The 281039-nt window shown below is 42.4% G+C and overlaps 19 protein-coding genes, 1 long non-coding RNA gene and 1 other non-coding gene across 41 annotated transcripts; 6 read left to right on the top strand and 15 right to left on the bottom strand.

The window, feature by feature from the left end:
* The first annotated feature begins 11790 nt into the window (after positions 1–11790).
* Positions 11791–25336, top strand: hook2 (hook microtubule-tethering protein 2). 2 transcript variants are annotated; one of them, XM_046415400.1, is made up of 23 exons: positions 11792–12003; positions 12891–12973; positions 13530–13602; positions 13691–13741; positions 13844–13976; positions 14333–14400; positions 14734–14799; positions 14969–15049; positions 16909–17075; positions 17317–17457; positions 18346–18547; positions 18713–18823; positions 19555–19642; positions 19896–19962; positions 20339–20476; positions 21119–21206; positions 21743–21748; positions 21907–21941; positions 22033–22115; positions 22199–22302; positions 22862–22963; positions 23052–23123; positions 23400–25336. In XM_046415400.1, exons 1-23 carry the CDS (start codon positions 11959–11961, stop codon positions 23526–23528), a joined length of 2133 nt encoding a protein of 710 aa, XP_046271356.1. In that variant the 5' UTR covers positions 11792–11958; the 3' UTR covers positions 23529–25336. The 2 variants fall into 2 exon arrangements, with proteins under 2 accessions (XP_046271357.1, XP_046271356.1); XM_046415401.1 differs by lacking the exon at positions 21743–21748 and having other exon boundaries at positions 11791–12003.
* A 1249-nt stretch (positions 25337–26585) lies between these two features.
* trir (telomerase RNA component interacting RNase) lies at positions 26586–28444 on the top strand. Of its 2 annotated transcripts, none has more exons than XM_046414608.1 (3): positions 26586–27449; positions 27818–27889; positions 27977–28444. In XM_046414608.1, the coding sequence occupies exons 1-3, from the start codon at positions 27153–27155 to the stop codon at positions 28082–28084; spliced, it is 477 nt and encodes a 158-aa protein (XP_046270564.1). In that variant the 5' UTR covers positions 26586–27152; the 3' UTR covers positions 28085–28444. The 2 variants fall into 2 exon arrangements, with proteins under 2 accessions (XP_046270564.1, XP_046270565.1); XM_046414609.1 differs by having other exon boundaries at positions 26591–27431.
* Positions 28445–28559: 115 nt separating this feature from the next.
* Positions 28560–38814, bottom strand: ubn2b (ubinuclein 2b). Of its 3 annotated transcripts, none has more exons than XM_046414604.1 (17): positions 37912–38814; positions 36578–36706; positions 36364–36465; positions 35455–35586; positions 35244–35347; positions 34464–34959; positions 33879–33949; positions 33632–33761; positions 33201–33307; positions 33008–33118; positions 32774–32917; positions 32578–32628; positions 32438–32480; positions 31010–32314; positions 30097–30304; positions 29466–29534; positions 28560–29222 (listed from the first exon to the last, which is right to left on the bottom strand). In XM_046414604.1, the coding sequence occupies exons 1-17, from the start codon at positions 38224–38226 to the stop codon at positions 29176–29178; spliced, it is 3564 nt and encodes a 1187-aa protein (XP_046270560.1). In that variant the 5' UTR covers positions 38227–38814; the 3' UTR covers positions 28560–29175. The 3 variants fall into 3 exon arrangements, with proteins under 3 accessions (XP_046270560.1, XP_046270559.1, XP_046270561.1); XM_046414603.1 differs by having other exon boundaries at positions 35244–35350; positions 37912–38813; XM_046414605.1 differs by lacking the exon at positions 29466–29534 and having other exon boundaries at positions 35244–35350; positions 37912–38813.
* Positions 38815–40491: 1677 nt separating this feature from the next.
* Positions 40492–43271, bottom strand: rpsa (ribosomal protein SA). Its single transcript, XM_046414607.1, has 8 exons — positions 43119–43271; positions 42355–42526; positions 42086–42204; positions 41573–41818; positions 41118–41246; positions 40857–41016; positions 40723–40743; positions 40492–40627 (listed from the first exon to the last, which is right to left on the bottom strand). Exons 2-8 carry the CDS (start codon positions 42485–42487, stop codon positions 40533–40535), a joined length of 903 nt encoding a protein of 300 aa, XP_046270563.1. The 5' UTR covers positions 42488–42526; positions 43119–43271; the 3' UTR covers positions 40492–40532.
* Positions 41898–42037, bottom strand: LOC124074052. Its single transcript, XR_006845770.1, has one exon. It is a non-coding gene; the product is annotated as a small nucleolar RNA SNORA62/SNORA6 family (small nucleolar RNA).
* Positions 43272–45894: 2623 nt separating the features above from the next.
* Positions 45895–51315, bottom strand: LOC124074015 (mitochondrial glycine transporter A-like). 2 transcript variants are annotated; one of them, XM_046416632.1, is made up of 8 exons: positions 51177–51315; positions 49327–49412; positions 48357–48481; positions 48100–48184; positions 47791–47970; positions 46857–47025; positions 46510–46670; positions 45895–46377 (listed from the first exon to the last, which is right to left on the bottom strand). In XM_046416632.1, the coding sequence occupies exons 2-8, from the start codon at positions 49339–49341 to the stop codon at positions 46255–46257; spliced, it is 858 nt and encodes a 285-aa protein (XP_046272588.1). In that variant the 5' UTR covers positions 49342–49412; positions 51177–51315; the 3' UTR covers positions 45895–46254. The 2 variants fall into 2 exon arrangements, with proteins under 2 accessions (XP_046272588.1, XP_046272587.1); XM_046416631.1 differs by lacking the exon at positions 51177–51315 and adding an exon at positions 50176–50334.
* A 114-nt stretch (positions 51316–51429) lies between these two features.
* Positions 51430–82771, bottom strand: LOC124074013 (myosin-9-like). 2 transcript variants are annotated; one of them, XM_046416629.1, is made up of 41 exons: positions 82520–82771; positions 70161–70492; positions 68738–68894; positions 67864–67891; positions 67645–67738; positions 66946–66966; positions 65454–65546; positions 65301–65364; positions 65014–65112; positions 64722–64865; positions 64524–64619; positions 64040–64311; positions 63712–63885; positions 63392–63565; positions 63105–63219; positions 61736–61923; positions 61163–61284; positions 61000–61069; positions 60751–60911; positions 60304–60412; positions 60050–60181; positions 59672–59878; positions 59430–59567; positions 59194–59317; positions 58857–59028; positions 58502–58714; positions 58261–58405; positions 57974–58180; positions 57725–57829; positions 56904–57056; positions 56551–56799; positions 56207–56419; positions 55894–56106; positions 55458–55619; positions 55245–55373; positions 55065–55153; positions 54833–54956; positions 54406–54614; positions 53854–53962; positions 53556–53728; positions 51430–53033 (listed from the first exon to the last, which is right to left on the bottom strand). In XM_046416629.1, exons 2-41 carry the CDS (start codon positions 70485–70487, stop codon positions 52925–52927), a joined length of 5883 nt encoding a protein of 1960 aa, XP_046272585.1. In that variant the 5' UTR covers positions 70488–70492; positions 82520–82771; the 3' UTR covers positions 51430–52924. The 2 variants fall into 2 exon arrangements, with proteins under 2 accessions (XP_046272585.1, XP_046272586.1); XM_046416630.1 differs by lacking the exon at positions 66946–66966.
* A 6980-nt stretch (positions 82772–89751) lies between these two features.
* Positions 89752–93317, bottom strand: txn2 (thioredoxin 2). The gene is made up of 4 exons (XM_046416092.1): positions 93181–93317; positions 91917–92194; positions 90739–90862; positions 89752–90598 (listed from the first exon to the last, which is right to left on the bottom strand). Exons 2-4 carry the CDS (start codon positions 92192–92194, stop codon positions 90482–90484), a joined length of 519 nt encoding a protein of 172 aa, XP_046272048.1. The 5' UTR covers positions 93181–93317; the 3' UTR covers positions 89752–90481.
* Positions 93318–102680: 9363 nt separating this feature from the next.
* si:ch211-106h11.3 (CCN family member 1) lies at positions 102681–110933 on the top strand. Its single transcript, XM_046415507.1, has 5 exons — positions 102681–102965; positions 104641–104854; positions 105564–106004; positions 106506–106684; positions 108474–110933. Exons 1-5 carry the CDS (start codon positions 102915–102917, stop codon positions 108777–108779), a joined length of 1191 nt encoding a protein of 396 aa, XP_046271463.1. The 5' UTR covers positions 102681–102914; the 3' UTR covers positions 108780–110933.
* A 467-nt stretch (positions 110934–111400) lies between these two features.
* Positions 111401–116340, bottom strand: ddx39ab (DEAD (Asp-Glu-Ala-Asp) box polypeptide 39Ab). Of its 2 annotated transcripts, none has more exons than XM_046415504.1 (10): positions 116187–116340; positions 115225–115437; positions 114879–115006; positions 114493–114769; positions 114218–114336; positions 113904–114035; positions 113062–113171; positions 112698–112842; positions 112390–112537; positions 111401–111954 (listed from the first exon to the last, which is right to left on the bottom strand). In XM_046415504.1, the coding sequence occupies exons 2-10, from the start codon at positions 115430–115432 to the stop codon at positions 111938–111940; spliced, it is 1284 nt and encodes a 427-aa protein (XP_046271460.1). In that variant the 5' UTR covers positions 115433–115437; positions 116187–116340; the 3' UTR covers positions 111401–111937. The 2 variants fall into 2 exon arrangements, with proteins under 2 accessions (XP_046271460.1, XP_046271462.1); XM_046415506.1 differs by lacking the exon at positions 116187–116340 and adding an exon at positions 115703–115939.
* A 988-nt stretch (positions 116341–117328) lies between these two features.
* Positions 117329–123916, bottom strand: si:ch211-106h11.1 (volume-regulated anion channel subunit LRRC8D). Its single transcript, XM_046416642.1, has 6 exons — positions 122793–123916; positions 121894–122268; positions 120652–121236; positions 120307–120557; positions 119363–119731; positions 117329–119179 (listed from the first exon to the last, which is right to left on the bottom strand). Exons 2-6 carry the CDS (start codon positions 122239–122241, stop codon positions 118057–118059), a joined length of 2676 nt encoding a protein of 891 aa, XP_046272598.1. The 5' UTR covers positions 122242–122268; positions 122793–123916; the 3' UTR covers positions 117329–118056.
* A 7804-nt stretch (positions 123917–131720) lies between these two features.
* LOC124073978 (zinc finger protein Gfi-1b-like) lies at positions 131721–136057 on the top strand. Of its 2 annotated transcripts, none has more exons than XM_046416573.1 (6): positions 131721–131907; positions 132724–133001; positions 133256–133413; positions 134539–134682; positions 134829–134994; positions 135098–136057. In XM_046416573.1, exons 2-6 carry the CDS (start codon positions 132737–132739, stop codon positions 135313–135315), a joined length of 951 nt encoding a protein of 316 aa, XP_046272529.1. In that variant the 5' UTR covers positions 131721–131907; positions 132724–132736; the 3' UTR covers positions 135316–136057. The 2 variants fall into 2 exon arrangements, with proteins under 2 accessions (XP_046272529.1, XP_046272528.1); XM_046416572.1 differs by having other exon boundaries at positions 131722–131907; positions 132685–133001; positions 135098–136055.
* Positions 136058–136514: 457 nt separating this feature from the next.
* On the bottom strand, positions 136515–147443 carry engl (endoglin, like). 4 transcript variants are annotated; one of them, XR_006845629.1, is made up of 18 exons: positions 147023–147443; positions 145819–145939; positions 145176–145348; positions 144868–145005; positions 144557–144731; positions 144195–144366; positions 143954–144098; positions 143026–143218; positions 142609–142775; positions 141961–142116; positions 140812–140895; positions 140467–140721; positions 139766–140233; positions 139128–139272; positions 138959–139060; positions 138382–138499; positions 137983–138140; positions 136515–137144 (listed from the first exon to the last, which is right to left on the bottom strand). XR_006845629.1 is itself a non-coding variant. In XM_046414835.1 (17 exons), exons 2-16 carry the CDS (start codon positions 145892–145894, stop codon positions 138390–138392), a joined length of 2559 nt encoding a protein of 852 aa, XP_046270791.1. In that variant the 5' UTR covers positions 145895–145939; positions 147023–147443; the 3' UTR covers positions 136515–137144; positions 138382–138389. The 4 variants fall into 4 exon arrangements, 2 of the variants coding, with proteins under 2 accessions (XP_046270791.1, XP_046270792.1); XR_006845630.1 differs by having other exon boundaries at positions 136515–137073; XM_046414835.1 differs by lacking the exon at positions 137983–138140.
* Positions 147444–149630: 2187 nt separating this feature from the next.
* pkn1b (protein kinase N1b) lies at positions 149631–182474 on the bottom strand. 5 transcript variants are annotated; one of them, XM_046414833.1, is made up of 23 exons: positions 182417–182474; positions 181458–182039; positions 164334–164634; positions 162864–163009; positions 162610–162730; positions 161476–161621; positions 160757–160970; positions 160484–160678; positions 160025–160134; positions 159345–159488; positions 159026–159101; positions 157174–157315; positions 156705–156795; positions 155091–155182; positions 154611–154683; positions 153794–153885; positions 153503–153679; positions 153296–153358; positions 153102–153178; positions 152821–152963; positions 151118–151225; positions 150940–151020; positions 149631–150843 (listed from the first exon to the last, which is right to left on the bottom strand). In XM_046414833.1, exons 2-23 carry the CDS (start codon positions 181482–181484, stop codon positions 150640–150642), a joined length of 2823 nt encoding a protein of 940 aa, XP_046270789.1. In that variant the 5' UTR covers positions 181485–182039; positions 182417–182474; the 3' UTR covers positions 149631–150639. The 5 variants fall into 5 exon arrangements, with proteins under 5 accessions (XP_046270789.1, XP_046270788.1, XP_046270790.1 ...); XM_046414832.1 differs by having other exon boundaries at positions 182322–182468; XM_046414834.1 differs by lacking the exon at positions 182417–182474 and having other exon boundaries at positions 181458–182051.
* Positions 182475–190202: 7728 nt separating this feature from the next.
* Positions 190203–220187, bottom strand: wu:fb95e10 (mucin-5AC). The gene is made up of 6 exons (XM_046414914.1): positions 220039–220187; positions 219714–219934; positions 204468–205199; positions 204015–204093; positions 194884–195104; positions 190203–194650 (listed from the first exon to the last, which is right to left on the bottom strand). Exons 3-6 carry the CDS (start codon positions 205090–205092, stop codon positions 191328–191330), a joined length of 4248 nt encoding a protein of 1415 aa, XP_046270870.1. The 5' UTR covers positions 205093–205199; positions 219714–219934; positions 220039–220187; the 3' UTR covers positions 190203–191327.
* A 5074-nt stretch (positions 220188–225261) lies between these two features.
* mcoln1b (mucolipin TRP cation channel 1b) lies at positions 225262–234997 on the bottom strand. Of its 2 annotated transcripts, XM_046414082.1 has the most exons (14): positions 234455–234997; positions 233248–233498; positions 232900–233061; positions 232248–232404; positions 231636–231717; positions 231430–231526; positions 231198–231297; positions 230985–231091; positions 229851–230000; positions 229667–229768; positions 229421–229543; positions 228516–228722; positions 227690–227820; positions 225262–227514 (listed from the first exon to the last, which is right to left on the bottom strand). In XM_046414082.1, coding segments are annotated over exons 1-14 (1713 nt in total). In that variant the 5' UTR covers positions 234498–234997; the 3' UTR covers positions 225262–227513. The 2 variants fall into 2 exon arrangements, with proteins under 2 accessions (XP_046270038.1, XP_046270037.1); XM_046414081.1 differs by having other exon boundaries at positions 225262–227820.
* Positions 234998–235005: 8 nt separating this feature from the next.
* Positions 235006–239639, bottom strand: LOC124072585 (zinc finger MYM-type protein 1-like). Its single transcript, XM_046414080.1, has 4 exons — positions 239338–239639; positions 238228–238269; positions 238013–238081; positions 235006–237913 (listed from the first exon to the last, which is right to left on the bottom strand). Exon 4 carries the CDS (start codon positions 237678–237680, stop codon positions 235776–235778), a length of 1905 nt encoding a protein of 634 aa, XP_046270036.1. The 5' UTR covers positions 237681–237913; positions 238013–238081; positions 238228–238269; positions 239338–239639; the 3' UTR covers positions 235006–235775.
* Positions 239640–239835: 196 nt separating this feature from the next.
* On the bottom strand, positions 239836–242577 carry LOC124072588 (trafficking protein particle complex subunit 5-like). The gene is made up of 3 exons (XM_046414085.1): positions 242454–242577; positions 241337–241609; positions 239836–241262 (listed from the first exon to the last, which is right to left on the bottom strand). The coding sequence occupies exons 2-3, from the start codon at positions 241604–241606 to the stop codon at positions 240966–240968; spliced, it is 567 nt and encodes a 188-aa protein (XP_046270041.1). The 5' UTR covers positions 241607–241609; positions 242454–242577; the 3' UTR covers positions 239836–240965.
* Positions 241969–247608, top strand: pglyrp6 (peptidoglycan recognition protein 6). 2 transcript variants are annotated; one of them, XM_046414084.1, is made up of 6 exons: positions 241969–243423; positions 243867–244160; positions 245451–246266; positions 246401–246611; positions 246718–247012; positions 247440–247608. In XM_046414084.1, exons 2-6 carry the CDS (start codon positions 244094–244096, stop codon positions 247452–247454), a joined length of 1404 nt encoding a protein of 467 aa, XP_046270040.1. In that variant the 5' UTR covers positions 241969–243423; positions 243867–244093; the 3' UTR covers positions 247455–247608. The 2 variants fall into 2 exon arrangements, with proteins under 2 accessions (XP_046270040.1, XP_046270039.1); XM_046414083.1 differs by lacking the exon at positions 241969–243423 and having other exon boundaries at positions 243659–244160.
* Positions 246048–249311, bottom strand: LOC124072589. Of its 2 annotated transcripts, none has more exons than XR_006845546.1 (4): positions 249187–249311; positions 246684–246928; positions 246466–246590; positions 246048–246185 (listed from the first exon to the last, which is right to left on the bottom strand). It is a non-coding gene; the product is annotated as an uncharacterized LOC124072589 (long non-coding RNA). The 2 variants fall into 2 exon arrangements; XR_006845545.1 differs by having other exon boundaries at positions 246083–246221.
* On the top strand, positions 249030–271979 carry wizb (WIZ zinc finger b). 3 transcript variants are annotated; one of them, XM_046414077.1, is made up of 17 exons: positions 249030–249423; positions 249986–250146; positions 250232–250433; positions 250715–250790; positions 251500–251648; positions 252315–253880; positions 255235–255675; positions 256477–256881; positions 258768–258914; positions 259333–259896; positions 260008–260472; positions 260636–261136; positions 262333–262902; positions 262988–263199; positions 265585–265906; positions 267195–267360; positions 267803–271979. In XM_046414077.1, the coding sequence occupies exons 2-17, from the start codon at positions 250039–250041 to the stop codon at positions 268158–268160; spliced, it is 6252 nt and encodes a 2083-aa protein (XP_046270033.1). In that variant the 5' UTR covers positions 249030–249423; positions 249986–250038; the 3' UTR covers positions 268161–271979. The 3 variants fall into 3 exon arrangements, with proteins under 3 accessions (XP_046270033.1, XP_046270035.1, XP_046270032.1); XM_046414079.1 differs by having other exon boundaries at positions 249983–250146; positions 265648–265906; XM_046414076.1 differs by having other exon boundaries at positions 249983–250146.
* Positions 271980–281039: the final 9060 nt, after the last annotated feature.

Below are 281039 nucleotides of genomic sequence, written 5' to 3'. Positions count from 1 at the left end.
TGTAGTGTTTCAGATGAACGGGCCAAAGTGGAAGTGGAAATCCGCTGTACTTCAGCCTGTGAGTCAGCTAAGCACCCGTTTGAAGGAAAACCACAAGCAGGAGTTGGAGAAGTAATGGATTTTGTTTTTCATAAATCACCGTAGAGGTTGTTGGGGTTTTTTTTATTTCAGACGGAAGGTCTTTGATGAGTGTATTAGTTAAATATGTGTGTTTATGCACAAGGGAACTCATTCAGAGAAACGCCGTTGAAGTTATTTACCTTTACTGGAAACTGAAAGAAGCTTGTGTATAATTGCTGTGGGACATAATTTGTGTTTTTAACTTAAACGGGCGTATTAATGTGTGTATATGAGTGTACATGTGAGTGTGTGTGTGAAAGAACTAGCTGTGTATTGCACAAAGAGAGTGAAAGAAATTTATTTTAAGAATTTTCCACTGAAATAATCTAATTTTTCACTTTCACTGATGAGAAAAGTGATGTGTTTCAGATTAGATTTTTGGTTCAGAGAGGATTTTTGTTTCTGTTTATAGTAAAATCGATGCACCTACACTAGTGGGAGAGACTGGAGGTAAAGCAGGGGCACCATGTAAGCTGTTGTTATGAATACAATGTGTGTTTATGACTCGTGATGGACAAACATCTCCCGACAACAACTGGCATATCTACAAATATAGCCTGACAGGTGACACAAAGCCAATATGGCCGATATGTCATGTCTGAACCGGCCGACATGGAGCACACATACACACACAGATATTTCAAGCCACGTATTTCAACTGTGTGCATGTAATGCTTTTAACTAACTGTGCACAGACACAACACAAACAGGCTGACCGTCTACCACAGCTGACAAAAGCGCGAGACACTCGTCCACAAGAGCAAACACTGCCTTATATCAAGTGCTTGATGACATTTTAACGGTAACAACCATCTTTGTGAAACAGGCCAGTTTCTGTGACTGTTTTGATTACTCACTCTTAGTCATCATCATCAGCGGCAGCAGCAGCAGCAGCAGCAGCAGCAGCATCGAGACCTCATGTGCCACATACCACGACGGCCACACTGGCACAAAGAGTCCAGTAAGACTGAGGCCTATCAATCAAATGAGGTCACTGCGGTCGGACTGAGAGGAGAGTGGGACGGCCGTCCTTTTGTTGTATGTTGTTGTGTTGCGGCCAGTGACATAATTCTCTGTGTCTCTGTGAAGTCTGTCATTAAAGAGTAACAAATATCCTGTGTGTGCGTAGCGCTGTGGAGCGAGAGGCTCGGCCCTTGCAGCTAAACTGCTCCTAATAGAAGGTTTGAGGGTGTTGTTGTGCAGCGTGCAGGGGGTCCTCTGGGGAGAGTCCCTAACCACAAAATGATGTCGATCATCAGTTTGTGGAACAGTGTGCTTTAAGGACGTATGGTCGACGAGTGGTCACACAAAAGAGCTGACACAAAAATAGGAGAAGAAAGAACAGCAATAAAGTCTGTGGTTTTCTCTATGAGAATTAAAGCACTTTCCATTATGGGGTGCTCCTCAAACTGCTGTAAAAGCTCCTATATTTGAGCCCTGTCATCATTTTACGAGCATTCGTCAGCATGTTATTGTCACACAATATGAAGTTAGCAAGTAATAAATTCTCAGCATGGTAGCAGCAGATATCCACTGAGTCATCACACCCACTGTATTTGACCTGATCACAGAAACTGTTTAGCACATGCACACTCACAAGAACAAACCTGTGTGACAAACTGAGGGTTTGAGCCAGCAGCGGTTCAAGTCATTGCACGTTTTTTATTCATGCTGTAAGTCTTAACTTGTTATCTCCTTGGGTTTCAAAGTGTGCTCAAACAAAGAGAGCTTATGACTGTGACAGCCGCGCAGACAGCTGCGACTCTGGCAGTAACGTTCGATGTGAGACACTTGTCAGAACTCAAGAGGGTCTATTGAAAGCATGACAGGGCAATCTGCCGTGGAGGTATTCAAGCCCCGCGTAGCGATGCCAAGAGGGGGAGCGCCAGTAGAAAAGAAAAAGTGATGACTCACCAAACTTCCCAAAATCCCCCTCCCTCCCCCTTACTGGTTTACTGGAAGTGGAATGCTGTTTTTTTTCCCCCTCTAGTCTCAGACGTTCATCTTCTTGACAAGCTGCAGGGTCAGGCCCTGGGTTAATGTTTGTCTGTGGGATTGTTTCATCGCTCTCTGTGGGGGCCAATCTGGCGAATGGGTTTAATTATGCGAGGCGGACATTTGAAAGTTTGTTAGCGGTGTGGGGGAGGACATGAATAGATGGAGTACTCACTTGTGAAACAGATAAGCCTTTGTTCTGCATCCTAACCAAACCATTTATACCAGTGATTTACAACGGTGAGGTTGGGATTTACCAACTGCCAAATTATTTCACTGTTAATCTGAAAAGGATTAGAGGATCAATTCAAATGAGCTGCTTAGTTTTAAGTTTCCTAAAGAGATTTTAACCAACCACAGTGTTTATAAGCCACTTGAAGAATTTCCTAAGCTGTTTTGTTTTTGGCCTGTGTACAAACACATCGTTGCAGCCCTACGGCACAACCAAGCCACTTACAAAGTAGTTACATGTCAAATTTATGGCATTTGACCTACATTGAACTAATGTGTATTTTGTGTGTGGGACACAATAAAAGAAACATTTCAGCACTAACAGACCTGTGTGTCATGTTCATACAGCATGAGATGAAATTATTTAAACTCAAGGTCTGCTTTTCAGGTCTTTCAGAGCTTTGAACTGTACCTTGTGGTTTTCACCAGTGAATGAAACTGGCCCAGTAGTGTCATGATGTAGCCTAAGGTTGGACAGTCAGTCACATGATCACAAGATGACCACATAGATAATGACATCATAGGTTTTCTCAGTCTTCTTCTGATTCCTGGTGACCTTTGACACCTTCACGTTTGGTGTTCGTTCTGTCTCTTGGCCAGGGTCCTTGCTGTTTCACTGGTGTTTGTTTGCCACAGCTGTTTCACATGATGTCATAATGTTGTCATACATCTGCCAAGTCTACTTCTCGGGATGTTACCTGACTTTAGGGTAAACTGGGTAAGTCTGTTTTTCATTTCACTGCGTTATATTATATTCACTTTATGTCACTTTTTATTGTGACCTTTCAATCAATCACATGCCCTCCACCACTTAAGCTAAGATTTGGCCAGTTAGCTCTGTTAGTTAGAACAATAATGTTGAAGTAATGAACTAAGTAGCTGCTGAGGTAAATAAACATCACAAAGACATTTAAATTAACCTCTCCTAGGCTTAACAAGGCTGTGACGTGGCTGTGAGGATACTACTCAGATTCAAAGTCAAAAGATATTCAATGAGAGAGGTTGACATTAGCTTGTTGTTTCAGAGTTTCCTCAGCAGCATTTTGAATCTATAGATGTCCTTCAAAGAAAGACAAGAAGTCAAGAACAAAAACACAGAGACAAGACAGAGTCAGTGCTAACAATGACTCTTCTCTTAGTGGTTGAGTAATAACATACTCTAAGTTAGTAACCCAGTTTTGTTAGCTGCATGTGTAAACTCGTTTATGTTATTAACGTCATCATTATGAAAAGTGAAAAGGGAAAAAGTCTACTTTAAAATTATATTTTTTTAGACACATAAATATCTACAGTAAAAAAACTCAAATAGCTGAAAATTCTATTAATAATTTTGCAAAACTCCATGCAAAATGCTATTTTCTGCTATATGTATAGGGATATTATCAAAACTAGAAAATAAATATTTGACCTGTATACTGAACCTTTGAATTCATGTTCATAGCAACTTTAAATCTTATCAGTGAATACAGTAAAATGCAGGTGTGTAATCCCACAGATAACTGGAACAGTGGTGTAACCGTTGGGAGTGGGAGTGACTTTTTGTGGTTTGGGAGAGCAGTGCTGCAGGCACTGTGCTGAGAGGAATTCAGTCTGACCCTACAGCACGAGTTGAAAGGTCATGGGAGTTATCACTTTAGCAAGACTCTAATCCTACATGACAACTTCTTTTTCAAACACCTTTCAAACTGAACCTTCAGTGACTCCCCTGTAATTATCTCCCAAACCACAGGAGCTATCGCTTCTTCTTTGTGTATGTATCTCTTTGTAGCAGCAGTGTGTGACAGCTACGTGCCTTTTAATGCGTGTTGACCTTGTGACAGCCATCGCCACTTCAAAGACTCTTTGAATTTGAGTCCGACTCGACTTCTCAATCACAGACTGGGTTTTGCCCATCAGAGATCAGAGACATGACAGGCTGAACGCAAGTTTATGCTGATGGATTCTTAAGAAATGAGACAACATGTGGGGTCAGCAGCTTTTACTCTTTCAGGTCAGCCGTCTGTGTCTCATGATGTGTCAGTCAGCGGAGCTTCCCTTCCATCTCTTGGGTGTGTGAGTTGAAGGGACAGTTAGTGCACCTGTGTTCAGATCAGTCAGTATAGGTGCTTGTCTGAATGGATCAATCTCAGCTGAACAGTCTATACTAGTTTTGTGCTGACAGTGCTAAAGACAGATGGGTGAGCAACAAGTGGGCAGCCAGCACAGGACATGCACATGCAGACAAAAATACTGTATATAGACAGTACAAAGCCAAGTGAGAAAGAATACAGTATTTCTAAATCTAAGAAATAAGACACATGTAAGATATTATTACTGACGCTTAGATATTTGATTTATATGTTTGCATTAAACCAAATAAGAAAATATAAATGCTAATGTGAGCACGCTGTTTTATTTTTCTGCACAGCTTATGCTTTGCAATATAGTAAAACATATGCAGGCCTGAATATATCTTTCGTTATCATTTTAAGTTTGCCTGTAATTGGAACATTGAATTTTAATTTGATTTGCTGTGCATTATGTGCAGCCAGTGAAATGAAATGCAATTCAATTTAACATTCTCAGCAGGATAATTTATGCAGATGTCTTCGCCTTGTGTGCCTGTGTGTCTGCACCGCGCGTGTTATTTAGCCTATTTTGTTGCCTTGCGTGCTCGACTGGATGTGCTCTGATGTGAATGAGGAAGGACAAAAGACGGAGGGAAATGAGCATCCCCCTCCCCCGGTCTCCCTTCTCCTGGCAGTGATGAGGTTAACAGTGCAACTACAGTCAGACCAGATGCAGGCATGTTGATTGCGGTGGACAGGTCTAGTAAACAGTGCCTGTGTGCTGCTGAGTCAGGTGGAGTGTCACTCTGGGTGAAGGGCCGCAGCTTCACTCAGGCCACACTTGTTGACAACCCAGTCCCTGCCCTCAAAGCCCGGCTGTGTAATTTTGGCTGTTAGGGAAGGGCATCAGTTAAGCTGGGCTGGCTGAGGAGGACTGAGCGATGGACTGAAGAGCGAAGTTTGTTTGGGTGTGTGTGGACCAAAAGAATAGGGAAGTTGTGCAAGGCTGAAGGTGTGGTTGACTTTTTTGGCATGTGTTGACAACTCATTAGACTGGTCTCACACCCAGCAAACGGTCAAGAGTGGTGCTGTCTGGAATCACCGCTGTTGGTTTCTGTTGAAAAATAGGGTCTCATTTGTATCACATACCACTTAATATGCATCTTATTAATACTTGTGCATATGTGCATTAAAAGTGTTATTGCTGACTGTAATCCTTCCTAAAGTCTATACAATTCTAAAGAGATTCTTTTCTACCACAATTTTTAAACTAAAAAGATCACCATAATGGAGCGCGGATTTTGTCCACCATCACTTCAACTGGGATCATATTAGAAACAAATATTTCATGTGCATGGTACAGAGGGAAGAGAAAACTGCAGAAACCAGTAACTCTTTCAGTGTATGTATGGCGATGTCAGATTTCTTGTAAAACCGGATTTAAAAAAATGTGAACCTTTATCCTTTAATACTCACCTTACACAGTACTCACACAGGCAGAGAAACCTGACAGTTACCATTATCTTATAACTTCAGTCATTCTGTGCAGTACTGACAATGATGGCTCACTTTACTTGGATAACAGGCCTCCTAGCAGGCCCAGTCTTGTAAACCACACACCCTGTCAGTGGCAATACATCCAACACCACCAGCAAGTCCACGCCACCAAGTCCTGTTGCACATGCACCACCCCTGGAGGACACAATATACTCCAGCGAAGGGTGTGTGTGGAGTGTCTCTGAAAAGGCAAACAGGGTGGAGATAACATACACCTGGCTTGTGTCCACGAGGTGGAGCATACTGCACGCTCCTCTATTGTTACAGTTGATCACGGGTGTATGAGGTGTGTTTACTGCTTTGTGAACATGTGCTGGGAGGAGCAGGCTTAAGTGCTGTGCCACTAACATGTTATTAGTTCTGCACGGTAATTATTGCACTCTTGACCACTAAATAATACCATGTTTGCACTCCTTTAAGTCACTCTTTAAGAGGTGATATTTGCAGATATTATATTTGCCACTGATGGCAGCAATGTGAACTGCTCCTGTTATGTGGCAATAAAATAAACAAACACGTATTAGCAGGTCTCTATGTAAACAACTGGTGTATGAAAGGTAAGTTCCTACAGAGAAAAATGTACGTTTATTTTAAAACATAGGCCCTCAGTTTGGATAAAGAATTAAGGGTAACAGTTAACAATTCACAGGGTCGAAATGTCTGATGGATGGATAGCTGTTTTGTCCCCCGAGGATGAATCCCACTGATTTTTGTGACCCCCTGATCTTAAAACTAGTGCCAGTAACAGATTAACATTTTTGGCCTTTAGTGACATAGCAACAACTGTATGTTTCAGCAGGATGAACTTTAATCAGTGCAACCATTCATCAAAATTTACATGTGTCAAGACATTGGTTTATGCCCAAATACCTCCAAAACTAATCACCTTCCCATCAGCCTCAGCTGTTCTCTGTGTTTAGTTGCCTACTGACTACTAAATACGACCATGCTGACATGCTAAACTAAGAGGGTTAAAGCGTTGACATGTATAAAGATGGACAACGCATGTTCACTTCCTCCAACTGTACAAAAAAATGAAGCCAAAATGAACCAGATATGAGCGCTGCCATCTGTAGTGACCAGGCTGAGGAGCGGATCGAGTTCCTGCCCTTACACTGGCCTGACTCACTCACTAGTAGGGCTCAGCTGTTAGTCACTCCTGTTTAATCACATCAATTAATTAAAATGACATTTATGAGAAAATGAAGACTTGAACATACATCAGCTTGATAAAACCTACCTAAAATGACAGAAAGCATGCATTGGAAGTGTACTTTGAGGTTTTAGTTTGGTTCATCTCCCATATTTTTAATTTTACTTCTCAATAGCCAGCCTATCTCATCAGACTGTAATCGTGTGTGCAGCAGGCACAGCATTCAATGCTACTGGGCAAGTCGACCCTCTTCGCATACTGTCTGAGAGATATCCAAGTTATTTCAACCTCCAGAGTCCCAAATGTCTTGCAGAATACAATTCATCTCACGTTGCCTACGCACCTGATACACTCAAGGGGATTGGTCCTAATCACAAGGACACATGGAGGGACTCTCCCTGAGAAGAGGCACTTGTTACCAGACCACTGTGACTCACTCGCGCTGGCCATGTGCTGCCTGTTTGTGTGTGTGTGTGTGTGTATGTGTGTGAGAGAGAGGGAGAGAGAGAGAGAGAGAGAAAGATAGAGGGTGAGGCATCAAAACAGAAAGCGCGCCATAGTGAGAGAGAGAGGCAGAGACTGAGATAGGCGCTTATCAAAAGCACAAACAACAAGTAAAGTAAAATTTGATTGTGCAGTGAAAGCAAAAGCAAGGAAAGCACACCTGTTTTTCAGATAGTACAACAAAGATAGGCTGTGTTGGAAGCGCCTACTACCACATCACCGATCGCGGCTCACACTCCACCCCCTCCACCCCCTCGTCCCCCTCCTCCTCTTCTGGCTTGATGTTGCAGTGGGTCAGTTCTGAAAAGAACAGAGTGGGGTTGGGCTGCCATGAGTCATGTTAAGATTTATATCAATAATATGAGGGTCACTTCAGCGCCTGTTACATAACATGAGTAAAACTTTACTGCTCTTAAGTGTTGGAGACACAACAGTCACTGAGTCATTAGAGAAGAGTTGAACCAATTGGTGGTATTTCCTCTCGGACAAATGTGTTCAGCGCGCACTGTAATTTGACTGGGATTTTAAATCTGGTTTTAAGAAGCTGACACCTGCCTTTGGTCAACAACCTGTCTGTATTCACACACGTGTTTCAAAATGGACACTCCCTGCTAGGTTCCAGAGATGAGGTTATTACTGACTGCTCGCCCTTACAAAAGACATAAATCCGTGGTTCGTGAGCGAGGGAGGAGACAGGGCCATAAATCTCGCCTTTTTTCTCTCCTCTGTTTTACATGTCTTGACAACACGTAGCTATATGGATGACCTCATGTCTAGAAAGGGGCTTTCTGAACAGACTCCTGGGTGTTTGTCACCTACAGCCCGCCCTCTTATTTTATTCGTGGCCTGTCCATCTCTGTTCTGTGGTTTTATTGTCTTCCTTTCCCTACAACACCTGGGAAAGCTGTAGGGGGAAAAAAACCGCTGCCAGCTTTCCAGCACATACCAGCTCCAAATGCCTGGGCACAGCCGCACATTGTTGGCATTCCTTCATTTAAAGGTGCAGCAGCTCTTTGTCTCTCTACAGCACGTCATTCATTCGAATGCAGGCATGTGGGGATCTTTGGAGGCATTAGGTTTTCACAATTTGTTGGTGACTTTTGTGGCTGAGCTATAACTTGAAAATGAGGACAGAGAGGACAAAAGTACTTCCCTTTTCCTGACATGTTTTGAGACATATAGACATACTCCACAATAATGTGTGCCTGATATGGTCTTTCTAAGAATTCCTATCCCAAAAGATCATTTACTTAATCAGCTTCTTACTTTAGGTAATGAGATTCATCATGAACACACTATTATTTGGTATGAGAGGTTTCCTGCTTGTGTTTTTTCTCTTGTCACTGCTGAAAAGATGATGTTGTGCTCCAATCAGGATCCTAATTCAACATTTTAATTTGTTGTTGTCGGTCAAATCTAATGAACCCACATCCACAGGGTCTTAATGAAACAGATGAACTTTAAGTTTTTTTAGTTTTGAAATTTTCTTACAAAGCCCAAAAGAACGTCATGAATACCTTCTGATGCAGAAAGATTTCGGGCCGAGCTTTCAGTGGCTTTAAAATAATATTTACTCCTCCATCATCAAAAAATCCAGAATCTATCAATATGCAAATATTCCCCATTTCAACAGTTTAATAACTTGACACATGAGGCTTTCAACATCAACCTTGGTCATGTTGCGTATTGGACCATGAAACTAGTTTGATGTCATAAAATCATGCTGATACATGCACATATTAAACAGAAGTTTTAAGGTGAGCAAAGAAAAACTTTCCCCCTGAAGCAAATAAATGTGAAAACTTGTCTTCTTAGTTTAGTGTCAAACTCTGCAGAAACATCGTTCTGCACAGTGAAACTCAAACAAACAAGGTAACGATAAGCAAAATAAATCTCATGCAGAGGGATAAATAAAAGTTAAAGTGTGAAACACTTAGGTTTCTGCAGTTCAAAAGAATTTCACAAGTCCTTGTAGAATGCAGTAGATAGTTTGCACTTTGCACTTGAAGAATTAAGAAACAGGAAGTATCCTCGTTTTTTTCCAAACAAGAAAACCACAAGCTTCAAAAAAAGGAATAATTACTCAATCTTAGCTGCTGGCCCTCCCTCCTCCACCCTCCCAGTTCCCCCCAAGAGGGATGCAAGTGCGTCAGTGTGGGGTTGGAAAAGAGGAGAAGTAAAGCCTTTTGACTTTCAGGAAGGAAACACATCTGGGGAATAAGGAAAGAGAGAACGGGTGAAAAGAGGAATTAGTGTGGAGGAAGGGGAGCTGGCCAAAAATAGTCAGCCTCCGTTAGAGCCTTGCTTTGCCAGAGCCCCTACCACACCTCCTTCCACTGAAGCATTAGTCAGCCCTGACCTATCCCTCAGCGGGTGACTAACTGCCCCCCCGACACACACACACACACACACGCACGCACACACACACACACACACACACACACTCCCGGAGTTATGAACCTCACTTCCTCCCAGGTGTCCTAATCCAGTCTGGGATTACTAAACTTGAGGAACCCCCCCATCCAGCTTTTTCTTTCCTATAGAAAATATATACACAAAAGACAGTCATTTTACCATTATTAAATAATTATTACCATAATTATTAAAACAGTGTCTTCACTGGCATGTTGTGGGCCTTACCCGACCAAGATAAAAACTAAAGGGACTAAAAAACACACAATCAAAGTTCAACTGTAATCAACCTAGAGATAACAGGGGGAGGAGTGATTAAGATTTGAGTTAGAGTAACAGCAGTCGAGGGGAATGGGTAAACATGTGCATTCCTCTGGCTAGAAAACCATCTAGAAAAACAGGAACTCCCGCCAGACAAATATGGTAAAGCCAGATGTGAGGCGTTGTTGTGACCAAACTGGTTCTGAATGGAAAGGACCCGAAGAATAGCAAATATGCCATCTTATGCAGGTGTTCAACAAGCACAGTGAACTGTGGTGCACAGTCACTGGTTGGGTTTGCCAAAGCAAACAGGAAGCAGTGGGCAGCGGTTTATGATTGGTCACTGTGAGTTCGATTTTTGACAGCGACAAAGAACGCAGGAAGGAGACGTGTGCACAGGGAGATATACAGATTATTGTGAAAAAGGAGTACGTGTGTGACAGCATGTTAATAATGTGTGAGAGAAGCTTCTGACAGAAAGCTGCCAAAGTTTTCTTTCCTGAGCTGTAAGTCACAAATCTGTGTGAACTGTTCAATCAGTGCCAAATCTGGAGACCCTTTGATAATTCTCAAGATAGTTTGATTTATTACAAGGAAAAAGAAAAAAAAAACAGTGGAACATTAAAACACAGGTGTCCCATGTTAAATTACGCGATGCCAACTGTAAACTGTATTTATACCACCCCTTAAAAATGTCATTTTGAATTCTCACGTCTTATTAGAAAGTTTTTCGAAAACACCTGTCATAGTGGATCTCACGCTGAAGCAGCCAGTTGTGGGTCAAACTGTTTTCTGTAACTGTTTGTTAACTAGAGCCATCCAGTGGTTCTTTAAGGAACTTGGAATAAAACAAAAGAAAAACAGCAGGATCTCCAACCAGCAGTCACTGTTGCATTTTCTTCCTTAAATAAAAACAACACAGCAACTGGATGGCAGCATGCAACTACTTTTATTTCTTTCTACTTAGGGGAGAAGGTGACTGATTTTCATGGATAATTAGAGTTATTCATCAAAAGACATTCTTCTCATTAAGATGCAGGATTTCCGTTATCTCACTTTTAGTTTTGATATGGTCTGTCTCCTTGGTCTGTCTGCTGGCTGTTTATGTTTTGGGGGAATTTGAGGCATTAATGTAGCTTTCATAGTTTTATTTTCATGGCTTTGGATGGCTTTGGATAGGATTGTTTTTATGTCTCAGTGTGTTTTAGTTTTACTCTTGCACACAATTGTATTCGAATTGTACTTTTGATTATTTTAGTCGTATTTCTTAAATTCTGATTTTGTGTGTGTTATTTGTTTCATGTTGTTGTTACTGTTGCCTGTCTGTTGTCATCTCAGTAAGGTTTTCATATCTAAATAAATCAAATGTATGAATTAATGATGACAGCTTAATGAGACAGTAGGCTAAAATTATATTTTTTGGATTATTATTCACCATGACCAGACAAGCTGACCCGCAGCATAATCCGTTTCCATGGGAACGCTCTTAATACGGAAGCTCGCTTGGATAACTGGAGCTGAAACGCAAAGGGGGTAGGAGCAGCAGGAGGCCATGGCTGGACAATGACTGACGTGGAAAGTGTCAGCAGTGAGTAAGAAACTTCAAGGGGAAAAAGTCTCCACAGCCAAATCCATCGCCCCTGTGTGAGCTGCTGCGGTTTCTCTCGGCACAGCACAATGAGTCTGGACAAAGCAGAGCTGTGTGACTCACTGTTAACCTGGGTAAGTTTGATATTAGCGAGGGTACCGAGCAAGGCTAACTTCGGTTCCTGGCTAACAGGTGACAAAAGCGTTGGCAAAGTAAGAAGAAAAGTAACGTTACTTTTATAAGAGAAGGTCTCACATGACCGATAAAAACTACTTTATTGAATAAGTAGGTTGACGTGTAAGCAGTTTGCAGGTATGAAAGTTGTGTGTTTGCAAGCTAACTGTAGCTAGCTAGCCAAGCTAATTTGCTGGGTAGACACATTGGAAGTTTGCTCTCGGTGGTCTGTTTTACCTTGTTATCTGTAATGAACTGACTGCGGTAACAGCAAAAAGAAAAAAAAAAAAAAAAAAAAGAAATGACTAGGAGAAAAACAATCCCAGAAGCTTAGTGTGAGCTGAGACACTCATGCAGTAATGTTAGGCTGTTCAGTATAGTAAGTTAACTTCTCAAGCCCAGAGAAAATCCACCTGTTTGCCTCTTTTCCACACGGAGGCGATTGTAGGTCAAAACTAAGAAACCAACATATTAATAGCTTGCTAAACAGAGCTGTAATCCCTCATAACAGCTTAGGATCTGTCATTTAAGTAGCGTTTACAAAGACTTAATTTGTTTTTGATAGAATTAGGCTGTTATTTACATGCGTTATTTGTCAGTTGTTTGTAATGGAGGCCACATGTGTTTACTACAAGTAGCAAATCACAAAGTCTTTTCTAAGAAAATGTGTGCATATAATTATTTATGCTTAAGGAGGACTTTTATGCTCGTTAACAGATTAAACACCTATGAGTAATACATTCATCAACATTTATCATTCTGTTTGTAGTTTGAAAGTTTGACGAAATGTATCATTGTAAAAGCTTTAGCTTCTTTAATGACTAATTCTTAATGTCTTCATTGTCAGTTGCAGACATTTCAGGTGCCATCGTGCAACAGCAAGCAAGACCTAACAAGTGGAGTGGCGATTGCACACGTGCTGCACAGAATGTAAGGGCACACACATGCACAATATTTTTAATAAATGTGTTGTTTTCATTATGCAGGTGCACAACATGAACTCAGACAAAAAAGATGGTAGGAATTATTCAGAACATGCTCAATGAGATTTGCTTATCTTTGTGATTTGCACACAAAGTGCCCTTTGAATTGCACAAGGCTATTATCCATTCAAATTTAATCCAGTTAAAAAGAAATAGAATCAGGATTGGTGACATCAGCATTGCTTGCACATAGTTGTGATTTTTATAGGACATTTGTGTTTAAACATCCTAAAGGAAAATAAACAAGTATTCAAGTGTTCCTCTTATTTTAACATCAATTAAACATTGAATCCAATGCTGAACTGTTTCTTGAGCTATTTCACATGAAGCCGTTATACCCACGTGTGACATGTGACTTTAATCAACTGTTGTGCTCAAATGTCACTGTGCTTAGCGGGCTAGAAGCATAGGGCCTCATTGCCCTGTGGCCTCCTGTGAATCTTGCTGTCCAGAGATGTGTTGTCCTTGTCGTCACTGGAGATCTCTTGTGCTCTCATTAACAGAGACCCCTCTTGGTTTAATGAGACATGGCTAGGCAGGATCAAGGAGGAGAGCGGGGCCAACTGGCGCCTCAAGGTAATTTGTGAAACAGCAGGATATGACAGAATACCCTATGGTTACCTTGTTTTTTGACTTCCTTCTCTGATTTGTTTTTTTCTTTCAGGTCAGCAACTTGAAAAAGATTCTTAAGAGCATGCTTGAATATTATCATGATGTAAGAAGATTTTATTATTTTTACTGATTTTGCCACTTGAAGTGCACTTTTAAATTTACTCAGTTCTCAATGCCGACATCTCGCCTTACTCTACTTGAACAGGTGCTCGGTCACCAGGTATCAGATGAGCACTTGCCAGATGTGAACCTTATAGGAGAGATGGGAGATGTCACTGAACTGGGGAAGCTGGTACAGCTTGTACTGGGCTGTGCTGTCAGTTGTGAGAAGAAACAAGGTAAACTGTTTGCTGTAAAATAATAATAAAAAAAAAGTGGATCCAGCCATCTGTGAAAATAACTCAAAGGATTAACTTAAAGTCAAATCACATGGTTCTTGCTTTTTGTCAGTCAGCCTGATCATTATCAAGTTGACAAACCAACCATTTTACAAATTACAGTTCAGAAGAAAAGCTGATTGTTATGTAAATCACATATTTGTTATCATTCTGTGATTTGAACATCAGCTTGATGAGCACGGGGTTTCTGAAAATACTTGTAGATACAGTGCTGGTTTGGTTTTTAGGAGAGTATTTGTGTTAATCTGCGCTTGGCTGCACCTTCAGTCCTCTGTGTCGTCTTCTCCTAAATACAGAGCAAATCCAGCAGATAATGACACTTGAGGAATCTGTCCAGCACGTTGTGATGACAGCCATTCAGGAGGTGAGTGAGCATCTCGCTTATCCTGGAACCTCCTGGTTCTTTGCATTAATCCCAGCTCTTAGACATGATTCATTTACAATCAAAGGAATTCAGATAAACAAGACTGAATAGAGTCTCCGAAACCATACTGAGATATTTCAAGAATATGTTTAGTGTTTCGTTGGTGCCTGTAGGATTTGAAAAATATTATACATGGGAGAAAAAAAATGGTTGCAGGTTTTACCAAATAAAGTTATTCAGAAAGCCTCATAAATCTGCTTTTGGGAACAAGTTCTTGTATTTTTCTTGCAATTTAAGCTTTTGATTTGCTCACTTATGGCTACTTTGTTTTAGCTCTTATCCAAAGAGCCTTCATCTGAACCAGGAAGCCCAGAGACCTACGGAGACTTTGACTACCAGGTGAAACTCGCAACACTTCATTCCCCCCTGTATATTGTACCTTTTCTTCACTGAGCAGATCTGTTACATTATCCTTTTGTGTTTTCCCTCACTCTTTCATAAATGTTTACACCCTCCTACTGTGGCTAGTGTGACATCTCCTCTGTCTCCACTGGTTCTGTGTTTGCAGTCCAGGAAGTATTATTTTCTAAGTGAGGAGGCAGACGAGAAGGAGGACCTGAACCAGCGCTGTCGAGACTTAGAACATCAGGTTAGTACACCAAATGGGGCCTGCATCTTAACTTGGCAAATATTTGCTGAGACTTTGAAGTTAGAATCCTTCAGGTTTTAGACCTGGTTGATTTGGTGACGTTGTCGTTACTGGTTGTAACATCAAGTGTATTCTAATACGACACAACTCAGAATTCTAGGGGCATCAAGGTGTCCTTTCACAGAAATACAGTAGTGAGCATCTGGTGTATCATTTTACTGTGCAGCCACTCAAACTCTCAAGAAGACCATCAGTAACTGGACTTTTCCCATCATACTTTGAGCTACTGCAGTGTGATTTCATACTGAGAAGTTGGCAGTAGGCAGGCTGTTGTCTGACGTTTTTGATTCTGTCAGCACAAACTAGTCAAACTATTTTAATGTGGAGCAGCAATGCTGATTAAAATGAGCTAAAATTAAAAGTAATGCTGGATTATGTGTTACTTTTTTTTTTTTTTTTTTTTTAATCCATTGAATGTAGGTAGACGAAGTCAGTCCAGTGTGAGAATGGCAGACCCTGCCACTAATAATCAAAACTACTATATAGGGAGGTAATAAGTAAATATAAATTCGCTGAATGGCTGTACTGAAAAACTGCTAACCATAAATAGTATCAAAAAACAGGGTTTGGTACCATGAAAATCTTAAGGATTGTAACTTTAAGATGCAATACTGGGGCTTGGGTTTGATCTTGGGAAGAGCTGTTGGCATTATCACAACAAGTAACATAAACCCATTTTACCTTTTATGTACCCAATTTTTATATACTTTGAGGCCTGGATTAGCTGTACTTTGGCTGCTGCATGCTGTTTTGAGTGAGTGCCTGCTGCTATTGAGCTCTGGCCCTTATTGATTAGCCTGCCTGAGACTTTGTTTGTGTTCTCATGGCTTGTTTTTGCATCCCTGACTGAGAGTGGACTAATTTAGCATTTTTTTAAAGATACACTCTAGTCAATAGTTGCATAACATCAAGATAAAACTGACACGTTGCCTTGGGATGGAGTAGCAGCCAACAATAATTTGTACTGCTCTCAACCCACTTGTTTGTTTACTTACTTAGCCCACGCGTTAGGGATTAGTCATTTGTGTTGTTTTGAAAGCTATTTACTGTTCCTGGTCCTGTGCTAAAGCATGCAATCTGTCCTTAAAGTTCAGTGTAGGGTTTTGCTGTATTCAAACTGGAAAGATGTCCAGCAGGTAAGCATATACCCCCCCCAGCTTTTTAATGTGGGAATGCAGGCTTCTCTAACTGTAACTTGACTCAAACACCAACATTTTGTGAACCTATTGTTGCAACTTTAAACTGCAGTTTGTCAGTCCAAAGTTACATTTCTTCCCCCTGTACCATGTCTGTATAACCAATAGTAATTATGGTTCTTGCTGAGCTGCACATATTCATCTATTTATATCATGACAATCTGGTTTTGACCCTGAGGGTAATGCTAACAACTTCGCTATTTAGAAAGTTCCATCTGCCTGAGACCATTGCAGGTCAGCTGACTAACTGGCTTTTGACAACTGAGCATGTGAAATGAGAGAAAAGCATGTTTTCGATGTCCCGTAAGCATGAAAAGTGGTGAGTTTGTCGCTGCATATCTGTGTTTTAACTTCATGTTTTGTGCTAGTTCTGCGACTCTCACGTGTATATTCAGAAAGTTGTCAGCGTAATGTAATAGGTTAATCTTTAATCAGCATTGAGGACTTTTCTGATGCATCATCTCTCTCTTCTTTTTCCTCGCTTTGTACAGCCGTACATTTGTCGCTATGTGCATCTTCTCCACTTCTGTCTTGGCAGTCTCACGATTTTTTCACCTCTTTTTTTCCAATGTCTGTCCCCTCAATCTCTTTCTTCCCTCACAGCTGTCGGTGGCTCTGGAGGAGAAATCGTCCCTACAGGCCGAGATTCGCTCCCTGAAGGAAAGACTGAGTCGCTGTGATTCTCTGGACGCCTCGCCCACTGCCATCACTGGCAAGAAGCTGCTGCTGCTGCAGAGTCAGATGGAGCAGCTTCAGGAGGAGAACTACAGGTATAAGCAGAACCATACACAACCATAGAGTTTGAGTTGCCGAGGAAAACAATTAGACAGTTGCATAATATAATTTCTTAAAATTTAATATTCATTAGACCATATCATGTGGTCACATCATGTTCATGTGCAAATCAGATGCTATTGTCGAGTGGATTTTACTATTTTTAGAGTCTAACAGTGAGTGCATTCAGTTTACTCAGTTACACAAACTACTGTTCTCATGTCTTGTGTATCTCAGACTGGAGAACAGCAGAGATGACTTGCGCGTGCGGGGAGAGATACTGGAGCGTGAGGTGACTGAGCTGCAGCAGCGTAATGAAGAGCTGACCAGCCTGGCGCAGGAGGCCCAGGCCCTCAAAGATGAGATGGACATTCTCAGGTAAGATCAGTGCTAGCCTTGAATTTATTGTAGAAGCCAGAGCGCTGCAGGCCTCCTCCCAAGATAACTTAAATTTGTACTCGGCGACCAAACTGCAGAAAAGTCACGTTCAATATGGGTTCAAACACATGAATGGTTGGGGCTTTGTAGCTTCCCAGCAGAATGTCTCGGTGTGGAACTAGGCAAGACTGTCTGCCTTAAGGCTTTTTCAAAAACAATTGATTCATAAGTTACCTTGCATGGAAAGATTTTCCCTATGTGAAGTATATTGCTGACAATATAAAATCAACCAGAGTTTTATTGAAATGGATGAAAATCTCATGAAAAGCCCAAAATCAACAATGAACTGATCTCTCTAATACTGTTGTTTGTTTATTTGTTTGTTTTGATGTTGTAAATTCTCACTATCACATATCTTTGTTGAATAACATTTGCCAAAAACCACAGAACCAGTCAAAGATATAAAACTATACATCTATGAGTCCATTTTTTAAATATTCACATCAAATCTTCACTTCAATAGGAACAAATGGTCTTGGTAGATGCAGGTAGGGAAGCAGGGAAAAGCACTGACAGACAAGCAACTGCGTTGTTGATTTTATTGACTATCTCAAATGTAGAACATCACCAGCCTTTTTCCTTTAAGCAGTAGTTCATCTATTTACACTCACAGAAACAACTCCCACACAGCCCACACACAGACGTCCATTCAGCACCTCTCCCTGACATCTGTGTTGATAATGTGAATTTCATGCATTGACACTGGTTTGCGTCAGAGTTGTTGGTTATCACTAGTTAAGTACATATCCACACGGATGTATTGTGTAAAAGTCATATTCCTGTGCTGGTACTCAACGCCTCCCACACTGTACCTCTCCTCCGCCTCAGGCACTCGTCTGACCGGGTGAACCAGCTTGAAGCGCTGGTGGAGACATACAAGAGGAAGCTGGAGGATCTGGGAGACCTGCGCAGACAGGTACGCCTCCTGGAGGAGCGCAACACAGTGTACATGCAGCGCACCTGCGAGCTGGAGGAGGAGCTCCGTAGAGCCAACGCTGCCCGCAATCAGCTGGATACCTACAAGAGACAGGCAAGCTTTGGGTTGACAGGAGGGAGGGGGAGTGCTACTTGTTCCTGTGTTGATGTCCAAGTGATGCTAAACACAGTCTGGCTTGTGCACGTGTTTGGAAAACCTAGCAGTTTCTATAGAGAGCTCTTGCCAACACAGACTGTTCCTATGCTCCCTGACTTGCAGGCTCATGAGCTTCACACCAAGCACTCGGCAGAGGCCATGAAAGCTGAGAAATGGCAGTTTGAGTACAAGAACCTTCACGATAAGTACGATGCGCTGCTGAAGGAAAAAGAAGTGAGTTGGGAAATAAAAGTTCAATTGTTGAGGGGAAAGAATGAGCACTAACAAAGTGCTTTTACCATGCTGTCTCACCAGTGTGGAGCAGCTGTCTTATATCATGATTACACACTATAGCCTTGTATTATTACCAGAGAAAATGCAGTTACATAGTTTTATATTTCAGTGGTAGCAGTCCCGTGTGCTTCAGCATTTGTTGCGATTATTACCTCCCTGCAGGAGGAATTGTTGCCAAGCAAATATCGTACTATTCTTCAGTAGACTCCCACGTCCTGTGTCAATTCTAGCACCTTCTGCAAACTGACAGGAGTGATTAATGTCCTCGGTTACTTGTGGGAGTGATTAAGAAATACGTACTGTACTGACATGATGTGTACATTTACTTTGGGCTAATTGTAGGTGATGTGTGAGTCTAGATTAAAAAAAAACAAACAAAAAAAAAAAACTCAACAGGTCTGAATTGAGGGTCAAGTCCATTTCCAGGAACAAAACATAATGAAGTATTACTTTAAAAAAAATAGTTTTTTGGCATTTTATCTTTTACTATTAGTCATTTGAGTTGCTGAGCTTCCTTTGTTTTATTTGGAATATTTGTTTACACACTTATACACACTCATAATGGGTTGATCTCAGGAATGCAGTTGTTAGCCTAATAATTCTTACCATACACATGCTAAAGCAGCCTGAATCGAAGTCAAAGCCCGTGTTACGTTGTGCTTTTTCTGTAGCGCCTGATCTCGGAAAGAGACACGCTTCGGGAGACAAACGATGAGCTCAGGTGTGCGCAAGTCCAACAGAGGTGTCTCAGTGGAGCTGGTGAGTTTGCTCATTTGCTCTGAGTTTAGCGTGCAAATAACTAAACCAAAAGATGGTAAAATACACAAATGCCAGATTCTGCAAGATACACAGTTTTGTGTTGGTGGCTGACCATTAATTAGGCTCACACAGATCCATATACACATAAAGATGTGAATGTGAAATATTTTTTTCTCAGATTAACACAAAAATAAGTAAATTGGGCTATTTCATAGAACCTGTAGAGATAATCTCTCCTTCTCTGTCTCTGCAGGAGGCTTGTGTGACAGTGGTGTCACAGTGGGAAACCTTGCTGCAGAGATCATGCCTACTGAGCTCAAGTATGTCTGTTGTTTTGTATCTGTGTGTATAAGCCGGGAAGTAGGGATTAACGTGTAGGGAGCAACCAAATTTAAGCGTAACAGATGAGATTTTGTTCTGCTAAACCTGTAACAAACATGTCACTATCAGTAGTCCACTTGTGCCCTATATTCATCTTGTGTAGTATGAGGCGCAGTCAGGGCCTGGAATAGCAACACATGCCAGTGCTGCACATTTGGCCACAGCGTTGTCAGATAGGAGGCTCGGCCAACTCAGCAGACCTTTCATGACTCTTCAGCCCTCTGACCTGTTTCATCTGTCCTCCACTTTTCTTCTTTTTCCCCCATTTCCTTCTCCTTCTTTTCCCTCCTCTTTTCTCACTGTTGCTGTCGACAGAGAGACCATGGTGCGACTACAGAGTGAAAACAAGATGTTGTGTGTCCAAGAGGAGGCCTGCAGGCAGAAACTGGTGGAGGTGCAGGCTGAGCTGGAGGACGCTCAGCGCAGTAAGAATGCCCTGGAAACTCAGAACAGGTAGGGTGTTGTGTGTGTGTATTTGACACTACTGAACAAGAAGTTGGACGGTGTGTGAAGTTTTAAGTAATCATTCTCCTTCTAGGCCACCATATTGTGTGTTCCTGGACATTAGGCTGGTTGTTTGGCTGATGGTAGGAGTGATATCTGCCTAAATGTCAACTCACCCTCTGGACTGTGTGCTCAACTGAGCTGTGTGGGCTGGACTGGAAGACAGACAGCAGAAAGCCAGATTGTCCCTTGACTGTGTGTGTATGTGTGTGTTTACATGCCTATGGGCATGTGGACATGTGGGTGGACTGTGTGTGTGTGTGTCCATGCAACACCAGGCTCAGGGTGTGGGAAGCATCCTCAGCAACAGTAACAGGAGGAGAGGAGTGGAGTGAGCATGCTCAGTAGAGCAAAGCAGTGAATGTCCAGGCGGCACACTCCCTGCAGCAGATGTACAGAGATCCACATGATACTTTGCAAACATCTTCCTCCTACAGTATCAACTAAATAACCTTGTTTCGTCTCTATCTTCTGCCTGCCTTTTCTTTGTTACTCTCTCCCACTGCGTTCCATAAATCTTCTCATTTTATCTCTTGTATCCTTCTTTCTTTCTGTTCCCAACCTTTCTTCACATCCCTGTCCTTTCCCAAGATTGAACCAGCAGCAGATCACAGAGCTGCGTTCTCAGGTGGAGGAGCTCCAGAAAGCACTCCAGGAGCAGGACAGCAAGACCGAGGATGTGAGTGGAGACGCTTTCTTTCCTCTCCTCTGCCCACTTTTGTTTTAACTCCCCTCATCACGAACCATTTTTCTACAGCTGAAGATGAAAGAATGTTGTGTGAATTATACTGATCAAGTAGGAGAAATCAAAAAAACTGCTGACTTTTTTTTTTTTTCAATCTTGATTAGAAGATTATTATTGTTGTGTTTGTGTTATAGACCCCTAGCTGGTACATCTATTTACTGCTGTGTAACTGTGCATGGCAAAAATACAATATTCAAGTTGTTCCTTAAGGAGCAGTGATGTCAAAATAAGTTTTTATAAGTGAGACAGTTATGTTTCAGGGAGCTCTGCAGTGTGTTAAAGTGTTTGCATGGCACACAGAGTATACTGAAAACATGGCTGTGAAGGACTGTAGTGTTTGTTCCTTTACTTTGATACATGTTGTGTGGGAATTTAACCCATGTTTGCTGTGGTGACTCAGTGTTAACGCCTGCCCTCTCTGTCTGTCTGTCTTTCTCTGCCTGCCCCCATCGATCATCTGCCAAAATCAGGCCATTGTAAGTACGGCCCACCCTCTGTCCAACTGGCCCATGATTTAACTCTTTGACAGCTTGACTTTCTCAGCTTTTACTGTGCGCCCATGTGCTTTTGTGAGCCATTTAGAAAATCCTGTATGTTAGTGTTGAGTATAATGTTGTTTTTTTCTACATTGTAGTCTTCCTTACTGAAGAAAAAGCTTGAAGAGCATTTGTAAGTACCTTACTGCTCATTTCATTTTATGTATCCATGTGGGTTTCAAACACAAATGAATTCTCACACTTGTAATGTGTGGTTATTGCAGGGAGAAGCTCCATGAAGCTCACTCTGATCTCCAGAAGAAAAGAGAGGTCATAGATGACCTGGAGCCCAAAGTGGACAGCAACAGTAAGTCGTGTCTTGCTGCGTCTCTCTTCTGTTCTTTACACTTGCTGCTTTATTTCCCCATCTTTTCTCTTTCTCTCTCTTAGTGGCCAAGAAGATAGATGAACTGCAGGAGATCCTGCGGAAGAAGGATGAGGACATGAAGCAGATGGAGGAGCGATACAAACGCTATGTGGAAAAGGCGAGAACGGTCAGTCCACAAAAATCTATGGCTGTCTGTGAGGGTTTTTTTTTCCTGGTTAAAGGAAAACTCCACCAATTGCACATGTCAAAGTGTGTCTCCAGGTGCTAAGGAGTGAGTGCTGGGTGTGTGAAAAAGGTGTGTAAAGCCTTTGGTGGCGTCAGAGGAAGCTGTGTGAAGTCTGATATGTTGCCTCAAGTGATGTCATTTGAGTCAGTGTCACTTGGAGCTCAAGAGTATGATAATGAAAAAAATGTGGGGGTGTGGCGTTAGAAAGAAATGAGGTTACCAGACTTCCTCATCCCTGCTAGGGTTTGATCAGCCTCAAACCTGCATTAGCTACTACCAGCTCAACACACCTGAATCTATGACAGAACTGCTGGTGTTTAGGGGGCATTGTGGGAAATGTAGGCACCAGGTTTTGACAAAGAATGAGCATGTGTGGAAGAGAAAAAGTTCTGCTCTGTCAAGTTTTGTTCTTTTAAAAAAAACTATTGGTCAGTCGGACACTGTTACGGGGGTACATTGACATATCAGTGGAGAACAAAGCCCTTTGTGGTGTTTGCAGGTGGTCAAAACCCTGGATCCCAAGCCAGTGAGTGTGACTCCTGACATTCAGGCACTGAAGAACCAACTAACGGAGAAGGAGAGAAAAATCCAGCACCTGGAGGTATGGACCTTCTACACAATGAGACAAATGAAGTCAGTGTAGCTCTTTAAATCTCACTAATTTATGTTGATGTGTTCCTGTTGTGCAGCATGACTATGAGAAGAGCAGAGCCAGACATGACCAGGAGGAGAAACTCATCATTAGTGCGTGGTACAAAATGGTGAGTGACTGTAGAAATAAATAAAATGTGTAGAAGGCACTTTTTCATGAGGAAAAACTTCTTCTAAGTAAATTTGTGTGTTTTGCCATAGTTGAAAACTCCAAAACAGCAACAATAAAAAAAAAACTCTGAGTGAGCCTCAAGGCCAAACAAGGATTTTTTTACTGGACAAACATAATTAACACAAGATGTCTTGCACTATACATTCATTATTTTTCAAACCCTCACCTGATTCATCACTCCTCCTTTCTCTCTCTCTCTCTCTCTCTATTTCAGGGGATGGCGTTGCATCAGAACGTCTCTGGCGAGCGTCTAAGTCACTCCAACCAGGCCATGTCCTTCCTCGCCCAGCAAAGGCAATCCACCAATGCCAGGAGAGGCCTGACACGACACCATCCGAGATAAAAACGTCCAGGCAGGAGAACAAACGTAAAAGGAAGCATAGAGAAGATGAGGTGATCAACATTAGACTTTATCTAAACCTGAACTCCTTGTACATTTTTGCCTTTATACCTTCTGGACCGCTGCACCTCAGAGTGTTCTTCATGCTGCTACTGCCCCCAGCTGGCTCTTAATGGTACTAGAATGTTCCTTTCCTTTGCGAAGTTCCAGAGGAGAGTGATACTGCTGTGTTTAACCCTGCAGCTGACAGATATGTTAAGAGGAGGAGGAGGAGGAGGAATTGTAGGGGCTGAAAAGAGGCTGTGCCACCTTTTAAGGTGACTTTTATTTATTCTGTAGCCTCTGGGACTCTGTACTGTTTGTTCAAGTTTTGTTTGAATTTTTATTTTTATCTTGTAGGTTATACAGTAGAATGAAATGTGAACTACTTTTGTCAACATTACAGTTAGGGGAAGGGGGTATTACAATTACTGTTGTATTACTGTTGAAAGTGCTGAAGAAGTCCCAAAGCTACGTAGGCTGTAGACTGAAAACAGATTATCACACTCAAGCCGTTAGTGCATCTTCTTGGTTTTCCTCATTTGTTTTGACTTTTCTCATAGCTTTTATTTTTGTCTTCTTGATCATATGTTTTGAGGTGAGTTTCATTTCTTTTCTTTTTTTTTAATTTGAAGGACCTTGAAAAGATGTAAAAACCTTGAGGCTGTGCCAATGGCTTCAGTCTTTTTCCCTTTATTCACTTGAATCATCTTCTCTAAATCTAATTTTCATATTAAGAATTTATTTCACAATAAGAACCACAGCACTTTCATAGAAGGGTGGGTTTGTCCAGTGCCTCGCAGAATACTAAAAAGACTCCCTCTATGGATGAGACTGAAGTTTTAGATTTTCCCAGTGTCATTCCCTTCCTCTCGGTCTTTGGCACAGAGTATTTACTTAAAGAATACGTCACGCTGCGGGCTCATTTTCATATGGCTCACGATCATGTGACTTCTGCTTATGGTTTTTCTAAATAATGTTCTCATTTTTTGCCTAAAAATTTGATTATTACTTATTTTTTTCTTCTTCTTCCCAAAGACAGGGTGTTGGTTGTGGGTTGAACCTAATTGCACTCACCACTTTAGACTCCAAACTGACGTACATATTGGCAATTGAAGGCCTCCTGTTTTAAATTACAAAGACAGGAAAACCAGTACACAGTGGGATTGAAACCATGATGATTTAAAAACACAATAATGACTCAAAAATAATGACTCAGCTAATGGCTGTTTACTGCTGCTAGACCTCATTTATGGTTTAACTGAACTGGAACGGTATGTATTCATCAATACGCTGGAATTCTGCCTGCTGACAGGAAGTCGGAGGCGGGTATAAAGGTTGAGCCTGTGATAGATGGCACATATATTAATTCTACGTCTGCCTTTATTCACTACTGGTTAATTTTCCTTTTCAGCAGATGTAGACATTTTAATTTGTCCCATATCAGAGCTGCTGTGTTGTGACTTGCTCTTCATCCCTGTGAATGTTTGTGCTATGGCCTGCTCAGACCAGAATCTTGCTGTTGTGTGCACACATTTTTCTACTGATGTTTCATTATTTGAGTTGATATTTATGGTGTTGAGTCAATATCTTTACTACACATTTGCAAGGCTTGAAGGGGTTAACTTTTAATTTGTCAGTGTTTGTGTCATGTTACTGGTCTAGCAGAATATAGCATAGTATACTTCACACAGGGATCTGAGGCACATTAAAGATTTGTAGTCCTGTCTGTTCTACTTTTGCACTACAAATAAATGGGATCTTAAGATAAAGAGGTGGTGGTCCATTGTTTTTTTGAAAATACTTTTAAAGTGAGCTGAAGGCCCACTTAATGGCTCATGCTGACTAAACCATGGATGAAAACTTAGCCAGACGGATCTGAAAAAGAAGTTGGATTCAGGTTTTATCACCTTGGTCCTTCTTGTGGGCACACTTTAATTCTGTCATAATCTAAAGGACAAACTAATGACTCAGACTTCTCACATCCTTTGTGCAACAGCCTGAGCAGTTGAGTGAAATGTTGAAAGTATTGTTCATCTGTCACGCCATTTTCTACAAGCATGTCTCAAAGACTTGATAACAGGCTAAATCTTAACTAGCCAACAATCACAAAACAAAATTATTTAAAACAGCACGTACCTTCAAAGTGGCGTGTTGGAGACAAATACAGTGCTTAACTGCAAATTGTTTTTGTTTGTTTATTTTCTAATTTGTGGTACAGGTCTTTAGTCTAACATTTCATAGCAAGACATATCTTAGAGTTTTAAATAAAATGTAGCTGACAGTAGTTCAGGTTTTGGAAGGCCACAGTGATAATAAATACACTGATATATGCCTGCTACACCTTATTCTACCTTGAGCTTGTAATTTGAACTTGACAACAAACCTAGGGAAAAATACGGGGAAAAAATATGAGATTATGTTGACTCCCAAGGGAACACCTTAAATAGTAACATGCATCCATCTTCTATACCGCTTATCCGTCAGGCTGGAGCTGGAGCCTATCCCAGCTGACTACGGGCGAAAGGCGGGGTACACCCTGGACTGGTCGCCAGTCAATCACACAACACACAAAGACAGACAACTACACACTCTCACACGTAGGGGCAATTTAGAGTAGCCAATTAACCTAATGTGCATGTTTTTTTTTATTTGGTATTGTCGGAGGAAGCCGGAGTACCCGGAGAAAACCCACGCAGGCACAGGGAGAACATGCAAACTCCACATAGAAGGGCCCAGACCGGGATTCAAACCTGGAACCCTCTTGTTATGAGGCGACAGTGCTAACCACCGTGCCGCCTTAAATAGTAACAGCTATAGATTAATACTAATTTCCAATCTGTACAAGGCGAGTATTAGAAATCGGTAAATGTGTTTCTATTCATGTTTAAGATGGTTTGTATTGTATTTAGGAGGGGCAACACGCTTTAGCTCAACAAGAGCTCCAACAGTAGTCTAATATTGTAAATTCGCCAGTCAAAACATTTTTAACTTTTTTTATATCCCTTTTCACTTCCGGCACAGCAGGGGGCGCAACAACCACGACATAACTCCATCAGTGAAAATCAAATATGGCCGACAGCAAGTAATGGGTGGCGAAAGTTAGCAAAAAGCGTTAGTAAAAGCTGCTAATCTCTCAGTCTGCGCTGCAGGTATTCGATGTATGCTGTGCACTTTAACTTTTTTACTGTATTTGTATACTTCCCACGCATGAATTGGAGGTACAGGTTGAGGTTGTTCGTTAATGAAGGCCTTACTGAACCTGTACTAGCCCGCAGTGTTAGCCACACTAGCAGCCGGACAAGCGTCTGCTTTTGTTTTTGTCAGGGGTAATGCGAGAACTGACGTTGCGAATATATTTTTAGCCCTTTTCTACTTTGTCTGACTTGGATTTTTTTGAACTGGACTCTATTCGTTTAGCCCGACTCCGGAGCTTTTTATATCGCCTTGCGGGTGGGGTCTACTCCGAATTGCGGCGCGTTGGTGGTGCAGTAAAAGGCCAACTTCGCAACAAAGCCATACTTTTCACACATAACGCGCTTTGAGCCACTGGACTTTGGCTGTTCCTGAGCATAACACCCAGGAAGCATGGATTCAAAGCGGGCACCCGGCAAACCTCAGACAAGCGGCGGTAGCAGCGACGACTCCAGCCCGGCGTCACCTTCCAGCCCCGCACCGACAGCAAGCAAAGCCCCTGTACCGGGCGGAAACATGTTCGCTAACGACGGCAGCTTTATGGAGATGTTCAAGAAGAAGATGGAGGATGAGAGGAGGAAAAGGGAGATGCAGCAAACAGGTGGAGAGGCGAGAGCCACCGAGCAAGGACAGACATCAGTGGAAAAGAAGCCCCCTCCCGTGACGAGCTTTGTAAGGGGTTTGGCAGTTGTAAGATGAGACGGTAGCTCAAAACACATCCAAACTGTAGCACCGTGCACTCATTGACAGTCGTACTGTAGCTGGCGCTTTATTACATCTTGAACTAATGGCCAACATTTCAGTATTGAATGCCAGTAGCATTTCACACACACATAGCACTTCTTTTGTTATCCTAGCATTATTTTAAGAACACCTTGTGGCAATAGGTAATATTTGTAGACCAGCCGAGACTAGGGATGCTCCTCACTGATGATGGTTTCTCTGGTGGTGCGGCAAGAGACTAAATGTAGACCTTCTGCTCTGGTGTAGTCTCCTTCATTGGCAGTCCATCTGCAAGGGCTCCTATAACGGTTTCAGTCTTCTATCCCCTAACCCAGGTGGGGAAGCGCAGAGGCGGTGTGTTCCTAAAGACCGGCGTGGTTGCAAAGAAGCAGAAAAACGACACCGAAGTAAGTGGGGTTTGGTGGTGGGGAGTCAGTTTGAATTGTGTGTATTTTGACTCCAGCGGTAATCACCTTCTGCCTCCTCTCCTGCAGGCTGAGCCAGGCAAGAGCGATGCCTGGTCAAAGTACATGGCCGAGGTCAAAAAGTACAAAGCCCACCAGTGTGGCGACGACGATAAAACCAGGCCTCTGGTCAAGTAGCTTCCTTGAGGCGAATACGAAGCGACAGTGTTTTGAGTGGGAAACCGTCTGGGAGAAGCTCCGAGAGGGACTGGCACCTTCTCATACTGCCAGTTCAGATTACCCTTCAGTCTTTGACAAAGTGCTTAGATTGGCAGACCTTTCTCCCTTTTTGTATTGTTTGTGTCTTGCTTGTTATTTGTTGGACTCTGGTAATTTGATCTGGTGTCAAAAGATGTTTCTGAAACATACATCACTGATCATTATTGTTGTTAAGTATTTTCACATTTCTCATGTCTGGGTTAAGTTAGGGTTTATTCATATTTGAGTTTGATTTAATAGCCAAATCAAGGTGTCAATTAAATCTACACTGCCCATTAATGTGTGGTGTTGTGCCTCACTTTTCTTAGAGACTATCTTAATATTTGGATTTGTGGGGTAGTCCAGAGAAAACATGGTGTTAAGCATTTAAAATTTACAACAAATTAGGCCACTGTGAAGGGAAGGATTTTAATTAAAAGTAGGTTCAGCTCTATACAGAAATGAATTCATTCAAGAATTCAAGTACAATGAAAAAGTGTACAGCTCTCATTGGAAAAAAAAAAAGCTCAAATTCAATTTGCAGTTTACATTTCTTACAGGTATCAGTGATAATTACACTATGATAAAAACAGCACCAAATAGACACACTGACCATGCATCAGAGAGGGAGATGCACAAAGGCACGCTTTCAATCCCACCAACCAAACTCATTCAAACCCTCACACGCGCACACACCCTCACCTTGTCTAAAAATCCCATTCATTCCTTCTCCCTGTCCACAGTGATATAGGTCTATCTTGTAAACATTGACAAATTGTATTTGTCATTTCATTTAACAATTCTGTGAAGAATAATATTTCAGAGTTATCAAATTGTTGTTAAAAAGTTACATTTAACTGTGGTACTCATGAAAAGTTGAGCTGATCTTCTCAGATCATGTGTCTTAAGTGTCAGCATGTCCTCAGACACCTTATTATGGGCTGTCTGTCCATCAGTCTTGTTCAATCCAGGTTTGTCCCCACACTTCATTTCACTGGACATTGTCCGCTGGGCGCTGAGTTGCAGCTGTATCACAGATTCTTCCTCTTAGCATCTCCTCCCTGGCTCTGACTGACATCTGGACAAGAATAATACAATTCTTGCAAAGTCAGTGTAAAACATTGATGGACACAAACATTACAAAAAATGGATTACATAAAAAGGCATGCAGTCACCAACAGATAAGCCCAGAACAGAACAGGACCAGACGGAAAAGGACAACTAGTGACAAAGCACACCAGACACTTGAAAAGAGAAAAGGAGGGCAAGGGAAGGAGTAAATGGAGCAGGCTTTGAGGGTGGAGGGAGGGTCAGATTTTACCTGAGAAAGCGAGCTGCAAGTGAGGAGGCAGAGCAACCTGAGACCCTGACTGGAGACTCTTATACAGATCTGAGGAGACAGGACAGGGGAACAAGGAGGGAAAGGGAGGGACAGGTAACAAAATGGGAAGGAAAGGAGGGAGAAGGAGCAAGATGGTGTAGAGGCAAAGGACAGGTAATGACAGCCAAACAGAGGGGACAAAGATAGAAAGATAGACGATGAGGCAGAGTGAGCGACAGGTGAGGAACATAACCAACACACAATTGGTATTATTGTGGTAGGAGTGCAGAATAAAAACAGAAGAAGAGAAATTTGGGGGAAACGAAGCAAACACAATGGAATAATGTCAAACGATAGAAAAATCACAATATGACACACAATATGGCGATAAAACAAATGATGTGATAACACACAACACAGAACAAGGCCTATAGAGGAACATCCAAACAGACAACAGCAGAGCAACCTACACACAGTGGTTGTCTAATGTGTTTCTATTTCAAAAGAGATCAAACAGGACTATTGTTCCATGTTGCATTATATTTAGCCAAAGTTCCATGAATGTGTGGTGCATGACTGAAATGCCATTAGTACAGAGTATTCATGTTTCTGCCCTGTGTGCATCACTCACTCTGGGTCAGCGTAGAGAACGAGGCATTGTTACTGGCCGCAGAGCCACTGGCTGCTGCACTGGAGCCTGCTGCACCCAGCGGAGGCAGATTTAGCAGCGGGGGGAACTGGAAGGGCAGGGACACAGGCACCAAGCCCCCCAGCATCCCAAAGCCCAGAGGAAGAGGTGAGGCTGAGCCAAGCAGACCGCCGCTACCTGCCGCGGAGACCTGAGGAGAAACCGGATGTTAGTAAGTTTTATCTGGACAAAGGTGGGAACTGGTAAATGTTTGGTACTTTTGCTGCAGCACCCATTATTCAAATCATTGCTGGGTAATTTTCTCTCAACTAACCATTTAAATGATGAATGGTTCTAAAATAATGTATGTATGGATTTCGTGCATTAACCCTTATTGTCAAAGAAAATAGGGGAGCAAAAACATCTGCCTCTGTGTGTCAAGTATCATAACACAAAAATACTCTAGTACAAGTATCTCAACAAATGAACTTAAACACAGTACTTGAGTAAATGTACTGAGCGTATCCTGAAGGTATGTAATCGTGCAGGTCATTTTGGCTGTATTTGCTGAGTTTTTAAACCTTCGGACTCCACACATTAAACGGGAGTAGAATTTTATTTGAAGCACTTGGACAAAAAAACAAAAAATATAAGGCTCCACACCACTCAGCGTAAATGGAAAAATATTTGGGATTCGGGTGAACCGACCCTTTCAATCAATTCAACTTCATAATGTGCGAGTATTAGTTTGGTGATATGACAGCCACGCCCTTTGATCAGCACTTACTGTCGACAATATTCACAGCCACTTTAACCTGAAACAGTAACCACATGTTCCTTGTTGAGGAATGATTAAATTACTGCAGAACGTGTAAATGTGCTGAACAATAATGCATTTGGTCAAAAGGATGCACACCTGTGGTAACTGAGAGGACACAGATGACGGTGGGACAGACGAGACTGGCTTGGCCCCCTGAGGTGTCCCGCCCCCGGGCCTCTGACGCTGGCCTGGGTTGGCAGAGATTGTTGTGGGGGAGGCACTGGATCCTGAATGCTTGCTTATGGATATGGTGTTAATAAGGCTGGTGTTAGTGGTGCTGTTGTTGTTGTTGGGGGTCTTCTGGCTGCCTGGAGGAGTGTAGCTGCCTTGTCCCGGCTTGGTTGGTCCTCCTTGGGCACCTGAGAACGACGGGCGGAACCCTGCAGGGTTTTTGGGGGCGTACTGGTGAATGGTGGGGGTTGCCTGAGACCTGGGGCTTTGGGAGATGGAGGGGGAGACCGAGGTGGTGGTGGTCGCAGCAGGGTTGGGGGTGCGAGGAGTGAGTTTGACGATTGGCGGGATGCTGCTGTGGGTGGACTTGGTGAGAGTAGCGTGCATAGGGGTGATGAAGTTAGACTGAGGCTGAGACTGAACTCCAGAGAGCGTCTGAGAGAGGGAGGGGGAGGGAGAGGATTTACTCTGTGGGGTCTGGGGAAGGCGAGGCGTCTGGAACGTTTTGGGGGTCAAGTGTGAGGGGGACGGGAGGGTGTGTGGCCGAGACTGAGGCGATGTGATGATGAGAGTGTCACCACTGTTGGCTTTATTATTATTGCTTCCTTTGAGGAGACCAGAAGGGGGAGTGGAGATGCTCATCTTTGCTCCCGGGGGCACAAGTGGAGACGCAGTGGGTGGTGGACGTGGTTTAGGTGGTGACGCTGAGGCAGGCAGGTTGGCTTTAGCCACACCCACACTCACACCCAAAGTTCTCTGAGTGTTCATCACTGAGGGTCTGTGCGCCTGCACGGTGCCCTTAATCACCCCCATCCCCTCCGCCCTCACTGAGGACAGAGGGGAGGACGCGATGGAGGGAGGCCGAGACAGAGAGGTGGAGGAAGACGAAGAGGTAGAGATGTAGTGAGGTGCAGTGGAGCTGGGAGTGCTGACAGAGTTCTTTTTCTGCTGCTGGAGTAGCGGCGAGGCATGGAGAGAGGAGGGGTTGGTGGCAGGCTTGGCTCCATCTGGGGACGGGGGGCTGTCCCCGTGGGCCAGGCCCTTAGCTGCATTGCCGAGGATGGCCAGGGCCTGGGAGATGGACTCCAGGGACGGAGCCGTCAGATCCTCATCGAGGGAATCGAGACATATGGGCTCCGATGGTGACTGGGGCGGTCGCTTGGCAACCTGGGCTGCAGGGGAGGGGGTGGCAACTGCTGAGGGTGTGGACCTCTGAACCCACACAGCCTCCTGGAAGTACAGATGACATAAAAATGACATTTGCACCAACTATATCATATCATAACTTTATCACACATTTTCTGTCTATCTATCTATCTATCTATCCTCTTTAAGACTGAAAGCAAGCCTAACCTTTGGCTTGGCCTTGGGAGTAGGGACCATCTTTTTCTTTGCTCTAGAGGGAAAAAAACAACACAAAGTCAGTGAGAATAAGTGAGGCATGTCAGAGTTATTTATGAAGAGATCGGTTAATATTAAGTCACAAGACTAACGTGTATCCTGTGAGGTGACCATGAGCCATGATGCTCTCTTTGAACAGCATCCTGTCGACAGAAATAAACATGTCAGAACACACAGAAGAGGGAATTTACTACTCAGCTAGCAAGTAAACATCAGGCGGGCTGTAGTCCTGAAGCTACTGTTGAAGACATACAACACAGCAGGTGGTTACTGTAAACAGACACACACCTGGCCTGCATCCAGCCTTTAGGCCAGAGAGGTTTAACTTCAGTCTCCATGAAGGCTTTGAGGTAGTCCTCTAGAGACAATGAGTTCTTGCCCTCCAGCTCATAGCAGCCCAGCTTCACCCGCACCAGATTACACAGCAACGACCTGGAAAGCACACACCTGCAGTCAGGACTCCATCACATACACATTTACAGCCACGTGTGTGAGGAAATGAACCTCCCCTGAGAAACTGACCTGAGTTTGTCGTCCCACAGAAACTTCTTTCGAGGGCCCATCACCCTCTTCCCTGGTTTCTCCTCATCATCATCCTCTGACCCATTCTTCTCCCCCTCCTCGGACTGCTGCCTGCAGACAGAGGAATAAACATCACATACATATACAGATACACAGAGTGTGATTATCTTTGGTTGAAAAGACGTGTCCTTACTTTGCCACTTTCGCGATACAGTCCATGTTGTATCGGGCAATCTGCTCCGGCATCACGCTGCACACTGCCAGCTTCAGCTTCAGCAGGGGCGGTCGCAAGCGGTCATCCTGGGCAACAGGCATAGAAACAGTCAGAAATGCTGGGTGACACACTCAGATGCTAAATATAAAACGGGCAAACACAGCACTAACAACATTTCCCAATTGATTTAATGAAATAATGTCATTTTTGGTTAAACGGCTGATATTACTATGGTTCCCAATCTCCAGCATTGCACAACATCCGTCCTTTCAAATCTGCAGAGGACTGTTTTCAAAGCACATCACATCACATCCTCCTGCACTGCACTGTGGTCTGAGTCGCGGCAAACAATGTGGCAACATTTTTTTTTTCCAATCCTCGTATCTAAGAATAACATCACTCCCACACACCTGAATGTTGAGGCTGAGCTTCTTAAGGCGTTTGAGCAGAGCTTCTTTATTGCAGGGCACAAAGGCCTCCAGGTGAGAGTAGACGGCGGACCGCACCTCTGCAGGCTGCTCCTGTACCTGCAACTCAATACTATCACACACACACACACACACACACACACACACACGAAGATGGCAGAGATTTACAGCTTTATATCTGTTTTTTTTTGTATCAGTCTGCTAAAAAGAAAATCTAAATGGTACTCACTCTAGTAGGATGTTGTTCATGTCCAACGTGAAGAATTTCTTCCTGCCCTCTTCGTCAAACAGACGGGACGCCTGGACCAAGAGACAAGAATTAGACAGACTGACGTAAAGTCTGTGTCAATCCTGTTCACATTTCTGAAACAAAGTGTCACAGACTTGACAAACGTGGCTATTACAAAGAGAGGAGGGAACTGGAATGTTTAATCTCTTTGTGCCAAATACTTACGGATGTTTTTTGTTGCAGCCGTCATGTCAGAACATGAACATGGTGTGCATCATGATTATACCAAATCAGATTTAATTTACACTAACGTTTCATCCACTGCCATCCATCAATCATAGAAATTCAGAGTGTCATTTTCTGCTTGTTGTAGGTTTAGAGCACATCAAATTGGAAAATCTTTGGGTTTTGAACTGACTGAACAAGGAATCTGAACCTTACAAAGTGCAATGAACATTTTTCAGCATTTTGTGACATTCATGGACTTATCCAAAAAAGTAAAGTGTAGATGAATCATAACAATAATTCGTAGTTGCAGGCCTGATCTAAAACATGTGGTCGTGTGGGAAATACTGAAGTTCATACCGCTCTCAGGTCTTCAATGCGCTTTGTTAGTGGGCCTGGGAGTCCACTGGGCAGAGGGGGAGGGGGCATCACACTACCCTGTGACATTCTGCTACCGCCTGCTTTATGTCCCATCCCAAACGAGCCGTTCTCTCCCTGCACCGGACTGGAGGGCTGCGGAGAGTCCAGCATCCCAAAGTCCAGGTCACCCATCATATCCTGCAGTATATCGTTATTGGCAGAGCCCAGCAGTGACATCACGGCTGGGTCGGCTGTCAGGTCGGCCATGTTGCAGTCGTTGCCGCCAGCAGCTTTGGGGTGGGTGTTGAGGAGAGCACTGTTGGCGTGGGGCACTTTGGTGTTGGGTCGTGGCAGACCGGCTGCAGCCAGATTCTTCTTGCGCATCTCCTCCTTCTCCCTGGTGAAGCGGCGCAGCATGTTGGCCAGGTGAATAGAATCCTTCATCAGCTTCTTCCTCTTTTTCTTTTCTGGCCGATGAATGTTCAGGGCTGAAACGCTATCATAACAGGAGACACAATAAAAAGAAAGACATTCAATATGCTGGCAGAGAGCATGAGTTGAGTATTGGGTTTAATCTGAAGTAAATGAAGGGGGGAGGACGCTGACAGGATACCATGACTAACTCCCATGATCTATGAAACTGTTACGACCTTTAATAAACCTGCACATTTAACTGCATCACCAAACAGACTTGTAAACAAAGGAAATTCACTATGTATGCAAAATACTGGATAAACAATAAGCCTGAGATGAAACAGTGAAGAAAAAATAGAAGCTCACCCAGGCTTTGGTACTTTATTCTTTCTGGGTTTCTTTTCCTCCAGAATTCCACCATCCTGCTTTTTCCGACGTTTCTTTATCACCCGCTCCTCACCATCTTTCATCTTCTACGCAGAAGAAAAGCATTTGGTTTATTTTCAGTGCAGCACCAAAACAATCAGAAAATTCCCATATTTGACTATTTAATGTGTATAACCCCACGTGATCCTACCTTGAAGTGATTATCCTCAGTGGCTGCATTTTCTCCCTCAGAGTCAGAAGCTGCTCTGAACTGCAGCGTGCCTGTGTTGATGTAGAAGCCTCCATGTTTTGTGGTGAGAGAGGCCGGCACCAGCTCATCATACTGAGGCCAGGGGAGAAGTATAATTACAGTTAGCTTTCTTCTACCATTGAATGCTGCGTTAACCTTTAAACAGTGGTTAGAAACACACAACGAAAATTAGACCGTTGTTGTCCCAGACTTATTCCACATCATACTTAACTGTGTGCATTTTATACTGATCTTTGCGGTCAACGGTTTTTGCTTGTTAGTATACAAGAAAGTATTGTACGTAAGGATATGTACAGAAACATGTGCCATAAAACTGTGAGGCAGTTAAACTTGATAAACAAATGTTTTCTCGAAGAATTAAAAACATTATTCTTTGTTTTCTAAAATCTTGCAAAAGCAGTTTCACCACTGTGCACAATAAATTTGCCTTTATCCCCCTGCAGTATGACTCTCATGTCTCATACAAGACTAAAAAAAAAATAAAATAAACAAATCAAGCAAAACCTAATGTACTATATTTAAATTTTGTTACTCTTGCAACTGCAATCATATGACATGCTCAAAATCCACTAATAAATAGTACGTAGTAACTGGGACTGGGACACGGTATGTGACTTTTTGTGGGAAAAAAAAGAAAAAGATAAAGAGCATGTGGACAAACTACCTCCGATACGAGCCGACAGCAGCTTAACAGAACATCAGAACATCACAGAGTTTACAAATTAAAATCTAAAAGGACTTTAGGGGCACACAATTTGATTTTTTTTTTTTTTTTGTTTTTTTTAAATAAGTACAACAAATGAGTAATGCAGGGGGTGATGTGTGTTTTTTGTCAATTAGGGAACTCACAGCCTCTGAATTGTCTATAAAAGGGTCAGTCTCATCGTAGCCATAGCCAATGTCAATGAGATCCTGCATCCTGTCCTTTTTCTTCTTCTTTGGGCCACCACCCTGCAAACAGCAGAAAAACGGTTTTATAGACTTTAAAAAAAAAATACACATTCAACATCCACAGTTACAGCTGTAACAACATATTTATATATCTGAAGACTATAACACTCACATATTTGTTCTCAAATTTCCTGGCAAGCTCTTCTACCTCCCGCCTCTCCCTGTCATCATCAGCAAAAGGGTCATTGGGGTCAAGGGGGGGAGTGAGTCCTTTAGGGACCGTTGAACCTGCAAGCTTTACCTGAGGAAGACAAAAATAATGAAATGAGTGTTTCTATTCTCACAGATGAATATTAACATCAATAATCAAGGGCACTCCACTTTTACCCATGGGGAGTACTACCAAGTCTATGAAAGGAACTGGAAAATGTCTTGCTTAATTACGATATCCATACATGTAAGGAGTCTTGACTTCTCTGAAAGCTCAGATATATCCGACTTCATAATGACAGCATAATTATAATGACAGGGCAAATGAAATTCGAGCAAACGGGGACACATCACATCAGCCAAGGTAGGTGGGCAAGAGCCCGCTGATATGATACAGGGGCTACAGTTCAAATGTATGAGAATATACTGCGATATTATAAGAAGCTGTTTTAATAAGTCTGTGTTCTTTGCATTTACACAAGTGACATGAGCTCATTTCCTCCTGTCTAAGTTGACCTTTAAAATTCTAGAGGAGGAGTCAAATAGCTGAGGATAGATTAAACGAAACAGTGGTCGAGGGTTTAAATACAATGCAAAATGAACCACAGCCATAAATCTTTGCAGGCAAACTATTAATTACAAATCAATAGTGTGTTTTAGATAATTGATACAGTATCGCAAAACATAATACTACAATATTCAGGTGTATCGATATTTTCTTACAGTCACAGTCAGTGCACAGTATTTATAACCCTCCGTCAACACAAGTGAGTCTCACGCAAGTGTTTTAAGTTGTGATGTGTGCACTTGCAAGTTGTAAACGGAGATTTTTACCCCTCTCTATCATCATCCATCCCATATGATATGAACACAGTGTTACCCAGGCAGCGAGAGGCCTAACAGATGAGGAGTTTCACACAAGTAGGGTATTAAAATTCACATCTCTCAAGTCATCCAATTTCACGGAAATGCAAGACCAAAATTGATGGATTACCCCTTTATCACGCAACTTTTCATCCTAAACTCCAGATTAATTTCCTGTTAAAAAATGTATCCACCCAGACTTTGGCCAAGTGTCACAGTAAACAAATATTGAGCGTAAAAACATTCACTCGTGAATGCAATAATAACACCGCATGTGCACAATTAACACTCTTCTAAGTAAATAAGATCTCAAACACTGACAGCCTCAGCCTCACAAACCACACAGTGCAGCAGCAGTCTTGCTGAGATGCCAGGTTAGGCCCCTTCTGTACACCCCACGGTGCCAACAGTGTGTCACCACTTTCTCCTAACCTGAGTGAGAGTTGAGTGGACCAGCTCGCTGTAGTTGAACTCAGCGGACGCTCGTTCATTTGGCTCGGTCAGTGGGAGGTTGAGGCGGACGGTGGGTTTCGCCTCCTCGATCTTGGCGTCGCTTCCTTTCGTGTTACCAAACAGACCTCCGCCACCTCCTGACCCGACCGCCGCGGCACTTCCACCTCCATCTTTCCCAAAAGTGATGTCGGCGGCCTCGTCTTCGCGACGGCGTTTCTTGCTGGATTCCGGGGTCGGCGGCGAGGTGTGGAAGGACGAGATGGTGACGAACGGCACTTTCCTCGGCTCTGCCATTTGACGCTCTCCGTCCGACGACCGGGCACGCAAAACGGGGAGCGCCGCACTCCTCTGTGCCGCCGCTGGCTGGAAAGCTAAACCTGGAGATGGTCGACAAGTACAGCTAGCTAGTGGGTCTGCTAGCTAGCTTCCTCAGAATGAGTGCAGCAGGCAACACAATTACTTTTATCTCCTCTCAGCCCGTATTAATCCATATAGTAGTATCCCTGGCATCGACCCCGTCACCTAAGAGGGACTTAAACAGTGGGAAATCGCAGTTTTGAGTGCTTCCATGAAATTGGTGGTTAGCTACCGCAAGGAGGATTCTGTAGTAGCCATCTTGATCATTATTATCATTATTCAGTGGCTGGGCGTGCGTATGAAAAGAAAGCGGAAGCCGGAGAGGAAAGGGAACAGCGTTTGTCCAATGGCAGAGCTGAAACACGCCCACCTGACAGACTAGCGCGAACGTACGGGAGGTGATTGTTCAGAACAGGCGGGATGTCCGGACCCCTGAATGCCTCTCCACTGTTTACTACATGGACAAATTGCATGTTGGCCGATTTGTCGCTGCTTCGTCGCTCCTAAAAATAAAGAGCACATCAAAATCATGAGTGAAATTCATCCCTCTAATAAATTCCAAAGACCATTTGATTATTTTAGTGTTACAGATGTAGACTACACATCGAGTTTTTGATCACTAAAAATATCTGAATTAACACTCTTTACATTTGAAATATTAAGTTTGTATTGCATTTTAAGAACAGGATTTTAGATTTGTCACATGCAGTTTGTATTGTGGCTTAAAAACACAGAAGGGGCCTAACCTGGCATCTCAGCAAGACTGCTGCTGCCCTGTGGTTTGAGACCTTATTTACTTAGAAGAGTGTTAATTGTGCACATGCGGTGTTATTATTGCACTCATGAATGAATATTTTTACGCTCAATTTTTATTTACTATGACACTTGGCCAAAGTCTGGATGGATACATTTTTTAACAGGAAAAAAATTGAAATGTATTCTTTTCAAAAAGCTCTGTGGCGAAACTTAAATCCTCAAATTACTAAATGTAATCACCTAATATGATCTAACGTAGACCTGCTTTAATGGTCTTGCTTGGCTCTTTTGTTATTTATTTGTGTTGATGTATTTGTTGGTGTCCATTTTCTCAGTCCTCTGTCTGGTGAAGTTGAAGATTGTCACTGACAGCACACAGAAAAAAAATTATTTTCTGCTGCAAATGTTTTAACAACCCAGTAAAGTTCTGTGAAAAGCTCCCTCAAATCATGCAGTTTCTTGGCAGTATGATTAGATGAATGTATTCAGTGTCACAGCAGCATAAGTACAAGAAAAGATCCAATGTTCAGTTGTTCCGAACCTTCTTGGCCTGTGGCCCTAAATTAGCACAAGCACACAATGACCCTTAAACTAAATAGTATAAATATATATAATAATATAAATTTCTATAACATGAGTAGTTTGTGGAAGCAGACATTTTTAACCCCCCTTTTTCTAAACATTTCTGAAAAATGTGTTGCATCAAAAGCAGTAGGAATCTTTGTAGTTCAAAGTTAAAATACAAATCACCTCCAATTCTTGCTTTGCTATCAATCTATTGGTTCTATTTCCTGATACACTTATATCCACACACGTGCACTAACTGCAAAGGCTCAGTTTTCCAGCCTCTCATGTGAAAACTGTATTACATGCTCGTTTCCCCCCACATTAATCAATAGCTAGTCAAGTGAACCTTTGTTCTGTGTGCAAGGAGGTTGAGCTTGTCTATTAAGTACAGAGCTTGGTATTTTAAGGCTCAAACATCAAGGATACTTTAAGTAAAATATGTCAGCCAGTATATCAGCTCCTCCACAACAGCAATAGTACCCAATGTGGAAACACCATGATGTCTGTATCCTTACCACCACCTATGCTATATTGGTGCCACAGCTGCCAGTCACACTTCAGATCCATTTTAATCACAATAATCCAATTCTGCTTGTGTAAATGATGTAGCTCCCACTAAACTCTGATGTCCCACAGTTTAAGTAATTTTTGTTACACTTTAACAAAAGCACATTATTTTGAGAGAAAATAAATTCCCTGTGGTTTTGAGGAAGTTGGCTTTGTACTATATCGAATGCAGTAATCAGTCGTGTATTAGCACCACAGTACCAGTTACTCCAAGTGTCACAAGTTCCACTGGCCGTATCATAATCTTTGGCTGCATTTGATAAAAGAAACACTAAGGCTATCATGATGAAATGAATCAACAGAACAGTGCAGTGAAAGTGTAAACAACACTTTTATTGGTGCCAGTTGATGGTTTAAGACCAATCAGAAGCAGTACCACCCCAGTCAGATGCTTGGGCAGTGGGGGCAGTGGACCAGTCCTCTGTGGCAGGCTGAGTACTCCAGTCCTCTGCAGGGAAACAATAATTTAAATTTAAGTTGAAAAATCAATACTTGTATGTTCATATTTGAAATTCTATAAAAACATACCAGAGAAGATCTCACCTGTCTTTACAGCAGGAGTAGCTGTAACAAAGGTAACAAAGTACAACAGATTAGTGAGGTTAGGTACAAACATCAAATCAAATTTCAACAGATTCAAATAAAGATGAATCTTGGTTAATAAAAGCAAAAATTACCTGCAGGGAACTGCTGGATGGGGACAGATGGCACAGCAACACCCTCAGACCAGTCAGCCACCTCAGGTTGGGTGAATTCGGCTGCGGGGGCACTCCATTCACCCTGGAACTCCTCCTTTCCAACAGCCTTCTCAGCTGCAGCCTGCTCCTCCTTCTCGATCTGCATTGAAAAGATGCGCATTAAAATGTGGAAATAAACTCATGAGACCCTTATAAAACTCAAGCCAGGGTACATTTTTCAAGGTGCAATGCATGTCTCACCTCTTCAGGGTCCCTGTAGAAGTACAGATCAGGCATGACCTCCCATGGGTGCTCCCTGGAGATCGTTCCCCTCATCCTCAGAACCTCCCTGGCCAGCATCCACCACATCAGACCCACAGAGTGGTGACCCTGCAACATAGACAGATTGGCTATGGATAACCAAAGTAAAAAACACACTTGCTTTGATTAACTTTTTTCCCATGCTATCCACAGAAGCATCGGGATATAAGAGTTTGATTTATTTTGTGGCAAGACCCCTATACCAATCCCCCTGTGGTTCAGAGAGGAGGTTAGAAGCCAAGCATTTTTATTTAGCACACATCCTACGCCCTGCACCACACAGACAGAACAGTGCTGGGTTCCAACAGTGTGCAAGGTGTACAGATTAACCGAGAAGAGAAAGCATTTCTTTGTCAGAAATAATAAATTTGACAATTGTTTTCAGTGGGTCTCACCTTGTTGTTACAGGGGATGGCGATGTCCACGTATCTCAGTGGGGAGTCAGTGTTGCACAGGGCAATGGTGGGGATGTTGACATAGGAAGCCTCAGTCAGTGGCTGATGGTCAGCACGGGGATCTGTCACAATCAGGAGACGGGGCTCCCTGAAAGCTGCCTGGATCTGATTGGTGAATGTACCAGGGGTGAACCGACCGTGGAAGGTGGTGGCACCGGTGGCAGAGGCGAACTTCAGCACTGCTCTCTGAAGTAGTGGTGAAAAAGAAAAGGTTATACTCAAGATCCTAGTGAAATTGTGATGCCTATTTTCATTTGACAATTGAAACTGTGGCTCAGGTTACTATCAAACCCCAGTCATTGGACAGCAGTCCTATTGGTGTCAGCGAAAACCCGGCCAGCTCACTCTTGCACACTTCCGACACCTGAACACTGACATCAGTGCCCGGCTTTAACAGAGTGCATATCACAGTCCATGAAGCATGTCCGATTGAAGTCACACGACAGTGTTTACCTGTCCAGTGTTCCTGGAGGAGATGACACACACATCAGCTGGGTTTTCAATGGCAACAATGGCCCTGGCAGCCAGCAGCAGCTTTTCCCAGGTTTTCTTCAGATTAATGATGTACACACCTGGTAATTGAGGGAAAACCACAGCATTCTTACTCCATAGTTATTTATAACCTGATTGAACAGCCTCATCTTGAAAAGACACCTAAAGTCTTAACTCCATCACTTCACTTGGCCCAATAAACAAATGCTACGCCTTCTTCCACAACTCACCGTCACTTTTTCTCTTGTACACGTACTGATCCATCTGGAAGTCCAAGTTGGTACCTCCCAGGTGGGTTCCTGCAGCCAGGAACTTCAGCACATCCTCCTCCTTCATTTGAAGGACATCCAGACTTCCGGACATCGTGACCACTTTCCCTGCGTTACGAGTGAGATGGGAGAGCTGGCAAAAGGATGAAAAGTACTGGTCAGATCGTGGCAAGTTTACGTCACAATATCTGTGTGTGTGCGCAAGCTGTTCAGTCTTAAAACTTTACAACGTCGCACAAAAATCATGACTATTTACTTTCTTGGTAAGGGAGGTCAGGGGGAACTGCTGACTACAAAACCTGAAGCTGATGAGATTTTGGAGTCATGCTAACATGGCACTCAAGCATGCTCAGAGGCATTAACTAAAGGCATCCGGGTTTCAGGCGGCCTTTAATAACGTAAAACTACGCTGTAAACCGAATGGGCATCCACTCAATTCATTTTTACACCACCCATGTTAAATGTAACTGCTACCAATTAATAAAACCGGGCTAGTATTTATAATCAGGCGCGAGGGGAACACTGCGAGATGAGCGCGTGTCAAAGGCTAGCAAGCTAGCTATGACATTAGCATTACCTACGTCGAGATATTTTAATACGATAAAAACGCCAAGAATGGCGCGTATGCTGCCCTGTAGCGTGTTTAATCACCAACTTGACAGTGCTTCATATACGTGATGTTATTTAAAACTTTAAAACCAAAATAGTATCGTATAAAAACTCACCACGAAACAACGCCGTATGGAAGTCTGACCACACGGTGAAAAAGAGGGCGCTGGAAGGAAATGACGTAGTATAAATACCAAATTTCCAAGCCTGTGATTGGTTAGTTATTGTGACCGTAGCGCGTGTAATTCTGCAAGTTCTCCACTAGGTGGGGCTTCGTGCCATGTGTCGTGATGATTGGAGAGGAGTTTACCAGAGGTCGAATCACGGGTCGGATGGGTATCCCATATTAAGACAATGGAGATGGAAAGACCATATTAAGACAATGCTGAGACGCTGGCTCCTCGGTGAAAGACTGACCTGTGTTGCAACAATATTTGCTAGAGATAAAGAGTTCCAGGCAAAGGGGACACAATATGTACACACTGACACGACGAGTTGAGAAATAATTTCAATGAAACGTGTCTTATGTGCTGGAAGTCGTGCATTGTACTCAATGGTGGAATTTTCAGGTTACAGTGATCCAAACCTTTCCCGTCCAGTGAAAATCCCCAATGTGTGGGGGAAATGTAAAAAATGTATCCCCAAATGTGTAGAGTCTGAATGTTTGTGATAAACTTAGGGATGAAGTGTTCTTTTATGTGTCTATGTGTGTCTCTGCCAAAGCTAAATAAAAAGAAAGTGCTTCTCACAGGCTATGATGATCTTACACAGTATGATTCACTGCTGTAGATTAAACAACCACAACCTTTAAACATCTACAACAGTAAAATGTAAAATACACATTAATTCTGTAGTTAAATTAATCCAGAAACATCAGATATAACAACAAAACACTGTCACTGAACGTGCTACTGCACAGTGAGGACTTTAACATTTGGTAGGATTTTGCTGAGACATACAACATACATTTACTTAAGTGAAGTTTTAAGTGCACGACTTTTACATGTAGTGAAGCATTTGCACAATGTGGTTTTAACAGTCCTACTATTACTTAAGCGAAGGATCAGATTATCTCTTCCACCACTGATTATACTACAATCCTATAAGGACACAGAAGAAACAAATAACACTGAGGGGAACTGTGGTGGGACACTGGACGGACTCTCAGGCTGATAAGTAGGTTTGTTGGTTAATGTTGTTGATTCAAAACAGGTTTGGATCAACATCAAGGACACCAGAGCAAATGGATCTTACAAATAAGGCCAAGGAGGAATGGGGTGGTGTGTCACATGACCACATTGATGACATGTTTTGGAGTTGTTTCCAGGGAAAAATCCAGGTTGTCACCTTAAAGTACCCCATTATTGATGTGCATTGCTCACTCAAAGCAAAAATATTTACAGGCTGCGATTTTAGGCTTTCAAAATACCGCCTATAATTATGACACAAATTCACACACCGAATCAGATCCCATATTACATGACTGATTTAGATAGATAGGTAGGTAAATAGATAAACAGTGTCATGTTGTGCAAAATAAAGCAGAATGTAAGGTGCTGTGAACCGAGTGTGTAAAACATATAAAGTGCCTAGTGACTGTATGTTAGAGCAGGGTTTTAGCTGTTATTGTACAGGCATGTGACAGGAAAGATTTCCTATATCTGTCCCTTTACTGGTCAACAGTGAAAAAATCAACAGATGTGACATTTTCAGCAGGTGTCTCATCTTATGTAGCTTAAAGTCTTACTTTAGCCTGACAGGTCTTCACTCCTTATAGCTTATTTCCCATTTGATGTCATGGCACCACACCCCCTGTGCTGCTTATCTCTGTCTAACAGAGCTATGATAAGTCTTTGGCCTTCATGTTCTAGCAGTCCTCTGCATTATGCTGAGCAGTATGTCTTTGTAATCTTTTGGAAGTGCCTGTGATAGCTTTACGCCACATCTGAACCAGTCTGCCATCCCACTGACAGGGTCCGCCACTGTTTTATCTCAAGTCCATTTAATGAGAGCACAGTGACAAAGTACAGATGCACTTCAGGTAATTGAACTTGAGTAGGAGAGAGCTTTCATTTTCAAGAAAGTGGTTGCCTGTTCTGGTGTTGGCAATTCTCATTTTGCAAAGTGTGTAACTCGGTTTCCAACACTGCTGCCTGACCAATAAATAAACCAGTCGTATCGAAATAATGTCTGCCCCTGCCCATTTCTGGTTCCACATACAAGTAGGACTTGTTTGAAACAAGCTTATATTTGTGTCTGTTGTGTCGTAGTGACCCATGTATCGCCCGGGTCAGCAATTCAGTATGTCACGAGAACACAGCTGCCGTATCCGGACTACAGCATTTCAGAGATCAGCCAGGCCTCCGGCACTAGTGTGAGGCTGCCACTTTCTGTTAAATCACTCACACTGAAAAAAAAATGGGTTCATGTTCCATGCAGATATAGTATACAGTGTTTTATTTCTGCAAAACATCATCTTAAAAAGTAGAACGCTTTAACAATAGTCAACATCTTCGCATGAAAATACACTCAAAACAAATATCAAAAACAAAAATGATATTTTAAAGGCAGATTAATGCAGTGAAAGAACATATTATTTGTCAGAATATAAATATACATAGTGTTACAAGAAAGACACTTAAGAGGGTCTCCAGGTTTTAAACAGGTCCACGACAGAAGCACTGGGGGTTAAAGTGCATTGTAGAGGTCTGAGCGTATCTGGGACACTGTCTTGAGTAATGACAGCTCCTGTCACTGCAGTCTTTCTGAGATCACATGTAACAGCCGTGATAAACCTGAGACGCACGACTCCCTCTGCAGCATTCTCAAAAAAATCTCAGTCCAAACTCAATAAGGATCAGGATCTGTTTTACAAATTGTAGTGCAATAAGGTTCACAGCATACCTTTATAATTTTGAAAGATTTTTTTCCAGAGTTACGAAAACACAAAAAAGCCCACACTTATCTTCAGCCATAAACAAGAAAAGCACATCATGGAGCAAATCCTCCACATCTCTACTGTAATGTGCATGTTAGTCATTCAGATGATAGGCGTACACTTTCCTCGCTCGCCCGCCTGCATCTCTTGTTGTGGTGAAATACTGTAAGTCACGGAAAGTCTTTGGCACACTTACAAGCAAAACACTGCCAGGCTCGTCTGCACTTCAGCAGTTCCTTCCTGTTTACTCACTGCTGTCTTCACTCTGTGACTTGACTTTCAATCTCTTCTTTTCTCTTCGTCCAATCTCTATTTCAGGACTTCAATCCGACACGAGCCATCATCTGCTCATACACGGTCCACGCCATGGCGGCCATCATGGTCCTCCTCAGGGCCCGTGGAACTGCCCCTCTGAAGAACCCCCGGAGTCCATGTTCCTGAGAGAGAGACGACGAGATGCAAGAACAAGAACAGGCATCAGACATAATGATTCATTGTGTCGTTCAAGATAATAAAGCAGAAAACATGTGAGTTGAAAATCTGAAGTAGAAGAGGAGTGAGACAGTTACCACATAGATGTATCTGAGAGCTTCTACTGTCCTAAGCTGTGGATTCACTTGGACGTGAGTTTTAACCACATCGGCAGGCTGGGTGATCAGCGAGGCCAGTATACCCGCCAGGATCCCACAGCTGAAGTTAGCCAGGGGGGCGGAAGCAGATGTGCTGATTTCTGCAAAGACAGACATGAAATATAAGTTAAAAACAAATACCTGTTTAGTTTTGGAACTTTAAATGCAAAGAAAAAACAGATCCAAACACTTACTGGGTTTTCATGCCCTGCTTTTGTGATTTTTTTTAAAAAAATAACTCCACGTGCTGCTAGTTATTACTGAATGCGCCCTGGGTGCACCCTTACCTTTAGGCAACAAGTCCTTGGTCTGGCTGTAGAACATGACGTAGATACCAGAGAAAGGAACGTCTCTGAGGAGAGTGGCCATCAGGCCAGAGAACAGAGCTGCTGGACCTTCAGTCTGACACACACTGCGCAGAGCTCCAGTCACACTCCCATAATTGTACCTGCCGCACTGAAACACAAAAACATACACACACACATTAAGTTCAACATGCACATAACACAACTGACCAATAGCACACTTCATCAAAACTCATTCATGAAGCACTTTGCCGTCAGTCTGGTTTGCACTCCTATTCTGATTCACACTGTGGGAATGCTGAATGGAGGCTCCTTCAAAGTAACAGATGCCTTTCATATGCGCGTGTATGCAGTTAAAGAAGAGGTCGGCTTATTCCATGGACATCACTGGGTTCTGTAGCTGTAAATACACCAAAGGATTTTCTCTAAATGCACACTGATGCCTTTATTGACCCACAGTACTGTGAGCATCCTTAATACTGTATTTCATGCGAATTAATAATAAAATACTTTCATAATAACATAAAAATGTGACCATATTGAATTTTGGGATGACAATCAGGAATTGAGATTAACTAAATAAAACAGACTGATTGGTGGCATTATAGTGGTGTGAATTTTTTTTTTTTTTCCAATTATAGCTTTAAAAATTAATTAATAATAATTAAGTAATTAAAATAACTGTTTCAAAGTAACCCATGAACAGATATAATGTGAAACTCAAGTAGCAGCTAATGCGATGCAAGTGACCAAGCAAATTAACATTTCAAGGCGATGGTGACGTAGTCCAATTTAAGTTCAAGTGAACATTTGGAACATGGCAGGTGTTGATGGGGGGTACCTAACACACCCACTGGTTCAAGTGTATTGGAGCATTTTTTGTCCACAGCACACACACACACACACATCTGCTTACTTCAAAGCGTGTCTTGATGACAGTGACTGGCAGCATGAAGACCCCTGCCACAGTCCGGGCCCCCCCTCCCAGCAGCACAGCCTCTATGGCCCTCGGGCTTCTGTCCTGGAAGAAGTGCTGCTTTAAAGAGTAGTAGGTGCTGAAGTAGAGCCCCACTCCTGGGATGGTCCGAGCAAAGGACTAGAGGAGCAGACAGAGGACAGAGAAGAGTCAGAAAAGGGAAAATCTGAAGCCGGCGAATCCGTGGACATACACGCAGACTTTCAATAAGACAGGAGGAGGGGGGAAAAGACACAAAGATGTTCTAACCGGTGAAATTCCTTTCCACAGTCCCAGCAGCCTCTCAGTCCTCACCACACTCAGGACCACAGTCACCATCCCCACTCTGCCCGAACTGAAAGAGAACATTCAGATGAGCTGACAGAAAGTGATCAACGGTAAATAACAGATCCACCTTTAATGTGGATCCCATGTGCTGATAACGACACTGATAACTCTGTGTGTGTGTCTGTGTGCTCGTGTGTGTGTGTGTGTGTGTGTGTGTGTGTGTGTGTATGCAGGCTCACCCAGGCTGCACGCTGCTCTGCAAAGTCTGCAGACGGGTCTTGACGAGGTCGAGAGGCTGGAAGAGCAGCGTGGAGCAGGTCCCGCTGAAGGAGCCGCACATGAAGGCTTTGATAGCAGGGTGAGCCTGAAGGGAGAGAGCAGAGAAGAGTTACGGGGGCAAAGAAATGGGCGACAGACAGGTGGCAGCTAGTGATGATACGAGTTAAAAAGCATTAGAATGCCTAGTAAGTTTGAGCCTTTCAGCTGAGTCACCGAATTATTTTCCAAACTAACTATTAAGTCTTCACAGAATGTGTTAAGTTATGATTTTTTTATCGACAACCTTGGCCCCAAAGCTATTGATAAGCCCCAAGACATTCAACACGTACAGTTGTTATGTAACATTAGTCATGGTATGCTGTTAGTGAAGTGTTTAAGGTCCCAAAATGACATCAGTTCCTCAATTATTGGTTCTTTGAGGATGTTAATTCACTCTTTTACAATGCGTGTATTTTGTACTTTGTTTTTTGGTTTTTTACATTAAAAGAATTTTTTATTATCAGGTCAAAAGCAGATTTGGTCTCAGTCGTTCTGATTTAAAGTATAATTTTCACGATCAGGAAATTAATTACCATGCAGGTTAAACTAACATTTTTCATTTTTAGATCTGATTTCCTTATTCTTTATTTTCACAGCGGGTATACGCTGTGCTAGCCACTGAAAAACAAACGCCGCCAAGTCCATGTCCACTTTTGATTACTCAGCTGTAATGTAACAACACAGTTTGCCTCCCTAATCCAGCAGCCTTTCACCCGCCCTCCTTCACTTTATCTGCTGCAATAAAACTGCTTGTGGATTCCCTGCATGTTCCCTCTGAGAGACGAGGGTAAAACGCTAAAACGGGTCAGACTGGTGTTATCTGACAGACAGGATGAAACCTCACCTCAGATAAACTAAATTGTACAGAATTGCTCCAGCTGAAAAACTCACCAGTGACAGTTCCATAGTTTTTCAGGAGGGTGACTCTTCTGTTTTTCCTCTTCTTATGGATTTTTCACTCTAAAAGGTTTCCACACCTTAAAAAAAAAAAGAGAGAGAGGAGAAATCAGAAGTGGCCTTTCAGTAAAGCATGTAAACGATACAGTCTTTGCCTACTGAGCATCTCTTACAGATGATGTGCACAGTCCTGCTGTCTGCATCAGGCTGCACATGACTGAACACACACAGCAGGCTAAATACACAGATCACCTGACCCACACTATGTTTCCTATTTGCGACCACCTCACACACAACACACAGCCATTCATTAACTAAACAAAGATCACCGCACTACATATTAGGATGGATTTAGTGCCTGTCACTCTGCTGAATGTTTTTCATATGACTGTAAATGTGCAGTAATGCAATGTGTGTGTCTGTGTGTGTGTGCAGAAAGCCTGATGCACTGGAGTTCTACGGGTAGGGATGGATTCAATACAGGTGGTCTTGAAAGTCTAAATGGATGTTTGTAAGATTTAAGTTTTAGTAATAATTTAGTAATGTTTTTCACTATAGAGACACAGCGACAACACATATAATCTGCTTGCATTAATAGAAAATAAAAGCAGATGTTGTCTATCACCGAACAACACAGAAACAATTTGAAAATACTTTCACAGGAAGGATGCAGTTCAACATTTTATACATTCAGAACTCAGTCTGTCACTGGTCAAAGTATGAGTAGCCTATTAACGCTCTTATTCTGATTTCTGACCTTATAAAATGTGCCCGAATTATCAATTTATATCAAGCAAACATAAGCATAAAGAAATCCCTCAGGTGTGTTCCTCTGTTGCTTACCCTCTATAGCCTGTCTGCTCAAATCTTCTGCAGTGTGAGGACACTGACGCACGGACTGATATCACAAGAGTAAAGCAACTGACAAAACCCTTGCGTTTTTATAAGACTTCAATAAAGACATAAAGGACACGATGATGATGATGGTAGGCCTAAAACCAGCCGGTGTTCTTTTTCCTCTTCTCACAGAGCAGCGGCTCCACACCCCTCAATCAGTCAATTCCCTCAAGGAAGTCAAATGTCCTCGAACATCCTTGTGACTGTGATGACTGTAGCTCCGTGCTGAAGCATAAAACATGATAACTGGACGCCTTGGTGCCATAGATAAGTTAACCGGCCGGTTCCTGTTTGACGACGCGGCGTGTCGTAACAATGACAAAACCCCGCCCACGCAGGGTATTCTGGCTCCTGATTGGTTAATCGGCTGACCGTGGCGTGAATATTAACCAATTCATTTACGTTAGTGAACTAAACTCACACGGGTCCACAAAGTTGTCCACGCTCCGTCAAAAGCTCCATTTATAAGATACTGCACCCAGACGGTGAAGCTAGACTCACCGTGATTACTAAAAACCCTTAAAAGTTTTTCTCAGGAAAATAAACAATCAAAAATATCGTTAGCGACGTTATGCTTTTAGGAAAGCGTCGTCACGGAAATAATGTAGAATGACATCTTCCAGAGTGTTTTCATCACTGTTAATGATGTTTTAATGTGTATTTTCATATGCATTATTTTAAACCTGGAAACACGCTTTTAAATGTTTGTAAAAAAGTACAAAAAGTGAATTCCACTGCAGAATAACCACATGAATACAAGTTCAATGGGGCTTCGGTCATTATTTGAATCACAAATGTTGTTCTAGTGACAGGAAAATACTTAAGAAACACTACAACACTGTATTACTCTGCAGCCATGTCATGACTTAAACTGTTAAAATAGGACTGTCTTATAATAAAGAATAATATTTACTATATCAATATTAAAAAATATAAAGAGCTCTCACCCAAATTTCTCTATCCTTGTTTTCCATACCTGACCCCCTGATGAAACCGGTTCTGACTTGCTTGTGCTTCTTATAAAAGCTCCTGACTGCCCTCTGCTGGCGACAATACGTCATTTCACAAACAACTGTGACCCTCTGAGGAGTCAAGCTCTGGGCTTCACACTTCACCTGTTCTTTCAAATCATTGACTTAAAAGCCTCTGAAAACAAACCTCAGTAATTAACTGTTAAAAAAAACACAAGTGGTCAACATGTAGCAGTTTAGAAAGCTTCTTTAATTGCAATAATACCAACATTTCACAACATGATTTCCACTCCAGAGGTGCAGACAGACAAATGATATAGAAAAATTGTTGGAGATGCAGCTTTTTTATTTGGATTTCCATTTTTAAGTGCACTGTGAGCTGTTATTATGAAGTAACAACACACTCCTCTCACTTCCCAGCAGTGTGAGCCAAAAGCCGCCAATGAGCACAGCCTGCGAGGGGTTAACATGATCCTGACAGAGAGCTTGCACATCAGCTCCATACCAGACCACATCTTAAAGCCCCATATTTATATGAAGTCTTAGCCAGATTATGGCATACAAAGGTTACAGTGATGAAATACATCCATTCCTCCTCAATCAGCCTTTGGATTGTAACAACCTTATATAGCGCTCCCTCAACAAGCTGTGCTCTGAGAATACAGTGTGTGCTCTGAGTAATAAGCAACCCCACCACCACATTTAAACTTTAACTTGAACATTAACAAAAACACTGATGGAGTAAAAATCAATGCATGTCCAGAAAAAGAGCCAACCACCCTGCCTAGGAGAATGCAGCTGTATTTAAGGCCTTAGTGTATGTTGGCAGTCTGTGCATTTGCTGAATGAGCATGTGCGAGGTTTTTGCAAAACGTCCAATGGTTCAATGAAACACACAAATACAGTGGTTTATCTTTATCTAGGTTTGTCTAGGCATAAGTGTTTTCTTCCATCTCAGTGCAAAATTAAGAAATTTCAGCACAGTCACAATCAAATGCTTTCACTTCATGTCAATCAGTGTCCAATTGTGTTGCTTGAAACCTGCCTCCACATGGAATGTGTGCATATCAAATTATTAAGCTCAAAAGCATAGTCACATGTACTAACTGCAGCTAAATTGATGGAATACATTTCAGCATATAAATCTTCATTATAAACTGAAGCGAGAGCGAGAGAATAATAAACATGAAGCACTTCCATTCTTAACCATTATAAAAACTTCTGCATACAATACAATTCTATAGACTGAGATATTACTTTGGTCCCCTTCCAGTAATCCGTCTTCATTTACCTAAATTTCTTGTTTTCTCTTTCTTCAATTAGAAAAATAGATCCTACATCAGGGCTATCAGAACTGGAATGTTTACTTATAAAAATATCATTTTATTTTTTTAGATTTTTCCCAGAGTGAAAAATGAAGTAAACCAAAAAAAATTGGCCCAAAAATAACATGTATTTGTCAGCATGGTGATTGTCCCAGTTTACTGACTACTGTATGTGTGAAAGTGTGTTCAGAATGCATAGATTGTCAGTGTTGGAGAGATCAGACTGTCGCAGGGACTAAACTTGGAGAAATCAGCTGAATCCCTGTCTCTACTTCCAAAAACATTCTCATGTTTGTGTTCCTCTCTGTTCTGTAGGTGCAGGAATGTGTGCTCATGTGTGAATTAGGGTCTGCCAATTTCTGATGCAGTTCTAAAGGAGTCAAGTGAAGCTCTGGTTCTTCATTCAGGCTTGGGCTCGGAGGTCTCGCTCTTGGGCTCACTCTCTTCGTCGCTTTCAATGCCAGTGCGGGGAACAGTGCGGCGGACGGTGAAGGGGAGATCGCCACGCCTAAAAAAAACCAAAACAAATAAATACAGCGATGATTTCCATCCATCCATCCATTTTCTATCCATCAGGGTCGGGGGGGAGCTGGAGCCTATCCCAGCTGACTACAGGCGAGAGGCGGGGTTCACCCTGGACTGGTCGCCAGTCAATCGCAGGGCCAACACACAAAGACAAACAACCACACACTCTCACACTCACACCTAGGGGCAATTTAGAGTAGCCACTTAAGTTAACGTGCATGTTTTTGGTATTGTGGGAGGAAGTCGGAGTACCCGGAGAAAACCCACACAGGCACAGGGAGAACATGCAAACTCCACATAAAAGGGCCCAGACCGGGATGCGAACCTGGAACCCTCTTGCTATGAGGCGACAGTGCTAACCACTGCACCACTGTGCTGCGCAGCGATGATTTCTGACTACATTTACATACAGCAGAACTGGTTGATATTTTAAATACTGCTCGACTATCTGTCAAAACCTGGACAGAAATTAGAGCTTTTGGGAATCTGCAGTCCCTCTTCATACCTGAGCTTGTTCTTGAGGGTAGTGACCTCACGGTTCATGGCGTCTGCCGACTCCGTGGCATCCTCCAGCTCCCTCTGCAGTTTCCTTCGGTTGGCGTTGGCCCTCTGAGCCTCTTCTTCTGCCTCCTCCAGCTGACGCTTCAGCTGCTTCATGCGAGAGTTCAACTTGTCAACCTGAAATTGGACACAGGAGAAGTTAGATGTATGCTGATCCTCATAATACATCTTGTATACTGCAGAGGAGCAGTGTGTGAATCACCAGGTTTCCAGGAATCACAAGGTGAAGGAAAACCTCTAACCTGGTCCTTGTACTGCTCCGTGTTGCGTCTCTCGTCATCCACCTGCAGGATGACTTCCTTTAGTTTCTTCTCTGTGCGTCTCACAAGCTTGGTGGCAGTCTGCCTCTCCCTGAGTCAACAGGAGAGAGCATTGGTGAGACTAAAAACATAATGTCACGCAGCTACTGTCACTTTCAGCGCAAAAGTTGTATCATCAAAATGTGCTTAAAGTATGGAAAGCAAAAGTCTTTGTAATTCAGGAAAATGGTCCCTGTTAGCGTTATATAATCCTAAGCCTCCAAGCTTTCCTGCTTGGACCCTGAAATACCTGCGTGCAGTTCTAGTAGTATTGGTGCATTAATGAAGAATATGCATTTTACTGTTATAGTTGGTTCAGGTTTAATCTAATAATGTGCTACAGTGCATTGTATATATATATATATATATATATATATATATATATATATACACACATATACACACATGTTTGTATGTATTTAAAAAAAAAAAAAAAAAAAAAAGGCAACCGAGTACGCAAATGTAAGCGGTGTAATATTCCTATCCTATCTTCACCTGGTCTCCATGTCCAGCTGTTCCTCCAGCTGAGCAATCTTCGCCTCCAGGGCAGCCATATTGGCCTTGTACTTGGACTTGACTGTCCCCTCCAGCTCCTGCAGCTTCAGCTTCAGCTCCTTGTTCTGACGCTCCAGCTGGGCACGAGCACCTTCCACACGCTGAGAGGTGCTGCGCTCTGCTGTCAGCTCCACATTCATCTGGTCAGTCTTTAACAAAGTAACAAAAAATACAAAATTCAAAGAAGTTTCACTATGACTCAATCATTTAAAATCAAACTATTTCTCTTCCTTTTTAAAAAGAAAAACTACAAATGACTAGCAATCAATATTTTTTTCTGGAATTAACCTTGATGAACTTCTCATGAAATCCTTTACTGATAAAACGTGACACTGTAACCAGCAGCTCTACGCTCGTGTCCACAGACCTGCAGCATTGCTTTCTTCAGCCGGTCGTTGGTCAGCTCAGTGTTGCACTGCTCCTCCTCCAGCTCTTCCTCCAGCTGGGCAATACGAGCCTCCAGCCGTCTCCTCTCTTCTGCGGCCTGAGCACTGAGAGATGAAGAAAAGCGGGAAGGAGGATACAGAATACAAAGTGGTCACTAACAGCTACACAGCTGACAGTTTAGCCATTTTGCTACAGTTTGAGAGACGTCTTACTTCTTGGCGGCCTGGTTGTTAATCTCATCCTGCAGTTCGTCTCTCTCCTGCTGGGCCTGCCTCTTTACTCGCTCTGCTGCTGCCAACTCCTGCACAGGGATGATTGAAGAGAACAATGAGTAGAAGTGTGAAACAAAGGGCAGGGCAATAGTAAAGAGTTGATGAGATGAGCAAGCTGACCTCCTGCATTTGGAGCATGTCAGCCTCCATGCCCTTCAGCTTCTTCTCAGTCTCCTTGCTCTGGGCGAGGATCTCCTCTCTGGACATGCGAGTGTCCTCCAGTTCCCGGATAAGCTCTTTCATCTGGGCCTGTGGGAACAAACTACATGATTAGTATTCAGACACGTAACACACATTTTTGATGGGCTGAAGATATTCCAACAAGTGACTCACTTGGAGTTTCTTCAGCTGCTTCAGGGCCTCGTCACGGTTTTTGTTGGCCATGTCAATGCCTGCCTCCAGCTCCTTCAGGTCCAGCTCCATCTTCTTGCGAGCGGCCACGGCTGCAGATCGCTGCTTCCTCTCATCCTCCAGCTCCATCTCCATCTCCCGCACCTGTACGATGCACATTTCGTTTCAGTCACGTCATATTACCCATAACCAAGATACTGCTCCTACATTACAGAAGCATCAATGTCCAAGCCCTTTGAAATTTATACATGAAAGTAGTTTCAATTAAATGTGGTCAAATATGATTCATCTTTCATTTCAGTTTTTGAAAAGCCCCACTGCGTAAGACATTTCCTGATTTCTCTCTGAATATGGGCATCAGTCTAGAACTAGTTTCCCCACAGGAAACAGTTAACATGTAGGAGATTTGTTTCTGTACCTGTTTGACCAGCGCTCTCTTCTTCTCCTCACCCATCTCATCACGCCCTGCCAGGTCTCTCTCATACTGAGCCTTCATGGCCTGCATGTTGACCTCCAGACGCAGCTTGGCATCTTCTGTGGCCTGCAGCTCATCCTCCAGCTCCTCCAGCTGAGTCTTCATCTCCTCCAGCTGCTGCTCCAGAGTACGCTTGGACTTCTCCAGCTCGTGAACCTGCAGGAATGGAGAGAAGGATTTGCGATGAGGACAACTGTGGGAGCAGGAACACCCAGGCACAAACACACCTCTGAAAAAATATATTGTTCAGGCTTACATTCTTTCCAACATCATCCTTAGAGGATACAAGGTCCTCCATTTCAGCCCGCAGCAGTTTGTTGTTGCGGTCCAGCTCCTCCTTGGCGTCCATCAGAGCATCCAGCTCACGAGTTAAAGCCAGTGCCCGGGTCTCCTTCTCACGAGCCTCAGCTTCAGCTCGGTCACGCTCCTCTGCATAGCGGGCAGAAATGTTCTTCTCTTCTGCCAGCATCTACAGAAAGTCAGGATGACAGTGTCAAACCTAAATCCTAACATTTCAAATTAACAAAATGAAAGACATATCAATTGCTTCTGTCTGTGATGCCTATCCATTTAACACATACAATAAATGCAATCTCTCACCTGGTCAAACTTCTTCTGCTTCTTCTCCAGGTTGGAGACAATTTGTCGGAGGTGGTCCTGGTCCACCAGCAGGTCATCCAACTCTTGCTGAAGACGTGTCTTGGTTTTGTCCAGCTTCTCAAAGGCAGCACATTTCTCCTCCAGACGCTGGTTTACTCCCTCCAGGTCCCTTTGAAGCCTCTTCTTCCCCTCCTCAGCGCTCTCCAGACAACCTGCATCCTGCTCAGCCTTCTTCTTAAACTCAGCAAGCTATGAGGAAAGAAGTGGTGTCACTTAAACATCAAAAATATCCCAGGTTAATAGCAGCAGACCAAATGGCAGTGTGAGAGACACGTTCATGTGTTTGCTCTTACCTGAGCCTGCACCATTTGAAGCTGCTTCTCTACATTTCTCTTGGCTTCTTCTTCTTCCTCCAGCTGTTCTCTCAGGTTGTTCTGTTCATCCTCCACCTGCCGCAGGCGTGTGCTCTGTGCCAGTTTCTGACGTGTCTCTTCCTGGAGGAGCTCCTGTTGTAAACACACACATGAAAAGTTGAATTACATGCAAGTAGACAATTAGCAGTAGCATTTTATATTGTCAAAAATAGATGTGATTTTTTGAATTACCGACAAGGTTGTTGAATCTTTTTATAGAAAAGACGAAAATTGTCTAATTGGTTTTATTACGCCCCATAAAACAATTTCCTCAGTAAGAGCATTAAAAAACTGCCTGAGATACTGTCACAGCATTGACAAGAATCAAATTAAAGTGAATTAATCCCTCACCTCCGCCTGTCACTACACCACAAATGGCTTCACAGAAATTTACAAGATTAAACCAGCTAAAAGACATTTTAGGAGGATATGTCCCTGCTTTTTAGGCTACAGTCCTATATGAAAAATGAGTTATGTTTTGTTTTAAGTGTCCTTGAAGAACTGCAGGTCAGGGATGCATACTCTGACCAACAGACTCAAGGATGCACAACTATAGTTTCATTGGCTTTGTAGATTATCAGTTTACATATTATCAACAAGTGCTCGGATAGTACCCTGGGAATTTGGGTATTTGAAATGAAAGTCATGCAGTTGTTTACAGCACTAATGCAACTAGAAACAGGTAAGAAAAAAAAAAAAACAGACAAAATTAGGGGACATAAATTAAGAACTACTCACTAACACCTAGTATGTCTGCGTACCTGAACATCCTGCAGCTGGGACTCCACAGCAGAGTAGTCTTTTGCTACCTTAATGGATTTGCCCTCCACATCACTCAGCAGGCAGTTTACATTATCCAGTTCAGCCTGTGGACAGTAGGACAACAAAATGAACACATTGTCTGCTTAGCAATGTTATCACCTCGATGACATCACATAAAAGGTCATGTTTTACTGTTCACAGATGTAAATAGTTTTTATTTTGCAATTAGTCCTTTCGAAGAGATGTACCTGCACTTTTGCCAGTTTCTCGGCCAGCTCCACCCTCTGGCGCTCGCTCTCCGAATGTTTGAGCTGCAGCTCCTGGACCTGGGCTTCAGCCTTTTTCCTGCGGTGCTCAGAGTCTCCCTTACCCTGCATCAGCGTCTGCACCTCAATGGACAGCTCATTCCTCTCAGACTCTAGAGCCTGCTTGGCCTTCTCTATGGACACTTTGTTCTACACGAAAGGACAACCATTAATGGTTTCTGTAGTGAAAAAACAAATGTGCATTATGGAGAAATCAAATAGTTAATTACTCTCTTAGCCTGTTCCAGCTGCTCATTGAGCTCGTCAAAGGCCTGGCCATGTTTCTGTCTCATCTCAGCCAGCTGCTGTTCGTGAACTCTGGCCTCTTCGTCCAGAGTCTTCTTAAGGTGTGCCACCTCCGTCTCGCGCTTGGTCCTGAGCAGGGAGATCAGAGGTTAATCTGCCTGTGTCAAGACTCAAAATAATGTCATGTAACACAATTGGTTGTTGCCATAGATCAGTTATTTCTACCTGAGTTCTTGCTGAGCAGCAGTAGAGTCCAGAGTGTCCTCTAGCTCAGTTTTGAGAGCCTCCAGCTCTTCTCCCAGGTCCCTGCGGTGTTTCTCTGCCTTGGCACGGGCCTGTCTCTCCAGCTCCAAATCCTCCTGCAGTTCAGAAAGCTGAGCCTCCATCTCACGGATCTTTTTCTGGGCCAGGTTCTTCTGCGCTGCCTCCTCCTCGATTCTTAAGCAGGTTAGCAAAAATCAGTAAATGAAATAGGGCGTTCTTCCTTCCATCATGCATTTGATTTAAACTATCTACAATACTACTCCTGATTAACAGACCGAGGACAGGGTAACAATGGCAAATAATGACTCATTCAGACCTGGCCAGTGCTGCCTGAAGCTCTTCCTCCTTCTTAGCTAGTTGTGCACGGAGCTCAGCAATCTGGGCCTGGAGCTCAGCAATCTGGTCGTGTATCTCAGTGAAGTCGCCCTCCAGCTTGCGCCGGTTCTTTTCCAGCTCCTGGCGCTGCTTTTCCTCCCTACGCAGACGGTCTGACAGAAAGGAAATAAAAAGACACAAAAAACACGAGATTATTGCGAGGAAAAAATATGTTCAAAGTTGGAAACTGTGATAACACCTTGTCCTGCTTAGAACCAGTGGCATCTGTGGTGACATCATCTAAGTAACTGTGTCCCTCCATCGTGTTCTCTTCCTACCCTCCAGGTCTGTGATCATGGCCTCATGTTTGGTCTTGAGTTTCTGCAGGCTCTTGGATTTCTCCTCCTCTTCTGCCAGGTTGGTAGTGAACTCAGAGATCCTCTCCTCCAACAACTTCTTCTCCTGTTTTCACAAACAGGGTAGACGGTACGAAAAAGACGTCATCTCTACTGTAACGGACTAGTCACAATGTCAATCCCAGCGGTAATAGCTTTTAGTTATAGTTCATCCTAACCTTGTTCAGTTTGTTGTTCTGGTCATCTAGAACCATAACATCCTCTTCTATCTTCTTCATCTTGGCCTCTAAGGTAACCTTCTCTAGCTGGAGCTTCTGTCTGGCTGCCTCCTCCTCATCCAGCTGCTGCTCCAAGTCCTGTGTGCAGATAAATGTTAGGATTGGTAAGGCTAATCAGTGTTTACGGTGCAAACTTATTTAAAATAGTGTTTGTACACAGTGAGCAAATCTTTCCTACTTACTCCAATATTTTGCTGCATTTTCTTTTTCTCTGTCATGAGTTGAGAAGCACGCTCTTCCTCCTCCTCCACACGGGCCTCCAGGTCATGTAGGATCTCCTCCAGCTCCTGCTTCTTGGCAGCCAGACGGGCTCTCATCTCCTCTGCCTCAGCACAGAGTTCTGTTTCAGCCTGAAGCTGCTCCTGCAGGGCCATCTTCTCTGCACACAGCTGCAAGCAGAGCAAAAAGATGGCTTTAATATCTTGCACAGTTAATTTGAATCAAACATGCAGCAACCTCCATCATCCAAAAATTTATTTGATATGGACAGACAAGATGCCAATTTCTTGACATAGAACAGAAAATGAAATTAACTGAGATCGTGGTTTTTCAAAGTTTACCTGCTGTTGTTTGTCCTCCATATCCCGAAGCTGCTGCTCAGCATACAAATGCTTCTCCTTCACCTTATTCAACTCTTCATCCTTGGCCAGCATCTCCTCCTCCTGCCTGCTGACTTGCAGCAGAGGCTTAACCTGAGGACAAAGTGGTGGAAATAAGGGAAGTTAGAAAAAAAAAAAGGAGAGGCATGGGCATGAGCGTGAAAAGCACAGTAACCAAAATGTTGGCAAAGATGTTGTCAGGGACTGTGGTTCACCTTGGTGAAGAGTCTCCACCACTGCCAGTTCCTGAGTTTAAGATAAGCGGCACAGTTCCTCTGGATCACCTTCATGGCAGTCAGCTGCTGCTGTCTCTTGGCAAAAGCCCTACAAAGCAATATTAGACAGACTCAGACAATCACACTTCATATTACCATACAGTTCAGTGCAACACATGTAACGACTAAGCATTAATCTTATGCTGTACATCAATAAACAAGTAATTCCCTTTGACTTTTGTGATATTTTTCTAAATTGTATATTAGGAGTTCCACAGGGCCAATTTCTTAGAACAAAACTGGTTAAGATAAAGGCTGCGATACAACAAAGGTCTTGTTTAAGTGAAAGTGTAAGCTCAAATAATGCTCTGGTATACAGTATACTGTCAGTAGCCGTAACAGGAACAGACAACAGAGTCACAGAAAATGGTGATCGTCTCTTCTTACTTGCGGGCCACGTAGCCTCTGCACCAGGCCTGGAAACTGATGATGATGTCTGTGATCTTCATGTCCCTCTCCTCCTCCAGGTGAGCGAGGACTCCTGCTCTGAAGAACACTTTACTCTGGCCGATCCGGTACAGGTTGGGATCCAACTCCAGGCTTTTGATCTAAAAGCACAGGAAACACACTGATCAATCACATTTAGGAGGGACTAGCTATTGTGCAGCTTAGCCAGAATTCTGTAGACCCTCTTACCATGAGCACACAGGCCTGTTTTCCATCCATGAAGCCCTTGGGGATGGCATTGGGAGTGAGGATTTCGTATCTTAAAGAGAGGCAGATCACAAGATTTTATTTTATTTTTTTACACATACCTGCCAGAAAACAAGACACACTGGGAACAGTATTACTCTGATACCTTTGTCTGAACTCTTGGAAAACAATGCGGTTGGGGAAGCCCTGTCTGCAGATACGAATGCCCTCCAGCACACCATTGCATCTCAGCTGGTCCAGAACCAGGTGGGGGTCCAGTTTACCAGCCTGAGAAAGGGGATCATTTGCTGATCAGCAGTGCAGCAAAACAGACCAACAGCTCCATTGTGCACAGTGGCTTTGAGCACTTTTACACTAACAACTATCGAACCAGAGGAGCTTACCTCAAGAACTAAAAGTTCCTTTTGCACATTATTGTATGGGTTTCAACCACATCCAAGGACTTGTTTCACATGGGAAAAGACAGAGTGGCTCTGCTGTTCTATGTATTTATTGTTGCGTGACTTAATGAATGTAAAGGAGAAACATAGATGTAGATTTCAACTCCTGCAGAAGGGACTTTTATTCTCTTTACACTTGAACTATCAGACAGGAACTACATTTAACCCCTAGTTCCTTCAGTCCAAACCCAGATCTAGTTTCTCAGTTCCTCAAAAGTATCTTGGTTCCCTGGGAAAGTTCCTGTGGTAGAAACACACTCAAAGAATTTCTCCAATACCTTTTTCTCATGGTTGGGGATGATGCAGCGAACAAAGTTGGGGTTTGTGTTCCTCAAAGTGGCCATCAGTTTGGACAGCTGCTCCTTGTACAGCTGGCCCACAGTGCGGAACATGCCCTTGCGGGTCTTAAAGGCACCGGGCATCTCAGACATGCCAGACACCTTATCCAGACCCACAATGCGGTCCACTGAAAGAGGAGACAATGGAGAGAAAAAGAGGGAAGACAGATGTCAGGTGTTAAGAAGCCAATAGGTTTCAACTTTATAATTTGAATTATTCAAACCAGGCAAACGAAAAACCAAACGCATGTCACAAGGAAGAATGAATATGACCATTGTCTCTCCACTTCCTCTGGGTGAAGACAGACCAGGAGAGAGTAGAGGCAGTTCAAATTACCAGGACCAGTGAAAGACCACACAAATACCACGTGAATGCGGAAAGAAACAGGAATCAAGAGTAGGATGACAGAGTGGAGTCACAAAAAGCCAGTGAAGCGTGGAGAGATTACACACCATAACAAACAAAAAAATAAAAATACAATAAAATTCAGTGCAGTGAGTGGAAGGGGGCTGGTCAACATTGCCAGTTTGCAGTTGTCCGAGTGGAAACTATGTGTGATGGTTCAATTAAATATTTGTGGGTGTCTGGAAGGTGACAAACATTGGCAGTTGCAGTGGGCATGTATTTCTGTGGTGATATAAAAATAAATAAATAAATAAAACAAACCAAACCCATGCAGTATATACCAATTTCTGCAGTACCCATGACCAACACCAGGGGTCCCCAAACAACACTATTACACAGAGGGAGAAAAGGAGAGTTCAATGGCAGAGTATAAAGTGGTAAGATGACCAGAAGATTTTATTACTGTATACGCAGCTGGTTGAAGATAGAGATCAGTAACAAAGCCTTAATCTTTGGAAAGGCTCAACCCAAAACACAAGTTTGAACATTTAGGAGAAACGGATGGACAGCAGAAAGGATTCACGGTGGAAATAAGCCTGTTTAAACAGGGAGCAGGAGTGAAAGGGAAAGACTAAATGAAGAAAAAGAAGCCCAGTCACCTGAGTCAGAGTGTAGAATAGGAAAACGCTGATAAAAATAGGCTCTCTGACAATTCTGCACCTCTGAGACCCAGTACAAAAGAAAATGACAGACAACAATAGGGCCATACAGAGGAAGAAATGGATGAGAACAACAAGTGGGATTTGAGAAGGTAAAAACAAAGGTCCACACACCAGACAGTAAAAGAGAAAGAAAGCACTATGAAATGCAAAACAGGAGAGTCGACATGAAATATATTCTCACATCAAGCATCTCACCAGAGAAGCAGCGATTCCTGGGTTAACAATATCTGCCTCAACTCACCATCCTTCCAGAGCTCAGAGACAAACTTGTCTGTGGACTGGTTGAGCAGTGTAGCCACGTTGTCATTCAAGGGGTCCATGTTCTTCATCAGCCACTCATCTGCCTTGTAGTCCACCTGACGAGTAACATTAGGTAGGAATTGTTAAGTTACTCTCTTAGACTAGCATACCTTTGGGGCATTATTATAAAATTGAGAACCAGACAAATACCTTTCTAAAACAGATACAATTTTATAAGAAACTACACCTAAAAATGCCTAAGGATAACAGTGACCTCTGCATATTTACCTTGCCAGCATAATGGATGATACAAAAGTCTGCCTCATCCTTTAGTTTTTTGGGCTTGAAGAACTTGGGGTGTGTGCCCTGCTCCTGGAGAACCTTCTCCACAAAGCTCTTGTCTGTGGCTTTTGGGAACCAGCACTCCTCATCCAGCAGAGCGAGGATACCGGGGGGACTGGCCTGCACACAGAAGGGAAGAGTATGGCATGAAATTGAAAGGCCCTTAAGTAGTGGAATAACATGTTCAAGTACAAAAATAGCAATAACAGATAGGAAATACTATAGGAAATGAAACTTTAACAAATGAGTAAGATTTTCAAACTCACAGGTTTCTCAATGAGGTCGATGCAGGGCTGCAGGTCCAAGCCGAAGTCGATGAAGCTCCACTCGATGCCCTCCCTCTGGTACTCTTCCTGCTCCAGGATGAACATGGTGTGGTTGAAGAGCTGCTGCAGTTTCTCATTGGTGTAGTTGATACACAGCTGCTCAAATGAGTTCAGCTAGGGGATACAAGAGACAAATTTTAACACTGCTGATCAACAGCACAAATAAAAACATGGATAAGACTTTGTAGGGTTCAATACACACTTACATGTACAGGTCGATTATATTACTACATTGTCAAATTACATACAGTGTGCCTCACTCATTTACCTCAAAGATCTCAAAGCCAGCGATATCCAGGATGCCGATGAAGGAGGCTCCCTGTCTCTTGGTCTTGTCCAGAGCCTTATTGATCCTCATGACGAGCCAGCGGAACATCCTCTCATATGTGGCCTTGGCCAGGGCCTCCACAGCAAACTCTGCTTGCTCCTGGGTCTGGGCCTTCTGAACATAGTCTCTGCCCACCTTGATCCTGGGTGACAGGATGGCCCTGGTGAAGTCTGTAACGTTCATGCCCATAAGGTGGCTCACCTTCTGGGCCGCTGCAGCAACGGAGACAGGAGGAAGAAAGTGAGCAGTATAGTAATGGTGGCATTGACAATGAAAGGGAGGATAAGACAGAAAATGCTAGACTTAAAATATAATTGCAGGATCAACAGCTACTTGTGAAGGGTCTCCGCAATACTGACTATTGTGCAAAATGGTTATTATGCAGCAGGACATCGCCAATGTTCATGTTAAAAATCTGATTTACCGGTGTTGTCAGGCATGGAGGCCTGATCTGTGTGGCGCTCCTTTTTGAAGTTCATGTTGCCAAGCTGCAGCACAGAGGCCACCACCTTCAACATGCCTGGATAAAAAGAACAAAAGAACATAAATATGGTTATATAGCACAGACACTTAAGAAGAAAAGACAGAAAGGACTTTTAATGTAATTTTCCATCTAAATTACCTATCTGCTCATCCTCCGGGATACCCATGATTTTCATGGCCTCCATTGTCTCTGTAAACAGGTCTTTGTCCTGCTGACCAGGAATTGTAACGTTCCCATTGGAAAGGAAGCGATAGTTGTTGTAATTTTCAAGGAGGAGTTCATCTGAGAGGAAAGAATAGATGGAGTGAGTTAAACACTGATCTTTACAGGAAGTCTGCAAGACTAAAATATATAGGGTCATTAGTACTCTGCAAATCTTTAAGAAATCCTCACTCTGTTTTTAAACAGAGTTGAGTAATGTGTTGCTTACTGCGCAGTTTATCTCCAGCCCCTGTGAGCAAGTAGTAGAAGACATGAAAGGTCCTCTCCTCTTTGGCCTGCCGAATGGCACGGGACTTTTCCAACAGGTCTACAAGTCAGTGTCAAGGGCAACTTTTCTGATATGACCATGACATTTTCAAATAAGTTTGTCTATCATAGTGCAACACTGACAAAATTCCACAAAGATAAAAAAAAAAGAAAAAAAAAAAGAAAAAATTAAATATGAGACCAAGATGTCTTCAAATCAAAAGAGAAAAATGACTGCACCAAGGATACAAGTTTCAATATTGGCACCAACGATGTAACCATTGACATCAAAGTTGATTCTGATGAATTTTCCCTAGAGGAGGAAAACAAAATTTAAGAAATTTATTTGGAAAAGTCAGTCAAGAACAAGTCTGGATCCCAGGATGTAGGACTCAGTCTTACAAATCGTGAAGAGTTGTCGTTTTTGACTGTCTTGGCATTTCCAAAGGCTTCTAGGATGGGGTTAGCCTGCAGCAGCTGCTTCTCCAGCTCCCCCTGGTGGAAACAAAGAGCAAGGCAAAATATAAAGCACACTTTTCCATTTGCTCATCAATGCCACTATGAAGTCAGGGTCATTGTCAGCAATGGATACAGATCTAACGAGACCCCAATCACTGAAATGAGTAATCCAGTGTGAGGGATCGTGAGAACTTCAAGATCATCTGCTATTCGTTTACTTCACTGTGAGAAACTGATTAGTTTGCTTCTTTTCAAATAAACATGCTGATATAGTCATATGAGTTAACATACCCAAGATGTACTTACGTCTGAGGAGAAGGGAGACATGAAGTGCACAAAACATTTAAACAAAACGTGAAAAAAGGAAGGATACCATACACACACAGCAGCAACACACAAATAACACCCAAGCATTTTCTTCACACATAGTGTCATGTTAGTGCCCAAATCTGCACACACCCAAAGAACCAAGTAACCCATCACCTGTTACCCTGAGCAGAATAATCCAGTAAATCCAGTCATTTCAGTTTCAACTTAACTTTAAACTTCTCCCTTCAATCTATGCTGGCCTTCAGTAAAATTTCTGCACCTATACAGTATACACCATGGATTACAAAATTAAAATCATGGAACGACATCACCTAAAACCTAAAAGCTACCACTGGACTGTTTTTAGATTAAAGAGGGCTGAAGAATTCAAAGATAATGATTCAATAATATTCTTCTAGACAAATGTTTGTCTGTGATTCATGATTTCTGAGTGACAGTGCAAGACACCGACTGATGGCTCCTGGCTGTCAAATTCATTTTCACTATCCAGAAAATGTGACTCTGGTGTACTGTTTGTTCACTAAACCTGTTACTAAAAAAAAACTGAGTAATTAATCACTAATGTGTTACAGAAACAGGCCATCACACAACATCAATGCTAAATTAGATCTCGGTGTGTATGGAGTGTAGTGAATATGCAGTTTTATATGCAGTTGTATATTATGATCAATCTCACCACCTAGGGATTTTTAAATGAAAAGAAAAAAAGCGCAGTCAAACTTTGGACTCAGGTGCACATACAGAGTAGCGATACAAATTGTGAAAAATTCAGCCAGACAAATATATCTATTCACACATGTATCAGATGAAACATTGCCAAACATTGTCTTTCTTCAGCAAAGACCCCTCCCACTTATCCTACTATTGTCTGGTTGAATTTTTCACAGGAACACATACGGCTGCCACTGATCTGCAAACAAACTTCCTCCCTACTTCCTATTGGTTGGCAAGACATGTCACCTCTGCCCTTAATACAAAGTGACTCCCACAACAGTGTGCTCCAGCGAGGGGGAAAGGAGGTAGGATGACAAGGGGGTGGAATAAGAAGGTGATGACAGAAGCAGGTGGGGGAGGAAGAGTGAATGGAGGGAGAGAGTTAACTCACATGTGACAGGAACGAGCTGTTCTGTTGATGGGAAGAGAGAAATACAACAACCTCAAAAAATGATAGATGTGGTTTTCATTAAATCCCACTGTGTCACATCTATCATAAAGCTGACAGGCCAGATAACAGCAGTCCAGGTTTTGCAGTCTAACGTAACCCCCGATAGCTACATGGTAGACAGAGTTTTATTTCTGAGGAGAAGATTGAGCAAAATCAGCAAAAATTAATGTATCACAGATGAAATAAGGCCTAAAATAAATATGTCACAGCACCAGGAGCCCATAAATCAGCATTACTGTTTTTCTGTGCCTGCAGGGCAGTTAACTTGACTGCCACCTCTTCTCCTTCAATGGCAGCTGTACTACAGAAGAACTGGTTTATTGTAGAAAATAAGCGGTTTGAATACAACAATGTGATGATGGATTAACAATCGTGAACATTATCGAGTTCACATACCCACTGACTGATGCGCATCACAGTGACAATGGAAAAGTGGTTGATGAAGTGTGTGAAAAGGAACAGGGAAATGTCACTCTTGTAAGATGAAAGCATTGGAAGACTTAAGGATAAAGTCTCACTGGAAAGTGAATGAACTAACAGTAAGGAGTGAAATGATGAAGATAAAAGGCCGGTTTTGGAAGATGTGAAAGCATAATGGGAGGAATGTTTGAAGATGAACTGTGGACTGAGAGGACTGACCTGATCTTTCTTGGTCTTGTGAGAGGAGGCCACGTGAGCCAGATACTGGATCACCTTCTTGGTGTTCTCTGTTTTACCAGCACCAGACTCTCCTCTGCGAGACAAACATTGAAAAGATTGGTATTAAACCAAAGAAAGACAACCAAGAGTTGATAATACAATACAAATGCCATTAATTGCTACTCCAATGTAATGTATGTGAATGAATTTGTAACTTACGTGCAAAGGATGGACTGGTCTTCACGATCTGCAGAAAAGATGTACAAATGGTGATTATGGAACTTCTGCAGAACAACAAAGCTGCATATTCTCAGTGAGCATATGTTATCACGACAAAGCATACAGGAAGTACAGTGGCCACAGACAGGAAATCAATATCCGGCTTCCTGTGATTGGAGAGGTGCTGCTGGGTTGCTGACTAACTGGCTAATTACCCTTCGCCTTGCACAATGTGATCTGAACACTGTGCTCGGCCCAAAAATGGAGAGCACCAATGGCAGAGAGGGGAGTTGTTTGGGTGGTGTGCATGACAGACAGCACAGTTCAGCACCTCAGGAAATTGGGCCTATAACATTTCCAAGCTAAGAGCACATACAGAAAGTGGACTAAAGAAATATTACAACACAATACCTCTACAGGAAATACCAATTAGGTGTCTGTAATATTCACAAAGTGGAAATGCGCTATCAACATAAAAGGAGCTCTGAGCAGGATGTGCTTCTCATAAAACTTCAATCTCAGAGCATCTTGGTAGCCAAATCGTTACAGTAACCCAACTTGGTTTTCAATTTCAAAGGCTTTAACTCTCTATATAAGCTACTTTCATGCACCCAATGTATATTTATATAGAGAGGGTAGTGCTATAAATAAACTGCCAGTTTGCAATTTATGCATACAACCTAGTCTCTACAGCACTCCTTTGACAATTCAATCTCAAAGGGACTACGATAAACTCTGGCAAAAGGTTTTAGTAAAAAAAAAAAGTCACATAAGCCAGCAGACTGTAAATTTCACTTATTATTTATTTACTCATTATTTCTTTTTAATGTTATCATGCAATACTCATTCTAACAGTTTTAGGCCACAAACCTACCCTGCATCATGCTTCTGTAAGATGTGTCAGTAATGGCGTAGATGTGAGGTGGCATTTCATGCCTCTTCTTGCCCTTGTACATGTCAACAATCTCCTCTGAGTAGATGGGCAGGTTCTTGTAGGGGTTAATCACGACACAGAAGAGACCGGAGTATGTCTGCAGGATGGAAAGAGGTGGAATTTAAAAACAACTTGGCCATGAACACAGAAGTAGAAGAATTGACGACACCAGAGGAAGAGAAGGATTTTGTCTTAAATGGGATAGATAAAATTATTTAGATCATATCCATATATTGGACATGTAAAAATACAATGGAGGTTTCCCATCCCCCATCAACACTGAACTGAAGGTTTCACTTGAACTCTGATTTGTTATCACCTTACATTATGTAATCTCAACCCCACCCTATGCAGGTTTAAACTGATGATTGACCTTACCATTGCAGAACTACAGATACTTGACAGACTGGCTGACTCATATCTCAGATCTAGTTTGCTGAAATAACTTTTTTGCTTGGAGGACAACATTAAAACCCTCCTCTATTCATTTCTATAAACTCCACTAAATCATTTCTTTTGCATATCTAGATGTGTTTCTCCTCCTTTCATACTGATTTTTTTTCCTCTGGGCTGCATTCCTGTACTGTCCTCCCTACATCTCTGTATTGGGCACATCTCCCACAGTTGTACACCAGCTCTCTCTTGAGAGATGATCAACCTAACAACTAAAGAGCCTGGAGGCACTCTAACCAACCGTAGCTTGGATCTCTGGAGGGAGGGCTTTGACTGTGTTGATGTGACCGGGTCACACCCAGAGTCAAAGAGACCAAATCACTCCCAGCTGAGCACATGGGGATAAATAACATAAATTATGGCAGCAATAATAGCAGTTAAAACATGATTTACATTCCATGTCCATCTCTGCAAAAACTGGATGCTGGAGGCCCTCCTTCCCATCCCTAACGCTTTCTAAACTCTGGACTGCATTGTTCCCTGCAGCTTCCTGTTTACAACATAACTCCAAACACGGAGAGAGGGGAGAGAGCAAAGACCAAGAGCAAGACCGGAGAGACAAAGGGGAAAAGAGTGCACGGGAGGATAGCCTGCATTCCATGAGTACATGGGAGTATGTTCATAGATTGCATGCTTTCTTTGCAGTGACAATTTGCACACAATAGGTTGTCTTGAACAATGGGGCTTAATGAGATAATTAGGAGGTTGGACAGGGAGATAAATTGGTTTGGAGACTAGCCATGGCATATTGTTTTCTATAAGCCAGTGGGGATTTCATAACAATTAAAAAGGAAAATGCTATGAACTGCAGCAATGGGACCAAGTTATCCTGATAACTGGTTGGTGGACAAGCACATAAAAAAATAGTAGCAATACAATGCTACAGTGTCCATGACTGCATAATACTCACATATATGAGACCAGAGTAATATCTCTCCTTCAGGTTGTGCAGCACAGAAGCCTCGTTCAGGCAGGTGAGCTCGGCCATGTCCTCAACCTTGCTGAATTTGGGAGGGTTCATCTTCTGGATGTCATCCTTGTTCACCCTGATCTTCTTCCCGGAGTCTGCCAGCTCGACCACACATTCGTCTCCACGTTCCTCCTTCACCGAGCCGGCCTCGAAGCCAAGGCGCTCTGAGGGTACCCATACCAGCTTCTTGGTGGCCCAGTCAGCCTGTGCCAGTGGATTGTTGACCAGATTGCGATCCACGTACAGGAATTTGTCTGCGGCGGACATGGTGGCTGTGGATGAGAGAGAGTGTTTATGATTAGTGCTGGGACAGAATTCAAACACGAAAAACTATAAATAGACTAAGTCTGATTATCGTTTAAATATGCCTTTTTCATCACTACATTAAAACCATTTATTTTTATAAAAAAAATAAATAAATAAAACTACACATTTTTATAATATACAGTAGAAAAAAAGGCATGGTGACAAAAAGGTTTTGTTTAGAGGACCAGACCTTTGCTACCATGCTTTCCTCACATGCAATCTCTGTGGAATGCAAAGGTCACTACTGATGAGATGTACAACAGGAAGAGACTGCTCCAGTTCGGCCAGAGCAACATAAAACACAAGCATGTCAAACAAGGCTCCGTGTTACTTCTTGGCCAACTGCTGCGAATACTTAAATCAAATTTCCAGCTGCTGGACCATCTGGGTGAAAGAAACATTTGCCCAAGATCACAGAGATTTAAGTTTATCTCAAAACAAAGGTGAGTTTGCCTGACGGGTCCAAACACAACTATCTTTTTGTTGGTGGGAAGGCCTGTGAGTGAGCATGTCTTTGTTGCAGTTCCTAATATTTGGCAAGACCTGTTCAGAGGGGGAAGGAGGGGGGTTGACTGTGGGTGATCTTGGACAGATAGTGTAAATCTCTGCATGACGTATGGTCCTTATCAACCAGAATGCAGTAACTAAATCAGGAAACAAAAGTCCCTTCTGTGCATTTTAGGGTTCATCTGATGCAGAAAAAAACACAAAGATAAAGGATCAAAGATGAACGAGTGAAAAACAAGCTTTGTTTAAACACATTTTTTTTGTCTGCAACACAATCATTGTGTTCTTTGTAATTTAATGTTTCTGGTATTCTCAAGAAGTGATGGTGTGTTGAGTGCTTCTCAGTGACTTTTCTTGATGTAGTAAACAACTGTATTTACTTGCTGTATTTACTTTAACTGTATTTACTGTTTCTGTAGGTAAACAGGAGTAGGCACTCGCACCCAAACCAAAAAGGGACAGGTACGGGTTCAAAAATGAGCAAAACAAAAAATAAGCAAATGGCTCATACACACTGCAGGGCTCCAATTTCTGCTGATCTCATGCATCAGGGTAGTGATGTTTCGTGCAACACAAGTAAGCTTGCCTTGTCCCACATTTTCATACTCTCAGTGAAGACTCATTTCAATCACCTTTGCTTCCCTTTTTGGTTGGTACCAACTGATTGCATATTTTGCAGACCGTTTTAATCTATGCTTTGTCAACTCGGAGATATCCATACTAAACTCATAAAAATCATTGTTGTGTGCAACTTTGTGCTCTGCCTGTTCAACAGGTGTTTGATATATAGATCACACTGACTCCCTTTTGTTGGATTTATGGATAATGAGCACCGCCGTCCCTTACCAGTCTATTTCATTCTCTTCACTGTGGGTTTTACTGTGAAGTTACTGATGTCCACTCTGAAAGCAGCCCTACCCTTGTGCAAGCGGCAACACAGAGAGCAGAAGCACAAATCGCTTTCGTTCCCCTGCCTTGCGGTAGGAAATGGTAATGTAGTCTGACATGCAAAACAAAACCTGCAGTCTGTTGCGGTGTTTCCCCTACTGTGATAGGCTGTCAGATCCATCTATAGAGTGAAAATAAAGTTTATCAGTGTTAGATATAAATTTTATCAATTCTGTATCCAGATTGTTTTATCATTCAGCCCTAACTGCAATCTTCACCTCAAATATTCCTCTTTATAAAATACTGTATTGATTCTGAAAAACACTCATTTTTTTGAACGCAAGCTAATTACATGCAAAGACTCATGGCCACGGGTCAACTGATGCTAGGCTATAAAGGTCACAGTGCAGGAAAATCTTTCCAATTCCTAAAAGGTTTCTGCAGTGGAAACAGGGCCACTGATGAAGTATCTTGCAATTCCGTGTGTTGAAAAAGGCACCCAATGATCAACATTGTTTGCAGGCCAAAACCAGAAATTTGTAGAAAACTTTCCAAGAAGCTTCTACAAGTGTTAAGAAAGTCAACACGTACTGTGCACTTGAAACAATTTACATATCATGCACTGATTTAATATAGTCCTCAAAGTGCACAAATGATTTTTCTCGGCATGTTGTGCTGCAAAGGTTGATGAGTAGATTCCGGTGAGAGTATAACTTAAACTAAATTAAGCTTCTCATAAAAGTTGTAGTTCACTGAAACAAATGGCTGACATTAAATGCTTTGTGTGTGGAAGTTTTATATCAAACACGACCACACTGTCAATTGTAAACAATATCGTGTATAGGCATATAAAAGACAAGTCCTGCACAAACAGTTCTTGCTTTAATACACTTCTGAAAGCTCACACACAACATCTAGTTGACAAGGCGTGCTGCGGTTTAACCCATATACAAAGTGACTAGACAAGTTTAACCAGTATTCAGAGAGCCATCTTGCCCAACTTAAGTCAATTCTTGGAGCTTAGCTGAACATGGTGTACTTTCACTGACACCAAACTACCATTTTAATTATTGTTCCAGAACAGCAGGAGCATGACATGAGGCCATCAACTCCCACAGAATACTGAGAGCTGACCCCGAGAGATTTGTTTGCATATGCCATGTTGTTTGTAATATGCAAATACTACAGAAATCACAGTAAAGGTCGGGTTCAGTCCAGTCTTGTATTTATCTTGATGGCTGAAATATTATAGCGAAAGTGTTTCACATGTCCATGAGAGTCTTTTAGAATTGCAATACTGTCCAGGGGGACAAGACTCTGGTGCCAAATTCTCATGCTCAACATTATAAAACACATACACAACAGTGCAGAAAATACTTGCACTGGATCCAAAAATAATAGTTTTTAAAAAAAGATGTACATTTCAACAACTGAGAGAAAACAATGATCGTGCAAGCTTGTGTTTCCCCGTCTTAATTATAGACTTTTATTTTAAACCAACCAAATTTTAGGAATTTGCGTTTTGAGGAATTGTGACCAGTGTGGCATTTTGGTCAGGCTGTCCTGAATACCATTTTTGGGGCTTTGAGACTTCACTTTTGCCTCTTTGTTTGTCCTGAATACTGATTTGAATGTTGATTACCATGATAATGATAGATGCTTTGAAGCATTCAGGTCAGCCCCATATTTCTCTACTACAAAGTTTAGACACTGGCCATAATATACATATTTAAATTATATTTATCAACAATGTGAATATTGGCTAATATAGGTCTAAGCTAGCTCGGCTCGATTTTAGATAACTGCTAAAAAAGAATGCTGCAAAAACCCATCAAATGCTCTTGACAAAATAAAAAATAACAGCATAACAGCAATCTCAACAATAGCAAAAAAAAAATAAAATAAATAAGTAACAGACCCCTGAGAATCTTTAAGGGCAAGTAAAACGGGGCTGTCAGTTCTGTGTGTTCCAGCACATTAACCCTGATCTGTGAGAAAGAAAGCAGAGGGAGCGAGCCATTCTTCTCATGACCCCTGCCTCCCTCCATCCTCTAGCAACGCTCTGTCAGGCTGTGCTACAGCTGACGTCCATCACTGCTCACCCAACTTCCAAACTCATCTCTTGTGTGCTGACCCCATCCTGTAAAAGAACGTGGGGCAAATTAGTCCTGCTATACTTCTCAGCTGGCTCCACCGTCCCCAGTCTGCCTTTAGACACCCTCCTCCTCCAACCCACCCTTCTGTTTATCCAGTCTTTTCAGGGTCACATTCCTCCCATACTCACCCTTTATCAGGGAGAGACAGCAAGCAAAGGCATTCCACAAATTTCTATCCTCTATGCCTCCCATCCCTCTCAGACCTATTCTCTGGCTTTCCTTCCTGTTTTTGCGCTCACCTTATTCCCATCACATCGGCAAGTCACGGGTTGTCTTCAGGGGTTTCATCACTCAGGGGACATCAGCATCACCTCGCACTGGCAGCACACCCATAGCTGCATAGACTTAACAGACCTGAGCACCCTCAATCCCTTTCTGTACATGTCCAAGTATGTTCTCATACTCCTTTAAAACTTACTTCACTTCAGCATGTTTAGATCAGTTGGCCCCACACGGGGCTGAATATAAGCCATGACTGATTGTAATCCCAGTAGCTTTGTTGTTTGGCAAAAACAAGATGTGAAATAGAACAGTTTGAACACGCCCAATGCTCTAATGTTGCCTTAGCCTGCTATGTTTTAAGATTTTCACCAAAGTGCAAGGAGACATGTTGGCCACCATGAAAACAGATTCTGAAACACTGGTAACAAATACACACACCATCTGTTCATTAAGTCAAATGGGTGAGGTACTTATCGCTGTAAAGATGGATTAATAAAGGCAATCATCAAAAAAAATTGCAAAACATTTAAAAGTTTTAGAAGCAGAGAACATTTGGTGTTTTTGCTGGAAATATGACTTTAATGATTATCACAATAGTTGCCAATTAATTTTCTGACAATTAACTAAGCGTTTCAGCTCCAATTTGAACATTGTAGTAAAGTCTGTTGATATCTGCGTCAGTCCGTGTCACAGACTTGCATGTGTCACAGATCACTCAGTGACACACTTCAAATTGCCTCTCTGGAGAGTGGCATGAGGACTAAAATTACTCGAATAGCTATTCTAGTTTGACAAGCGCTGTTCTATATTGAAAGTGGAAAGATGAGGGAGAAAAAACTCCCATCAGACAATTTTAGACCTAGGCCTTCCCATGTGGAGGGTGACAGTTATAGTAAGACATGGATGTTGACGTGACTTTGAGATAAAACAACATGCTTTAACATGCACCATGCCCACCCCAGCTTGGCTCAGGTTCCTGCTAACGCCCTGCCAAGTCCTCCATAATCCTATAAGGATTGAGGCATTCCTGATTCCTTGTCACTGTGCAACATTGCTTGGCTGTGAAAGCATTCACAAAGTATTCTGTTGAGACCTATTTATGATGAGATTAACTGGTCTAAATATTCGTAATAATGATTAGTCATTAACTGACCACATAGCAGTAGGCAGAACACACAGTCACCTGGAAACCAACTCTTGGCAAAATCTCTAAAATTTATGAAACCTCACTGAGATGCCATTAAAGTCTTATGTATAAAAAATTCCAAATCAAAACAGAGTTTGTAGTCTCCTGTCAAAGCAACAGTCTACTTCCAAGAGGAAGAGGGACCATGAAAGAAATAACACAAGGAAGAGAACACAGGCCAGTTTTAGAAAGCGGCCTCATCATCACAGAGAGCAGAATGTGGTTTCAAAAAGGAAGTAACACAGTAGCCAGCAGTCTGAGAAAGAGGTGGAGGAGGAACGAGGACAGGAGAGGAAAGGGAAGAGCTGCAGAGCCTCCTTTCCAGTCCCGGTTGTCCTGTTTAGAAAGCAGGTCAGCCTTAGTCTTTATAAAACTGAGGCCATCCATCCATCAGTCAGACTCCCTCATTCCTTTCCACCTCACTGGCTTTCCCTGAGTTACTGTAAAAACCAGGAGTCGTGACAACCTCTACCACAGCATGACCATGTACAGGCAAACCCTCTTGCGCCAGCTAAATTGAACCTATAAACCAGCTGTACTGTGTTGACCACCCCATTGACAGGAATATTAATAGAACGACAGCAAAGTCAATAAAACTGCTCACACACCAACTGCATCCCATCACAATATCCAAGCTAGTTTATGCAGTGCCACATCTCCTCGTCCTCAGCTGTCCTGCTCAGACTGTGGATATTGTTTTCCATCGCTATCACTCTTGTCTGTTTGGCTCCGACTGTTTACATTATGCTTTCCAACAAATACCCCATCTCTGTTTTTAGTGTCAAACCCTCCCAGGTCTTGGCTATATCACTTTTGTCCAACTCGCAGACCAAAGATCTACTGATGGTGCGGTCGGTCTCTCATGAAGCTGAGAGTGTGTGCCAGAAAGGGGACTAGGAAGGTACAGAGTCAGTTAAATTTCCTTATGGGCTCACACGTCGGCTCTCCCCTTCACCCTCCTTCTCTGGAAGTGGGAAGGGTGGGGCAAGGACAAGAGAGGGGAGGAAAGAGGAAATGACAAACTAAGAAAACTATTTTGCCATTTGTGGAACTTGTTGTGTGTGAGTCTTTCAAGGAGGAGGGAAGGTGGCGTTTTCTTGAACACATGCTGAGTGGCTCTGTGGACCGAGAAGTAAATTAAGCCCTTGCTGGAAAATAATCGCACTGCATGACAGACCTACATCACTTTCCACATTGCTTTTCACATTCCGGGCCCAACCAGGATTCAATTTCACTTTCAACTCTTAAGCTAGCCAATGCCAACTACCATTCACAACTCAAGACCCCTACTAGGTCTTACTTAAAGCCCTCAGCATCTCATCTACACCTTTTACCTTTCAGCTGTGCTCCAACAGCCCCATCAGATGAACCTCAGTACCCCTTCATTAACACAAGCCCTGTACCAAATGTGTTCATTTGAACTGATTTAAACAAGATCAACAATTTTATGATATAAAAGCAGATATAATAGAATATCAATAATCTAATACAAGTGAACGGTCAATGATCCTTTTCACACCTACCTTGTTTGGTCAGAGACAACACTATAGTTTTAAAAGCTCCAACACACAATGATGCACACAAAACAGCTTTGGTATGACAAGAAGAGTTGGTTTCAGTCTGGGTCAAACGGGATCAGTTCTTTTTCTAGTTTGAAAACACTTTAAATGGTTCTGTCTTTCCACATAATTATACAAAGCTCTGACAGGCTTTTGCCAGAACTTTTAATTTACAAAACTTCTTGATGAAAATGTGAAACACCTACATAGCTGCTTTCAATGATAATATGACATGCAAGTGCAAATATCAAGTCATGCATTTTCAGCTATGTTTAAAAATTTTGTATCACATCTGTTTTCCTATTTCAACCTTTTGTCCAATGAGTCAGTTAAGTTAATTGAATTGAACAATTAAGCCAAGTGACCAGGGAGGACAAATAATTGGAAATAGGACATTGGTCTGATAACCACATCGTTTTCAGGGTCATGGAACGAATTCCACAGCTATCTGATTGCACCATTTAATGCACAACTGACTGGTTATTCGACAAAACAGGGCTGATAGAGCACTGGACACCCCGTCGGTATTGACCATTAGATAAACAGTTAGATGATTACGTAAACCTTTTAACAGGCAGTGAAAGAATGCGAAGGGGAGTTAAGATACACATTTCAGGTTGTCAGCAACACTATTCTGGGGAATGCTGCGCTGGCACAGCATTTATTTCAGACAGACCCAGTGAAGAAAATCTGCTATTACTACTTTCCTTCTGCTCAATTCTCATTATATTCATCCTGCCATTCAACCTATCATTAGACAGCCCCCACCCCCCACCCCACTTCACCCTTTTTGATTACTGTGTGACTTGTTTTGGCCATATCATTTGATATCTGTGCCTCAGCCACTCCCTTTGAGTCACTCAAACACGATACAAGGCTATCTCATTTAAACAATCATCTTGTCAAACAATGCACTCATAGACCTCGGAGAGCCATGTACTAGACAACGTGGACATATGGTGTGCAATACAATTTGGACAGATATAGGAATAAAATATCCATGGTTCAAAGTTCACAGTGCGAAAGGGAGTTGAAAGTGTCTCAGGCAAATGGGTTACGCAATTTCTAGACTACTAACCACCTCTCTGGGGAGTCACACACCAGGTGTGTCACTCACACACACACACACACAAACACACAAACACACACACACACACCCAGCCATGGACAAAGTCTGTTTTCTGATATGTACAGTAATACAGCTGTGCTTTACCACAATCACCACCCTACTGTTTTAAGGTTAATATTCCATATAATATGTAATATGCGTCTCTGAACTTTTGAATAAGTGCATGGTTTTACAGCACATTTCTATAACCATCATTATTAATAATAAATCAAATGCATTGGAGAGTGTTCATAACATCACTCAAATGACTACCAACTAGAATCATCTTATAAAAACTTATTTCTACAGGGGAGTTGCATAGGAAAATTAAGAGCCAGGTGCTATGTATCATGTTATCATGAAACTGGACTAGACTGTAGGTCACTAATGACGGAGTATTACATCATCATCTGTGCCACAGAAAAAAGCAGTATTATCTTCTGAGCCACAAGTAATCACCACGGGACATGGCATCTCAACACGTCCTTTATGTGTGTAGTCCCAGTCAGATTGCAACCATTTCCTGGTATTGTTGTGTTCTATTGAACCCTACAGGTGCGTGCTGAGAGAGGGAGGGTGGAGGAAAGAACGGGGTGGTGGCAAAAAAAACACAACGAGAGGAAGAGGTAGGGGAAGGGAAATGCAGGAGAACAGAAAGGAACAGAGATCAACAAGAAATGTCCAATCAGCAGACTGATGCAACAAGAAAATGTAAAAAATAAAAAGCAGTGAAAGGAAATGGAAAACCCACAACAGACACAACAGAAGATATATCCCTGTGCCCAGTGAGTTCAACCATTCTAACTAAGGCAACTTAATTATGCTGTTCATGTCAACCAGAAGAAATATTTTTGGGCAGAACAGATCAGACATCTGAGGACAAAAAACAGTTTGAAAGAGCTGAATTAAAGGCCACCATTCATGATATATGGCACAATGCACAGACAGCACCTACAGTTCGGCTGCCAGTTGAATTGTGTTAAGATGGATACTGTCTGCATCACAAACTTTCTGAAATAAAAAGAAACAGACTGTCTATTTCTGGATCCACAAGCGAATTTCATCGACTGCTCAATATAACTACATACAGAGAAATGCTCAGCTCTGCCACGGTTAGCAGAGATTCTTAACGGTCTGCTCTCTCACTGGGATGTTTCGGCTGCATGAATGAATATCAGCTGACTGTGTAAGAAACTAGGATACGCATGACACTTGTGCACAACCAGTCGTCAACAATGTATTACTAGTATCAAGTATTACTGGAAAATGCACAAGTAATGTACTCCGAAAAGAAAAGTGTGTAGAAGGACTGAGCTTTCACTGTTCGTTAATCTTCTAAATATAAGTTAGTTAGTTAATCTTCTTAATATTTTGATTAATATGATTTCTTGAGTCGATTTCCCCATTAATTTACTTAAAAATAGCTTGTGTTGTTCAACCAACAGTCCAAGAAGATATTTAACTTACAATCATTTAAAAATTGAGGTAGCCATAAATATATATATGAGGAGCTGTTAGGGGGCGAATTTCTAGCATCTTTGCTTAACAAAATAACCAACAATTAATTGATTACCAAAGTTGTTTCATATTTATTTTCTTTCAATTAACTAATTGACTCAGATCTAGCTCATATATAGCACTTTGTTGGAACTTTCCCAGCCTGTCTACCAGCTAGGAGTTTCTCTTCTTAAGACAACTGAGCCTATGAATGCAGTTGGGTCACACACACACACACACACACACAAAAGATAGAAGATTTGAAATACCTCACATTTGCTAAAAGAACCATGAGACTTCATACCAGAAACCTGCTGTGGGTTGTAGTCTAGGAGGCCGTGTCACACTGCCCTCCCCACGCTGCACTCTCATTTACAACAAAAGTAAGAGGCCTGCAAGTAATCTGTCTGTGCAAGGACAACCATCCTTCAGTGAAATCCAAACATACATATCATTTTGAGAGGACAGCCGTGCATACCAGCTCCCTGTCACATTTTAAGGTATCTGTGTGTAATTTTGTCTACCCTACAGTGCAAAACTCTCCCTGGGGGCCACGAGTATGGACGCTGCTGACACACGAATGATGGAATGTAACAATCTCTGCAGGGGGCTCCACAACAACTCTGAAACTGGCAATAAGCGAGAGGAACTGGCCTCCAGAGAAGCAGTTGCACAATACATTGCTGCTGGGGCTTAATTCATGACTCAAATGCAGTGAGAGGATATGACACACTACATGTCACCCAGTATGCCCCTTTAAGGCTAGGTATCCACTGAAACATCTTTCTGTCAAATGACAGTAGCTGTTCTATGTAGGAGTGGAGGTGCATCATCTGGAGAAATGTCACCATGAGGGAAGACTTTAATAATATTTTTTTTTTAAAAAAGCTTACATATATCCACACGCCAACACACATGCCTGTTTGAATAGTTCAACTATTGTAATTACTATTTCAACATTAACCATCATTTCCACAATCATTGCTACGCCTGAATAGCAAAAAGTTATTAATGTGGTAAACTCACACTGTGGTTTAATAGCATCTTGGCAGCAAACACCATCTGAATACAAGTATGGTTCTGATTACTACAGATGAGCGCACAGAGGTGCTGACTCACTCTCTCTGAGACCACTAACACTTTGTAGCAGGTTTGGGTGAAGGCACACTAGCGCTGGAAAGGCTTTGGTGCATAGTCTAACTTGGGGTTGAATTCAGTCAGCCACACAACGTGCCATAGTGAAAATCAGTCCGACATGTAAGCATACCAGAGTCTGTTTGCTTGCCAGAGTGCAAACACTGTGATGTGCCATCTAAAAGAGCAAGCACAAACTGTACTGACAGAGCACAAGACCTCTATAGGTGCACACTGGCACAGCATAGATACGCCTGATGAGAAGCAGGGAATCTGGGCAAACTAATATCAAAGGAAAAAGTTTTTCCTCATCCACAATCTTTACACTTTGTCAGAAACTTTTAATGTTTTCAACTAAAACATTTCCCCAACTTTCTGCTTGTATTTTATTTACCTGATATCATCATTTGACTTTTCCATATTGGTATTTTAAAACTGCTAATTTGGTCTACTCTGTATATTCAGGACTCATTTGTCTGTAAACCCTGGAGGAGGGATGCCTTCTCTGTTGCTCTTCCTGCAGTTTCTTCCTTTTCACCCAGTTGAAGGTCTTCTGTGAAATTTTATTTTATCTTGATCAAAAGTCTAAGATTCAAGGTTGTCCAGTGTTTTATAGTTTGTGAAGCGTGCTGAGGCAAATGCGTAATTTGTAACTTGGCTTGATATTGATACACCCCATAAAAATCACCATGGAAAATGCTCATATACCCTAGCTACTGTTCATTGCTGTGCAGTGCACTGTAATTAGATGACAACCCTGATCATTTTCAGCTGGCTTTCTTGTGTATTTCAGGAATCATTCAGGCTAAAATGAGGCTAATTGATATAACAAACACCATTCGGAAACAAAAAATTCAAATGCCCAATCCTGAGCTTCTGACTTATCTGTTCAACACTACAATTTTGGCCACGTCTCTCTCTCTTTCTCAATATTACTTACAATTTTGTCCCATTCATTTGTTCGTTCTTGCTACTAAAAGTCGAAGGAAAGCATAATGAAGATAGCCTGCTGTGCATGTCCCCTCCACTGCATTAAATCTGTCAAATTTCCCGGTATGTTGGCAGCAAACGTATAAAGACGGAAAGTCACAGTGTGCACAGACGTAAAGAAGACACGCTGGTCTAGAGGTTGAGCTGATCGGCGGCGGAAAAGCACAGTCTACCGGTGGACCACTGACGTCATGCAACCAGCCAGACATATCACTGGCCACACACAGCGTCTGCTTCTGGCCGCTACACACCAAAAAGTTAGACCCAACCACAAATTAATCATACACCTTCCAGTGTCCCGGTCGGAGCCGCAGTACAGTGTAGCCTAATTTCACTCTTATTTCATTTCCGTCACACTTGAACTCGAACTCTTCACCGGCCTCATCTGAAACTCATTCAAGCGAATCACTTCCTGCCTCTACCGTTATGGCTTTTAGCTTCTCGCCAACTGCCACAGTGCTGATGCTGTTTTTTTTTTTGAACGATCTCACAATTCGCACGCATGAACGTATATTGAACAAAACATTATATGAAACAGAGTGTTGTAAAGTCAATGAAACCTCTGATTAAATCTGTTAATGAGGTCCCACTCCACCCAGCGCGGTTGCTGAATTTGCAGCAGTGAACTAGCAACGGTGCTTCCTGGTTCACTGCACTTGCCGAAGTGACGGGCAGATTGAATGAGTTATGAAAAGAGTACGCGGAAAGAGCATGGCGGACAAAAGTGTTCAAGCTGGAAATATTACCTGCTTTTTGGGTGCAGGGCGCCTTTCAGAGGGTGGCTAACAATAACCGGGTGGCTCAGTCAGCGTCGCCGTAAGTCAAACTTCTTTTCCTGTCGACAGCAGCTTCGCAGAGAGTTCAAGCTAAACTACAGTGCTCGTTTCCTCCCTCTCTTTCTCTACTTCAGTCACTCTTTCTATCTTTTTTTTCTCTCTCTCCTGTTTCCTTCTGCCCTCCCTCCTCCGCTGGCTGCTCACTGGTTCGCGTAATTTCACTCAGTACGTAGCCCGCGGGAGCTGGGGTGCGGTCCAGGACGAGGCGGTTCCAGTCGGAATGTGCCGCCCCTCTGGCCAATGGCAGCCGCGCTTTGATAATCCACGCACTTTGGGCCAATCGTTTCATCCATGACTGGAAGGTTGACAGCCACTGGGCAGAGAAAGGGGCAGAAAAAAAACTGAACTTGAAAGAGTTGAGAGGAGGGCGGGGGGTACAGATAAAGCTGTGTTTAATGAGAAAGGTATGTGCATACTAAGGATTTTTATGACCATATAAGTACCAGGCACTCTCAGGATGGACTGCATCATCCAGGGTCTCGCTCATGTGTCAGCAGGGTCAAGTCTGAACACTGTCTGCTTTGAAAACAAACGGGAGCGATGCTGCAACTGTTCAATACTATTTCAGCTGCCAAATATCAGACAAATATCAGACTTGTCTGGAAAATTCTATACTGCTACTCATACTAGTAAAGTGTAGTTTTACATGAAATACTTTAATTTCACAGATAAGAGTATTTTAAAAACTGAAGCAAGAAACTGCACACTTGCCTTTGTCTGACACTGAAATCAAGATATACTGTATGTTTTTAATAGGTTTGATAGGTTTATATATCCATGTAAATGGAGGTCAGAGGTCAGCTGCAGAAAAACACCAATGGAGCTGATAAGGATTTAATGTCTGGCAGGCTTGTTATTGGCCTATAGGACCTTGAGCTTCTCAAATCTGACCAATTTAAAACACTTAGCAATCATGACACTGTTAAAAATAAATAATTTCCCCCCACTAGCCTCTGTTTATGCCAAGGAATTCAAAATATTTAATATAAATTTTCTTAATAGAGACAAACTATTCTTGCTTGTCTTAATTCTTAGACGCAAATGATTTGTGTGATGTTTTAGCAAACTGTATAGAAATGTTTATAATCATTTTCACATAGAAGTTTACAATATAAGGACAAAACACTGAAACAATATAAAACATTCTTAACCTAACATGTCGTAAGAACTCAGCACTCATGTGGATATGCTAGTTTGATTGTGAGAGATTTACTAGATTTATTTTACATTTAAATGTACCAGTGCATCTCTCAGATAAAGGATTAAATCAGGAGACCTAATGAGATATGAAGTGCTGTACAGTTATGTGATTTACTCTTGCAGGTTCCCATCACTCAAACAGGTAAGTCTAGATTCATGAGCAGACATGTTAACTCCTCATGGGAACTGCTCCAGGTGATGATCTAACAAGTGTGAGAGAGGAAAACACTTGTTCAGTCTTCAACTTAACATTTGTTGTTCTAGGCTCTTCAAAAGGCTCGACTTGTCTTGGTGAAATATATGCAGACGATAGAGATGGAGAGAACACGTTCAAAATGAAATCAAATACAAAACAATGGATACGTTTGTTTAAATGAATGAAGAAAATTAGGACCAAAAAGAGAGAAGTGTGGCCCTGGTTTGAAAGAGGAACGAGTGGTGGGATGGTGCATGAAAACTGAGTAGAAAGAAAGGGACTAGTGAAATGATGGATGTTCAGATGAAAGTGCTGCGGTGCTATTGCCAAAGTCTACACAGAAGAATGGAAACAGCACAAGGTGAACCTGTTTACTTCAAATATATTCAGATTGAGTGATCTGAGCCCAGTTTGCCGAGTGGAACAGAAAGCACACAGCCAGTGCATGTGCCAAACCAGCGGGGAGACATAAGCAACGGAAAAGGATTATTTTTTACTTTCTCAGTGTGTCATAGATTGAACATCAACAAAATGAGAAGGAAAGGTTGTTTAGAGCATGGACTCCTACCATATGGGGGGCACTAAATGCATTTGCCAGGGGGTTCATTGAAAGATTGTAGGAGCTCAGTGCATTTTAAAAGAATTTAAGATTTGATTAAAAAATAAATATCTATTTTTTGAGTCAGCTGTCACAAGGTTAGGTTTTTCAGAAGAAAGAAGAAAGAAAGAAAGTGACATATTTTGTCATTGGAGGGAACTCACTCCAACGAAATTTGTGCTCTGCATTTAACCCACCCAAGTGACGTGCACAGACACACAGCAAACCCAGGGCAGTGGGCGACCACGTGCAGCGCCCGGGGAGCAGTGGGGGTTAGGTACCTTGCTCAAGGGTACCTCAGCCATAGACACCGGTACGGGGAATCGAACCAGCGATTACGGGTAAGGCTTACCGGTTACGGGTCCGACACCCTAACCGCTGATCCACGACTGCCCCAACCTTCAGGCAAGGTTAAGAATAAAAATGAACTTACATGAAGCATTAAAGGAAAAGGTTGAGAAGGCCTGTTGGATAAATAACCAATAATGATGAATAAATGGTTGAAGTGACTAACTTATAAGGGAAAATGAGACAATATTAAACTGTCTATTTGACAGACTTTGACCACCTGAAATGTATTATTATTGCATGAAACTCACTGTGCATGAAACTCATTTTATTTTTATTTTTTAAATTTTTTTTAAGCATTACTCAAATGAAAGTTTTTTTGGGTGGTGATGATTTATATTCGTCCATCAATTTCATAGTCCACCCTGACATTGTCTTGTGTATTTGAGCACCAAAACAGTGTACTGTTCCTTTAAGTGACACGACAAGAAGTAAATCACACGATTTAAAAGTGCAAAGAAGACAAATTCAAATGGTGAGTTTTGATTTTCTTGTAGAACATCTTTTCTGCATTTTCAATTCAAAACCCTCTCTGTTGAACATAACATATCCATCCAGTCACTCAACACACATTTGTATGAAACATGACTTTTCTTTCGGGTGCTTCATGCTAAGCTTGGTGTTAGCTCTATCCAAAGAGAGAATTTTGGCCACATTACTTTGAATATTTTCACCCAGAATGTGAATGATGTGCTAAAAAATTTGAAAAAAAAAGTTCTAACATGAAACACGAAATTCCACACAGATTTATATCAGACATCATAAAAATTCCAAAGGCCAATCCGATCTGTTTCCATGGAATCACCTTTATGCAGCTAGTCGCATGAAGGCAAACTTGACGTAACCAACCTAAACACTGCATCAAAAAATATTACAAGCTACTTTGTGTAGTTTATGGTGTTAAATAATGTCTAGTATGAAATCACTTAAAATGAGCATATTTGGAACATAACAGATGGTGCTGAGGTACTTGAGTTCACATCTTGCGTGGTGTGAAACCTCCAGTTTAGAGGAACTGTAAAGATTATACACTCAGACAGGTGAAAGTTTGACCCCTTGATGTTTTATCTTTCCCTCTACACTTACGGGTGATGCCAGATAAGAAACAGGAACATAAAACAGATGTAGCGCTCCTGAGGTCCAGGGACAAACAACTTTTGGCAAGACCTGATGCAGTTATGGCCTCTGTAGGTGATATCAACAACTACACATTCAGCACACCACAGAAGCCAACTCTTCTGCTGACTTACCCCAAGAAGTCACATCACAACAGGGCCTCAGGCATGCCAGGCATCCACAGACAAACACAGGAAAAACACATTTTCTGTTCAATGTGTGATTTATGTTCACCATGTGTCATTATGAGAGGAATGCGTCTGTGTGTTTTCCTATACGTTTAGCAGCTGGGCATCACATGTATGCAGAGCAAAACATTGAACGTTCAGCACGCCTGCCTGGAAAATTCAATAAACCTCACGCTGTCTCCCTCGATGAGATGGATGGGAAATATCCGATATTTAAACTGAGAGTTCAGAGGTCACTCTGTCACCCATTACTTGAGCAGCACCAGATGTATAGAGGAGAGAGGAGCAGGAGGAGAATGAGAGGGAGTCACTTAAAATAGAATAAATATTAAAATAAACTTTAATTCAAAGCAAGTTTCGACTCAACAAAATGGTCAGATGTAATAGAATCCACATGTTGAAAAAGTACAAGATTTACACAACAATGGCACAAGACACAAAACAAACAGAGCTGGGCACAGAAAGAAATGTGGGATTAAAAAGCAGGCATGAATTACCAAATATGGACACTTCTGACCTCACCATCTCCCTCCCTCTCGCTGCCTCCCGCTCTCCTTTTCACCGTGACCTAGTCTCTCTCTCTTTTTCCTTCTCTTGGTTGTAATAGCAGCAGGGTGTGTCTGTAATTCAGGGTGTGTAAAGCCATTATATCATCCAGTCAGAAAGAAAGAAAGAGACCCATTCAGGGACAGCATGTTAAAAGAGTGGCATGTTAGCTCACTGACCACTCTCGCTGTGTAATTACTTGTGTGAATTCACATGTGTGGGCATTCACGCTTGAGAGTCTTTGTGAGAATGTGAGTGTCTGTGCAACATTTGTGCGTATGTGTGCATATATATGCTCAAATCTGTGTCAAATGTTTCAGTAAATATGCTGTTTGATGCTCGTGTCTGACCCAGATCTTCTTACCTGACATACACTGAGCGAAAAGTCACCGCTCAGGCTTGAGTGTGAGCACAGTGTAAACACACTGCTGCTCATTCCAGCAACCAGCCCTTGTGTTTTGTTCATTCCCCAGTCGCGCACAAAACCCCTGCCAATTTATGCAACTTGCTTCAGTTCACACAGGCTCTTGACATTATAATTATTCTTTCTGCCACACCAAAAAGAATAATTAAGAGCTCCTCCAGCTTCAAAGGTAATGCAATAATAAGCAGAGTTTTAATTTCGCCTTCTGGACTTTGGTCTGCCTGATTTCCTCCTCCTTTCCTTAGTAATTAGAACACAGGAAGGAGTGATAAGGCTCATGTTGACTCACAAAACACAGGAATGTAGAGTAAAGGAAGAATGTGTAAATCTTTCCCTTTTTTGTTGAGATACTGCTCTGCTCATTTATCATCTGTACTGAATTGTACATAATGCATGCTGAGTCAGTATGGTATTGTGAGACATGTGTATGCTGATTGGAAAAGAGATGCAGGGTGATATAAGCAGCAACAGTGGTTGCTTTGTCTGTCTCGTGCTGGTTCTCGTCTGGAACAGGATGGAGGTCTAACAAGGTGGAAGGCAGCATGTGTTTCAAACATAAATACTGCTAAGTATTTACTACAAACACAGAACTCTCTCAGGTCATGCCAGAGCTGAGTGTTGTTACAGAGTTGCTCGCTCTCCCACACGCACAAATTTCAACACACACGGCAAAAGCATTTGGATCAGAGACAGGCAACCAAATTTCAAACAAACACACAGCAAATATTGACAGTTTTAGGCTCTGAGAAAGGCGGGCAATCGCTTAAAGAAATCTGCAACTCTGCCTCTCGGCCCGTTTGTTCAGCAGCAGCCGGCTTGCTGGGAAGCTGGCTTCCCCTGTCTTTTTTTGCCTTATATGGTCACAAGAGTGGTTGAGTAAGAGAGAGAGACAGCCGGGGCAAGGATGGAGGTGTGGTCTATTGTTTTTGGCGGAAGAGGTGTAGGGTTACGTGCTGTTCTTGAACCTTTGGAGCTTGTCGTCATCTAGTCACCTCTTTCCTCTGTCTGAAAGCAGAGAGGATGAGCAGACGACATGGTTTGTGTGGTTGTGTGTGCGTGCTGAGGCCAACATGTGAATCCTGAGGCTCAGAGGCCAGTCACTGATTATTAAGAAGCAGAGGAGCAGGCGCCAGAGGCAGCAAGCGGTTGAAATGGCAGATCATTAACAAAAAGAGCTGTCCTGCACTCCCAGACATCTAAAAACTATGCAGGAATGTTTTTTACCCAGCACACAACAATCACATTTGCACATCTGTATCACTTGCTTAGCTCACACCTGCTTATGTAATGCTAGTGGAATTCCCCCTGTTTGAAAAACCACTGTTGGCTACTGAGAGGCTCTGATTGCACACCTCCCTGGGCTTCATCTGAGATGACCTAATCCAAATCAAGACCGCTAAAGTTGCAGATAGAACATGTTAAATGAGCAGTCTGGAGGCTCTTGCTGTGATTAAGTCAGCTGTAATGACATGCTGGGGCAGGCAGGCAGGGATGGCGATGTTTCTCAGCTAGCAAGTCGTGAGAGAGGAGGGGATGATGAAATGATGAGTTGAGGGACTGCCTGCCTGCAGGTGTTCTCTTGTCTCCCTCAGCCTCATTTCACCTCTTTTGTTTGGGAGTTCCTGGCAGCTGATAACACAAATGCCTAAGAATCTACTGTACACACATGGAAGGAGTGTTCAACAGCACTTCCTTGTAACACAGGTAGAATACGGCACAGGGAAAGTGCATTACTTATTGTGCAAACAACTTGAAATTTCCTTGTTAAAGGGTGCTACCAAAATAAACACACCTTCCTCTACTATTCCAGTATTTAAAAGGTGCAGTGATAACACACCAATGTATTGCTATTGGTTTTAAAAAGGGGAACAACTACTTCCAAACTGTCCCAAAAGTCAAACTTGCAGAATCACACACCTTGGGACGGGTGTGAGAGAAGAAGGAGAAACTGAAATTAAGAGTTTGAAGGGGGACAAACACCAGCCTGCTGGATGGTCAAAGTCCACCTGACTGTAAAGTGTGTTGACACACTGAGTGATTTTTGATCAGGTGAGGGACTTAAGCCATTATAAAGTCAAGATTAGAGAGAAAGACTGACACTGTTGTGGAATGACAGAAGGGAGGAGGGCAGCAATAATAAGTGGAGTGTGGTGTGTAGGTGTTTCTGTCATGACGATGAGGGTTGCGACAACAGAAGTAACGCCTACGTGTTCAGACAGAAGGCGTCAAAATGGGGGACAGAGAATAATAAATAAAAAACAGAGAAAAATTAAGAGCTATTTCATCAATCCAACCCTGCCAAATCCTCCAATTCACTTCCCTGCTGAGAAAAACTCTCTTCTCTTCCCCTTTAACTCCCTCAGTCTCACAAACCTCACAAACAGCCAGCCAATTCTGCATTGCAGCGCTGTCAAAACCAACACAGGGAAAGTACATAACTTAAGTACTGCATCAGTGTCATTCGGAGAAATAAAGTAAGGACCGCTGTCTGTTTTTCCAACCACATAACATTTCCAACACAGAACATTTTTTTTTTTTTACAGAACTTCTTTATTACTGTACTTCACTTGGTCATGTTTCCGGTAAACAGAGGTCATTTCAGAAATAAATGAAATCAAACTCATATTTTCAATTTTCTTGACTTCACAGTCAGGACCCAGAGACACACATACACACAAACACATGTATTCCTTTCTCACATTATTAGGCGTAATGGTGTAAAATGACCACGTGTGGTTTTGCGATGTTAGAGAAATGCCACCATCATGTGGACAAAAGCAGGAACTAACGGTAACACTGTCACAAACCTCATTCAGTATCCTCAGCTTTTAAGTTAAATTCTCCCCACCACTAAAACTAGACATGTTCATCCCTCATGTTATAAAGTACAAGTGCAGTACAGAGGTTTATTTTCCATTCTACAGACTTTTACAGCAAACTGTTAGACACCGGCCCAGCTGCGAATGGAGCCATGGAGCTGTCACATTATGAGAGAGAAATTTAACTTCTGCAAAATGGAGCTCAGCACAAACTAAAAACGCTGATGGAGGCACACACCCAACACTAGACAAAAGAAACAGCAGAAGAAACATGTCTTGGGATGGGTGTGAGCATCTGAAAGTTTGCCAGCTGGGACTGTGGCGGAGTTTCTTGTATTGTTTTTGGCTGCTGCTTAACAGGCTCACAGTGACAGCTGAGGGCTGCTAACCATGCCACAATCATACAAAACGGCACCATAACGGTGGTGAAAGCTGGTTTATTGTCCAATGATCTTGCTGACAAATGAGTCCAGCTCATCATCATCTTTGATCCCCACAAAATGGTCGATGACGTCACCTCCCCGCATGGCGATTACTGTTGGAACGGCAGACACCTGGAAACAGACCAGATGTTACGGGCTAGAAGGCAAGTTTTGTGAGTGCAAACTATGTCCTAAAGTCTTATCAAAATAATCTACACAAAGTAGAAAATTCAAATTTACACAGCAAATTGGACAAATGCTGCGTGTCTCACCCCGTATTCGATAGCCAAGTCTGTGTGATCATCAATGTCAACTTTTGCCATGGCAACACGGCCTTTCTGTTTTGCAACAGCCTTCTCCAACCTCGGTCCAAGGATCTTACAGGGACCACACCACCTATTCACACACAAACAAAAGGCGTCTCTTTTCATGACACAGTGGATTTTCAAAAGTTTGTCTTTCCAAACCCTTGTCATCAAAAGACAGCAATGAAAATTAGATTGATTTTTCTCAGCCTGTACTTTTATGTATTACATGTTTCTATTTGTGGGCTTGATGTTTCACTGTCACCACCATGTGAATACCAAGACGTTTGTATTTAAACATAGCGTGACAGGTCAGTGATGGATGAGGCTGTAAACTGCATCTAAGTGTGTCTACTTCAGTGTGCCCCAGCATGTGTGTGTGTGTGTTGCCATAGGTTAAACAACAAAACTGCTGAAAAAATAAAACAAAAATAAATGTTCAAGTGGGCTTCATGCCAGTAGTTATTTACTACTTTTCACTGGGGTAATTATTGTAAATTTTAAAATACTGTATAATGAAGTCTGGACAACAACTTTTTATATAGACATTGTAAGATTAAACATATAGGAAAAGGACCTGTAAAACAGGTTGTGTAACTGAAATTGTAACCATCTTTAAATACCAGCTAACTCAGTAATTCCCTGAGTAAACACAAGATGGGAAGTAAGGATGTTGAGGCCTTCATTAAATACAAAAAAAATATTGTCTGTTGACACTTCAGCATTTCTTTAATTGCGGTGTACTTCATCCACCCAATGCTTTATCTGAAAAATATAGCATGTATCCCCACTCTGTCTCGATCCACATGAGATGTGTACTGCAGATTACACACACTCAATACGTTCCAAACAGAGTTATCGTCAACTAATGGAAAACTGTGGAAGATGAATACTCGTCTGTTGGACAGAGTATACGCTGGGACTGTCTTTTAGTAGCTGTTGTGCAACCTCAGAGTGGAATCCCCATGGCCACTTCTGCACATGTAAATTTATTTTTAACAGCAAGACACACATAACATGTAACGTATAGGTGCTTAAAGAGACTGGGGGGGGGCTTGTCTTAGAGCCGTGTTTGTACCTTCATACAAACTCGGTCTGTTAGGCCAGATAAGTCATCTACAACCATCCCTCCCTGGGGAACTCACTGTGCATGGAAGTCAATCAGCACAGGCAGTTGACTGTTGATGACTCTCTCTGTGAAGTCCTCGTGGTCCTGAACGTTAAAGGAGACTTCCCGTCGGGAGGTTTGAAGAAGGGAGCGAGGCAGAGTGCGTGAGGGAGAGAGGAAGGAGACCCGTGTTGTGGCAGACTGCAGGGAGGTGGAAAAAGAAGAGCAGGCTGTGGTGGCAGTGGATGCTCGGAGGCAGCGGATATCTTTCGTAGAGAGTGTCCAAATTCTACGTGCTAGAAGTCTGTGAGCCATCTGTGTCAAAGACAGGAGATAAAAGAACAGAAGACCATGCAGTGTCAAAAATTAGCATCATTCACTGCCAGGACCAGAATTACAACTTAAAGACTTGGCTGATTAATCAGTAGTCATTTGGCATAATATTATTCCGCACAAAGTGTAACTATACATGAATTATGTAAGATAATTTTCAAGCAAAAATGCCAGAAATCCACTGGGTCCAAGAATGTTAAATGTGTCAGAAAGTAAAATATTCCAGTAAGTCAATTTGGAAATTTTATACACGAAACGATTACGTGACTTAATGTTTCAAATGCAATGAAAGTTAGTATTAATGCTTGACAATTGACAATTTTTTTTGCAGCATGCATTAAGCGACCATTAAATTGGAACACTAGCTCACTTTCTGGAAGTGGGTGACAGGAGAAATATTAAAATACCAACATTGGACCTTCTAAGATCCATATAAATTATCATATGTTACTGTATTCGTGAAATAAAATAAATAATTTACATAATAATTAAATAATTTCCTTACACCCTCAGGCATTAGTTTTGTGCTGTTGTGCTGATTTCGGCTGGGGAACTGTGCTGCCAGTATTTAGAAGCTGAATTAGTTCAACATCATTAACTAAGTGTTTCTAAACACAGTCATGTTGCTCTGCCGTTACACTCAAACGACAAAGATGAAGATACAAGTGAGCTCAAAACAGTCAAAAATGCCTTACAAAATATCTCCTCATCAACAACTAATCCCCACCAATGTGGTTTAATGAGCTTCTTCAGTTTGCTGCATTTCTACGGGCGGCTCGTTTCCTCCATTAACCTACGTTACGTATGACTTTGCCCTCTTCGTCCTCCTCCTCCTAACCTCACCCGACGTCGCCTCCTCTCGTTGTGAAACACACAAACACTAAAACCGGACAGTTTCGCAACTCACCCCCAAATGTCACACACATTACAGACGAATAAATACAACGCCGGGCATTTGTCGTGTTTACCTTGCTGTTTCACTCAAGTGAATGTTGTCCTCGCGGACCAATGAAGTACTTCCGCTTTGGTGCCAGAGTACCGACAGGATTTTTATAACCTGTCATGGCCGCAGTTCTGTGAGTAGCGCCATCGTCTGGTCAGGTTGGGAAGTACAGAGCACTATGATCAACAAAAGCGATGTAAAAGGGAGGAATTTCGTGTATTATTTCTGTAGTAGGCCTACTACTACAGAAACAATACGCGAACAAAGTAACATGCAATCTTTAAACAACAGTTAGTTACTTAAAAAGAGAACGAGGAAAAAAAACAATTTCCTCCAACTCCAATATTGGAGTTTGGTGTTGCAGAGTGTTGTTTCATTTGTTTGTTTGTTTCCTCCTGTATTAATCCTGTGCAGAGGGGCCTGACGCACGGGTTGGACTAAAATACTTAAATGTAGGCCATATAAAATATACAAAATGCTCCTATAAGCACCTCTCAAACGTGAGTATTTCCATTGCAGAAAAGTATAGAGCAGGAATAGCACATACCCCAGATAAAAAAAAAAAATTACACTGCCAATTTAATATGGATTTATCACACAAAATCTAAAAGGTTCATTAGTGAGCTGTAGAAGTGCTGTTTGGTGGATTGTGTTGCTTTCACACAAAGACAGGCCAACAGTTTCCCCTTATTTTCTGTCTTTACTAATACAACGTAAGTGGCCACTTCAAGCTTCACATACTACCAACAACTTTCCATCTCAATATTGTAATGTTGTAAAATTTATAAAAATGTCAAGTTTATATCTTGAGAAAGCTTAGCTTTATGCTCAGCTAAACTATGTACGGTACCTCCTGGCTCTAGCTCCAAACATAATGCACAAACCTAGACTTGGTATCATTCTTCTCATATGGGCCTAACCCTCTTCAAGAAAGAGACATAGACAGAGTCTTAGACAGCAGACTTAAGGCAATCTTTAAATATCTGTGACAAGACGACCAGAAGAAGGACTTGGGTTTTGCACTTTAATTTGTGTTATCACAAATATAAACTAAAAGCTAGCAATAAGTTGTGTGTGCATTCATTTATTTTCAGTAAATAAATAACATCCCCTCCTCTCTGCTCAGGATTAATTCATAATTTATTGAGGTGGAATAGTTGATGGTCTGAGCCTTTCATGTCCAAGAGGGCAAGCAGGATAAAAGAGAAAGAAGGTGGGTGGGCTGTTTGGAGTAGAGACGGGTGTCATCCAAGGCTCAGTGAAAAACGTCAGGCTCAGAAAGGCTGAACAACACGCTGGATAGAGAGGACCACAGACGAGCCGTCAGGCTGGGATAATATTCCATCAGGGAGGATTACTAAAGCAGTAAGTCACTGTGGTAAACCACGTCCAGGACCGGATGATTAACGCAGGAGGAGCCTCAGTTCTTGGGTAATTTCTACTAAGAGGCACAGTCATTCATCATGACAACCACAAACATCCTCCTCTGTGGATGAACAATCAGACAGCCCTCTTGCTGTATGGCTGATACGTATTTTTTCTTCAGACACATTTTGGTTTACCTTCACCTACCCCCATTTGGACCGCTGTTTTACTCTTCTTTGTGCCACATTTTGTCACTGCAACCAGGCTACCTCCATTTGGACACTTTTATGCTTTTTCGTCAGTTTTTGATAAATGAGTCGTAAAGAAGATTGCTTTAATTAACTCAGTGTGCAGCCTTTTTGATCGTCCTCACATTGGGCTGACGTGGATGTTCACACAGGAAGCATCTGAACACTTTTGAACAGGATGCATCAAAGCACTGAGATTAAAGTTGGAATTTCGAGAAATTCTTCCAGTCTAAGACCTCCTCCACTGTTTCGCAGCATCGGACCACCTGGGCTATCTGCCAGCCTGCCCCCACACAGACGACTGCGCTCCATATTCTGCAGGTCCAGAGCTGTGTTGCCTGCAAGCACACATGTCATTGAAGCTTCAGATACACACACTTTTACGGACATACAGACAGGCAACCATACTCGTACAATTATGTTCCCACTGAGGTGCGATGATGTACTCTCAGGGAATATTCAGTCCAGCACAGTCTTAAACGCGCTTCATCCTGAAGTGGACCCGCGTCTACACAGAAGAGCCACGTTTAAGTCTTCTTCAGACACACACTCAGTGGTGTCAGCAGGCACTCATGCACAGTGCAGGCAGCAGGACAGATGGCTGTTTTCTCACCTCTGTTCATCTGCACAACCCAGTGGCAGAAACAGAGGCAGACAGGCCAGATTGGTGACTCCACTTCAGACATCAGAGGATCCTGTGATCAAAGAAAAGCAGCAGCAAAGGAGGAGAAAGAGGCGCTACAAGGTGGACTGTGCAGGAAAACAGAAATATGTCGTGCCATCACTCATTGAGAAAGAGGAGGATGCCAGGTTATGTGAGTGGTTACAAAGTCTGGGCATTGCAGACAGCCATGAGAAGGAGTCAAACGATCAGCAGCGGCTGTTTGTGTCCAGATGCAAGCAGGTGACGGGCCTCCGGGAGCAAGACACAGCGGCAAGCCACAGGAGAGACAGACGCCCCCATTTCCTGCCTCCCATCTGTCAGTCAGACTCCCTCCTACATGTGCCCCTCCTGCTCCCTGAAAACTCCCCCCCGCCCTCACCCTGCTCCTACCCAGATGCCCCCATCCGTTTGTTACCTGTACCACTGCTGCAACCGTTCTCTTCGAGGAGGAAGTGAGATTTCCTCAGACTCTACAGGATCTGGTTGTGGACTAATCTGCATATTAGATTCATGTCCTATGAATGAATAATGATTTATGAATGAATTCTTTAAACATTATGAAAATGTTATGGATTAAATATTTTACACCCTCACTCAATGCCATCTTCATTGTTCCCTCATGCATTTGATATGAATTTGATTAATGAAGAGATGGACACAATAACATGAACACTTGTAATATCTTGAAAAACATCTGGTTAACAAACAAACCTCCGTGAAGATGTCCAGATTTTGTTGGTGAAGCTGTTGCATCCGCTTGCATGATTGCAGTGATTCTCAGCCAGGTGTGTTGTAGCCCAGGGTGTAGGAAATTTCGACTATTGTGCAGTAGTTCAAGAAATTTGAAAATAAAGGGAATTATGATTAGATTTCAAATTGCGTATAGATAGCTCATGTATTCAGTCAGCTGTAACACCTTAACAGCATGTGTGGCAATTGAGAGAGACCTTTTTTTCAGGTGCTAGGTGTGTTTGTTCCATGTTTTTTTGTGTCATATCCACAGTCCTCCAGCAGTGGGCGCTGTCCATGGAACAGACAGGAGGTGGCAGGAGGATGTTTATTGGGCTGTGGCGGTTGGAGCCTGAACAGAGCTGTGCACTGTGTTCCTGCTGAGGTGGGATCTGTGCGTCAGGACCAGAACACACGAGCCTCAGTTCTTCTTAGCACTCGCCTCACATCCCCCTCCTGCACATGTTTACCCTCCAACGCAGCCCAAACTGTTTGTGAGTGAGGCTCCTCTTTCAGTGCAGCTTGCCCCCCAGCCCTCTTTCCACCAAATAAATATTGCACCGGAAATTGCAGGGATATCTGGGATTTTTGAGGGGTCCCGGTGGAAAGGAGGCGAGGGCTAGAACAAGGGTGCTCTCTGTGACACCTTGGAGGGCGAAGGCGCAGAAGAAGAAGGGGGTCCAGAGGGGAGGGTGTGACCTTGCCTTGGGTGGTTGCTGGGGTGGGCAGCGTCAGTAAGATGCATATCCACTGACAAACAGGTACAGGTGACCCAGTTTCTTTTGACCCCGTCAGGAGCGCCACGGCCCGGAGTGCGTGCTAAGGCTGACCTCCCTCCTCACAGAAGGCGTTGACCCGGGCTAAAGGTCTAAAGGAAATGATACTCTGTGACGCAGAGCAAACTGTACTGCGTGTCTCCAAACAGATAACGATTTCCCGGGATCGCTGTAACTGCTGCACCTGATCGTTCTCCTCCTCAGGCTGTTTATTTCCACTCCCATTCTGGCTGCACAAGCCTGCAGTTGGGAATACAACAGCCATTGATGAAGCAGTGGTTTCATAACAGACCCTGACAAAGCACGTCTGAATGGCAGGGTGTGTGTTCTTTGCGTACACATCACCCCCCCTCCACCACCACCACCATCACCCCTTGCCTTTGTGTGTGAGTTTTGTCCCCAGCTCACTCCTCACAAATCCAGACATCTTTATTTGATAATAACAGCCCGGTGGTATACCCAGTGGAAAAGCACACAGTATAAAGCCTGCAGACTGTGCCAAGAAGATGATTACACTTGATAACCTCATATTTATTTAAATTAGTGTGAAACTGTATCCACCGGGATTCCTTTGGTCTCCTCACATGTCCTTTTGCTCGTCATCTTTTTTTAAATGTTGTGACTCCTCTCTTTCTGTCTGCGCTTACCACCGGCCTGTAATTGATACATCCTGACTGTTCTGCTCCTTATGTACACCATGTCTTGATTATAGTGACTAAGGCCAAATGCAATATGTGTATGGGAAAACAGGAGCTGTACAAATAGAAGTTCAAATGAATGTTTTTCTCATCTGTACTCGAAGATCTGAGTGTGTGAATATCTTAAAACACAGAGCCAGCCTGTATGCTGTATTTACGTTACGATGCGTATGCGGCCACATGTTCTGATGGGAGTGTGAATTTGTGAGTCTGTAATATAGCAAATGTTGACAGGAATGTGTTTGGATGTAGACACGAGTACGGGATGACACACCTGACGTGTGTGTGTATGTGTGTGTGTGTATAGCATGTCTGTCTCCTTTTCCCAGCTCTTATACCACTTCAGTGTTTGGGAAGTCAACAGTAGAGTTCCTGTTCTTGGTTTAAAAATAACTTTGGGACTTAAATTCCTAGTCGGCCCCCCCACATACACCCCCAATCTTTTCTTACTGGCACTCTCCTAACCTCTCCCTTTGCTTGTTTTTCTTTCCCCTTTCCCTCATTTTTTCTTTCTTCTTCTGTTTTGGAACAGGCTGTGCACTCTGCGTCTTTCTTTTTCTTTCAGTCACCTTATAACTGAGCATGCTGTACGCAAACACACACACACACACAAAGAACATTCAGACTACTTATATGTATTTTGATATGGATGACAACAGAACAAATTTACTGCACCACTTTTCCATAGTGTTTATCTAAAATCTTAAAGCATAAAAAACCCCCCAAACATAACAATAACAAGATCGGTGAAATAAAGGAATTAAAAATGTGGTATTTTGGCTCTAGTGCAGCATCTTCTCAGTTGGTGATTCTCAAAATCAAGGATACTTCCTTGATGGGATTTGTCCTTCCAAGTTCTACAGAGGCAGGGAAAGATTCCCTCTTATAGCAATGGGACAACATGTATTTTGGGACGATGTAGTGAGTGTGCATTGTTCCGTCACTGAAAATGCATGCTGCACCACCTGGCCTTCACATGTGTTCACCGCAAGAGATTGTGCACGTAGGATTGCGGGTAGTTTTGGCGCACCGAGGGTTGTTGACATAACATTTTTCTACTACATACGTACACTATGCACACAAAAGTATTGGGCCGTCTGACCATGACACCAAAAAGGACTTTAATGACATGGCATTCTAAATGCATAGACGGCTTTGGAGCCTATCCCAGCTGACTGCGGGCGAGAGGCGGGGTTCACCCTGGACTGGTTACTAGTCAATCACAGGGCCGAAACACAAAGACAGACAATCACACGCTCACAGTCACACCTAGGGGCAACGTAGATTAGCCACTTAACCTAATGTGCATGTTTTTGTTTGGTATTGTGGGAGGAACCCGGAGAAAACCCACACAGGCACAGGGAGAACATGCAAACTCCACACAGAAGGGCCCAGACTGGGATTCGAACCTGGAAGCCTGTCACTATGAGACGACAGTACTAGCCACTGTACCACCGTGCCGCCCCATCAAAATAACACTATTATTATGGTCTTAAATTGGTACAACTTATTTAAATGTAAACCCAAATTTAAACATTTTGTGGAGCATCTAATGTGCACCACTTATGTGCATATTAATAAAGCCCTGATACTCACCCTGAGTATTTGTCCTCTGTATATGGAACAATGCACCTTTATGAAGCATGCTGCAAGTATATGACTATTAACTAAAGACTATTATTTTGGCATTTTTATTTTTATTTGACAGTTAAAAGCAAAACAGAGACAGGAAGCAATTTAGATATAAGATGAGAAAAAAAAAGACTAAATGACCCTCTGCTTCTCTGCCAAAAAAGTCAGACTATGAAAAATTACAAGAGCCCCCAGCCTTAATAACTTTCAGACAGTACAAAGTGTTCATATAACAAACAAATCTGTTTCCTTGCATCTAATAAGTCCAGCATTATATTTTCTAGAGTGGACAGAGGAGGGATCTTCAGACTGTTTCTGCTCTTACATTATAAACCTTTCTGGCTAAAGACATTTTAAAAAAGGAGTTACTGAATTTCATATCCAGCTTTAATTTCCTGAAATCACATAAACTCACTAGTGTGTGTGTGTGTACACAGTCATATTACAGTCATATTAATGTGTGTATTTGCAGACTGTGTATAAAGAGGGAGAGGAGTGTCGCAGCAGGTGTGGCAGGAGCTCTCCTAAACAAACACTGCACACCTGTCTTCCTCTGCGCCTCCTGTCCACTTCCATTCCCCTCATGTACAAACACACTCTTTCTCACAGACACACAAAGCTTTGCTCACGTCAAAACCAACACTTTTCTGCTTGACTCACGCCGTTTGTGGCAAAGAATCAGAGCCGCTTTTGTTCCACTGACCTCACTCTCCTATTCTGTTGTATCTACTTTCTTATATTTCCAAGGCTCTGTTTGCGGATGCCTCACACCTCTCTCTCTCCCTTACCCACAGTCCGTCCACCTTTTATTTCCACTGACTTGTTTTTGAAGGTTTGATCTGTTTCTCACCTGTCGCTTGCCAGCCCTTTCCTGCCCGTTACCCTCTCCCTTATCCTGCGCCTCCAATCGTCCCTTTGACTTTCTAATAGTCGTGACAGGAGGGTTTCCAGTGAACTCCTCAAGCAGACTTGTGTCACTTTAACCATTATGAGTTGACGCTGGCTGTCGGCTCAGAATGTAAAGGTCACAGCGCAGGGCAACTTCCCAGTAGCAGCGTCTGGTATTCACAAGAACTAATGAATGCCTCTACTTTGGAGTTGGAAATTCTGCATGTTTGTTTATTATGTCTAGGATGGAAGCCACCGAGACCAAAGTGGAAAAGACACATTCTTTGATGAGTCAATGGAACTTAGATGTGAATACAACAAAAACATATTTCTAGCTCTGTATGAGCGTGTTTTGTGAGGGTGGGAGCAAACACATGCACACACACAGGATCCAGTGCTTTTTCTTCATTTTCTCTCGGTGAGTTTGGTTTGTTTACACGAGCCTGTTACATCACCTCCGCGCACTGACAGAGAGAGACAGATTGTGTGGGAAGAGGATGGAAGTTTGGTGAATACATAATTTTGCTCTCTGTGTAGGCCTCTGTGTGTGTGAGAGAGAGAACATCCTGTATGCAGAGTACTGCATGTATGATGTGTATTAGCCACAGGTGGTGCTTTGAGTATTACCATTACGTTCAAGTCGCAGCATCTGTTTTGCTGAAAAATAGTTGCCCAGCAAAAAAAGAAACCTAAAAGGCTCTTACAGCTATTCTGAAGGTATTTCAGACTTTTCAATTTGGATTAAAAATGTTTAGTCTGTTGCACAAGTATCTAACAATTACTGGATGGATTGCCAGGAAAGTTGATACAGATATTTACGGTTCTTGCAGAACATAAGCTACTGACTTTGGTTTGGACTTGCCGTTTGTGCCGACTTTAGCTTTGGCACAACCATCAGGTTCACATTTGTGGTTTAGGAATAAATATCTCAACAATCATTCAGCGGTTTTAATCACTGTGCGATATGTTCTAATCAGCAAATGTTGTGTCGTTGTGAGCATGGCATTTCTAGAGTTGTTTTGTTGTACTTTCTGGAAAAACAACACATTCTGTATCACTTAAAAATCTTTTTATTGTGCAATAGAATATTCTTTCATCCAGATGGTAAGAAGAGTATTTGAGGATTCTGGGAAAACTGCTGGTAGAGCTTTTAGGCAACTTTCTCGGTGTATTCTTCAGAAAATTGGCCGCGTAGGTCTGTGACCTCAATGCAATATGAAAACATAATGGCTACACAAGGGCACAAAATGGAGCTTGGCGTGGGTGAGGTTTTGTATGTCTGTGCAAAGTGCTTTTGTGGTGAGCCGATGTTATGAAAATGTGAGTATGCTTGCAAGAGGTGTGTGCAGGTGTTCAGTAGATGCATATCTGTGCGGCACTACTGAATGCAACACTTTACATGTGATCCATTTTGCTGAGAGCAGGAGGTGGTTTATAAGGCAGTTTGATATGTTCCCTGTTTGCACAAATGACTACAGGCATCTGTCTGTTTAATGATAGCTCTTAGGGAAACTGCAAGGGAAAACAACAATTTAGCCACCCACAATCCCTCTCACTGAACTGCAACAAGCAGCCCACTATCTGTGCTGGTGTCACCAGTGAAAGGTTTAATGTTAAGTTAGTGAGTTTGAGAGAACATAAATGTAATATATGTGTTTAACCCTTTCACATACATTATGAATGTGTATGTTAGACACCTGCTCAGGTACTGCAGATGGCTTGTTCCGTGTGTGCAAGTCTGTGGGGATGACAGGAAGATTATACAGGCGATCCTCGCCTCCGCTTTGCATTCTTCAACGAAAACTTAAAGCCAAATGAACTAACTTCTTGTTTGTTTACATGAGAAGCAGTTTGGATGTGTGCGTGTGTGCATGTGTTCGTGCGTGCGTGTGTGGGTGTGTGTGCAGAGCAAGGTGGCCTGGGAACCTCTGAGTAGGTAAAAGGGATGTGGGGGATAAATGCAGGATATGGAGAGAGGAAAAGAGAGCAGTGAATTGCACGGAAGATTATCTTAATCATTTTCAACATCACTATCACTCAACCGTGTTGTTATAGGCTGCTCCAAGGAACACTCTGCTCTCCTTGTACATGTACTTCATCTGTCCAGCTCTTGTCTGAAAGTATTTTTATAAAGTGGGGTGAGGAAATTCCTAGCTGTTTTCCATGGCTGCTCCCAGTATTAATGTAGCACAGACTAGCAGCTGAGTATATTTATTTTACTTTTCACAAAGCAGCAGTCGGACAGAAGTATGCGTGTGAAAAGAACTTTAAAGCATCAAAAATATTATTTTCGCTCGAACATAAATAAATAAACACCGAGAAGCCAGGTCCTCTTTGGAATGTAGTAATTCTGAATTTTTATGAATGACTGCATTCATGCTTGGCCACGCCCCCGCCCCGAACCTCAGCTCTCCCTGTTGGAGATCCAAGCCCCGCCCCTTTCCTCCCAGTTGGATTACCTTAGCCGCGCGCCTGCCTCCTAATTGGTTAAAGGAGGTCTGGGGTGGGCGTGGTTACCATAAAAAGCACGGGGCCAATATAAAAACTAGCCTCAAACTTTGATCGATTAAAATTTAAAAGTGATGGGGGACTTTTGAGGATCATTGAGCATGTCGGATTTAACCTTTGTGGACAAAAGCTATTGTTTTTGAGCCGGTGAAGGATTTATTTTCCTGTGCCTTAAGTTGTTTTTTTTTTTTTTTTTTAAAGTTGTTTTTTTTTAACGTTTTCTCTTCTTTGATGTGAATCGGCTGACAGCAATGGGGATACTGCTATTATTTGCAGTGTTGCAAGTGGTGACAGTTGGCTTGGTAGGTGTATGAAGTTTATTTTCTGTCGCAGCTTCATGTAAACACAGAGGAATAAAGACTCACGTGTCTGGAGTCTACTGTGACAACAGCTCCGGCGGATTTGAGCTGCTGTCGTCGGTTGTATATGCCCTAATCCTCTATCCATCTTTTTGCTGTATTGCATGTGTAAATAATAGTCTGTTGAACTCCTCCTTCTACTCACCTCTACACAAGTGATAAATAACGTAACGATTGCACACATTCACCTTTCACCTAACATGACTCAGTGTTTGTAATGATTGGAGAATCTGTGGTGATATTTGCTGGTTTCCTTCCTAGTCTTTGAGAGATGCTTTTGAGGGTCTTAAGCATAGTGACTATCAAGATAGTCAAGGATAACGGTACACAAAACTACTTCCACTGTGTTTAAATAAAGTAAAAGTCCTAATAATGCGTAAAAATAGTCCCTGTGCGTTCAATACCGTTGTATTTTATACTACATTATTGGATTATTGCTGGTCAAAGCAGAGCCAATTATAACTTTTTTATGCAGTTCTTTAATAATATCTTTAATAATGCACCATGTGTTATAAACTCATAGTCTGTCTGACTACTAGTCTGTATGTCAAACCATCATTTGGAATGTAACTATTGACTAAAGCTCTTCAATGGAGCAAAAAGTACAATATTTAGATAGATAGATACTGTATTGATCCCAAGGGAAATTCAAGAAATTCCTCATTCCTCTGAAATATAATTGGATTGAAATACTCAAGTCAAGCAGCTCAAATTGGCTACTACTTATTCCACTACTGCCTGTTTTGATCTCTTTATCCACAGTTTGGAGACATTTAATATTTGTAACAAACTTGTATATGTCAGTGGTGTTACTGAGTGTCTAAAGGTGTTCTTAACTTGATAAAACTTAACCACTTTGACAAACTATATGTATGTAAGCTTCTATCTCTGTGTAGGGCCAAAATTACCCGTCAGTAATATTATCCAACAGTTATACAAATGGAGACAAAAATATACTTAAGGTCAAAATGAACTCACTGCGCACTATTAATATTCTTTTGGTTAGAGGATACTTCAGGTACCAGGTTATACCACATGATAATGTTATAAATGTTATAAATACAAAAACTACTGTCATCCCATGTCATATCCAAACTTCATGCCCACCTGAGACCCACAAGACTGAATTGAAGCGGTGAGAGTGGCACACCAGGACCTGGCCTGGGTTTAGACAGTGGCAGAGTCAGAAAAGGATCCCTTTAGATGATCTGACTGTGGACAGTTAGAACGGCAGCTCTCTGTGATCTCAGTGCCCGTCTGGAGTTGTTGGCGTGGCTCTGGTGTGTGGTGTGTGAGAAACAAAAGATGTAGGAGCAGGAAGGTGGGAGGAGAGGAGGGGGGGGTTTGGGTCGGAGAACATACCTTTCATCCCCACTTGCCTGGCGAATGCCAAGCGGAAGGCGACAGAGGGTTACGGATATCCCTGTGGGGCTTGGGACAGTGCTGGGTATTCAGCAAATGTTTAAGCCTCACACACTTTGAGGAATTTCTGTGATCCATGTAACATGAGTCAAACTATTGTCCTGCTTGGTTCCAGGGTGGCTCCACCTTACATGGAACATGCACTGTTTGTATGTACTATATGAACCTAAAGTATAGTCTATGTCCCCTCCTGTAGGTGACTGCTGGCTGTCCGGTGGTGTGTGAGTGTCCAGCAGGGCCTCCGTCCTGTCCCCCAGGGGTCAGCTCGGTCCCAGATGCCTGCGGCTGCTGCAAGGTGTGTGCCGCTCAGCTCAACCAGGATTGCCATGAAGGACGGCCCTGTGACCACCATAAAGGCTTGGAGTGCAACTATGGCAATGATGTGGGCCGTACCCATGGGATCTGCAGGGGTACGTACCACAGAGGTGGAGGGGAGGCTCAAAGAGACCGGGGAGGGTGGGGGTTGGAGGGTTAGATGCAGGGGGAGTTTTTTTGGGCTTAGACTGGGCTGAGTTTGGGGTTTAGCTCAGGGTTGAGTGAGGGAATGTGTAACTTCAGGGTGTGGATTCTGGCTTTCAAGCCAAGTGGCCGGAGTTTCTCTTTGATAGGGGCTTCAGATCTGAAGCTCATGCCACGTTTCAAAAGCAGAGCACCTTCATGAGCTGCGACTGAAACTTGGCCAACTCCGGGATTTATATAAGTAGTTCAGTGTGCACACAAACAACCCCATGAAACACACATGCACGCACAGGGGTATTTTTATACATGTGTTTACTTGGGGGTGTTTCTATATAAAGGGGAGGGGTATCCAGGGTGTTGTGCGGGGAGTCCCTCTGTGAGAGTGGAGGGGAAGGACATTATAAACATGTCAAAATTCCTCTCTACTCTAAGAATAGAGCTTGTTTCATAAATCTGGAGCTAGTATGTCTCTGCCTTTCTATTCTTATCTACCTATCATGCATATTAAGAATGCATTTACATATGAGCCTCTTCCTATGACTTACATTTCAGTAAGCTTCAGTGTTTTCTTTAGATGAAGAATATATCATATTTGAACACAATCTTTTTGTTTTTCAGTGTATTTTTGACCAAGATGTCTATCTACCTCTTTTCTCTCAGCAAAGGCAGAGGGCCGCTCATGCGAATACAATGGGCGGATTTACCAAAATGGAGAGAATTTCCGTGCTGGTTGCAAGCACCAGTGCACCTGCATCGATGGAGCGGTGGGCTGCGTGCCCCTTTGCCCCAGTGATGTGCCCCTGGCGTCCCCTTCCTGTCCCGCTCCACAGCTAGTCAAGGTGCCAGGCCAGTGCTGCTTAAGCATCGACTGCCACAGGGGAACCACCATTGTGCCCCCAGTGCACCGCCGACCCCAACCTCCAGCTTACCCACCTTACCCCTTCATTCCCTACCCGGCCTACCCTTACCCAAAGCCTTATCCGAAACCTTATCGGAAGCTGTACCCCTACAAACCCAAAAAGGAGAAGGACACCCTTGGCAACGAGCTGGTGGAGGTGGGACACAAGTGGGACAAGCAACGTGGAAACAAGCACCTGGCGGGTAAGAGAGGCTGCCGCAATGTCGCCTCAGAGTACCGTCTGGTTCCTCTGTGCTGTAAAGCATCATGTTTATGTTTTAGCCATTTCAGCCTCCTGACGCACAAACGGCCTCACTGTGAGCCTTTCCCTCTGCATCTGCGTGTGTGTCAGCATTTATGTGAGGCTTGTTTTCCACTGGCTCCTTGCACACCAGAAGTGCTCTCTCTCTCTCTCTTTCAAACACACACAGACACACACTCTGCTCTCACACAGCACATACCTCTGTCACCCAGCTTTCCCCTCTCTGTAATCACCCTCTCTATGCGTCAGTGTTGCCTGTTCAGTGAATGAGGCTAGTGTGCTTTGCATCTCTGGATCTTTCCTTCTCCCTCTCTCTCTCCCACTGGCCCTTTCCCCCTTCAGCTTTACTTTTGCTGATCTTGCCTCCCGTTCTCTGACCCTTCATATTTTGCATCATCCATTGTCGTTCTCCCTCACACGCCCTCTCTGTCATCTCTCCTAGCCTGGAGGCAGGTGGGAGATCAGTGCGTGGTTCAGACTACTTCCTGGTCCCAGTGTTCTCGGAGCTGTGGGATGGGCGTATCCTCTCGTGTTACCAATGACAATGCCCGGTGTAAGCTGATCAAGGAGACACGCCTGTGCAACATTCGCCCCTGCAGCTCCATGTCTATCCCCATCAAGGTGAGGAGTGTCTTTGGTGCTTTTAAGATTCTCATTGAATCATATATTGCAGTCTTCCCCCTAATGGCCCGCAACCATGCAGTCCAACCACAGTGCTAAATTGCTTTCAAGGGAGCAGATTGGTATTAATATCATGGCATGTATACACCCCCCCACCCATCTCTGTTGCTGAAGCCCTTTATGGTTCCTTCTGTCTATTCGCAGTTCTGTTGCTGTGTGGGAAACATCCCCCACAGGGTGACGACAGGGATGACTTAGAACACATTTCCCCTGTGTAGTTTCATACTCACTTCATGTTTGTCTCACTATAAATGAAGGTAATTTAAAGCTTAAACCATTAGTTATACCACTTTCATATTTGTAGGGTAAACATGAAGCGAGAGTCAGTTAGTTTAGGTTAGCACAAAGACTGGAAATTGGTAGAAACAGCTGGCCTGGCTTTGTCCAAAGGTAATAAAACCCACCTACCACTAGCTCTAAAGCTCGCTGATTACATCTTGTTTTTAAAAACTAAACTGTAAAAATGACATACCAAACATCAGTTAAACATAAAACTTTTCAGAGACATGACAAAGAAAAAGCTCTTCTCTTGTTCATCTGTGGGGGTTGGGTTTGCAGCTCTCCCACACTGAATCTGGGACACTGTGGACATCAGCCACACTCTCTGCTGTGTGATTTAAAGAGCACTAGATACGCCCACTCTATTGCTCTCTCACATTTCATACACAACACCCTCAGAAGCATTCTCCCTCCCGCCATGAGCCACTCATGATGAGGCTGATGGGTTGTTATGCACCTGTTTCCCTGTGCTCTCCCAGTGTTTGTAGAGCTGCAGTGGGTGTTAATGTGTATCAGTGTCAATCCTCAATATTGTTGGCATGCTCCTTTCTCTGGCACTCATCTCTTGTTCTGACCTTTATTTTGTTTTTCCCTGTCTCTGTGCTTAACTGGATTAGCTTTGTTATTCGTGTCTCAGAGCTTTGGTAATAAGTTATTTCATTTTGCTGCATGGTATGGTATGGCAGTTCTGATTCCTAGAAAATGGCAATGTGATTCTATAAAGCTTTCACTGTAGAGCTGTGCTCAGCGTGCTCTGCATTTCTGCAGAATGCGTAGCATCAAAGCTAAACCAAAGAAAACATTCTGGCAATACTAGCTGTGAGGTTCTAGGGATGACAGTGTGGTTTGTCAGTCATTCAGCCTCTTTGGTCCTGACTAAAGTATCTCTGAAACTGTTGGTTGCAAATTTGTACATACATTCATGTTATCCAGAGGATGAATCCTCCTAACATGAGCCTTTGACCTTTGTAATACTACTGGATGGGTTGCCATGAAATTTGGTACAGACGTTCATGTCCCATTGAGGGTGAATTGTCATGACCTTGCTGAGCGCTTAACTTTCTTAATTCGTTCCTTCATCAGGGCAACATATAAATTTGTGAAATACTTACAATAACTTCCTGCAAAACCGAAAATGATCTCATCATCATCAGCTCTATTTTGCATTTAGTGCTAATAAGAAAATATCAGTATGTTAACACAGTAAACCTACCATACCGACCAAACATTAGCATAGCATTGTTATGGTGAGCATGTTTTAAAGTCCCCGCAACCCTGACAGATAAGCGGTGTAGAAAATGGATGGATGGATGGATGTTTTAAAGTGCTAACATTATGATACATCTTGAAGCACCATTGTGCTCAAGTATAACCTCATAGAGCTGAAACGTCTTACTAAATTCCTATCATTGGAACATCACGCTTTTTTTCCTTCTTCCTCCCTTCACAGAAAGGAAGGAAGTGCTCCCGTACACATAAGGCCCCTGAGCCACACCGTCTGTCCTACGCCGGCTGCAGGAGCACTCGCCTGTACAGGCCCAACTACTGTGGTGTATGTAGGGATGGCCGTTGCTGTTCACCTCGTCGTACACGTACTGCCAGTGTGACCTTCGCCTGCCCTGATGGTGAACGCTTCAACAGATCCGTGATGTTCATCCAGTCCTGCAAGTGCAGTGATGAGTGCAACCATCTCAATGAAGCTGCCATGCCTCCACAGCGATGGCTCTACGGAGACACACACAAGTTCGTCGACTAGTGGTATTAACCCCCCCACCCCACCCCAAAACCTACATTCCCATGACAATAAACATTAACTCCCCCATAGTGATCCCCATATAGAATAGCTGTCCTTAGTGTTTGAGTAGATGCAAGCGAGGTCCACACATCAAAACTAGAAGATTTCTGGAAGATTATTTGGGGAGGAATGGGGAGAAGAAAAATGGATCAGATGAGCACATCTCCAATTTGGAAAGAGCAAAGCGACCAGCCCATATTTTAGTGTAGATATAAAGTTGTTTCTGGCCTGGCCAGACATCTACAGACTGTGACAAAATCTTTATGGAAAACATGGATGCAACCAGCCTTCATGTTGCTGCTGTGCACCAGATGTCCCCTGAACTGTTGAGACTTCTGCTGGGGACGCTGGAGCAAGAGCTGACAAACACAACTGTTGGTGTTTCTTTCGTTGATGGTGTGGATTCACATCACAGTTACCAAGCAACAGGTTGACTAGCCTATAGGGGGTTGGTCTGATGTTGCTTTGGAGCTAAATATGAAACCAGCTGGAATCATATGTCTGTACACTCCAATACCTTAGTAATGATAAACCAAATGAAGACTTGACAGCAAAGACTGGGAGCGTGATGGCAGAAGATGGAGGAGCATCTCAGATGTTCTTACAAGAGCGTGGCTTGTGTCTTTTTCATGGTATTTATTCACTGGTATTTATTGTCGAGACAGACATGATGACACAGTGGCCTGCCACCAGGGAAGGCAGTGCTGCTATGTTTGGAGCTGAATGGGGATCTGAGAGGGACAAAACAGCTGAGAGCTGTCAGCCATGAGAGGGAGAGGAAGACTCCCACAGATCCGGGGCTTGACCCTGGGGTCATATCAGAGGTCACAGCAGTCAGAAAGTCATGTCTAATGATGGATGATGAAGGCTGCAGAAGAAGAGGAGTTATGTACTAGAAAAAGGCAGAGTTGAACCTGATGGGTTGAGGCTTTGCAAGCATTAGTGCGGAATATGTCAGAGGTTGTTTACACAGCTGGACTCATCCCCTGCCTTGCCTCCACAAGAAACTGAGACATTTAGCAAGCACCAGAAGAACAAGCCTGGGATTCTGGCGCCAAGAAGTCGACCGCCTAATTCTGTACAAATTACAATCCTGACTCTGAGGGGCAGTGAGAGAAAATCAGCCACTCTCCTGTTTGCTATAAAAATAAAATTTGAAAAACTGCGGGTACTGAAGTAAACATGTAATTTTAGAGTGGCGGGTGGAACCACTCTGGTGCCCACTCTGGCCTGTAATCAAGTAGCATGCCAGCTCACTGAAACAAAACAATAACTTATGCCTCTTCGTGTTTAAGTGTTGTCTGTTTCTGAGAACTGCTGTTAAAGGTTGTGTTGTGACATCACAGTCCAGGGCAGAGAAGAGCTTTACAGCCCTACAGAGGACACGGTGCCAGAGGTCATTGAGAACCTATTTTTAAGGACATTTTGAAGGAAATGTCCTACAGCTTTTTTTTTTTTTGTCCAAAATCCTTGACTATGACTGAAGAACCCAAGCATCTTACTTGACTGGGACTTGGGCTCACGCACCTTATGACAGCCTTCTTAAATGACTTTTATCACATGCAAAGCTAATACAGAGTGGCTGAGATATCAGTCCTGACTGTTTTTTTAATCTTTGCTGACTACACATATAAAATAGGTGATTCTAAATGAATTGAAACACCATTTTATTATGTCAAAGAGTTGTTCTCTCTTGTGCCATGAGACAGTGGCATCATAGACATATTTTTAAAGCCCCTGTGGTTTTAAACTGGTGATTTAAAAAAATATGGTAATTGTTCACCATGTTGCCATTGCTGTTTGTCCATGTAGTTGCTGTGGTTTTGGTACTGTAATGTTTAGTTTTGTTAAAGGACACTATAGAGCAGCTATGTACAGACCTTCTTTTTAGTTTTATCTGCTGTATCAGGGCCCATCCTTTTACCAAGTTATACTGAAGTAATCCATGTATAGTTTAGCACTGAACAAGGCAGGGTTCAGATCCTTTATGAGCATTGAGTGCCAATTTGGAAGCATGATGATTGTATGCCTACTAGTGTACATTATTACCATCTGTAATGACAAAAGTCGTGCTTTTTAAGATTACATATTAAAAAAAGAACTTGTTAACAAAAAGGCTAAAATGTCCTATGTTCCTCACAACTATTCCTCTTAATAAGCAGCTGCCTTACACAAGTTAGAGTTGGAGTGAGTTCATTTTGCATTTTTCACTCCCTCACTTGAGGGATCGTTCATACCTGTACAACCTTCCATGCCAATTCATTAAGCTCTACAAAACATATTTCAGTTTGGACCAAAGTGGTGGACAGACAACAGAATCGTGTTAAAAGTTAATCTAAGAAACAATGCAAACAGGCCTAATGGCCTTCTGGCTGCTTGTAATGGAACATTAGTTTCATGCCAAAGGTTTTTGGCTTGTTTAACGGGTATACAAACCATCTGGCATTTTGTGATTGAAGCTGTGTGAAATACTTTTTAAGACCCCATACCAGACACCAACTGACACATTTATCAGCAATAGTGTCCTTATACAGTGTGCTAATGAAACTTAGAATCAAAATTGCCAAACTCACCACTAGGACTCCACTTGGTGACTTCATTTATTGTAGGCATTCACTTGTAAAGTCCAAAAAAGCTGCCACATAAGCCAAAATTGTATTACAGTCACTACATGATTACAGGATTTCTCTGTAATGATCAACTTTTGCAGGGGGGGTGGGGGAACACACAAAAGTTTCTATACAAACCAGTTTGAACATTTACAAAATGGGCCATAAATCACTTTTACATGTTCCTCAGAACTACAATTCTATGTTTCCCTGAAGTTCTGCTTGAGACTAAAGTTAATAAAAATAAGGAAAGGACAAGAATAGCCTTACAAGAGACCACAACAGTAAAAATGACATTTTATAAAAAGTTTAATTTCATTAAGAAAAAAAAACAGTAAAAGACAAATTAAAAATGACCACACACCCCATCCTCACAAACTGACAAAATAAATGTTTGGTGAACATAGTGGGGAAAAAAAGCAGAGCCTTCCAATCAACAGAGAAGTACATCTACTTCCAAATACAAGACACAAGATCCGTGAAGAGGAGACTTCTGCTTGGCTGGAGGACTCATCTGGACTGCTCGACTAAAGGGGGACAAGGGGAGGAGAGACATGAGCAGAGTGTAAAAGATCAACACAATGAGCAACAGCTGAGCATACCAACTTTTCACCAACAGGTTTAACATGTAAGGGTATTTTCCATTTGATGAAAGGCTCAAAGTTGCATTACAGTCAGCAGTGCCAGCTGCTCACTGTAGTTGCAATATGTGTCTATAGGTTTGTAACATCAAATGATTATGCGAGGCTTTCTACAGCTGGAAAGAGATCACTGGATTAAACAGCCCAGCAAATCACACAACTACAGCAACTGACAGTGATAGCATGTTATTCTAAGCCTGCCTAGAACCCATTAAATGACAAATTATTATCATTCCAGCAGGTCAGCACATCAGGCCAACCTTAATAAGAGCATCAAGCACAGTTGCATTTCAGAAGGCATTCAGAAGTGGAAATACTTACTGTAAGAGGAGATGTCAATCTCATCAGGCAGCTCGGCCACGTTGACCTCAAAGCGGTCCTGAACATCGTTCAGAGTTTTGGCATCTGCCTCGTCAGACACAAAGGTTATAGCCAGGCCTTTGGTACCAAACCTACCAGCACGGGCAACCTGGTGGGTGCAAAGTGGCCAGAGTGAGTGAAAAAATACTTTAGACAATAGGCAACTAAAATAATCGAGCAGATATATGCCCAGAATGGTGCAAACACACTACGAAGAACAAACATTAAGGGAGAAACATGACCAGTTATTGTGCTTTTCCAGCTCTCACCCTGTGTAAATAGGTGTCAGAGTCTTCTGGCATGTCATAGTTGAACACGATGTTGACTCGCTCGATGTCCATCCCTCGGCCAAAGAGATTAGTGGCCACCAGGATCCGTCTTTGGAAGTCCTTGAATTGCTGATAACGAGATAGCCTGTGGAGCAGGAAGGGACAGCAGGGAGAACAGAGGCCGATAGAGAATTAACAACATGGCTGCAGTAAGAATTAGTGCACTGTATTCCCCCCTTTGAAGACAACGATGTGTTGAGTTAGCTGATGAGGCCTCATGCTCCATAAACATACTGAGCATTCAGAGCTCAATGAGGCATGTTTATGAAAGTGGGTATGCAACAGGAAGGTATGTGAGTCTCACCTCTCCTCCTGAGCCATTCCCCTATGGATGGAAATGGCAGGGAAATTTTGTTCCACCAGCAGCTGAGACAGAGCGATGCAGCGCTGGATTGACTTGACGAAGATCACCACCTAGAGGCAAAGTAAAGGCAATGAAATACAGCTGCTCAGGAAGCCTTGGCCAACAACATCAACCCTTAGCTTGACTTCTGTTGAGATGATGAGTCCTTCAGATTGTTTGTACAGCTTTGTACAGTTTTTTTGTCAAGAGCTACATGACAGGCTTGATACTTATTTCATGTCTGTATGTACAATGTAAAGTAGTATGGACATACAGTAAAATAAATAAATAAACATCATTTGTCTCCATTGTGATCAATATCAATGCTTAATTTGGTAGTGCTGCCACTTCTATTATCCTGATTGACTGACTGGACCCTAAAGAAACCAGATGGTACACGAATTAAACTTTAGAAGATAGTTTAACATAAAAAATAGAATAACATAGCATAACGGTTTGGTTTGGAATATTTTGTGATTAAGAATGTGCAGATGCACAATATATGCAGAGCCAATAAAATTTAAACCTGTCTACAAGTTTTGACACAGCAAATCTTATTAGAGCTATGGAGTATTAAATCATACATCAACCTCCTCATCTCTTAACAAGAAAGTGGCTCAGCATATTTCCCAAAATGTTAACCTATCCCTTAATTTAGACCATCTGTTTTCCAACTTCTGTGTTTTTCATATTAAGCAACACACTTACTTGTATGCTTGACTATTCTTAGACACTACCAAAAACTAAAGTGGCACAATGCTACTGTGACAATCCTGCACCCTGCAATACCTCCATTGTTTTACCTGGTTGAACTCCAACACATCAAGCAGGTCAAAGAGCTTGCGATTCTTCTCACTGTCCTTCAGCTTGGAGTAGTACTGTTGCAGGCCATGGAGTGTAAGTTTGGTCTCGTCATCCACAAACACTTCCATGGGCTACACAGGAGAAAGAACAGAATTGTGTACAATTGAGTATTCTTGTCAAGTCTCTCGCTCCACTACCAACATGTGAAAGTAAGTAAAATTCAAACATGCAGCGACTACAATGCATGAGCAGGATTTCATGCTGATTAAATGGTGTTCAAGAAAGTTTTGAAGCGCGTCACTTGATCACTTACATCTTGCATGAACTTGCGACAGACTGGTCGTATGTCCTTACTCAGTGTTGCACTGAACATCATGACCTGCTTCTCATGGGGTGTGATCCTGAAGATTTCCTGTACATCACTCCTCATGTCTGTTACACACAAAAAAACACACACACACAAATGAATAATGCACATGAATGTGATCACATGTGGCTGGGGTGGGGTTGTCCCCACCAGATACACTGATGCAAAATCAACAAAGAGTGGGAGAAAATGTCAGCAAACATTCAGGCATAAGAACACACCGAGCTGCTCCAACATTTTGTCGCACTCATCAAGGACAAAATGCTTGACGTTCTTCAAACTGAGGGTCTTGTTCCGCGTTAGAGCGAGGATGCGGCCCGGCGTTCCCACAACAATGTGAGGACAGTTCTTTTTCAAGACTTCCTCGTCCTTCTTGATGGCCAGGCCACCAAAGAACACTGCTGCCTTGACCGTGGGCATGTATTTGGAGAAACGCTCATACTCTTTGCTGATCTGGAAGGCCAGCTCTCGTGTGTGGCACATGACTAATACAGACACCTGAGGAGAGGGCATAGAGAAACATGGACTCAGACACAATGCACCTTGACAATTTAATGCATCTTTTGGAGACATAACTACACACTATATATTGAACATGCACACTAACCTGTCCATCAACAGGTTCAATCTGTTGCAGTGTGGCCAGCACAAACACAGCCGTCTTGCCCATACCAGATTTGGCTTGGCACAGGATGTCCATGCCCAGGATAGCTTGTGGGATGCACTCATGCTGGACTGCATAAAAATACAAAAAAAGAAACTTAGGCTCTTACAGTCACATTGTTGTATGTGCAGCAATTATTTCAAGCTATTGTACAAACCCACTGGATACGTGGCAGGGAAAGGCGGTGAAAAGACACTACTAAAATAATACACAAGCTCTATCAACAACATCCTAGTCAGAAAAGCCTCCACTTCCGCACAACCAGTGAAGATAATCAAATCCCTCTCACCTTCAGAAGGATGCTCAAAACCACAGTCAATGATGGCACGAAGCAGCTCTGGTTTGAGCAGAAAATCTCTGAAGCCAGAGCTGTGGATGGAAACGTAGGAACCCTTCACCTCCTTCTTGCCTGCAGGGGTTGCACTCTCAGGGGCTCCTTGAGGCTCTTCATCCTCCTCATAATCCAGCAGCTCACTCTCAACATCATTCTCAGCCATTGTGTCTACCCAAAACAAAGAAAACACCTCACAAGTTTTATTTCTGGTCATGTGTCAGATCGTCGTTCACTATAAATGAACTCACACCCTTGCCGGATTTACGAGGGGGTGGGAACGAAGCCCACCTGTTGTTGCCGTCCTTTTAACACATTCTGAGCCTACTTTGGTAAGACCACGTTCAATGGTGGAAAGGTCTAATAGTTTATAAATCGTGACCTCCGTTAGAAGCAAATGTATCCTCTTCAAACACATCAAATAATGCATACAAACCTGGTTATAAGAAGCCTCTGATCTTGGCCGACACTGCCGGAATAATCGAACCGGTTAGCTTCTGAACCGTTTACTACGCTGGAAAGCTATTGTGTTGCATAACCACTACTAGCGTGGCAAGCTAACATGCTAACAAGCAACGAATACTGTGCTAACTGATCAGCTATACAACACGAAAAACATTACCAGACTGCACATAACTAGAACAAATATGTTACGCGACATATTTAAAAGACTACGCATTTACTGAATACTTAGAACTACGAGGACGATAGTGGGTCGGCTAAGCTAATGCTAGACTACAAAACACTAGCCAGCTCAGTAGCACCTTAAAGCAAACAATGAACGAAGCTGTTTCATTCCAAAGTAGCTACGTTATTTGGTGATTTAAACAAACTAGATCTCATTTGTAACTTCATGGGCGTCAGGGGAAGTTTTAAAAAACTCGCTAGCTGCTGCAATAAAGGCGATATTACATTCTTACCTTTTCGATGTTACTTGAACGTCCAACTACAGCTTAAAACCGCATGGGAGGCCTCATTTGGTTTATACGCAAAACCGGAAGTCCCGCCTCTGCAGAAGTGTGTTGATATCATTGGTGGATTTGGACAAACGCCGGCAAAAGCAGCCAGCTATTGGACAAAGAGAAGGTCGCAGTGCACAGCAGTCTAAAAAAGCGGGATACCGCAGTGCCAGACTCTGATGTGTGGAAGCTCAGAATATACGTGAAATAAATAAATGTGCATAATCAAATGAATGAATGATAAGCATAGTAAAGAAATTCATATTTGTAAGGCAATTGTGAGTGTTATTCATTGTACAGGTGACAAAAGGTCGTTTTCCTTCCCTTAATTGTATTGTTGTAATAGTTGTTGTAATTGCCTAATACACATATTTCATTCTTCTTTTGAATGTATTTATGTGTTCATTAAGTGTCTTCTTCCTTGTCTCTGTTATGCCAAAGACCAATAAAATAAAATAAAATAAAATAATATTTAACCACATTTCTTTGTAGAACTGTATTTAGAATCACAAATCTTCACTGCCCTCTAGTGGTCAAGATGAACTGCAGCGCAAAATTAAACTGATAATTGCAAACTGCAGCAGTAAACCTACTGACAACAACCTAAGGTCTGTGTAATCTGCTGTGAATGATCATACCAGCATCAGGCTGCACTTGAGAGTATATAAACATTTCACAATGAACTGACCAAATAGATAGAATAGATACATCAGCAGAAATGATCAAGAAATAATTAGGTTTATGGTTGGCATGGTGGTGCCTCTCAGCAAGAGGGTTCCAGGTTCAAATCTCAATCTGGGCCCTTCTGTGTGGACTTGTGTTCTCCCTGTGCATGTGTGGGTTTTCTCCAGATACTCTGGTTTCCTCCCACAATCCCCAAAAGATGCACATTAGGTTAACTGGCTACTCTACATTGTCCCTAGGTGTAAGTGTGTATGCGTGTGGTTGTCTGTCTTTGTGTGTCAGCCCTGCGATTGGCTGGTGACCAGTCCAGTGTGTACAAGACAATAGTAGGGTCCAGCCCTCCCGTGGCTCTGACAGATAAGCAGTATAGAAAATGGTTGCATAATCATCTTTATTATTTAGAATTAGAGACTAAATATAAATATTTATCCTGCTTATTGTTAATCTTCAACGGTGTCAATTAGGGTCATTCATACTCGTGTTAATACTAATCTTAAATATGCACTGTGTTACCAAACAAGATGAAACTTTGCTCCATGCCACTCAGAAACATCCCTGCAGGAAATACCTCCCTTAAGAATGTTTTCTGCTCTTCCACTTAATTTCAGATAACCATTATTCAACCATACAGTACACACAGACATACTCTCTCTTCCTGTGCATTCTATGAATAACAAGATGTCTAAAGAGGGAGCAATTTGTCTAACAACTATTGTTAAACAATAACAAGATTAACAGTGGTGGTCTGTTTTGCCTGTTGTCAATTTAACCTACAACAAATACTCATTGTAGCTGTAAAATTTATAAAGCTGTTTTATATAAACTGTTTTATTCATTTGTGAATGTGCTTTTATTCTCCTTTCAAGCCAGTGGCTGATACTCATTTCAGTGCTGTATCAAAATCAATGTGCATAATATGCAGGTCTACTATGTGGCCTAAAATGTAAAAGCAAAAATAATGATTGTTTAAGCTTCATATTAAAAAGAACTGAGCAACTGCATCTTAAAAGAATGGCTCATTTGCAATTCTTTGCTAAAGCAAATGATTTTCAAAAGATATGAAAATATTTTAGTATTCAAAAAGAACAGACTTAATAGGTCTACTATCAGAGTTGGGATACTGCTAGCAGAATGACTGTGGTTAGTCTTATATCTGTGATTCCAGAGCAGAAGAGAAGCTCCACTGTGTAGGAGAGAAGTATGGGAAGCTGTCAGACTGAGGCCGGGAATGACCCTCTGAGCATGTACCAGAGGGGGGGCAAGGACGGCTCAAGAAGTCCCTGACATGGGGAGGCAAAGAAAGAAATAGCCAGTCTTCCACCAGGAGACCACCTCCGTGCAGTCCTGAGCAGTAGCCCAGTTCAGCAGGCAGTTCATCCAGACTGTTACTGCGCAAATCCAACCTGCACAACTGACTTAAAGCTGCAACCCCCTTGGGTAATGAACTGAGAGAATTGTGAGCCACATTGAGGATGCGCAGCTCCAAACAGCTGTTGAACAGCCCTGGAGGAAGGCTCTCTATCCTGTTCCCACTGAGGTCCAGCTCTGTGAGCAGTTGCAGTGACTTTACCTCTGCAGGCAGCTCCTCCAGCAGGTTACCAGCCAGCAGGAGCCTACGAAGGCGACGAAGAGTAAAGAGAGATGGGGGAAGGCTATGGAGCTGGTTGTTGGATAGATCTAACAGCTCTAGGCCTCGCAGCACACCAACACTGGCCGGCAGTGCCAGAACACGGTTAAAGGCAAGTCTGAGGCAAGAAAGACGTTGCAGATGAGCCAGGCTAAGCAGTTCCTCCAGAGTTCTCAAGTTATTATGCTGCAGGTCAAGCATCCGCAGGTTGGTGAGAGCCAGCAGGGCAGACGGCAAACGCTCTAGTTGGCAGTCCTGCAGCAGCAGCTCTGTCAGGTCAACCATCCGCTTTAAGCCTGTCAGCACAAGCAGCCTGGTCCCCTCATTGTAGATCTCCAACCTCACCAGGCTGCCTGCCACCTCACACAGCTCTCCAGGGATCCGTTGCAACATACCTCGAATCACCAGCACACGTAGGTGACGTAATTGGCGGAGGCTCCCCAGTGCCCAGCTGCGGCCCACCCCACCTTCACTACTCAGGCGACCAGAGAGGTGGAGTTCATGCAGACTTCGGAGGGAGAGGACCCAGCTGGGGATCTCTGACGCTTGTGTAAAGGTGAGGTGGAGGACCTCCAGACGTTCCTGGAGGACTCCAAGCGCACTGGGATCTACAGCTGCTGTGCAATGATAGAGGTGGAGCTCCCTGTCATCGGAAAGAACAGTAAAGGATTCCATTAAGTGTGTACAAAAACAAGAAACTGTGTATATACATCACTGCATTCAGGGTATCCCATGCGCTTTATTTTGAGATCAAAATATCTGAGTGCAGCAGGTGTAACTTTTGATTTGATGTGCATTAGCATTAGTGCAACACCATAAAACTCACCTGAGTGAGGTCATGTTGGCCACCTGTGCAGTAAACCTGGCATCTGTGATGAGTTCCAGTTTGAGGACATGGAGCTGAATGAGGGTGAAGAGGGCCGGAGGGAGACGAGGCAGAGCCACCAGCTGAAGTTTGGAGCAGCCTTCTGCATCCACACTAGTTATGGCACGTAGCTTCTCCTCTCCCCAGCACCTCTCCAGGTTCTCCTCCAGCAGCCTGCTCTCACTCACAGGGGACAAAAACACAGAGAGACGCTGGGCCAGCAAAGGGTCATACCGGTCCAACATGTGTAAAAGAAAAGCCAGGTCATTTCTCAGGTCAGGAACATCTCTCAGGGAGCACAACTCCTGGAAGGAATACTGCCGCAGAGAGCTAAGGGTGCACAGACCAAAAAGCAGAATGAGAAATATATCACTTAGAATATACTGCAGCTCAAAACACAACTATGTAGAGTAATCCTATTATCAGGCCTCTGCTCAGCTTTGTCAGCATTATTCTATTTAGAGGCCTGTTGAACAATCACAGGCTTTGTTGTCTACTTGAAGTTTCACATAAATTATTCATCAATCATTTTACATGTTTATCTTTGTCCAATAATGTGTCATTAAATTAAATTAGAATTTCTAAACATAGTTAATCCAACAATCCTTGTGGGGTCTCTTTCTATTTCTACACATTTAACATGTTTTACCCCAGTTACTACAAATCACTACTAAGTTTCAAACAAAGTTACATTGGTTCATTTTGACTTGCTGTTGAAATCAAAACAATAAAGGCTGATGAAAATATAAACAACCCCTTCCACCTGACTTATAGTTATTTTATTGTTCATGTAATAATATTGATTAGCACTCGATGCAGTTTTAAAGTTTTTTTTTAAACCAAAATAAGGTTGTAGGTAATTCTGTAGCATGAACACATGTATCCCTGATCAAGATCGCACTGACCTGTGTAAAATCCAAATGAGGGTGTAAAAGTTCAGCAGGCCATACAGTACCAGTAGGGTCAGGTAAGCCAACAGTAGTTTAAGTATAAGAGAAGAGAGCACATGAATACACTCAAAGGTTGTGTAGCCCACCAGAGCCTGCTCCTCAGGGTGACAGGTGTGGGTGAAGGAGAAGGAGCTGATAACAGGGATGGTGTAACTCACGATCAGTGATACCATCATCAATTTGAATACTGTCTGAGCCAAATAGACCTGAATAAATTGAAAAAGAGTGTAATGAATGAAGTGACACCATTTGACCAAGCTTCATCCAACATTAACTTGCATATACACACTATACACATACCTTATAGATGACATCTGAGCTTTCACAGTGGGACCGAAATTTCCTCACCCTTTCGAACAGCGCCCTAGCCTGTTCCCCATCACTTTTATCCAGGTGGATTACCTGCCTGGGACTGTCAACCATGAGTGGGGGCCTGGAAGGCAGGAAGTGCATCTGGGAGCCAAGGGACGTGGATGATATTGTGGAGTTACGGGATACCGAGGAAAGACATGGGGATGGGGGGACCGATCTACTTTCTGACCTCTTCAAAAGCGGACTGTCTGCACCTGAGTCTATGCTTGATTGTCTTGTGCGTGTCCCTGGGGGTGAAGATGAACTTGAACATGGAGGAGGTTGTGGTGGTCGTGTCTCCTCTATCACCTCCTTCACTTGGATGTTCTCCTGCCAGGCGGCATGGGACAGGGCCTGAGATGTCCATGGTGACTCACAGCACTTTGCCAAGATGGCCAGGAAGTGCTCTATGCGGGAAGAGGTGTGGGGGAAGTGGAGCCAGAAGGAACCACTGGCTACCAGCACAAGAGACTGCAGCAAGGCCATGTAGGGGAAGAAACGAGAGCACAAAGGCAAAGCTTCGTGGTAGCACACCTAGACAGACAGATGGACAGTTAACCCACAATAATTGATTTTTTTGCCCACTTGGGGGTAGTGAAAGCATGCTGTCAACACAACATTGACATATTATTATTATCCTTTAAGCAAACTTTATAGCAGTTGCTTATTTATTCATCCAGCAGATACAGAGCCACATTATCATTTAAATTAAGTTATGTTTAGTCACCTGATTCAATTATTTTCTCAATTTTTTTTTTCTTTTCCAACTCCTCAGGAAATGATCAGATTCTTTAGCTGCTAAAGGCAGCACGAGCTAGCAGCTAAATTTGTAAGATAAGATAGGCCTTTATTAGTCCTGCAGTGGGGAAAGTCTCAAATTGTCTGCTGTTTAGCGCAGAGCTGGTAGCATATAGCATATAGTTTTAAAAACAACACTATGAGAGCGAACCAAAACACTAAAGATGAGGGCCATAAAACCAAAGCAATGAGATGAAAGTTACTATAACGTTCCACAGAGCTGAGGGGAACTGGAGATTCAGGTGAAAGTTCTCTGTGTGTTCACCACTAAGAATAAATAATTTAGTATACACGTAGTCATGTGATCCAAACTAATTATGTCTGCTTTAATGAACTTAGCAGTTAATATTTTAATTGGTTTCATCCATTCTGTTGCATCATTCAGACCAGTACCTGACTAATGTAAACATACTGCTGGTAGACCAGATGTGTTCGTCGACCACGGACTGTGGAATGAAGATGATCGGTGTTGTGTGGAACATGAATTGGGGGTCTTGAAGACGGAGTCAGTGCTCCATTTCCTGTAGCTGATGGACTCTGACCACTGGTATTTGCAGTTACAAGTGGATCCAAGGGAATGCACACCACTCTGTCCCTGGACAGCTGCTCAGTGCAAGCCAGGACAGATGCCATCAACATCAGAACCACCAGGTAGTCCATGAAGACCTCCCACCAGGGCTTCAACAATTTAGACCTGCTCTGATGCTGGTTCAGTGGTGCCAGCTCCGACAGTGAAAACATGGTGACCTCTGGGTCCTACAACAATGACTGCAAGAATAATTAAATTGTTGGGCTATGCACATAAACAGGCTTAGTGATGTAGATCACTGCACCCGGAAGATCACACCCACACAGTCTGATAAAACAGATCAGCTGAGATTTAATTTAATCTTAATACATGATACTTAAGGAAGTTTATTTTTAGTGTATCAAATTTAACATGTATTTTTACATATTTAATTATGAGTATTCAATAATGTTAAAAAGAAACACTTACAACTTGAAATCAAGTTTTCTGGGTCTTTAAGCAAGAGTTTCAGGTCGAAAGAGTTACAAGGAAAGTTTAGTGTCATAATTGAAATTCCATAAAGAAGGTAACTTAAAAAACATTTTGAGATCATATCAAAGTCAGTTAGACCTTTAAAAATCTTTTCATCATTGGGTGAACATTAATAGTAAACTAAATGAAATAATAAAAATACTAATAACAGCATTTCCATTGTAAGCAAAAATACAAATCAGAACTGAACAATTCATCTTATTTTTTAGGCCTAAGATTAACTTTCACGTACCAGTGTAAACAACTTGTTTTCCTGCTTTTCTGTCCCTCTTTTGATCAGCTCACAACCGCCTCACAGTAACTTCATTCCGGTGCTCTCTGGTTCTGCCGTGAAAAACTCCTGAAACTTGCAGCAAACTCCTCCTCAGCTGGCCGCCACACAGCTTTTCAACGGTTGGCATGGCAGCGAAGGATGTGTGGCTGAAAAATCTAATTCAGCACTATAAGCCCGTTCAAGACCCACTGAGGGCATGGCTGCACCCTTTAACTCCTTCGGGACTGACTCTAAGGAAAACATCAGAGGAATGTAGGACAAATATCAAATAAAATACTTTATAAGGAGAATGGCCACTTTCAGAGTTGCAATCTTACAGTCGGGTGAGGTGGAGATAATTTTATATACCAAAACATTTTGTAAAATGTGATAAGCTAATGATAGCTTCTGTATAAAATCATAATATGGATGAAAGTAAATTAACTATAGTAGCCAGCTAAATGAGATGGAGCAGAGAGTTCACTATTGCAATTGGAAATGTTGTTATGTGGAAGTTTGAAGTAGCATAAAATAGCATCTACAAAGTATAGTAAAGTACAACTGTACAATACAACACACCAGTAAATGTACTCTCCATGATATGCTAGGTGAAAGAGTCTAACAATTTTCTAATTTATATCAAAGATACATAAAGACACATACATTTACATCAGGGATCAGATGACAGATGTTACATAACCACAACTCTAACCTCTTTTCATGTGCAGATTTAAAAATTACAACATTGTATCTCAGATTATCCAGCAGGGGCTGCTGATGTCTATGTACGGCGGGTTACAACTTTTGACTTTACAGTTTCAGTCCAGTTGATACGGCAGCTCTCAGTCGTTCTTTGCTCTTTATGGACAGCTGTGTGCTTCTGACTTGTGTGTGTGTGTGTGTGTAAGCATGTGAGTGTGTGTGTGGTTGTGTGTGTGCATGCATGGGAGGGTCATATGTAAGTCTTTGTTTCCTTTGTATTTGGGCCAAGAAGAATCTGGAGCTAAGATGCTAAGACTCAAACTGACAATGAACCACAATGTGATCTACTCTACACAGCTGGTGTGTGTATGTTTTCTTTGCATCTGCATTATAGGCACAAGTGTGAAAAGGTGTGTGTGTGTGTGTGTGTGTGTGAGTTGAGGCTGTCTGATTGTGTGTGAAGAACAAAGAACAAAGAAAGAAAAGTAACAATGGTGGCAAATGGTATGTGTGAGTGCATATGCTTTTGCCACAGAAAAAAATCTCAAGATAAAGAGTGGCTGTTAGGGACAGATCACTTATCATCACCATCTATTGCTACTTACAAAGTCAAGTCTACTGTTTACTACAACAGGATCACTGTTTCTAAAACTTGTTAAAGCTTAGATTAGCAATGGATGACACCTTCTGTAGCTAAGTGCAGTCTCCTGTAGGTCTGTCTGATGCAAAACATGAAAGCATCACAGTGCAGTGTTGTACTGACAGTCAGACTACATTCACTTCTGCTGTGAAGCCGTTTTAAAGCCTTTATATTACACACAAGTGTCGGAATCTTTAAATTTATGTATGAAATTATTTGCAAGTGTCCTGATTGGACCATTGCAGCACTTGTCTGAATTTTCCTTTTGAGTTAAAGCCAAAAGTATTTAGTGTAGAGTGTACTGTACTTTTGTTCAAATGAGTTCAGCTAATCCCAATAACACCTCTGTGCACCTCTGTCTACAGTCACGCTAGCATCTCTGTGAGGCTGTCATATTGTGGCGTATTAAATGTTAACATAGGCATGCTAACATAACCACAAATGTTATGCTGGTATAGTGTTTACCAAGTTCACAATTATAATTTAGCATATTAGCAAGCTAACATTTGCTGATAAGCACTAAACTCAAAGCCCAGATAAAGTTTTGAATTGAACTGTAAATGCAACAGTGAAATGTTAACAGATTAGCTGAAACTGTGCTTGCAAATAACTTGTTTAACTGCCTACATACTGTACAAGTAAAAATGTCAAGCTATAAAGCGTAGCTTTGTGGTCTCCTGGTACTCGGTCCACACTTCTTGCACAAACATGAGAGTGGTATCATTATTCTCATTTTACCCTCTGCAAGAAAGTGAACATATGTATTTCCAAAAATGTTTAACAATTCCTTTAAATTAAACAGATAATTACATCCTGTACAGCTCAATGATAACAAATCTAAACAGGATAATATTTCGCTGAAAAGCTGTCACACATTAATTTAATAAATCTCCTCTCTTTGCTCGACAGGATCTTAAGATTTTTTTTATCCCCCAGTTACTTTTTTGTTTTGTTTTTTGTTTTTTATATATATATATGTTAAGGGTCCATGGCCTTCCAGCAAAAGCTTTCACAATCTGTTTCAGTGAAATGTGGCTCTAAAAGTAGATAGCAGGGCTGTGGTGTTGCAAGCCCAACATTACAAGGAGCTGATATCCTACCAACACCCTCGATTTCAGAGTTCTGCTGTGAAGGGGCCTGCGGCTTCACACCTCTTCATCTGTGAACACACACGCACAGACACTATTTATTGACACGCTCACTCAACCGTGCCCATAGGCAGGGATGTTTTGGGTGCGGCTGTGTTATGTGAAAGGATTCACACGTCCATGTCATGAAAAAATATAGCAAGCCTGACACAGACATTAACACATCAAATGTGTTTAAACATGAATTTAGACATTACATACGCATTATGTTGCTGCCTAACAGGTGTATGCTTAGCAACCTGTAACATTTAGTAGCAATGCTGACTGAAAGCCTGATTGAAAAGATGAAAAAAGGTTATGAGGAACTTATCTAATTACTGGTTTGCTATTATGTTAAAAAATTTTGGAGAGGGAAGTTAGATAAGAAATTGGTCTGAAGATGAGATCAACTTTTTTATATTTAAAATGCGGATCAACAAACACTATAAACATGAATATGTATAAGACAATCATACAGTATTCCATAGTATAGTACTTAGTAAACAAATAGAGACCTAACTTATCTATGCTAAGCTAAGCTAAACTTCTGCTGACTGTAGCCTCATATTTACCGTTGCACTGTGTGGACATGAGAGTGGTATCAATGTTATCATCTAACATTTTTTAAGTAAACATATAAATGTATTTCACCAGATTACCTAACTTTTCAGGCAACAAAGCTCTGCACAAGCTATGAAACAGAGTTTTATAGAATTTTTATTTTGCACTGATGGCGTTGAGGCAAACAGCAGAACTAGTTGATTGTTTTACAAAGCAATCTATCTTGAATGTGTCTTTGGACTGGTCAAATCTATCTATGACTGTGGTTACTACTGCCAGGGTCAGGGTCTGCTCCAAGATTTCTGCCTTCTAAAAGGCAGTTTTTCCTCGCCACTGTTGCTAAGTGCTTGCTCAAGGGAGAATGTTGGGTTCTCTGTATTACAATTTAATTGAAGATTTGGTCTAGACCTGCTCTAATCGAAAAGTGTCATGAGATGACTTTTGTTGTGAAATGGTGCTATATGAATAAACTGAATTGAATTGAAAAATACTTTGAACCACTAAGTAATCTATGATGTTATCACTCATTATTTATGTCAGCACTCTGAGCACTTGTGCTATTGTTTTCTTTTATACAATTTAGAGAAACAGTTTGAATTGTGGACAGTATATGTTGCTGATATTTTCACTTCATAATCTGTATATATTTTTTGTTCTGTCTTTGTTTAGCTTCTATTTTTAGCTGAATGTGTATTGATGTCTTGAGAGCAACTAAGAGCAACTTTAATCCAGGCTCAAATTCCTTGTATTTGTACAAATACTTATTTGATAAAGCTTGGTTGGTCAGACTGAAATATTTCAACAATTACTGGATATACTGGCATGAAATTCTTTGCAGACACTGTATATTCAATAATACTTGGAGTTGATATTTTTAGTTTTTTGATGAAATGTCTAAAGAATTAATGGATTGCTTTTAAATGAGATGCAAACATACATGTCCTCTTCAGGATGAACATTAATGACTTTTCATCTGGTGAAAAGTTTTAATTTATTCAGTACTCAGTGTTTCAATGATCATCAATGATCAATTATCTGCAGAACAGCATCAACATTACTTATGTGTTGTGCACTAACTAGCAAACCCTAACTTGACTATAATGAGCATAATAAGCATACTGTATACCTGTTGTGCTAGCATGCTGATGTTAGTATGCTGATTAGCATGGTAGCATTTAGCATCAAAGCACCATTGTCCTCAATACAGCCTCCCATGGTAGTCTGTCTGTAGACTTTGAAGTCTATTTTGATGCAATGCTAGTGTTGCTCTAATCTGTCTGGACACCAAGATGAGTATGGCAATCACAGCATACAATAATTATATAATATATAATCATATATTTACTAATAGCATGTTTATATGCTAACTTAACTATGATCAACATGATAAGCATACTGTACATCTGCTAAAACATTAACAGGTTAGCATCGCATTAGCATGCTGATGTTAGCATTTAGCATCAAAGCACCACAGTTCTAAGTACAGCCTTACAGAACTACTAGCAGGGCTACAGACTCTAAAGTCTTTTTTGATACAATGCTAGTGTTGCTCTAATCTGTTCAGACATCAAGATGAATGTGGCAATGACAGCATATAATAATTAGGCTATATAAGATAAAATAATATATTGACTGTTTATGTGCATGGTTAGATATTTAAACTCTCTCTATATACATACCACCACCAATTTTACAGATGTAGGCAGTGACTACCTTGGGTACCATGCCATTTTAGAGTTCTCACACCCCTTTACCTTTCTGTAACCCTGCATTATCAGAGTGAGACAAATCTTCGAGAGAGTTGGCTTTGTGTGTAGGAGTGGGGATGCCCATCACTTCATCTTTGTCATCATCATTGCCTAAGTGGTGTTGTACATTTGTTCACCGAGAATGGAACATATTTATGTAAGTAATTTATTTTTACACACAGGGCACTTAATTTGACTACAAAAATGCACTGTTAGTAACTCCTGCAATGGAAAACTCTACAACTGATTTTAATCTGAATCTGTGATGTTTTCAATCTGACAGCAATCGATTGAAAAGAGTAGGAGGATGTGATAAGCTGTAACACAGAGAGACAAATACCTCAGTTGCATACTTGCTTCCTGTTCAGAGAGAGGCACAGGACAGGTTAAGAATGTTGTGACTTTACCTCAGTATGACATGTGATATATTGTGATATTGAGAAGCGGTACAGTCCATAGCTCCCATGGCTATAGTAAATATAGATTATGTTTCGTGTACATAATTCACTGGGGGGGGGCAATTCTCACACTTTTTTTTTTCATTTCGTTTCACTCGCTTAACAAGCAAAAGAAAGTCCTGCACTGTCCGTAACCTTTGCTCTTTTGCCAACCAAAGTGAGAGAAAGTTGAAAAGCTTTGAGGAAATGAGTGTAAAATGGGTGGGTGGGGGTAAACTGGTGACAGAAAGATAGAGAAGTTGTTGGCCGTGAGAAAGTGGCACAGCACTTCATTCGTCAAATCCCCTGACTGAAACCACAGTAAGCCATCAGCAACAACGCAGAAAACACCAAAGAGTTGAAACTGTGACCTGACCCTGTTGCTGCTTAAAAATTTGATGTTTACACACTTGCAGTGTGTGTGTGTGTCTGCCATCACGCAACATATTTGTTACATTTATTCCATCTAAAACATGTTATTGTAATATATTGTGATTCAGCAATATATAGAGGACAAAAATTGTGCTGCACTGCTGTGATGTTATCTGTGTACATGTGTGCATATGCTCTTCTGTTACTGGACTTGTCCCTTACTGTCTTCTATCTTGTCAGCAAAGCTTTTCCCAGCATGCATGTATGCATGTATATACAGTAGATGCATATGGTGAGACAAATTGTGAAGATAGACTCAAATTGTGCAAAGTCATTATTTTCTTGTTTTCATTAATTCTTTAATATTTCTGAGCTGCAGTCACATTTTAAGTTTGAAGCATTACTTTACAGCTTTACTTTACATTGCAGCTCAACTGAGCCACTTAACTGACTGGCTGTACAGACCATGTGTGGCTGAAGCTGCAAAATCCTTAACTGAGATTGCATTTTACTGACAATGAATTCATAGTCAATTCATAGTCTGAGAATGTTGCATTTGTCTTTTAAAATCAAAAGTTTCAATTACATAAGATTTGTGGAGTGCCCCTTTAAAGAGCCGGAAGACTGTCATTTTGTTTACTGATAGAAATGCAAACTTGAACAGAAACCCCCTGTACAACCTTAAAACAAACCTCTGCACCCCACTGTGTAGGTAAAGGTACCGGAAACATGTCATGTTTGATGTTTGATGATGTTGATTGATGGTTGACATTTTACAGCTTTGCTCTACATTTGGAAAACACTGTATGAAAGGACATCTTAGATAATGTAATTCAAAACAAATATTGTTGATTTTAATTAGCAGTTATTAATGTACATATATGTACATGAATCATTTCTCTAACTTAATTACCATAACGCGGTAGTAAACATCTGAAACAGAACATGAGCATTTGACTCCTTTCTCCACCTCCACCACCGTGAGTTTCAGGTTCCTAGAAAGGCAGGTTTGTACCATCATCAGGGGAAAAAGAAGCCCCTTAACCCCTCAAAACGAATGAGGCAGAAACCCACTGAACCCACCATCCCGTCTCAGCTTCATGCACTCCTCTCGTCTGCTCTCCCTGACAGCCCCTGGGAGAAGGTTGCAAGCCCCCCACCACATGAACCACAGTGCTCTGACTTACCTCTCTTCATGCACATCAAGGCGAACCCAGCTCCATTTTATGCTGCTCACTCCAGGAGTCAAATGAGATGTTTATAGAAATACAGTCACATTGAGAAATGCTATGGTTCTGGTTCATATGCGTCCCTCGATGATTTGATTTCAATCTGCGGTCAGATTGAGACGTCAGGATTTGACAGATGCACATTTGGAAAACAATTTCATGTATTACTATTTCTTGTCAAGAATCTTTAGTCAGAAAGAAAAAAACGGGTTTGAACCGGACATGCTTTTCTGCTGATGGTCCTGCAGGAGGTACGATACATCAGCCAAAGTGTAGTTTGTGAAGGTTATATAAATCCAACCTGGATAGATTTATCCTGTTTCAAATTTTAAAACAAATATCCGAAACAGTTTAAGCCCTTTCATAATGTCCTGTTGTCAGTCCATTTGGACTGGAATTGAAATGCTTTGTATGAAGAGCAGAGACCTCATTAGTTCTGCTGTTATGAGTTTTGGTAAAGAAGAATTTTGGTAAAGAAAAGATTCAGTAGAGTTCACGTTTACATTTTGTTCAGGTAGTTTTGATTCAGGGTGAGCAGAGAAGTTCACTGACCTGATATTTGATAGCATTTCTGTCTGTGTCTTCACGATGAATAATCATTGTCTTTCCCTGCTCTGTTTCCTTTAATTAGCCAGTTCTTCCTGTCTATTAAACACTCATGTAAGACTGAGTGCTGCTATTATGGTATAGTGGTATGAGTAATCAATTTCAATGAAGTATTCAGCAGCATTTTTTGAATGATCACCAGAGTATGACGTAGCAAAACTTGATTTCTTTCTCCAGTGTTTGTGTACTTCATTGTTCTTTTTAAGAGCATAGGTTTATAATTCTTCCAGTGTCCATACAATGCTAATTTATTTTCTAATCACAAACGTGGCTCAAAGTCACTTATTGATTAAATTTTGTGACTACTGATTTTTGTCTGGAAAAGGCTCTATAATTTACTAATAAATGATGCAGATAATGAATAGTAAACTAATGAGTAATTTTGAAAACGATACACCACATGTTTGCAAAATGTTTGTAAATGATAAAGGTCCTGAGAGTACTGAAGGCACTGATAGGAACATTTAACATGTCATTTACAAACAGTGTTGATACAATCTAACAAATTCCCTACAGATGATTTGTAAAAGTTCAAACGGATTTGAGAGTTCTCCATTTAGACCTCGAATATTTGAATCAGTTAGTCATGTTCTGGTAAATGTTCAGGGTGTGGATGCTGCATGTCTGTTTAGTAAGGAGAAGGAACTCTGTAAGTTGTATTGACAAGCCACAAACAACACGATGACTCAGACATTATCATTTGGCGCTACATTTCACACATCATCATATATACACACAAGTTAATCTGCAGTTAAAAATTTTTGTGTAAATTGCCATAAATTGTTTATTGTGATGGCTTACAAATGACATAGCAAATTAAAACTAAGATTAACTTTATTAACAGCTACGTATTCATTATTTGATAATGGTTAGTTTATTAGAAGATTACAAATAAAGATAAAGTATTACAATAAAAGCTCGCTGTGGATCTGCCTGTCCAATAAAACATTGTTAATTATCTTCAGTGTCTCACTGACGAAAAGGTTAGTTAGGCTTTAGTTCGGTGCTTTCGGTGATATTGGTGAAAATAGAATAAAAATCTTCCTGCTCTCACAGCTGGAACTGTGTGGGATGGCTGGATACCACATAAGAGCGCACACAGACACACACCCACACACACACACACAGTTTAAAAGAGTGTAACTGGCACCTTAACTGTAAAGGTTCACATGTTCACATGAGAACGATGAGATATTCAAAATTTCCAAAGGATGCTTAGTGTATTTATGATTCCACCCACATCAACAGTCATCACAGTTGAATATCCAGCCATGACACAATCATATTTGCCCACAGTAATTAAGGTTTCATCTTGACTTTGGTGCAAGACATATTTATTCATACTGGGTCCAAACCCTAAGTATAGAGTCGACCAAAGTTTAAGTTTGTTTTGATATTTTTTTATCATTATTTATTATTATTTATCAACATTTCGATAACAACAAAGGAGAGAGACTGTGGAGGACTTTGTTTACAAATATTAGTTTTAAATTATTTCTAGGCATTTTTTTTCCCTCCAATACCTTCCGTCCCACAAGCCTCAGCAGCCAAAATCAAATCAAATCTCTTTGAGTCATGTCATCAGTTGTTGGGTGTGAGAAAGAGAAAAGAGGACGTCGCCAGCAAGGAAGACACAAGAAACGCTTTCAACATTCAGCTGCGCATTACAGAGGTAAGATCATTAATTCAGCTGAAATCTCACTCCTGTAGTATCAAGTTATCTATTTTCCACATTTTCTTTTTTATGTTGTTTGCTTTGTAATTTACCTACAGCAATGAGAATCTACTAGCATATTACAACAACTTCCAGCCGTGAAGGATATTAATTTATAGAATTACATGATCAAGAGGTTTCTAAATCAGTCACTGTTGTCACGGAGGCTTATATACAATGCAGAGTCATTGGCAAAAAACTGAAATAAGTTTGGCAAAATTAAGTTTATAGTGTGCACTGTGGTTTTGTTGTCAATTTTAGTATTTCTTTCAGGCTCCCCTTTTTCTTGTTTACCCTCACTGATCACGGTAAAATCAAATTATACCAAAGCAGTTTTAAGAAATTATTTGCCAAATATCTTGTGATGAAATCATAAATTCAGTGTTAACAATTACACTTTACTGATTTGTTTAGTTTTGGTGATGTGGAAATATGTGTCCCAAAAAATTTAAAATGATTCTGCTGTTGTTCTAAATGTTTAAATAGGATCTATGCAGCTCAAAGGGAATATAAAAAGTGCATCATTGTGTCAGTTTAGAAGCTGTTTGACAACACCACAGCAGGGTTATCCACAGTGAAAACCCTGAAACCTTTTTTGCAGGTGGCAGGCTGTATTTGTTAAGGAAACCTCAAGCTTTGGCATTGTAACTGAACATGTACCAACAGGTGTGTGACATCTGAGCGTGTGAGGCTCTAAAAGTGACATGAAAGAGCTGACTTTTCAGACTCCTGCAGGTTTATTCTGCAGGATTTTTACCTCATCATCTCCCTCAGTCACCATTCTGCCATGCCACGGTCATTCCTCGTCAGGAGTAAAAGGATTCATGTACCTGGCCCGTTCAAGGACTCCTTTAGACAACACTCCCGGATCCAAACAGACACAGACCAGCCTCAGCAGCATGTAATGGGACAGGACGGGATGGATCTTAAAGATGCTGCGCAGCCTTTATCTCCAGAAGGGGCCAAAGACTTTATGGGTGAAGCCTGCTCACAGTGGGATGGGATGGCAGCACAGTCTCAGAGTGCCCTCACAGACGTTCTTTGGTCTTCAGGTAGCCAATACTTTTTTCTTTTCTTTTCCTTTTTTTATTATTTGTTGACTTGACTGCAGTAAGTATATATTATGTGACTTAGTCATAAAGGGGAGATGATGATGGTAACATTAAAGTTCGTAAGAGAACGTGAAAACTAATATTGAAAGGAAAGACCCTAACAAAGCCGGAATCGATACTCATTCTCAACAATTTTCTAAACTCTAAACTAAAGACGTCTACATTATCATCCTCCCTTCATGTTGAAACAAAAGCTCCCATGGAGGGCAGAGGCACCTCACCTTGGTCGGCAGACAGGCACCAGGCATCTGAAAGAGAGAGAAAACTGGAGAGACTGGTCTTCATGCTACTCAACCACACATCGCACACTGACCTCAAATCTCCCGTCAGCGAGTGTCTGCTCTGTGAAAAGGTAAGAGGCCCCTGGATGGTGAGAACTGGAGAGAGAATGAAAACTAGAAGCTGCTGTAACTGCCACGACAAAGACCCTGGGACATGTTAGAGGTGACACAGCAGGGTGGGAGAATGAAATCTGTGAGTGCCATAGGTGCTTTAGGGGTCTGACTGAATTCATCTGTTGCTGAGAGAGTTTTTGTGAACAAAGTGGTAATATAAAAAAAAATGACTGGTCAGCATTTGTGCCAGTGGAAAGTATGGAGAGAAGATATATAATTTATACTTGATTTTTATGAGAAAGAACATCTAAAGAAAGAACATCCAAGAATCTACCAAAAAAATAAATAAATTGTGAGTAGAAAAAATTGTGATCATTAACCTAATTTACATTTGAGTTGTTTGGGGATTTAAAAAAAGTATTTGCAGATTATGTAAAATGTGGAGTGAATTTAATAAATCTCACCGTCCACCTGACAACAACCTGATTGACACTGGATAGTTATATTAGTTATGTAATAACTGCAATAGTGACCATAAAAATATTTAGCTCAATAATAAGTTTGTAATGGTGCCATTGTTTCGAATTGACCTCAGTCAAGTTCTTCAGCTGTTCTTGTTAATTGCTGGCTCATGCTCACATTAATTAATACACAGATATGTAATAAATTAATATTAGCCTGGTTGTATATCAATCATGGTGATGATCCAACTGATCTGTAAAGGAATAATCTCGGGAAATATGCTTATTCACTTTAAAGCAGAGAGATGAAAAGATGGATAGCACTCTCATTTCTGTACAGTTAGCTTAGCTTAGCATAGCATAGCTACTAAAAACTGACAACAGCTTGTCTGGTTCTAGGGTACCAATATCCAGCTAACATCAACTGTAACACTCGAGCAGCCAGTTAACATCTTGTTTACTTAATCCATGCAAAAAGGAGCAAAAAGGAGCCGTTTTACTAGGTTTTATAAGTCAGACTGCATGGCAACCAGTGGGGACTCCAGGAAGTTACTGATCACAGCCTGGAAATAGTGAGCCATGCTGGCTGCAAGTTTCACTTGATAGGAGGGACCTGAAAGTGTAACGAGCCTTCTCATTATTTATTTTTGTTGTTTTGTGCTGTCTCGTTGTCTCACTCAGTCTCTGTCAGAAGGTCTAATATCAGAAGCAAGCCTGCAGGATCACATCCACAGCTCGGTCCCCTTCATCAGGTCACCCTCAGTCACAGCAACACCACATATGCCCTTTGGCTTCAGACCAATAGGCAGCTATGGTAGAGCTAAGGTACAGTACACAGCACACAGGGGCAATATTTTTTTAAATACTTTTCATTATAAACGCGACTCATTGCGAACTCTGAAAGAAATCTCGGTTTGTCTTGATGTCTGTGTGTGTGTACACATATTCTTCTGTACCATGTGTGTGTTCAGGAGCGTAGCTTTGGCTGCAGGGTGTGTGGAAAGGTGTTCAAGCGCTCGTCCACACTGTCCACACACCTCCTCATCCACTCAGACACACGGCCCTACCCCTGCCAGTACTGTGGTAAAAGGTTCCACCAGAAGTCAGATATGAAGAAACACACTTTCATACACACAGGTGAGTGAACACAGCAGTAAATAAACTGTGCTGCGTTCAACGTTCAAACTGTTGCTCTGAAGCATTGTATCCTGCCTACATTCTCCCTCCGCTCTCCCCTCAGGTGAAAAACCGCATGTGTGCAAGGTGTGCGGTAAAGGATTCAGTCAAAGCTCCAACCTCATCACCCACAGCAGAAAGCACAGCGGCTACCGGCCCTTCAGCTGCCCCCGCTGTCAGCGCAGCTTCCAGCGCAGGGTTGACCTACAGCGCCACCAAGAGACGCAGTGTGACCACGGAGACATTTATACTCAAAGCTTAGTCCATAAAGCAATGAAGTGATGGTTAAACTGCCTGAAGTGGCATTTGTAGATAATTTCCAATTTGTAATTGTAAAAGTCAGAAAAATATGTATCAAGTAATGACAGGAAAATGGGAGATAAATACCAATAAAACATGGTTGAGTAAAGGCTTGTTTTGTCTCTTTGGTTTGTGTTTTTGAACTTAAAAAGCTCCAAATGTTTGTACTGTATACTTGTGCCTTCTCATGTGCCATGTATGGTCTGTGGGTTTTTTTTCTCCCACCTGTTTCCTGTGTTACCTGTGTTTCTTTAGTTCAACTCGTTATTTGTTTCTTCTACCGCCTGCTTAGTGTCCTTATTGAACTGCCAAAAATCGTGACAGATTTGCTACTTGTTTCCATGATGTTGATGATGTTCTTAACATCATCAACTGTGATTTTCACGAACCATATTTACTCAGAAAGCTGTGTGAGTGCAGCAATGCATTTGTGAGACGGACTCCTCCATTACTGAATGAAGCAGTCACCCATAATACACTGCAGCTGGGCTCCTGACAGGTAATGGATGGTCATTCAGTCATCATTCAGGATGTTCTACTGCCTGTACACAAGGTTAGTTTTGAAATTACTTTCTAAAAAGGAAACATACACATGGATTTTCAGGGCCATGTCTAAGCCACAATCAGCAGATGTTACATCAAAATTACTTCAGTTTAAAGCTGCACTGATCAGTTTTTTTCATATTAACAATGAATAGACTGGATTAAAAATATCAATGATCCCTCTTCAAGCACTGGAACATATTTCACCAAAATGGTTTTATGGACATAACTTCAACGTTTTGGTTCACTCACTGCTCTTATTAAGTTTAATTCCTGAGAAAAACTTTAAAACTTAAAAAAAAAAATACTTTAAATATATCTGATGCTAATATTTTTGTAGATTTATTTTGCAGGACTTTTAATTCTGGTTTTTCAGCACTGTGGTAATATTAATTCTACTTAAGTACTTTTTCTACGACTGCAAGCTAACCTACCAGAGCATTTAATCAGCAAAAATATTCTTTTCTGGACTTCATGGAGACCAACACAGGGCTAAAACATCAGGTAAACAGCAACATAACTCCAGATTGATTCTGCTGTTTGCTAACACATTATCAACATCAACATTATGTGGTAAAAGTGCGTGTATGTCAGTAGTGTGTTCACAGTTTGCCTCTAAAACGCCAAACATAATGTATAAGTTTAAACAAATATTTTAATATACGTTACAGTCCCATATACTTATTCACAACATTTTATTTTCGTTGCACATGATTTGAGAGCGACACAGCAAGTCAACGTGGGTTTAAACTTTCTGAACACATCTTATTTGCTGCATGAACACAAATGATTTCACATGAGGATGAATTCAGCTTTGATGTCCAACCAGTTCACAGCTTAAACACGAATAGTGAAAATGACGCAGTAAAGCACTCGACTCAAACACATGCACAGCAACCTCGGCTCTTCTTTGACCTTGTGTTCCATCTCTAAGCAGGACGATGATGTGGTTTCCGTGAGTCACGACAACCAAGTAAAGATCCTGTTGAATCCAGATTAAGGTCTCAAAGTCATGTGATGACTGGCTGTCAGTTTTGAAACGACTTGATCAAGAACGGTGTGCTGCATGTAACAAACAGTGTTTCGCTTTGAATCAAACATCTGCAATGACTAAGTGCCACTGTACACACAGGTCCTCTTGCATTTCTGCTGCACGGCGATGAATGACGCTCACGAGGAGAACTGCACAAACAGGCTCTGCAGATACAAAGGCAGCTGTTAGAAGCTCTGTCCCAGTTCTCCTTTCTCAGATTTGCAGGGAGGAAATCCTGACAGATAAAAGAATAAAACTGTTCAAACATATATGGGACATCAGAGTTTAAATCTGCAGGTGTTCGCCTAATGCTGATATATTTTCTGGGACTGCTGGTGCTTCTAACCGCAACAGTTTATTTTGAATACACCGCTCTGATATTAGGTTCACTCTGTGTCGCCCAGCTGGAGTTACCTGTGTAGTTTTAAATCTTGACTTCAATTGAACAGAGGGATAGTGGCATACAGACTTCTGACTGACAGAAACACACTCATAGTAGCTTAAAATGTGCACATAACAGTAAATAATAATATAACTGATATTAAGCTACCAAAATTCAGAGTATTTCTTTAAAGGCACCCAAGACAGGTTATTAAAGTTTCATTTTTGAAACTGAATTGATGCATTTAAGTGCTATGTATACTGCATTAAATGAGATTTGTACTGCTTTTTACTTTAAAGGAACAATATCATCAACACAAAGGTAAGCCATATAACAATAGGTATGTTACACAAATCGATTTAAATCAAGCGTCAATAAGATGTCTTTCAATCACTAGTGTCATGCATTAGTTTTGTTGCAACCAAAGGCAGAACTCATGATGTATAATACCGATGAAGCCAAAACCTGGACCCTGATTAGTCACGTTGTTAATGGTAATTGTGAGGGTTCATATTGGTTTGATTCAAACACTGACATAGACTCTCTCTCCAGCACTTAAACTGAAAGACATAGTGTAGCTGCAGAGTTACATTGTTCAAAGTTGAATAAACAGCCTCAACAAAAACTGTGAATGTACCAAGTGTATCACGGAAAATGTAGAATATAACCTGGTATATTAGGATCATACAACCTGGAGGTGGTCAGATTAGTGTAGACAGAAAGTTTTGGGGTTTCTGACGCCTGCTCCTCTTCAGCAATCGGTGCAAACACTGTTTCATCGTGATGTTTCCACCCACACATGTTCATGTGTTATGCTGGTAGTGGCTAATGCAGTCTGCAGCTTCTTGTCTGAATCAGAGATGAAGTCTGATAAGCTCACTTCTTTCTCACCTCACACCTCCAGATTTTGTTGTTTTTTTTTTCACTTCCAAACTTGGAGTTTTCAGATCAATGCTGACTCAAGTGACATCACTTGAGACTTCACACAGCTCCCTCTGAAGCCACAAAAAGCCTTCTACAAATCTCTCACAAATGCAGCAGTGTGCAACAAGACCTGCTGTAAACTCTAACAGAAAGAAAGGGTCCTTACCTCTATGTCTACACAGAGCTGATGGACTGGTCAGATATTGAAAGTGGGTTCCAGTTGTCGTAGACTGCATGAGCCTGGTCTGTTAAATGACCTTCTTGAAGTGATGCTTGACGTGCCCCTTTGAAATTATATTTATAGATCATAGATAGTCCCTTTACAATGTCTCCACACAACCACTGTAAGAAAATACAATCATCTACAAAGAACAGTTAACAATGCTTAACGTAGTAACCTGCAAGATCCTCATTTATTTTATTTCTAAAATGCTGATTACACTGTTCACTGTTGGAGGTACCTGAGACAGAGATTACTTATGAGGATTTGTAACTTTGTAAATTTCTGTGCTTGCAAACAAAAAAGTACTGAACATGTTAAAATGCAAACCCAAATTATTTCACTGCTGAATTACTTGTATTGTCTTACATTAATCAGAGATCAACAGTAGCAAAATCATATGTATTAATGATAAGATGCTGATAATTTGTTCAAATGTCCAAGGTGCAGCAACTTCAGATTTTGGATGATAATGCATTTGGCACCATAACTTATCAGTGATGGTGGGAAGGCGATCTTTTACCTGTATGATAATAGATGCACCACAGCCCCCCCATTAGACCGACACCCATCACAAAGGCAGCAAAGACACTTCCCATCACTGGTCCCATCTGCACTGCTGAGCCTACAGACAAAGTGTTCACATGTTAAATAGTCTTACAGTGAAAAATGACCAAATAAATGATACTCACTGCTGTGCTCTGGATCTGGACTGGTCACTGGGGACGCACTCAGCCTCTTGGTTCTTTGGCCAGCAGGGGGCCTCAGCAGATTGGTTGCCAGCGAACTAATTGACTGAGTGACCACCATGGGCCTGGAGAGGTTTCTGATCTCACACTGAGATGAGAATACAGGAAAAGACCTTTAAGTTAGTTATGCTGTTAGCTTCATAAAGCTAAGGGTTTTTTATTTTGTTGGATAATAAGTACACTTATTTACATTTATGTTCAAAGTTTGAAATAGGGATTGATACCACTATCATCCGATTACTGGGAAGTCAGCTATGGCCAGCAAAGCCATTTTTACTGCCAGTTTGTACAGATCAAAGAAGACAGGTACAGCATGTTAATTAAGAAGCTGAACAGTTGATGGCTGTTAACTTAGGGGAGAGCCAGACTAGCTGTTCGCCCTGTTTCCTCCTAACTGTAGCCTTACATTTAGCATTCACACATGAGAGTGGTAGCAATCTTCTCATTTCATTGACAGGAAAAAAACAGCTTAATTTTCCAAAATGTCAAACGACTCCTTTGAAGCTCCCTTTGACGAGAGGCTTTATTCTGCATCTTGAGCGCAATGAAATGCAACCCCAGTGCGTTAATTCTTTCTGTACCTGATGTCTGGGTGATCCTGACACGAGGGGAGGGATGCGTGTCCTGCCCTGACAGTCATTGTTCACCGTTTCCTTCGTGGGTTCCCCTTTTGTCAAGTCAGAGGCACACAGTTGAAGGCTGCAGTGCAGGAACTGCATAGAGTCATTATAAACTGGCCGCAGGATGAAACTAAATCTCAAGGCCCTACTCATGCTGCTCTTTTTCATCCTTTCCAGCACTTCTCTCCCTTCGCTTTCGACTTCTCCGTCTCTGTCACGAGCTCTGTCTGTTTCCAGTGCCTCCATCTCTTCCTTTTCCTCTTCCAGATCACCGTCTCCTTCTTCTTTTGCATCAAGGGTCAGTGAGGGGTCTGAGGAACAGCCATCACCTATGACCATCCAGAAAGCAGACTTCTTTGGGTCTGACAGAGGAGAGACCACACATGAGTTCACTTCCACGGTGTCGATGAAGGGCCCTTTGGCTAAAATCTGCAGTGAGACAGTTAAAAAAAAAAAACAGAGGAAAGGATGAATGATATGATCAGGATCAAAGGGTCATAATGGTGTCAGTTTTTACAGCTTCATCAATAAGTATGAGTATAATAATAATAATAATAAAAAATCAGTACCATTTAAGTACGGTAATTAAGTTCTTGACTCTTTTGTTGATGGTGCTCATCAAAATGGCAAATAAGCACAGAGCAGACACAACACACACACACCTCGACGTAGACACGGTGGCCTGCAGTTATAACACAGGGGCCAATTCGTCCCTGCTCATAGCTCTCAGTGACAAAAAGCTTCAAAATAAGAAGAGGCCCAGATCTGTGTCTGGGTGTCAGCAAGCGGCTCAGTTCCTGATCAGGTCCTGGACCCTCGGGTGCCCAGGGGACCTGCCCTGCCTGAGGAGTGTTTGCATTAACATCATCATCATGTGCGAGGCTGGGGAGGGTGGGGACCGCAGTCAAACAGCTGAACTGAGAGGAGAAACAGAGGATTACACCGGTGGAAATGAATGAATGAATGACGGAGGTGAAGGCAGACGTACACATGCGCAGATATCTTACATGTATGCCGAGTGGACTTCTGGACTTCCTTTCTGTCTCATTGAGTGTTAAAATAGTCTGAGGCTTGTCTCTCCACAAAAGCACCTGGACAGGGAGGAGAGAAGGAAACAGGGTGATGTGCTGTATGGGATAATTCATTCAAACTGTTCAAACCCACTTTTCAACGTTTGCTCTCTCTCTCTAAACAGCACAGGGTATTCTGGTAAATGGCCAACAGAAGATCACAGCTAGAGAACAACATTCCCTGTTGCATTTGATCAGTTTTGGGTCCACTGCTGCTTTCTGATTCCACGTTTCTTCTTGCTGTCATATTAGCAAATAATATTAATTTTCACCCTACTGTGTGCAATGGCAACAGCAATTTTGTCATTCTTGAATAACCGTCGATATTATTCTATATATATTAATTGGATGTCCTACAATTTTCTGCGGCTAAACAACAATAACTCTGAGAACATTACTGCGCTCTTCCAACTCTGGTCAGCTCATCCATTTTGACTTTAGTCTACTGTAACTCTGGTTAATCATATTCAAATCAGAAAAGTCCCTCTCAGTGGCAGCTGGTTATCATTGGACATAAAGCCTGATTACAGTAATAGATAACAGTCAACAAGACAGAGAAAAGATACATTTGTTTTTTACATATTAACACACCCACCTCTTGCATCAGTTTGTCATTTTTCTGAAAACACTCCACATCCTCCTTCCTTCCAATTTCCTGCCTCCAAACTGAGATTTTCTTTCTCACTTAATTTACCTCTGTGCAGCATCCCATTTCTGGGCTGTAACTCTGCTCTGTGCTGGTCATGATGACCTGGGTCACGAGTCTCACCGGGGACAACTTCCACTCACCACAATTTCAAGTGCCCATTATGCATGTTGTGTTATTGTTCTTACCTCTCATCTGTTTTCCTTCTGTGCTGCAGAAGCGTCACTCATTCTGTTTCTGCTGTTAAACTTTTTGGACCTCTAATATTTCTAGGCCTCCTTCTGTCATTTCTTATAAGTAACATGAACAATGATAATATACACTTTTAAAATTCCAGAGAATTCTATCAAAGTTGAATGAAAAAAGAAAAAAAAAAAACAACAACAAAGGTATTTATTTTCTACATTTCAAATCTGTTCTGTCCAAATTTCTAATCTCACCATGTTTTTGTACTGCACCCCTCTGGGCTGTCCCAGGAACACGGCCTCAGTCCCACAGGAAATGACTGGGAACACCAACAGGAAATGGCTCCCATTGGACTGGGCCTGGCACGTCGAGTCTCGTAGAGTCACAGCAGCCGTTGAGACAGACGAGCTCTGAAGAGGGAAGAACTGCTGTGAAACCATGTAACTTGGGAACAGAATAATTTTCCTGTATAAAAAAGTCGTACTAATGGCTACTTAAAGAACGACCATGTCAACAAGACTATGTGTAGCCATGTCAGTGGCTCTGTGAGACTGTGTGTACTGACACAGTGTTGTTTTGAGCTAAAACTAAGATGGCATAATGATGTTATGATGATCACCATATTTACTACCTTATTATCAGCATGCTAGCAGGCTGCTAAGTAGCACACAAAGGTATCTGTCATGGAGTATTTGGGACGTCATTGTCATATTACAACATGACAATCATCAAGTCATGATAAAATAAGAAACAAAACAAAAGTGAGTATATTTAATTGATAATTAGCGTTATTTCATGTTGAGCAGCTGCTCAGCATTCTGGACCTTGTGAAAACACTGGATAGATTACACCGTGGTAGCTAGCTTCTTTATGACCTGCTTCTAATACAGAGGTATGAGGACCTGCAGGATGTGTTGGTCTATGGTCACGCTGAGGCGTCCGTCCTCACACTGCACTGTGAAACTCTCTCGGCCTTCTGCTCTGCCTCCACCATTCAGCCACTGCCTCAGCCTGCGCTCCTCAGCCCAGGGAGGCCTCACAAACACAGGATTCATTGCTGCAACCACGTCTGAGACGTACAGAGAGGAGACACAGTCACTTCAACGCTCATACTTAGACTTAACTACCTTTCAGTCAACACAAAGGCACCGATGGAAATATTGTGCTTTCATTTCTCACTCTCTGTTCTAAAAGAGACCCAGAAGGGCAAGTAAATAATTCTCTTCTAGATGAAGGAAATGAAAAATTACAAAATTAAAGCTGAAACGTTCAGGTCACTCACACAGTGAGGGAAACAAGAGACACACAGGGGTCCTGACCTGTCCCGCCCCCAGACAGCTGAATCACAAAGCGATTGGCCAGGTCAGCCTCAGTGTATGAGGTCACCTTGGTGTAGCCGCTCTCACTGGCCCACACGAGAAGGTCTGAGACACTGGACAGGTCAGAGTGAAGTGTACTGGACAGGGTCAGGCCGGGCTCATGTGGGTATGGTGGGGATACACTGTTGGAGGACTACAGAGGGAGAGAGAGAGAGAGAGAGAAGATAAACAACCTGTAAGCACAGTCAAGAAAAAAGATGAGTGCACTAGTGACTATTTATAGCAGCAGGACAGTGGATGTGGGATTGAGTCATAGCATACGTGTGTGTTCATGGTAATGAAGGAACATGTCTTACAGTACAACAACTTAGCCCAGTAATGTGTTCTTAATCATTTTTGGACAACAATGGTGCTCTAAGGCACAGAGGAATGGATATAGGATATAAGATATATCAGGCTATGGCCTTTTTAGTAGGATAAATTCATCACCTGTTTGGTCTTTTTAAGGGTTTTGTTGCCAATGAGAAAAATGTATAACTCGAAGAGCACTTGGGGAGTGTTTACCTCCACTAAGGCCAAGAGTTCACTATTCTACAGGAGTGAGTCTCAGATGTTTACATGTCACAAAATGGTTGTCCCAGGGTCTCCCATCTGATAAGAGTTTCACTTTTAGGTGCTTTTTGTTTTTAAAGTGTATGAAACCCATGGCCATAACAGTCATACATTCTGCCTGTGTGGATGGAACAGTGAACAGTGTGTGTGTGTGTGTGTGTGTGTATTTTCCTCTTTTTCTGCATTTTTTTCTGTTCGTTGTATCTGGAGTAAACTCTCCAGCAGTTGTTGGACAGATAAGTCCAGTGACAATGTGAGATACAAGTTCTTTAACAGGTATCTGGAAAAGCAAAGCGATATGGAACCCTTCTCTTACATAGACAGAGACGTGACCCCGGACACCATGAGCAATAATGGCCCAGTTGACTGGCACCGAGCTGCTGAGAATCAGCACGACCTTCTGGGTCTTTGAGTTGGCCACCAGGGGCACAAGAGAGACAATCACCTCCACCTGAAGAGAACTGAAAGAAATAGAAGGGGATGAAGAGAGAGGAAGATCGAACTTTGCATGGCTGTCCAACAGCAACATGTGCTTTTGCAAGGCCGCATGTTCTCACCCACAGAGCCCTGAGCCCACTGAATGCAGCTTGATCACATGGACTTCAGGGTTGATCCCACCTGCTGGCACATTGGCGCAGCCCTGCACGTCTTGTGGCTGCAGGTCAGAGGTCATGTAGTTGTGAGACAGGAACATGGACTGTAAATGGCACACGTCAGGCAGGGTTGGGTCTGTAAGATGCAGACAAAGCAATTTTTTCAAAGGGAAATTGAAATGAAATGAAACAGAGTGAGATGAAAGAACCTATACTACCTTTTTTGTTTGTCAGTTTTTCTATATATTTCTATATACAGTAAACCAAACCAACATCATCTCTTCAACATTGTCACGACTATAGTATTTGGTTTCTTTGTGGCTCACCCTCCCCAAGTCGGATGTAGACTCGATTGCCATGTGTTGTGTGCGTCAGAGAGGTCAGGTTACCGTGGTGCTTCATAGCCCAGCGGTGCAGTGCACGTGGATGAAAAGGTAGCACATGCACCACTTGGACATGCAAAAGCAAGTTGCGGGACTGCACGCTGGAGTTTGAGGATAACTAGCAGATAAGGAAGAATTTCAAAATTTCAGGAGACAGAAATTTGTGGAACATAAAAGCAATGTGTGCTGTGCATACATACACCACATGCACACAGATGTGACGGGCAGACTGTCTTCTGCACACTGTGACTGACCTGCACCATCACTGGCAGACTGGGGGGCAGCCTCTCAGCCTCTAGCCACCAGGTGACTGGGAGCTTGGAGCTGAGCAGCAGGTGAAGGGTTCTGAGAGGTGAGGGGGTCAGAGACAAAGGTTTCAGCAGCACCGTCACCTGCAGACAGAAGGGAAAGGGGTGAGGTGGGGTATGTTTATAAAGCCAGTCTTCTGTCATTATGGTGTTCTAACTTCCCACCCCAACCTTTTCAGCTAGCTACCAAGCTAAAGCTAACTCTTATCAAACAGACACTGTTCCTTTAAAGTCTCAGGTGTGGGTGTTCTTACCTTGTTTTCGGGACTGTTTGTCACCCTCCCCACAGCGATGACATGAGTTTCCTTGTTGCCGCGTTCTCTAGCAGCGCAGCCTGGACCCGCCTCAAACCTCTCCAGCAGACCCTGAACAGGGTGCAGCGGTCCCACCAGTCCGGCCGCGGAGCATCGCAGCTCCACACTTTGAGCTGAGGAGGAACAGCGCATACACGACTATGAAGAGTAATAACAATCAAACCATAACGGCAGTGCGGTGTAAACCACTTTTTAATGAACAAATAACTGCTTCTTCTACACCTCCACACGGGACCAGAACCTCAGTGACTGCAGTTTGCTGAGCCAGGCCTCAAAACTTCCCTTTTTTGCTTTCTTCCACTCTATCACTGCTCTCTTTATCATGATGTGTGGGTGGCAAAACAGACAGACATGAGCACACTGAGTTTAAATCCCTGCCTGGGGAGATTGGAGAATTTCCCAGAAGAAACTATGTAACAATTTTCAGTTTCACTCTGACGCTTAAAATGAAGACATTGACTTATAGCTGTGCAAGCACAGGACATTTCACATTTGTTAGTTTTAATGTCTTCACCACACAGTAATCATTGTTGGCTTTGAGAAAAATGGACGCAATGTTCAAAAGTCCAAATTATGTTCTTACCTGCCGTTCTCCTCCAGAGCAGAAGGACGGAGAAAACAATCCATCCAACCCCTGACAGTGAAGGCATCGTGAACATTTGGCGACTAACTTGACTTAATGTGATGACCCCTCGTGCAACATCCTAGCGAACAGAAACATGGCCATGTATTAAGACATACAGCATATACATAATACATGATAATACGTGATAATATTACAGGCTTCGGTGCTTTTCACATAAGCAAAATCACTTCTTCAATCCCTTTCAGACAAACTGACTCAGAAAATTAATCGACGACTAGTAATTTCTCAAACAAAACTGCCAAGCATTCAGTGCTTCCAACTTCCCAGGAAGTGAGGATTTGCTGGTCATCTTCGTCATGTGATTGTAAATTTGAGTTGGTTATGGACGGCTGGTCAAATCAAACATCCACTTTGGAAACATCACTGTGAGCTGTGGGATATCATACTGAGCATTTTTCCACTGTTTTCTGACATTTCATAGACAAACTGATTACCTCTTAGAAAGAACAGATGCAAAAGTAGTCCTGAGCCTAAATCTTTGCTGATTAAGCTGTAACTATGACATAGCAAATCAGATTTGGAAAAAAATATTCTGATGTTGAAATAATGATGTAATAAAGTCAATAAAGTTGAGACAAAAGTTGTGTTTGTGGGGTTTAAATTTGAATTTTTTAACCAGTTTAAGTCAGAACTATTAGATTATAAAGTGGTTAGACTGAAAGTTAAAATTATGAGAAGGCAAATCGAAACTAAAAGATAAAAAGGAAAACTTTTGATGTGCTGTCACTTTTCATGCGCTGCATTTTAATTTTATTTTTTTTTTTTATCGTCACTGACAAAAGGTCTTTCACAGTTAAAGAACATGAATGCACCTCCTGTTTTTGTTTTTACGTTAGATTTTACAACATGAACATGAATGTCAGTCTTAGGACTGCTTGTCAAGAAGAAAAAAAATCATTTATTGCTAAACTTTAAGCAATAAATTAAATAGGAATATATCAAATCACCCCAAACTGCACACTAAAGCATACGGTAAGGAGGGAAGAATCATCAAACCGCCTTCCATGCGGTTTCTTATATTCTGATGTGAAGGATTTCAAAGCCAGCTTCCATCTGTCGTGTCCTGAGTTCATTTCAGGATTCCTAAAACTCGGAAGAAAACATTTGCTGGAATAAACTTGAGAAGAAAAGTTGAACTCACCTGCGGCGCTGCACGGGCGGACTGCTGATCCAGCTGTTGCACCGCTGCGCTCACAACTCAACACACGCCCCCCTCATTTCTTAAACACACAACCACACAGTCGCACCCTCGCTCTCTCTCTCTCTCACACACACACACACACACACACACACTCCACATCTTCAAACCAGGCAAAAATACTCAACTCACAGCCGCGCGTTGCGTCAGGCGTCTTTTTTTCCAGCCGAGGGGCGACTTGTGAACTACACTTCTCAGTGGAAATGAATGTTACACCGTGAGTAGAACCGCAGGGGGAAGAAGTTGTAAAGACACAATTAAAGGGGCAATGGGAGGGACTGTGGGATGGTGTGACAGAGTGGAGAGAGAGATGGCGAGGAGAAGAATAAAAGACTGTGAAAACGTCTCCAAGCGTAGATGGCAACAGGAAGGAGGGCTGCAGGGCGAGGAGGAGGGGAGAGGGGGGGAGAGGTGGGAGGGAAGGAGGAGGAGGAGAGGGTGGACCTGAGGAGTTTGACTGGCAGGTGAAATGTTTGGCAGAGGAGTAAACGCAGGCAACACACACGTCCTCTCTGACCTCCCCCCGGGAGACATTAATTGCATGGACCATATTTTCTCATTTCTGCCTTTCTGAGTTTTGTGGCTTTTCGGTTGGAGGTTGAGCAGCAGAGAGTCATCAGCACTGCAAGAGCTGCCATTAAAAGCCGGAGCACACGCTGTCACATTCACTGATGTTGCATGTCACTGAATGGCAGTGTGATTTGTTACATACACATCCAAGTATACAAACACCCATTTGGCGATTTTAAATCGCGTTGCCATACAAGTGCTTCACTGGTTTGAAACATGCCACTTTACTCATCTGAGAGCATCTGGATGAGACTAAAAACTCATCTGCAAAAAAGAGGTGAAACAAAAATTGGCAAGTGAAAGAAAGGGGAAGAAAAAAGGAACTGTGGTTCTGTCCAAATACCCACACTTGAGTGTTTAGGTGTACATTCACACAACAGCAGGTAGCAGGCAAAGTGCGTCTCATGTTGGACACACACCAACACAGTCCATCTAATCCAAAGCAGTCAGGAAGCACACTCTTCCTAATAGTTTTCCTAAACCATGTGGTTAGGTTAAGGGAAAGATTGTGATGTTTGTTTGGTTTCACATGAACGGGAAGACCGAAGCTCCAGGTTGAAAGTCATGTGTGAGTGTGTGGATACTGCAGGATCAAGTGTGTTTGGCGCTCTTTTTTGTGCTCTTAAATGAGCTCTTTAACGTTTTGCATATATTTGATGAAATGTTCACACAAAAGTAAACTGCACAGCATCCATAATCATTTTTTTTACAGACTCAGGAGGCCTCAACACCACATTTCTGATAACAAAATGACATGTCAGTCATGTCTTTCATTTTCATTTTCAATTTGTCCACCTGTTACACATTTCTGTCGCACTGATTATTTACAGATTGCTTCATTCTTCTGAAACTCATTAGTGGTTGTGTCATCTCACTGTTTCACATTTCAGTTTTATTTATTTTATTGCTTTGTTTTTTTTTAATCACAGTGTTGTACTGTGTGTGATTGTGTATGTGACGATAAACATGAGCTGATCTGATGCACAATTCAGACAGAATTTTCTGTTTTGTGTTCTTTGTCTACACATCTACATTCCCACTGTGTGTTTCATTCCCATTAATAATTTCAATAATGCTTTTAATGATGACCATTTCAGGACACCATTAAGAATAACAGCTGGGACCCGGTCTGGCTGTGCATCAGGCTCCAATCACAACCATTTACCGTACATGTACCTGTTCATACTCAGAGATGGAAAATATTTTTACAAAGGTCAGCTATTACATTTTACCCTTTTGCTGAGTTCGGAGAACTGAGTTTCCCTGTCCTGGTATCAATGTGACCTGTAGACAGCAATTATTGTCTGCCAAAGCCCTTTTCCAAGAAACACTGGAAATGTCTACGAAATCTGTCATCAGTCCATGCGCTCTTGGTTTTCTACGTTGGTGATCACAGTCTTTATTATACCAGAAGGATTTGTCATGCCTAAGTATGAACATCAGTCATCTGAGGAGCATTTCCAGGGTATTCACTTTTAGTTCTGAACATCTGTGACAGAAACCTGCTAAGGCAAAAACATCCACCAAACTTTCTGTCTTTCTCTCTGAACATCACGAGGACTGTCAGTCTGCGCTGTGCTGCAGCTTCTCTGTGATTAGATGCTGCTTTCAGTCATCTTCTTCTTGAATTTCCCTCGGGATCAATAAAGTATCTATCTATCTATCTATCTCCCTCATCACTGACCCATGTCAGTGACTCGGTGCTGTTCAAATCCTGTCACCTCCTGTTATATAGATTCATGTAAATCTACTAATCTACCACTTTCTCAGAGGAGATTGTCTTTAAAACAGGGAAAACTAGCTGCTAGTTGTAAAACAATAAACACCATCAAGACTAACAGCAGAGCAGCTTTGAGAGGCTGGACTCAGCCACAGCTAACATGATCACAATGACGATGCTAACATGCTGATGTTTAGAAGGTCCATTTATCCAACAAAGGAAAGGAAACTCCAAAGGACATAAATAATCGATGCTTCTGTCTTTGGTTCACATCTTTACTGAGTCACAGTTCCAACATATTTCACCACCAAATGACAGAGGAAGAAACACAGATGGAGAATAAAACAAAACAAAACTATAAATCACAAAAAAGAACAAAATCTGTAAAAGCCTTTTCTTATTGAAAAATGATTGTAGTTAAAAATCTGTATGTTGCACTGAAAGACAGTGGACAGAGAGGACAACGAACACACACACACACACACACACCTTCTCTGTTCAAATCCCCCCACTTGCTCTGCTCCCCCCCCCCACCAACAGGCTGCAGCAGCTCTGATCCAATGTTAGCAGAGTTTACTCTTTCCTCTGGCTCCCCCACATGTTGATGTACAGGTGGTGCATGACTGCAGCTGATGCGGATACATTAATGACGGGGGCAGGGACACCGTACACAACGATACACACACCTAGCGGCAACAAACAGCAGAGATAAAAAGGACAAGAGACTGGAGCATGTAAAGGAAGAGACAAACTGCTTCCTGTCAGATTTATCACTTTCACACTTTGATATTTTAGGCTCTCGGAATATTTCAGTACGAATGCAGACTCATTTTTTTTATGCTTCGGTGTGTTGCCAGGCAGGGCAGACAGCAGGATCCATCATCTCATCTTGCATTTGTTACATAATCTGGATTATTTCATGTTATCATCAGCACTTCCTCTTCCTCTGAAAGTCACGCCGGGTCATGGATCTACTGACCTCTAGAGGTGAGCAGATATGAGACACTGTGTATGTGCTCAACATGCTGTCATCAGATTCCACTGATCCCCATTCGCATACACTCGGCCCAGCCAGTCTTTCATCCTATCACAAACACACACACACACACACACACACAAACAGGCAGAAAGAGGACAGGGTAGGAGTGATCCTCGCCTCTCTTCATCACTAATTTCCTCTCTCCCTGTACAGGACACAGAGTCAGCCTTCACTCCTCAGTCTCATCTCAGAGTCTGTGGCTGGCAGTGGGCAGCTAATAACCTTGCGGCTCTAGCAGAGGTCAGAGACATAGTCAAAATCCTTGAAGTAGTCCTGTTCCCTGCGGCCGAGGGTGCGGCGCTCGCGTGGCGGCGTGAGGGCCGGAGGTTCTGCTGTGAACTCCACGTCGAAGTTACTGACATCTTCCTTCCCTGCGATGGTTGGGACAAACGGGGGAGTGACTTTCCTCTGAAGAAGCGCCTCCCAGTCCACACCCTAAATGACACTCACATTTAGTTTCCTGTCAAGACGTACTGAGTACAGCATCAGTACGGGATGCAGTAATGCTGAAATTAATAACTGCACGCTTACTCGGAAGAAAGGTTGTTTTTTCACATCTTCAGCATCCTTCTCTCCAGAGCCCAGACGTCGTTCAGGGTTTCTTCTCAGCAACTAGCAACCGAGCGAAAAAACCAATTACACATCCTTTTTTCAGTATTGTTTGTTGCCGCAGTTAGTGAAAGAAGCGTGTCAGCATGTGGAGCCTTACCCGTCTGGTGATGCCGATGGCTTCGGTGGAGAGGAAGCGAGGGTAGCGCACTTCGTCGTTCACTATGCTGTCGAAAACTTCCTCCTCATCGTCACCGGGAAACGGAGACTGAAAGAAGCAGAAGCACATTATTTTGCACTGCATTACATGTGAAATCTGTCTCCAACAGCCTTTACCTATGACAGTTATTACAAGTCTTTCAAATATGTATTCCTTCCATCTGACACTGAGGCAGCACAGCCCATAATGCTTGTTTGGACCATGTCCCTCAAGACAGAAAAAAAACTTCTTACTTCATCTCTCATTTATGACAGAAATTAATATTCAGGGTGAAAAACTGGAAATCACAGTTTTCGCTAACATCAGTTGGACATCTACCATATAAACATGCAGAAATATTAAGTAACATGTAAAGAACACTTTGAAGTTTCACATCATTTGAATAGAAACTAGGATATCCTGCTAGGCTTACTGTCAACAAATGAGATCAAAAGACATGAAGTCTGTCTCTCACCAGCTGTGCAATTAGTTGCAGTTTTTCTGTAATTAAGACCACATTTCCCATAAAATCCATTGCTCTCAGGTCCAAGAACACCCTGTTCTCCTTCTCTTACCAGATATTTTTCCACACTCTTTTTTTATCTCCCTTTACAAGATAAAAAAAAGATATTTTCCAGATTTTCTGTCGATCAGCTTTTCACTCCACTTTTTCGCTCTGAAGACTCTTGTCCCCGATGAGTCTCTTACTGAGGATCAATACCTCAGTTCCTGTCTTGAGCCGGAAAGCACCTCCTCCATTGTGCCAACAGTTTGACATTTTGGGAAATACACTGATTCACTGTGCTGCAGAGAGTTTGATGAGAACATCAATACCACTCTCATATCCATCCAATAATTATAAAGCGGCCGCCAGCAGACTGATAGATTATCTTTGCATAAGGACTGGCAGCAGGGGGAAGCAGCTAAAACAGCCAGCCTGACTCTGTTCAAAGGCAACATGACAGTGTGACACGTTTGTGAAATTCATACAAAAACCGAAGTGTAAAAATGACAGGTATTTATGGGGGGGTCATGTGAGTATTTCTCGGCCAGGACCATTAACTCCTTGGAGTCTCATCTGGTTGCCTGGCAACTGTTGCTTGCCAAGAAATAACACACAACCCCCACAGGGAGTAAAAAAAGAAGAAAAAGAAAAAAAAAAGCTAATGTGTCTGTCAGTGAGCTTTACAGGTGGGTTGTTACCTTAAGACAGGGTCAGGCTAATTATTCCAATTTTTCCCATCTCTATTCTGAGCTAACTGGCTACTAGAATATCCACCTTGAGCTTATACGCTTCTACAAACTATTAGTAAGTAAGTCTATTAGTGTGTAAGTTCACATGCTTGGTGAATAAAGCCGATTCTGATGCAACACAAAGAAGCCACAGATTGTAAAACATGGATGCTTCACGCACATCTTCAACCCAGGAGCACAGATTATCTGCACAATGAGCACAGTTTCAAGGTGGACACCCGAGATTAGTGTCACCACTTCAGCTTCTGAGCAAATGTGAAATATGGTGACAATCTGCTCTTCTGTTGCCGAGTTACTGAGTCAGCTCAGTTCATCCTCGAATCCAAGAGGATGTTTATGAGAGTGAGACTGACAGACGGCCGGACAAAAGACATACAGACATAAAGACTACTCCAACTCTGCCTTCTTACCTCGCCGACCAACATCTCATAGATGAGCACCCCGAGCCCCCACCAGTCGACTGCTCTGGTGTATGACGTGTCTGTCAGCACCTCTGGAGCCAGAAACTCGGGGGTCCCACAGAATGTACTGGTCCTGTCCCCATAACCCATGCCTCAGTCAGACAAAGAAGTTAAGAGGAAAGAAAGGAGATTTGAGGGGTGAAGAGAGAGAATTATTGACTGTGCTAGTGCTGAGTCATGTCAGTGTCTGTCAAATAAATCAATACAGTAAGGAACTGTACTTTCCTTACCTTCTTTACAAAGCCCAAAGTCTGCAATCTTCACAAACCCCTCTGTGTCAAGCAGCAGGTTGTCCAATTTAAGATCCCTGACAAAGAAAGAAAGATTTTATGCCAAATACTGAGTGTTGCCAAAGGAAAGGATCCCTCTTGTACAGCACATGCCGTGTGAGGATGGAAAAGACGGAGGCAATGGAAGGACTCACCGATACACAATCTTATGGTCATGAAGGAACTGCAGACCCAGGACCACACAAGCTGAGTAGAACCTGTCAATGGACAAAAAGACAGAGATCTGAACAGATAGTCTGCTACATGTCGACGGCTCTTTAATGGATGCACAGACATAGATACGTAGATCATGGAGCTTCTTCTCTTTGACGCAGACACACACACGCAGTAGCAGAACTCACACAGCACGTGGCTCGGAAAAGACGTCGGCATGTATGTGCATCATGAGGTCTCCTCCCGCCGTGTACTCCATGACAAAACACACATGTTCTGGCGTCTGGAAGCATGCAAACAGGTTGACCAGGAAGGGGTGGTGGGAGCCGTTGACGGCCTCAAAGATCCGCTTCTCACACATTAGACTGCAGACGACAGTAATTACTGTACGAGGTGCAATTATGAGGTGAGTGAGCTTTGACATGTCGCTCAGACTTGTGGTGGAGGTCACCAAGTCTTGTCTCGTGTAATGCAATTACCTGTCTACTTCATCCCTCGCAACAATGTCCCCCTTCTTCAGGGCTTTGATGGCGTACAGACTGCCTGTCTTTTTGTACTCTGCAAGCAACACCTAAAGAGATTGATATTTTAGTTACTGTCAACAAATCTCATGTCAACACCAGCCTATTTGCTCCTACTGAAGATGTAAAGCTTTAAAAACAGGTCATAAATATATGATTTCATTTAGTTTTGTTTTTTTTTTTTTAAAACCCGCAATAATGTATTTTTTTGTCCACTCAACATTGGTGCACCTCCAGCATCAACATTAGCATTTATTTAGACTCATGTTTCTCATCACCAGCTGAATGTGAGTCCAACACTGACTCTCCTTTTAGCTCCGTTTTATTTTGTTTTTTTGCTCTCCACCATCTCCTGAGGGAAATGTCTGGCTCCCGAGCAGCTAAATACTCCACTATGTTCACCTAGCTTAAACTGTGCCCGTCTGCAGCTTGATGCTGAGGAGGCGGCGCACAGAGGATTTATCAGAGCCTTTTTAAAATGACAACTGCTGCTGCCTGCTGCTGCTGCTGACAGAGACACGATTGATTAAAGGGAACCAAAACAATAAAGTCTCAGGTATTAAAAACAAATGATCCAAAGCAAACAGTAAAAATGCTCTCGAGAGCTAAGGGGTACTGCAGAGTCAGGTGATGACTCTTCGCTCTTTGTTTATTAGTTTGTGCAGCGAAGTATTTAGCGATAGAGATTTAAGAAGATAAAGATGGAAAAAATGTTACAGTGCTTTGATGAGCAGCGTAACTGTTCATCCTGTGAGGAAACATGAAGTTTGATTACCTTCCCAAAGTGGCCTCTGCCAAGTACTGCCATCAGTTTGAAGTCCTGCAGACAAAGAGGGCCACTGCTGGGTCTGAGAGAGAGATTACAAGCAGATTATAGGCACTGCACACAACACAACATAACATGATGTCATGTTTAAATGTGCTTCATACGCTCATCAACACTTGAAAAACATCCCAGACTTCCGTTGGGTGTGTATGACTCTTCGAGTGTTTATTTTGTGTTTCAGCGTCCTGCACGTTTCTCATTTGGGGAGGCATATGTTGTAATCCACATTAATGATGACTTGGCTTTACTACCAGGTGTTAAAAAAAGAGGTTACAACACAGGACCATATTGTGTGAGGGGGTGTTACTGATGTCAAGCTGTGTTGGCCATATTGCAAAAGACATGCTCAGGTATGGTGTGTGTGTGTGTGTGTGTGTGCGTGTGTGTGTCAGAGAGCGAGAGAGTTAGATCCCTGTTTGTTTTGTGCACCTGCGTAAAGAGTTCTGTGACAGTGATCTGGTTGGCTGCTCGTGAACAGGGACATCCGGCGTGGACGGGGGCTCAATGACCGGCGTCTGTTCCTGTGAAATACCACGGAGTTGGAAAAAAAAAGGAGGAGGAGGAGGAGGAGAGGGAAGGAGAAAAATAAGAACACCAGCACAGCGAAGAGACATGGAAAGTGGAGAGAGAAAATGACAGAAAGGGAATAACAGAAAAGAAGGGACAAATGGGGACAAAATGATGACTAACATCTGGTCTGACCTTCAGTCACAGCAGACAAACAGACAGTTATGGAAGCACATAATGCTGGCTGCCAGATCCCCTGCTGGCTGACAGCCTCACTCCTCCCCTCTTCCTGTCCTCTACACTCCTTCCTCACTGCTAATTAGTTGTCTAAAAAACATCAGAGTAATTAATCCCATAATACTTCAACTCCACTGAACACACCATCTGCCACAGGCCCTCTCTGACTCTCTCTGTGCTTGCCTAATTCTGGTTGTCTGCTCCTCTGGTCTCTTAAAATTTAAATTTGCTTTATTGGTGTGGCCACAATTAAACACTGGACTGACAAAACATGTTGCGCGAGGTATAACTGCTATTGTTTACTTAGTACATGAATTATATATGCAAGGTTTCCCAAATGTAAAATTTATCTTATGGTAAGAATTTTAAACTGGTTTTGGATGCTGTGGAAAAGGAATTAAAACTTATCATCATCACCCCTTGTAACAAAGAAAAAGCAAACTGACAGAGGTGTTATTAGAGAGAGATTACAGAACATAAATTACGCTGCAATCATATGTAAATATTGTGAGGGCATAGTAGATAAGAGTTCACCTCCAAAACAAATACACGTCTGCTTTTTGTCTTCAGTGTAGCTGTAACCAAAGCCAAGTATCCAGAATGGACCAACCCACTGGTTACAGGGACTCCAAAATTTAGAGATTTATGAAAAGTATTATCAGAATCGCATGTCGACATTAATATGGCACTGTACATTTTGGATATCAAATAAGTTTTGGGAAGAGGAAATAAGCTGCACCCTTTTCACTCTGCTGGATTGTTTTCATTCTTTTCTTCTGTACTGATTTGCCGGGCATTTTTATTGTCTTATGATGTTGTTTGACTTTACAATCACACCAATCTCCAGATTTCCTCCTCCCATCTGCTTTCTCTCTCTTCAGAATATTTCCTCTCTCTGTGGTTCTCTTCATGCCACCTCTTTATCCCTTTCTCCACATTATCGCCCTCTGCAGACTGTTCTTCACGCTGGGAAACTCACACGGATTTGGCCTTGATCAAGTTAAAGCTCCCCTCCATCCAATTATGTCTCATTAAAGCCGTCTCCCTGACTTTTCAGTTCTCCATTTCTCCACTCATTCTTCCTCTCTCGTCTCTCTCCTGACAGGCCTCTGCTCTGCTCTGTCTCAGATTTCACTGCAGCACACAGTGCGGTGGCCTATGACTGGAGCACTGTTCCCGAGCCAAAGGCTGCACGTAGGAATGAGCAAAATAGCAACACGATAGTGTAGTGATGCCCATCTTTCCCTCGGTCTGCTTCTCTTCCTCTTTGGCCTCCATCCCTCTTTGCCTCTCACTCACCAAAGGACCGGGTGCATCCACCACATCTCTGCTGATTTCAGCTTTGGGAGGTGAGCTGCTTTCCAGATTCAGCTTCTCCACTGAGATTTCTCTGTAGGACACACACACACACACACACATACAAAATAAAGAAAACAAATCTGAGAGTGCAACTCAGCGCTGTGGAGCAAAATGATGACAGTAAGCTCTATTGCATGAGTTGGTGCTGAGGTTTTAAAAGCTACAGGCTTTTCAGATTGCCTCTTAGTTGGTTCACTCCTCAGGGCTGTGTGCTTCATTTATGCGGTTCAGTGATTTCATAACAAAAATAAATCAATGAAAACCTGAAACAAACATCTCTTAAGTTATATTCACTGAACAAACAAAAAAAAGTGATGCTAAAAGGCCAACTTTTCCTAACAGAATTGCATGATTTGAAATACTTAAATCTAAAAAAATAACTGTGTGCATTAACACACTAGTTACCTACCCTGTGCTGTGTGTGAGTGTGTTGCTTGTGAAACTGGGTGTGTAGGCAGGTGTGTTGCCTCCAGTGGGGATGGCATTCCTCAGCAGGCGGACCCAGGTGGCGATGTCCACGTTCATCTGACGAGCACGCAGGAAGGCTTTACCTGAGACACACAGAGTGGAATATAAGTGGATGAAGCAAAGGTAAAACACTAAAATGGCTATGGCTACTACATCTCATCACTGGTTCATTTGATCCTTCCTCTCAGATAGAACCCTCTCCATTATTGTTGGTAACTCCTCCTCTTCGTCAGAATAACACTTGTGGTGTTCTGTAAAGGTCTATCCTTGGCCCTTTTCCTTATTTTTAATCTATATACGGTACCTCACCCTCAGTAATGACATTTGTAACCTTTTACATCCAATTCTGCTGTTATGCTGACCCCAGTTGTCTTAGCTTCCCTTAAGGTCCGCCTCTCTGATATACATTGTTCGATGTCCCAGAACCTCCTGCAATTCAACACAGATAAATAAATGGTCCTGTTTAGCCCTCTCAGTTCCAGATCTCAGGACAGTCTCTCTAGTCTTGGTTCACTGTCAGAAAATGTCAAACCTGATGCTAAAAACCTCAGTGTTTTATTTGACTCTGAACTTAAATTTGATCATCAAGTGAAGAGTGCAGTCTAATCTTGCTTCCTGCATTTGCAAAACATTTCTAAAATAAGATCCTTCTTATCTAGTCAAGATCTCAACAGAGTGTTTAATGCTGTTATCTCTTCTTCACTTGACTACTACAACGGCCTTTACTCTGGTCTCAGCCAAATCTCAACACATTGCCTGCAGCTAGCGCAGAACGCGTGGGCTAGAATAACTGCAGCTATATGAGGAAATACTAACACATCACTCCAGTTCAAGCTGCACTTCGCCGGATACCAGTGAAATGTAGAACTGATACCTCAGCTAGCTTTTATCCCTGCATGTGCCATTTCATAACCTGAGGTCCTCAAACTTGGTTCTTCTGGTTGTGCCTAAGTCCAGCTTGGTGACAATGGATGACTGGGTCATTTGCTATTAATACCTCTGGACTCTGGTATAGCTTGCCTGGGGACCTCACATTAGCTAGCGCAGTAAACACTTTTAAAATCTCTTTGAAAAACTTTATAAAATCACATCAAAATCACATTTTTGAATTCTTAATGCAATAGCTTGCTGCACTTTGTATTTTGAGCCTATGTGCAATTCCAGCCTTTAGGAAAGGTAACAAAGGTGTAATATGAATAAAAAGTATTATTATTATTTAGAAAAAGTAAATAAAGAGCATCCATTCATGCTATCTTCAGAATCTGAGGCAGTAAGTTCTCCTGTAGCTTTAATGGTGTGAGACAGCTGAGCTGTTGCGTGACCTGGGCTTACATTTCCCGCAAAGGTTTATAATCCCAGTTCCAGAAAATACCATTTGCACTTTATCTGCAGAAGCGCCTTCAATCCCTCTGGCTTGTAACGCAGCTCACTTTAAACAAGGCAGGCATCACATATGCAGACTGGGCAAACCACTCTGTCAGGCTGGAAGTCAGAATCTCAGACAGCTAGAACTACCACCTTGTGGTTATATGCTTCTGTGCACCAGTGAAAGTCACAGTTCTCTCACATCCATGTCTGTCCAGACTCATATGTTATATGTAATGACTGACAGAGCTCAAGCACATGGTGCAACAACAACCATCTGAAGCTCAACAGATGGTTGTTGTATAGCAGTTTGATTGTTTTTTATTTACAGAACACTGATTTGACAGGCCCTGATTTGACCCTCTCAGGCCGTAGTGTAGCTTTCTTAAATTCATCAAATCATCTCACTTGAACACACTTGAACATACCGTGCTGTTTAGAGAAGACTTTCTTCTGCCTCTGGAGTCTTCTGCCTCTCTCTATTACTGGGTTGAAGAAAGTCACCTAAAACAAAAATATCATGTTCAAACAGCAAACTGAAACTACAGCTGGTGTCTGACATCAAATACATTATAGTCTCTCTTTGTAGTAGCTGTTTGGGTTAGTTAGCAAACACAGGCTATAAGGAGCTATGCACGATAATATCCATTAAATTCATATGCAGTTATATGCACTTGTAATGTTGTTTATAAGATTGATGAATGCCTCTTATGTTGGGTTATGTGTGTGTGTGTTTACTTCCTGTACCTCAGCCAGCAGTAGCCCCTGTGGCTCCAGTTCCAGCTGGATTCGATGTCTTTGGTTGTCCAGGAACTCTTCCAGCTTCAGGTACTTCAAAGCGCACAGGGAGCGGTAATCTCTCCAGTACACTGCAATCTCCATCTCTCTAGACTGATCACACAACACAAACACCATGGATCCACCAAAAAAATGTCATATTTAGGCTTACTTTTGTTTTAGATTTTTAAACTTAAAGGCCATCGTACTCTTACAGGATTATATTTCCTGTTGGACGCCCAAACCTAAAAGGCCGTCTGCGGTTAGAAATACTGTCTATCTGTCAAACGTGTGTGAAAAACAACTTGTGCTGTGTGCTCGACACCAGATCATGGATGCAATTGTTATTGAAAACAGACACACCAGTTGCTCCTCTGTTGCATTTCTGACAACATAGATCTTTGTGTTTGCTGTGTGTGGGTTTTTTTTTTTTCTTTCTTTTGACTTTTTTACAGGGACTCTTGTCAGAAGCTCATTTGCATCTCTTTGCAAGGAAACTTTTGGGTGTGCGTGGAGACAAAAATCTATATGAAATAGTCAAGATATTTTTTTTGTAAAAAATGGAGAAAAAAGAAAAAGAAAAAAGAAAGAAAAAGATGATGAATGTCTGGTGAAAGTTTGACATGAATCACACAGTAACAGAGTCTTACTCTCTCCAGTTCTACAGTGAAGGTCTGGTCCCAGGCCTGCTCTCCAACGGTTCTCCAAAGTGTCTGCCCCACCACTGCGTTCTCCAGCTTCAGCACCGCACTCACCTCCGCTGTAAAACACACACACACACACAGAGGTGCTGCCTTTTCCTGAAGAAACACTGAACAGGTTCTTCCTGAGCCACAATCCTTTACTGATCTCAACTGTGGAATTCATTTGGACCGTCAAACAGAGACGTGTGACTGAAGACAACTGATTATAAATCCTTGGATCAGAACTGTCCAAAAGGTCTCAAATAAATAGCTGAAATGTGCCATGTCTACGGCTAAAAGTTAATGATTCTTTAAAAACTGCTGAATAGCAAGCATTTAGCAGATAGACCCACATTATAATATGTATATATGTAAGTGTGAACAACACAAGTAGTACGCTTGAAGTATTTGAAATGACTGTCTTACTGGAGAGCTCCTCGTTCTTGCTGGGGATCTTGAGGCTCATGCTGCTGCTGCTACGATTGTAGAGGCCACTCAGTTTGAAAGAGGAGCGTCCATCTCCCGGAGAATGAGAGGGAAGAACCACCGGGCTGCCTCTGCTCCGCCCTGGGACCACCTCCAGCAGCCCCATACAGCCCAGAAGATGCACCTGAAGAGTACCTGGCAGGAAAGAAAGTCTGTTTAATAAAAATGACAGCGATTATAAAAAGGTCACTGTAGGTTAGGTGTAGTTTCTACCTGTGAGCGGTGATGGCTTGCTCAGGGTGCTGTACTGGTTATGGACATATGGGGTGCTGTGGCGAGAGCTGAAGGCAGAGGAAGAGGCCAGCACTAACTCCTCCTTGATGAGGCAGGCTTTGGGATGATCCTCAGGGAGCTCCAGCAGCCTCTGCTCCAGAGAACACCTGAGCAGGTCTAGACGCTGGGAGGACTCGCTGAGACCACACTGAGCCTGCAGACATCATGAAGCACTCAACTCTTGCTGCTGTTGTAGTCTCTAAATGGTGTGCATTAGTGTCTAAATACTTTTTAACTTCCTTTGTTTTGTCAATCGATAGTAAAGCACTTTGAATTGCATTTAACTGTTTGAAAGGTGCTATATAAACAAAGTTGGATTGATTGACTGTTTGACATTTACTGTTCAGAAGTAAATGTATTATTCTTCTCATCTAACTTTAGGCAAGAAATAAAATGTCAAAACTATATCAATATGAATCTATTTATTAGCTGTATGTCTAAATGTAAGCAAACGTGTAAAATGTAAACCTAAATAAATACATGATATTATGGTATCATTACAAAAATGTAAATAAAACATGAGAAGAAAATCAGCAAATCAGCATTGTGTTCTTTGGTGTTTATCAGCTTTTACAAGCATCTCTCAGAACACAATTGATACCACAATGCAGACTGAAGCAATAGTGTTTTAAATCAAACCATCCCGTCGGCTCTCTGACCTCAGCCAAGGCCTTCTTGTCTTGGACCTTTCCTGCACCCAGCAGTCGCATCATGTTCTTGGCCCCCTCAGCCATGGCGTGCTCCACGCGGTAGTGATGCCACAGCTCCTCCACCCGCAGCTCCACCCCACACAGGTCAGGCTTACCTGGGACATATTGTCAGCTTTAGTCAACAACATGCTGTACAGCAACATGCATAGATGATATATGCTGACATCAGCACTGTACAAGAATTAACTTTAAATCACATTTGGAAATTTGTTCGTGTTCACCAACAGATGCTGACAAAGCATCACAGAGGAATACTGGTAAAAAAACTGTCTTTTCACTGGGAGGAGAGTATGTTGGGTCTTTAGCTGCTAAATACTCCCCTGCGTTCACCAGATACTTGTAAACTGTTCTTGTGCCCTGTTTTGTGTTGGGCAGTGAGTAGAGGTTTCTTTTTAAAATATAACTGCCTGCTGTAACTGAAAACAACACTGACGAGACCAGTACACTAACAGTACACTAGTGGAAAATCAAAACTTCTTCACAAGCTAGTAGTGTAGGTATTGATTATAGTCACTTTAAAGCACAGGGCTGAAGAGACAGCATGTGGGGAAAAATGAAGGAGAACGGACAGAAAACAGACTCCTGTTACAGGCTTATGTCTAAATCAGTCAGCTTGCTATCCTTTCCAAGATCACTGTTGCTCTTTCTGCTGCCCTGAGCTTCAGTTTTCCTTTCCTGTTTATTCTCTCTTTCATCTCTAACTCCTTTCTCCGGTCCACTTCACCCTGTCGTCATCTCTGACTCAGTCCTTTCAGTCTCACTCCCTTCCTGGCTCCCCGCATCTGTCCTGCCTTCTCTCTAACCTCTGTTAAATGAGGCATGGCTTTTAGTTGTTGGGCAACATCAAGGGGATGCAGGAACATCAATAAGGCTCTATCCTGAGCGAGTGAGAGGTCTGTAATGGGTAATGTGTGTGTGTGTGTTTGACTGGAAGACTGTTCACTGTGAAGTTCTGAAGCAAGAATTGATCCATTACTACCTGCATCATAAAATATGCAGTGTCTATAAACTAAAAGAGTGACAGGTGGGATGAAAGAGGAACTGAACGATGAGAGTGAGGAGGACAAAAAGAATGATAGGTACATTGGTTGTCCTCCGACTGCTCTGTGGCCTGCATGGCCTTTCGGATCTGCATGCGGATGATGTCGATCTTTGTCTTGCTGTCCTGCAGCATCTGCTGAGCTGTCAGCAGAAGTTTCTTGTCCTGTGGTGAGACATCAAGAACAAGAGCAGATCAAGAACAAGAACAGGAGAAGATTAGGGACAGATTACATGGCAGAATACTACACAATAGCAGACCGGTAGAGTTATGGCTGGTGGCTGAATCAGATGAATACCTTGGTACCTCCGTTGGCATAGATTGGGATCATGTTCTCTGCTCCCTGTTTGACCTTCAACTCAATGTTTAACTGCCGCTCCAAAGCTGCGATGCGGCTGTGGTTGGCCGACGTCCGATTGACCGATCCTGGAGATTTGGGGGCATCTGGGCAAGAAGAGTGGTTGGATGGTGAGAGGTCAGGTTACTGCTGGTCTAGTTGCTAAAACATTGTAATCTGTCCTCTGGTGGTACACAAAATTAAAGACCAGTTATTGGACAGGTTTTAGTCCGTAAACCTCTACTTTCGTTTACTGCAACAGCATAAAATAGGTTTCTATATCGATTTCCTGTCTTGGAGGAAGCCACTGGTTTCAGTTTGTGCCAGTGTGATGAAAATTACACGAGAAACGCAACCCATCATGTAGAACTTTTAATTTCTTTTTTTGGTTGTTCATTTGTCAAATGGTAATTCAGATGCAAATAGATACCGCTTTAGAAAACACTCCTTTTCAATGTGTTCAGAAGCTTAAAGTCAACTTAAGAAAACACACGAGTAGTACTGGGACACACTGTGGAGGATTAATGTGACAGGTGAGCAAGCAGCGTGGCTCAACGGACAGAAATGTTGGTCTGTTAGTGCATTTCAACAATCATAAATGTACACTCAGCAAGCAAAGGTCTGAGTGTTTTTAGACATTTTGTCATGTTATATATCTTTAACTAACATTAAAGATGTCTGCATACACACTCATGGTTTCCAGAGTATGAAACCAACTGACTGGTAATCCCCTAACTTTTCCGCTGGTGGCACCAGCAGGTTGACTTTTTTTGTGTGTGTGTGTTAAGTCATCAATTCAATCAACTTGATGGACTGCCATTAAATTTGGTCCACACATTCATGTCCCCCTCAGGATATATTGTAATAACCTTCCCTGACATCATCAGGTCAAAATTTCAACTCATTTAAAATTTTGGTTTATGACCAAACACCCACATTTTCAGCCTCAGCTATAATTTATATTTAGTGCTAATTAGCAAATGTTATCATACCAACAGGCTTAACAAAGTTGAACATGGTAAACATGATACCTGCCAAACATCAGCATGTTCACACTGTGACCAGAATGCTAAAGCGAGCATTTAGCTCAAAGCACCATTGTGCCAAAGTACAGCGTCACAGAGCTGCTAAGATGATTATAGACTCTTAGCCATGTTTAGGTTAATGTCTCTGTGCTTTGTGACTATGAGATCATGGGTTCACTGCGATGGTTTAGTTATCTAAAGGTTTTCAGCCTGATCTAACACCAATGTTTGTCTAGAAGCAAGGAAATGAACTTAAAATAAGTCATATCATCACTGATGTAAAATGTATGTGATGTGCAGTGCTGAGAAAAAAAACACGCAAAACCACCAGTACGACCTTTTGCAAACAAAGAAAATTTGCATGTAATGAAGGTGGTGTTATCAGTACACTCAAACAATGCTGTACCTCTGTTGTCATCAGGGCCCTTCACCACGATGTGTGCATCCAGCTCCTGCAGCTGAGCTTGGAGGGATTCCAGCTTGCGCTTGGAGCTGCGGAGCTGCGAGTCAACCTGCTGGGCATTCCTCTTGTCCGTGGTGGCTCTGCGCAGATTCTCCGCACCCTCCTTGATCTTCAGCTCCTTGCGGATCTCCCTGCGGATCCTCTCGCGGTGTTCGTCCAGGCGCTGCTGCACGCTAGAGTCAGAGAAGTCAGAGTTTTGGTCCAGACCAAGCTGCTGGAGCACGGACAGCCCGCCGGGATCAGTCTGAAGAAGGAGAAAACAATGAAGGTGTGATGGTTAAGCAGAAGGCACACAAGGAGAAGGATGTAGTGTAGTGGCAGTAGTGATGTAAAAAATTAATAAGAATTATGAGAAAAAATATGGTTTAACTATGCTTAGTCCACTTTGATTGAAGCAGAATATTCAATTGGAGTTGAAAGAGAAACCGATTCAAAAGGTGACACCTCCAGCTGAGAGCTGCTGGGCTGAGGTTATGACAGACAAAGCCGCCAACAGCCACCCTGCAAAGCCCTGACAAAGTGGAGCACTGAGGGATGAAAGGAGATGAAAACAGCAACTCTGAGTGAATGTGAAACCTGCCGAGCTGAAACTGTGAGGCAGCATCAAAGTAGAATCATTACTTAAGTGCATAAAGAGCCGAGCGCTCACATCAGCTCACCTACTGATCGACACTAACCTGATTACAACTGATAACAACAGCAACAATACGAGCTAAAATCAATCAGTGTCATGCCTGTGTTTGGATGGGTCACACATTAAACACACACACACACACACACACACACACACACACACACAAAGAGTGATGCAACACATTTGTTTTTGAGATTTAAAAGGAAAATTCTGGGTTTTTATTGTTTGTTTTTTTTAATGTGGGCATTATGTTTACATATGTTGGAGTGTAAATGATTCAAACCTCCAAAAAATATTGGAATTGGTCCAGTAAAGGACTGTACTCTTTAACAAAAAGGTCTATCTGCGTAGGTTCATCCTTTATTCTTATTCTTAGATTTCAAGCACATATTTGTTAAAATCAATGTCAGTAAACACTTTGCCAAGATGATCCATCCACCTGACAGCTGTGGCACATCAAGACGCTGATTACTGCACGGGTGTTCTGTAAACTGGTCACAATACAAAGCATCTCTAAAATGTGCGGTTTTATCACACAATGCAACCGACATGCTTGCTGCAGGAATGTCCACCAGAGCTGGAACAAGCGTTACATATAATATCTCGAAATTTGACAAATTTTTTGACAGTACCCCTTATGTCAGTGTTCTTTGTTGTTTTGGAAGTGTAACTTTATTAGTGCAATATCTGTATAGGTGACCAGTGAAAACACTTTATACTCTCTCTTTGATACCAGTGGCTACACAGGATGTTAATGAGCTGCAGCGTTCTTGTTTGTGCAATCAGCCACTGATTTCAGCACTCCCTATCTTACTGTGTAATTCTGCACATTACTCTGTGCTCAGGATCGAATCGGAAAGCAACGTTGATATTGCGGGGGTGAGACGACTATTGTGAGTTTTGATGGCCACATAAAACAAAGACGGATAAAACATGATCTGGACCCCTTCTTTGTGACGAACACAACACAACAATGAGACTGTGGGAGCTGCTTCGACACAGTGAAACATCACAATTTGTATCAGTGTTCATAAGCTTTCCAGGTTTGGCCCAAGCTGTAAGCTGACCGCTTGTCTAATAGCAATGCCTGTCCTCAAATGTCAGTCAACTGCTGCTCACTCAGATGCCTAAAGCTTAGACAGTGCCTCTATTAATATGTCCAAACTCTGTTTGTGTTTCCTCTGAAAAAAAGCACACCAGTTGCAACATCTTTATCACTTCTACTTCCTTACAAAAAAAAAGATTCAAATTTCAACTTCACTTAGCATGTTTGCATATGCAGAGAACTGTACATATTCTTCATAACCACACTGAAAAGTGCCCTGAAAGCCCAGCAATGTCATGCACTCACTAAAAGTTGTGACATTAGATGTCATCAGGTCACACACATGCATGCATTTCCACGGACACTGAGGGCTGTCCCCTCCCCTCTGCCACAGCGTGATGACGGGGTGCTCAGGGCCTTTCACTGCGCCATGCAGCAAGCCATCCAGCTTAGCAGATCTGATTACAACTTCTTAGGTCTCTGTGTCCATCCAACTAACATGCAGGCTGGGGCTACAGCTCTGCTCTCATTAAAGCCATAATCCATCTGCAGCACAATGCAGTACAACAGTGAGGCACAGCCCGAGCAACCGTTCCAACAAACCACATGGCACAGGTCAAGAGCTTGCAGGATTTTAACTGCTGTTAACGTTACTCATTGCACCAACTGTGAAGCAATGTAACTGAGCATGTATCACAAAAGTTGTGAAACAAAATCAGGAAGACAAATAACACTGTAAAATCTGTTTATTCTATTAGGGTGTTTGGTCTGGACAACGTCAGATCAACATTTCATTTTTTTTCAAAGTTGTGAACCTTTACAGTCACCGACATCATAGATAAGCGCACAGACATGAACACGCCATGCACATTTAGCACCCATATCCTTATTAAGGCAGCTGGCTGGAGAATTGTGAGCAGCGGCAGAGGCCACAGCCATTCAAGGCAGAAAAGAAAGCAGAGGCAGTAGCACCATGAACGACAGGAAGGGAGAGTTTGTGCTATGACGCACTCCTCTTCAACACAATACAACTTAATCCCTGGTGTTTCACAACAAAGAACCTCTGGAGCGAGGTGTACAACAGCTCACACAGCAGGACAAAATCACAGCGGACAGAAATGAAAACCCACAAGTGATTCGCTGTCAGACAGGAGATGTTTTTACAGGAAGTGAACAAGAAAGCAGACAGAAAAGAGAAGGGCCACAGTAATGATGGAAAGGAAAAAGACGGCCATGTTGAGGCCTGCTCTGGCCACAGTTGCCTACCGAAGACTCTGTATCACTCTGGTCATTGAGTACTGGGGAATCAATTGGTTGATCCCCTGGCAGGTCCTCCAGTATGCCCTCACTGGCCATGTTTGGCCTCCCTCTGGCTTCGCTCCTGGCTTCCTCACTAGCCTGTCTCTTGCCACACACACACACACATACACGCACACACACTCAGAAACCCACTGACAGCAGCACCAATCAGGCAGCACAGAGTGCTATTCCTGACTTCTCAAAATCCAGGATGTCCTTCCCGCCAGGAATCAAAAGCCAGTCTAAAATCGGAGCGAGCGAACGAGGCGGAGAGGAAGAGAGAACAGCGCAGGCCGAGCCCCACCTCGCTGCTTCCTGTTCTGCTCTTTGCCAGATAGAGACTGAGGCGTCATGCACTTTGTGCAGACTCACACACACATTCGGGTGGTTTTGTAAGTGAGAGAGCTCACAGCCACTCTGCCTCCTGCTACTGGGTCTCCAAAGCTGAAGCAGGCTGTTGTGATAGTTTGTGGCTATGTTATTGTCTTATCTTATCGTATTTTAGCACGTGGAAGTACAATGCATGCCTACATGTGCAGTGCTATTTCTATTACTTACATGCAGATGAATACAGAAAATAAAATACACTGAGTGAAGGGGACAAAGGACAAAATATTCCCTCTTCACAAAGACACCCTCTACTGAGGGATACTTGACATCTAAATGGGGTGTAAATAAAAAAACAGGGCTTCATGATTAGTTGTGTTATGAGCTACCTTTCCTCACATGAACACCAAGTTACAAATAAGAAAAATCTTGAAAAATAACGATGAAGGGATTCTCTGCAAAACATGACACATGCATGCACTGAGTTCTGCTATGTCCTCTTGATATAAAACCATGCCATATGGAGACAAACTGCACACAGAGAGGATTCACCTTCTGTGTGCAAGTCGACTAGAAGCTGAACAGACTTATTGGAAGACGGCGCAAAATCTCAATTCACAGTAAAAGCCGGACAACAAGCTGAGCCGTCATCTCTGAGGCATGAACGAGAGAAGATCACACACCGGCAGGGCTGACTGATCCCAGATTCTGTTTCTGACGGCCCCATCGCTGTCTGAGTTCTGTCCTCTTCCTGTCAGTGAGAGACACGCAGGGTCACGGGTTTATCTGACTCAAGACAGTGGGAAGTGTGAGGTCACCGACCCCCCGAGCTCTCACTGCGTGGCAGATGGCCCTCTCTGGCTCCTTATCTCTATCTGTCGTACCACACGTGCTTCCACAGAAGGGTGCATGCTCATAAGCAGAAGAGGACGAGGGACAAACACACATTCAAAGAGCCATGTCTAGTTCTTCTTATTCTGCCACACTTCTACAGAGGAATAGGAAGTGAAATGCCATGAAGTTAAGCCAATGTATGCAAAACGCAGACAGTTTTTTGCTTAGTAAAATTTTGATAAAAGACATAAATGCTCCCACATCCATGAGCAGGCTGGAAATTGTTTGCTTACCGAGCAGCTATGGCTGTCAGTGCTTCCTTTGTGTTGTGGACTGGTGGCTGCAGAGATTCCAGCCCCCATGCATCCATACTGCCTCACCTTCACAAGTATGACTGAGCTGTCATTAGTAACTGCGCTGTAACAAAACTGAAAATCTAAAATTTTAAAAACATGAGCTGCCGTGATGACTATGGTACCAAACTGTCTCGTTCATCATGTCTGTGAACTAGATGTAGTTACTAAAACTGTGCGGACCACAGTATCAGGAACTAAGATCACAATCGGTTTATGCATACAGCTCTTAAAGTTACAGTCTCATCCTCTTCACCTGGTTCAGGCTGACCTGGAACATGTTTTGTGTAGTTATTCCCATAACATCCAAATTTCAACTCAAGTAGTTATAAGGTCAGAAATATCACCTTATAATGTCTGACAGTACCATACATGTCATACATACATACATACCATGACAACTTGCTCCAACTCTTCATTGAAGCTAAATGATGTTTACATAGAGTCATGTCCACCAAATGGAAATATTCTAAATGTTTGTAGGGACCGACTCCCTGTCAGTTACATTAATCAGTTTTGTTCATGAAATTAACTTAGAAAGTGCTGCCAAAAAAGTTTTTTCAAATCTTTCTATTCATTGCTCTTGGTATTCACTACAGTCCTAAAGTGATTAAAAACTACATGACAAACTGCACTGCTGCCCTTCAGTTAACAGCACATTCTCATATTTGTAAGTATGTTTGTATGAAACCATACTCTGTTTTATACACAAGTGTGGTCTGTTCTTCACGGGTCTGCTGACCACAATCAACCACAATGAAAACTATTTTCAAAACTATTTTCAGTCTATCACAATTACTATTCTTCCCTTTCTCTATATAGCCTTTCCATCATCCCCCTGCCTGTATTTGTTTACTGTAACCCATCTTCATATTGCTCCTTCTTTCCTATTTTTCTTCATTTTATTGCTAATCCATCATGCATTGTCCTTAGTCAGACACGTTAGGTGGCAGAATGGTGCACGGTGCAGCCTGCGGGTGACAGAAAGCCATTTGATTAAGTTTTAATGGTCTGCCAGCTCATCTTGGCTCGTCTGTGTCTATAAATAGAGATTAAGTCCTTTTTGTTGGGACAGAGGCAGTGGGGGAATTCTCCAGCTGCCAGCCCATTCTCACTCATTCACTCACCAAAACCTGCAGCATTCACGCAACAATAATAACGATGGGGCTTGACTTTTAACCTAATTGTTATAGTGTAGTGTTGCCAAAAATAACAATGATTCAATAAATGCACCCAAAGAAAGATGGAGAGAGGGTGGATTGGGATTTGCAGGACGTTACTGGTGATGAAAATACGTTTATTATCAGAAAATGTGGATTAAATAGTGCAACGCAAGGTGAATGTCGTGAGCTGTGGTGCGTGTGGGCTACTTTTGTCAAGTGTGGTTTTGATTGTGCTGGAAGGGACAAATGTGACCCTGTGGGCTGAGGCTGTTCAGAGGGAGAAAGGAGAAGAGAAAGAGTACAGTTAAGAGGTTGGATTTCTCTTAATAGTGGCATTCATTACTTTAATGGTGAGTGTGTGAGTGTGTGTGTGTGTGTGTGTGTGTGTGTGTGTGTGTGTGGTACATCGAAGCGTTGCGAAAGGGGGAGTGAGACAGAATTTGGGAGAAAAAACTTTAAATTCACCTCACATCCTGATGTCTGCACACAGCCTCATTCAGCAGGCAGTGGATGGGAGTTGGGCTAAGAGGGGGTGGGGGGTTGTTTGGAGGATGAGTTGTGGGGGATTGAATTACAATTAATCTCTCTACAGAAACAGACACAAACACACACATCTACATGCCACTGCAAAGCAGAAAAACAAAGCAATACTTGAATAATATAAATTATATGCTGTGATGGAGGAAAAGTTTGAACACAAATGCATCAACACTTATTTTGTACATGTCTGCATGCATGCACACACACACACAAAGGCTAATGCAATGTAACTTGTCGGTAATGAATAAAACAGCACAATAAGGCAATGTCAGCTGGTTGACGAGCGTACTAAGAAAAGGAAATGTTGCTCTTCATTCTGTCAACACAGCAGTTCAGTGGGAAGTCTGCACACAGCAGACTACAGAGTTAACTTCAGGACACTGTTACACTCCGTGAGCAGAACAAGACGACTCTTATGTGGGTAAGTGGGCCAATTTGACAGTGAAGGAGCAGAGTTAAGTACAACCCAGATTCCAAACAAGCTGGGACCCTGTGTAAAATATAAATAACTTGCCAATCCTTTTTGGACATATACTCAACTGAAAACAGTACACAATACTCAATGTTTTACTTGAAAAAACCTCATAGATCGTTCAGTGGTAACAGATGACAGTATCATGATTGGGTATGAAAGGTGCATCCTCAAAAGGCTCAGTCCTTTTCAGGGATGAGCTGAGATTCAGCACTTTGTCAAACACGTGACTGTTACTACATAGGCTCAGGAACACATCCGTAAACATAGTTTGTATTTTGGGCTAGCTGCCAAAGTCAAATGTTAGACCACATCCCACAATTATAAAATGTAATGCTGTATTTAAAGGATAAGCTCACCAGTGTGGGAAATAAGCTTATTTGCTTTCTTGCCTGAGAGGCAGATGAAAAATTGATGACACTCTCAGTATGCAGAGTAAATCTGAAGCTACAGCCGCCAACTTAGCTACCATATGGTGGAATGTGCTGCACTATTTCTTGCTAACACACAAAATGAAATGTGCTAGTGAGGCTAAGCTAAGCAAACCAGCTGCAGCTTCATGTTTATGGTGTATGTATGACTGTGGAATCAATTTTCTCTTGACATGTTGCTTTGAATGGGCATTTTATAGATTTATAGTACCAATTAGGATTGCTGATCATGAAAACAGTTGCATAAAGTCTTCTGTGGCACTGGAGGAGCTTTGTCAGGTCTGAGAAAAGAGTCATCTGCGATTAGGCTTGGAGATTACAAATGCTTTTTAGGAAGCCTGCATTTAATTTAGCGTTTCAAGTTTGACAAAAGTGGGAAATGAGGCCTATGACAAGCTGCACCGCGGGAAGTGTACCATGAAGGTGTCAGAACAATAGAAATCAGACTGCCCCGGAGCCCTACTGCATCAGTTTTGAAAAGTCTTATTTTACTCTCAAAATCCACTGTCTTTATTGTAGTGAGGTACTAAAGTCACTGCACTTCCCCTTTAAAACCAAGAGACCAAAATTTAAACAAAATCACAGAATTATAATGGCCAAATTCCCAGCTAGTCTAGTTTCATGTTACGATTTCAACTCTGGCCCTCTATGAATGAGTTAACGGCTCACAAAATGTACCTTGGACTGAGTGTGTGTTGCCTGTTAATCCCTAAAATCCCTCATATTCCAGGAGAAATTCTGCTGCCAAATCTCCTTTTGCCGTTTTACAGTGCATGACTGTATGTGTGCTAGATGCACTACCAGAGCTCGATGGAGACATCACATGCATCAGGGGAGAGGATTCTCCCTGTCTGAGTAAACAGGAGAAAGACTGTGCAGAAGGTTACGTGAGAAAGTGCGTCTTGTGCGTGTTTCAGCGCACATCTGTCTGTGTGCTGTGCGCGCAGCACACGGCATGAATGGCATCTTTGTGAAGGGGTCGATCTTCTCAAGAGACTTCAATAAACGCTTACGTGTTTGTGCTCCCAGCTTTGTCCATTGTGAACTCTGCGGCAATAAACAGTCGCTCTGTTCAAGCTGCTGAGGAATATGGCAGCAAAAGCCCAAATGAGAAAAGCTCTACTGTTCACATAAGCCAATACCTGACCTCTGTCAGGTATGTATGTATGCCTATAGGCATGCACGCAACTAGAGAAATATAAAACAGGTGAACGACAATGAAACAATTCAAAAATAAAATTTTTGAGCCGAATAGTTTTACAGCTCAGCATTAAACGGTGTGTGAACTTGAATACAACAGGCATAGCCTGCTTTTCTCTGAATGTGCCACTGAGCAACACCTGCATATGAAAAAGGCAGCAAACAAAGTTGTTGTCCTACAACAGTCAACTCAGATAAGGGTGTTGGAGGAGAATTAAATGGGACACCTCATGGCTTTACAGTCATAGCTACATTAACCACGGTGATGCTCTAGATTTTATTGTTCCAGATGGGGGCAGGTGGTGTTAGACAGGGAGACGCAAAAACAGAGTAAGGATGCTAAGGAAGTTATCAGTCAAGATTTGTTAGAAATAATTTGATCGGCCAATCGATCAGAAGAGCCGATCAGATAAACATGAGACGGTTTCTGTATGCACTGCAAAAATGTCACAGTGTACTGCAGAGCTCAATCGGTCGGTCTGATTGTCCCCAACAGAATCCTTAGCCAACCAGGCTACAGAGATTGTGTTTAGGATCAAGAGACTTGGTGACTGACAAACTGTACTGAGCGCTGACCACAACACTGTGTGTCTTCTCATATGGTTACCATAGTTAATATCACTGGCTGGCTGACAAAAGTTTTCAGACACACCTTTTTGCAGAGCTGTATGTCAGGGGTTGAGCTCGGCCCCTCACTTCCAGTGAAGGGAAATCTTAATGCTTCAGCATACCAAGACATTTTGGACAATGCTATGCTTCCAGCTTTGTGGTTAGAGTTTGGGCAAGCCCCATTTCTATTCCAGCATGACTGTGGCCCAGTGCACAAAGCAAAGTCCATAAAGACATGGCTGGATGAGTTTGGTATGGAAGAACTTGACTGATCCACACGCAGCCCTGATCTCAGTCCCATCAAACACATTTGGGAGGAACTGAAACAGAGACTGTGAGCCAGGCCTTTTAGTCCAACATCAGTGTCTGACCTCACAAATACTCTGCTGTATGAATGGGCATAGAGAAACACTAGAGAAACACTAAAATCTTGTGGAAAGCCTTCCCAGAAAACTGGAAGCTGTCATAGCTGTCTATGTATTTAAAATGCAATGTCATTAAAGTCTTGATCAAGTGCCCCAGTACTCTTGTCTGTATAGTGTATGTTGCACTGGTAAATAAAGGCACTGAAGCACTTCTATTTCCAAACTTCACATAACCTCACTGACTAGCAGATCTGCACTACATGAACAAACCAATAGTGTGCCATAGAACATTCTTTAACACAATATTGTGTCTTAATGGTGAAACTGGGGGAAATCATTTGAAGTCCACTTCAATTCTGGCTATAATCTGCAAGGTATTTCAAAACATCACAATTTAGATTGTGGATGGTGATTCTAATTAAATAGATTGTGGCATTAGTTTTTGGCCAGATCACCCACACCTAGAGGACTGTAATCTGAAAAAGTTCTAAAATGTTTGATGCAGAGTGTTCCGCGTGAGGCTTGTGCAGTGCTGTGTGATGGGGCCATGATGTCCGTTGTGGGGATTTTCTCCAGCTGTGCAGCCATCTCAGGGTCCATATTAACAGAAAATCCATCACTTACCCCTTCTAGTGACATGAGCCCACAGGGATAAAGTGAGGGTACCACAGCGCATCTGGCTGGGAGCCATGATGCTGCTTTACTTTCTTACTTTTTATAGGTATACACAGAAACTCTACAGGTAAGCATAAAAGAACATGCACACCATGCTAGGACAGCACCAAAGTAAGAAGGAGTGATTTTCCAGCGGTTAGAAGAAAGACAAGCGCTGCAGCATGCACTAAACATTGATTTTTCTAGTGTTCTATTCAATCACGGATGTTCCATAATTCAGCATCTTACAGGCCTGAAATCGCACAGCAATACGACAGTTCAAAAAATGAATGAGATACATGAACCATTAGCATATCCCCCACTCACTGGGACAGATCCAAAGTCAGATGTTGAATAAATCATGCAGGGATGTCCACCGAAGATTTGACGTGAAAATCAACACATGCTTTTAAATCTGCTGTTATTAAGATTGCCTCTCTGTCTCTCTCTCCAGAATCCAGCACATAACAGTTCAAATGACATGCTGTGAGGCAGAGATGCTCTATTCCACATGCAATATGCTCCCAAGTCACCTACAGTGGTCAGGAGGGGACACGGGGAGGAAAGCGCCCCACTATGTAATGGAATGGTTGAGCAGGCATGATGGTAATGGACATGGAAAGCAGATTAAAAATGATTATGGCAGAAGGGCTGAGGGGGATGAGAGGTCCATTCGATAATGCAGATGATTATCCCTCTTTACTGATGCAGAGGAAAAACACACAGGCAGCACAACTGTTTACAGATCTGTGTGATTTTAATGGTGTAATGGCCAATAAAAACAAGACACCATTAGTAAAGACACTATAGCCCACAGACAGCAGCGGCACCTCTTCATATAACCAGAAGAAGCAAGTGAACTACGCTCAGACCTAAAGGTACACAGCAGCATCTTAAGACTGGAATTATTTCATATTTTTCTCACTGTCAAAAATCTCAGCAAAAAGATGGAAACAAAATCAAGTACGATGATGTCTGTGCAATCAGCTTAAAATAAACTACAGTGAAAATGCTCTCGCTAATGAAGGAACGTGTCCCCCAGTGCAACAGTGGGGCGATGGTTTGTTTAGCTTAGTGTGGATCCTGTTAGCTAACGTGAATGTTCAGATGTAAATGTCAGCCTGTCAGTGAGTCCACCTTTTTGATAAGCCATGAAATTTACAGAGGGAGAAAACCTTTTTCCCACACCGCCACACAGCCCTGTGCTAATCAGTGCAATGGCTGTCTGAATGAGGCCTTAGTCTTGTTAGACAACAATGGAGGGCTATGGCACAGAGAAATAATTGTATCGCACTATATTATACTACGGTGGGCTTTCACACAGACGTAAACCACTATCTGTTTTTTTTTTCCTCATTGGATTATTGTTATAAAGAAAAATATTTAAGCCTTGTCCATCAATAAGAAAGAAGTTGGACATTTAGGAAGCAAAGATAGCGAGCTAGATCTTGTAATGAGCTCAAAATGAGTGAAAAAGGGTATCAAAACAGAGCTCATAAAACTGCTACACTGCCCATAACAAATCACACGGCAGCAGCTGCAAACCACATCTATTTAGAACTTTTTATTTTCTCTCTCTTCTCTGGACTTCCGCCTGTCGATGCTGCATCTTATTAATTAAAGACTATTTGTTCATCTCCAGTTACAACTTTCACAATTTCCTTTGCATTGTTGACGCTGGGTGAAAAAAAAGCCAAACTCACAAAAGGCATCTGGCTGCTAGTTGTGCCTCGGTATCCCACTGTTCAGCAATTCAGCCTCAGAGACTTTAATAACAACAATGGCTCCAGTTTGGGTTACATTTTGAAGGGCAGGTTTGTTGATGTCTCTCCCTCTAAAGCAGGTAATAAAAGACTTTTTTCTTCCATCTGTCTCACTTTTATGGCCTCTGGGCAGACAGAACAGACAGTCCACTGTTGAGAGAGGCATCAAGGCCAGGTTTGCCGCTGCTCCTGTGAAACCTCAGGTCTGTGCTACCCGTAAACCCAACACCACTCCTGCAGCACAACACACAGGCTATCACATAACCCCAACAAAGTAGCAGGTCAACTCATCTCATGTGCCTCAGGTGTAACCACAATCAGGTCATACAGTACAAGTTCCACTGTTTCTTTCCACTTCAGTTTCTAATCCAACCATGTGCATAATTTTTCTACATAAGTTTGAAGATAGTATAAGATAAGAATAAGATAAGATGAACTTTATTGATCCCACAGTGGGGAAACTCACTGTGTTTGTAGGGGTGGTCCACCCCCGAGCGGGACTTTTATGTGCACTTGTTTAATTTCAGCTCAGTGTGAGAGTCTTGACTGCATTTTACTGACATTTACAGCCAGGCTACTTTATCTCCTCTCTTCTTCTCTTGGTGACCACCACCGAGGACGAAACAGAGCAGAGGAGAGACAGGGGAAGTGAAGATAACAGCCATACTGTTTACTAACAGGCTCAGTAATCAACGACACACTAGTGTACTTGTGAATTTGGGGGTTTTGCGGTTTTGACTGAGCTAGACCTGAGAAAATTCAGTATTAGATCAGTGATGGAGATTTTGCCCTCACTGTTCTCTGTGAAGTTTGCTGGAAGTGTAATGTTGAGAATAGTCTTTTAAATGCTATATTGTTTGTCAGCAACTAGTAATTTAGCAGACAGTGCAGCACTGTGCACTCAATAATTTGGCATGTTATTAACACACGCATTTTGTTTGAATGAAAACTCAACTCCTGGCATTTGCTCCTGGTGTTTAGGAAGAAGGAAATAACAAGGCGCAAAAGGCAAGCCACATTTAAAAGTGACTTACTATTATTTTTAAAGGAGCTGCTGTGTGGTGAATCTATTTTACGTCCATACGTGGATTTTGAAAAGTAACTGATGAATGTTCTTTGGCAGGCCTACATTGGTATGCATGCAAAGAAACAGTTTGACTTGAGAACAGGGGCAGCACGGTATATTGTCCCTAGGTGTGAGGGGAGGGTGTGTGTGTGCGTGATTGTTTGTCTTTGTGTGTCAGCCCAGCCCAACTGACTGACGACCAGTCCAGGGTGTACCCCGCGTCTCACCCGCAGTCAGCTGGGAGAGGCTCCAGCCCCCCCACGACCCTGATGGATAAGCGGTACAGGAAATGGATGGAGGGACTTGAGCACAGAATCTGGTGTGAAGGTAGGTGGTCGAATGAAAATGTTTAACAGGGCAAGACGTAATATAAAACACTTTTGGTTTACTAATTATGTTATGTGTGTGTATGTACAGCTCTTTCAACATTTGGACTCTTTTCACTTTCAATCAAACAGAACTCATTTGCTGAACACTTTCACCTGTTTGACCACAACTTGTCACAACCAGATTACAACTTTTCTAACATCTAAAACTTCAAGGTTCTTTCCTGACTTTGGAAACAGTCAGCTGGAGACAAACTCCATATGATGACCAGGATCAAACGCTCCAGAACAAAACCGCTCACTGGATCTTGTGGTGAGATTGATGTATTAATTGTTTTTTTAATGGTTTTAATAGCCAAATACATATCCTGACTAAGTCAAATGTTTGAAAGAATCAATATCCAACAAAATGTCAGCACATTTCAGATTAAAGCTCTGAATCAGAAATAGCACACTTGATTTCATCAGTATTGATGAGCTCTAGTCTTATTCTATTCTGCTGATTCAGTGAACAACCTTTTCTTGTTTGTCCTTTTTAACACAAAGTGGTTTTTTAGTGACAAAACCAGGCCAAACGCCACAGCTATTTCACAATCACTGCTGACTCAGTACCCAGTGGCATTACAAAACTGCTTTAGCAACCGATCAATGTTTGTTTCTCAGTCGAGCACATGGTTCCTAAATGGCTCCCGTCCTTTGTGACCTTCCTATCGCCAAGTCACACTGAGGGAAACATCATTTCCAGATTGAGCGTACTATATGTTGCTCCTCCAGTATAACACCAATTCTCAATCGTGTCCTTCTTATCAACACATTCTTCAGTCCTGTAATACCACAATCCCCTAAAGCTCTAAAATACAACCAGCTTACAAATAGCAGTTAGCCTGTCCTTTACCATTTTCTCCGTTGTAGTTTTTTATTCTTTCTTCTATTGGCTTGATATCAATGTAAACTAATAATCTGAAAGCCTAGTGGATGGCTGGTGTATAGCAACAACAGACTGGTCAGTTGAATGGAAATGGGCTCCAGCTGCAGCCATTGGACTGAAATGTCAGCACAGCGAATCGTGGATGCTAGCTTGAAGCGGTGCTTTGGATTTTTTAGATTTTTTTCTCTTCTTTGGCATTTGCAGTATCAGCATTCCTGCACTGCGCTATATGGGACTGCTTCACTAACCCCTAATGAGCGAGTTTAGGGCGAGAAGCACCCATCAGGTTCAGTGCACTGAAGCTGTTGTTGCAGCAGTTTTAAGCTTGTCTACTGGTGTGTCTGGAAGAGAGGCAGATTTGTGCAGACACAGTGTAATCCTGGATTCAGGCAGGAAGGACTGGATGTTTGGGGGGGGGGGGGGGTGCGAGTCTGTGACTGAGGGCACTAAAGCTACCCTCCTACGAGGTCAGAGACACAGTGAAGTCCACAGTCCACTAATCCTATTATCCATAGCAGTGGCAGCTGGAGACACACGTTATGGTGAGTGCGATGCAAGACATCACTGTGTATTAAAACATGTGTGGGACCATCAACAGACCTCAGCCTGTAACGCATCTGTACTCAAAACTCTTGACATGCCATTAAAGGAATGGACAAAGTTGCCTCTGCTCTCTTGCAGGATCAATAGAAAAGTAATTTGTTCTGAACCTGAAAGAGTTGCCTTTGCTCCTCACCACTGAGTGAAGCAGCAGCAGCTCCTCTTGCAGAACTCTTACAGATAATAACTACCGGAAACAACAGTAATAAAGAATTCATGAGAGGATGGCCGCAGAGTGTATAGCTACCTTGAAGTGTATGTTATGTTATCGGCTCAGCGCAGAGCTCACATCCTCAGCAAGAGACTTGATCTACATTCCTTAAAGCCATCTGAAGGAGAGGGAGGGCCAGAGTTAATGCAGGAGTGAGAACAAGATAGAGAGGCTGCAGAAAAACACGAACATTACAGCTACACTTTACGCTACCTTCAGAGCAAATATGAATAATGTGTATTGTAAGAGGCAGGGGGAGGCAGGAGGAGAGCCAAGACCGGGTCATTTCAGCTCTTTTCCTCAGCGAGCCCAGCAGTCCTGACCTCCAATAAGATGAGCGTCAATGCAGAGCTGATGAGATATTCAGGAGAAATAAAGGGAAGAGAGCGATTGAGCCAGCTCAATCAACACATCGCGGCGCCTCACTCCACTCTGACATGTTGAGCCCATCATCATTACCAACGTGGTCCCTTGATCTCAATCAGCCGTTGCTCGCTGCCTGTCTGCGGTAATGGTGACCCAACCCCTGTCACTGTCACAGAAGGAGGCCGAATTCATCAGAGCAGGCATAAACTGCTCGGCTGAAGCTCGAGCAGTCATCAAGGTGTTACCGATTCAGTCATGAGGCCCATAAACATATTCAAATGGGTCATCACCACAGCAGGGCAGCAGAACTCAGTTAAATGTGCTCTATATGACTCACAAGCTACTGTAGTCTGAGCTAATGATAATGTACAATATAATAGTGAGCTTACAGATACTTAAATGATTTGGCATTAAAGGTGCACTCTCCCGGTTTCATGCATTAAGTTAATATACTCACTGTGTGTAAAAACATTATGTCTTCTGTGACTCTGGTGGGAGCATTTTAAAGTCTGAAAAAATAATCATCATGTGGAATATCATATGGAAGCGCAATGCTAAATTTCTGAGGTACTGCTTTAAAGGTGCTTCCCTTGTTTACAGGAAAACGTTCAAGGTTTAGTGTACTGTGGAAACCATGTAAGAAGTGACCATACTGGCGCATTATGACCCATATTAGCTGCTAATGTCCCCATGCCCACATAGGCAGCTCAGCTTTCCAAGAAACACTGGACTCAACCTCCCCATTCTGGGAAGCTGCTAAATATCAAGGAAGGAGCCAGTTTCACTCAGAGCAAATGATTCAGCAGTATAACAGAGTCAGATCATTTGTTTTAAGGATGGACTTTCTTGTGGACAAAGGAAATGAGTTGTTTGAACCCAAACCCACACAAGTTAAGATATCTAGATAGATACATGAAATATGAGTGGTTTGTGATTATAATCACTCACTCACACACACACACACACCCACCTTAATCAAAAATCTTTCTTCTAACACAATATATTTCTTTCAGCTGTGTAGAAATACAGTCCAAGTACTTAAAACTAACCAGATAAGCTGCAATGTCCACTGCACATGCTCTCTGCATCAGCTCGGCCGTGTGACAGGCATTTGTGTGAGTGACGAGCTGTCTTAAGGGACTCAGCCTTAAATTTTTAACATTTCCCTCCACTGTGTCCTGGACGTGGCCGTCTAACTGTAACCCAACCCCTCTAAATTAGACAGGAGGCTCTGACACCACAGTGCCATCCATGACTCACCCAACTACACCTGAGGGCAGTGTCACAAATGGGAAATCATTGTATTTTATTTGGGGAACTCTAATCTGTATGATTAGTATAGAGGAAGTGGTGACCGTAGAGATTTTTACCTGTGAAACAGTTCACTTTTAAATCACCATTAAGTTTTATCCACTGGCTGTTTGTATTCGTTGAACCCTGGCTGGCAGCAGCTATCTTTTACTGCATTATTCTGTTTCACATTTTCAAGTTCAGAATACATTTACAACTGAAATGGGCATTTACCCGAATGGAACAGTTTAATGAAATATGCTATCAAGGTGCATCATGGGAACTGTAGGATCTGGCCTCCTTTTTGGAATTTAGACTTTAAGTCAGTGTACCTTGCTCTCTGCAGCTAAAATCTGACCCTTTCTTCATTAAAAATCAGTCTTTTGTAAATGCTCAACTTCATGGAAGTGAAATACTGCTCACTGGAAGAGCCTTTTAGACATCCCTCAGCAGACATCAGAACAGTAAGACTTGGAAACATCTTCAGATGTTTCCCACATAGGATCTTTACATGTACTTGAGCCATAATATGCACAGTAACCGAGCAGTGTTGTTCCAGTAAGCATAAAGCGCTAAAGTTAAGAGACTCACTTGTAGCTCGTTGTTATTGGCCATCATGTGCAGCGCGGCCGGTCAATTAGATGGCGACGCCAGGTGACTTCTATTAATGTTTGCCTCACTTTACAGCGGTCAGATCATTGTAGGATTTATAGTTGAAGTCCTCCGGTGGTTTACACAAACAGTCCAGCGTTGGATGCCCAGTGTTATTAAAAAGAAACACACTCAAAAGTCCCGGTGAAGACGCAGTTTGATGTACCGAGTTGCATGAAAAGCGAGAGAATAAAACGCTAACATCTTGACGTTTGGTGGCACGACAGATGAGCAGGTGAGCAGAGGAGAAAGGAGGAGACTGTCACCTCCTGATAGCACGATGTCAACTCTTGGACCCTGATCCGCATCACGCAGTGCAGTCTGTCCTGTAGTAGTGCGACTGCTGCTGCTGCTGCTGCTGCAGGCTGTCTTCTCATCGTAATGGACAGAAACACTGCGAGGAAAGCCGAAACCCACCACGATCACCCTCTGCTCTGCTCATTAAACGAAACTGAGGCCATCCTCCCCGCGGCGGTGCACTCCTGTTCGGCTCTGCTGAAAGCTGAGAGCCGGTGAGTGATGCTGGGAAGAAAGGAACAAGTGTTCAGCCTGTTTGAAAATAACAAATGCCACTTCCTGTTACAACCTTCAAAATAAATGTGCAGTGTAGGTCGACATCAAGTCAACCTATGTTTTACAACTGAAATGCGTTTCCTAATTACAGTTCAAAAAATTCACACAGAAACTGTTGTCTTACTGGCAGGCTAGATCAGGAGAGTTTTTATGAGAACTATACATTTCTTGAGTCACAAATAATCAAACTAGCAAAGCCACCATTAACAGATGGTAAACAAATGTACTCACAGTTTATTAGAGACCCACCACTTGTGGTAATTGGATTTTCCTTTTAACGTAACGTTTCCTTTGACGCACAACATATATAAAGCAAAGCATTTTACCACCAGAAACGAACTTCACGGTGTCTCAGACCTTCACAGACGACCGACCACTTGAAGTTGGGGCTGCCCAGTCAAGTTTGCAGGGACCCCGCTAAAGGGCGCTCGTGTTACACCAACGTACCAGTCCAGGTGGGGAGATTCCCTATACATTAAATTACACACATACTATTATAACACAGTAAATTTAGGACTGGTGGTTCGATCCCAAGCTGTACCTGTCCACAGTCCGAGGGCGAGACATTGTTTGTGTATCGCACACAAACTCCCAGTATCTTTGTTTTCTCTGAAATATACGAAGTTAAATTAGGCTTTTGTTCAGATTCAACCTCTTGCAGCTACAGCTACTCTTTACGTATTTACGCTTTTATTCTGAAAGCAACACATTGCTTCCTGTGTTGCTGTCGTGGCTTTCTGTGTCCAACTTAGCGCAGTTGTGTACGGTCTCAGATCTCTGCGGCAGCCGAGCGCCCTCCCGTTTCCACCTGAGACCTGTTGATCCCATTGAACATGTCAGTACAGAATACTGGCCTTTTGAGAAAGCTAACGGCGGAAGCTAGCAAATGTGTTAGCTTGACTGCTACTGAAGGAGGGCCACTTTAGTTAGTGCCTAATTGTTTAAAGGCAGATAACCTACTGTTATTGTACAGCGTCTTCACCTATGTTTTAGAAGATATTTTTGTCTTTAAATTCCAGTATGTAAGCACAATAAGTTATTAGTCCATTGTCGGAGCACAGTTTTTGTACCTGGTTAACCCACTGGGGATTTCTGTGCTAAAATAAATAAGTGTTACAGTTGTCTTAAGTGAAATGTTGTGTTCAAGAGCACCTCAGCAAAGTGAACTACTTCCCTCTCAGAAAATCGCTATTAACTAAAGGCAGACAAATCGACCTTCTCACCATACTGCTGTCATAACATTTATAAGTCATACTAACATTTGTGCCAGGTGGCGCTCATCTGCTGTGAGCGAAACAGCTCAGAGAGGAAATCCAAGCAGCCTGCACTGCACATTACAGTAGATGGATGAATGAAGGCTTTATTGCCACTAGAGGAATTTGCCATGCATAAGATGGCTGGCACAGATGAAGAAATGCCTCAAATGTGTGCAGGAAGAACAAATTTACTAACCCACTCTCGTATTCATTACACTCAGTCAGTGAAATGGGTAAAGAGCCCCATTTGGAACATCTTTGATGCTTTAAAACAGAAACAAAACCGGCTTAAGTTTCTTTCTAAGTGGTTTCTTTACAGTTGCTGTTTCTCTGCTGTAATGTATTGTATATTTTTCTGCTCTAAGGTTATGTTGTCTGCAAGCCAAAGTACTTTTTTTCAGACAATAAAGTATTAAACTGAATCCCCCCTGGCTTTCATTCACCTCTGCCCTAAGGTAGACCCTCATAAGATCCTAGTGACCCATAATGCTTCATAACTTTATTTTCAGCCAGTCAACACTTATGCCACTTTCAGTAATTACTTTCCTGGGAGGGTATCAGCACGATCACAACAAGTGGTTTCCAGGGATGTTAGTGGTAGATGACCTCTCAGCAATGTCCACAGCATTATTAATTGTAAAACAATTTCTGAATGTAAAATATCTAAAGAGCAAAGACAGTTTTAATGTTATATGTGCGCATTCAAAATCTTATTTAAGTAAAAGTACAGAAGTAAGCAAAACGTATCAAAAGTAAAAGTAGTGGTTGTGACTGATGGATGACTTTATTTTATTGTGAAAGATTTATCAATATGTAAACAGCATTTTAAACTTGTAGCTGGTTAGGATGAAGCTGCTATAGTTTCACTTTATTAGCTGTTATTTTATTGCTGTGGTTCCCTATGTGGGGGACCCTCCATGAATGTGAGGAGTTTGTGATGATTAATGGGAAAAGAAAAAGAAATACACAACCTTCTGCCAGATAGACAAACCTCATTTAACTTTTCTCAAGTATTTACTTTGTTTTGAAATACTGGTTAATTTGACCTCTTTGGACCTCGAATGGTTGTTTAAGGAAGGACTGGCCAACTTAAAAAATTGAAATAAGACATTTTTTGTCTTGCAAGCAAAAAACTAATATGCAAATAATAAAACATACCGTCTCTCAGCTTGATACACAGAGAGGTTTTGCAGCTATGGACTGATTTGTTCTGGTGTGACCAGTGATCTATTGTTGCTAATATTAGCAAACATAAGACGTAACGATGCTGACTGAAATATGAAAAGGAGCATCAATTACACACTGCTTTTTTGTTAAAAGTCACAAGTCAGAAAGGTTTGGATCTGCTGGTTTAATCTTTCACAATACATTGTTCTAAGCTTATTATATTTGGTGTCTAATATTTTCCAATCTGCAAAGTAACCAGGAACTAAAATGATCACATAACTGCAGAGTAAAAAGTGCAGTATTCCCATCTGAAATGTAGCACAGTAGAGGTAAAAAGTAGTCTAAAATGGAAATAGCCAAGTACTGTGCTTAAAGGTCCAACACGTGCACACAGATGATTTCAATTACTGTGGCTGATTAGCCTCCCTGTCAGGTTGAAGCTGAGTGGGTGGTCACCAAGCTTTACGCACTATTAAGACTGATGACAGGGTTAGTTGTCCGTCCTAACAGATACAACAGCTAATGGCAGGATGAGGGAGATGTCAGTCAAGTGCAGTTTGTGTACACCCACAGCCACCCTGAGAAGAGATTAGGCATCATAAGTGGAAACACCTGTGTGGGTGGACTATGGGTGTGGAGGGGCTGAATGTACGGTATCTGATCACTGTTGTCATCTGTTATTCTCTCACTAAATAATCTTTAATCTTTTCAGTGTAGTATGCATGACAGTGGTCCTTACAACAGTAGAACTACTCTGTCATTATTATTTCCCTGCATCTGTATCTTCTTCAGTCAAGGACCTTATAGCCACTGTTTAGTAAAGTGCTACATAAATATTGTTCACTCTCTAATAAATTGACAAAAAATTGTTTTATTTTTCCATGTAAAGTGAGCATTAAAAGTTCCACATGAACACTTCAACACAAGCATGGACTTCAAGCAACTTTATTTCATATATGGAGGAGTGATTTTTCACATTTTATATTGAAATCCATTTGGCCACTGGCACAAAAACAGCCACACAACTAAGCTAATAGTTAAAAATCTAAACACTTAAACTGTATATTTATTGTATTGTATGAAAAGAAATTCCAAAGTTACACAAGCGTATTAATTTGAAGGAAGTTGAGGCACTGTAGACTATTATTAAAATATTATACATGCACATGTAGGTTTACTCTCATAAATGCATGCATTATAATTGTTGTGCTTGTTCATTTATGTAGAAAGGTATAGTCGTAATAAATCAGTAAAAACTCTTAGATATGATCATATATAGCAGGATACAGCATCAGTGGCTGCGTTCACTATTTTCACAAACGTAATTTCACAAAACATGCATAGTGTGGCTGCAGTATAAATTGTCTAATGATATGGAAAACTATATTTTGTACATGCTGCTCTCAAATGTCATAAATATTAATTTGGGATAAATGTAACTCTTCAGATAATAAAAATTGTTCATTTTACTAATAGTAGCAGTGCATAATAGATCTGGATACAAAACACTGACCTAATGATTTATTGTAAATCAACATCACGCTGACATTGCATACTGAACATCGGCTTAGTGTCTCCCCCCATGCAGCCAGCAGGTGGCGGTGTTGTTGTGTTTTATTTTTCCCCCCATCTCCATGGTACTAGACCGGCCTCACCTTCCTTGCGCAGACACAAAGAGAAAGACACAGGTGCTTTTTCTCTTAACGCCAGACATTTAAAGTCACAGTTACTGACATGAGATATCCTGATATGCATGTTTTTGATATATTGCACAAACCACAAAGCAGAATGCGTATAAAATACAGTCTCATGTTATGGTAAACACATAATGAGTAGAGCGTGGGCTGAGGGTTGGTACTCGACTACCCTCCCACCCCCCACCGGTGTGCCTTGACAAAAGAAGTGCATTGTCTCTTCTCAGACATCCTCCTTTCTCTCCCTCCATGACATCATTGGTAACCTCAGAGACTCCCTGAATGCTGGCCGACCCAGGAAATGAGGTTGCAACTTTGGAATGTAAGAGGGAAGACAACAACTACAACGCCCACCCCAGCACCCTCCCAGCCTTCCGTCTCCCCAGTGTGGCAGCACAAGAGGACCTTCTTCTCTCTCACGCCCCCTCTTCCTCCATGACTGACAACTCTATTAAGCCCATGAAAACCTGCTTGTCCGGTGGAGTCACAGTAGCATTTACTGACCGGAGACGGATGGATGTGGTTGTGTGAGTGGTGGAGGATGGGGATTACATCACAGCATAATCGACACACAGGCTTTAGGCCTTTTCACATTACACTCCTGATGCATACAATAGGCTGTTTCAAATATTTTTTTAACACTTCACTCTGAGGATTTTAGGTTGACAAATATGTAAATCTATTAACAGCACTGCCACTTACCTGTATAAATACTTTTGCCCACACAATAAATAGATGAATAAACAAGTGCAATATGTCATAGCTCAATCTCTCATTCGAGAGGGTGACCAATACTTGGTCTCAGCATCTGGTTGTGATATACATAAAAGAGACTATACAGTGGAGCGCCGCCCCACACAACACATGACAGCAGTGTTTCTAAAGCAGTTCCAATGCATTTCAGATTAAGACAGCTGAGGACTGTGCTACTGGTGAGGAAACATGCTCTAATGTGAGGTTACACTGCGTGATATGCACGTCTGGGTAAGAGGAATCAATGATACATGCAACAGTGTACAGCGTATTTGTACTGAGAATAAGGATGTTGATCTGAAATCAATTTAAGGTCAAGTTTGAATGGTCATATGATGATCTGACTTGTGATAAGATTCAAAACTTTATGAAGTGACCACTTTTCTTTAAACCATTGTGTGGTTTCACATAAGACTGCATGTGTGAGATGTCTTACTGTAAGGTTATGTTCTTACACTATAAATACAAATATCTCATCAAACTTCAGTCTAGTGGTGTAGTGCATGTGCACGATTAGAGGAACAGTTGGACATTTTGGGCAATACGCTTATTCACTTCACAGAGGGGTTACATGAGACGATAATGCCACTCTCATGCCTGTCTGTTATCTATGAACAACATCAAATGTTGGAATTATTCCTGTAACTGATTTTCTCATTGGTTGATCAACTTTATTAGCAGTTTTCAGTGCTGGGTCTCCACCTCCACCACAGTCCAGTCTCCAGGGGAGGAGCTGCCCTGGCTGTCAGGGGAGTAGCTGCTGACAGAGGTGACTGTAGCAGCAGGCGGGCTGAACTGGGGCAGCAGATTGGGCCACATGCTGCTCTCCAAAGGGCTTAAGGTGCCTCCTGTCCCCACAGGGAGGAGGAGGAGAGGAGGGCAGCCTCCATCTCCAGACAGCATCAAGGTCTGATTGATGAGCTGCTGGACCATGTCCACCTTCCTGTTCCATTCCAGTTCCTGCGGAGGCACTGGGCGCAGCTGCCTCTGGAAATCCTGTGTGACGCTCTGCGAGGATGGCACCCTCTTCCCTACCACCTGTGTGTTCCTGTTGTGGTGTCCTCTGGCTTCGTCCTCCTCGTCACTGGTTTCCATAGCTTCATAGATGGTGCAGAGCCCAGAGGATGGGGAGAGCATGACTCCAGTCGGGCTCCTCCTCAGCTGCTGCTGCTGTTGGATCTGTTTCTGCTGCATGCGGTACTGCTGCTCCAGTTCCAGCTGCCACTGCAGAACCTGCCTGCGGTGCCGGTGCTCCTGCTGCTGCTGCTGAAGCTGCAGCTGCAGGAGCTCCCTGCGCTGCTTCTCCAACTGCTTCTGCTGTTCCAGCCTCAGTCGCTCCTCCTCCAGCCACTGTCTCTTCTGCCTCTCCTGCTCTTGACGATGCTGCATCTCTCTGAGCTTCTCTTGGTGCTGTTCCAGCCTCCTTAACTGTTCTCCACCAGTGCGTCTGTCAACGTTGGTCTCTGTCAAAGGAGGCGGGGATGCAATCTTGGCGAAATGTGCCGCAAGAGTGGGATCAATTGGCCTCCTGTTGCCTGGGACCAATGCCAAGTAGTGGCCGTTGGCTATTTGAACAGTGGTCGTGTGGTTCTGGTTCCAGTTGTCCTCCTGGGAGTGTGTTTTCACCTTGTAATCTTCATCCACTTCATCTGTCTTCCTGTCTCCTGTGAGACAGTCAAGATCACTTGGTGCATCCATTAGAGACGCATGCATCAAACAGAACGGGTGGTACAACAGGGATGAGGAGTAAGAGGGTTAGGAGAGATTTGACAAGAGGGTGAAAGTGTAACAAAAAAAAGAAATGGGCTTTCAAAATAAAGACATCTGTGACACAGGAATACCAAATACTGTATCTACAAAGCAGGAACAAATCATAAGGAAGATGATGTTTTCTCTCTTAAGTTGCCTTTTCTTCAATATAGTCACATTTTAAACCTTGATCGCTTTAATAATGTAAAACTACAGTACACAGATAACACACTAGTTATCTGCAGCTTCGTTTTCTGTGGTCTCTGTTGATTATCATGCAATCATATACACAGTACAATACAGACAACAGGTATTTGAAGAGACAAACACACAGGGATTAAACTGACAAAAACATCACAAAAATTGACTAATGTATAGCAGAAAATGTCCAAAATACAATCAATGTAGTTGCCCTGTGCCATGTATGATCACCAAGTCAGGAAAATTATGCTAAAGGAAGCTGATTCACCTTATTTTACACATGCCTATGTACCTACATATTGTCAAAAAGAAGGTAGTGGTGTCCCAAAACACAAACCTGAAACAGGACCTCATGAATATATGAACAATTTAGAAAAGTATCATAGGGTGTGTAAGACTTTGATACAGGGTCTGGAGTTTCCATGTCAGGGATTTAGTGAGAAGGAGTGGGCAGGTTAGAGGAAAAAGCCATCAAAGGGAGAAATGTGTTTGGAAGTCTGGAGCTTCAACATTCAGATACATTCAAGTGGCTTCTACAAGCACAGGCAGCATACTGTATCTGTCTGCATATTTGCCTGTGCACTGAAAGATGAGGATGCACAGACAGGAGTGGGATTCACCCAACCTGAATGTATAAAAACCTTGTTTTCCTGACACATTAATGTTGGGTACCCTGTAAAGTTTTTGACCTCTTGTAGTGCTATGGAGAGTTTTTTTATTAGTGGGTCTCTGTTCTGTTTGTGTCAGTGTGTGTGGCTGATAGCAGGTGGTGATAATGAACCAAACGACTCTGTCTAGCAGACATGGAGGTAAACTATGTAAGATTATAAATATTTGCCTCTGCCAATGTTTTATGAAAAGGGAAATACATGTTTGTTAGACTTCAAGGATAGACACAATGCATTTTAGTAAAAAATACTGAAATAATGTACAAAAAAACTTCCAGAGGGTACCTTTAAGTGAACAACCCTTACCTAGAATGTGGTCTGAATGTATTGTTCATCAGCTAGGGTTGCATATGTAAACAGCATGAAGGCAAAAGCATGCTGGAGAACAGGGCACTGGGACACCATTTGGATTATGTCTTTGATTCAACCAAAATTCCATTTTAGATACAACACCATTGTACAATGTTGCATCACTTCCTGTTTACCAGTTATTCCCATGGTGAAGAGTAGGAGACGCCATGGGAAATTACTTGTGTAAACATACAAATACACAGAAACTCGAACACAAGGATGGTAAGTTGAGACATGCTGGATCCATAGGGAAAATAAGAAACAGGAACAAAATGCCTTGCAATGATGTTTTAATGGAATTTTGAAAGATAACCTAGTGTGAACCATTCATTTATGAACATGTCTAGTGTAGAACTGTTTCAAATTCAAAGTAGTACACAGTCTTTTTGTTAGTTAAACATGCAATATACTGTTGAAATAGTAAACCAAACGCCCACTATGAAAATGTTTCAGCGAGTTTAAAGCTCAGCTGTGATAGATGTAGGACAATGCAGTGTCTCATTACAAATAATCGGCTAGTTGTTAGTCTCTTCTGGAACACAAATGATCAGCTAACTGAGGCTTGAAGCTTAGCCACTTAAAATCAAATGCCTGCAACACATACTGTACTTGACTGCACGTTATATACCTTAACAACCTATGCAAAGAGCGTGGAACCTCTTGAAGCACACATTAAAAACGTCACCAACTGCAACCTAATACTCCCCACACCTACCTCAACAAATCTGTAAGGGCAAAACAGCCGTGTTAAAACAGTATCTAGCCTTTATTTCGATAGCTAAAAGTCTTGAAACAAGAACACAAACTTTTAAAAGGAGCGTTTGACTATCGCTATGGTGCTGTTGAACATGAAGCGTGTGTACACAGGGTAGGAAGGACCAGGTTTCAACAGAAAGAACAAACAAAAAGAACAACAAATGAGCAAATACAAAACAAAAAAAAAAAAGTCATTGACATTTGTTCGGTAAAAACAGTAGGATAAATACACAATGAGTCCATGTCATTTCATCTGTTGTGTTTTTTTTTTTCTCCTTTTTTTCGTTTTAAAAGTTCAGTCACATTGGACCAATCAGTCAATACCCCATCAGGGGCTACAGAATATGCAGTGTTACTTAAAAAGAACATTCTACTAGAAAATGGTAGTAGCTATTGTTCATAAAGGAGTTTAAGCCATACACTCGGAACCATGACCATAACAGTATGAAAGAGGGAGGCTTCATTTAAAAATTGCTACAGTCATTTTTTTCCATCACCTCTGTTCATTTTTTAAAATCTTTTCCTACAATCTTGCTCTCCATTTTTCTTCTAAGCCATCTAACCCAACTGGAGAGAAAACGAACAACAGGTAGAGGGGAGGGTTGCAGGGAAAAGGTGCATTCCAGGGGTAATGGGAGGGACTTATACATTACCTGCCAGAAAACTATCAGTCTTATCACATATGGTAGAGTAGTAGGGTGTCTGGCCGTCGCTGGTGTCTCCAGACTCCTGGACCCCAAGGTGGTGACTGGGCTCCAGTGGATCAGCCTCCTCCAGATGGTCTGATGCGATCTTTCCCCCCAGCATGTAGTGGTGCTCATCCAGACTGGGCTGATTCTCTCCCTGATGGCCCAAAGGCATCAGGTCCACGTGTCTGCCCAGCAGGTCCTCTGCCTGGGCAGCAGCAGCAGCTGAGGGCAGGGTCAACTCCTTGATGAGGGAGGGGTCCTTGGCCTCCTCTGGCAGCTGTTCTTCATTCTCCAGGGAGAAGATCCCTGGACTCTTTCCGCAGCTCTCAGCCATGGAGTGGGCGTTGGAGTTGGACGTGGTGCAGTCGAAGCCATAAGAGGCCACAGAGTTGGCAGACTGAGGGGTGGTTCCACCTCCATCCTCTTCGCCCTCTCCAGCTGCTGTGTCCACCGCCTCCTCATCCTCCTCAAGAGCAGGCAGACTGCAGGTGGGAGTAGGACTTTCAAATCCAGCACTCTCATCCATCATCACTGGTGCATCTGGGTCATTTATTTGCATCTCACCCTCTGTGTCACTGGCCTCGTCTCCGGAGGTGGAAGGGGAAGATGGGGCGGATGCTGGAGCAGTTGGGGGTCCTGTTCCTAGGACCTCATCGGCAGGGAGTGTCTCAGCCTCCTCCTCTTCTCCATCGCCTTTCTCCAAGTGAATACCCAGGTCCTGCTCCATGTCAGGCTGGACTGATGCAGGGACTGGGGTCTGCTGTTTGTCAGAATGGGACTCCACCCCAGAGCTGCTGTCATAGTCACGGAGTTCCTCTGGTGTGCTTGTCTCACTACTACTATGAGCGGCCAGAGCTGTGCCACTCAGAGTGCTGGGCTGGGACATGCCTACAGCTGTGGCAGCAAGGATGATGTGAGCCTCCTCAGGGGCTGAGCTCTTCATCCCCTCATAGGCTGATTGGTGCTGTTTCGGCTCATTCTCTGACTGAGGGGCAAGGGAAGGGGCACTGCTGTCCAAACGTGCCTGAGCAGGAGACAGGGTGGGTGTTTCAGATTCAGCTGGACCATGGTCAGAAACAGGGCTGGGGGATGAAACACAGAGCAGTGATGCTGGTTGAGCCCAAGGATCAGAGAAGGGATTGGTGTGGCTCCAGGAGGAGGTAGGGGGTTCACAAGGTGGAGGACCGGAGCGATTGAGGTTGTCTAAACGCTCCTCCTCATTGAAGTCATCTTCCTCTGCATTCCCACAGCTCTCCGTCACTCCTTCACTGTGCATCTCTACATCTTCATCCTCCTCATCTTCATCGTGTTCCTGCTGCTGGAACACTTTGTGGTGCTCCTCTGCTCTTTCTGAACTTAGGTCCATATCATCAACCCGCTCATCCTCTTCATCCTCATCTTCCTCTTCCTCATTGGCAAGTGTTTCCACGTTGGGAGAACCCATGAGATTGCAATCTCCTTCAGAGCCACGGAGGCTTGAGTCAACTAGGGCATCTGAGCTCTGGGTGCCTTCCAATATTGCAGTGTGCTGGGTGCTGCTGAGGTCAGAGACTCCCTGCTGCCGACTGCTGGTGCAGCTGCTCACATCCTCAGAGTCCATTCCAGACAGCAGGTCATCACCATGCCACCCTGCAGAACCACCAAATGTAGAGGACCTGACTTGGAACTCTTCAGAGGGCTGAGATGTGCTCATATCAGTGACCATGGATGAAGGCTGATGGCCTAGTATCCTCTGTTCCTCATCTTCATCCTCCTCCTCTTCATCATCCTCATTTATCTCCTCATCAGCCTTTTCCACTGCCTCCTCCTTTTCATGAGGGGAGATCAGGTGTGTGAAATCATCCATGTGTGAGACACCTAACAACTGATGTTGTGCCATCACATTGAAGGCCTCTGCAGATGGAGCTGTGGAGGTCTGCATAAACAGGTTCTCCTTCTCTTCTTCCCTCTCTTCCTCTTCTTCCTCTTCTTCCTCCTCCATTGAAGCCTGTGTTTCAAACTGTTCTTTATTCTCATTTTCCTCTTCTGTATGGAGGTTCACCATATCAGCTAGGATCTGGGGAGCCAGATCAGATGCAGCCTGGGGCAAGTTCCTGTCCCTGGGATCAGACTGGATATGCATGTCCAGGAGAGAAGAGGCATTCTGTGATTCTGTGACAGGAGAAACACAACCTGGTGGGGAACAAGGAGGAGACATGACAGTAGTTCCCAGGGACTCATTTGCAGACTCCTCAAATTTGAATAGGTCAGGTTGGGCAGACAGCTGAACGTTGGAGGCTGGTTCAGCTCCAAGATCTTGCTCTGCTTTGGTCTGAGACAGTTCTAGAGGGGGCTCAGGAGAAGGTTCTCGTACAGGTTCTGGTGTTGGTTCCCACATTGGCTCAGGTGTAGGTTCTCGTACAGGTTTGGGTGTTGGTTCCCATATTGGTTCAGGTGTAGGTTCTCGTACAGGTTCAGGTGTTGGTTCTCGTATTGGCTCTGGAGTCAGTTCTCGTATGGGTTCTGGTGTTGGTTCTCGTATTGGTTCTGGTGTGGGTTCTCGTATGGGTTCTGGTGTTGGTTCTCGTATTGGTTCTGGTGTGGGTTCTCGTAGGGGTTCTGGTGTTGGTTCTCGTATTGGTTCTGGTGTGGGTTCTCGTAGGGGTTCTGGTGTGGGTTCTCGTAGGGGTTCTGGTGTTGGTTCTCGTATTGGTTCTGGTGTTGGTTCTCGTAGTGTTTCTGGTGTGGGTTCTTGCACTACTGCTTGCGCTGGTGCGGACACTGGTTCTGGTGTGGTGTCTAATGTTTTTTCTTCTACTACTTCAGTCTGTCTGGACATCACTTCTGGTGCAGCAGATGGCTCTGTAGCTGCTTCTGCAGGAAGTTCCTCTGGTCTGGCAATGGCAGCTGCTGCAGTAGCGATAGCTGCAGCAGCAGCAACAGCAGCAGCAATTTCCTTTTCAGGTTCTGCAACAGTTGCAGCTTTGGGGGCACGTTTCACAGGAGTTGGAGTGCTGCTGCCCACTGCTTTCTTGGGGCTGGAGGCCTTGGTTGTAGCGGTTTTGGAACCAGGCGTCTTAGAAACATCCTTGGAAGGTGTCTTGCTGTCTTGTGTTTTGGATCGGCTGGGTGTCTTTGTATCTGCAGCCTTACTAGCAGTAGGCTTTTTGGTGGCGACATCGGATTTTGAGACTGATTTTGAAGTCTCAGGTTTTGCCGACTTTGTTGTAGAGGATGGGCGAGTAAGGGGGGATTCTGCAGGCTTTTTGGATGCTGATGTGGCTGGTTTGGCAACATCTGGGCAGAAACACAGGACAAGTAATAGTTAAACAACAATAGCTTTAAACTAAACTAGAGCATATTATAATACTGTATTATAATGGAGCATGGACATTAAATTAATCAGAAATAAACTAAGAAAATCAACAGGAGGTTCCATGTCAAATAAACTTATATTTGTACTCAAGAAAAGAACCCTGATAAATGCTCGCCTGTGCATCCCGGGTCATTACAATTTCTTTTTTGTTCACCTTTTTTCACAGGGGTTGTGTTTCTGGGTGTTTGTGATGCTGGAGGTTTGCCACCAGAGGGGGTAGTGGAGGTTAGTTTGGATGCAGCAGCCTTGGCAGTGGTGGAGGAGGTTTTAGGGGTGGCAGGTTTGGCTGCAGCTTGGGAGCTCTTGGTTGTGCTGGTAGTGGGTGGCCGGGTTGAGCCTGTGGCCGGAGATGATGCTGCTGTGCCAGCTGTAGGCCTGAAGAAATGAGACAGAGAAGAAGAATGAGAAATACGGAGAGGTACTACAGCATAGAGATCTAGGGTAGAGAAACAGTGCTAGTTAAATGTGCATTTGTTGTTTTCAAAAGATGAGTATTTCTCAGCTGTTCTACTCTAGGCTTACTTGTATGATCATGCAACATCCTGATGAGACACCTCAGAATGGTTGTGAGCTAGAATTTGATGTCTTACTCACTTCTGCTGTAAGAGGAAACCCCAAGAAACAGCACAAATACAAGCAAGATAGTTCACATAGATTGCATAGGAATAAGAAACAACATAATAGTATGTTGGCATAAGGACAGGATAGACTGATCTTGAACAGGAGAGAACACATTACGCCTATTTTTTTAAGGTTATGATGAGGATGCAAAGAGGATCAGCACGTTGTTAAACACATGGTTGAACAAAGAATATTACTATACAGACATAAAAACACTAATTTAAACTGTCAGTATACACAGATCATCTGTAAAAGATTACATTCTATTCATCGCAACTTTTCTGGAATCAAGGTTGTAGTCACTTTGGAAGTGCGGTTCAGTCTGTAGAAGGAAATGAGAGCAGCTCAAAGTGTTGTGTCTTCACACTTAGATTTCATTACAATGTGTTATGGTCATTATTTATTTTATGTCACAATGTATTGTACTAATGTTTTAACCTCTTCTCTCTTGCAACATCTATATTATGTTGTCTGCAGTCTCAAATAGGCTGGTTATATTTGTACTGTCTTCTTATAAGCTTGTTCAGTCATCTGTAAAGTACATTGAGTGGCACTAGCCTGCACGAAAGGTGGCGTTGATTGATTATAAATGACTATGAGCAAAAAGTACGTCATCAGGAATTTGCATTTACTTAATGATAATTCAATTCTGTCTTCAATGTATCAGCATCAGACACATTTGTAACAATAGGCCCAGGGCCAGCACACTCGTCCACAGTCCCATGACAAACTCTCCCGAGGGGCAATGAAGTGGGAGGTGAGTCACAACAGACCCCAGAGAAGCATCCCAACCCCAGTCAACCCCGTCCCTGATCTCTTGTCCATTACCCACTCCCATAGGGGAATGACACATGGGGCGGTGTGCATCAGCTTGCCTGCTCTGGCGGCCTGCCTGGCCCAGAAGCTTACTTCTATGTCACATCTGAGTGAAGTAACCTACATCTAGTAGTCCTGACAAGGCTGTGGTGTGCAATCTCCTGGGTCTGCACTACACTAACTGTCTGTTTCTAAATAAAGAATTGAGCTAGTACTGGCAGAAAGAGAACAGGGAGGCAGTGGGAGAGTGAACGTAGCTGGGACCATGTTAATCTTTAATATTGAAAGGAGAGCAAAAATAACTTCTCCAAATCCCGCAGCTGGAACCATGGGCTGTGTTAAAAGCACACTCATTATGTCAGGGTGCTGAAGTAGTGCATGCTATCCACAACCTGGCAAATGTAATGGAATACAGTTTGGTAACATGAAATAAGATTAAAGCCAGGTGGCAACACAAAAAAGGGGTGCGGTTCATACAAGCTTTTAATGCTGATCCACATTTACAATAGGCTTTGGGCTAGTGAAAGGTGTGTTACTGATACTGAGATTGTTGTCAATGTCAATGCCGCTTTACTGATATAAAATCCTTCTTGTTATGCAAAATACTAACAGACTCATCAGGGTTACATTGATTTACTGCTAACTGTGTTTACTGGAAAAGGTTGAAAAATTCTGAGGAGGAAATTTGCCACTAAAAGTATTCTTGCATAAAACAAAGGCCTCTCGTGATTTTGTAACAGAGATGATATAAAAGATGCATGTAGAGCAATGAAAATGATCACCAGCTGACACACTGGTGACACGTAGGCCAAATTCTGCCTGAACTGCATGTGCTGGCTGAGGGAAAATGAGTTTGGTCTGAGCAAATAACTTCAATGTAAAATGAGTTCTAAATACTGAGTGATTTTAACCTAAAATTGTTGAAAGTAGCCAATGAACAAGATGTTAAAAAGGTAAAATGAGATCAAGCTCTTGAAAAAAAATGTGAGTCTGAGTAAAAGATAAGAAAAGAATTACAGGGAGAGTTGAATGGTGGAATTAAAAGATACAAAACCTGGCATTAGAGATCAAGTATGCTGAGGGGATACTCAGTGAGAGCATTCACAATAATCTGTCTGATAAAAGGAATATGGATAATCCAAAAAGGCAGAACTACTTAACAGAGGGCTGGAAATTAACCAGGCCACAGACAGAAAAATGAGAGAGACAGAGACAAAGCAAGAGAGATGGGACAGAGAGGGATCCTAATGTTCATCCGATTAAAAGTTGTCTTATATCTGTAGCTTCTTGCTTATCAGAGAAGGCTGTCCACACAGCTGAAAACCTATAAAGGTATTTAAAGGACCAAGCCACAGTAAAATCAGGTCTTGTATTTTGAGATCGGAAGTTTAACCACACTTGGCCATGGTGACAAAATGAATACAGTGAAGCACTGATGCCTGAATAAAGCTCGCTGTCAGCTAAATGGTATTTTAAGAGTAACTGCACACCTTAAATAATTCAACTTTGTATCAACATTTAACTCAATGGGCAGCTTGAAGGAAAAAATGGGTGTTCATTGTTGATATTTCACCATAGGCCACGCTGAGAGAAACAACACCATAAATTGAGGTTAAAACAAACACTGAACAGAAAGCACAGGAAAGCACTGGAGCTGAAAAATCAGATGACTCTGACAGTTAGTTGCTACAAGCGCACTGAGGCACAAAGCAAAATGCTCAAAAGTTCGCCTAGGTTGCCCGAGGATCATTAATAACATTTCATATTCATATTTCATATTCATATGTCCTCAATCACCAGGGCTGAGAAAGGAGTGTATGTGCAAAAACATGGTTGCCTGCTGGTGCTGCTTTGTTACAGTACAACAAGAGTCAGGCTGTAATTTAAATAATGAGATGCAACATGAGAGGAGCGAATGAGTAAGCAGGAGATGAGCAAGCATGGAGGCAGTCTTCCCTGCAGCAAAGGCGATAAACTGCGGAGGGAGGACCTCCCTCCTCTGAAGACAAGCAGCAAATTAGAGATGATACTGAGTTAATTAGTCACCACAAATACGGAGGCAGGATCCTCTTCATGGATAAAGTAAAAGTATCAATTTTTAATAAAAATGTTAACAGTACCCTGAACTATAAAGCTCTGAGTTCCTCTAGAATAAAAAAGAAGGTAGAAAATAAGGTTATTATGTACTAAAGACTGTACAAAATATTAAAGACACAATAATGATCTACATCAACCACACAGATACATGAATATAATTAAGTACATTTTTAAAAGATTATTAAAAATAATTAAAATAGGGATGTTCAAAAGGGCCAATATCAATATCAGGACAATGTTTTATCTATGTTTAGCTTATGTTTGAAAACATTATAGAAGAGTGAATATGTGGGTTTAGTATAGCAAAACAAGACTAGGTCCAAAAACAGGGCTTGACTGGGACTATACATGATACAGAAATGCAGTCAATTTGTTGCAGCAGTCATTGGTAGTGTCTATCATGTGGATATATCCTGGATATTAAGCTGTGTATTGAAGTAGCAGTTGTGCTATATTTGAGGTTAAAACACATTATAAAATGCAGTGATAAGAATACTACATACATACCTGGGCTTTCAAAAAGAACATATTTTATTCATGACTAAAACTACTCTAATTATCTTTATTGACCTTTGAATACAAATAAGATATTATCTGATATTATTGCAGTAACAATGCTAATTAACACTAGAGCGTTACTGGTATTTCCTATTATGTGTTAGTATCGAGCTTCCAGACTAAATGCAAGTTATTTTTTATTTACATGTATGAAGCTCAAGACTCAAAAAATCAGTCAAGGGAATTCATTAAGTGAATCCATTTTTTTCTGACCTCTAATACAATAATAGCAAAGTAAATAAAGACTGCAATTTTGATGGCTTGTGCTGTTCCTCCGATAACGTAATAGAAAACAACTGATAATTTTTGAGGCACAGTAGTCAAAGAGGAAACACCCAACACTAGGCTTGACCAATCATGTAACTTCATCACTCAAATACCTAATCAATCAGTTGGTCACTGACAACACATCTGTTGGGCTGGTTCTCACAGTCCAGCCACAAAACACTGCTTACCACAATGTGTTCTCTTTAATATCACCAACAAACACTGAAGCCTTTGTCTCACACTCAAACGCATACGCCTCCTTGTTCTTCCACTAAATCCATTTAGTAATTGGCTCTGTGGCTGACCCTCTATAAAATCACGGCAGTGGAAGACTGCATCAGAGTCAGGGGCCACACCCATAGCAGGACGGAAGATTTACAACCTGTGCAACATGTCATCTGCTTCGCACTGGACTGCAGAACAGAGTCTGGGGCAGGGCCCTAAATACTGCTCACCACATGCACCAACGCTGGAATATTACATCAGCAGTAATTTGTTAGATCATGAGGAGGGTTGCATTCAATCACTTGCAATAAAAATTTATCATCCCTGAGGGACCGTCAATGAGGAAAACAGCATGACTAATGTGGGAACATGGGTGACTAAGTGGAGGGCAGGAAAGATGTTAAAAATGGAAAACCACCTGATCGGCCAGCACAAACCCATCCCATTTCCTCATCTGAGCTTGTACAAAAAGGACTCAATACCCTTGCTATGTCCTCTAATCTATGGTAGGACAGTATTTCCCTGCTCACACAGAGATACCCTCTGGTTCTGCTGTACACACACTCACACACACATTCATGCACACAACTCGCGCTCTCTGCATGCACAGCTCTCACACTCTATATCTCTGGCAGCAGTGAAGGGAGCTCAGCAGGGACACATGACTTATTCAGCCATGCAGCCTCCATACTCCACTGCCACCATTTTTGTTTTACTTTTCACTGCTGCATCCACCGACAACAGGGCAGCAGGAGGAAGCTGCTCAGCGGCACGTGCACACGGACCACGTGTCTGTCGAGCCAGCACGTATGCCTCCCCCCATCCCTTGCCTTCACACCATACAGATTAATATACCGGCAAATGAACACATGCTCTGCATTGTAATTACATGCTGCTCCTACTATGCAGGCATCCTTGAGCAGCAGGTATGTACACACACTGATGCACCTACTTAGCGAATTCTGTGTACTTTTTGTACTACGCTGTCCTGTTGGGCAGTTTGTATGCTGGCCCTAGAAAACCACAAATTGGTAAATATTTATGCACACAACTGACCCATAAACTGCATAAAGCAGACATCCCAGCATGCACGATGTTCAAACAAACCATGTTCATTTCTACTTTTTCCATTTGCACACTAATCAGGCTCAAATGTTTCATGTCACAAACTGCATGCTGTGGGCAATCAGCTTCAAACAGCAGGTGCCCACACGTGCACACACCTACACCAGTTTCTCCACATATACACACACCACCATGATCACTTTAGTCGTTATACACACTTCACTACACAGCCATAACTTAAGGTGCATAAACAATATAATACTAATGATTCAGCTTGAAGACCCTCACTGACCACTGCAGGTGAAGTAGACAGTGTGAAAGGAGCTAGTTTCTATACAAAAAAAGCAACTAAAAGCAACTTCTTGCAACTAGAAAAAAGTTGTTTTTTTTTCTTACATGCGGGACCTTTCAAACCAGTCACAATCTGTTACGGAAAAAAAAAAAAGAGAGCAAGAACAAACTTTAATCAAGAGTCACTGGCAGCAACGACTAACAGACCTAATTTAATTTGGCTAAAACCTCGAACTGAATGGAAGGAACAAAACACTTGTGAGTGGCCTTAAATTAGATTGATCCTACCAAGTGAACCTGCATTTGCTCTGCACTGTCTGATAACTGGAACCTGCTGCAGATGGAATTAAATCAATTGAGCTTTGGAAGGAACTGAGGGACCCGCTGCGGGTGGGTGTGCGTCTGTGTGTCACAGTAACAGGGGAGGCGGAGTGTGTCTGATGTGGCAGTTAATGTATCCTTGGAGCTCTCTACCACTCTGCTGATAGCAGGCCTGAATTAAGGATTGAATGAGGTTGCAAAAAAGGGCAAAATCGAATTAAAGCAGAAATTTATGGCCCTGTCAAAGTACATCACACATACGAATGGCATACACACACACACACACACTTAATGAAGTATGCCTACAAGGCTACATGGTGCTGTCAGAGGAGCCTATCATCAGTAATGGTTATACCTCTCTCTTGGGGATTGATATGTAGGTCTACTGCAGCTAAATCATTCTCTGGGCTAACATCCACTCTGCGTAAAACATCTCACTAACAACATGAAATACTGTCTCTAAAGTGCAATCCAATCTTAATCTGATTACAGTATCTGCCTCAACTAGTTTTCAACTCTTTTGACAAGTTTAAAGATGTTTCCTCCCAAGCACACAGCCAATGCTGCCTTTTTATTTCATAGCCCGACTAGTAAAACAAGGTCTGAATGGGAGTGTGAACTGGGCACACGTGTTTTTATTGTGATAACTGATGGGCCTGAGGATTGGAATACATTGAAACAAATGAAACATGAACTATAGAAAGATGTTCCACAAACTGATGACCTCAGCAGATTATTTACAGGATTTCTTATGCTTATGTGAGACAATCATATCTGTGGACTAATAAATATACAATTCATGCCTTAATAAAAAGTGCAGTCCAGTGTAGTAAGGCAAAACAAAAAACAAAAGCTAGTAAGTCTTGTGTTAAAACTGTTTAGTTGCATTAAACTAACACTGGCGTTGAGCTTAACTCCGTTCGTTTGCTGATTCTGCCGTGTGGTATTTTATATTCAAATAGGTGGAGAAGTGAATGACATCACCGTGACAGTTCAGAAAGGTCGCACAATGAGCGTTCTGTCCTGCAGTGCTGATTACCAACATACCCTTGTGTAATACTTTTTAATGAGATGTTTGCACATTAACCATTGTATAAAGCTGTAATCTGAGTGTAATCTCCACAATCCAACTGCTGCCTCCCCGCAGCACATAGAGTGTGGGAGGGTTGGAGGGGGGAAGGGGACCTGAGGGATCTTCACGTGAAACTCCTTACTGTCAGGTGGAAGAAAGCGTCCAGCAGCTTAGTGTGTATGTCATGTCAGTCTATTGGCAATGACTGAATAAAGCAGAAAATATGTATAGGAACATGGCAAAATGAAAATCGTACTTGTGATGGCATCTTTCGGCTTTTCTGTTATGTATGTACATTGGATATTTCAGCATAATCACTGCTTCTTGTTGACCTCAGATATCTGACAGTTATAAATATAGATATTATTTTTACATTAACAAACAATGAGAACATTTTCATCACAGATCACTGATGGGCAAACTATGGAATAGAAGGACTCTTTATTTCCCTTAAGCCCATCTTTGGCATTCTGTACTATTCTCTTGCTATTTATCAGGCACATACAGTATATGCTGACATGCATATACAGTATCCACCATAAGCTAACATCAGCATAGCTCTGTGGAGAGACTGATGGATTCTGCTCTCTCTGTGCAATCTCTTCTATAAATCTGAGGAGGAGCTTCATCCTTCCACTGTAGAACGACTGTGTTTCCTGTGCACTGAAGAGGGACTCTTGACTTTAGGGTCATCTTTTAATATGAAATCTGCAATGAAGAAACTATGAAAAGCTCTGTTTTCATCGTTCTGCTTTGTACTGTAAGACATTTTGGGAAACAAGATTATTTACTTTCGTGCCATAAGTAGAAACAACAAAGCTAGTTAGTGGTATAAGTCTTCTCACCTGACTTTGGGCAAGAAAGAGAATAAAACTGTCCCTTTAAGTATCATGCTGGGATTGCTTGTAATTTATGGATGTTGTTTGTGTTACAACAACTTTGACGCAAACGTTTCAGACTGAACAATGTGTCTACACACAAACATACCAACTTGATGATATAACATCATAACATATTTCATGGTTACATAACAGTGCGTTAGAAAGAAGCTATTGCTCTGACAGACAAACAAAGAAAAAGAAGAAGAAGCAGTGGGATAAGGCCCTGTTGAAGAAACAGTCAGACTCCCACTGGCTCTATCTGATCATGATCCTCACTGTCTCAGACAAAGGTTTCCTTCAGTCTAGTCTCCTGGTCTGTTGCCAAGTCACCTCAGGAACCAACACCATGTACACAGTGTGACTCAGGTGAGGAACACATGTTGATCTGATTGCACATAAACACACTCTCACAACACAAGCTGGTGCACAGAAGCGCATACAAGAGCCGCTCTAAAGAATCTAAAACTTAAAGAGCATTCTCTTGTCTTCAGTTAATTCTTCCAACTGCCCCTCCTCCCTTTCTAGACTGCACTCCTTCCCAAAACTTGTTTTATTAATAATGTTGCTATATAAATGAAATGAATATGAAACCCTGCGAGGCATTCCTCCGAGGCTTGTTCTGACATTGGCTCGTTGCTGGCCTACTTAGAGCCGGCCTTTCCAAGCCTCTATGTGGGAGATCATTGTCCCTCTTTCCTGCAGGGTGTTTTTCTCTTAAACAAGGTCTTCTTTGAACCTGTAGCCAAGTGATGCCTTTTGAACCAACTGCTTCTCACTTGGCACTGAGGAGCTTTATAATGCTGAATCTATCCCCTGCAGTTCTTATCTACATGGCAATTTATTCGTATTTGCTGCCGTTCTGGAGAAAATTTGCTGATTTGCTCCATTGGAAAGGCTTTTAAAATTATTTTTTTTTTTTGCCTGGAGGATGTTTGAGAAGAGGACCAATTGCAGACAGATGTCTTTGCTTTCCACAGAAGCAGAGTAAATCTTTCAGTGCTTGCACATGCACACAGACACGCACAGTCTGCAGAGGGTGAGGCTTCAGTTCTCCACAAATATCACACCTACCTGGTTGTCTTGGAAACAGGGGGCTTGGGTGAGGCAGTGGAGCTAGGCTTAGTGGGAGTTGCAGAGGCAGGCTTGGGAGCTGGAGTACAGGAGAAAGAAGAAATATGTGAAAAACAATAAGAATATATAGTTTAATTTAATAACATATAGCAAGATATATCACAGATATAGGTCAGACAGATATAGCTCTCATACATGTGTCATAAGGATCTGGGGCAAATACATTTCTAGATCAACAGCAGCCACTCTGGCATGTCTAATATGTGTGCTGAATCCATCGTATGAGCGTCTATCTGCACGTCATCACATTACAATGAACACTCCTCATTAGAGTCGGAGCTGTGAAAAGATTTCATGCTGGACTTACTGAGGATGTGTTTTCCCACAAACTGCCTACATTTTGAACTACACTTGTGTAGATTTTTTTCATTTGGTGATGACATTTTCACCAACCTGGGGGCTTTTTAGCAGCAGCTGCAGCGGTGCTGGTTTTGACACCATTTGCAGTTGTGGATGTGGTCTTCTTGGCTGCTCCTGTTGTTCCGGTCATCGACTTTGTGCTATTGGTGGTAGGAGCAGCCCCTGTGGCTTTCTTCTCACCCACTTTACTCTTGGAGGGCGGGCCTTCGCCTGGGCCTGTTGATTTCTTAGTAGCAGCTGTGGTTGGGGTGCTCTTTTTGACCGCAGCAGGTGGGGTCTTCTTAGCGACTCCATTGGTCTGGGGCTTGGATACCCCATTTGAGAGGCGGCCCTGGGATGTATTGGGCCGTGAGCCAGATGTGGTCTTGGTTAGACTGCTGGCCCCAGGCTTTGTCTTGGTCGTGGCCTTGTTGGTTGTCTTGGCTTTGGAATCGCCTGAAGTCTTGTTGGTCTTGGCAGCTGGGGTTTCCTTGGCCTGGTCTGGCTGGGGTTCCGCCTGGACTGTCTCTCCTACAGGTTGCTGTGGCATCTCCTCCTCCACTGGGCTGGCAGCCTGGTTGGGCTCCTGTTCCACAGCTGGTGCTGCCTCATTTACTGGATTGGATTCCAATGTTTCCATTGGCTCCAGTGCTGCCGTGGCAACCCCATCCGGCTTCATCTCCCCTTGAGTGGTAGTGGTCCGTCTCTGCAGTGCAGGGCTGATGGATGTAAATCTCACAGATTGGCCACAGGTTTACAGGCTTTCTGGAGGCAACAAGGTCTTGTCTAGTGAGAGACAGGATAATACACAACATAACACAGTTATTCAACAGCAAGACCAGACATGAAAAGCAGTGTGTTGTCTCTCTGATCAGTAGACTGAGCCCAAGGAATGCTGTTAGCTGCAGGAGTCAGATTAAAGCAATGGCTTGGACATTCTTATGGCTTCAGCATCTCACACACACGTTTTTATGTAAGGGTCCCAAAGATAATTGTTGAGTATAAAAAAAGACAGAATCTACAAAAATATACAGAATTTGAAAAGGATGTGAAATAATATTGTATAGAGATTGACCTTTTACTGAGCATAAAGCCAGAAGAAGCGAAGAGGACAATGTAACACAGAGAGAAAGACACAAAGGCAGTCGTGCAAAAATAAATCACAGCTGCATCAGTTGTACTTTGAAGCGAAACCTCAGGATGGACAATTAGATGGACAAAATTTATGACGAGTCAAATACGTCTACTGTGTCAGAAACCACAGAAGGAGGGGCAGAGAGGGGGCATGTCTACTGCAAAGACAACAAATTCAACAAATAGCCTTCTTTACTTTAAGTGCCAACTGCAGTGCAGGGGCAAATGGTCCCCTCTGTGATACTAAAAAGCTCAGTGACACACTTGGCCAGTGTCGCTGCTATGGGTTGGCTTCTTTTTTTTCATTGGTACAAAATGGCATCAGAGCCACTAGTGTGGAAGACTAGTTTTCTGGGATAGTACACTTGAGGGAGTGCTAAAAGCTTTAGCATGCAAACTGCACGCACACGTAGAGATATGCCACCTGTACTAATGTTAAGACATACAACTTTTTAATCTGCACATGAATTAGAGAAGCTAAAAAAAGCCTGCCTCCACATGATAAAGCTAAAAATGGTAATAAAAAGAAAAGTAGACTGAGATGAATTTTAAGTGGGTCAAGCCGTGTACAATAAACCCAAAGACAGGCAGGCTGTTTAACTCCCGGGTCACAAACAGAGCAGTCAGAGACATGAGGACAAGAAGTGGGACGTGAAGCATACGAGGCCTGATAAAGAGCAGCCAACTGTAATACGAGCTGTCATAAAGTGTCTGCATCAATATCGTAGAACTGCCTTTTATTATGTTTCCTCAGTTCCTTTCAAATGCACAGATGAGAGGAATTGGATAGGGTTTTTTTGGTTTTTTTTTAACAAGTTTGAGAAAAGCAGGGAAAGGGAAGTAAGGTAAGTAGCAGGAAACTGGCCCGTCAAAGTTTACAAACAGAGCGAGGAGCCAGCTGTGCAGGAGGCTAAGTGGGGAGACGAACTCTGAGGCAACACCGAGGCCGGCCCACAGGAAGAGGCTTGGCCTGTGGAGCATGGGAACAGCAAGGGAAGGTGGGACGGAGGCAGAAAAGAGAGACAGGGAAAAAAACAAGACGTAAAATGAGCTCACTTTTGGCTGATGTTTGCTGGTCCCACTCTAAAATCCAGACATCACTAGTCATCCTAGTTTCCACTGACCTGAACTTGTATGCACAATCACTATCCTATTTCTAGAAGGGGACAGACATCATGTTTATGCTGTTAGTTTTCTGGAAACAATCCCGCACACTCTTCTTCGTCTTTCTTTCCCTCTTCCGTCATCCTTTACTCATCCTCTAAACTTAATCTCACATGTAAAAAGGCCCTCTTTTCATTCTCCACTGATCCTCCCTTTCTTTTTACCACTTTCCCCCTTCTTGATTTCTTTCCTCCCCCCACCTCCCACTGCTACTGCTCTCCTTCCATCCCTCTGTTCTCTGTTTGCCTTTGCACAGATGGCCGGAGCAGCTGAGCAAGGCTGGAGGGGGAGAGAGAAACCAGGATGAAAAAAAAAAAAACAACAAAAAACAATAAAACCCTCGTTGTATCCCAAACAACGCCTAAGAACAGATATACACACAACTTGTGCAACAGGCCGCCACCCAAAATGACAGAAGAGGCTGAGAGAGAAATGATGGGTAGCTGCGAGAAGCCATTTACGCTGCACCCTTAGGTCACAAGGGGTTTTTAAATGCCAGTGAGGCTGCAAAATGTGGACATTTGGCTTAATTAGGTCACTAACCACAACCAGTCACAGCATTTAGGAGAATGGGTGGACACGGGTGTGAATGAGGGATGTGTAACAGAGACAGTGCTCCAAACTGCCTTTCATTTATCCTCAGAACTCATGTGACACTTGAACATATTTAACTCAACTTGGCGTGTCTGAAGGAACTAGTTACTGTTGTCATGTCTGTGAAGCCTTCCATTGCAGATTTATCTCTTAAATTATTTAGCACTTTTTGACAAAATGGGTGCTCCATTTCAGACAGACAAGGGCTGTGGGAACTGTGGCTAGCAGATTTTATCAACTTATAAACTGTGATTGGACAACTGTTAGTTGGGGGTGGAGTTAATAGTCAATGACTTATTCTTAGTCTCCCATGCAGCCCCAAACAGGGCACAAAAAGTTATTTTTATAGTTGTTTTTAATAAGTTTTAGCACAGAATGCGTGGGGTTAACGGCCTCAGGTCAATAAACATAAATATCTAAATAAATCTCCCAAGTTTTCACACAAAAGCTCCACCCACGTTCCAAAATCTCTAGTACAAGCACACCACTGTTTGACTAAGAGCCGGCATAGCTATCAGCACCGTGACCTAACTCGACCAAGCAGTGAACCAGGAAATAAGACTGGGTCCAACCACCATTCCCTCTTCTCCCTTTCGGAGTCTGGTGTTCCGCCCACAGTAGACCAAAGCATCTGGTCCAGGCTGTTCATTTCACTCTTCTCCAAAGTACACCAAAGTGCTGTGCATGTGTGTGTGTGAGAGAGTGAGAGAGAGACAGAGAGAGAAATGAGAGTGATAAATCCTGATTGCAAACCACTGCCAAAGCAACATTTCTCTTTCTCCTGCAAGTCTCCAGACAGCTGTGAGACTGAACTTCTCTCTCTGGCTCTGCTGCTCAGTCAGCCGGTCCTGCGTCATTAGGACCATCAGTCAGCGGTAAGCATAAACAGGCTCGAAACCAGGGCAGGAACACACTTCAGAAACACTTTTTATCTACTCTTCACAGAACCTGGAGGTGGACGGGTTTTAAGACACTTTCACTATTTCGGCAGCCAAATCAATGGAAATGACGGTTTAGAATTCATGGATGGCTTGCTGCCAAAGTGAATTTCTCACCTTGGCACTTACCCCTTAAAACCCCAGTGACCCTGTACATACATCTCTCATGATTTTACCTTTCTTTACACCAGCTTCCTTTTGACGTACTTATTAAACCTTCGGACTTCAAAGCTTGGGCCACTGTAAAGAATTCTGAAGTTGTTTAAAAGTTGCAGTCTGTATTTTTCATTTATAAGGATTTGCACTGACGTAATTGTTATCTTCAACATGTTGCAGCAGCTTTAAATCTTGTTGAATTTTTTCCTTAATGACTGTGGTACTTCCAACTGAAACATCTAACCATTTAATACTATTACAGGTTTTAATTAAACCTAATTATAATGAAAAGAGATATTTGGTTTCAGACTGAGTGAGCTGCTGCTATGAGGAAACTCATGGTAAGACTTAAACATTGTTACATTATTCCTAGGATAGCCAGATGCTGTCAAGTGTTTAAAATGGTAATTTTACATATACATTTGCAAGTTAAATTCCTCAGTAATTGGTTTTCCTACTTATCGATGGACCATTTCGCTGAGAAAATTGCACTTTTTCTACTCGCTGCTTCACATTCATACAATTACAAACATCTGAACCATAAAGCAGCGTACCACAACTCCATTATTGACTAAGCAGCTTCGCTAAAGCAACTGAGATTAAATGTTTTGCTGGTTCACTGGCACCTCAAACACAACTGCTGATGGACTTACTTTACTCAAAGGGATTGCAATGGGATTACATTACCATACGTTACATTACTTAACTGTAACTGGGTTACATTACTTCTTCTCTCCAAATAAAGGACGGGAATTCAACTTTTCCTAGCTAAAATTCACCTACATCAAAATATCTTCACATTTCATGTTCCATCTATGAACCAAGGGAAAAGTGCAGGAAATCCTCTCTAATACCATCTTTGGTTAAGCCAATTCTATAACCTGGGCTGGTTTACGCAAGCTGGCATTTTCAACCTATAGGGATCAGAATGCATTCAATGACCTGATACATAATGGCTTGTGATTTAGCGCACAGTTCCAGCCACAGATTCCAGACAGGTGACTATGTCAGCAACATTAGCTCCATTTCAAAACATTTAGGAACAGTGCAACGTGTGAAATGTTTAGAACACAAAAAAGGGCTAATCTAGGAAGAATTTCTGGTCAAGTTACATCAGACCAGGCAGCCAGTCAGCTGTCCTGACCTCTTGCAAACAAAGGATCTGCAGGAGAATAACTGCTTCAACAGGCTGCAGTTGTCAGGCGAAGTGGGAGTCTGGCGCTGGTATCCTTTAAGGTTTAGTAGATTTTTCACTGTATGCAGTTTACTGATTCTGAATGTAGTTGACTTTGCAAAAATGTGCTGTGTTGGAAATCTCTGTGGGTCCAAGTCATGTGGTTGCAGCTTCCAAGCAGCATCCCACTCCAAATTCTCTGCAAGCCTCAATGATGAGCTACGCAGTCACTTAAACAAAGGAGAACCACACATAGAGAAAGCCACACATAGACACAAGGCAGTGGTCGAAGCACAGAACTGAGAAAGAGTCATTTTAACCCACCCTCACCCTCCACACACGCTGTATACATTCTTTGTATGATAAAGAATCTGATATGCATTGTCTAATCAGGAGCTTGTTCTGCTCCATTCTCCTAATTTCACTCTCACACTCTCTTTAATGTAACGTTTAATGCTTGTTTAAACTAGCTTTAATGCCGTAAAACACATCATACTGTACTTGATGTACACACAGTAAATAATAGCAGATGTATTATTTGCTTATGTATAAGTGCAGCATGCAGTTCACACTTTTTATCAGTAAAAGCTTTACTTTTTATCTCATACAAGGTGCCTCTCTTGTTTGTAAGTGCTTGTTACCATTTGTATTTTAAGAAAAAGTTTGCTTTCAGGCAAACACTTAAGTTGATTGTTGTTGTTGTTATTACATTTAATCAGCCTCAAGCAGTGAGCTAATGATGGGCAAGGTGAGCTCATCCCTTCCTAATACCCACACTGGGACAAATGTGTGTGTGTGTGCTCACACTTGTAGATGTGTATCCCTGAAACACAGCAGCGTTTGGGCCTATACTGTCAATAACTGGAAGGCTTCCAATTCCGCTGAGGGATCTAAGCTTTTCTGACTGTCTAGACACAAACATGGCGTTCTTGAATAATCAGGTCATCAGCATATTTAAACAGAAAACTGGTACTCTGAACCCCTGTGTGTGTGTGCGTGTCTGTTTGTGGGGGGCACGCCAAAAACATGCCTGTTTGCAATACAACATGAGGTTACATTTAAAAGACCTGCTCACAGGAAAATACTGCATTTGAGAATCATTTTTAAATAGATGCAAAGGGTATCTGTGATTCATTATGCAGATGGAATTAAGAAGCTGCATTGTGGGTTTGTGAGCTAAATGTTAAGTTAATGTCAAGTCTGCTCTTGGGCTGTGGTGTGTGCTCACGTCTAATCACAACCCCTGTCAGAGAGAAACAAGAGACCCCTCGCCTTCACACAAAGGCCTAAAACAAAGTCTGCCCCTGCTCACTCGCTAGTCAACCAACCATCCAAGGCCATGTATGAAATGCTGTGGTAGAAAGTCAGCTCTGCTTTCACAGTACACAACTGTGTACACACACACGCATTCTGTGAGCCTTTTTCTATCCCCAGGGCCTACTCTAAATAGTAATCAAAGAGAGGGATTGTGTGTATGTGTGTGTGTGTGTGTGTGTGTGTGTGTGTGTGTGTGTGTGTGTGTGTGTGGTGACGACAGCGGGGGTGGGGTGGTGGAGATGGTAGAAAGGGATGCAAAAAGAAAGTGTGCTTTTGTGGTTGACATTAACGTGTGCAAGCTTGACAGAAACACACAAGACATAAATAATGTCTCCGTGAAGAGTGTGTAGAGGGTTCGAGCGAAGACGTCATCAGCGAGGGGAGAGGATGTTGGCGGGTCGGGTCTGGTTTTCTGAAGGCAGTTTTAACGAGTGCTGCGTGGCCTCTGACCCTGTAATTGACATGCTTGTATCTCCACAAGCAGCAAACAGAAGATAGTGAGCTGCTGCGTTTGTGCTTTGACGCCGTTAACAAACCATCCTCCTTCCTTTGACTCAGTGGTCAGGCTGACAAAGCACATCTCATACAATATCTCAATACAATATAACATATTGGTAAAGATCAGATTTTTAGGATGCTCTGGAAATGCATTTTATGATACTTGAATCCATGAAGTCCTCATTTGGAAAGTGTTTAAGAAAAGGTTTCTTTTAAAATATTTCTAATATGTCCACATGTAGGTCATTAATAATAGACATATCCACATAGACATCAGTCTAACTTTTTTTAATTTTCCGTTTTTGTTTTCATGTACAATGGCAACAACATCTTCAAACTTGCCTCTTCACGGAGCCCGACTCCGTATGCTTTAAGTAGCACGCCTTCAATAATTTACTGCTTTCTTGCTTGCGGCACCACTGCAGCAGGGCAAGTGGGCTGATTAAAGTGGCCTCTGATTTGATGCAGTTTAACTTATGACTCTGACAAAGATAATAAAATAAGGTGAAATGTGATTATGTTTGTGTGCGTGCGTGTGTGTGTGTGTGTGTGTGTGTCTGTGGATCACTCCTCCTCTTGGTAAAGGGTGGGGGTGTCAGATTCAAGACGCCACATGCTGGCATGAGGCCTGAGATTGTCCATTCAGCCTATTCTAAATTACAACAGCAGTCTCTGTCAATTCTCCACCCCATTTAGAGCTACTTGGACCCATGGCTAAATTGAAAAATCGTACAACACATGGACAATGATTTCTTTTCTTGTCAAGAATTTTATACATTTAAGTACAATTAGGCTTATGGCCTAATTGTACTTAAATGTATAAAAACACCAAATGAACAACAGAAAGTGCATCTGCAACAATTTTGATAATGGATTAATCATTTCATTTCAATCACAGGTATTTTTCACTGTTTCAGACATATAATAATTGAATGAATAATCATTTAAAGTATCTGTAGTATAATCAACAGTGGAAATAATCATTAGTTACGCCCTTCATTTCATAACATCCTCTACTCAGGAACTGAGGAATGATTTAGAATTGCAACCAGATTTATAACTACATGAAGGAGCTAAAAAGTGCACTCTGTAAAAAAAAAAGATTTAAAAAACATTTCATTTTTATAACAACAAAACCAGTGTACAAAATATTTAATCAGCAACTAGAAGCTGGGGTTAACGGTGGCACATATGCAAGAACATGAAGGACCGGCAGGGGCGGAGGGGAATCTAGCTTTACTTCTCAGAGAACCGAATCAAAAGTGAAGATGTGCAGCAAAGACGCCCCATCCCTGCATGTTTCATTAACTCCCTGCAAAGTCTTGGCAAAACCAGACAGCAACAGCTATCACTTAAATGCTATTTGAACAGGTAGAGTAACAAGAGGCTCTACAGTCAATGAGGACATTTTTATGAGACAGCTAACAGTCAAATAAAGCCCTCCCATCTATAAAGCCCCCTCATTTGAACACAGTTATGTAACAGCAGTCCAGGATCACAGCAAACTATTTCAAAGCTAATATCATTTCTATCCACCATCAGTGCAACCACTGACTCTTAGTAGGATGAGTTCTCTGTATTTTAGGCCCTCGTCCTCAGCTAAAACACATTTCAGTGCAGCTCACCGCTGATCTCCAGAGGAACCTGAAGCCTCTATGAGCAAAACATGAGATGAGAAGCTGATTATTAGCAAAACACAGCCACAATGAGGATCTGCATAAATCTGCAGGAAGAGAAGAGAGATAGATGAATGGTGCTGAAGCGACATGACAGCAAGTTAAATCCAGCTGGGGGTTACATCAGTGCTGCCTCCATCAATTTGATACTAATCACAGCTCACACATTCTCCAAACAGCCCCGACCTGAGGTCAGGAAACCACCTCTGTCCTGCACACAAATAAACTCCAAACAAAGCCCGCTGCTCTCCATGGCATTCCCCACAGACTGTGGGAGGGCAGAACGAGCAGGGGAGAGAAGGAGAGTGAGTGAGGAAGCAACCAAGTGGGAGGAGGGACACAGAATGTAGGCTTCTATCAAAATGTTGTGCAGAGAGCAAATGTCAGAAATGTGGCTAACTGTGAAACCCCACATCTTTTCCCATGCTGGGAATGTTGCAACTTTTGTTTTGTTTTAACTTTTTTTTATATATAACTTTAAAGGTAAACTATTGTTGCCCAACTTTCCTATGCACGTTTTGGGCTAAAAAAAAAAAAAACATTTACTTCATCTGTATTTTTATCTACAGTTACATAAATCTCTCTGACATTTCCAATCAGGCCTTCTTATCTGCAAATACAAATAAAACAGCCAATTGGAAACACACTGAGGGCTGAACGTGGCCACTGATGCCATTAGTTATTCGGTAATTCGACACAACAGACCACAACAAACAAACACATGAGTCCCCCACCCCTGCTGATTGTCAAGTGAACTCCTTAATGGTGTACAATACTGTCATTCCTAGCAGTTGATTCCCAGTGGGTCAATGGGCCGCCAGGAGGCTCAATAAGACAAACTGTGCCAGAACAAAGGCCCCGCTGAGATGAAGGAACAAGTGTTTTCTGTCTCCTTGTTTACTTGGCTGCTGGTGTGTGTGTGTGTGTGTGTGTGTGTGTGTGTGTGTGTGTGTGTGTGTGTGTGTGTGTGCGTGCGTGTGTGTGTGAGAAAGAGAAGCAGATTGTGTGACAGACACCTGGATCACAGAAGCATGTGATCAGAAAGGCTGGCACTAAACCTGAGGACTCTTTGGAGCGTCACATTAAGATTTTGCAATGTCCTCCAGTGACAACTCGGCTGAAATTCTTTGTTAGTGACATCTGTGTTTGTAAGAAATCTATAAAAAGGCGAGTACAACTGCTGCAAATGGCAGAGAATGCCAGTGCTCCATCACAGCTTAGAGCTGTGTGCATTGTGATCGTTCACACACCCACCCCACCCCACACACCCGTAAGTACAAACACCAAACAAGCTGATGCACACAACGCACACACACACAAACACTCAAACCACGTCCTTCCCATGGTGCATCCGGGCTCGGAGAAACTCGGCCCCCTGGGGACGGGCAGATTAACACATGACAGAGCTTGTTAACCCTGGACAAAGAGAGATGCTAATCTTGTACAGTCGGCTTCGGCAGCCCTCGAACAGACACAGCTACGAGGACACAGAGAGACAGACAGAGAGAACCCCAAGAAAGACGTGAAAGAACGAGGGAGGGATGAGCAGCACTAACAGAGGCGTCAGTATGTCCCAGAAACTAGACAATACTGTGGGGAGGCAGGGCTAGAGGGTCGGTCAGCCCTAAAACAATAAGGGCAGAGACAGAGCCCGACTACAAACGAGGCACCAACGGCAAGGGCCTTACTACAGCCTGGCTAAGCTCCACCGCCTGCAGGGATGACCAGCAGGGCAGCGCAGAGCTCAACTGTGTGGATATTGATCGCACAGGAGGAAGTGGGGAGCCAGGCTGGCAGCTCCACAGATGGGAGGGACAGAGAAAGAGACAGACAGAGGAAGTGCATTACTAAGACAGGTTCCTCTGATGCTGTTAACTATCTCCCCTGGGAGATAAGAGAGAGAGTAGTGACAAGGTTTTAGGAGAGGATAATAAAATGGTGGTGCGGGGGGGTGTCCAGAGACACTGGGCAAGCAGGAAACAGAGGGACAAGAAGAGAGACAGAGGACCTGACAGAGTGGCAACAGAAAAACTAAGGCTAATTTGTAACTTGAAGAGCTTCTGGATCATCTCCATAATGGGCCGTCTGCCCACAAACAAGCTCCTCTCTGGGGGTAAATGAGATCAGGCCAGCCCAGGACCAGCTGGTGGCTTGGATCAATGACACGAGATAGAGCAAATACAGAGACGGAAGAAAAGGGCAGAGCCGAGGCATCTGGACAGGATGGCAGAAACACACCCAAGAGGCTTGGACGTTCTCTCGAGATTCTGTACGGAGACAAGGAGACACACGCACGCAAAGTACAAGTGGAACGACTGTGTCCGTAAGAGGATTATGTCCTCCTGTTTGAAGTGGAACAGGGCACGTTCCAGATGGAATCTGATCCCTCGCAGGATGGCACACAGGTTGGATGGCTGACCAGATCAGCACCTACTAAACAGAGCTTTCTAAAACAACCCACACAGCAGGCCTCAAAACACCACATGCCTCATTTATCAACTTTCACCACAGCAACCACAAAGATAGTCATTCACTGGAGCATTTAACAGAGGGTTGATGATGCATCTTAATGGCAGCATACAAAGCCTGAGTTAAATGTCACCAGCACAAACTCATAAGACAGAGAAATAAATCAGGCTCTACAGCTGCCTATGTCAAAGGAAGCTTATTATTCTGTCAGCACTGAGGTCAGGCACAAATGTCTATCATTTCATATGTGGCTGGGTTGCCTCTGACATAATCTTGACCACATCAGTCACTGGGCCAGAGCTACAAATGTACAGCAATGTTAATGTAAAGAGGGAGTCCATGACGCGAATATCTGTGAGCCACAGGTGGGAGAAAAAAACCTAACCGGCTTTTCTGGCCCCATTTCTAACATCTCCAAGGCTGCATTACACCAAACAACCAGGCAGAACTAACACACTGTGTCGAGAAAAATTTGGTCTTGAAGCCTAGCAACAGGGCTATGTGAATCATGTCCATTATCCAGAGGAATTTAGAGAGTCCAAACACAGCAAATTACTGCAGCTGCTGGCAAATACAGCCTCAAAACCATGCCGTCAGTTGCCAACTGCATGCCCTGACAACTGTGACAACCAAAGCTGCTATCATGACTGGGAGCACAGACGACAACAAAGTTTATCTCCGCTTTATCGTCACCCTTGTGCTGGTGTCAGTTTCCTCAAGGCTCAATCGCCCAGAAAACAGAGAAGGAAATTCAGCCACACATACAGTTTCTGTTGGTGTTTTGATAATCTCCAAACAAGAAACTATTGTGCTGCTGTTGCCATGGATTAAAACAGGGCCAGAGATGATGGTGGTAATTTTAATGCCGCTAAGAAGTGAAAGGGTCACGGGTTCAAGCTGAAAAAAGCCTGATGACCAGAGGCACAGGCTTGCCCTTGTCATAAGCGAGATGTTCAGAACTGGGGGGGGGGGGTCTTTCTGACTCACACACCCACCCAACACCAGTCCTGAGGCTAAGGGCAAGCTGACACAGAGGTCTATTAAAGGGACAATCATCTCTCCTCTCAGGACAGTGGTGTTGGTCGAGAGGCCAGCTGGGGGCAAAATAGATTATAGATTTGAATTGAAATGAAAGCTTATGAAAGGCATTCTACGTGAAAATATTCTGTGGCAATTCTTAATTCTTAATCACAAAAGAACAAGCACATCATTACAGCAGCTTCTATTCTTGTGCAGCCGTTACAACTGCAACTAAAGACTGCCACCATTGTCATTTATTGAATTCAGAGGTCAAGTAACATTATTTTCATTATCTATTAATTAATTATTAATATCCAAAAGCCATTTTACCAATTAATTAAATACTCATTTTGTATATAAGATGTCAGAGTGTCCATTACAATTACCAAAGTGCATGTTTTATGTGACCATTTGTCTAAAATCCAAAGATAATTCAGTTTTCCATCATTAATGACAAAGAATTAAGGTAAGTACCCCATTTTATATACTGAAACCAGTGAATGTTCTGCATTTTTTCCTAAAAAAAGACTAAAACAACAAACTGATCATGAAAATAGTTGCCAATTAATTTTCTGTTTAAGTTGATAAACATAATAAATTAACAACAATGAAAAATTAGGAATACATGATATGGACTTTTTTATCAGCCAATACCAATAATTGGTATTACCTGCTTCTCAAGGCTGATACTTATATGTTCATAAGCTGTAGTTTATGGACACCTGAGGGTAAGAAAGGCAAAGATGTAAGTGAGCAAAGATGAACGATTTAATATTCCATAGCTCTAATGAGAGTTGTCATGCTGAAGCACATACCTTGCATAACATGCACTGCAAATTTCAATCATGTTGTCTTCCTCTTAAACTAAATTAAAAAAAAAAACCAAAAAACGTACACACCAGTGATGACCCGTTTCGCTTTCCAGTCCACACCACGCGACTCCACCCAGTTCTACCCACAAAATGACTTTTAAGGTGCATTCTGCCACCTACTGCATCGGAGTGTGGAGATGCTGTGCTTCTCAATTCAATGAAAGCAAATTGGCTGCTTATCGGCTCTATTTATCATCATAATAATTTACTGACCCATTAATATCATACATCCCTAAAATTGAACCTACAAATGTTAATGTACCGGGACCCAAACCAATGTTTTTATACACGCAAAGTATCAGCTGAAAAATATATGGATCAAAGATAAACAAGCATGTCTTTAAATTTGTGAACTTGCAAGCAGAATCTTTTACGATATTATTACTTTGAACCTCAATAATTCCAATTAACTAATTATGAAAATTCATCAAAAATTGAAACAATATAATAGTTTGTCAAGCCACTGATTGATTAATCCAATCACCAATTTAGCATTAATCGCTACAGTTTTTAGTCCCTCTCCTTTGTGTATGAAGGGGTTGTTTCAGACAATAGCAATGCGGTCTCATTCTTATTGTGATGGGCACAAAACTGTAGACAATCACACCTTTAATTCTGGTTCGTCCAACAGAGCATAGATCTACTGGTACAGGAGACAAAGTTATACATCCTATTTAAACCACACTAAAAACAATGAAGAAAAGATGCATCTGAGATTATTCCACACCGTTTTTTTGAAGTCACACTTACAGTAATCGGCTTTGTTCATTCAAGTATATTTTCTGACAAATCCTCTCCACACACAAAATACTGGAGGCAGTAAACCACATCCTCCAACTGACAATCTTTTTAAAGCCATCTTAAATTACTTCATAAAAACAGAGAATGGCTTTTAATGGCAGCTAAATTTAATTTCATTTGATTGCATTAGGCCGTCTGTCTGTCCTCCATTTCCCTGCCTCATCCAGCAACACTGTGAGTCAGCCATTCTCTCATCTGTGCATTGGGGGGGGGGGGGGGGGGGGGGGGACTAGCTCATGGCTTAGACTACCTCTGACTTCAGAGTCCTGGAGAGTCTCCAAGCCCTATGTGGCCGAGCCTTAAAAGTGCTCATATTAGTCGTCCTGCAATGCCATTTAGTGAGGGTGACATCAATACCTCATGGTCGATCGCCACATATTATTGACCACCCATGCCCACTGTGGCCGCAAAGATCGAGACAATTTATGCTGCTGTCTGCGGCACCTCAGGGGAAGAGAATAGTGTTGTGGGCTAAGAATAAAGATTTCCAATGGTTACATGTTTGCAGTTTATTAAATGCTCTTGGCCAGGCTTTGGGAACTGGCAGCGTTTTCTCTTCCCCATTGTTCTACAGAGGGGAGTGTAATTTGTCTTGTTGCACTCAGCTCACCAAAAAGAGTCGGTGAAAAAGCAGCTCTGGGCCCCTCCAGTCTGAACTCTCACACCACAATAGCCGATCACTTTTGGGGGTGACATTAATCAGCTCTGATTACATGCCAGCCTGAGTCTGTGCACAACCCTCTCAGAGATATTTCAGCTTTACACGCCCCTTCCAAGGTCTGGAAATGAATGTTTTTAACATGCTGCAAATGCCCCTAAGTCATTCTGTTTAGTTGACGCGAAAAACGGTGTGGGCATCTGCAAAATTATTAGTGCTAAATCTGCCGGCTCCCCCTCCCCTGAGGCGAATGAAACATTTCTCAGCACTCACACCACTTGGCCAACCACAGAACAATGGGCATCCGCGATGGAGGATGGAGAAGGAGGGAAGATAAGGAGGAAAAAAGTTGAAGGAGGGAAAAGGCAGATAAAATAGTTACGAGAGGAGGAAACAAGTTTCGTGAATGAAAAAGCGCATAGATTAAAACATTTGATCTGTTTTAGATTAGCCTAACAGGTCTGTTGAGCACTTCCAGCTACCATGCAGCCTGCCACCGCCCCATCAACCCCTTTGAACAGCACTCAAACTGAGCGGCTCATCGACAAAAGGATGAGGTGACACTAAAACAAAACCTTTTGGACATTTACAATTTCATATTTAACATAAATATTCATTCACACAAAGAGCCGACATGAGCCCGACGCAATGTTTAGTGTTAAAACAGAAAGCACAAGTAGCAACAAGGTAAGTACAACTGAGACACTAACGTCTGGAACGTAACGTTAATTTTAAAGAGTCGGTTTGATTACTGTTAATTAGCTTGGCAGTAGTTACAAACTGACGTTAGCATGCTAGCTAAAGCTAAAAAAAAAAATCTCACCCTTACCAGTCAGTGCAGCGGCGAGCTAGCAAAATCCTCTCCAGCTACGCCCTGCGTTAGCAGAACACCCCGACTGAATCCTCGTGAAAAAAGGAAGTGATATGAGGATGGAAATGAAACCGGTAAGAACGGACGAATATCGAGGGAGAGCGGAGCGAATCGAGCCGAGCTGCAGACAAGAAACTTCTGGGTCTCAGGAGCCGTTTCTCACAAGTGATGCGCGTTCCCTGAAAGGAAGAAAGGAGGAGAATGACGCTTCACTACACTCTCCCCCCACACACATACACACGCTCTCTCTCTCTCTCTCACACACACACACACACACACTCACGATAGTAGACCGATGAAGGGATGGATGGACAGGCGGAGGAGAGGACAGGGCTTGCCGCTGCTTTCAGGTGCTGCTGGAAGCGTCGGAACAATGACAGGTCTATAATGAAAAAGACTCAGGATCATTTTCACCTGTGAAAACGCAACATTCATGAGCTAGCATGTAGAAATGCAGGACCTCACTGTTGTAGTGGGGCCCAGAAGTCTAAGGTTGTCTGTGTGTTGGTTATAGAGAGAAACAAGCTGAAAAGTATTTTATACTTGATTTGGTTTGTAATGTAACAAAAGGTGCCTATTGGCTTTCTTGCTTATACTTGACAAGACTGATCCATTTCTGTGAGGTAATGTTAATCTCTCCAGCTAACATTAGAAATATGAAGCTACAGCCCACAGCTGGTTAGCTTAGCTAATTACTGGAAACAGGAGGAAACAACTTAGTTATAACTACTGACTTAGTTTTGTCCTAAGGTGACAAATTCTACCAATACACATACATAAAAAGTCCATTGTAAAGTGTAAACAATTTGCAGTATTGTGTTAAGTGCCATACAATTTCTTGGCTGGGAACTGGCAACCAGTAAAGACCGCAATAAGTTACTAGCTGCAACAAGGAAATCGTCTGCTACATTTTCATTATTTTCTAACATTTACTGACAAAACAATGAATCGATTAATCGAGAAGTCACCCGGTTAATCAATAATAAAGATTGTCATTAGCAGCAGCCCTAGTCAGTTGGTCTATGATACTTCCCGAAAAGTGAACATCTACTCCAGCAATTTAGAGTTGCACATCCATAAAGTTGTACTTGCAAGAGACAGATTTTTGAAAAGAAATATGAAACTGAAGGAGGAGAGGCCCAATGGCATCACCAGGTTCAATTTTGCAAAGTTCCCCTCAGAGCCACAAAAGACATTTTCCGCCTGTTTTCAGCTGTGACTATTGAAAGTAAACTGATCTTAACATAAAACTGGACTGCCCCTTTAATTCCAACTTTTTAATGTATTATGTACCTTTAAGTACATATAAATACTTGACCAAATATTATGCTTTCTGGACAGGAGTGGCCTAGCTGGTGTCTGGCACTTTAAGGAAGGGAGTGGAATGACAAGGTTTTAATACTGGCTCTTGGATTACTGACGATCCTTAACAAATTATTTCTAGCCACCCCCGCAGGTTACTGGCATACCTATATGAAATGCAGCTTTTATTTAGCAATGTTCACAGCAACACCTTTGTAACAAGTCTGAAATTCCACCGTTAGAGATGTCTTTATATGGAGTCAAATCTACCCAGCCAAGTTGGTCAGTTGTGGGTGGAACAAGAAAAATAAATTTCATCAGAAGAATGACTAAGAACAAAACATATTTTGTTAGTTATGTCAAACGAGCAAACACTGCTGTTATCTGCATGATGTTAATTAAGGTTGTGTGCTACTTTCTCAGCACTACCAGCATGATTACCAGCAAGTAGATAAATGGAGGGTAGAATTTAGCTTATTATGTATGGTGTGGAAACACTTGGCACATCCTCACACTACATAAAAAAACCCATAGAGAAAGCAAAGACCTTGTCAAATGATTTTTATTTGGCATTTTTATTAATGGTTGTTATTGCTTTCTTGTAAAGAAAGCATGTACAATAGACTCCTTCCAAATATCTGCACAGAGTTGCTCAGAATAACTGCTTGATCACTATCAGTAAATTTGCTTTATTTGAGAATTATTCAAACCCTGTTTTACAACCTTCAACCTCAGAAATAGGAGGTTACTACAAGTCCTTGAAAGCAGCATTCACCATGACAGCGCGCCATGCTGAAATTGAAAGGGCTGAATAGCGAATAGCAGGGAGAACTGTGCTTTCTCTAAGCACAGCCAATCACCTGCCTGGCTGGGGGATTATTCAAATTGAGGATGATGTCACCTCTTGCAAGTCACCCTACTCTCTTGCCCGAGTTCCTCCCGGTCGTCTGTTGCCCTCCCTCCTAGGCCCCTGCACCCCCTTTTCTCTCCTCTCCAAGCGCTTTTCTTCCTTTCTCCATGCCCGACTGCACACACACACCCACACACACACACACACACACTTCAGCAGTGCGCTACTGCTGCCCCCCATGCATCAAGTTGCCTGCATTGTCTGCCTTCAGTGTGACTGTTGCATTGAGAATTCAAAATCTTTCAACACATTTCAGACCTGTTGATTGTGAAATTGTGGTTAAGATTGTTTTAATGCGATTCTGACTGTAACCAATTAATCTCACAAGTTTGTCACGTTGAAGACCTTGCAGGTTTTTTATGTTTTTATTATAATTATTTATTTGTCCGAAAGTCAAATTGCCCACAAGCAACGGACGTTAAAGATGGCCCAGAGCGGATGCAGCTTAATACGTGCACCTGCCTGTGAGTTCAGCCTCTCACAGCCTCAGTGAACAGAACTGAAACTGGATGAAACTACTTGAAAATGGCCATCTCCAGCAAGATGTTAAGACAACAGCAACCGATACAGTACGCCTTTCTTTCTGCTTCTTTTTCTCTCAGTTAGACATCAGAGGATGTTGTTTCGTGGCTTTCAAGCTTTTGTTTCTGTGTGCTGTGCTCCTCACCAAAAAAGGGGCTCTTCACCAGACAGTCTGGGTGGGCATGCCGTCTGTCTGCCTGACTGTCTGTCTGTCTGTCTGTCTGCTGTGCTGCTGCTCAGCTCCCGGCAGCCGCCTGCCCTTGTCTGTAGCCAGGCTTTTGTGTACTGCTCTGTTCTGGATGGGCTTCTTTTCATGTCGTGCCCGTGTTGCGCTCTTCTCGTTCCAAGCATTGGAGAGGGGAGATTTGGCCCTGTGTTGTTTGTGTTAGATAAGGGTGGAAATGTATGGCACAAAACTGAAAACATACACTACACGTGCACCCGATTGCTTGTTATCGCTTGGTCTTTCTTTCTTAGAACAATTTCCAGAGGAAGTTTTGTTTGTGGTCCCATCAGCTTTGAGGGCTGCACTTCCCAAGCTTTTTTTTTTTTTTTTTTGCTTGTCTTGCCATTTGTCTTGTTGTTGAATCAAGAATGTCAAGTCATAACTATAGAAATATCTGCAGGATTAATCGGGATATTCAAACAGTTGCTTCCACTGAATTTGGTTACTCATAGTGTTGCTGCATTTGGATTTCATCATATGAACGTGCAGTATGTGCACAGGTGTGTGTCCAAATATATGAAGGACAAGGGGAAGGCAACCAGGAAGAGGATGGAGACTCCTGGGGATTTGATGCCTCCTGGCTTGATTCTGATGGACGTATTGGCATGGTCAACCAGACGCAACAAAGAGAGGAAGGTGGTTTTTTTTTTCATAGAGGCAGTGGTGTGCGGCGGCGGAGACAGGAAGGGGCAGGTCTGTGTACCCTGCTGCACAGTTCCCCTGTTATTTATCTCATTGTTTTTTCCTCCGGCCCACAGTCCAGCTGGGTCAGTCACAGCACAAAAGGACTGGCGCTCAGTCAAGCCCCAAAACCTGGCCTCCGGTCAGGGGTCTGCTACCTTTGACAAACTCTTCCAAAATACATTAGTTATTCAAATTGTGGCAGATACAGGCATGCTCTTGTTGTGTTTCATATATTCCAGAGTTCTGAATCTCCTGTTTGTCAGCCAAGCTACACAAGACAGCAGCTGGCACTGAGGGACACACCCATCACATCAGACACAGTCGCCATCTTTTTCTAAGAATATTCACAAATTAATGCCCTTGTAATACAATTGGCTTCAGAATTCATGAGAGAACAATGCGTAACACTTCAGACTAATAACAGCAATATCATTACCTTCCAAATGGGGTGTGTGTGAATGAATAGCAGGCAGATACAGGTTAGCACTTGCGGGCGCAGCTGCTGCTCTCCGTGCGCAGTGTGGACTCCCTGAAGAGCACGACGTTCCAGCACAGCATATCATTAACATGCAGAATGCTGCTGCACTCACTGACAGGCAACATGTGACGAATGAGAATACATAGGCAACATACGGTAGCAGAGCCTGAGTGAACCGCATTAATGAACTGTTATCAGATATCATGTATGTTTTGCAGTGTGTGTCTAATTTACACACAATATGATTGTGAGCTTAATACAAACTGAGATAAATAAAACTTCATGTTCCTGTTGTTTTTTTCTGGTCATTTAATCAAGGATGGAGTTTTGAGTTGCAGTTAACCAGGATGGAAAACCAGCCATAAGCATCTGCTTTTCTCTCCAGGTTTGTTTAATCAGCTTTAACCTGGAACCTGATAATGGCCAGCACTGGCCTGGCCAGTTCCTGTCAGTCTGAATCTAAGTGCTTTGTCTCTGCCCTGGTTGCATCCTTGAGTAAATAATGCATGCAAGCACTAAGGATATTGGACAGCCATACCACTCCACAGCACTAAGTGGAGTGAGTGTGCACATATCTGCTTTGATCTTTGTCTGACCAATAAGCTCTCACGTTTTTTTTTGCCCATTTGCATCTTAAGTGTATTTTCTTTACCTGGCACAGCCTGACCTTGACTCTACATCCATTTACCTTGTGTTGAGATGTTGTTTGTGATAATGGTAGACTTGAAGATTAAGTATTTCACCCATAGTCTCAGCAGTTTTTGTCTTGAACAATGCCAACCAACCCCTCCCTTTCTAAATGTTTCCTCCTCTCATCCTCAAAGTACCTGTGTTTTAGCCTCCAGTCGGCCTGGTTGGCTGGCTGCAGACAGAGCCTGCTCTCTCCCCCTAGTGGTGTCAGTGAGACCACAACACACTGGGGGTTCATCGGCTCCAGGCAATCCAAGCTTTGCTTTACATCTATCATTTTCTACAGGAGCCTGTCCCAGCACACACTGCAGTGTTCACATTGGACAAGCCCTGTGCATTACACTTCCTGAGGATATAAATGTATGGTATGTAACACATTTCACAAGTTTTTCGGCCTTTTTGGCAGTCAGGATACAATGTGGAGCCTCAAAGTGTTCAATGTAAATCTAAAATACACACTAATCATTCAATTGTTTTTTACATTATTGTGTAAAATATATAAATTTACCATTAGAATTGTGAATTTATTTAGGAAACCCTTAAAACTCATCTCTTTATGAGGAAAAGTTAGCACTATTATTTTCAATCTAAAAGTTTCATATAATTTTAATATGTTTATAGATTTATTTATCCATTTTTACCATTGCTAACACAAAAAATTACAATGGTGACCAGGATCAACATTATACTTGTTTAATATCAGCATTTCAGCACTATAAGCAGGTTAGTATGTTTGTTGAAGTTGGGGCATTTTAGTTATGAATAAAAGTTAAGCTAAAGTTCGTAAACATGGTACTTATCTCACCAACACTGTAACACATTATTGTATTGATGTACTTTGATGTACTTGACTGCACACTACATCAAGAATTTGAGCAGCTGGCCATTAAAATTGCACACACACACACACACACTGTATCTATTGTGGGACAGAAAACATAAAAACTCAACCATAACATACCATAACACTGGGCCTTGGTTATTTATCTCCACAATCCTGACACAATGTCAGTCTTTCAGTTTTTTTTGCATTCATTTCATTCAGAAGGTGACAACTTAACAGAAAAGATTCAATACAAATGAGGGTTAAAAACCTGTACAAGTTAAGTTTATTCAGACACAGAGAAACTCCCTTAAAAAATAAATAATAAGTAAAATAATTAACGCAGCTGGCAAAATACAAAGAAACAAATGTGGTGAGCAATAACACTGTGGCTATTAAATCAAAAGCAGCAGAGAACCTTTGTGCAGCAGTCAGGGGAACATTAACAGATGCATTACATACAGTGCTTTGCTCCATTGTGGCTCCCATGTGACATATTTACATCAAAAGAAGCTGTACATACGGCAAGTCTTCATTAAGTGCAGTTAAGTAAGTGTAAATAAACATTCATTAAAAGAACACACGCTGTTGTAAACAATACTGGTCAACATGTCAGTAAACAATAAAAGAAAAAAAGGGCCCTTCAGTCCTGATACAAATGTTGTGCAGTGAACGTCCTTGTTCCACTGAACAGTGATGTTCAAAAGCCTCCATGCAGCCTGCTGGAGTGATGTCACCACTTCAGTTTCTATCATAACAGTTTATTTTGCTTTATTAAGACTAAATGAAGAGCTGCTGGTTTATAGAAATGCCCGAGCTCATCCAAAGATAAAACATTAAAGAGCTACTACCCTGTGACACATGGCTTCAGTGTCAGTGCAGTATACGGTATGTATTGTGTCTGAGTCTGACATAATACATATGAAAAAAGCTCTAAGCTGCCTACATACTACCCTACGGTACAAATCCAAAACACAGTAACTACATAAACACAGGCATCTGCTTTTCTAACATCTCGCCTTACCATAAAAATTATTATATTTGAGATAAATACATGATACATGAGATAATTCACAAACTGCAAAAAGGGGTAAAAACAACATGTAATAAAAACAAGATGGTGAGACAGCCTCAACCACTGTGATGAATTCATCAACTTTGTCCTGTTTCCTGGAATTGAAAAATCAATTCTGATACTCCAACATCTTGAGCAACACTAGCGATTCCTTATAATAAGCTGAATTTCATTGTACCTGCCCATTCAGTCAGAACATTAAAGAAATCACCCAGACTGCCTTTCTCACCAATGCAACAAAGCTTAAATTGTGTCTTTTCTGCTCTATGGCTAATGCAGATATCCTCATTCACCACTTTGTTTCAACCAGATTTGATTAATTTAACCTTCTGTTGTCAAACATTACATTTGCAGCCTTGCACGGAGCACTTTAAACCAACCAGTGAAAAGGCTCTGCCTTGTAGTGCATTAGCCCACATGGTCACCTGGCTCTTTACGGCAGGAACAGTTCATACATATTGATGACTAACTGGTTGGATGCAGTGGCTGCAGGGCTTGTCTGTCCTGGTGAAGCCATCATCTCCTTCAGACGAGGACATGAATGAAGAGGACGAGGGAATGGAGGAACAGCCTCGAATGAAAATGTTGCAGAGGCTAATGCATACATACTAGCTGTGTCTTGTGTTCTCTGCTATGAAGGTTCAGAGGACATACAAATATTTACATCGTCAAGAGGCACAAAACTCCTGCTAGGTAGCCATGTGAACAGTAAAATGACAATAAAAAAAAACCCTGTACATAGTGGGTCATTCAAGTGAAAATTTGAATCCATTTTAGTGGACCCCCTGTCCAATCTACAGCAATGAATATGTTTACTGGCATTATGCGTCAAGTCATCAAGGCCCTAACAATCTGATATTACAGAAAGAGACAATAAATTATTCATACAGTACAAAAGCTGAAGCAGGTAATTGGGTTTGTGACTGTGCAGTGCATTCTACCGTTCAGGCGCAAATTTAAATGCAAAATTCAGACACGCACCACAGGGGACAACACAGTCCAAGGTCAGTCTGTTCACTCTCAAGGCATTTATCGTCTCTGCTGGGCATCTGCAAAACAGAGTGCAATGCAGCCGGCTGTCACTGGAGTGGAAATATCATGCTTTAAAAAGAGAGAAAGAGAGGGGGGGAAAAAAGATCTAACTCCCTTGCCCTTTCACACACTCACACACACACTCTGCTTGCTCCCTTTGTGCATCCACTTCCTCCTCCTCCTCCTCCTCACCAGTCACAGCAGCAGAGGAAGGAGCATGACGAGCCCTCGGGCCCACGGAACTTGCCAGAGCTGGGTGTGTCTGTGCACTCTGCAATGAATGCGTGCAGATCGTTGACGCGTACCTGCTCCTGAGTCTGGGCCTGTAAGAAGACGACACAGAGCTGAAAATGTTCTATACGCTAATCTCACCACCGATTCACACTCACCAGTTTAATTTGAACAGAAAACTGGGTAAGGACTGTTCCCTTAACGTACATGCTCATGGATGGGAATTACAAAAGACAGACTGTTATGATCTCACATAAAATCCAGTCCAAGTCCAAGCCTTTGGCCATCGTGTGGATTTGAGTTTGAAAAAAAAATGACCTACATCCATAAACAATCCGCTCTAATCTCAGCACTCCTCTCCTAAATCTAAAGTATTGTAATTGGTAATTTAATTTGATCATTCTTCACCCTAACGTAGCTCTTAATGACACTTTTCAAATGTGTGACCTTAAGGTTAAACCCATTGCTTCGCCCAAAGCTATTTTTCCACCTGTGCTCCTTCTTTTCTTTCTAATGTTCAGTCCAATGAGTACAATTCATTTGTTTAACAAAACTAAGAGTCTCCAAGCCAAGCTGGCAGCTTAACACAGTGATGCTTTCAGCTAAATGCTAACATTAGCAACTCGTTTACCGTGTGCACCAAATACATGTAGTGTGTTAGCTGATGCTGAATTTCATTAGTTTTTCTGGTACTTAGTCATAAACTCTAGTATTGGAAACATATGAGCAGACGTGTCAACCGGCTGAAAATGCCAAGAAACAAGAGCGCAAGTAAATGAAAGCATACCATAATGGTGTCGTAGGCTCCGGTGATGAGTGCAATGAAGAGGGACAGCACCATGTAGATGAAGAGGGAGATAAAGGTGTAAAGGTAGAGCTGACTGAAGATCCACACGAGGGTGCCGCTTTGCTCCATCTCAGCGAACGTTACAAACATGTCGTCTCCGTTGATCAGAGAGAACAGGCACTCCGACACCATGGACAGGGAACGAAACTGTACACATGGGGTCACAGCAAACAGTGAAATGAAGGCAAGTGATGTTAATGCAGTTATCAAAAGAGGAAGTGACAGCAAATATAGTCCAAATCTTGCTTAATCTCATTCTTGCTGAGAGTTAGATGAGAAGATCTTGTTCGCAGGTGTAACTGATTTTCAGGGAGAAAAGCACAGTTATACATTAGAGCTCCATTTTACACACAAACTTCAGTTTAGTTCAGTTATCAATAAAACAACAGCTGTATAAGGTCCTCTGTTGCTCTGATGGAGTGTTCCAAATGAAAAAAGTACCCTGATGATCTTATCAGAAACTTAAATATTTAACACGATGACTGAGCCATACAAGGAGCTAAAAGTCAGGGTATCTCTCCCTCTGCTGTTTCAGTTCTGATTGTTTCTTACTGAATGAGTCTCTTGTGAGTTGATGTCCACAGTATTGGAGACAGATAGTGAAAGAATGTGAATGCAAAAACAGTGTATCTAAAGAATCTTGTCATAATTCATACTTAATAATTAATGTTGTTCTTCTCTCATGAATAAAATATGGCTACAGATATGATATGCTGGAGGACATTTGATTATAATGAGGCAGTTCTGACATGAACGTGGGGTCTGAAGGACATTTCAAGGATATAATTATGACTAATAACGAGTTCATATTTGGATAAAGTCACGACAGAGTGTGTGTACAGTACCTTGGCATGATAGGGCCCCAGCACAATCCATCCACAGAAGCAGTATCCCATATAAATGGCAGCTGCACAGCAGCAGAAGCGGATGACATTTGGAAAAGCAGCCCTTAGAGTCACAATCAAGATCTGTGAGATAACGAGAGCGCGAGTGAGTGAGGAAAGTGTATTTATTTAAGCGATTCAGACACACAAGAGGAAATAACTCCATTCTACAAACATGATCTGGATTTGTGTACGTTGTTCACCTACATTGTATTTCTGAAAGAAGCTCAGGTAGCGGATCACTCCCACCCACACCAGCAGAGTGGAGGTTCCCAGCAGGATTCCACAGATGTCATATGACGATAAAGTCTGCATCACAACAGTGACAAAGTTAATTACCACAAACTGAGAACTGTCAGCTGCATCTATCTTTTGGTGTGACACGTATTACCTTGGACTCAATCCCAATTTTGATGAAGCTGCCGATGATGGTGAACAAGTCGCTGATGATGAGCAGAATGTACCAGCCGTTGATGAACTCCATTCTGTCCCCCCAGCTCACACTACGGCCGAGTTTGTGTTTGAAAAACTGCACATACTCCTGGTTAGGGAGAAGGAGGATGTTGTGTCATGCTCTGTTTAAATGCACATAAAAATGAAACGAACAAAAAACATATAACAAATGATACATTTTTTGTTTAGTCAATACAAACATGAAACATGGCAGTTTAGAAACATCAAGTTGTGGTTTTACAGGGGGGATGTTATGCTGGACTATTTCTTTCATTTTCAGTATACTGAACATGAGACTGCAGTTCTTTCAGAGATGGCAGAAGTGAAAGCCAACCTCAGACTAATCTGCTCCTTTAGTCTGGGAAAACTACTGACAGAATGAGCTAAGGTGAATTTTAGTCAAATGAACAGAAGCTTCAGGTTTGCATGATGGCCTTTCTACAATCAAAATACTTTTATTTGTTTATCTTACCACGCGAGTCACCACTGGTTAAGTGTGGTGACACTTTCACAGCATTAAACTCCATTAAAAGACCAAAACAAACAATGAATCAATCTTAAAACCAACTGTAGTCAAGCCTGACGATGAGTCACAAAGGGTGACGTGTTCCTTTGTGAATAAACTGTTGGACTGCAGCCTTGTCGCTTTATTATGATAATAATATAAATCACATAACCTTCATTTTATAGCACTTTACAGTTTACAAACTGATGCTAAAAAGATGTATTATGCACACGACGACACTCATCGGCCCAGTGGTTTCACGTTATTCCACTGATCTACAGGGAGAGACATGGTTGGCGCGGTGAAAAGAAATGCAGACATGTGCAAGCAAAGGCAGGGAAGAAGAAGACTGAGCTACAAAATAAACATAGAAGTGAACAATGCTGGTTTCAAAACTTCAAACAAAAATGAGCTTTGCAAACTTTATTTTTTGTGTACATCAACAAAATATCTTGAGCAGCTGGATGGATACTGTCTGTATTCAGAAAAGAGGATGGTATGTACAAGATGGAAATTTTACTGTCACCAAGCAACATGAATAAACAAATATTTGGTCTGCTGTCTTACGTGCTGCAGGAGGATGCCTCTGAGGATGGAGCGCCCGCACAGCAACAGCGACAGCAGACAGACGAAGGCCACCACCACGTCAAAGAACTCCCGTGCATAATTCTCAGCTGACAAGAGAGCAGCCAAATGAGAGGAATCAAAGGTAATTGAGAAAACCCCAGCTAAAACACAAATCAAGTGTCTATTGCAGTTCATACACCACCAGTCACTCACCCTGTCCAGACACATTGGGGTCTTTACACTCCTTTATGGAGGCCTGGTTGTGCAGATTGATCTTAACTTTGCCGCTGTGAGCCCTGTTATCCATTAAGATCTGATAGCAAAGAACCAGGGTAAATATACAACCTCTGGGTATGTGAGTCTTAACGCACTCCATCGGCTTATCTCAACGTACTCTGATGCAGGGGGTTTCGTTTAAACAGAAATAACAGAAGACAAAGCTCACCGTGATGGCAAAGGTGTAGCAGTCAGGGATTTCATTGTTTATAATGGTCTGAATGTTGATGGCCTTCAGCTGGAAGTCAACTGTAACGTTGATCAGCCTGGAGACAAATATATATATGACAGAGAATTCAATGTGACTAGTTCATGCTGTAAAAATATGTTATTGTTCTTTCCAATGATAAAAAAACAAGCATAATATCATCTGACTTGTAAAACTTGAGAGTGAAATTCTTGTAGTCAGTATTTCCTGGAGCAGAGCTGTAAGTCGATGGATTCAATCCAATACAATCTGGAAATAAATGAGAAAATAGCATCAGAGGAACTAAAATAACAGCACATGGGGAAGTTTTAAAAGCACACAAAACCATCTTTTTCCACATCGTGGGAAGTGTGCACTTCAACCCTGCTTCCTCAAAACATTTATATGCAGAGAGGTGCACTTGGAGATTTTTATTTGTCTTAGTTTAATTTGACACAAAATTAAATATGAAAAAGTCAATTCTGCCAAATCAGGAGGTGCATACAACAAAAACTCCTTCCCCAAGCAGAGAACCAGAGTGTTTCCATTAAATGCATATGGAAAGTTGTGTTTTTGGTGATAAGAACTATTTCTGGCCTTTGAAAGTAGGGCAGAGTCACATGGCACCTCTTGACTTCTGTGGAGCAGCAGCACAATGACTCACTGACACAGTCATTTCCTTAAGGGCCAAAAAAATGCTGGCACTGAATAAATAACAAGGCTGCCCGTTCAAATGTCAGACACCCAGGAGAAATGGACACCACAGAGAAAAGAATTTGAAAGACAAAATGGGGCCCTACCAGTGACAACATGGGGATCTATGTCAAAGGTGTCGTTGACGGGGTCGATGGTGCCCCTCCTGTAGTACCTCTGGCAGAGGGAGAGTGCGCTTCCATTTACGCCAACGCCCAACACATATGCATAGCGTCCCAGTGAGATCTGAGGAATAGCCATGTACTGAAGGGGAAAGTGGAGAAGAAGAGCAGTGAATTACAACCGACCGTTAGGCATTTCAACGAAAATACAGGGCAGCTGACACTGAACCACATGCTGATACACCTGCTTAAAGAGGCAGTCCACCAAAACACACTCTCTCCCTCACCTCTAATAATATCACCTCTATCTATCTAATGTCTAATGCACAATCATATCCCAAAATAAGCTTCAGCTGTACTTTAGTGCTAAATGTTAACAAGCTAAACTAATCTGGAGATTGTGGTCAACATAATACCTGCTAAACATCAGCAAGCTAGACTGTTAGCATTTTAGTGTTAGCATTTAGCTCAAAAAGACATGTGCACCATCCACAAGGCTACAAGAAGCTTGGTCTCTTTCATAGCTCATTGCTCCTGCACTAAAGGAAGAAGAGAAGATGTGTTTTTAGTAAAGTTGGTGAATCAACCCTTTAAGGCAGTGGACTGAAATGACTCCCTACAGGTGTTAATAGGCTACCTGCTTTATGGCAAAGTGGATGTGCCTGTACAGTTCCTTCTGGGTGTGGACGGCCTGAGGAGTGTTGTCACGATAATCCTTCAGGAAAAGGTGTTTGAATGCAGCTGTGTTCTCCTCTTTAAATGTCACCACCATCTGGTTGCTCAGTCCAAACAGCACCAACTGAGAGGCAGAGTCAGGCACAAAACAAGCAAGTTTCAACAGTCAGCCATCTGCAGAGTAGTAGTAATGATATAAGTGGTATGGAATAAAACAAACAGGCTGTTTATAGCCAGCAACATCCATCCTGCTCTGATCTAATCTATGTGGTACTTTATATGTCAACTTGTAGCATGAAGCTCTATCCACCTGCACAGTCACAATGATGATCTTGAGCAGCTGCAGGCCCAGTTTGAAAGGCTTGCGCCCCTTGGCGTGATACTTGTCACAAGGGCTCATGAAGAAGTACTTCAGTTTCCTCCTCAGGGCCTCCTCCTCCTGTTCTTCTTCCTGCTTCTGATGGGGGTCAGAGCCCACGAGACAAGTGGGACGGGGGCTGCCACCCCCGAGAAGATCCCTGGACCCATAGGTGGCCATGGGTGAAAGGAGTCTGTCCTTCTCTGGGAAATACAAACAAATCCATGGTTTTAGATGGGAGATGACTATTAAACACGATCAGCAGTAATAAAAACATTGAAGAGACACTGAAGGAGAAGGAGATTTAGCAGATTACTTTCTGTTGGGGAGCAGGGGACTCACGAGAGATCAAACTGGTCAAAATAAAAGCAGGAGAGGCAGGAATATGATGACTCAAAAATCCCCTCCTATAATCCTGCTGGGCCGCATCTTTCATTCACAGCAACAGCATTTAGTTAAAATAAACTGCAACTATTTTGACAGCTGATTGATCATTTAAGTGTTTTTTTCAAGCATATATGCACATTTATTGCTTATAAACTCAGTTATAGTAAAATAAATATCTTTGGGTTTTGAGTTGTTGGTCAGACAAACCAAAGACATTTGATAGCCTTACCTTTGGGGCATTTTTCAATGTTTTCTGATATTTTATTCATAAAATGATTAACGAGAAAATGCCTGCCTAAATGTCCACCTCTTTCCAACTTCACCGCCTTGCTGGTAAAACGTCTCGGTTAGACTAATCCGATTAGAAATTGAACCCTGAAGGCATCATCAGGGTTATTTTGCCAAACCTCGTCCCTCCAAAGCCTCAGAGGACATTACACAACTGTTTTTACATACAGGGTGAGAATATTTCTCATGAACTTGTTCCCCGCTGTAATCATTCATGATATCAATAGGACGAGCCTGAGGATATTACTTGAATTGGACCCTGCTCACCAAGTAAATAAAATGGGATGCAGCAGGCCAGTCCATGTAACGTTTTTCTGTTGTATGACCCGTTGTAAATCACATCATGGCATAATCGACGCCGCCTCGTCAAAATAAACAAATGGACCCGCCCTATATGTCATAATTGCAGTAATAAACGAACAGAAAGAAAAACATGGGTGCACTGCTGCCACAATGCCGGAGACAGAAACACGGATTTACAAACCTGTGGCGCTGTCTTGGATGCAGGTGTAATTTGACGATGCCATGGTGACGGTGATGCTGAGACGATCACACGTGCCGCATGTGGACGGACATTATCGGCAGAGAGATCGAGCAGTGAGTAAACTCATTAAGGCGGGTCGGATTTCACCAAACATAAAGGATGCTCTGTGTCGCACTGTATGGATGACACATAGGTAAACAGAGATCTCGAGCAGCTTCCTGCTAAACAGCATGTGACTCCACCACGTGACTAATGTCTGCGGCGCTGCACAGAAAGCGCCGGCTGCATAGACATAAATGGCCGGGTGTACCGCGAGCGAGTACCCCTCATTCATCCCGTAAAAATGTGGAGCAAATATTAGTTTCTTCATGCAGATTCTGTGCCATCATGAGTTTCATATTTGGTATGATAACGATTCAGAACCACATCATCTTTATTTTATTTTTTTTATGACAGACTTATTCAACAGTCAAATAAACAGTGCCATTATTAACAGTAAGCACAAGAAACATATCAAGAGTAGGGCTGAGGCCAGGACTGTAGACCAGGGGCGGAGCCAGAATTTTTTACATGGGGTGGCCAAAGGGTGGCCAGGGCAATCGAAGGGGTGGCCATGCTGTGACCAATTAAGGCGGGGGGGTCCGGGGGTCCTCCCCCGTAAAAATTTTAAATTAGCTAGTTTTGATTTCCTATATTCTGGTGTATTTGGTGGCCTATCTGGTGCCATGTAGTATTCATTCAATTAGGTCCAACTCATGAACAAAATCCAAGAAAATCCAAGGTAAGAAATCAATGTATTCATTTATTATATGTAGCATAAGCATATAGATACTTTCTACAATAAAAGGAAAATACATGTATACTGAACTCATACCACATGTTAACACTTTCTACATGTTATTGTCCATCATATGTACTGTTGAAACTAAATCTCTTGAGTTCTGAGCTCTTGTTTGAGATAGACTTTAAGTGAAATTGTAACATACTTATTTAACATAAAGGTGCTTTCTGCAGTAAAAAGAAAATACATGTATACTGAACTCATACATATACCACATGTTTCTACATTTATACTGAACTCATACATATACAGTACCACATCTTTCTACATGTTGAGATGTTTTTCATTACATGTACAGTACAAACTACATCTCTGAGTTACAAGCTATTGTTTGGGATATTCTAAGAGAGTCCATGAGAGGTGGTGTGTGTGTGTGTGTGTGAGTCAGAGAGAGTGAGAATATGTTGCAAGTAGGTGAGGTGTAGTACATGAGTTGTGTATGTGAGACAGATGATGTGTGTTGCATATATATGTATATATTTAAAGTTGTATTCTGCGGCTGGTGTGAGAAAAATGATTCACAAACTCATCCAAGTTTAGGGAGTTTGATCGTCTAGACTCCACATTGAGTACACCCAAGTTGTTCAATCTTTGGTCACCCATCGTTGACCTCAAGTATGTTTTAATGAGTTTAAGTGCAGAAAAACTTCTTTCACAAGAAGCTGTGCTCACTGGGAGGGTGACTGCAATTTTGTACAACCTAAATAGTTCATGAAAAATTTCGCTATTAGGCTCCAGCAATTTCGTCATATCAAGTATGCTTGAAGGCATTTCAATGCCTGCTTGGACTTTTCTGTCCAGTATGCGCTTAAACTGATGTAGTTCATGTGTCAAATCTTCTGCATTGCAGCCATAAAGTGCTGCAAATGGAAGCAGTGCTTCTTCATCAAAGAAGTGATTACTTTTGGGGTTTAAGGCTTCAATTCCATGCATTACAGTACAACTTGGCTTTGAAAACCTCCGCTCAATCTCATTTAGCATTACATCTATTATTTGGTAAAAGATGCCAATTCTGAAAGTGTCCACGTTTTTCTCAGAACGCCCACCGACAGTGGACGTTACATGTGCATGGTCCAGCCTTTGACTAAGCAAAGTTCTTCTCTTCATGGGTTCTATGTCAATGTTGCATGCTTGTGCCATAGCAATCACAGTTCTCCATAACCCCTCAAAGTATTCTTCACTTCTAAAGCTTTTAAGGGTGTCTACTAGTGCCTCCACCAGAGAGACTACTGCACCGAGATCAAGATTTTTGCACTGAAGTGCATCCGAAAGGCATTTCGCCTCTCCAAAAAGTTTGCAAATTGTGACCAGAAGCGCAACAAACTGTATATCTATCAAGGCCAGCAGACTACGCGCCTCAATAGATCGGTCCCCACTTTCACTGGCTTCTAGTTCTTCAAGAATGCAGATAATGGCTGGGAGCCTATCAAGAATAGTTTGGCACGCTTTTTGTCTACAGGCCCAGCGTGTGTCACTCAATTTTTGCAATTCCCTTGGTGGCGTCCCTTCAAACAATCGTTTCTGCATATTCAGCCACTTTGGGTGAACGTATGACCCTGACATGAAGTTATACAATTTTTGCACGACAGTAAAGAAATTGTCAACTTCCGGAATAATTTTAACAGTGTCCACAAGCACTAGGTTTAAACAATGGGCGTTACAATGGACATAAAAGGCTTTATTTGCCAACTCCTTCAGCCGAGCCTGAACACCACTGTTTTTGCCACGCATAACCGACGCACCATCATACGCCTGCCCAACCAAATTTTCTCTGTATTCCAGGCCGTAGCGCTCAAGTATACTGACTATCCTTTTGGTCAATTCAGCAGCATCAAGCTGTTCCAAAGCCTCAAAATGCAAAAAGCTTTCTTTTATCTCCCCATTATAATAGTAGCGTAGTACAATTGACATCTGTTCTTTCTTTGCGATGTCTTTGGTCTCATCTGCTAAAAGGGCAAAAAACTGACTGTCCTTCACTTCCTTTATAATTGAGGAGCGCACCATTTCTGCTAATATATCTAGCACTTCATTTTGTATCTGATGTGAGGTGTATTTGGCATTGTGCATCCCACTCAGTTTCTTCTCAACTACTGGGTCGTGGTTTGCAAGAAGCTGCAAAATGGCCAAAAAGTTTCCTTGGTTATTATCCTCATCACTCTCTCTATGCCCTCGTTGAGCAATATTTTGCGTGGCAGTTAACAATAACACTTCAGCAACACTTTTTATATAATGGCGATTTTCCTTTACTAACTCTCCGACACAGTGTGATAGTGTATTTATCAGAGTTTCCTCCGGACCTTTTGTCTGGTAGTTACACCAAGCTAACATTGCATTAATATGCAACTGAGATTTGGCATGTGTAGCAAAGCCACTATCACAGTACATTGCTTTCTTCCAATTTTTATAGCCTTTGTCTGTGAAAGTAGTGTCTACGTTGGGAAGGCTAAAGTGCCTACAGGCGTAACAATAAACAGCGTCCTTGGACTGGGAGTATTCAATCCATGTGTACAGACCATACCACGAAGGACTGAAATTTCTTTGTCTTGCACCGAAGGCTGTTCTTGGGTACTCTTTCAGCTGGGGTTGGGTAGGTGGGTCTGATCTTGATCTGGATATGTCTAAAACAAGAAAAATAACCATAACCCATCATCTCACATGTCACCAAACATTTCCATATACATTATGTATTCTTGCACAGACATGAATGTGATTTATACCTGCAGGGGGCCCACTGAACCCAGGGTTGGTGTTCGGCTGCCTCGTCTGTTGGCATCGTCTGTTGGCATCTGTCAGTTTAACCACACAACATAAAATAATATTGGAACTTAGTGATGTCAAGTTTGTATAATACTCCTAGCAATGCTGCATGCAATCTGATCACTGATTGTAATGCTAAACAGTAATCAACAGTGGTGGTGGGGATACTGCTTACCTTGCGAAGTGCCTTGAGTGGGTTGTGTTACTGGATCAATGACTGAAATGCAACAGTTTACAGAAACAGAAAGTTTTAGTGATACAGTACACAGGTACATCAGATACACTGTGCATCATAACATAATGATGTCTGTAAAAAACATAAATCTACACACAACGTACAATGATGACCGTAAGTGTGTGGTACCTTGGGATCCATTTCCAAATGAAATCCTGCTGCTGTCTGACTTATCCTGCTCTGTTATCTCATCCTGCACATCCTCAACACTGTCCCCTTTGTCTCTGCTGGATGTCTGTCTGTCTGAATCTGTCTTCTCTGTATGACATGGGTACATCATATACACTATAACAGGTGAGGCCTGTAAAAAGCATAACTCTACACACAATATACGATGATAGCAGTGCTAGTGTGTGTGGTACCTTGGGATCCATTTCCAGATGAAATCCTGCTGCTGTCTGACTTATCCTGCTCTGTTATCTCATCCTGCACATCCTCAACACTGTCCCTTCTGTCTTTGATGCATGTCTGTTTACTACTAGTACACTGGCTGAAATAGTGTGTGATTTTTCTTTTCATGTTTCCTGACAGAAAAGAACATAAATGCATCAACCACATTGCTGCATAAGAGTTTAGCAAAAGGGATAACGTGTTGGTTGCATCTGACCATTCAATAAAAAAAAATTGCTGTGAGAGTTGTTTAGCCTAATGGCTGAGTGAGTACTGATGTGACATCTCGTCTCAAGTTAGACCAATGACTGAAAGTGACCACGTTCAAATTAAGCACACTGAGACGTTCGGGCACACCAGCACTTTTGGGCAGACACATTCATTCAAAACAGGGAGAACGGTCAAACTCGAGATGCTATCGCTAGTAACTTATGTGCAAGCTAACGTTACCGACGATTGTTAGCAGAAATACAACAATGGATCAATCAAAAATGGTTGTGACGTTATGCACAGTAGACTACAATTAATTTGTGAGCCTTTACCTACCCTAATCTACTAGCTAGATGTTTTTGACTGAGTTAGTTGTGAAAGGACTTTGTGAAAGCCACAGTTAGCAAAATGAGAAAATTTCATGTCCAAAAACATGGAGAAATAACTTACCTCCAAATCTCACGGCCCTGGTTCATGGGTAGGTTGTGTTGTCGGACTTGGACATGACTTCGACTGACTCCTCCACCAGTTGCTGCTACACGAGGCACGTTCGTTTCAGAGAGGTTGAGAAAACAGCTTGTGGGTGTTACAGCAAAATGGGTCCCACCGGGAAACAAATCAGCGGAACTAAAATCTCGCGGCCGGAACCAAAATTCTCCGAGACATATAATTTATTTTAAAATTATTCTCCGGCCGTGGGGTGGCCAAGGCGGGGCCAGGGCGTGGTCAGGGGTGGCCAGGGCCACCCCTGGCCCCCCCGTAACTCCGCCCATGCTGTAGACAGATCCAGGTCAAGAGTTCAACATTTCATGAAATGCTTATTTACTTTGATGAAGACAGTTAAACATGGCACATTCACATGTCTGTCCTGTAAATACGCTAACTGCCACTTAGCCTAGCTTAGCACAATGGCCGGAAATGATTACACAGCCCATTTAAAAATTAGAAACCATGTGTTTTGTTTATGCACTTTGTCATTTGTACAGATAAACTGTCGAGATATAACGTGTTAATTAGTGAGATTAAGAGGTGATGGTACACAAATTATTTTACCTTTGGACAGGGACAAGCTAATCGTTTCCCTGTTTCCAGTCTATATGCTAAGCTAACTGGCTGCTGTAGCTTCTTTAATACTCATCGAACGTGCGCCTTATTTTGGAAAGTAGCCCACAAATACGCATATTTCCCCAAAGTATCAAAATATTTTTCTAACAACAGGAAATGTGAGGTAAAATTTATATGTTGCTTTCAATTTTACCATGTAAACTCTACTGTTACTTCAAACTCCCACCCAAGTCTCATTCACCCCCTCGAACAATAATAAAATAATACAAATATAAGAACATTTTAAAAAATGAGAATATGACCTCATTATCATCAATGTTAACTACAGCCCTGATTATAAATTTATTTTATAGAGATGAGACATGCAGCTGGAGATGAACTGGAATGCAACTTTGAGAAATCATCTCATGAGTCTGGACCTTCTCTTGTAAAATGAAGTGTTTTGTATTGAGGTATTGTGACATCAAGTTTTACTAACATACAAATCAGGGATGCTCTAATTAGTTGGCCACCGGTTAGTGGCTTGTTTCACTTTCATCTTATGAGGCTTTGGCTGCACCTCACCATTACATTTGTTATCAAATAATCTGGTGATGATTTTTCATCTGTGTAAAAAACCTGTCAAGATCTCCTGGAGCCTAATTTAAGTAGTTATTTAATTTTTTATTTAATTTGAGAATGAATGTTGAAAGCAAAAAAAAAATACTGTGGTGAAAGTATTATCTAATCTTGACAAGAAAACTACAAATCAAAAGTGATCTTCTGTACACAATTTAGGGTCACTTTATGAGGTATAATAGGAGTGAGATGATCCACAAAAACTTGTAAGAATGAACCAACTAGCTGCATGTTTTCCTTCTCTAGACGTGGCTTAGTATGTTGCAGTCATCCATCCATAAAGTCACTTAGTTAACATACTGAAATTCAGTCAGGAACAAACACTAGCCAGTACCTGGTTGATTTATCTTCAACCTGTACTAATTAACATGAGCACCCACTTTCTGCAGTCTTCCTTATCTGCCATCCAAAGCCTTGTCCCTGGCTATGACTGACTCGTTAAACTTTATCATAAGCGTGGTGCCTTTGTGCCAGTGGGCGGTGACCTTGGCAGGGAAGCCACTGTGTGTAAGGATGGCCTCCACGATGCCTGCAGTGAAGGCAGCGCAGTTCAAGCTGCTGTTCTCCTTGGGCACAGAGATGTATGTATTGATAAGTGGCTCCTTTTCTATGATGTAATAAGTTTTATCATCATCGTTGGCCTGCTCCAGCTTGTCAGCCTCCTTTCCAAACAAAGACTTCCAGACGTTAACCTAAAGGAAAGAAAACTGTTACTGAAAAGTTACTCAACTCTAAAACCATCAACAGTATTTCATATTTCACTCACCTTGATGAAGAGCAGCATATTGAGTACTTTGGTCTCTCTCTTCCCGTTCTTTTCTCTCAGCACCAGCACGTCCAGCATGCTGGCTCCCACACTCTGGCCCATGTCTGCCAGGCGCGTCTGCAGCTCAGACACAGAGTACACACGGCTCTGACAGTACTGGACCATCTCTGAGAACAGGAGCGCAAAAGCACTCAGGCTGACTTCTGTCTTGGGTCGGGTTAGGGGTCTTTCCAGGATGTTGGATTTCCCTCGAGTGAATCGTGTGTCCATTTTCTGTAGGAGAGTGATGACCGTCCACAGCACAGATTAGTAACTAATGACATGCATATGAAGCTCAATATAAACTAGTTAGAGTCCTTAGCTAGCAGACAGACATTTTTTCTGCTGTTGAGAATTTTCAATGGAAACTACAACATAATCTCCAGCACATATACATGTATTGGCAGAAATATAAATCTATATCTATAGATATATCTATCTCTCTCTATATATATATATGTATGTATGTATAGAGAGAAAGATAGATAGATATATCTATCTATAGATATATCAACTATCAGCTATATCTATAGATATAGATAGATTATATATAGCACGGTTTCACGTATATGGCCAAAAGCAGTGATTCCCAACCATACAACCAGGGGTCCAGGCAAAATATATTTATATGTATGTACCAAATCACCATATTTACTTCCATTTATATGTCATTCATAATAAAAGGCACGAAACGGCATCACAACAATCTCATTTTCACGCAGCTCTCACCACTGCGAGGTTTCTATTATTCCACTAAGGCAAAATGTGCGGTCACTTTTAATCGATTGGATAGTCAGTTCTCCCTACATCACACTGGGCGGGTCCTTCACATGACAAATACAAATGAAGTCTTCTATCAACCTTTAACCAACACACGGTTTGAGCCTTTCAAACCCAACAATCAGCTGATTACCTCTAGCTGTTAGCTCTCCTGCCACAGATGCTAGCTAGGACTTCCTGGTAAGATACCAGCATACGAGCCCTTTCATACAAGTCTTATAAACACAAATACATAATAAAATACATTGTAATCTATTAACCCGATTTCTGTAAACGAAGTGTTTGAAGATTAACAAACCTTGCTGGAAAGAGCTCAACTCCTGTCCAGTTTTCGTCTTCCTCCTCCTTCGCCTTTCGATTGCAAGCGAGTTACAACCAACACTTAAACTGCACACCGCCACCTGCTGTATCGGAGCATATTTATTTCTTCAGCTAGTGACCAGCTCCATGCATGGCCCGTACGTGTCACCTACAATAGTCTTCGTATTGTTCGTGTAATCGTCCTATCTACATTGTATTTGTTTTTATATCTCTACTTAATTTAATAGTTTATTTGACAAAGTGCCTATCCTAAAATAAATATCAATAAAGCCACGTATTTTATGCAATCAGTATACACCACATAATAAATATGTAGTACAGTGCACATTTGCTGATGAATAATGCAAAATTCTGACAGTGTGATATTTGCCACCTCAGCAAATCGGAGACTATCGATTGCATGTGACACGCATTACTGACGAGTTTCTCTTCAACTTCTCTTCAACGTATTTTCTCATACAAAACCCACAAGTATTTCCTGTACTGGCAGCAGCCCTGTGAGTAAGAAGACGTCATCATATGTAACATCTTTTGTTTCCAAATAAATTCCATTTAAATACATTTTTTTATAGCAAGCATTGTGACTTGTCAGGATAGGAGAAGGTGAAACTTGTGATAATGTTACAATAATCTTAATGGTGGTTCAGTTCCAGCAATCAGTGCAATGCAACAGTTATTAGTTGCACCTGTACCTGACGAGTCAAAATGTGTATTCACTTTTAGTTTCTATTCTCTCCCTAGTCATGTGTGCCCCACCTTCAAAAAATGTTTACCTTTTTATTTTGAACTCATGAACTCTCCCTTGTTGTAAAGATTTTTATTATTACAGGTTACAGTAATTACTGATTTATATCTTTGAACTTTGCCTACATCCCAGAACTTCTGCAATATGTTTTCCAGTTAGCAGATCAACATCCACTTTCTGTTCTTGTCCTCATATGCTTGCTGTAAGTACAAATCTGTGTCTTTTGATTTCAACATTTAATGTACTTTAATGTACGCATGTAGCTGCATTTCTTTTCAACAGTGTCAGAGTGCACTTACCTCATGTAAAATCAGTACTGAATAAATGAGAGTGCAGATATGTTTCTGTCACACAGCACACACACGATTCATGTTTCTGGAACTTCCTCAGTTTTGCACCATGACTTTTTGTGTTTTCTGAGAGTGAACGAAAACATGCCTATTGCCTCAGAGAGGACTGCCAATGATTTGTACAGTAGTGAAGAGTTTGCTTCTGGTTGATTTTATTCCCAGAAAGTTTGTTTCATAAGCACCAACCCCATTAATTACCACAGAAAAAAAAAACGACTGAGCTTTATTACAGAACTAGAGAATTTCTCGAGAATGCCCAGTCGCGTCACGTCGATGCTGTGTGTGCTGTACACAGGAAGACCTCGAGAGGTGAGGACAAAACGACTCTACACATCACAGGTGTTATTTTCCCACATTGCTTAGGCGGCCACGCCAACAGATTGAACGCAGGCGTATCTACAGTATGTCCACAACTGTTACACAACCACCCACTTACTCTGCATGTGAACGTCTACAAACGAGAGTGAGGCAACAAGGTAAGAAACATTTGAAGCTTGGAGCTGAAGGTGTCCAGGTCTCAGGATGGGGAGAGGCTGCTGGAAACAAATCCTAGTCCTTGTGGTGGTCTTTGCCAGCATGGGCGCTGAAGGTAATGTCCTTTATTTTATTTCCACCACTTCTGTGAGATATGCTGGATGTAAGGGAAATACAAGTATTCAGATCAAGATTATCTGGAGTGACAGAAACTGTACAGACTTGAGTTCATTTATGTTTTTTCTGTCTGACTACTAGTCAGATAAAAAATTTAGATCAGATTCTTTAGAACTGTGTTTAAAAATTTCATTCTTTCAGGGAATAATTTTTGTTGAGCAAAACACTTACCTTTTGTCCATGTATGACCTCATTTAGGCTCATACATCATCTACAGCTGCAATTTCAGCACATAAATCTGAGCCCTGTGTAAACAAAGCCTCTGTGGGCCCTCATTTACTCTTTTAATAAATCAATTTTCACGCCTGTATGAAAAACATGCATCTATAGAAGTTCTAATCAGTAACAAACTGTTAAAACACATTTAAGGAAGTCTGCACAATCTGAAACATCAGCATGTTTTAGCCCTCTTTTTTCAGTGTGCTAGAATTATATGAGACACTTCACCATAATAGAACATTATTTCTGTCATAGACTCCATTTTGACCCAAGCATAAAGCCAAAGGTTTAATCTCCCAGAATATGAACTGGTATGAACTTTGAACTATTCTGATAGTCTTTTAAGTCATTTTATGATGCAAAAATGTTCCAGCTCCGTAAACATGAGGTTTTGCTTCATTTTTAAGAATGTCGAGGTTCAGACTAAACAAGCATTGTAAAAGTGTTACTTTGTTAAATCAGCAGAATTATCCATAATTCTCACTATGGATAAGTCAACTACAACAGTAAAACCCTACTTATACATTAATGCATGTCATAACACTCAAAAGATATGAACAGTCACAGGGGACATTTTACTGCGCTGAATATTTGTACTTTTAATACCTGAAGTACCTTTTTCCTGATCATAATTACAGGCTTTTACCTATGGGTGTTAAAACATACATATATAGTGTAAACATCTAAATACTAGTCCGAATATAAAAACTGAAACCCAGGATTGGTAGCTGCTGTCACTCTCAAACTGACTGACTTGTGTCAATACAGGAAGTAGAGTAAAAACTCAGCAAATCACTTTATAACTTCAACATGTGAGACATTCTCAGGTGATGTTGATGATGTGGATGTGCTGTTCATTCACTCTCTCAAACTAAAGCCAGGGCTGCTTCATTTATCTGCAAGTTAATTGAAGCTAATTAGCTACATTAACTGTCACTAATAATGTTGCTGCAACGAGTACTTAGCTGGCAGACAAAGACATTTACACATTTTTTGTTCTTGCCTCCAGCTTCGTTTTCCTGGCACATGGATGACTTCATCAAGGCTGTGAAGCAGGTGGAAGACGGGGACCCTGGGTCAGGGCCAGTAGCTGTGTTGAAGAGGCTCCGCAGGGCAGCTGGCCTTAATGATACATTCATTCAGTACTTCCTTGGTGACGCTGACTCTGGTGGTCCTCAAGTGGACGCTGACCTCTCACTTTACATTAGAAAGGCTGTACAACACAGGGTGACTGAAGATGCTAAAGAGGAAGGTGTGGTCCTGACTTCTGATGGCACAACTGTTGCCCTCATGCCGCTCCTCCTGGGCATCGAGGCTGGTTTCCTCTCCAAGTCAAGGGGGCGTACTCAGGGCCTGTACCAGCTCACCTTGGCCAAAGACATTTCGTTCAGACACAGCTCCACTCTCACCCAGTTTCTGGGACCTGACGGCTGCTGGGACAGCGTGACCTCTCCTCAAGTCTTCACCCTCTTGGACAGCCCGTCTCTGCTCACCACCGCTCAGCTCAATGGAGGCATGGATGGTGTGATTCTAGGGATGGAGGCCAAATCCAAAGATTCTCTCAAGCTCAGCAGTCTGCTGACAGAGTACTACTGCCACCAGCTGGACAGCAAAGGAATGGACTCCGCCCCACGCCTCATCAGTCGACGTCGCAGGGAGAACTTCAGAGGACTAGTCAGCACTCCGGTGCTGACCAGACAGGTGATGAAATCAGAGAAGCTGCAGCGGAGACTGACAGGGCGCTCTAAAATGAATGTGAAGGAGAAGAAGCAGCTGATGGCTGTGGTTAAAGAAGGAATGAGAGAGTTTGTCCATAAGTACATGGGTGAGCATGACACTCTAATTGCCACTAATTGTTGTCTTTCAAACTGAGAATCATCCATTATTTACTATGATCAATTTAATCCATATATATCATATTCTAACCAGCCCAGGTCTCTCATTATTAATCTGTTTCAGACTGCCCACCCATCGTGCCTCGCTGTATGTGGGGAGCAAAGCCATATAGAGGAACCCCCACCAACCTTTCTCTTCCTCTCTCCTTCATGTTCATCCACCACACTCACACACCGGGCCAGCCCTGTCTGACCTTCGAGCAGTGCTCTGCAGACATGCGCTCCATGCAGCGTTTCCATCAGGAGGACCGAGGCTGGGATGACATAGGATACAGGTAAAAGCAGTCAGGTTTCATGTCTTTTGCACATGTCAAATATACAGTGCAGATGTGGAATTTTGCACCTACTTTACAATGTCTAAAATACTCTGCCCCCCCAAAGCTTCGTTGCAGGCTCTGACGGGTACATCTACGAGGGCCGAAGCTGGCACTGGCAAGGAGCCCACACCCTGGGACACAACTCTGTGGGCTACGGTGTTTCCTTCATTGGAGACTACATGGTCAGTCTGCCCTCCCAGCATTCCATGACGCTAGTGAGAGATCAGCTGGCATCCTGCGCTGTTGGTGGAGGGCGACTGGTAGCCAACTTCACCCTGCAGGGGCACAGACAGGTGGTGAAAACTGCCTGTCCAGGAGACGCTCTTTACAATGAGATCAGAGGCTGGGAACACTTTGGGGTATGTACATATGAGTATTAACATACATCAACAGGAGTTATATGGGCGCAAACGACATGAGTGAGCCGCTCATCTGATAGGAAACAAAGGTTATGAATATCTAGAACTGCTGCAGCCTGCAATTGCTCTTAAAGCCCTGACTGCATTGGTATAGCAGAATAAGGAGGTTTAAGGCAGACAGTGAAGGACATAAGTCCTTTTGTCATTAGGGTGCGGTATCCCTCCTTATGCCTTTTAATCCTCCTTTATGGACAAGTCTAGACAGCGAGGGCAAGTCTAACGATTGCGAGAACACATTGGTATTTGTAGATGCACTGATTTGAATGAGCAAATCAAAGAGTTTGATGGGAAAAAAATGTTCAGGATCACTTCTGACTTGCTGCATTGCATTGCATGCATATTTTATATTTAATTTCTTTCCTTTCAGGAGGTCAAGAAATGAAAATGATCTGCTCATCAAGAGGAAACGCTTTGGATAAACCAAAACTTAACACAATAAATATTTGTCTTATTCTTACGTTCTGATTGTTTCCGTTTTCTTTTGAACATTAAGACGTATGTTGCATGACATTATGTGAGATTACGGTGAAAAGCAGTAGTCATCATTTCATATTCAATGTACTTACATTTATTTGACAGCTTTAGTTATTAGACATGAATTTACATACAAAGTATAAACGTATTTAAAATACAATGATTTATTAGATTAGACTTTGCAGAAATATACATCATAGCTAAGTTTGAATCAGCTTTAAAACGGTGCTAAGACGTTCAGTGCCCTTCAGTGTTATTCACTACATCCAAACTCTTCCCACACAGTTTTCACATATCAGTTAACTTCAGAAACTAACCTTGGTGGTTTACAATTTAAATTTGTGAAAAATCATTAACTCAGTCTTGTGGGACAATGGAGAAAAAAAATGTTGGTACTGTCACAGTGTGACTCAGTTGAAAGTTATCGCTGTTATCACATGACAAATAATAATATGCAGTAATGATGTGGCAGTTGTATAATAAAGAGTAAAGTAAATATATAGTAAAATACTCTACACTACTCTACTAAAAAGAGTAGTTTTGTTTGTAATACTTTAAGCCAGGGGTGCCCAAAACAAAACTGAAAGTTAATGGTGGGCCACAGACCAAAAGCGACCACCAATTGTGCTGTGCTGTTAGAATGTAAAATATTCCTGGCGAATTTCAAGTTCTGTAAATTGACTGACTTCCTGTGCAAAGTGTCCCTCTGCTTGTCATGATCAGATTAAAAAATAAATTCATCATAACTGAGGATCCTAAATATTTATATAGCATTAGCCTTATTTATGTTGCATTTACTCCTCAAAAAGTAAAACAGTATAAACATCAATGTATGTTATAGTCAATTTAATTTTGTTGCTGTTGTTTTTGTTTGTTTTGTTTTGTTGCCAGAAACGTGTGGCAGGCCAAACTGGAAACAGTTTCAAGTAAGATATTCTAATGAGTTGCTGATTTACTCCACCTTTACCTGCTGATGTACTTTTCAATGCATCCACAAGTAAAATTTTTGAATGCAGGACTTTTACATGTAACAGAGAATTTTTCTACTGTGGAATTACTACCCCCACTTCAGTAAAGGATCTGACTACCCCAGGTGACATGTGTCCTCGTTGGCACAAACACACAGTCCCAATTCACACCAGTAGAAGGCGCCAGAGGGCCATAAACAGTCATAAACAGTAGTAATGCGATTATTGATTTCTGGTATTTATGAAATTTTGTTCCTCACACTAATTGATCAGCTCCACACAGCCGTCCTCGTCTCATATCGAGAGCTAAATACGTGACACGTTTCATAAATATGTTATCGACTCTCGTGGTGATTATGTGAGTCAAACAAATGCTGCCAAGTGAAGCTAAACTAGATCATTTGACAATTACCTGTTTACGTAAAATAATGTCTGACATAAATACACGTTATCGGCGTGACATATCGACACTGCCCAGCCTTGTATATTTCGCAGGAGAAAGTGTCACCGTGAGTAAAACGCTTCGGTACACGAAGCCGTTCGCATACATTAGGGCAACCATATAGAAACGCGTATTTAAGAGAGGCACTCGTAAAAGTTGAACTTATTCAACTTGACTCCGGTGTTTTACTCGAAACTCTTCTCGCCACCCTCCCCGTCGACGTTACGTACGCAGCCGTGGCGTGCCTGCAAGCCAAATAACATGGAGTCCTCTGCCTGGCATCTTCCAGGGATCCATGCAAAAAGCCCGAGCAGCGATTAAAAGAGCAAGTTTGTCCATGGGAGCAGTGAAAGCCTCTGGTGAGCATCGTTTCGGGGCGTAAAAGCTTCAGCTCCGACCTGAAAGTATGACGAACGGTGATTAAACAGCCAGCCTTTCTCTGCGATCCGCAAACCAGGCCGATTTCAGTGAGTATTTGCACTAAAAAAAAAAAGCTGCAGTTTATGGGCGTTTTAGGTTTTAAAGGCATTTTGCGTGGATGTATTGTTGTTAGAGTCACCTGACGGCGAGTGGATCGATATCAGCCACGTCCTCTGAAGCAACAGAGGCCAAACCCGTGGGACACCTTGGATGTACCCGGGCATTTTTCTGCTTTTTAGAGGGGCAGCAGGAGAGGACATGGGCCTGAATATAAAGGCCACTTATTTATGTAACCATTTGGGCGCCCTATTTCATTCTTTAAGACCAGACATATTGTGAAAAAATAGGTCAGACAGTCCGAAAAATGTAGCTGGGAGAAAGAACTGAGGACAGCCAAAACACGACGGATTGTGCAGTTTGGACACTTTATATGCTTTCAGATTCTTCCACAATCTGATCGCTATTTAAAGAACATTTTGTGTGTATTTGGGAATTAGTTTGTAGTGGCTATAGTTACTGGTAGCTGAGGTGGTCGTGACCAATATTAGATGAAACTTTTAAGTCATGAGAAACTTTTAATTCGCCGGTGTGTGTTTATGTTTCCAGAAGAAGAGGAGACTGCACAATGTAGGCAGGGTTTCCATACTGTTCTCTGGGGGACCATGGAGCCACAGGGGCAAAACCTCACCCCAGGGACCAGCTATGGGCCCCCAGCCTTTAACTCAGCAGAAAATGATGTCACACCCACCTTCCTCACCTGCACCTTACAGGTAAAGCATCATGAAACGTATCGTTACGTGCGTCATTTCCACCGTCTAATAACAAGTTTCGCTATGTTTTTATCGTCAACTGTAGTCCTCACGTTCTCCACATGTGAGAGATGGCCTGATGTCTGCCAGAGACTCGTGGGGCCACGCTGGAGATGAGGGCTCCAAGCAGACTGAGGGCACTCAGCCCAGTGCAGACCCAGGGAGGAGTGCACAGAGGAGATTCAGGTCCTCAGCCTTTCCTTCCTCCCTGAGCTGGGACTCTGACTCTGAGAAAGAAACACTAGATGGTAACACATGGTTTAATATCTATTGGAAACCTGTTGCACACAGTAGTGATTACACAGGAAACATAGACGTAGTACAGAAGGTAGCTAATATATGTGATATATAATTGTTGTCCTCTTATTGTTTTAAATGTTATTCAGTCTGCATGTAGTCAGAAGTCTCTCATCTTTCTCTCTCTCTATGTTACCCAAGTACGCACTGCAGTTTTGACTGTGGATTGTAACTGTTGAGATGTGAAGTGATGTTCCTGTGGTTGTGTGTTTTGTGTGCTGTTATGTGTCAGAGGAGGAGCTACAGCACTTTTCTAACCCTCATGGTCTGGCTGCACACAGCCCAGGATCTCCTTCTTCTGGACTCAGGTGAGAAGGAGGTGCAAGAGGAAGAGTAGTTTGTTGTTTGGGGGTGAAATCAGCTTGTCAGGGGAAAAAAAAGAGACAAAGAGAAGGCACAGTTTTTTGTAAACTTTATTATGTAATCAGAGCCTTAGCCAAGATCCAGGAGTTTAGAAGTGCTGAGGTCATGAAGTATGTTATCCCCTCGAAGGAAAATAACTCACTGACAACAAAAGAAATTCTAAAATTTGTTTCAATTGTTTGGGTTAATTTATATTTCAGTCACTTAATTAGCTGTTGAATTAGCATAAACAAACACACTCCCTAAACTCACCCCCTAAAACCCACAAAATTTCCATTGAGGACATGACCTCGTTATCCTCAGTGGTGATGCTTATTTACTTTGTTGTTAAGAGTTACAGGGGAAGGTTGAAGTTACCACTCTTGTGTCGGTACAGTAAATTTGAATCTACAGTCAGCACCTGTTTAGCTTAACTTGGCATAAAGCCTGGAAACCAGGGAAAAGAACATCAAACAAAAGCTTAAATGTACAGAGTCTACAAAGAGACATACTCCTCCGAAAAGCCACAACATTTCCAGAAAAAGCAGAAAGGACCTGACCTCATTGTCCTCAATAGTAGCTGATCTGTAATTTTGACTTTTGTGTCAAACAGAGTTGCTTCTCTCACTTGTCAGAAATGTCATATAATGATTTTCCTTTTACTATGCCGTCCAGACTTGATAGTGAGGATGACCAGCAACCTGAAAAACTGCAGCACTTGCATAGCGAGACTAACTCGCCTGCCCCTGTGGAAGGGCGTGATGACAACAATGAGAGCACAAAAACCGAAGAGCCAAATAGATCTCAGCTTGGTCCAACAGAATGTAAGTACAATAAAATCTGCTGCACACTTAATATACATTACATAGACAAAAATATTGGGAGACGTGATCGTTTTGAATTTCCCCATGGGGATGAATAAAGGATCTATCTTTCTCCACAAACAGGGACTTAAATGACACTGCATTCTAAATCCATAAATGTTAATATGGAGTTGCCCCCCCTTTGCAGCTATAACAGCTTCCACTCCTCTGAGAAGGCTTTCCACAAGATTTTGGAGTTTCTGTGGGAATTTTTACCCATTCATGCAGTAAAGCATTTGTGAGGTCTGGCACTGATGTTGGACTAAAAGGCCTGGCTCACAATCTCTGTTTCAGTTCATCCCAAAGGTGTTGGGTGGGTTTGAGGTCAGGGCTCTGTGTGGGCCAGTTAAGTTCTTCTGGAGCACAGTCTTGCTGGAACAGAAAAGGGCCTTCCCCAAACTCTAACCACAAAGATGGAAGTATAGCATTCTCTAAAATGTCTTGGTATGCTGAAGCATTAAGATTTCCCTTCACTGGAATTAAGGAGTCCAACCCAACCCCTGAAATACAGCTCTATTGCACACCTGAATTCAATAATAAAGAGGTGTGTCACGATACTTTTGTCTATATAGTGTATTTCTTTTTATCTCAGTGCTTATTTACAGTTCCTCTGTTTTCTATTCACAGTGGCAGACAGCAAAGTCTGGAATGTATCAGAGGAAGCTGAGCTGTTTCTGGACAAAGTAAAACCAAAGGACGGTTGCCAAATGGAGGAGGAGGCAGACAATAGTGAGGGAGAGAAAATGCCCAAGGGGAAAGACACGAAGGAGCCTGAGAGAGATGTGTATAGCTTCCCTGGAGATTCAGACCCTGAGAGTCCCCCTCCTGCCCCCTGGGCTCATTGCACATTCATTCAGCGATGCAGAAAGAAAAGGGTGCTGCTGAGGCCCTTCTCTGGACTTGGCACCTTGAAGCGCACATTGCCTGAACCTGGCAAGCGGGCAAGAGTGAGTCCTCAAAAATCAAAACCTGCTGAGCCTGCACATCTGAATCAAGGTGGAGGGGTTTACGATTTTGAAGAAGTTAATTTTGGAGATGGAGCGGTTGAAGAACCAATAAAGTTCAGAGAGAGAGGAGGGAAAAGAGACAAAGAGGGAGATAGTGAGGTAGTGCCAGGTAAAGAAATCTTCACCTGTGTGGAATGCAGCATTTACTTCAAAAAGCAGGTCCACCTGCAAGAGCACATACATGAACACTGTCAAAGTGGTGCAGGGGGTGGCAGGCATTTAGGAAAGGGTGGACGCTTTAAGTGTGTCGAATGTGGATGGAACCTGCCAAATCGACTCACACTGGCTGACCACCACAGAAGGCACCAGGAGTCCCGTCTGAAGATCTTGGAGGAGATCGAGAAACTGAATGAAAATGGGAAGGCAAGAGACATTCAGAATCTCGACGGTAAGGTCGTGAAACATATAAGCCTAGACCACGCTGTTATGCAAGATGAAAGTGCAGCCTCGATTCCAGGCAAAGAGTCATACCCAGAAATAGTCACATCTCCACCTCTTTCCCCAGCCCAGATTACAACAGCAGACACAGACCCAGCAGTTCTTGAGTCAGAGACAACTCCTCCAAATTCAGTTCGAACTCTAGCTCAAGCCAGAGCAGTTTCTGCCTGCCGCCGCCGCTTTGTCTGCACCAAGTGTAACTTCAGCACAAGAACCTCCCAGGCACTGGCTAATCACTCTAAGACACACAGTAGGAAAAAAAACACCAATCAAGCCGATTCCCCATCCCCTGGTTCACCATCATGTTTGGCATCCCTAGCCTGTGGCCATTGTGCCTTCCTTACCTCAAGTCAGACTGTAATGAGGGAACACCAAAAACTTGTTCATCCAGGACGGGTCTCCATCAGTGGGGCGCTGGCTGATGAGACTGGCCAGCATTCGAGGTCTAAAAGCCGACAAGGGGTCACTGCCCCCGATGACCCCACAACACCAGAAAGAGCTGTAGCTCGGCCCACAAGCCAGGCAGTCGTCAAGTGTGTTGGGAACAGGAGGTTCAGTGGAAGAGGGAGGACTTGGACTAATCTGACTAAGTTTCATCCCAGGTTAGATGATGACGAGCTGTCCGGGAGTGAAGGTGATGGAGAGCCGGACGAAGATCAGAGCACAGAGCTTGACACTGAGTGTTCCCAACAAGAGGCCAACTCACCTGCTGGAGTGAAGCCACACACCAGAGCACGTTCAAACACAGGTGGGACTCAGTGTCACACTAAAGCCTCTAATGCTGAGGTTAGACTCAGTCGCCTTGACTTGATTTCTATGCGGGTAGATACAGTCTGTTGGCAAGTCACTGGTTACATGTACATGCACAAAACTAGATTATTGTGACAACTGAGCATCTGAAGACGTTAGTCTTATTTCTCTACAGCCACTGTTTACATGCTACTTGCTCATAGCTTTGTGTTGTGATTGAGCATTTCACCATCTTTAAACTTAAGCGAAGTATTTTGGCTTTACAAAACAATACTATTTTGGTTCACTGTTTACCACTCACATAGTTTTGTTTCTGGGCTACAGCAGGAAACTGTTTTCAGTGAAAAAGCTACAAAAAAAAAAAGAATCTACAGTGCACTACTTGCCCAGTACCAAACAGCTGACAGTAAAATTTAAGAACTAGCTGGTGAACATAATGGAGCAAAAGAACCAGAGGATTTCTTGGAGACTAAAATGGAGCTAAAAGTAGAGTGAACAATGGACTTGCATTAAAGAACAGGAGTCCAAAAGAATGCTAATGTTGCTCTGTAACTGCTGTATGTGTAAATAGCTAACATGTTTTCATTTGTATAAACCCATAATCAAAGCATTAAGAGTTTGCAAGTAATCAGATATGGGAATGGGAATGAAATAACTATGCTAACAAAGCTAGCTTTGTTAGCATAAGTATTTTTGATGTACAGTATATAGACATATATAGACAGAAGTATTGGGACAGGCCTCTTTATTATTGAATTCAGGAGTGGTATGGACCTGTTTTTCAGGGGTTGATTTGGGCCCCTCACTTCCAGTGAAGGGAAATCTTAATGCTTCAGCATACCAAGACATTTTGGACAATGCTATGCTTCCAACTTTGTGGTTAGAGTTTGGGCAAGCCCCTTTTCTATTCCAGCATGACTGTGGCCCAGTGCACAAAGCAAAGTCTATAAAGGCATGACTAGATGAGTTTGGTGTGGAAGAAGTTGACTGGTCCACACAGAGCCCTGACCTCACAAATGCTCTGCTGCATAGATGGGCAAAAATTCCCTCAGAAACACTCCAAAATCTTGTGGAAAGCCTTCCCGTAAGAGTGGAAGCTGTTACAGCTGTAAAGGGAGCTCCAGCTCCGTGTTAATGTCTGTGTATTTAGAATGCAATGTCAGTAAAGTGTAAAGTGTAGTGGTCAGGTGTCCCAATACCTTTGTCTATATAGTACATTGACTTTAAGAGCTTCTTGAAGAAGCCCTACAAGACCTCTCACCTAAATCCCAAAATGCTCATAATATTATTTTAAGCACACGTACATACACACAGGATTTCTCTGTTTATTCAAAATTGACTTTTTTTTATAGATGACTGTTCAGCACAGCAGAGTGCTACATTATCGCTCCCTTCTAAGAAAAGTGTGAAGGACGAAGACAAGCTGGAAGTGGAGAAAGATGGAAAGGTTTTCTTTTTGAGGAGGAGCAACCGGGTTACTGCTGCTCCTGCAGAAGTTGACAGTGATGATGATGATGACGACATTGACGAGGAACATGTGCGACGTTTCCTGTCAGAGGGCATCTTGGATGAAGACAACGATGGGATTGATGATGATGCAGAGGCACTCAAGAGTGTGGAGAGGAAATGCCCCTACTGCCCCGATCGATTTCATAATGGCATTGGACTTGCCAATCACGTGAGAGGCCACCTGAACCGAGTAGGCGTAAGCTACAATGTGCGTCACTTCATATCCCCTGAGGAAGTCAATGCAATTGAGAAGAAGTTCTCCTATCAGAAAAAGAAAAAAAAAGGTCAGCAGTTTGTTGTTGAACAGAATCTGTCTATACAGACAATGTTTTTTTCCTGTTAGTTGCTTCACTTAATGATCCTAACATGAGCTGTAGTCTTGATTAGCTAAACCATAATTCCCCTAAATGCCTGGCTCAGCACAGTAGAACATATATAACAGAGTGGCCCTTCTTCGGATTTATTTTCTGATGGCCATCTGGGAACACGTCATAGGAAAAGATTTTACAAGTGGTTCCCAACCTGGACAAGCAAGAGTCGCAACATAGGGGTCACAAGAGCATCATAACTGAAACAAAATTAGAATTTTAAGCATGTTCACTATCTTAGCATGTGCTAATTAGTGCTACATAAAAATACAGCTGATGACAACGTCATTGGTTTTGCAGGGATTTGGTCCACCGAAGTGTCGTATGAGTGTGGTGAGCCATCTGATATTTGTTGACATATTTTGCTCAGCGTCACAAATTTTAATTTGCTGCTGGCACTAGAGGGAAAGAGTTAATAAGATTCATCCTCTGGGGGCCATGAATGTCTGTACCAGATGATATGGCAAATTGTCCAGTGGTTGTTGAGTTAATTCAGTCTGTAGTGGTGGACTGACTGACAGACGAACATTGCTGACCACTGTAAGTCACTCTTCAGTTTAACTTTTCACAAGTTCAGCTTTTGAATCTAAGCAGTCAACACATTGCTTTGATTTAAGGAGTGACAGTCCAGAATGGATGGCACAGCTGTCAGTTTGCACCTTTAAAGTCACAGTCACATGACTAAAGTGCCGCTTGTTTTGCCTGTCCTTTCCACAGTTGCTAACTTTGACCCAGATACATTCAGTGTGATGCACTGTGAGTTCTGTAGCGCTGGCTTCGACACCCGGGCCGGCCTGTCCAGCCATGCCCGGGCCCACCTCCGTGACTTTGGCATCACCAACTGGGATGTTACCATCTCGCCAATCCACATCCTGAGGGAGTTGTTCTCCAGCAGGCCCGACCTTGTAATCCCCACAGCTCCCCCTCGGAGCCCTGGCTCTTCACTGGAGGAGGGTGAGGAGGAAGAGGAGAAGAAAATAGGGGAGGAAGGGGAGGGAATCATTGAGGTAAAGCTAGAGGGGGAGACAAGTGAAAGGACGCTGAGTGCCACCGCTTCTGATGCACAGCCTTCAGCATCTCCTCAACACTTCAAGAATGCTGACAGTGTAGGGGAGTGTGAAGGTAAGTTTATTATTGTTTTATTCTGAAAAGTAATAATGTGCCAAATGCACCTTTTATATTGACTGTGTGGTTCTTGTTGCTTGCTGGTGTGTTTGATGGTGACCCTGTCAGTGTCTGCACTTTGAACTCGGCACAGGGTATATAGACCTCATTAATGATACCCGGAGGGATGAAGAAGACTATTACAAATGCATAAAGCAATGGGAAATGTGAGTTCAGCTGCTGCTGCTGTTGTTTAAAAGTGCATCTGTCTCTTTGCTTTGTGTTGCTTTTTATGCACTGTGTGAAGTGTTTGAAACGGGATGGAGGCTTTCGAGAAAATCAGCCTTAATAGTGTGTGAGAGTGTGTGTGTGTGAGAGAGAGACAGAGAGAGAGAGAAAAAGAGTCCCTGATGCCCGTGGTTGATGTGGCACTCGGTGCATTTATCCCAACCTCCGCCTCCACTCGATTGGTCACGCCTTAGCTTAGCAGTGCATATGGGGGCAAAATGGCTGCTTCCACCTCCCCGTAGACCCAAACAATAGCGGAAAAACTGTCTGGCCTCAGCTGCCGGGAGTCCGATGCACTGCGGTTGCGGACCGGTGAGTACCGCGCGCTGTAATTCCTGTGCACCGCGTGCCCTCGGATCACACGGCGGTGTTGTACTGCGCGTCTCACGCCACATCTTCTGTCACATTGTAGCCAGACTACAGCCATTAGAAACTCTTTATCATGAGACACCACGTAAAGAAAATTATTGTCGCGCACAGCCATGCAGGTAGCCCATGACATGCATGTCAAAAGCTCATAAAGCGGGTCATTGGTATTGTTTCGGGTGTTTCCGTTTTGCAAGCGCGGATAAATTGTGATGATTCTTCCGCTGTTGTGGTATTGTTGTTACAGTTTATGATTTGTTAATGTCTGTGAGGGTTTTATTGTGCACGTCTGGGATGACGTCCGGTATTTTTCAATGCTGCAGGATCTCTAAAATTACCTACAGTTGCCCAATCCTCGCCATTTTACTTTGCTTTGATTTTTGATAGAGGACACGCTGTGCTCTCAATGCATGCATCTGTGCATATTTTTTTTTTTAGCACAAACTACCAGTGAGATTGCTTATGGTAACTTTGTGGACCGAAAGCGGTCGTAGTCAGTAATCTTAATACAACTTATACGGTTCAACTAAGTATAATGGAAGTATCACTTTTACTTGAAAGTGTCGTCTTGCTCAGTGTTGCTCTACCTGAATGGCTACAAAGTCAAGTTAGCGGTTTGCTACTTTATTCCGTTTTATAAATAGTGTGCAGCTTTATGTTCATTCTAATAGATGGTGTTATAACGCTGCGCTCCGAGGTGTCACATCACCGCTCTTTTACAGTCAAGAGATGAACTGACAAGCGCAGAGCCGCCCACCAGACAAAAAGCATTGTCTGTCTCCACGTCTCTTTTGATTTACCGATTTGTCGCAGAAAATGGCACTTTTGTCCCAGGAATGTCTGACTGCGGGGAACCAGGACTGCCATGTTTGTTTCATACAGTAGTGCAGTTATACTTTTTTTTTTATGACAGGAATTCATTACTTGAATTATTTTCCTGCACATTTCTCCACAGAAGACGTTATAATGCGCTGTTATTACAAAGACTGATGAATTATAGGCAATGAGCTCACAAGACTGAGTTGATTTTTTTTTTCTCACCCTCCCTCTTTTATTTATTCTCAAGGCACTAAAAATATATTTATATGCTTCAAAAGGCTGACTTTATAAAAAAAAAAAAAAAAGCATAGAAATTGTCAGACACCAACATTTATTTTAAGGTGATTCGTTGTCACTGTCGCTTGACTTGAATTGTCCTAATTAACTTGGCATTTTTACACTTAAATGGATATTGTCTGTCATATTTTTAGGTGAGGAGGAGGAAGCAGCTGAGGATGACGATGAGGAGGAACTGCAGCCTCCAGCTTTGGACGGACTGAGCCCGATCCCTGGGAAAACAGGGCTGTGCAGCGTGGACACAGATAGCCTCTCTCCAAGGGAGGATGCAGACTCCAAGGGTGAGGGAGAAATATGGGAATGCTGACCCCAGAGTGTTGACAAGGGATTGGATTTGCCACAGCAAAGCCTTATCGTAGCTGTCAGTGGGGAAATTGTAAAATTGACCTTAGGTCAGTGTGGAGGCGCGGCGACACTACATCACAGAGGGTTGTCCCTAGGGAAATCCTGAGAGGTTGACAAATGTATTAAGGAGTCTAATGAGAGCACCTCTAACACTTGGTCGGTGTTGGTGCAGAGTGGGTGAAGATGTGGACATGTCCTTTGGGATATCTGTGGCCTCTAAAAGAACCTCAGCCACCTGCTGTTGCTTTGCGAACTTTGCAGCGCTTGTTTAAAATAATGAAAGAATACATTAACAGAGTGGCAGTGGTATCAGTTACTCTGAACTGATGTCTCATCTGTTCTGTTCTTTTGCAGTTCACAACTTGAAGTGTGAGGTGTGCGGAGCTCAGTTTGAGACCAGGCGGGGACTGTCCAGCCACGCCCGCTCTCACTTGCGCCAGCTTGGCATCAGCTTTTCAGAGAGCAGCGGCGCACCCATCGACCTGCTCTACCAAATTTCCAAGGAGCGTGACATAGACACCCGAATAAGCTCACCTCCTCTGGAGCCCCTTACAGCCAAGAACTCCTCCTCGTCTGTTCCTCAGAAAGATGAGGAATTAGAAGACATGGACTTAGACGAGAAACCCATTCCTCTCTCCATCCTGGCCAAAGCAGCAAAAGCAGTACCACCCTCTTCCTCTTCCACACCCACAGCTTCTCCTGGTGCCTCTCCGGCTCCGCCTCATTCTGGCTCACCCTCCTCAGTGGTGAGGAAAGCCCCCATTTCTTCTCTACTGCCCGTGTCTTCCCCCTTGCGCTCCCCAGAGCACAAGGCTGGGGGAATGAAAAGCTTGACCTCTAACCTTTCTGCTCCGGCTACCATCACAGCAGCCAAACCCCTGTGGGCACCGCAGGAGAATGACGCTCCTCTCAACCTCAGTAAGTGTCACTGCTGTCTCACTGAAGTCTGTGTCTGAACACTTGGTACAAGGTTACATTGTTTGTTGTTCTCATGAGTCTCAGTTTACTTATTTTTTTCTTCATGTGCAGCACTGGAGGTGGACCCCAACAAGGACATTGTTTGTCAGTTGTGTGGTGCCTGGTTCGAAACTCGGAAAGGCCTGTCCAGCCATGCACGAGCCCACCTGCGGCACTTTGGGGTGGAGTACTCCGAATCCAAGGGCTCTCCCATTGACCTCCTGAACCAGCTCATTGATACTGACGAGTTCAAGCACAAAGTCAGTACACTGCAGCTTGACAGCCACCCAGAACCACGGGGCCTCGCTACCACCATCTCCTCCCCAAAGCAGTCCTCCTTGCTGAGCCTCTCCTCCTCCTCTTCCTCCTCTTCTTCATCTCTCCTCTATAAGGTCACCACAGCTAGGGGTGGGTCGACATCCAAAGCTACCTCTTCCTCTGCCTCATCTTTATTTGGCCCACCTGCCAAGCGTCTCAAGTCTTCTTCCATGCGGGTCTTCCGCCTGAGTAGTGGCGAGCTCATGGCCCTTCCACACAGTGAGTGTTTGTTTCAGAGGATTCGTGGTATCCTCCTGGCTATTGTGATAATGTGATAAATCCTTCACATAAAGTGTGCTTTATCTGTAATACCTGGTTATAGCTATGTGTTTTGATTAGGTGCTTTTTGGGTATATTTCACTTCACTTCTCTAATCCCCAAGGTGAACCTCCAAAGGAAATAGGCTGTGAGTTCTGCGGGGAATATTTTGAGAACCGTAAAGGTCTTTCCAGCCACGCCCGCTCTCACCTGCGCCAAATGGGCATTACTGAGTGGTCTGTCAACGGCTCGCCAATTGACACCCTGAGGGAGATCATCACAAGACGGGGTCTGCCTTGTGCTCTTCCACTAAAACCTCTCAAAACTCCACCTCCGTCCTCTCCGGGACCCCCTCGATCGCCTCTGTCGACCTCCTCCTCTCCCTCAGCTACCCTCCTGAGTCGTCTACCTTTTGCCTTTGCCCGCCCCTCCAGTCCTCCTCAGACAGCTGTGTCTAAATCAAGCTCAGCACCACCAACGTCCTCTGGTGGGCTGATCCTTAAGCTGAAGCCTGAGCCGGTGCAGCTGGAGGTCACCACGCCTGCGGCTGTGGGAAGAAATGATGGCTTCTCTGGTGAACCACTCAACTGGAGCAGCTCTGACAGTGTGTTCCCCCTCAACTTAGGTAACTTGGAGCCTAAATTTTGTCTTGAGGGCTTGTTCAGCAACTTAAAGTAATATACAGTTTGGGAAATGCCCTTATTTACTGTCTAGTCAAGAGTTAGATGGGAAGATTGATTCTAGTCATTCTGTGATTCTGTCTGGTGAGTATGTAATAGAAATAGTCTGGCGCATAACTCCCTGTAAATAAAAAAAAGAAAATTGTGTTTTTACACTTTGGTTAAAACAACAAAGGGGATATGATATAATGTGGTAGTTAGTGAGCTTAAGAGGCTGTAGCTTCATGTTTACTGGACAGACTCTCAACTTGCAAAACATATCTGGACATTCAAAAGCACATACAGTATATTCCTTTGCAAGTCATAGTAAAAGGAAATGTGCTATAATACTGTTCATATTTGCATTAAGCAATAGTGCTTGTTGTATTAGTCCTATCATACTTTTCTTTTTTTTTTTGTTCTTACTAGGATCCTTAAAATAATCACTGAACCCATTCAGACCTGGTACTAACATGCTTTCTGGGTGATCCGATCACAACTGGACAGTTTTAAGTGCAGCAGTTCGCACCCAGCATTAACATGTGTCTCCATATGCACATTAAATGACCGCTGGATCTGACTTCTCTGCTGAATGTACAGTATAACGTTTGCTGAATTTGCAAGAAGGCACAAATAATTAAGGCTCTGTCATAGACAGTGTTTCACAAAGTTTAGACTGTTTCTCCAAACTCAGCAACTCACAAAACTGCATGTAGTCTGGGGGCGGGCAACAATTGTTTCCTGTTTACTCTTTGTAAAATGTAACATGTTTATGGTCAATAAAACATTATCTTCTTTCATAAATATGGAGTAAATGGTGAAAGTAGTTGATAACAGTGTGTTTAAACAGCTGCGAAAAGTTTGAAGATAAGACGTACTTTAAACACAAAGCAGACGTATTGTATTGTAAACATAATTTTGTTTACAGTGAACCAAACTGAAATCAGACATTGTTTTGTTTTGTGTGTTGCCGCGGCTCCTGATTGTTTCACGGAGGACGTCAGTTGATAGAAGGTCCTTCAGTGTGGCCTGGGACACAGTCAAGTACACGAGTGCATGATCTCAAATGTGTCCTCAGTGCATCTTGGGTGCATTTACACCTGCAGATGTTAACAGCATGTCTGAGCAGGGTTGGTGATTTTTCTCTCTGCTCTCTCCGTAGCCATGGCTCATGAAGCGGAGCCTACAAGAGATATTCGTTGCGAGTTCTGCGGGGAATATTTTGAGAACCGCAAAGGCCTCTCCAGCCACGCCCGCTCCCACCTTCGCCAGATGGGCATCACTGAGTGGTCCGTCAACGGCTCGCCAATTGACACCCTGAGGGAGGTAATGCACAAGAAAGGGGTAGGCGCTTCCTCTAACTCAGACCAGGGAGTGAAGAGGGAGTCGAGCCAGGGAACCAACAGTCCCCGATGGGAGAGCACAGGGGGCACTTCAGAGGGTTTGGGTGTTTCAGGCTACCAGTCCTCCAAGTTCCGCAAATCTCCTCTCAGTTTGCTGCAATCAGGCTCGAGGCTCCACAAGCAGGGCCTGGGGTCTGTGGGCACGTCTGCTACCCCACCTGCAGGGAAGTTCTTCAGGATGTCCCCACTGGGGAAAAGGCCTCTTTCTGAGGAGGCCCAGTCAGTGGAGACCGACCACTCCCCGCCACATCAGCTAAAGACTTTCTCCCCTCTGCCACACGATTTCTCCTTCAAAAGAAAACCCTCGCCAGACAAGCACGGACACCAGGGTGAGTTAGGTTTCTGTTTTTCTATTATGTAGATCATCTTTACAAAGAAGCTCAATTCACTTAACTCCCTTCCTGTACTTTTCAGATCCTAGTTGTGAGCTGTGTGGCTTCTTCTTTGAGAACCGTAAGGCACTGGCCAGCCATGCGCGAGCCCACCTGAGGCAGTTTGGTGTGACTGAGTGGAGTGTAAATGGCTCCCCCATCGAGACGCTTAGCGCCTGGATGCGCAGCAGGCCGCAGAAGGTGTTGGAGATGCACCGTAGCTACATGCAGGGTAACCGATCCACCCTCAAGAAGGTGAGGGGAGGCAGTCGGTAATGCTGGTAATTCATTTTACCGTTAAAACAGAGCTCAGCGCAGGTGTTTTTATTAACAGAGCCAGCTCTCAGACTTGACTTGGCCTCTGGCACACTTAAAGACAAAAGTCTACCGCTGCCAAGTGTGAATGTTTATTTTTCCACAAAGAAAAATGTAAAATATCAGTGGAAGAACCAGGGCCTCCCACAAACCTAAGTAGCTACGCAATACAAGATCATAAGCTACTGTGCTACCTTTCTGACACACTCGCTTTCCTCCCACCGTCTTTGAACAGGAGTCATGCTTGGAGATCTAACATGCCTCAGCTGGTGGCTCGACAGACATTTTGTGTCTTGGAAGCCTTCAGATGTGTTGTCTAACAGCTTTGAGCCTTACTGTAGATCCTGTGTCTTTACACCCAGTGAAAATCACTGTGGGGACAGATGCCAGAACAACTCAGCTATTGACTTGATAGTTGCCATAGTAACCAGGGTGCCTGGCAGCTTATGTTTCATCCTCAGATAAATTATGGCATGCTGTTGATAGAAAAAAAAAAACGTACGCTTTTTTTTCCCCTTTCTCTCCCTCCTGAATTAGTTTCTGGTGCATTTGCGTCATTGTCACACCTTTTCCCTGAGCTGTGATGTGACACACATACAGAACACATCACTTTTTTAAATGTCCTTGTAGTCGTATTTTAAAGGGTTTTTTTTTTTCATCTGGAGATGTGAACCCTATTAAACTGCATCTATTTTACTGTTAGGCCAAGTCGTGACTCATACGGTTAGGTCTGTACATTGTACATATAATTCATTTCAAATTCAGTGTGGTCGTGTACAGAGGCCAAATGCCAAAAAACGTGTACTACCTAACTGAAGCGTAGACTTCACAAATCAACCATTAACTGATTAGTCGACTGACAGAAAATTCATGCATTGTTTGATGATTAATAAATCGTCAAATCTTTCAGACAATAACTCCAGTGCTCCTCGGCGTAAAGGTTGTGCTATTTTTCTTTTTGTCACATGATTGTAAACTCAATATTTTGGCGATGACTAAATTAAGAGATCATATTTGGCTTTAGGAAATTGTAATGGACATTTTTTACTGTTTTCTGACAGTTTACGGTTAATCGAGACGATGATCAGCAGACTTATCAATAATGAATGTAATTGTTAAAACCCTGAGTCCAAAAAAAGTTGGGATGCTGTGTAAGACACAAAAATAAAAACAAAATGCAGCCATTTGCAAACAAACTGTGTTTGCAGACAACAGTTTCAAGAAGTGTCCCTGTAGTAATATTTTTCACACAATCTTGTTTTTCACAAAATGGCGAATCTCGCAACATCCCTGCTTGTGCACGACTGAGCCTCATGAGGATGCCCCTTTCATGATACAATCACCTGTGATCAATGAACCTGTTAACTGTGGAATTCTGCATACTGGTGTTTTCTGAGCAGTACAACCAGTCTTTTGTTGACCATAAGTTGACATGTTGCTTCCATCAAAATTCAGAATGAGCACATATTTACAAAAATCAATGAAGTTGATGAGGTAACAAAAGTTGTAGGGCTTAGTAGTAGGGTTAGTTGTAGGGCTCCAACTAAATGTCAGAACATAGTGAAAAAGTTTCATAATTTCCCACAGTGACAGACGTCTTATTTTTTCCATTTAACTCAAAGATTTTCAGCCTGCAGTAATATAAAACAGAAAAACTGGTTGAAACCAGTTGTCTGTTAAACACCTTAAAGGATTAATCAGTTATTAAAATTGTTAAAAGACATTCCCTTTTGTCACTTTAGACTAACTTTGACAGCTGTGGTGCGCTGCAGCCCCAGTATGTGACCAGTCTGAGCAGCTGAGCACTGTGTGTAGTTTAGTATTTACAGTTCCATTGCAGGCAATATGCATGCATATCAATAAATAAAATGCTGAAAGAGTGAATAGACTAATAATGACATAATTACTTCAGTTTATTTTGATGTATATTAAATGTATAACCACAGTGCTTAAATGTTCCTTAAAGCCCTAATTTTCATTTCACAAATTTTTTGCTGGACACAAGATGTCAGAGTAAAGCCCATTCTCAGTGTATGTGCACTGAAGGCAGCAGATTCATATTTATCTTACAGACATGGGGCATCAATCCTCTCATCTAACCAGCAAATAATGTCTACATCCCAAAGTATCCCATGTCAACATTTTGAGACATAAATGAAGAAAAGTGTGGTAGCCTATGTTGAGTGAGAAATTTGCTGTTTTATCCATTCCTTGGCCTTATAATGACCTCTATAGTATCATGGTAATTACACCAGGAGCTGGCAGGTCAAGTATCTCTTGTTGATATATTGCTGATTAGAAAACTCATCTCCTTTCGTCTTCCAGAAGAGCAGCTCACCTCTCTCTGCGTCAATGGATTCTGACCATATCCTTCCCATATCATCGCAGAAGGCCTCCTCTTCGTCCTCCTCCTCCTCCTCCTCCTCCTCCCAGTGGTCATCGTCTTTGGCTGTGAGCCTGGCGCGACCACAGAGCCGCGAGGTGAGCCAGGGCTCTTCCAGGGCCGCTGAGTGTGAAGCTGGTACCAATCAACTGACCGCACCCATCAGGCCTGGCCGCAGCAGTCCCAGCCTCTCGCGGCTCGCTGGCGGCCTCCCGCTTCAAGCACAGGTGGCACGCAGTGAGCTTAATGTCCGCCTGCCCAGAGGTACGTGAGGATGCAGCATATGTTCCTGCTTCTAGTTGGGTACATGTGTCTGCATGTATCACATACCCACTCCTGCATATTTTGTACATTGTTAATTGAATTTATTCTTGGTGGCGTAGTGCTAGGCTTGCTTCTGAGGAAAAACATTTCAATCATTTGACTCTTGGTCATTTTTAGCCATGTTTTAGCTTTATGGTAACGGTGTCACTCTGGGGATGGTTACATCAATTGGATGTTGCATATATGCAATAAAATGTATTGCATCTCAACACCTGTTGGATGCATTTCCATTAAATTTTGAACAGACATTAATGTTGAAGATTAATCACTTTGACGTCGAGGATCCCCAGACTTTTCTTCTTTCATGACGAGGTTATTTGTGATTTTAATTAATATCTGATATCTGGCTGTACGTCTGGCTGCTACCTCCTGGAAAAATTGTTCTCAATTTGATTAACCTTTAACTTTTTGTGTTGTCATCATCAGGTTGCTACTTGCAAAACTGAAATACATTCCCATCAGTCTCAGCTGTACTATAAACTCAGCTACTTACTGCTAATTGGCAAACTTTAGCATGCTAGCAGGCCAAACTAAGATGATAAAAGAAGTAAGCATCGTTGAACATCAGCGTTTTAGCGGTGTCCACTGTGAGCATGTTAGTGTATGCTCACATAAGTTTTATATATGCTATAAAACTTATGCTGACATTAGAATTTAGCTTAATGCACTGCTGTGCTGAAGTACAACCTCACAGAGATGCTAGCATGACTGCAGACTTTGAAAAAAAACATGACCAACTGCAGCTGCACTACTCAATAATGGCAGGGTCAACTGTGCTGGTATAAAACAAATAGAAAGTGTCTGTTAAACCAAAATAAAAACAACAACACAGTAAGCAAGGGGTTTTATCAGGGGAAATAAATAAGTACTGTACTGTGCTAACCTTTGTTTTCAGTGACAGTAAGCCGTGTTTTATCCTTTTACTGTTTTTGGCATTGAATTAACTTGCATTATCTATTTATTTCTATGAAAAGTAGTGAAAGGGCCCCATTTTACATCAGACGTGTTGACCCTGCAAGTACAAAATTATATGAGAAAAGAGAGAATTATTGCAGTTCATATATCTGCTGGATTTATAAAGAAAACTCCTCCACTTTCAACAATGTAATACTGACTGTAATAATCTCATAATAACAACACTGGACTGGTGCACTTACATACAAATGTCATGATGCAGCAACTAATTGCGTTATCTCTCTTTGTCACTTCGCCCTCTCTTCGTGTTAAGGTTTTGAGCGTCGGCCCTTGAAGCACCCATCTTGCCCAGATGGACCAGAGAGGGACAGCGGCCCCCCTAAGCCGCCCCGCACAGGCACCGTCCCCGCCCTGGTGCCCAAACCTCCCTCTTACCCACTGGTCAAACTGGTGGGCAAGTTCTACACCCTGAAGTGCCGGTGAGTGAAATCTGTGTGTGTTAGGGTAGGCCAGTGTGTTAGTGTGTTCCAAGCCCTTAACATTAGATATTTTGACACAGCAGTATTAATAGAACTGTCTGGCTAAATTTTAAATAGTCTCCTAATCCCCAAGCAGCAATCCCCACCCCCAGCCCCTGCTGAGCAGCACTCCACTTTCAGTTGCTAATGCACTATATTGAGAATAGTGAATCATTTGGGATTTTCTGGCAACATGAATGAGTCCTTAAGTTCTGGTATAACTGCTGCTGAAAAGTTTCAACAGAATTGGTTGCTCCCAGAGGAAGGCACAGAATTTAACACCATCAGTTTGCATTTTTTTTGCTTTGTGTGGCAGCTTTGCTGGTGCCACAGTGGATGTAGATTACTAGTTGTATTGTTGCCCGTAATTCCCAGCTTCAATGTATTTTCCGGCCTGTCTCAGGTTCTGCGAGGTGGAGTTTCATGGTCCGCTGTCGGTGCAGGAGGACTGGATCAGACACCTGCAGCAGCACATTCTCAAGATGAACTACAACAAGCCCGCTGCTCCCAAAGCAGCCTCTGCTGGACCCCCTGCCGTAGCTGATGACCCAGCCCTAGTCCAGGCCTCTGCCGCAGCCTCCACCTCTACCTCCAGTACCACCTCCACCACACCTGCCCGCACTACAGCTCCCAACAGCCGCTCCCCTACCCCTCCGGCCGAGCGTGCTTCCCCTCTCACTGCCACAGAGATCGTAAAGGTCTCAGAGGAGCAACCCACCCCGTCTCCAGCTTCTATTGTGCTCCCCACCCAGACAGTGTAAGCTCAGATTCATCACTGTCAATTGACTTTTTTTTCCCCTGCCTTTGCAGTTTCTTTTCGTCCATTCATTTCTTTCCTTTGGCCTTCACAAAGTGTTTGAGGACGCGTGTCTCCCCACCAAAGAGCCCTCGGAGCACCTTTGAAGCAGCTTTCTAGACTGTTACCATGGGAACGAAGCTCTCCTGGTTGTGCACCGGGGATGGCTGATAGTGGGAAGTGGCCAAGGTTATAGGGAGAGATGAACCAATGTTTTTGTGTTTGCCTTGTTCATATTGAATGTCCAGGTGATGACGTGGACCATTTCTGTATCTCTCTTCCCATTCACTGGGCAGTGTAAGGGTTAATGTTGGCCTTTCACAAACTTCAACCCCCCCCCCCTTATGAACAGTGCGTTACTGAGACCTGTGAGACTTTGACCATCGCTATCAGCATGCTGGTAGCTTTGGCCTAAGCCTCTCACCTAAAGATCCTGACTGAGATTCAATGACATTTTTAATCATGCTAGTCTTGTGGTTGAGACTTCAAACATGTGGTAACACTTAGTGTTAAAAGAGGCACTTTTAATGTTGACATTGTCACTGAGCACTTACTGACAAGCCCATTTAAATGGGTGGAATCTGACAAAGACTAATTCTGATTGGTAAAAGGAGAAAGAAGTGGAAGCACACCCAAAAAGGGAAAATCCCCCTAGTTTACAAACTAACTATAATGTAATATGTAATGATCCCAAAATAAACATTTTGCTTGAATGTAGCTTAAAGCACCTATTAATACCATTTCTGCACACCTTCATACACAATCGAACATAAGCCCCATGTTACTGTACTATTGATCGTTTTAGCTTTCATGATGTTACTACTCAACAGTCTGCTGTTGTGTTGATGGCACAGTCTCTTTTTAATCTCCCTCTCTGAATTGGACAAGCAGGGCCATCGAAAAACCTTCAATGTTACATATTTCAAGTCGCTCCATTCGTAGTGTTGCCATTTTCTTCCTGCCTTTTTCAACTCCAAATTTTATTTATTTATTATTATGCATCTGAATGTGGTAAGCTAGGTCATTTTAAAGCTAAGGTAGAACTTTGGAATGTTTGAAATTAGGTCAGTGGTGCACTTTTACACTGGTGCACGGTGTATGCGTGCGTGCGTGTGTGTGTGTGCGTGTGTTAGTTCGTATGTTCGTGTACATACATAGCTAATGTGCATTTGTTTCCCATTTTAAAGAGACAGACAGAAGTAAACCTGCTTGATAGGAAGACACCTCAGCTCAATGTGAACTCAATGTGGGAGCCTGTCTGTAGGTAGTCTGACCAGGACTGATCTGCATCCGTCATCATGTAAGGATGTGCCAAAGAGTCTGTTTACTTCCTTGTCTTGCCTCTGTAAAAGCTGTTTACATTGGACCTGTTGGTGGAGGAAACTCCACACAGCTATCGAGTCCCCCTGGGCTCCACACTGAACAATGGACTTAACCAGTGGTGATCTGCGTCCACAACACACACCGCCGAGTTTCCCACAATTTGGAAGAGTCCTGGAATGGCTTTGTGGGACTCATGTCGTTTCTGTATGGTTAGATTATTCCACTTAAACAGGAACACAAACCAAACTCATTATGATGTAGGGCTTTCGAGAACTGCTGGCCCTCAGTCCAAACACAGAAACATGTCTGACCTTGCGCTCTTGAAGCTCAAGTGTGTTTCTTTCTACGTTGCTTCAGAATGTGTTCATATCAACCCACAACTGAAGCAATAACTAAAGGGGCCATGTAGGCTGACGGCCTTTTAAAGTTTGTTCCAGTGTTGCCCATGTTTGAAACATGACTGTTTGATCCAAACGATACCCAAACCCTTTTATGGAGTATAGATACATACTATATAACTACATGTACTTAAGAAACTGTTGATGCTAGTAGAGCTATCAGCAGTTCTATTAGCAAGGTAGTTAAAAAAAAATAAGTGATCTTAATTCCTCTATCGTGATTTGATTTAAACCTTTGATGCTATGTATTTTTTATTGCTCTGTGCATTTCTGTATTTGCAGTCCTGCAAGGTGAATCTTAGAGTATTTTTTATTTTTATCCGTTAGTCTCTCCAAGCTGAAACTTTGGTGCTGGTGAGAATGTTGTAGGTTGGGGTGCTGGTGAATGACTGATCGTGAAGACGACATTTTAGTGTGGTTGTCAGGTCCTGGTATCAAAGGACTCTACTAAGCAGGCCTTAAAGGGGACCACTTTGCATGGTGAGATATGATCTTCTCTGCATTCACAGGGTAAGACAGTTAAGTCCATATATATATTTGGACAAGTGTAAGTTTTTTGGCATTTGGCCTCTGTACACCAATACACTGTATTTGTAATGAAACATGCAAGATGTAAGCAAGCTTTATTTTAAGAGGTCTGACAAAAGTGTGACATTAAACATTTAGGTGGCTCTTAAATGATGGGACATGCTAACATAATTACAAATGTAAGGATGTTTGGATGAAAATCCTTTGCAGTCAGTGACTGAATGCCTGAAGTCTGGAACCCATGGACATGACCAAATGCTGAGTTTCCTCCTTTGAGATGCTTTGCCAGGCCTTTACTGCAGCTGCCTTCAGCTGTTGCTTGTTTCTTGTTCTTTCTTCCTTCAGTCTTGGATCATCTGAGTGAAAAACAGGCTCTATTGGATTGACATCAGGTGACTGACTTGGCCAGTGTAGAATATCCCATTTCTTTGTCTTGAGAAAGTTTTGGGTTGCCTTTGCTGTATGTTTAGGGTCATCATCCATCTGCAATATGAAGCGATGTCCTATCAGTTGACATCATTTGGTAGAATCCGAGCAGACAGTTTAGCCCTAAACACTTCAGAATTCATCCTGCTACTTTTATCAGCAGTCAGCTCATCAGTAAACACCAGTGACCCAGTTCCATTGGCAGCCATACATGCCCATGCCATAGCACTGCAGCCGCCATGTTCGATACATGATGTGATATGCTTCAGATCGTGAGCTGTTCCTTTCCTACTTTTCTCTTCCCATCGTTCTGGTACAAGTTAATCTTGGTTTCATCAGTCCAAAGAATCTTACTGCAGAACTGGGCAGGCTTTTTTAGGTGTTTTCTGGCAAAGTCTAATGTGGCCTTTCTGTTGTTGAGCGTTAGCAGTGGTTTGCACCTTGTTGGGAAGCCTCTGTATTCACATGAAACCATCTCTTGACTGTAGACTTTGACAATGACATGCGTACCTCCTCAAGAGCATTCTTGACTTGGATAGGCATTGTGGAAGGGTTTTTCTTCACTAATGACAGAACTCTGCGGACATTCACGTTGTCAGCCATTTGTATAGTCACTTATGAGCCACCAAAAATGGTTGCGGATGTACAAAAATGTCTGTAATTCCCAAATGTTTAATGTCACACTTTTTTCAAATTAAAGCTGTCTTCACTTCTCTCACATCTTGAGTGTTTCATTTCACTTCAATGTGGTGGCATACAGAGGCCAAATGCCAAAAAACATGTACTTGTCCAAAAATATATGGACCAAGTTGTAGATGCTGTGGCCTGTTGGCAGGTCTTGTGGCTGCATTACTTTGTGAATCAGAGGCCGGCACGTTAGAGTTCCCTTATAAGATTACCTGACTAAGCCTCAGCTGGCGAAACTGGCTTTTTTGTGTGTGTGTGTGTGTGCGTGTGTGACTGAGTGTGTAAAAAGACAGTGAGATGACGATGATTAAGATGAAAATGATGCAGTTGAGAAAAGAACTGTACTGTAAACAAAGGGTTAAGTTTTAAGTGAATCAACTCCAGAACAAACAATAAATGTGATTTCAATTTCAGACACTGAATTCTTGCCTTTATTGTGACTTTACAGCACATCATCCATCTCTGCTCTCTGGCCTTTTTTTTTTTTTTACAGTTGGTGGACATGTATGTCCAAACTCTTTGGTTGTAATGATTTCCAGCCACTAGGGGGTGGTACAATATTAGTTTTACATTTGTGACATTGTCAGAGTTTTTCCTTGAAGACATGCTTCATGAAAATGGGATTCAACTGATCACATTTTTAGCATATAATCTTTAAAATGTGTTAACCCCTTTTTTTAAATCTGGTTCAGACATTTTCACACCCTTTTTCAATAAAACACAGATCTCCTAGAAAGACCCAAAACACCATTTGACTGGAAAACATCTATTCACAACAGACAGAAATTACTTGCATGATTATTAACCTCAAATGCACCTGTGTGAAACTTGTCTGCACAATTCTTCAGTCAGTGATCAGTCCTTATAATCTGTGAAAGATGCCACCTCTGTCTTGTTATTTGCAAACATGAATCAATGAGAGCAAAGGCGTGTAGGGGGAGTGAGAGGCCATGGCAGAGGGGCCTGAGGAAGAGGAGATTGCATGTGTTCAGTGGTGTAACCTCATCACTTAGTCAGTCAGTGCGTCACAGACTTTCACATTTAGAGAGCTGATGACTGCCGTTATAGGCCAGCCACATAGGAAAAATCTAATGCAGTGTAATTACAATTTTTGCTTTTGAGGTGGGCGAAATTCTTTATTGGTTCTTTGATGAAGACAAGATGCAGTACGAAAGCTGAAAGTTGTCTTGTTCAGGACCGTTTACTGTTGAAGTCAAGGCCATATGAATGAAATAAATGAAAAAAAAATTCTGTCTGTCTCGTTTCTTAAAAAGCCACTTAAAGAAAAGTGCAGGCTCAGAGTGTAGTGGGATTTGTTATCTCTAGCAGAGTCATCTTTGAAGCAAAGATCAGCAGTTCATGCTGTGATCCTTGTGTGCATTTTTTTTTATATAGTTTGTTACAAAACTATAATTACGTAAAGCCTCAACAAACATGCAGTCCATTCTGATTCATACTGATAGCTGTATTTGTGTTTTGTATTTGTGTTTGATGGAAATAACTGCTTTTATTGCATGTTTTTAATGTTTTGTGAGTTTACTTTTGAATATTAAAAAGAGACACCAAACAGAAACACCTTTTTAGTGGATAACGTGTCCACAGACAGTTACCTATTCACACATCCACCGGATGTGGGTCGTCACGTCGAGTAACGTGACATTTGTCCACTGTTAATGAAAAAAATTGATTATAGCAGCCCTAAATTCAGATTTAATGAGGCAGAAAGTTCCTCTTTCAAGAGAATTTTCTCATATGCTCAGAAGGAGGGAGATGAACCTGCCTGACAGAAATGTTTAATGACTTTATCTTATATGTCGCTAATTCTCTCACCCGGAAACCCAAGATGCCACTTCCCAAATCAGCTCTTATTAATCCGAGTCGTGTCTATAAATAAAAGCAGTAATCCTGATCAATGACGAGGTCGATGAGCTCTTCAAAATGGACCCCACACTGTGGTACATTTCAAGACCTCCTACCTATCTGACTTCAGTGACTGATCTCAGTGGATGGTAAACAATATACTGCATAGTGGCTTATGTTTTCTGTCAAAATGTACTGGAACTGGATTCACTGGTTGTTCTTTCTTTTGTATGAAAGTAACCAGGGATAGTATTCACATTGTTTTACGTGGACACTCCCAAACTCATCCACGTAACAATGCTGTCTTGTGATCCTGAAAACATCTGCATCAATCCTTTTGTTTTCATTCCCTTCAGTACATTCAGTAATGGGAAACTCACAAAGACAACATGGGGAACAGTGAAGAGACTCCACAAGTAGATCAGTTCAGGAGCTGAACTTAAGATACAGTCCCAGACAAAGTAGGTTCATTGCTACAAGGAACAGCTGTTGCATACCCGAGGGAATTCGTAAAAAAAAGTCCTTTTAGAGTTACAGCATATCCTCATTCAAACCTTGCAAATATTTTCATTAAAACTCAAGCGGAAAATATTTCTATGGTTGTCTTTATTTTTATTTCAGCTTCAGGGATTGACACGATGACACCCGCATCAGCATCTCCTGCCACGTCCAGAGAATTTCCCATCAGATGCATACATGAGATGGGAGCTGTCATCAATAGATGACAAATCAAGGATGGAGGCCTCGGGGGGAAAAGGTTGGACATATTTCATATCTAAATGAGATGGGCTCATTCATGCTGTAATTAGTTGTTTAGCTTGGACTTAAACAGAAAGAGGAAAATTACTGATACCACTGCAGATGCTACACCGCCTGCCAATACACAAACACCTTGAGCACACAAATAAGACACACAATGTAAGAAAGTAGAATACATCAAATTAGCTCATTTTTAACAGACGAGACTCAGATGGTAATAATTACGGAGAAGTTATTTATACTGTATTGTAAATAACTCTTGGTTTCAGATTCCACTCAGCGGACACAGTATTGGCTGTAATGTGTCAAAAATGGAATGTGAAGACACATTTTAGTGATACATTTATCTGTTAACATCTGACACATGTGGTAAACATTCAGAAATAGCACCAACACAATGCATAAACAACTCAGTCCCTGAGCAGAGAAGCAACTCTTTTAAAGAGTGTTATCACTCCATGGTCACCGGTTCATGGCTGCTGCCATTTCGGACCGGAGAAAATAAGATTCAGGACATGAATTTAGATGAAAGCAGGGATTGTATAAACCAAGAAAAAGATGCTTGAAGTTTTATCAGAAGATGTTCTGCTGGCAGAAAGAAACCATCTTTTCATGATCTACAGCTTCCTGGTTATCATGATGTTCATCAAAGTGTGACAGATTAAGTCGATCCAGCTGTTTCCTCAAATTCTTCAGTCTCGTATCATATACCCAGCAGGCAGAATTACTTCATATTGCTAAGACATTATTAGATACCTGACCCGTGAGAGGCTAAATATGAAGCTAAACCTGTGAGATCCATCACAGTTTCAGGATACATCGCTCCTGCTTTTTCCAACCAGGACAGCACTATATGAATATACTGTTTTGTTTTTTGCTTCTGCCACCTTCTTTTTCTCTTTCTGTCTGCCACCTGTCAATGTGACAGTGCTGTCCAGATGTTTTCCTTCTGCTCTCTACAATTCCTGCAGGTGATATGTACTCATCACTCACACAGTCCTCTCATCTGATGTGTAATGTTTTAGAAGAAGAAGAATCAGCTTTATTGACAGCATATATATTTTTACATACACACACTGTATTTGTCTTCTGCATTTGACCCATCCTTAGTTGAACACACAAATGCAACACCCAGCAAATTACACGCAGTGAAACACACACAGGAGCAGTGGGCAGCATCAAGCGCCCGGGGAGCATACTGTGGGGTTAAGTGCCTTGCTCAGGGGCACATCAGCCGGCTAATCAATTTTTAGCACTGACACTAAAATAAACTGCATTTGGCCCTACACAGTTTCTGATATTGATCAGCTCAGTACTTGCAATTTTTGATTCCAAGTAAAAATCAAGCAAAAGAGAAAAAAATCAGAACCACAGCTGAAGGCAAACAGAGCACATGTCTCAACAAAGAACAGCACTCAAACTGGACTCAAATACAAACTACGCTAACGAGGGACTGAGGTGCAGGTGAAGAGATGGGTGGTGAGGAAACAAGAGGAACTGACAGGCTAAAGGAAACAGTGGGACTGGACTAATGAGGCTGATGCAGGGCAGGTGTGCAGTAAGAACAGGTACTGGAAAGCAGAAGGCTGAAGTAAGGAGACGACACCCTCAGAGGGAGACACAGAAGAGCACTGGGAAACATTGGGGAGAAGAAAACGCAGGAAAACACAAAGGAAACCACGCAAGGCACAAATGTGACCATGAAAAATGCTGGATCTTACATCTGCAACTATTAACAGTGTTAGCTGTGAATCAGCCCTGAAAACTATTGATCTCGCTTAAGCTTACACAAAATAATCACACCCAAAGTCAGTCTGACAAAATATGTTAACACGTTGTTTACAAGTTATTTACAAGGGGCCATTCTTACTAGCCAACAGATGACAAAAAGCCCACAGTGTCAGTTTATTTAACCAAACTTATATGCTCAACAACATGCAGGCAAAAGCACAACAAAATCCAACCTGGTTTCAGAAACACAATCAAGAAGCAACAATAACTAGCCTCGCAGTGTGTGTTTTTTGGCGAGCTGAATACAACCCCAAGTATCCCTTTTGAGAAAAGGGAGCATCCAAGTGTCACCAGTTAATCATCCACAATAACTCAAGCTATTGCTATTGACCAAAATGATCCAAATGGGAAAACCCGTCCCGGACGAGCCCTCACTAATGTTACGAGAATGAGCTGGCATTGGCTGTGTCACGGCTGTGGTCACGTTCTAACAACAAGAGTGTGTGTGTGTGTGTGCGTAAGGCCTGGCAGTGGGTGGTATGTTTGGGGGACATTTTCAGTTTTTTTTTGTTTGTGGTTGGTCCAAAAAGAAACAAATACAGAGTTATATTAGTTCAGTTGAGACTCACAAAGAGAAAGAGACGTGCTGGCTCACTTTCTGTCTCAACAAAGTTGAGCTCCTGTCAACCCCCTATAGTCTGAGACCAATGTGATTATTAGAAGATGAAGATGACCTTTTAGGCATCTTCACTCAAATCCAAACTGGTAAGACTTTATGAAGAGCTTCTGTGATGTGATTTTGTGTTGTCATCCTGACTATAATCATCTTTCAACCACATGTTAATTATTTTATTGCAAAGTCAATATAGAGTCTTTAAAACACAATATACTGCTAATAAAAGGCAGAGTATTTCTCCATGTCAAACTGGACTGAAGGATACAAAAGTCCTATCAAAAGTCAAATGCTGAGAGAAAAAGTTGTAAGCTGTCCTCTGCAGGTCAGTCCACTGTGATTAACCACGCTGTCTTTTCATTTCACCTCCATTTTTGGTGATAGAGTGAGAGATAATCCGACTTTAAAACTGTTTTCGGTTCGCACGCAACCATCGAGGGGATTAAGTGTCTGGACTCGATGGATCCAAATATTTTAATGAATTAATCAGTGTCAGGATATGCTTTGGTCCCTTTGGGCCTCCTTCATCTTGATACTTCCACATGTCCACATCTCCCTGACATTTGTTTTGAATCTTCAGAGAAGCTAATTCAGAGGGGAACTGAGTGCAAAAACAGGAAAGGTTCATATCTTTTCTGTGGAGATTAGATCATTGGACCCCTGAGGTGCCACATGAATGTTTCAACTTGACCTATTGTTAGCCTACAAAGTTACCCACAAACAACCCAACATACCTAGAATGTACACACATGATGAGCAAAGGGCAGGAAACATCGTTGTTGGCGTTGTGGGGATTTCTTTTTTTTTCACAGTTTGGCAAACACAATAAACAGACTGAAAATAGCAGAACAAAGCTGCACCTTTAAACTCTCAGTGGTTTCCTCTTTCTTTGCTAAATACAGAAAACATAAATCTGCACTTGTTTAACAATATGTGTCCCACTTGTTGAAAATCCATCAGTCTGACGTGTCAGTTGAAGCGTCACTCACAAAGCTATGAGGGGCTTGCTGACAGATGAATGTGATGGATAACGGTGGAAGGCAGTGCTGTCCAGACCACCCTGGCACTCCCCTGAGCTCAGAGTCTCTGCATACCCCGACATCTGCCACGGGCTAGCTTTCAGCATTCAGACTCTCTTCTCTGCATATCAGGAACACTCAAAGCTTTGAATGCAGAACTCACCATCGACTTGATTTATGAGACATAGCTGAGTCTGATACAAGTTTTGGCCGTGCTAACAGAATGGTGAAATGGAATGTTTTTGGCGCAAAAATATTTTCAGAATTACTGACATTCCCAATAGCCTCAGCTGCATACATTTGAAAAACTTAACAGCAATATGTCCATGTTATTGTAGAAACGTTATATATCTCTACAGCTGATATCTCCAAATATGAATGAACAGCACCGCAGATAAGAGGAAAAATATGTCTGTTTGATTTTGAGGTGAACTGTTTCTTTAACATGATACCTGTTGAGGTGCTTTCTCTCTGTTTATAATATACTATATGCACCATTCATAATTTTATTTGAGTGTGCATGCATTGTGAGTGTGAATTCATTGAATTATACTGCCCTCTTAAATCTCTACAGCATTCATGGCATCAGTCAGTCAGACAAGCATTTTCTTGCTCACTACAGAGCAAACTGAGTGTATATTATTTACTGTAGGGAGGAGTGAATGAGTGAAAGAAGTTCAGTCGTTCCCTGTCGGTTAGCTTGACAAAGATTCGGGATCATTCAGGAGGGGACAGGACAGCTGTTTTCAGTCCTTGCCTCTTGCTATGGTCTGTTCTGTCTCCTCTTAATTATCCCAACTCAGATCACAGTGAGACAGTGAGCAGAAAAGGCTTCGCAGTCTGACACCGTCCCTCCTCACGACGCCTCCAGGACATCATTTATCACCACGGGCTATGTGAGTGGGCTTGCCAGCACACATCATGATGTAACCTACAGGTCCTCTGTCTGTCCAAGCTGACCAGTTGAAGACTGATAGCTCTGGGAGGAAAAACCTGCTTTATCTCAACTGCAAAGCAGGTTCATTCACAGCCCTATTTAGATCAGCACTGCCAACAGTGTCCCATTTTAGGTGTGCATAAAGATTTCTCCTAAAACCATGTGAGTAAAGAAAGAATAACTCAGTCGTAACTGGGCTGTAAGCTGCTAATTCTCATCTACAAATGTATATCAAATTAATATCATAAATCGTCTGTCCATGTTTGGCACTGGGGCATTGTTTATTCTGGCTCCATGCAGCATCTGTGACTGCTGAAAACATCACTTTTGTTCACAGAGAAACACACTCCTGTGAAATGTTTGTCTTTTATATCCCCTGGGAAGATATGTTTATAGTGGATATTTTGGTGTCTTAAACAAACTTGACCTGAAAAACAACTCTAACTTTACGCAGCTTCCTCACTTTGTCCGAATTGTGAAGTAAACAGAGCAGAGTGCAAGTGCAAGTCAGAGACGAGTGGTGCAGGGTGCAGGTGCCTCGATTTTTTTGTAGGCTCCCAGGAGATGTGAGCGGAAATGAATTTCTCTATAAAAACTCGTGTACTTCAGAAATTCTCAAAACTTTTGACAGTGACTGTCTACTGAATTCTTCAGAAAATGAACAGAGTAAAAAAGCATATGAAGCAGTCGTGGATCAGCGGTTAGGGTGTCGGACCAGTAACCGGTGGATCGCTGGTTCGATTCCCCGTCCCGGTGTCCATGGCTGAGGTACCCTTGAGCAAGGTACCTTACCCCCACTGCTCCCCGGGCGCTGCACGCGGTCGCCCACTGCCCCGGGTTTGCTGTGTGTGTGTGCACGTCACTTGGGTGGGTTAAATGCAGAGAACAAATTTCGTTGGAGTGAGTTCCCTCCAATGACAAAATATGTCACTTTAATATGACCTTAGCTGGAGGGAAATGGTCAGCATGGCTGAAATAAGAGAGCACAGGATGCAATATAAAAATCTGACATAAAATCTATTCATTCTAGTGCTTGTGTTGACATCTGAAATGATTTGACTGTAGCACATCTGATTTTCTCCACCGCTCACAATAGCAGGGCAGATAGCAGATGGAGTTCAGAGCTCCAGGGTGCATAAAGGGGAACGCCGCAATATAAATGTAAATGAAACATGCCCTTAGTGTTGTCAGTAGATTATGTTTACTTGGATTTCCACCTGCCCAGAGCACTATAAGCAGAATGCATAATTCGATGATTAATACTGGGATGTCTGGTATAGTTTCTCAGCTTTAATTTTCATAGGTCTATCATTCTCACTCACTCATGAGTGTAGAATGTAAACGAGTTTTTTATAAGTCATATGTGTACCCCTCAGCAGCAGCAATGTCCACACTGCATCTGCAGTCTCAAGCTTTTGTTGCACAGTGCATAATGGTACAATTCTTTTCAAGAAATCAGAAATTTTTAATACTGATTACTAGGGTTGAGTGTGTACTGAGCAGAGACAAATATCCAGTACAGATAATTACTTTTTACATGTATGATTATTAACCAAGTGAAAAATGTCAACATCTGAACTCATGATGAAGGAAAATCCTCATTGGGTAGCTGGCTGGATTTATTCAGTCAAGTTCTGAATCAAAATCTTGTTCTGTATTGTTCTCTTACTCTCGGGATCGGAAACATTAGTGTGAAGCTCTGAGGCTCTTCTGTGAGTTGTTTTCTAATAAATAACTTCTGATCAACGTATGTTAATTTTAGATGTAAATGCACAACTTCAGCCCCACCCAGTTCCAGGTCAAGCACCACTCACTTTTGGCTTAAGTTCCATCCATTCCTGATAGAGATTTGGATGCAGGTTAGTTGGTTGAATGGACACAGACAGTGATAATGATGGGCTCTCTTATCCCTACTAATTATATTCAGCATTCTTTCCACAATGACCATTCAATGAATTTACATTACACAGTAGTTTCCCTTGTTAGCAGCAGGATCCACCGGACTCATAAGGTCTCACTTAACATCAGGCTGAACTGCTGTCTCTCACCCCTGACCACAGGGGTCACCTGTTACACCTGTGACTGCACCCGACAGTGATGTCACGGTGTACTGACACACCTTAGAGTCCTCTTTCATATCTTAAGGTGAAAAGCTAAACCTCTGGTTGTTAGCAGGATTTTCTGCTTGAATACATATTGTTCCACCCAAAGTCAACAATAAGATCATTTCTGCTGCAGCTGTTTTTCTGTTCTTAGTTGCGGCACTGTTGTGCACATAATTGCATGACATGACAAACTGAACCTTTTAGTCAAGTTATTTATGTTATTCTTCTTATTGTTCTAATCTAGAATAACTTGCACAACATCTCATGTTTGACAGGTGCTTTAGTCTCTCCTGGAGTGTAAATTCACCATCACCACACCATTTTCACATCGTTCCTACTTGCGCTGGAGCTCCCACATGGAGATGATGGTGTTCCCCACTAGTTAAACTCAGTGAGTC

Source organism: Scatophagus argus, chromosome 16 (assembly GCF_020382885.2).
Source record: "Scatophagus argus isolate fScaArg1 chromosome 16, fScaArg1.pri, whole genome shotgun sequence".
NCBI lineage: Eukaryota > Metazoa > Chordata > Actinopteri > Scatophagidae > Scatophagus > Scatophagus argus.
Note: the sequence above shows the minus strand (reverse complement) of the source record. Positions and strands in the feature narration are given on the sequence as shown.

Excerpts from the sequence above, each read along its gene's own strand:
- hook2 (XM_046415400.1), top strand. The coding sequence starts at position 11,959 with ATGAGTCTGGACAAAGCAGAGCTGTGTGACTCACTGTTAACCTGG. Across the intron at positions 17,458-18,345 it reads GATGAGATGGACATTCTCAG|GCACTCGTCTGACCGGGTGA; the intron begins GTAAGATCAGTG and ends CCTCCGCCTCAG. Across the intron at positions 22,964-23,051 it reads GAAAAATCCAGCACCTGGAG|CATGACTATGAGAAGAGCAG; the intron begins GTATGGACCTTC and ends CCTGTTGTGCAG.
- trir (XM_046414608.1), top strand. The coding sequence starts at position 27,153 with ATGGATTCAAAGCGGGCACCCGGCAAACCTCAGACAAGCGGCGGTAGC. Across the intron at positions 27,450-27,817 it reads TTGTAAGGGGTTTGGCAGTT|GTGGGGAAGCGCAGAGGCGG; the intron begins GTAAGATGAGAC and ends CCCCTAACCCAG. Across the intron at positions 27,890-27,976 it reads AGCAGAAAAACGACACCGAA|GCTGAGCCAGGCAAGAGCGA; the intron begins GTAAGTGGGGTT and ends CCTCTCCTGCAG.
- ubn2b (XM_046414603.1), bottom strand. The coding sequence starts at position 38,226 with ATGGCAGAGCCGAGGAAAGTGCCGTTCGTCACCATCTCGTCCTTCCAC. Across the intron at positions 33,950-34,463 it reads GCATTGAAGACCTGAGAGCG|GCGTCCCGTCTGTTTGACGA; the intron begins GTATGAACTTCA and ends CTCTTGGTCCAG. Across the intron at positions 33,119-33,200 it reads TGTATCGCGAAAGTGGCAAA|GCAGCAGTCCGAGGAGGGGG; the intron begins GTAAGGACACGT and ends CTCTGTCTGCAG.
- rpsa (XM_046414607.1), bottom strand. The coding sequence starts at position 42,487 with ATGTCCGGAAGTCTGGATGTCCTTCAAATGAAGGAGGAGGATGTGCTG. Across the intron at positions 42,205-42,354 it reads GTACAAGAGAAAAAGTGACG|GTGTGTACATCATTAATCTG; the intron begins GTGAGTTGTGGA and ends CTCAATTACCAG. Across the intron at positions 40,628-40,722 it reads TACTCCTGCTGTAAAGACAG|AGGACTGGAGTACTCAGCCT; the intron begins GTGAGATCTTCT and ends GTTTCCCTGCAG.
- LOC124074015 (XM_046416632.1), bottom strand. Across the intron at positions 47,026-47,790 it reads TCATCAAGACACGCTTTGAA|TGCGGCAGGTACAATTATGG; the intron begins GTAAGCAGATGT and ends TTTGTGTTTCAG. Across the intron at positions 46,378-46,509 it reads CTCTCAGATACATCTATGTG|GAACATGGACTCCGGGGGTT; the intron begins GTAACTGTCTCA and ends TCTCTCTCTCAG.
- LOC124074013 (XM_046416629.1), bottom strand. The coding sequence starts at position 70,487 with ATGTCCGCCGCAGACAAATTCCTGTACGTGGATCGCAATCTGGTCAAC. Across the intron at positions 65,365-65,453 it reads ACGACAACTCTTCACGATTT|GGAAAATTCATCAGAATCAA; the intron begins GTAAGACTGAGT and ends TTCCTCCTCTAG. Across the intron at positions 56,800-56,903 it reads TTCAAATGGTGCAGGCTCAG|CTTGCTGAGTTTAAGAAGAA; the intron begins GTAAGAGCAAAC and ends CTTTCCTCATAG.
- txn2 (XM_046416092.1), bottom strand. The coding sequence starts at position 92,194 with ATGGCTCACAGACTTCTAGCACGTAGAATTTGGACACTCTCTACGAAA. Across the intron at positions 90,863-91,916 it reads CTGATTGACTTCCATGCACA|GTGGTGTGGTCCCTGTAAGA; the intron begins GTGAGTTCCCCA and ends GTGTGTGAATAG. Across the intron at positions 90,599-90,738 it reads ACTTGGCTATCGAATACGGG|GTGTCTGCCGTTCCAACAGT; the intron begins GTGAGACACGCA and ends GTCTGTTTCCAG.
- si:ch211-106h11.3 (XM_046415507.1), top strand. The coding sequence starts at position 102,915 with ATGGGGATACTGCTATTATTTGCAGTGTTGCAAGTGGTGACAGTTGGC. Across the intron at positions 104,855-105,563 it reads TACCCATGGGATCTGCAGGG|CAAAGGCAGAGGGCCGCTCA; the intron begins GTACGTACCACA and ends CTTTTCTCTCAG. Across the intron at positions 106,005-106,505 it reads TGGAAACAAGCACCTGGCGG|CCTGGAGGCAGGTGGGAGAT; the intron begins GTAAGAGAGGCT and ends CATCTCTCCTAG.
- ddx39ab (XM_046415504.1), bottom strand. The coding sequence starts at position 115,432 with ATGGCTGAGAATGATGTTGAGAGTGAGCTGCTGGATTATGAGGAGGAT. Across the intron at positions 113,172-113,903 it reads ATGTGTTGGAGTTCAACCAG|GTGGTGATCTTCGTCAAGTC; the intron begins GTAAAACAATGG and ends CTTTGCCTCTAG. Across the intron at positions 112,843-113,061 it reads GGAATGGCTCAGGAGGAGAG|GCTATCTCGTTATCAGCAAT; the intron begins GTGAGACTCACA and ends CCTGCTCCACAG.
- si:ch211-106h11.1 (XM_046416642.1), bottom strand. The coding sequence starts at position 122,241 with ATGTTTTCACTGTCGGAGCTGGCACCACTGAACCAGCATCAGAGCAGG. Across the intron at positions 120,558-120,651 it reads GCTCAGATGTCATCTATAAG|GTCTATTTGGCTCAGACAGT; the intron begins GTATGTGTATAG and ends CAATTTATTCAG. Across the intron at positions 119,180-119,362 it reads GCCAACATGACCTCACTCAG|GGAGCTCCACCTCTATCATT; the intron begins GTGAGTTTTATG and ends TTCCGATGACAG.
- LOC124073978 (XM_046416573.1), top strand. The coding sequence starts at position 132,737 with ATGCCACGGTCATTCCTCGTCAGGAGTAAAAGGATTCATGTACCTGGC. Across the intron at positions 134,683-134,828 it reads GCAGCTATGGTAGAGCTAAG|GAGCGTAGCTTTGGCTGCAG; the intron begins GTACAGTACACA and ends GTGTGTGTTCAG. Across the intron at positions 134,995-135,097 it reads ACACACTTTCATACACACAG|GTGAAAAACCGCATGTGTGC; the intron begins GTGAGTGAACAC and ends CTCTCCCCTCAG.
- engl (XM_046414835.1), bottom strand. The coding sequence starts at position 145,894 with ATGTTCACGATGCCTTCACTGTCAGGGGTTGGATGGATTGTTTTCTCC. Across the intron at positions 143,219-143,953 it reads GGGGTCACGTCTCTGTCTAT|TCCTCCAACAGTGTATCCCC; the intron begins GTAAGAGAAGGG and ends CTCCCTCTGTAG. Across the intron at positions 138,500-138,958 it reads GTGCATCTATTATCATACAG|GGGCACGTCAAGCATCACTT; the intron begins GTAAAAGATCGC and ends ATAATTTCAAAG.
- pkn1b (XM_046414830.1), bottom strand. The coding sequence starts at position 167,425 with ATGGCCAGTGAGGGCATACTGGAGGACCTGCCAGGGGATCAACCAATT. Across the intron at positions 155,183-156,704 it reads TGGATGCACCCGGTCCTTTG|GAACAGACGCCGGTCATTGA; the intron begins GTGAGTGAGAGG and ends GGTATTTCACAG. Across the intron at positions 153,886-154,610 it reads GCAGAGGCCACTTTGGGAAG|GTGTTGCTTGCAGAGTACAA; the intron begins GTAATCAAACTT and ends CAATCTCTTTAG.
- wu:fb95e10 (XM_046414914.1), bottom strand. The coding sequence starts at position 205,092 with ATGAAGCCGGATGGGGTTGCCACGGCAGCACTGGAGCCAATGGAAACA. Across the intron at positions 204,094-204,467 it reads TGCTGCTAAAAAGCCCCCAG|CTCCCAAGCCTGCCTCTGCA; the intron begins GTTGGTGAAAAT and ends CCTGTACTCCAG. Across the intron at positions 194,651-194,883 it reads CACAACCCCTGTGAAAAAAG|ATGTTGCCAAACCAGCCACA; the intron begins GTGAACAAAAAA and ends GTTTCTGCCCAG.
- mcoln1b (XM_046414081.1), bottom strand. The coding sequence starts at position 234,497 with ATGGCATCGTCAAATTACACCTGCATCCAAGACAGCGCCACAG. Across the intron at positions 229,769-229,850 it reads AAATTGGGATTGAGTCCAAG|ACTTTATCGTCATATGACAT; the intron begins GTAATACGTGTC and ends GTTGTGATGCAG. Across the intron at positions 227,821-228,515 it reads GAGCCTACGACACCATTATG|GCCCAGACTCAGGAGCAGGT; the intron begins GTATGCTTTCAT and ends GTCTTCTTACAG.
- LOC124072585 (XM_046414080.1), bottom strand. The coding sequence starts at position 237,680 with ATGTACTGTGATAGTGGCTTTGCTACACATGCCAAATCTCAGTTGCAT.
- LOC124072588 (XM_046414085.1), bottom strand. The coding sequence starts at position 241,606 with ATGGACACACGATTCACTCGAGGGAAATCCAACATCCTGGAAAGACCC. Across the intron at positions 241,263-241,336 it reads ATATGCTGCTCTTCATCAAG|GTTAACGTCTGGAAGTCTTT; the intron begins GTGAGTGAAATA and ends TCTTTCCTTTAG.
- pglyrp6 (XM_046414084.1), top strand. The coding sequence starts at position 244,094 with ATGGGGAGAGGCTGCTGGAAACAAATCCTAGTCCTTGTGGTGGTCTTT. Across the intron at positions 244,161-245,450 it reads TGCCAGCATGGGCGCTGAAG|CTTCGTTTTCCTGGCACATG; the intron begins GTAATGTCCTTT and ends TCTTGCCTCCAG. Across the intron at positions 246,612-246,717 it reads TGGGATGACATAGGATACAG|CTTCGTTGCAGGCTCTGACG; the intron begins GTAAAAGCAGTC and ends GCCCCCCCAAAG.
- wizb (XM_046414077.1), top strand. The coding sequence starts at position 250,039 with ATGGAGCCACAGGGGCAAAACCTCACCCCAGGGACCAGCTATGGGCCC. Across the intron at positions 260,473-260,635 it reads GCTCATGGCCCTTCCACACA|GTGAACCTCCAAAGGAAATA; the intron begins GTGAGTGTTTGT and ends CTAATCCCCAAG. Across the intron at positions 265,907-267,194 it reads TAATGTCCGCCTGCCCAGAG|GTTTTGAGCGTCGGCCCTTG; the intron begins GTACGTGAGGAT and ends CTTCGTGTTAAG.